The 243,793-nt window shown below is 39.5% G+C and overlaps 1 protein-coding gene and 1 pseudogene across 10 annotated transcripts; one reads left to right on the forward strand and one right to left on the reverse strand.

The window, feature by feature from the left end:
* The first annotated feature begins 23,178 nt into the window (after positions 1-23,178).
* On the forward strand, positions 23,179-240,869 carry Adamts19 (a disintegrin-like and metallopeptidase (reprolysin type) with thrombospondin type 1 motif, 19). Of its 10 annotated transcripts, XM_006525919.4 has the most exons (24): positions 23,179-24,081; positions 24,621-25,270; positions 77,460-77,625; positions 88,046-88,218; positions 89,289-89,372; positions 90,093-90,250; positions 114,443-114,486; positions 129,585-129,690; positions 139,531-139,671; positions 141,697-141,847; positions 150,648-150,749; positions 155,910-156,040; positions 157,070-157,242; positions 159,889-160,016; positions 172,428-172,548; positions 176,131-176,211; positions 194,515-194,672; positions 198,190-198,343; positions 211,634-211,769; positions 218,057-218,128; positions 218,960-219,164; positions 220,075-220,227; positions 235,981-236,158; positions 239,724-240,869. In XM_006525919.4, the coding sequence occupies exons 1-24, from the start codon at positions 23,994-23,996 to the stop codon at positions 239,873-239,875; spliced, it is 3,705 nt and encodes a 1,234-aa protein (XP_006525982.1). In that variant the 5' UTR covers positions 23,179-23,993; the 3' UTR covers positions 239,876-240,869. The 10 variants fall into 10 exon arrangements, 8 of the variants coding, with proteins under 8 accessions (XP_006525982.1, NP_780715.1, XP_006525985.1 ...); NM_175506.4 differs by lacking the exon at positions 218,057-218,128 and having other exon boundaries at positions 23,550-24,081; positions 239,724-240,865; XR_003952519.1 differs by lacking the exons at positions 155,910-156,040; positions 218,057-218,128 and having other exon boundaries at positions 23,607-24,081; positions 157,147-157,242.
* Gm18088 (predicted gene, 18088) lies at positions 117,371-118,306 on the reverse strand (annotated as a pseudogene).
* Positions 240,870-243,793: the final 2,924 nt, after the last annotated feature.

Here is a 243,793-nt window from a genome sequence, read left to right on the forward strand (position 1 = left end):
CAATGAGCTTTCATATTATACTAAAAGGAGATGTAGGCTTGGGACAAATTTGTGTTCAAGGAAAAACATTCAAGTTCAAGGTTGAAGGCACAGGTATGCACTATAATAAGACAAGGCCATGTGAAAACTGTTGGTTTGAACTTATAATGAGGATATAGAATGAAACACTGCTTTGAATTTAATATCTACATCCTTCTGTAACTTCCATTTTGTGTAACATATTATGTATGAGGTAATTTCCTAAGAACTTATGTCTATAAAAAGATTAGAGCAAAAAAATTACAATGATGGTTTGGCTTGTGGAGCTCTGCCCCATCCATCCATCCATCCATCCATCCATCCATCCATCCATCCATCCATCCATCCACCCAAATACATATGTCTATTCGTTTATATGTACGTATGTAGGTATATGTGTATGTATGTACGTAATCATATGTGAATGCTTGTGAAGTGATTGAGACAGATGGTTGGGCTGAGCCAAAGTGTGGGTGTATGAATGTACATGTGTCTTAGGGTTTTACTGTCATGAACAGACACAATGACCAAGGCAACTCTTATAAGAACAACATTTCATTGGGGCTGGCTTACAGGTTCTGAGTAGGTTCAGTCCATTATCATCAAGGTGGGAGCATGGCAGCATCTAGGCAGGCTTGGTGCAGGCAGAGCTGAGAGTTCTATATCTTCATCTGAAGGCTGCTAGTGGAAGACTGGCTTCCAGACAGCTAGGAAAAAAGTCTTAAAGGCTACATCCACAGCTATACACCTACTCCAACATGGCCACACCTTCTAATAGTGCCACTCCCTGGGTCAAGCATATACAAACCATTACAATATGTTTATGTACATTAGTTGTCTGTGTAAAAGATTTTAATTCTTTTCCTTTCCTTCTTCTCTGGTTCACAAAGAGTTAACTAGTCTAGCCAGCTAGGGGCTTCTGGCTGCCTTGCCAGAGAAGAGAGGGCTAGCTATAAATTCTTTACCTAATTCCCCCCGCCCCCTGCTGTTAAGCAACAGGTGATAATTCCTCTGAAGCCATAGGCTTCATGCCCCAGAATAATGAACAATCAAGGAAAGTCAGTAGAATTAATACTAAACAACCTTTACATTCACAAAACCTAGTCTTGCCCCCACTGAAGCTCCACCCCTCCTCCACTGCCTTCCAAAGAGGACCCAGCCCTGGTCAGGCACAATATAGCACAAGGAGATTTTGACTGTTAGTATCCCCCTGTACATCAATCTGTGGTATCACAGAGATGATATCATAATGAAGACAACAGAGGAAAAATCTGTGATGATCATTCGTGTGTCTCATAAGGTGTGGGTGGAGGATGGAAAGAGGAGAAGATGGACAGAGGAAGAGGGGAGGTTTAAGAATATAAAAGAGAGGGCTAGCTATAAATTCTTTACCTAATTCCCCCCACCCCCTGCTGTTAAGCAACAGGTGATAATTCCTCTGAAGCCATAGGCTTCATGCCCCAGAATAATGAACAATCAAGGAAAGTCAGTAGAATTAATACTAAACAACCTTTACATTCACAAAACCTAGTCTTGCCCCCACTGAAGCTCCACCCCACCTCCACTGCCTTCCAAAGAGGACCCAGCCCTGGTCAGGCACAATATAGCACAAGGAGATTTTGACTGTTAGTATCCCCCTGTACATCAATCTGTGGTATCACAGAGATGATATCATAATGAAGACAACAGAGGAAAAATCTGTGATGATCATTCGTGTGTCTCATAAGGTGTGGGTGGAGGATGGAAAGAGGAGAAGATGGACAGAGGAAGAGGGGAGGTTTAAGAATATAATAATTTTTAATAGGCATATGTTAGAATGCTCTTTCAATAAAGTGAAAGATAAATAGAATCTTGCAGCATCTTCCACAAAGAAGGAAGTGTATCACTTTACAGGGAAATCTCTCTCACCTGTATGCTCCTTTTAATAAGACTAGCAGGGAAAGCGTTGACCATTAATGGGCTCAAGGAATGAAAGGGACACTCTAGTGAGCCTAAACTCCTGAGATATGTTCTGTCAACACCAGTGGGTTGCAGAAATTCGTGATGGGAAGAGTCCACGTAGAGTTTGTGCCATGCTTTCTTGTGAGAACTCCCACAAAGTCTCAGGAGGTTCTTCAGAAAAGCCATTCCCTCCCCAATAAGATTTTTTTTTCTCTTTTTTTTATTAGGTATTTTCCTCATTTACATTTCCAATGCTATCCCAAAAGTCCCCCATACCCACCCACCAGATCCCTTACCCACCCACTCCCCCTTTTTGGCCCTGGCGTTCCCCTGTACTGGGGCATATAAAGTTTGCAAGTTCAAAGGGCCTCTCTTTCCAGTGATGGCTGACTAGGCCATCTTTTGATACATATGCAGCTAGAGACAAGAGCTCTGGGGTACTGGTTAGTTCATATTGTTGTTCCCTTTAGCTCCTTGGGTAATTTCTCTAGCTCCTCCATTGGGGGCTGTGTGACCCATCCAATAGCTGACTGTGAGCATCCACTTCTGTGTTTGCTAGGCCCCGGCATAGTCTCACAAGAGACAGCTATATCTGAGTCCTTTCAGTAAAATCTTGCTAGTGTATGCAATGGTGTCAGCGTTTGGAAGCTGATTATGGGATGGTTCCCTGGATATGGCAATCACTAGATGGTCCATCCTTTCGTCACAGCTCCAATAAGATTTTAACCTCCTTTGAGAAGCAATCACAGATATGTTAGTTGGTCCTGGTAGAAAAGAGAGCCCCTGATTATGGAAGATTAAGTCTGTGGCCAAAATGACTCATCAAGAGCTGTACCTTGTCTGATATGTTAATGTATATGTTGAGCAGACCCAGAAAAATTCATCATAACTTGAAAATAAGATATCTGGGATCACCCTCAAGCAATAGCAAGGAGCACTACTATTTTGCAGGCCATGCTTTCTAGGGAGACAGAACTGAGTGGATACATAGGTCGTCATTGTTATGGGAATTGGCTCATGTCTTTGTGGAGAAGTGCCATGATAGGCTGACAGCTGAAGAACCTGCAAGCCCAGTGACCTGGGTCAGCCCAGGCTTCGAGGAAATTGTTGATATGATTCTTAGTTCTGGGCTGACTACTCTAGAAAGAAGTACTCACGCACTGTTATGAGCTATGGAGTATAAAGGTGAAGAAACTTGAGTTATTTTGAGTCAAAAGGGTTGGGAAAAAAGCAGTTGGGCTACCGGAGAGACAGGACCAGACTTCTCTTCCTCTTCTTGCTTGTTCTGCCTGGTCTCCCATTTGACTGGACAATGCTGCTTTACTCTGATGGGTGAATCTTTTACAGCGAGTTCACCAACTTGCCAGCCAGTCATTTCTGCAGGTACTTAATGAGCACTCCAGGGGCAGCTGAGTTATTCTTACCTAAAGCAAAATCACACAAATTACAGCAGAAGAAAGGGGCCGCAACGCCTACTGAGGTACAGAGATTAGACAATGTCTTTCCAACTATCTTATTATCTCCTAATTCAGTAAAAAAAAAAAACAACGTTCAAACCACATGTAACACAGCCCAAGCCCACATGGCATCCACAACAGAAGAAACAATGCGGTGCAGTTGGGTTTTCTAGCACCTTGCTCCTCACACCAACATTCAGGCTGCGCCATTCTACCAAGTCTTATAAATTTACTTCTTCCCATCATTCAAGTAGCAAAATGAATAAAAGAACTTGCTCTAACGGGAACTTATTTTGTAGACTTACCTGTGTGCATGAGTGCTCCTAACTGGGAGAGACTTTCACAAAACCATCTTTTTATCAAAATAACGGAATGTCTGCAATCTTCAGGAGTTGAGTTGGGTTGCAAAAAAAGAAAAAAAGAAAAAGAAAAAAAGAAAGAAAATAGCAGCAACAATAGAAAACAAACAAATTAACAAAACCCGAAACGAACAACACACCGAGAAAAGGCATACTGCTTGAAACTGGCAATGCCACTCTCTACCTAACAAGCAAGAACTCAACCTTTCAAGCTACAGAGATTTTGTTTCCATTTAAGCTGACTTCGCAAGCAGCGCTACTAACTCGGGCAGTGCAGTGACACCACAGAGAGCCATGTGGCCTAACACAGCTCCCAGCGATTCACCAAATTGTTTGCTCACTGGGTTGTATTTTTCAAAAGTGAAAATGATCAGTTTAAATGTTTCACCTCAGCGCAACAACACACACAAGATAAGGTCCAGAAAAACAAAACAAAGCAAAAAACTGAAATGGCATTCCAGTTAGTATTCTGTTTCATAGTACTATTAAAAAGCCATGCAAATTATAGCCATTGGTGGTGTTGTCGCTAGCCCTTGTTGTTTGTGACATGATGACCGTGAGCAGGAAAAGACACTGTGCTCCAAGTTTATGTATAACCTAGACAACCAAGACAAGCTGAGTTAACCTCACCAGTTAGTGTGAGGCTTTGGGGCTTGTGTCCAGCTATAAATTTTTCCTCTTTTCCTTTTCATTTCCTCCCCTTTATTCTTGCAGGATGCCCTGTAAAATGGAAGAACGTTACTATGGTTTTTTTTTCCAGAGTTATCACAGCTAGTATGCATTTTAAAGTTCTGCTGCAAATTTAGAACTTAGAAAGGTTTTTTTTAATATAGTTTATGGATATCACCCAAAGTCCACAATGGGATTTCACAGATAGAATTTGAAAATTCATAAATATTTGTACTGTAGGAAAATACTTGGCTGTTAATTTACTGTGTGTTTCATTTTCCACGAGGGGGCTTATTTTAGCTGTATAATAGAAAGAAGTGAAGAAAGAAAGTGTGCCTGTTAATTACACACTATTTATTTGCAATAGTTTGATATCTTTGGTTTACCCAATGAGGTCACTGCCTTGCATTTAAGAGTTTATAAATAGACATTATTATGAAGCAAATTTACTGGCGAGTGTCTTAAAGTTACTTTTTAAAGTAACCCCAAGCATACTTATATTTATGTTTCTATTTTAAATGAATCTTGTGTTTAAGCATATAGCACAGACTTACACATTGAACATTTGGAAATCGTGAGTTTAGTGGGATATAAATGACTCTTTATGTCAACAGAAATGCATTATTGTCCCCATAGAAGGGAGCACCACCTCAAAAGCATTCTAAACAAAATCAAGGCTTAGCACATCTTAACAAGCTTCTGAGACAACAACAACAAAACAAACACTGGTTTATCATCTAGCTTCAGGTTTTTTGAGTCTATTTATCCTGAGATAACGTTTACAAGGCTTTTCAGAAACAGGAAAGCAGAAGTTTCTGTTTCTAATTTAAATAGTCACATGACTTGTGACCTTAGTCTAGTAAGAGGTGATCCGGCAAGGGCAATTTCTTCTATGTATCAAGAGTATTTTTGTTAAATTGTAAAAATTTAAAACAAAGGTCTCCCCAAGCTAAAAAAAAAAAAAAAAAAAATCCTCAAGGACATTATCAGTCATAACTTTAAAACACACGCCCAAGAAATTAACAGCCAAATCACAACAGGAAAACAAAGTTTTCCCGCACAATTTGTGGTATTATTTTGAGTGTCCTCTGCTAAGGCAATGGTTTTAGAAATGACTGATTTTCTTTCCGCACTCTCATTCAATAAACAGTAAAGAATCAATTACATAAAAGCACAAATAAGCAAAATGAAGCAGCATTGAGCTAGCAATTTGAATAGATTAAACGACAGAGGAGGAAAAAAATTCGAAGCCTCTTTTCTGCAGTCTTTGTATTATATCTAGTAAACATTCCTTTGATGTAGACCAAACCTTGGCTGATTACTATATCATTCCTTTCTGCGGACTCATAAAAACACACACAGATGCATGGGGGAGATGGAGGTAGGCTGTATTATGACTTCTTTAAATATTTATCGTGCAGGAGATAACTCTCTGCACAAACTATCTCTTTGCAGGAAAATATCCCTGTAATTTAAAATTCACAGATAATGTGTAGTAAGAGGGGTCAGGAGAGCTGCCCTGAGCCTTCTCATTCCCCTGGGTTTTCCTTTCCTTTTCTTTTTTTTTTTTTTTTTCGAGACAGGGTTTCTCTGTATAGCCTTGGCTGTCCTGGAACTCACTCTGTAGACCAGGCTGGCCTCGAACTCAGAATTCGCCTGCCTCTGCAGCCCGAGTGCTGGGATTAAAGGTGTGCGCCACCACCGCCCGGCTCAGATTTTTCTTTTCTTTGTGGCTACCTGAACAATGGAGCAATAAACACCCTGTATGGTATCTCTACATGCCAGGCACCTCCAGCCCCAAGATGGCTTCTTTCGATGTAATTGCAAAGTCAGCAATAGGGATCATTTTAAATAGTGTTTAAAAAAAAAATAAAATACAGAGCATTATTTGCAAAGAGGATTTAGCACCAGTTTCAAAAGCAGCACGTGGCTGTCCCGTCCTCTATGCCACTGATCTTACCGACTTCTATCTCTCTTGTAACTGTGCTGGGGTGAGAAAACTGAGAACAGGGTCTGTTTGCAATAATGCACAGTATACTCCCAGCAGTGAGGCTGGGTGACTTCTCATACTCACACACGATTATTTTCCATTTATACTTCCTGTCCCCTAGATTACTTTAACATCCTTATAAGTTTTCTTTTAGACACCGGTCCACTTAATACAAAGATCATTTTTGAATTAGCAGCACTGACATTTTGTCCTTCCTGGATTTTTTTTTTCTTACTTGCAAAATATTTCTTATACTAGGTGCATTTTTTGTCTTCTTTTTTTATCATTAAAAAAATACTTTTGTTCATATGATATATTTTGGTGATGTTTACCCCTCCCGCAAGTCTCCCCCCCCCCAACTCCCCTACCCACCTAACTTTATATATTCTTTTTCTTTTTCCTTCTCTTAAAAAGAAGCAAAAAAAAGAAAGAAAGAAAGAAAGAAAGAAAGAAAGAAAGAAAGAAAGGAAGGAAGGAAGGAAGGAAGGAAGGAAGAAAGAAGAAGCAAAACCAGAAGCAAAAACATATACAAATAATAATAATAAAAAAATAAAAATCACAAAAGGAAAATCTAAGCAAACAGGAAAAAGGCCATTAAGACAAAAACAAAGCAAAAGGGGGCGGGGGAAGTCTACAAAATACAAAATAGCATTCGGTCTTTTCTGTGTTGGTCATTCACTCCTGGACATGGAATCTGCCCGGGAGCTGGGTTGATATACCCAGTCACACTCCATTGGAGAAAACTGATTTTCCCTTTGCTAGCGAGCATCAATTGCAGATAGCTTCTTGATGGCACTGCATCTGGCTTACACCTGTCCAAGTCTATATGTGCTTCCACAGTCTCTGTGAGTCCCGATCACATCAGTCTACTGTGCCTGGAAGACACTGTTTCTCCATATGTCTTCTTAAGATTGTACAGTTCTACTAAAGTGTAAGGCGAGAGCTTTTATTTTATTTTATTGTTTTATGCGAGTAGTCTAGTCTACTTTCTGTTGCTGTGATAAAATATTCTGACCAAAAGCAGCTTGGGGAGGAGAGGGTTTGCTTTACTTTGCAGGAGGTAAATCATCATGGAGGTCTATCACCGAGGGAAGTCAGGACAGGAACTCAAGGTAGGAACTTGGAGGATTGAAGCACAGGCCACAGAGGGATGCTACTTACTGGTTTGCTCCCTCTGGCTCTCTCTCTCTGACTTGTTCGGCTATTTTTCTCAAATACCTACCCACTAGGGATAGTAGCACCCACAGTGGGCTAAGCCTTCCTACATCAATTAGCAATTAAGACAATGCCCACAGACATACATGCCCATAGGCCAATCTCAAAAGTCAGGCTGATGAAAACCAACCATCATACAGAGTCGCACTATGTAGATCAGGTGAGCCTCAAACTCCATCTCCTTCTATTGTCTTTGCAAATATTAAAGGTGTCTGTTACCACACACAGCTACTAGATACACATTTTTTTTTGACTACTGTCTTTTCTATGTTTCTAGAAGCTTTCCCAACTAAACATCATCCAAATAGTCCCTTGCAATGTAATGCTGGGTTCAGCTCTGGGTTCAGGGAGTCAGCAATGGTAGAGGCTGCATGGACTTTCTGGGGAGATGCAGATGTTCAGAAGTTTATGACTCTCATCTATCTATGCCATAGTTCATTTGGTTAGGTCTACCTTGATCGAGGACAAGTTTATAGAGAGTGAGGCTGGCTGACATAGTCAAAAAGGGATAGTTTGTATTACAGAGAATGAGCACGTCTGAGGGCACACGAATGTCTTCCACTTTGGATCAACTTCAAGAAGTTTGTATACATAATTCATATACAAGTTTCTTTTCTCCTCACCAGCCCTTTAATCAGGTTCATTCCCGATTTCTTACAAGTGTGACAAACCATTAATCATTGTTATTAGCCAGGATAGAAACTTACTTCATGCTTTTCCTTTTCTAGCCAGATAGATAAAGATGCATGCTCGCTACTCAGCCAATTGCTTTCAGAGCAATGAGGCATGACAATGGCCCACCTTGTGGTCATTTGTTAAGACCAGACAACTGCAAAAGTGACCTATGAGCAACTTGTCTTGGAGAATTTCTAATGAGACAGTAGGTAAAGTTTGAGGGAGAAAGTTCATGAGACACAATCATGTTCATGGATTGAGAGAGAACAGTTAATAAAAGAGAGAGCTGTTGCGACTTCGTGAGATATCAGTCATGCATATACAATTTTTATCCAATGGGAGTTTCTGGACATGCTTAAACGGATTCCTTGCTCCTTATTTTTTTCTTCCTTTTTCAACACTCACTCACTTCTAACATTCTTCCTTTCTTCAACAGCCTGTTTACATGACTTAAAATATCAGCAAGCTATATGGTCCTATACTTGGATTTTGTTAATGACCATGATCAAGCATGGCATACACCATTTGAAGGTGTTTTTGAAAACAACTTATGTTCTCCTGACATTCCTCTCAGAGACTGGGTACAGACAAAAGAGAGATTCCTGCAGAGAAATGACCCTGGGTTTAAAGTATGAGGGATACTTGCTTCAGCATTATAGAAATGTGAAAATATACCATTGTGTTGAATCCATTTTGTGTTGCTTGTTGCCATAGCTACTGGTTCTGTTAGGCAGCCTTTTCTGCTTCAGTCCCCTTCTAGATGGTCATTTTTACTGTGCGGCCATGAGCAGAGTGGATCCAGGATTTCACTGGAGTTGAAGACTCAGGTCAACATTTACTTGTGATCTTCACAAGCCACCAAGTCAACACATCAGTTGCCATGAATTCGGTGTTCTTGGAAATTGATCTTGGTCCAGAGCTCATGTCCAATAATAGCTCCCCCACATATCTGAGTATGTTATATTCTATTTGCAAGATCACTGCCATCCTAGAAAATACTTGCAGTTTCTCTTCTGAGAGGTAAAGAGAGAAATTTACTTATTTATCAACTCTGCTTTTCTCAGGCTTTCTGAGGGGGATGCTCCGGTTTAGCTTCATTTGAGGCTTCATGGGTTATGAACTAAGCTATGTCTGGGAACTCAGCAACAAAGTAATGACCCTCTATTAAAATGTGATTAAAAAAAAACAGGCAGATATTTTGTTTGTTCTCTTTTGTCTTTATACTCTTAAAGCCAGCTAAAATAGGATCCAGTTAATTTACCCATCCATTTGTCTTGAGGCTAAGTGCTACCCTGTTCAGGATGCTGGCTACTCCTTTGCAGATAAGGAGGCCCTCAGCTGCATCCCATGTGAGCACTTGTGGCTTAACTATAACACTGCTGCTCTCTACAACTGCTTCCTCTGGGTTTGGAAGAAAAGAGCTGATTTTAGGCCTTTGTTAGGGGATAACGGATTTCTCTCCAGCAATCTAGTAGGCTAATCTTTGGATTTCTTTTGTTCTCGATACTAAAACAACATTATAAGAGGTACAAAATTATTTTATTTTTTCAAAATTTACTTTTTAATTTAAATCTTGAATTATTTTTAAGATCATATATGAGCACTGTATTATGATCATTTCCACTCATCACTCTCCCATCTCCAACTTCTCTCATACCACCCCATTCCTTCTCAAATTCATTACCTCTTCTTTAATGTTGTCACACACATGCATATAAATACAGCCATTTATTGTTACTGTTATGTGTTTCTGGCTGACCATTTGGGATTGGATAATCTATCAAGAGGCTTATTCTTACGGAAGATGGATTCACTCTCTCTCTCTCAAGAGCCTTTAGTTGCTTTTAACTCTTCCCCCTAGGGTGGGGCCTTGTGAGAGATTTTCTCTATCCATAATGGTATGCCAAATGCATTGTTGAGATTTCAAGAGTTGAGGTCACAGTCAGAAATAGAAGACATTATCTAATAGCCAAAGTCCTGCTCTTCTGCTTCGTACAATCCTTCCATCCCTTTTGATGAAATAATCCCCTGGGCTTTAGGTATAGGAGTTGTCCTGTAGATGTGTCAGCTAGGGCTGGGAACTCCACAGTCAACTGTTCTCTGCAGTTCGACCACTTGTGGATCTCTGTCATGGTTTCTATCTGCTGCAAAAAAGGAGTTTCCTTGATGAGGGATGGGTGCTATACTTATCAGAGAATATAAGGATGGATTTGTAGAGAAATGGCAGTAGTAGTTTCTCCTCTATGTTCCATGACCTCACCAGTCATGGGTATTAGCTAGTTCTACAGTACTACGTATGAATTATTTTCTCGTGAGTTGGCCTGAAGTCCAATTATGTAGTTGTTGATTATCTTATCCAGAGTATACGTGGCACAATCTTACCTTGGTAATATCCTGCCATGGTGGTCCTTGTTGTTGTTCACAGACATCACATCTGGGTAGGACGATTGGTTCTTTTACCTCTTGCATAGGTTGGCAGCTTGCACAGACAGCATCTTCTGACCTCGTGAAAGCTAGGCTTCAGGCAGGAAGCTTCCAGGTTAGTTCTTACTCAGTTCCTCCAAGTTTCATGTTTGAAATGTATGGGGTCATCAGCGACAGGGTCTTACTTTCAAGTTCTGGGAAATAATGGCAGACAAGTGCAGACAATAGCTTATGTATTTTTCTTTCAAATATCTTTGGCTGCTTTGACCACCAACTCTTTCCTCTCTCTCATCTCTCTGTCTCTTCTCTGTCTCCTCTCTCTGTCTGTCTCTCTCTCTGTCTCTCTCTCTCTCTCTCTCTCTCTCTCTCTCTCTCTCTCTCTCTCTCTCTCACACACACACACACACCTGCCTCTCTCACCCTCTGCATTGGCCTCTATTTTTTTTCTCAGTCAAATTCCCCTACCCCCATTGTTTATCTATTTAATATTTGACAATTTCATATATCTATGTAATATATTCTGGTCATTCTTGCCCTCCACGAGCTGCTTATACCAACAAACTACCCTCCTGGTATTGTGTCTTTTTATTTGTTTTGTGGCCCACTGAGTTTAACAAGGCTGCTTTGAGCATGGGTCCAGAGCTAGCTCCTGGAGCATGAGCAACTTGCAAGTGATTATACCACTAAAGACAATGACTCTGTCTTGCCCAGCAACCATTACCTGCTAAAGCTCTCCAGAAAGGAGCCAGGTCCCATAAGTCCCTTCTCCAGCTATGAGTGCATTTTGATGGCCTAGTCCTGTGAAATTCCTATGTGTACAACTCTAGATACTGGGTGTAAAATGAATTGTTTTTAATATAATTGTAAGTAGCACACTAATCTGACAGCTGTATTTCTTTACTTTATGCTAGTCCCCAAACACCACACAGTGAAACCAAGATTTATTCCAAGCTGTATCTCAATAGCTGGGTAATACTGATTTATATGAACTTCCTATGCTAATCTGGCTACAAGGTATGAGAGCAGAGAAATCAGCATTTTAATTCCACGACACAAACCTTTATATATATATATATATATATATATATATATATATATATATATATGTAAAATATTCTAGTCATGCTTGTCCTTTTACACTGTTTACAAAAACATTATGCCTACAGCTGTGAATTTGTAAGTGTAATGAGCATGTCAAATCCAGAAGACAGTTTTTCATGGCCTTCTTCTACATTGTCTGGCATTAAATTCTTTCTTCGGTTCACTCATAGGAGCTTCCTGGTTTTCCACTATACCTTGCTTGAGCTGGAAGTTTTTGTTTTTGTTTTTTTTTTTTTTTTTTTTTTTTTACTTCTCTGTTTTCATGTAAGATCATTAGGAATAAGCCTGCCATTCCACAAGCCTTAAATCTCACACAACAAGTCTATGGAAAGAGAAGATCTGTCTTTAGAGCCTCTGCCAGTCCAGAAGACCATAGGCTATAATTTAAAGACATGTTGCTGCTATGTGTCACAGACGAGCAGATTCCGACTGATGGAAAGGAACAGAATGTTCATCCCCTTCAGTTTAGACTACGCATAACAAGCACTTTGGATTTTTTTTTGAGGTGACTTTGACGTCAGACTAGTTTAGATTAGGGCTCTTGCCTGCATCTGCAGAAATGAATTCTGGATTTACTTAACAGAAAAAAAAATAGTGAAATGATGTCATCATATAGCCTAAAAATCAATGAAAAGACTGGAAAACCAACCTCTGAACACAGGCAGAGACCACAGGAAGCTGATGCTTGGAGCAGCTAGTTTGGATAGTGGTGCAACCGACTCGGGAAACTAAGCAGACTACTGATGCCTTTGCCACTCAGGCCCTGAACTCCTTCAGGCAGGAAGTCTGCAGTGCAGTTATTGATTTGAGCATTTTGTTCTGCATTTGTCAGTTATGAACATTCTCTTTATTATGTCCAGGACAAATGGAGACTGAAACCAAAATGTTGTAATATTATAGGAAATAAGAGCAGCCCTGTACTGGCTGGGTTTGTGTGTCAACTTGACACAAGCTGGAGTTATCACAGAGAAAGGAGCCTCCCTTGAGAAAATGCCTCCATGAAATCCAGCTGTAAGGCATTTTCTCAATTAGTGATCAAGTGGGGAGGGCCCAGCTCATTGTGGGTGGTAACATCCCTGGGCTGGTTGTTTTGGGATCTATAAGAAAGCAAGCTTAGCAAGCCAATAAGTAACATCCCTCCATGGTCTCTGCATCAGCTCCTGCCTCCAAGTTCTTGCCCTGCATTAAGTTCCAGTCCTGACTTGCTTTGGTGATGAACAACAATGTAGAAGTGTAAGCCGAATAAACCCTTTCCTCCCCAACTTGCTTCTTGGTCGTGATGTATTATTGTACAGGAATACAAACCCTGACTAAGATAAGCCTCTAGCCTATCTCATCATATTTTAAAACAACAACAACAACAACAATATCTATCACATTGCTAACATAAAAGGCATATCAATCTGAGTCACTCTCCTGAATATAGCAGAGTACATAACATGGATGACACCATCTGAGGTATCATTTGATTGATTACATAAGAAATATTTTTGAGTATTTAGCAAACTAGGGCATCTAAGACCTGTCACTGCAAATAGTATTAAAATTGAGCATTCTCCTCCAAGGAGGACATGTTATTAAATTATAGAATGTATAGAATGTACAGACTTGTGTCAGAACAAATGTGTTGTTCTTCGGGTCTTGGTCACTGTGGCTCGTGAAAACCAGTTGGTACTTGGTGGGATCTGCTGAAGGAATGCAACAGAAAAGTCTGTACAGAGAGCTCTTGGATCTCAGTTGATATGTTTGAATTTTGGAACTGGAATATGAAGCAGTTTTTGTCAATGATAAGTAAATGTTTAGTAACAAAGACATTCCTATGGAGGAGATATGAGAGGCATATGAAAAGGCACATAAACGTGAAGACCATGATTGTTTCATACATTAATATTCAGAAGGTGGGAGAGTCACATTTTAATTTTTTTAAAAATTTATTCTATCTTATTTATCCACCCAATCCACCCCTCTTCCATTTTCATTCAGAAAAGGGCAGGTCTCCCAGGGGTATCAACAAAACATGACATATCAAGTTCCAATAAAGACTAGGCGATCCTCCATATTAGGGCTGAATGAGGCAAACCAATAGTAGGACAAAGGTCCCACAATTAGGCAAAAGACTCAGAAACAGCCCTGATCCCACTCTCAGGAGTCACATATATACAGAGGGCCTTGGTGAGGGAGAATCACATTTTTAAAGTATCCTTCTGCTCTCTATTACTCCTGAGAGAGTCTTAACATATCTACATAGATGGACCTGAATGCAGTATCAAGTTTTATATCTAATCTAATCCAAACAACTGAAATAGTTCACGTCCTAATTGTCCTATGCCACAGTAAGATATAAAACAGAAGTTTCATATGATCCCTCCTCCCCCAAAAGAATGAAAATAATTTTTTTCTGGTTAAAATGATGACATCGCATTATGAAACTTTTCATTAATCAATATTTCCAAAGTCCAGTCATTACAACATAGAAGTTGGTCCTGCAGTAGCATCGTCTCATGCTCTCAGAAAATTAAGTGGGACCAAAGAATACATTTATGTAGATGATTTTTTTTGCCTTTTCCTTCTTCCTTCCTATGCATATTATTTTCTTTTGCAAATGATTTTCTGTATAGTAAGAGTTTAAAAGGCCACCTTCCATTATATTAAACAGATACTTGTCCCATATGCTGAGTGAGGCTACTTAAAATGACCCTTAAAAGAAAGAGGGAGGAGGTGTCTGTGTATATTTATGTATTTAAACCCTATAGTTCTATCATATACTATTGCTCTGTTTGTCGATATGTTTTTGTTTTACAATTGTATGAAAGGCAGAAAACCTAGCTTTGATTATTCCTGGTGAGTAGAGTTGTGGGATAAGGGAATGATTTGGGGCAAATCAGATGTAGCACACTATAATTTAAACCTAGAACTACAGAAGACACAAGTGATCTGGTGGCCAATAGCTGTAAGTATTTAGGACATTTTGTGATGCAGAGAGACAAGCATGGAGGAATGTTGTTGTGATTTAAGTTGGTAGAGGTGTGAGGTGATATGTTCCAGGCAAAGGGCACAGCATATGTAGGTCTGAAGCAGAAAAGATCATGTCATAAAGTAAAAATTAAAGACGTCCCAAGGGAGGAATATAATGTGATTTGTCCCAAGAAATGAAAGGGCTTAGACCACACAGGTCTTTGGGTTTTGTTGAGGAGTTTGAAGTTGGCCTAAAAGCACAAGAAAGCCATTGAAGGTTTTTAATTGTAGGGTATTATTTTCATCTTAAATGATAGCTCTGGCTACAGAATAAAAATCAAATGGTAGAGAGAGCACAAGGCAGCAGGAAAGAGGCTACTGAGGTGGTACAGTTGCTACACTGAGGAAAGAAATGGGAGCTTGAAGCTAGGAACTGAGGAAAGCCATCCCAGGGCTTGATGTAAAGGCCACAAGAGTGGCCTCCATGTTCTGGGTACTTGGGTGCATGGTGACCGACCATTACACAATGTAGAATATTGATAGAGGCCCTTAGCTTCGAAAAGGAACCTTCTCTATTGCTGGAATTTAAATATTGGGGCTATCATATATTTATTTCTGTTTAGTTAAAAATAATTAAAATATAATCATATTATTCATCCCATTCTCTTTTTTCTCTATCCATATCTTCTCCTCCCACCTCTCTCACCCACTCTCTGTAATCCATGGCTTAATTTTCTTTAATAGTGTTACAGTTACATATTAGTGTTTATTAGTGTTATGTATTATGTAAAAATATATAATAAACAATAAAATAAATAATAAATAAATATATAAATGTATACATAATAAAGTTACATATAACTTTATTAGTGTTATATATATATGTGTATATGTGCATACATATATAAATACAACCAGTCTAGTCTGTTTAGTGTTGCTTGTATGTCTGTGCTTTCACGACTGGCCACTTGGAATTAGATATTAAGTTAGGGGGTCTCCACTCTGGGGAGGATCTCAACTCCCCCTTTCACTATTCTGATGCCGTCTGTAGAAGTTCCTGTGAGTATGGCTTTCCTGTCGTTTCTAGGAGACACAATCAGACAACAGATACCCTGGTCTTCTGGCTCTCATAATCTTTCTTTCCCTCTTGCGTGATGTTTACTGAGTCAGGTGAAGCAGTTGTGCTATCGATGTCCCATGGGGCTGCACACCACAAGGTCACTTATGCTCTCATGTTGACCAGTTGTAGCTTTCTACAACAGTCTCTGTCAGATGGAAAGAAACTTTTTTGATGAGGGAAGAGAGCTACACTTATCTGTGGATATAAGAATAAGTTTGGAAGGCGGTAAAGAGTTATTATGCTGGTCTTTAAAAAGTGGTCATAGTAAGCTCTCCTCTATAAAATTCATAATCCCACTGGACTTAGGTATTATACATAGATGTGCCTAAATATGATTACTGCTAGCCTTGGTTGCCTCCTAAAGGTTGAAGGTAAGCCCCTATTGCTGAAGATATAAATAACATTGTTCAGACACAGAACTTGAAAGATTGGAGTTTTATCGCCTCATATCTGGGGACCAGAAGATGCTATGCAAGTTACTAGTGGAGTGAAGAAATAAATAGTCTCTCCCACCTGTGATGTTTGTGAACCACAAAAATGACCAGCAAGACAAGATAGCTCTAAAGGTGCAGTAGTGGCACTGTATCTTGGTGGCAGTCAACAGCTGTCTAATTTTACTAAAGGCTCAATCAAGAGGAGAGAAATCATGCCTAGTCCTGCACACTTAGCTGACATTTTTTAAACTGATTTAGTGAGAAATAATTTAAATATAATAAATGCCCTTAATCCTAGGTACATGTTTTATTAGAATTACTTTATACATATACTATACTTATACGTATATGTATACATATACTGTAGATGTCTTCAGACACACCAGAAAAGGGCACTGGATATTGGATTCCATTACAGATCGTCATTGAGCCATCATGCGGTTGCTGAGAATTGAACTCAGCACCTCTGGAAGAGCAGTCAGTGCTCTTAGACACTGAGCCATCTCTCCAGCCCAAGAATATAACTTGAATAAGCCATACATATTAGTCATAATAATTTATCCAGTGTCATAACTATGACATAAAGCAGTCATATCACCCGATCCCTCATCCCCCTTTGCCACCATGTACCTCAATTCCTTCATCAACTCATTTTTTATTTTTTTATTCTTATATTTTGTATATTCCTATATAACCAAAATCTGCCTTCACTTAGAATCTTGATCTTGAGAATCAGATACATTGTTGTATGATCAGTAGCTTATTTTTTTCATGCTGAATCCTTATCCACTATAGGAATGTGCCCCAGTCTACTTATCCACCAGTTGATGCACAGCCTCACTACTATAAAACAATGTTTCCAAAGTGACTCCCACATCTTCCTTTTACAAGGGATGTGTAGGGTGTAAGGTTTAGTTTTTTTTTAATAGCTAGCAACTGTGTTGTAGAAAAATTTAAAAAAATATATCAGTTCTGACAGGTATAGAAAAATTGTTTTCCTGTAGTTTTAATTAATATGTAACAGCATGGTACTACTTTGTCACTAAGTTGGGGTGGAAGAGGGATCTGAGCTAAGAAAACTTTAGATCTTCTAAAGAAAAACGAGTAAATATTGGACATTGAAAATCAAAAATACAAAGTACAAGGACATTTAATAAACCAGAAGTTATCAACATTATTGTATTTAAAATATTGCAGATTTCATGGCCACAATTTGAAGCCAGGTCATTTTGCCCTCCCTTGACCTTGAGCTTACAGTTTCCTTCTTCTTATACATTTAAAGCATATTAATTATAGCCCTTTCATGCTTTTGTTGGCTCACATTACTTCTATTATGTCTGCATCTGTTTTTTTACTAATAGACTTTTTTTCTTTTTGTAATTAGGCTACAGTTTTCATTATATTTGCTTGCATAGAACTTTTTGTTGGATGCCAAAGAATGAAATTTTTGCATTGTTGCTATTTTTTCTTAAAAAATAATTATTCTTTTAAATACAACAGATGTGCAGAAGTAGGCAGTTAAGTTACTTGGAAACAGATGGATCACATTGAGAACTACCTCTAACCATAGCTAAGAGGCTCACATAGCAACCTTAATGACAAGGCTAACTTTGCCTAACTACTAGGCAGATGCTTTTCAAAGAACACAGCCTAATACCCTATGTATCTAGCTGAGGTCCACATACTGCCTCAGAATGCTGCATGCGCTGATTTTTCTGTATTTTCTGGATAATCTATCCCAGCCAATGTGTAGTTACTTCTGACCCTTGTACAAATCAGAGCAGAGATAGCATCTGGAGTTCCCAGCTCTGATATTTCTAGGATCTGCAAATCAATTCCTTGATGTTCTGCCCATTGCAGGATGCAACTCATTTCTTTTACCTAATGTGTTGGGGTTACTGAATCATGTCTAGACTGTGGAAAAAATGATGGCCATTTCTGTTGTTAGATACTTTAAGTGCTGGGCTCCTATCTTGGATACACTCCTGCTTTCTCTTGAATAACACTTCTGTGGAGAACAAAGGGCTTATGGTTTCATTTTCTTCAATGACTATGGGTAGTGACTCTCACTATAGTTTATTTTACCTTCTTATCAGAAAATCTGAGCCAGGAGTATCCAAATAGGTCCTTTCCTAAGAAGATAACGTGAAATACAAGCCTATAAAGAGGTTCTGATTTATCGTGTCGCGATAGACAATGAGGATCTTAAAAAAATATTGGTGCAATGCAAGGAAGCACTTCTGTAAAAGGCACTGAAATTCTGAGAGAGCTTTTGTAATTGGTAGTCGGCATTGTGCAGAGTATCAGTGGAAATCTAAAGCAACACAAGTAAGCTTTTCTTTAAGTTCATCTGAAAAATGTTTATGTTTAACAATTTGCTAGTGTAATAGAGATATCTTCTATATTCTCTGTCCAGGATTTTTGTTTGTTTGTTGAAGGTGTTGCATGGTGTGTGTGTGTGTGTGATCTACTGGGTTTGTGCCTGTACTCTCACACACACATACCTAAAAAAGCCAGAAGATAACAGATATCTTTATATATTTTTGTCTGCCCTATTGCTTTGAGACAATCAGAAACTCACTGCCTGGTGATTGTGCTTCAAGAGTTCATAGTGCTAGCGTTACATGCATACTCAACCATGCCTGACCTTTTCATGTGATTGCAGGATAGAAAACCAATTCTATCCTTTGTGCTTACATGGCAAATATTTATATCCACTGAGCCACTTCTCTAGTCCCTTCATTCAGATTTGACCAATGATATAATCTTTGTAGCTATAGTTTAATATCAAACTGAGAAATTGACATGACATAGTATAAATTACAGACCTTATCTGCTTTTCATCAGTGTGTGTGTGTGTGTTTATGTTTGTGCATGCTTGTATGTGTGTGGCTACATGTGTATGTATTGTGCCATTTTCCTGCTTTTTTATTTTTTTGGTATTGAAAATCTCACATGTACAAATATAATGTAATGTAATATAATCATGTATTACAGACACATGGCTCTTTTTTTTGCCTCTACTCCTTTTTTTTTTTTTTTTTTTTTTTTTTTTTTGGTTAGAAATACAACAGCTGCTTTCATCAGTTTGGGTTATGGGTGTTGAACAAATTGCTCGTTAAGTTTTTCCAGTGTACACATAGGTGAGAGGCTAAATTCAGTGATTTGAGGAGGGGAGTCATATACACCTGGAAATTAGTCAGATGGTCGAATAGTAGACTAGTCAGAATTGATCAGTTCTGGGAATAGTCAAAGCCCTGGTGTTAATAAATGAAATAGAGAGTGATCAAGAATGGTAAGCAATATTGTTTGGGCTTTCCAACATATGAGTACATCCATGCATGTGTACATGCATACACATACATTACACACACACACACACACACACACACACACACACTCACACACACACGCTTGCATGCGCTGCCCCTCCTCTCCCCAAAATAGAATCAGTCTTTTGAGTATCTTGGAAAGGGACAGATATAGCTTCCCCACAGAGAGAGAATTCACACTTTAAAACAGGAGAAAAAAAATAATGATTTAAAGTACGCATTAAAAAATTCTTCACCATGTTTCTTTGTGACTATGAGCTGAATATAGTGAATATCTTAGCACAGTTCTAATTCTACTTAAGTGTTCTGAAACTCTAGTCCTGGCCAAGAGTTTGACTACAATCTTCTTAGAGACCCTTAGCCAGAAAGACTGAGCTCAGACCCTCCTAGACTCTTTAGAAGCTGTCAAATTTTAAATGTTTACCATTTTAAACTGCTAAGATTTCTTCAACATTATGACTGCTGCACTGTCCGAAGCCCATCTCTTCCAGTACTCTGCTTTGTAAATTCTAGCTACAATATCTTACGTTTTAGCCTTCAAGACTTTGGTCGATTCCTTTCTGTTCTGAATATTTGTTTCTGGGTGGTGGGCTAAGGAAATTATAGGGCTCTTTTCAGATGCTCATTTTCTTTTTTGCCCTGGACTGTATGTGCTTGAAAAGTCTGGAAACTATATTTTCACATGTTCTTCCTGTTTTTTTATTAAAAAATTAATTTATTATTATTATTATTATTATTATTATTATATTATTAATTTTGGTTTTTCGAGACAGGGTTTCTCTGTATAACCCTGGCTGTCCTGGAACTCACTTTGTAGACCAGGCTGTCCTCGAACTCAGAAATCTGCCTGCCTCTGCCTCCCGAGTGCTGGGATTAAAGGCGTGAGCCACCATGCCCAGCTTTCTTTTTTTTTTAATTATTATTTTAAAACTTTATTTTGTGTAAAAGTGTGAGTGTGTGTATGTGCACGCTGTCTGCAGGTCTGTGAACACTCGTGTCAGAGAACGACTTTAGAACCTGACTCCATCCTTCAACCATGTGGATTGGAAGGGTGACCTTTGGTCCTCCTTACTCAGGCTGGGCAGCAGGTGCCTTTACCCGCTGATCCATCTTCATCCCGACTCTTGTCTAGCTCATCAATGTCTGAGTTAAAATATGGTCTGTACAATGGCCATGGCCAGAAACAGTTTAAGCTGTGATCTCAGTTTAGATGTGAGTTTTATAGAGAGCTAATACCCTCATGGAGTTCAGAAAAAGAGTTCTTTGTATTTTCTCAAGATTTTAAGTCCTTTTTTTACCTGGAGAGGGGAGCGTTTAAGGTTAGCTTTATGCCATGAGAAGCACAGTGCTAGTGATGAAAGAGAATAAGAGATTTTGGAGGCAGGAAAATCAGTTCTGCCTATAGAGCACCCAGGCTATAAAAAGCAACACGTGAACATCCTGGGCACATGCGCAGTTGTATCTCCTTACTCCCAAGCTGAGCCATCAATCTCGCCTCCTTCTGTGTCCTTGCTCTGAGAACACAAAAGCACTTGCTCTGAGAACACTCTAGCTACTGTCTGATGAAATATGAAACAACCTGTCATAATCAACATATTTCCTGGCTGTCTCCCCATCCCTCCCTCACTCCCGCCACCCTCTGCCCCTGTTCTGACATGCATGCCATAGATCTCCCCTCTCGACTCTGTTTCACCATACATATTTTCCTGAGTCCTAAATCAGGTTTGTTCTTCTTTCACACTCGTACACAAATCAAATCTACTTTCACCGATATTCACAAAACTCTCTTCTAGTTAGAGCGCAGGCATTTCCCACGCACCCTTTCTCTCTGTGGTTTGTTTCGTTTCTCAGTCAAACACATCAAGTTGATAGTGGCAGACTGGCAGCTAGAACTCTCATCAATTCTAAGCTCAAGTAGTTGAAATTGGGATAAAATATGATCTTCAACATTTTGGGAGGATTGGAATTGTTATTCAATGTAGGTCATTATGTTAATCAGGATGTTGTGTAAAACAATAGAAAAGAATAAAAATAGGCAAAAGAAATCATGGCGACCTTCAAAAACTTGATAGTTGGTAGGAGAAATAAATGTGGAAGTTATTCCAATGCAAATTAATTTGTAAAAGTATTTGACTGTGTATAAAATAAGTGGCATTAGTATTCAATGGAAGGAAGCAAAGCTGGCTAGAATGCAGGTAGATATTCCTGCATTTATTAAATATTATTTAACCTCTTCCATGAAGGCTTAGCTTTTTTATTAATATTTTTTATTACATATTTTCCTCAATTACATTTCCAGTGCTATCCCCAAAGTCCCCCATACCCTTCCCCCCACTTCCCTACCCACTCATTCCCATTTTTTTTTAAGTAGGTATTTCTAATCACAGGAAAGCACCAAAGTAGGAATGGGAACTTGACACTGACAGCCCTTGACCTTTAGCTCATCTAACTTTAAAAATACAGTTCATATTCCAATAGGTATACCTAATTTAATATGTATTTCCCTTGGACCTTTATTTTCGTGTTGCTTAAGTCAATGTGAGAAATATCGTAAGAATCGCGTTCTAATGGAAGCAGCTTCAATCCCCATAGTCTCTACAGTTCTTCGGCATCAACCTTCCCTGCTTAGTTTAATATGTATAACCCGGGTTTGTGAAAAGACAGGTTCCCAGGCGAGCCTCTGAGAACTCACACCCTTGTTACTCCAGCTTTAGGGATTTTACAAGGTAAGGTTGATACAATGGTAGCCAACTGCTACTGCTACAGTAGAATGTTTTCATGTCCGCTTTAAAAATGTGGACTATCCAAAGCATTCAAGGACCAAGCTTAGTCAAACAATCCAAATAAACTGCCTTTGAAATAAGATCTTCTGCCTACATGAAGGGCAAAGTTACTTACCTTTGAAACTAGGAACAGGAGATAAAACAATAAAGAATGTGGGAAGCCACTCTCAGCGATTTTTTTAAAAAGCATATTGGCATTAACTCTTGGTGCCATGCCTTGTGTAGAGGATTGAAATAGTGAGTTGGATTTATCACCCTTGAATCGTCTTGAAAGTTTCTATATGACTAAGAGAGTTGTGGGCTGCAACAAAGGAAGAGGAATTTGAGATCCAAGAGGACAGAGACATCAAGTACACTCACACAAAAACAAAAAAGGCAAGGTGTTCTTTCTCACCTGGTCTAAGAGATTTAGAATTTTACTCCAAGAAAAGGGGGAAGAGGAGGAGGTGGTGGAGGAGAAAGAGGAGGGAAGCAGAGATGTATGGGGAGCCAAGGAAAGCTGGGATAGAGGCCTCTAAAAACTCAGTGGTGTCCGTCTTGGAAACTTGTGTCAGTATGCTCCTTGAGCGACTTTATTACCTCCAGGGTTGGTCCTGAGGCAGAGTAGACCAATCAGAGAACTCTGGTACACCGGCCGCAGCTCCGTGCTCAAGCCTGCACTGAGCTCTGCTTTGTGTGTTGGACAGACAGGGACGAAACTGGACAGAGGAGGAGCCAGAGAGGGCGGATGGGAAGGAAAGGGGAAGGCCCCTACCTGAGTTTACCTAAACCACAGCCCCCAGTGATGGCAGAAGGTGGGTGGGGGATGCAAATTAGGTCTTTCCGAATGGCCAATCAGGAGTCAGGTGAGGGAATTTGGGTCCCCCAAACCACCCTTGCCCAGCCTGTGAGCACGTGTGCGGTGTTCTGGGACCTTTGTCCCGCAACATCACGCTTGGCGGGCACCTCCGGGTCCCTCATTCTGGTCTGACCCGCCCGATTCTCCCCGCTGCTCCACACCCCTTTGCAGAGCCTGTGTTCATCTGCCCCCTCCCCCGGCCATCCCTCTCCGCGCCGCGGCGCCCCAGGGAGTGTGCAGAGCTCTGCAACCGCAAGCCGTCCAAACTCGTGCGCCCGCCACGCTCCGCGCGGGTGCGGGCGGCGAATCTGGGCTGGGACCGTACTGCTCCGCTGGTCCGGAGGCCGCCCTGCCTGCCGCCCCGCGCCTCCTGGCTCTTGGCGGACTGCGGGTCTGTCCCACGGGGCTCCAGCCGGGCCTGGAAACTCCTGCACTGTTCAGAGCTCAGCAAGTCGACTCATCACCTAATTCGCTGGGGAGCTGGAGCGCAGAGAGCCGGGGCGCTGCTGGCCGCTCCTCCCCACCCCAGCCCCGCCCGGGCTCTGGGAGTCAGAGTTCGCCCCCCCTCCGCCCCCCACCCCTGGCAGACAAAGGGCCTGGGCACAGTCGCCGCCTGGCCGCCGACGCTCCGGGGAGGCTGCTGCGTGCGCTGTGGATCGCGCGGGAGGCGCGCGCAGTGGAGATGGGCCCGGAGATGCGCCTGACTCGCATCTGCTGCTGCTGCTGCCTCCTCTACCAGCTAGGCTTCCTGTCGCATGGGACCACCTCAGGTACGTTCTAGAATGACTTTCCAGTTTCCTCTCCAACTTGGCCAGTGAGGATCGAGGGCACACAGGAAGGCAGAACTGGCGCACCCCGTGCGTGTTGAGCAGAGCTCTGTAGATAGCGGTGAAGCAGCTTGCCAGGCAGATGAGCAGGTCAGGATCGCAAGCGAAGTGCACTTCTCTTGGCCTTATTTTAGCATCTGTAAAAAGATCCACCACCACCCCCTCACCCCAAGTAAATGTTTCAAAGCTGTGTTTACAGTACCTGGAAGGAAAACTGGGAGGCGTGCCATGTGTTACTTTTGAGATTGTGCTGGAGTTCTCACCGGTTTCAGTTAGTATATGCTAAACTATCATCACCACACACTTTTATTTTGAAAATGCCAAGGTCTGTAAGACTTCGTGGCTTGCAGGAGTTTCAGGAACTAGACGGGTGGTCTCGCTTTCGTGCAAGCGTCTGGTATCTGTATGGACCTTGTGCCTGAGTGCTTGCACGAGTGGCTCTGCGGAACTTTAAGCCCCGCACCTATCTGCTTCATCTGTAGGGTTGCAGCTCACCCCGGATCTCGAGGAATGGGAAGTCGTGTTTCCTGCACTCTGGCGCCGGGAGTCGCTGAACGCCACGGGCCTCAGCGGGGGCAGCTCAGACCCGGGATCCGGGCGCAGCTCTGGGGGCGGCGGCCGGGGGCAGGCTTCGGGCAGCTCGCGGGAGGTGCGCTCGGTGGCCCGAGCACCGCAGGAAGAAGCCACCAGAGGCCAATCTGAGCCCTGGTTCGGGTCTCCCCTGGAGCCAGGTGCTGAGGACGAGGAGGAACTCGAATCTCAGGAGCTGCCTCGGGGATCCAGCGGAGATACTGCCCTGTCCTCGGGAACCCCGGCCTCGTGGCAGCCTCCTCTGCCCCCGCAACGGCCCTCGTCCCCGCCCCCTGCCCAGCAAGAGGAACCCAGCGCGGAGGAGGTGCTGTTGCGGATCCCGGCCCTCTCCCGGGACCTGTACCTGCTGCTCCGGAGAGATGGCCGCTTCCTGGCGCAGCGCTTCGCAGTGGAGCAGTGGCCCAAACCAGGTCCCGATCCCACCCGGGCAACGGCTGACCCTGGCTCTTCCTTGCTGCCAGATGCCTCCTGCTTTTACACCGGGACAGTGCTGCGCCATCCTGGCTCTCTGGCCTCTTTCAGCACCTGTGGAGGTGGCCTGGTAAGCATCCACAGCTCTCCATTCCATCCTGTATTTAATGCATCGGGCTGATTTGCACGCACCTCCTCCATTCTTTCTAGTATTTCTCTGAACTTACTTTGACACCTTACCACCCAGGTGTTTACACTAAGCGCTACTAAAGAAACACCTCACCTCCAAGGGCACTCCAATGAACTAGACAGAAGAAGTCTTACTTCATAGAAGGAGTTTTCCAGCGAACTGTGAATTTCTTTGGGCTCCTGCCTTTCTATTTCTTGCCAGTGGTTCAACTTCTGTCTGATCTCTTGAGTTTCTAAAATGGGTCCACCTATTTAGTGTCTTTGAGCAGTTTGAAGTCAATGGATCTGCTCCATGCTGAATCCTTTCTCTATTTGCCCCCACTCTCAGTTCATCATCTCTCATTGTACAGGTTTGTGGTTGTTTGTTTGTTTGTTTTTAACGTTCTTCTGCAAAATGGCCAGAACAGTTCTCTGGGAATTACATTCCGACAGGTGTTTGGAATCTGTATATCTTCAGAACACATTCTAGACAAGCCCAATGCAAAGGTCTAAAACTGCTGATGGTTGGCCACAGGGCAATTCTGGAATCCCACCAGCAGAGGGCTTTAGTTTAACACCCCCCCCTTTCCTTTCTCCCCCTCAAGCTATTTGACAATAGTCCCCTTTTCCTCTCTTGACTTCATGTTGCAAAGTATCAAGGTGGAATGTTTTCCTAACACCCCTGTTGGGAAAGTCATGTCTACCACTTGACCTTTTACCTTGACTTGACCTCATCGGCTTCCTAAGTCGGCCTTTTACTGTGTGTGTGTGTGTGTGTGTGTGTGTGTGTGTGTGTGTGTGTGTATGGGGGTGGGCTGGGGTTGGGTATTATGAACATATTGATGTCAAAATTGACCATTTTAATGTATCTTATATGTTCAGTTCAGTGGCAGTCACTGTATTTATCTTGTTTTTCCACCATAATAACTCCTTTAATGTTACTATAAGGCAGGACTCATCTTGAAAAATCATCCTGTGAGTTGTGGCTCCCTTGTTATTGCTCTTCAGAGAGAGCCATTGATGGCTGTAGGAACGAGTGTCAAAGCAACCAAATGCCATAGCTGAAAATCCCAACAGCAATGAATGACAGTCAAAACCACCCAAAGCCATGGAATATGACAGAGAGAGAGAGAGACAGAGAGACAGAGAGACAGAGACAGAGACACAGAGAGATATAGAGAGACAGAGACAGAGAGAGGCAGAGAGAGAGATAGAGAAACAGAGACAGAGAGAGAAGCAGAGACAGAGACAGAGATAGTGGCAGAAAGCAGCAGAGAGAGGAAGAGAGAGGCAGAGAGAAGGAGAGAGGCAGAGAGACACAGAGAGAGACACACACACACACAGAGAGAGAGAGACAGAGACACAGAGAGAGAGAGAGAGAGAGAGAGAGAGAGAGAGACAGAGAGAGAGACAGAGAGAGAGACAGAGAGAGAGAAATTGAAAACACAAACAAACCAAGGCTGGAAACTTTTACCTCCGTCTCCAAAGGTCTCACAATTGAATGTTGTGAATGTTGGACAGGGCTGTATTTTACCAGACGGGGAACATTCAAACATGGGCACTTTAGGCATGACTGAGAAGGTGGCTTGGAAAAATGACATGAAAAGCTTTGAAAATGTTTTCTGTGGAACTGATACTTGAACACCTCAGCAGGGTAAACATTTTGTGGGGGTTTCATTGTCTGCTAGCCTTCGACTGGGGATTAAATAATTACATATAGAACGTTCCCAGTGTGGCAAGAGCAGTCAGGGACAAAGCATTTCACTGTATTGAGTCTTGGGCGGTGGGTCAGATTTTCCAAATGAGCTATGCCCTCTCACTATACTTACAGGAGCAAAGTCAGAACCATGAGTAGTTTCTTCATGGGCTGAATAGGAGATTGACATTCCTCCCTGTTTATCATGTTGGAATTTTGCTCCCTTTTCCTACTAGCCACACAAGTATATGCTCGGAACTGGGAAGTCTTTGTTATTGAAGAGAACTGACATTGCCAGCAATACAGTATAGCAGTCAGACTTGGAGTAAAAATGTAGGCAAATAGCCAAGAAGGTAGGTTTGTTACCCCAACTGCCATGCTGGCCCCCTCCCTCATGAGCTCCTGGATTGGGGGAGAGGATAATTTGTGATCTTGACTCTACCATTGGCTTCCTCCCTGACTTCAAGTTCTTTATCTCATGTAGAGGATGAAATTAGTTCTCTCTCTTCTTTCTTTCTTTCTTTCTTTCTTTCTTTCTTTCTTTCTTTCTTCCTTCCTTCCTTCCTTCCTTCCTTCCTTCCTTTCTTTCTTTCTTTCTTTCTTTCTTTCTTTCTTTCTTTCTTTCTTTCTTTCCTTCCTTCCTTCCTTCTTCCTTTCTCTCTCTCTCCCTTCCTTCCTTCCTTCCTTTCTTTCTTTCTTTCTTTCTTTCTTTCTTTCTTTCTTTCTTTCGATATTTTCTTTTCCTACATTTCAAATGTTTCTCCCTTTCCAGGTCTCCCCTTCAGAAACCCCCTATCCCCTCCCCCTGCCTCTTTGAGGGCACACCCCCACCCATCCACCCACTCCCGTCTTCCCGCCCTGGCATTCCCCTACATTGGGGCATCAAACACCTTCAGGCCCGAGGGCCCCTTCTCCCACTGATGTCCAACAAGGCCATCCTCTCCCACATATGAGGCCAGCGCCATGGGTCACTCCATGTGTATTCATTGGTTGGTGGTCCAGTCCCTGGGAGATCCAGGGGGTCTGGTTTGCTGACACTGTTGCTTCTCCATGGGGCTTCAAACCCCCTCAGCTCCTTCAGTCCCTTCTCCAACTCCTCCACTGAGGACCCCCTACCCCCCCACCCCTGCCACCCTGTGCTCAGTCCAAGGGTTGGCTGTGAGAATCCTCTCTGTATTTGTCAGGTTCTGGTAGAGCCTCTTAGGAGACAGCCTTATCAGGCAGACTTCTATCAGCAAGCACTTCCTAGCATCCACAATAGCTTTGGTGGTTGTATATGGGATAGATCCCCAGATGGAGCAGTCTCTGGATGGCCTTTCTTTCAGTCTCTGCTCCATACTTTGTTTCCATATTTCCTCCTGTGAGTATTTTTTTACCCTTCTAGGAAGCACTGAAGCATCCACATTTTGGTCTTCCTTCTTCTTGGGCTTCATATGGTTTGTGAATTGAATCATGGGTATTCTACACTCTTGGGCTAATATCCACTTATCAGTGAGTATATACCACGTGTGTTCTTTTGTGACTGAGTTACCTCACTCAGGATGATATTTTCAAGTTCCATCCATTTGCCTGAGAATTTCATGCAGTCATTGTTTTTAATAGCTGTGTAATATCCCATTGCATAAATGTACCACATTTTCTGTATCCATTCCTCTGTTGAGGGACAACTGGGTTGTTTCCAGCTCTTAAATGCTTGAATTAAGATCTGAATGGTCAGCTTTATGGATATTAAATGTATTTTTGATCCGTGTTAAGGGCTAGAATAACCTGCCTTTAGAGGCGTTCTATTCAAATGGAGATGACATAAGGAGTCATGGAGTAAAGGCATGCCATTTTGAGGAGTCAAATGTCACAACGGAGTTTAAAATAACTTGCCCAAGGTAAAGCCAAAGTAGGGAAGTTGGGACCGGCTTTCCAATATCCAAAAATTTAACTGGGTTCCTAAGAATGGGGAGATATTCTTCAGCAGGTATAGCTAGGAAGTGTTTCATGTAGAGGGAAGAGACTGAGGGAAGGCATTGGCGGAGCCTATAAAGGAAATGAACAAAACAAACATTTGTGTCTAGAAATAAGAGAGCTTGAAGACCATTGAGATTAGACCTCCAAAGTGTCATCTACTAGAGTATGGGCCTTGACTGGCTAACTTGAGGAGTTTTGACTACATTACTGCTCATCCTGTAGTACTCATGGGAGACACCTTCATGCAGAAGGTAGGTTATCTTCACACCTGCCAGCCTTTAGTTTGTAACAAGCATTGTTCTCCATCAGCAAGAGTTGCTTAGAGAAAGGCAAATCGCCAGAGTCCAGGGGTTCCTCATCTCCATAATGAGCTCGAACTGCTAGCTACTGCTTAAGCATAGGCCCAAAGTACCTTCTCGATGCTTACATATTTTAAAAGATTTAAAAGTTAGAATAAAAGGAAAGATGTTGTCAGCTACACATTGTTGTAAAGAACTTATTAAATGGGGCATTTATTGCCCAGATACTAAACCAATCTGGATTAAATACTCGACTGAATGGATATTTCGGATAGAGGGTTAAATGCTGCCTCATCAAAGTACTCAGTCTTCCTGAATATCCATTTCCCTGTATAAATGCTCACCTTATAGCTGTGTGTCCAGATGAGCTGTTACGTCCCCTCCCTCCCTTGAAGCTAGTTTTGAATGATGACCTTCCCTTATGGATTTGAGATTTTCCTTGTTTGAGGAATTATGGTTTATTTGATCTCAAAGCTTTTTTTTAATCACTCCCCCTCCCCCTCCCCTTCCCCCTTCCCCCCAGTTTGTCTTGCTGGACACTTGAATGATCACCATAACCTGCTGTCATGAACAATGTTGTACTTAGAAGAGTAGACACATCACTTGGGCTAGGTCGCAATTTTGCATGACAAAAGGCATGTGTGTATGTGTATTGTGACATATGTGTGACAGTGCTTTACACACAAACCTCTGAGAGTACGTAAGCCCACCTCTCCCTGTAGAATTACTAGTATTACTACTACATTTTCTTTCTTTTTCTTCTATATTATAGAACTTTTCCTCATATCTTTTACCTACTTTTCTATTTGAGTTTTGCTCCTCTTCTTTCTGATTATAGAGTCCCTTGAACATTAATATTTTAAAAGACATTTTAATTAGAACTACTAAATTCTGAGAATAATTTTTTAAATATAGAAAATATATCATCTGTAGTCTTCCATTCAGAGAGAGGCACTTACCTTTTAATGTTTTATGAAAATATTAAACTATCACAAATATTGGTGTCTTAGTCAGAGTTTCTATTCCTGGAGTTTCTATTCATGACCAAGAAACAAGTTGGGGAGGAAAGGGTTTATTCAGCTTACACTTCCATATTGACTGCTGTTCATCATCAAGGAAGACAGGACTGGAAATCAAGCAGGTCAGAAAGCAGGAGCTGATGCAGAGGCTATGGAGAGATGTTCCTTACTGGCTTGCTTCCCCTGGCTTGCTCAGCCTGCTCTCTTATAGAACCGAGACTACCAGCCCAGGGATGACACCACCCACAATGAATCCTCCCATCTGTGATCACTAATTGAGAAAATGCCTTACAGCTGGATCTCATGGAGGCATTTCCCCAACTGAAGCTCCTTTTTCTGTGATAACTCCAGCCTGTGTCAAGTTGACACAAAACTAGCCAGTACAATTGGGAAAGGAAGAAAGTTATACTTTCTTAAATATCCTTTTTGGTTCATCTAATGGAAATGTTTGGGATTCTTGATCTCACACATTGTATTTTGTGTATAATCGCTCCACATTTTAGTACTTTAGTTGGCAGTTTTATTTGTAGCCATCAACTTATGATGAACATCTGCCTAGATACCTGTACATTCACATATGCAAAGGATTTATAAGTAAGACTATTGTGCGGTACTCAGAATTCTTTAAACTTTCATCAGTGGCCCTTTACATCACAAAACGTAGATGGCTTGGAGAACAGAAAGTACAATAATTACTGCTGATTGGAAGAATACAGGATTGATCTATATTGATGATAGTGAGAGCAAGTTCCTTGCTCATATATAGATCTGTGTCTTAGACTTGAGACAATTCCATCATGGGCTAAATCTTCAAAAGAAAATTTACATTTACTTATCTAATACTTATTTTCTTAAACTTTACTAACTGAATCATAAACAGCATATTAAAGATTGTATTTTATTTTATTTTATTTTATTTTATTTTATTTTATTTTATTTTATTTTATTTTATTTTATTTTATGTGTATAAGTGTTTACGTATATGCCTGTGCATCACATGTATGCCGGGTGCCCTGGGAAGTCAGAATAGATTGCCCGAATCTCTGGAACTGGAAATGTGGACAGTTGTGAGCCACCATGAAGGTGCTGGGAATTGAACTCAGAACCTCTGCAAAATAAACATAAGATTGTCAATGCTGAACCATCTTTCCAGTCCCACAAGCATGTTTTAAAAATTATATAGAAGTCTTAAACTATTTGTAAAGCAGTACTAAACAGTGCATGCACATTGAAGCTCATTAGGAAGGAAATTTTTTTTCATTTAATAGTAATTATACCTCTCTAGATAGTTTATAATATTTCTAATTGAGTAAATAAATAATAGGAAAAGGAGTGTTCTTGTTGGGAAGTTGGTTAAATTAGGAAAGTAATTCATGTGTATTTACAAATGACGGGATGAATAGCAATCCCTTTAGGTTTATGGTTTGGGGTGGCTTTTAGGTTCCCTAGACAAATGAAGAACACAATTTAATACAGATTACAGTGTGAGGCTCCAGTTAGCACATCACTGTGTCCTTCTCATCTTTAGTCTGATGCCAAACCCCGGACTGAGAGAAGTGACAAAATGGGAGCTCAGCCAATCCGAGCTACCCGGACACTTTTATAGAGTGATCACGTGTTAGTGTTGGAAAGCTCCTGGGGACTGAATAGTTGAGTGTTCATTTGTCCAGGAAGAGGGGCTTGATTTCCTATCACAGGTGTAAATGTCTATACTAAACCAACTCTTCATATTTTAACTCATATGCTGTGAAGTTGGTGCTGAACCTAGGCTAATATTGTGTGTGTGTGTGTGTGTGTGTGTGTGTGTGAGAGAGAGAGAGAGAGAGAGAGAGAGAGAGAGAGAGAGAGAGAGAGAGGAGAAAGAGAATATTATTAAAATCTTATCATGAGGGCTGAAATAAAGTCATATCGTTTCAGATTCTTTTTTTAGCTGCAGTGGCTCACTCTGGCGTAACTAAAGACATAACCTTTTATGTGCAAGCCTACATAATCATGCCTTTAACCAGATTTCTTGGCTATCTCGGCGCCTTGTATGTTAACATGTAGTATGTAGACACCAGCATTAGAATCCTGGAGAAAGGGTAAGGAGTTGGTGAGATGAAGATGTTGAGTTTGCACTAAAACTCATACTGAACCTCAAGCATAAAGAGTGTATTTGAAAACTATAACGTAACTCTTTTTTTCTTCCCTATTTTTGATGAGTTCCTTAAGAATTTCGTACAGTGTGTTTTTATATTTACCTCCTCCCCCAATTCCTCCCAGAGCCACCCCCAGTTCACTGCTCACCTGGTTCTCTGTCTTCTTTCTACTTTGTTAACCCACAGAGTTCAAACTGTGTTGTCCACATATTCATGGATGTGTGGCCATGCATTGGAACTTAGTCAAACCACCGGGAGTCACATCTTGAAATAAATGGACTCTCGTTCTTCCAGAAGATATCAATTGCTAATAGCTCCTCATCTAAGAGTAGGACTTCATCCTCACCTCCTCTTTCACTATGGGATTCTTGTCTGGCTTGAGATTGCTCAAGACCCAGGTGTGCTGTCATAACTGTTGTGAGTTCATTTGTGCGGCTGCCGTGCTGTGACTATGCTGGCTGGTTTTGTGTGTCAACTTGACACAAGCTGGAGTTATCACAGAGAAAGGAGCCTCCCTTGCGGAAATGCTTCCATGAGATCCAGCTGTAAGGGATTTTTCTCAATTAGTGATCAAGGGTGGGAGGACCCATTATGGGTGGTGCCATCCCTGGGCTGGTGGTCTTGAGTTCTGTAAGAAAGCAATCTGAGAAAGCCAGGGGAAGCAAGCCAGTAAGTAACATCCCTCCATGGCCTCTGCATCAGCTCCTGCTTCCTGACCTGTTTGATTTCCAGTCCTGACTTCCTTTGGTGATGAACAGCAATGTGGAAGTGTAAGCTGAATAAACCCTTTCCTCCCCAACTTGCTTCTTGGTCATGATGTTTTGTGCAGGAATAGAAACCTCCTACGACAGTGGCTGAAGAAACTCTTTCCCTATAGTCCTCTGCTTCCTGTGGTGCCTTCCTTCTCTCCTTTGCAATGTTCTCTGAGCCCAGACAGGAGAGGATAAAATACAGATGCTCCATTTAGGGCTGAGCTCCCCACAGTCTTTACAATTTCTGCATTCTTACCAGTTGTCAGTGTCTGTGTTAATCACCATCAACTGCAAACCTAAGATTCTTTGATGAAGGTCGATCTCAGGTAAAGGATGAGAGAGGCGTTAATCTATGGGTATAACAATAAGTCATTAGGAGTTAGTTTAATACCATGTTCATTTAGTAGAATATCAGTGGTAGATTCTCCACTAGGACCAATTTCCGTGCCTTGCCAAAAGTTTGTGGTCCTGATAATGGTGGCAGGCGTGGGTTTCATATTGGGGAGGGGACATTAAATACAACCAGAAAGTGGCAGGTTACTTCCACAATGTCCATGTGCTATTGCGCCAGTTGTCAGGGCAGTCGTGACTGCAGCTCTCAGAGTTCACGGCTAGGTATGATTGCCTCCTCTGTACCGTGGAGAGAATCTTCCAGAACTATGAAAGCCAGCCAGTAAGGGTGAGGCTTCTAGGCCAGTACTAGCTTCATTTCTTCTTGTTTTATGATTCAAGTGTGTGTTATCTTCAGCCTAATCTCCTACCTTTAAGTTTTAGAGGGTAACCATTGATTGCTACAGCAATAGACTGTAGTATTTAGGGGTGTCTTATGCAAGCTGAAATCTGAGGACAGCCATTCTCGTGGCTCTGGGAAGCCACAGAACTCAAGATCTTTAGTGAACATTTTACATCCACCTAACTTTAAAAAATGTTCTGAAAGCCACCAGTTCATTCTTTTCTATCATTTTCTTTTTGCACCAATTCTAAGTGTAGATATGCTCTGTGTATGCCTTCTAATATCCATCCAGGAACATACTCACGTGTCACTGAGCTATTAATTTGAATTAATGGAGAGGTAACACAGTGGGATTTTAGTGCCAGTGTGTATGTCTTTCTATTTTCCATTTTCCAGGCCAAACAAACAAACAAACAAAAACAAAACAAAACAAAAAAACCCCACAAGTTAAAATGCAATTTGCATCTTAAAGATAAGGTAAACAAAACTAGATTATTTTAAACTTCAATAAAAATTTAACTGGCAATAAGGCAGATGGCGATATTCTAGCTTTTTCTCTACTCATTATGAAGTAAAAGTCATTAGAGATAAAATGTGGAGCATACCTTCAGATTGACCAAGATTAACCTACCACCAAGTTAAGATACAACTAAATAAAGACAGAGAGCCATTGTTTCTCCAGACTTTTAAATCACTAATGAAGAGAAAATTCCAAACTCCGTGTGGGAAGCTCTCTCAGCTGGAATGTCAGAGCAGTGTAAATAAGTTCAAGAGGATGCACTAGGACCTAAATGATAAACAGTTTCTTTGATAAACAAGAGATAGAATACCAGGTCTTATGTACTCACTCATAGTCTGAATTTGATGTCAATAGTCCTATTAAAATCATTAGAATTCCCAGTGGAAGCAATGAATATGTTAAGAGTGTCGAGGCAGATAATTTCATCAGCTAATAAAATTGTAAATTTGATCTATCACCATTATAAATTGGGTTTGAAAGGAGAGATTAATAGTAAAATATACTACTTTTAGTTATAGAAACAACACATTTCTAGAAGTTATTTTAGTTCCCTCATGTCAGAGGTTCAGTTAGCTACTGACAGGGGAACAGACACGTCATAAGCATATCTGGTTTCCCCTCTATCCTTACAAAGGATGCAGAACTTCAAATTTGTGTTATATCAAAATTGCAAACCTGAGTGCTCTACTTACGAATTGTGTAGAAACAAAGTCAGCTCAGCATAAGTTTGAATAATTTGTTGTAGAAATAACTGCCTTCTAAAAACTAAATTGGTTAGTGCCAATTAGTTTAGTGCTATGTACTTACAGATGATTCCTACTCCCAATAGATTTTCAGCTGTAATTTCATGAGGTTGAAATAAGTGGTTTTATGTAGTAGCATTTTTTAAAATTATTAATTGATAAGATCAAGTGTCCTCCAGAGACCACTTTTCAAATATGGCCTAATTATTTCTCATTAGTCAGATGCAGTCATAGATGTCAGGGTGACTCACTCTAGAGTAAGTCACTGGAGTAAAACAACAAATTGGAAATGATGTTATGAATTGTCTTCTGCCTATAATCCTTTACTGGAATTGTGAATTACATACCATGAAGTTCAGCTATGCCAAGTATACAGTTGGGTAGGTTTTAATACATTTACAGATTTGTTTGACCCTAGTTGTACACCTTAGTCAAGGTTCATAACATTTCCATCAATTCAGAGTGTCTGTGACCCTTTGAAGTCCCTCTTTCTCTCCAGCCTCAGGCAGTAGTAACCAGTCAACTTTCTGTCCATATAGATTTACCTGACCATTTCCTATAAATGAAATCACACAAGCTTAGCGTGTACCTGGGTTCATCCAGGTATCATCATGTGTGTGGCCACCATGTACATCCTCTTTCTTTTTTTTTTTTAATTAAAAGAAATTAAGAGTCTTCATTTCTATGATCTGAATAATCATATCAACATGTTGGATGAGTAATATATGTACTCTTATTTATTTTTATTTTCATTTTGTTTTACTGTGTTTGATTGATACAGAATTACATTACTCTTCCTTCAGTGTTTCCTCCTACCAGGCCCTTTTGGCTACTCTTCCTGAATATTCCCCTTCGCAATGTCATCCATCACTTGATGAGCATTTAGATCACTACCATGTTTAGGCTATTATGGTTATGCTAATATAAACATCTATGAATAAGTCTCTGTGAAGATACATATTTTTCATATTCCTTGAGTAGATATATTGAAATAGAATGGCTGGATCATGTGATAAATGGTGTTTTTTAACATCACTTAAAGTTTTAGCAAAATCAATTTTATCTTTTAAATGTTGGGGGTCGGAATTAAATCCCACTTTTTATACTGAAAGCTTTGTGCTCAATCTGTATTTCTAAGAGATAAGGTAATGTTACACTTTTCATTATGAGGGGAGCATTGGAGTAGTCAGAGGGAGGTTGACAAGATAGAAGCACAAGTGTCATTTGAAAGTCATACCAGCTGGTACAATGATAGATTAAAGACACAGATTTGCTCACTGGAGGTGCAGCTTAGCTGGCAGAGTGTTTTCCTGGCGTGCACAAGGCCTTAGGTTTGATCCCATACAGTAGTGTATACTAAGCAGGTGGAAAATCACAAATTAAGATGAGTCTCAGGCCAGCCTGAGGTACACGAGTCTCAAATTAAACCAAAGCAAAACAAATTAAAACACACAGGAGAGGAAGAGACAAAGGAGAGGGAGGGAGTTTGGGTTTTCGGCTTGATTCCCAGGATTGATTATTTTTATCTTCAATTCTACAGTTCCTTGTCCTTGTCAAGTCCCAAGAGTTTACGTAATCTGTGTGAATTGAAAACACTCTTCCTATGAGGTAGAGCTATGGAAAGAAGTAAGGAGAAAGATAAGTGAGGGATTTGAGTCTGAGGATGCATACTCAGGGTACGGTTAAATGTGAGACTATGGAAATGCTTATTCCCTGGCCTCCAGCTGGAATAGCATGCTGAAGTTTCCCTGGGGGACAACCTACCTCTGCCCATGAATGCGGTTGCCTCATCAGCTCACCGGCGGTGTTTTAGAAAGTGGTCTAAGAACTTGGCTGCTCCTGCCTTTGGCTGCGGAATCTCCAAGTGGTAACATTTGGGTTCTGGGTGATACTGTGTTACCTGTTCCTGTTCTGAACTTAGAAATTGCTCACCGTGGGTTTGTAATAGAGTATACCAGTCTATCCTGGGCGTTCATGATTAACTGTCTGCCTCATTCTTTCATCTCTGCCCTTTAAGTCTTCCTCCAGCAGAGACGTATCAGGTATGTCTAACCCTCCCCGTTCCTGTCATCCTTAGAATTTGGAAATCACACATGAAGGAGGAAACAAAGGAATCCCCCTGATGTAATGTGGTTAGAACCATAATAATAGCATGGGCCTTTGAAAGTACACTAGAATGTACACAAAATTTTTGTCTGTGGTATGATATATGCTTTATAGAAAACATATAACCTCAAAGATGAGCTTATATGCTAAGTCTGCTTTTTAGTCACCTAATTATATTTCAAGGACTCTATGAAATGTTGCTATGTCAAGGAAACTTTTTAAAAAAGAAATACTAACTTCAAAAATACTTTCTTAGTTCAAGTCAGTTTGGATATGCCGATTTACCTCTTAACATTTTTAGGGTTTCCTTCAAACTATGTTTTGAAAGGAGTAAAACATTTAAATACATAAAACATAAATCTTTGCCACATAAACTGTGGCAGGTAGCAGATGACATTTGAAATGCCTGCTGAGCAGGGAAAGTAGATTCTTCCATCTGTCATGCATTCCTGAAAAGACACCTTGTCCAAAGCAACCAAAAGAAAGCATTTAACTAGGGATGTTGCTTACATTTCCTGACAGTTACTCTGTTATCACCATAGCAGAAAGCAGGCAGGCATGGTTAGTGGAGTAGTAGCTGAGAGCTTTACTTTTTTTTTTTTCAGAATATAATAGAACAGTTTGTATTTGATCTCTGATCATGTGATACTACTTATTTTTTCCCATTTGATATACATCATTTTAATATGTATTTGCTTTTGTGTACCATGACGTTTTAAATTATGGTATTTCTATACTAGAAGGAAAACTCTATCCCTAGAAGTTTAACTACATCCAAGAAAACATAGGAAATACCAGCAAAAACAAGGAGAGCACACACACACACATACACACACACACACCTACACACAATGTCTGTTAGGTTTATTATTTCTCTGTTTACTTTTGTCTGGATGACATGACAATTGGTGAGAGGTGGGTATTGAAGTTTCCCACTATTGATGGATGAGGTTCAATATGCCATTTAAGCTTTAGCAATATTTCTTTTACAAATGTGGGTGCCCTTGTGTTTGGGACTTGGCTGATGAGAATTGAGCTATCATCTTGTCAGATGTTGCCTTTGATGGATTTGAAGTGTCCTTCCCTGTCTCTTTTGATTAAGTGAGGTTGACATTCTATTCTACTAGATATTAGAATGGATACTCCATCTTGTTTCTTGGGTTAATTGCTTGGAAGACTTTTTTTCTAGCCTTTTACTCTGAGAGCTTTACATCTTAATATGCAGGAAGCAAGGGCAGGGCCCCAGGCATGGGCTTTTTGAGATGCCAAAGCCAACCTGAGAGACATACTGTAATCAACTGGCAACTAAGCAAGCCAATATGTCCCCTACGGGGTTCATTCTCATTCAAACATAACAAAAAGTGTGAAGTGATCAATGCCTTCATTGTTTATAAACACTATGAAGAAAAACTGACAAAGGGAGATGATGCTGTTTCTATTTGCATTGGTTTTTAAAGAAAACAAAATCAGGAGTTTCAACAAATAGTATAATTGAAGACTCTTGTGCTTAATTGTATACAAAGGTATATCATACAAATACTATCACACAGTATGAACACTCTTTACAAACACTCAGTAAGATACAGTCCACCATTCAATTTGATTGATAGGAATTCAGGGCCTATGGGAGACAAATAATTCTTCAAAATAAAGGCTATAATAATATCTGGGAGATTTAAAACTGTGCATGTGTATTTCATTTTTCATGATTCATGCTTATAAACACGATTATATTAGAAAACATGGGACTCAAATATATATTTATGTGCTAAATCTACCCAATTCATAACCCAATTGTATTTCAAGGACAATGAAGTATTCCTATGTAAGGGAAATAGTTCATATTATTTTGTCCAAAGTTGATGCAGAAATTGACAAGGTGTAGATATAGGGGTAGAAATATATGTTGGAAATACAATCTATGTCTTTTTCTCCTTTATGCTTATCCTATGTTAGTATACTTCATGTTTTAAGACAAGAAATTTTGACACAGCGGAGAGATCTACTTGAAGTCATGCCAGATATTGTTAAATATCTTTAGCACTTCTTTTTTCAAGGAAACTCATTTATTATCACTGTATGTATGCTCAAGATGTGTGAGATGTGTGCTAACGGGTGACAGCATTAGGAAAGCTGAGAACCACTGATCTTCCGAGAAAAGTTGTAGCAGTAAAGTCCAACAAATTCTTAGCAGTTTCTGACTTGATAACCTCCTGTCCCCAGCTCCCTTGTTCCCAAGTGAGCCCAAGGAGTGTCCTCCACTGCATCCTGTCCTGATCCTGTGACCCAAGAGCCTAACCTGGAACTAGACAATGCAATTAGGTGATGTGGTCTCAGGAAATCCTTGCTTATTTAGCACACACTACATGTCTTCTTACAGATTTCTCTGAGATATGACGAAATATTTATTGTAAAATAGTAAAATAAATTATAAGTAAGAATATAAAGAATCTCAATCGGAAAGTTCTCTCCAGTCCCCTCATCCAGCAATCTGCTGTCACAGAGTGTCTTCCTGAAGAATTACTCACAAGACCCCTGAGGAAGCTGCAGTAGAGTCTGTCTGACTCTTGTGGCCCTTGTCCTAAAGCCCTTTATTTTCAGGATTTGAATAGCATTCTGTTGGAGTTTGAGAGACGGAGGAAAGAAGAGTAGGTCTCCTTTCTGTGTTGCTCTGGGTAGAGGGCATGTTCACAGGACAAGTTTCTTAATTTCAAAATTATCTAAAATTAAAGTATTAAATTTAATAGTTGCAATTCAGTTATTTGAATTAATGATGTATATTACTGTTCATAATGCCGCCTCGTCCTTCTTCCCAAGTCTCAGATAAGTGCTCTGACTACTTACTGTCTGTGATTCTGATAGAAGGAAGAACTGTAATGATTGAGGGTCAGTCAATGAGTCTCCATGACATCACCCCCCTCCAGTTCCCTCAACATCCTTGCTACCATCTCCCAGATGTTTCTTGTTTATTTTTATTTTTCTTAAATTTTTTTGTTTGTCTGTTTTTGAGACAGGGTTTCTCTGTGTAGCCCTAACTGTCCTGGAACTCACTTTGTAGACCAGGCTGGCCTCGAACCCAGAAATCCACCTGCCTCTGCCTCTGCCTCTGCCTCTGCCTCTGCCTCTGCCTCTGCCTCTGCCTCTGCCTCTGCCTCTGCCTCTGCCTCTGCCTCCCAAGTGCTGGAATTAAAGGCATGCACCACCATTGCCCGGCTCCCAGATGTTTCTTATTTACAGCTCAGTAGTTCACCTAGTCTCCATACACTCTGATCCATGCACACTTTCCTTCAACTATTGTTATTAAGATTTTTCTAAGTTTTAAGGGACACCCCCCTCCTTACAATCGTTTTAATAGGTAGAGTCAGAGGTAAATAACATTTACTGTGTTTACATAATTATAACTTTGGGTGTGCATTTAATTGCATCACAATTGTGTGTCTCTCTAACTTGTTTATTGATGTGTAGTACTAGGGCCCTATCTTTGGCTATCTGTGTATGTTACTCTCTGGTTGAGACATAGTTTTCAGCCATTTATTCACATCCACATTTAAAAACAGCTATATTGACTCGAGCCCAGGGCTTCCTGGCCAGCTGAGTTGCCTGACACCCTCAAGGGCCCACACAGGATTCCCCACGGGATCCTAAGACCTCTGGTGAGTGGAACACAGCACCGGCCCCAATCCAATCGCGCGAAACCTGAGACTGCGGTACATAGGGAAGCAGACTGCCCGGGCCTGACCCGGGACAAAAGCCCCTTCCGGTCCACTCGAGCCCAGGGCTTCCTGGCCAGCGGAGTTGCCTGACACCCGCAAGGGCCCACACAGGATTCCCCACGGGATCCTAAGACCTCTAGTGAGTGGAACACAACTTTTGCCAGGAGTCCGGTTCGAACACCAGATATCTGGGTACCTTCCCTGCAAGAAAAGAGCTTTCCTGCAGAGAATACTCTACCCACTGAAACCAAGGAGAGTGCTACCCTCCCAGGTCTGCTTATAGAGGCTAACAGAGTCACCTGAAGTACAAGCTCTTAACAGAGACAACTATAACAGCTAGCTTCAGAGATTACCAGATGGCGAAAGGCAAACGTAAGAATCCTACTAACAGAAATCAAGACCATTCACCATCATCAGAACGCAGCACTCCCACCCCACCTAGTCCTGGGCACCCCAACACAACCGAAAATCTAGACCCAGACTTAAAAACATTTTTCATGATGATGATAGAGGACATCAAGAAGGACTTTCATAAGTCACTTAAAGAATTACAGGAGAGCACTGCTAAAGAGTTACAGGCCCTTAAAGAAAAGCAGGAAAACACAGCCAAACAGGTAGAAGTCCTTAAAGAAAAACAGGAAAACACATCCAAACAAGTAATGGAAATGAACAAAACCATACTAGAACTAAAAAGGGAAGTAGACGCAGTAAAGAAAACCCAAAGCGAGGCAACGCTGGAGATAGAAACCCTAGGAAAGAGATCTGGAACCATAGATGCGAGCATCAGCAACAGAATACAAGAAATGGAAGAGAGAATCTCAGGTGCAGAAGATTCCATAGAGAACATCAACACAACAGTCAAAGAAAATACAAAATGCAAAAGGATCCTAACTCAAAACATCCAGGAAATCCAGGACACAATGAGAAGACCAAACCTACGGATAATAGGAATTGATGAGAATGAAGATTTTCAACTTAAAGGGGCAGCTAATATCTTCAACAAAATAATTGAAGAAAACTTCCCAAACATAAAGAAAGAGATGCCCATGATCATACAAGAAGCCTACAGAACTCCAAATAGACTGGACCAGAAAAGAAATTCCTCCCGACACATAATAATCAGAACAACAAATGCACTAAATAAAGATAGAATATTAAAAGCAATAAGGGAGAAAGGTCAAGTAACATATAAAGGAAGGCCTATCAGAATTACACCAGACTTTTCACCAGAGACTATGAAAGCCAGAAGAGCCTGGACAGATGTTATACAGACACTAAGAGAACACAAATGCCAGCCCAGGCTACTATACCCAGCCAAACTCTCAATTACCATAGATGGAGAAACCAAAGTATTCCACGACAAAACCAAATTCACACAATATCTTTCCACGAATCCAGCCCTTCAAAGGATAATAACAGAAAAGAAGCAATACAAGGACGGAAATCATGCCCTAGAACAAACAAGAAAGTAATCCCTCAACAAACCAAAAAGAAGACAGCCACAAGAACAGAATGCCAACTCTAACAACAAAAATAAAAGGAAGCAACAATTACTTTTCCTTAATATCTCTTAATATCAATGGACTCAATTCCCCAATAAAAAGACATAGACTAACAGACTGGCTACACAAACAGGACCCAACATTCTGCTGCTTACAGGAAACCCATCTCAGGGAAAAAGACAGACACTACCTCAGAGTGAAAGGCTGGAAAACAATTTTCCAAGCAAATGGTCTGAAGAAACAAGCTGGAGTAGCCATTCTAATATCGGATAAAATAGACTTCCAACCCAAAGTTATCAAAAAGGACAAGGAGGGACACTTCATACTCATCAAAGGTAAAATCCTCCAAGAGGAACTCTCAATTCTGAATATCTACGCTCCAAATGCAAGGGCAGCCACATTCATTAAAGACATTTTAGTAAAGCTCAAAGCACACATTGCACCTCACACAATAATAGTGGGAGACTTCAACACACCACTTTCATCAAGGGACAGATCGTGGAAACAGAAACTAAACAGGGACACAGTGAAACTAACAGAAGTTATGAAACAAATGGACCTAACAGATATCTACAGAACATTTTATCCTAAAACAAAAGGATATACATTCTTCTCAGCACCTCACGGGACCTTCTCCAAAATTGACCATATAATTGGTCACAAAACAGGCCTCAACAGATACAAAAATATTGAAATTGTCCCATGTATCCTATCAGACCACCATGGCCTAAGACTGATTTTCAATAACAACATAAATAATGGAAAGCCAACATTCACGTGGAAACTGAAAAACACTCTTCTCAATGATACCTTGGTCAAGGAAGGAATAAAGAAAGAAATTAAAGACTTTTTAGAGTTTAATGAAAATGAAGCCACAACGTACCCAAACCTTTGGGACACAATGAAAGCATTTCTAAGAGGGAAACTCATAGCTCTGAGTGCCTCCAAGAAGAAACGGGAGAGAGCACATACTAGCGGCTTGACAACACATCTAAAAGCTCTAGAAAAAAAGGAAGCAAATTCACCCAAGAGGAGTAGACGGCAGGAAATAATCAAACTCAGGGGTGAAATCAACCAAGTGGAAACAAGAAGAACTATTCAAAGAATTAACCAAACGAGGAGTTGGCTCTTTGAGAAAATCAACAAGATAGATAAACCCTTAGCTAGACTTACTAAAGGGCACAGGGACAAAATCCTAATTAACAAAATCAGAAATGAAAAGGGAGACATAACAACTGATCCTGAAGAAATCCAAAACACCATCAGATCCTTCTACAAAAGGTTATACTCAACAAAACTGGAAAACCTGGACGAAATGGACAAATTTCTGGACAGATACCAGGTACCAAAGTTGAGTCAGGATCAAGTTGACCATCTAAACAGTCCCATATCACCTAAAGAAATAGAAGCAGTTATTAATAGTCTCCCAGCCAAAAAAAGCCCAGGACCAGATGGGTTTAGTGCAGAGTTCTATCAGACCTTCAAAGAAGATCTAATTCCAATTCTGCACAAACTATTTCACAAAATAGAAGTAGAAGGTACTCTACCCAACTCATTTTATGAAGCCACTATTACTCTGATACCTAAACCACAGAAAGATTCAACAAAGATAGAGAACTTCAGACCAATTTCTCTTATGAATATCGATGCAAAAATCCTCAATAAAATTCTTGCTAACCGAATCCAAGAACACATTAAAGCAATCATCCATCCTGACCAAGTAGGTTTTATTCCAGGAATGCAGGGATGGTTTATTATACGAAAATCCATCAATGTAATCCATTATATAAACAAACTCAAAGACAAAAACCACATGATCATCTGGTTAGATGCAGAAAAAGCATTTGACAAGATTCAACACCCATTCATGATAAAAGTTTTGGAAAGATCAGGAATTCAAGGCCCATACCTAAACATGATAAAAGCAATCTACAGCAAACCAGTAGCCAACATCAAAGTAAATGGAGAGAAGCTGGAAGCAATCCCACTAAAATCAGGGACTAGACAAGGCTGCCCACTTTCTCCCTACCTTTTCAACATAGTACTTGAAGTATTAGCCAGAGCAATTCGACAACAAAAGGAGATCAAGGGGATACAAATTGGAAAAGAGGAAGTCAAAATATCACTTTTTGCAGATGATATGATAGTATATATAAGTGACCCTAAAAATTCTACCAGAGAACTCCTAAACCTGATAAGCAGCTTCGGTGAAGTAGCTGGATATAAAATAAACTCAAACAAGTCAATGGCCTTTCTCTATACAAAGAATAAACAGGCTGAGAAAGAAATTAGGGAAACAACACCCTTCTCAATAGTCACAAATAGTATAAAATATCTTGGCGTAACGCTAACTAAGGTGGTGAAAGATCTGTATGATAAAAACTTCAAATCTCTGAAGAAAGAAATTAAAGAAGATCTCAGAAGATGGAAAGATCTCCCATGCTCATGGATTGGCAGGATCAACATTGTAAAAATGGCTATCTTGCCAAAAGCAATCTACAGATTCAATGCAATCCCCATCAAAATTCCAACTCAATTCTTCAACGAATTAGAAGGAGCAATTTGCAAATTCATCTGGAATAACAAAAAACCTAGGATATCAAAAAGTCTTCTCAAGGATAAAAGAACCTCTGGTGGAATCACCATGCCTGACCTAAAGCTTTACTACAGAGCAATTGTGATAAAAACTGCATGGTACTGGTATAGAAACAGACAAGTAGACCATTGGAATAGAATTGAAGACCCAGAAATGAACCCACACACCTATGGTCACTTGATCTTCGACAAGGGAGCTAAAACCATCTAGTGGAGGAAAGACAGCATTTTCAACAATTGGTGCTGGCACAACTGGTTGTTATCATGTAGTAGAATGCGAATCGATCCATACTTATCTCCTTGTACTAAGGTCAAATCTAAGTGGATCAAAGAACTTCACATAAAACCAGAGACACTGAAACTTATAGAGGAGAAAGTGGGGAAAAGCCTTGAAGATATGGGCACAGGGGAAAAATTCCTGAACAGAACAGCAATGGCATGTGCTGTAAGATCGAGAATTGACAAATGGGACCTAATGAAACTCCAAAGTTTCTGCAAGGCAAAAGACACCGTCAATAAGACAAAAAGACCACCAACAGATTGGGAAAGGATCTTTACCTATCCTAAATCAGATAGGGGGCTAATATCCAACATATATAAAGAACTCAAGAAGGTGGACTTCAGAAAATCGAACAACCCCATTAAAAAATGGGGCTCAGAACTGAACAAAGAATTCTCACCTGAGGAATACCAAATGGCAGAGAAGCACCTGAAAAATTGTTCAACATCCTTAATCATCAGGGAAATGCAAATCAAAACAACCCTGAGATTCCACCTCACACCAGTCAGAATGGCTAAGATCAAAAATTCAGGTGACAGCAGATGCTGGCGAGGATGTGGAGAAAGAGGAACACTCCTCCATTGTTGGTGGGATTGCAGGCTTGTACAACCACTCTGGAAATCCGTCTGGCGGTTCCTCAGAAAATTGGACATAATACTACCGGAGGATCCAGCAATACCTCTCCTCGGCATTTACCCAGAAGATGCCCCAACTGGTAAGAAGGACACATGCTCCACTATGTTCATAGCAGCCTTATTTATAATAGCCAGAAGCTGGAAAGAACCCAGATGCCCCTCAACAGAGGAATGGATACAGAAAATGTGGTACATCTACACAATGGAGTACTACTCAGCTATTAAAAAGAATGAATTTATGAAATTCCTAGCCAATGGATGGACCTGGAGGGCATCATCCTGAGTGAGGTAACACATTCACAAAGGAACTCACACAATATGTACTCACTGATAAGTGGATATTAGCCCCAAACCTAGGATTCCCAAGATATAAGGTACAATTTGCTAAACACATGAAACTCAAGAAGAATGAAGACTGAAGTGTGGACACTATGCCCCTCCTTAGAATTGGGAACAAAACACCCATGGAAGGAGTTACAGAGACAAAGTTTGGAGCTGAGATGAAAGGATGGACCATGTAGAGACTGCCATATCCAGGGATCCACCCCATAATCAGCATCCAAACGCTGACACCATTGCATACCCTAGCAAGATTTTATTGAAAGGACCCAGATGTAGCTATCTCTTCTGAGACTATGCCTGGGCCTAGCAAACACAGAAGTGGATGCTCACAGTCAGCTAATGGGTGGATCACAGGGCTCCCAATGGAGGAGCTAGAGAAAGAACCCAAGGAGCTAAAGGGATCTGCAACCCTATAGGTGGAACAACATTATGAACTAACCAGTACCCCGGAGCTCTTGACTCTAGCTGCATATGTATCAAAAGATGGCCTAATCGGCCATCACTGGAAAGAGAGGCCCATTGGACACGTAAACTTTGTATGCCCCAGTACAGGGGAACACCAGGGCCAAAAAGGGGGAGTGGGTGTGTAGGGGAGTGGGGGTGGGTGGGTATGGGGGACTTTTGGTATAGCATTGGAAATGTAAATGAGCTAAATACCTAATAAAAAATGGAAAAAAAACAGCTATATTGTAATGTGTAAGCATAATTCTCTCAGACAGCAATATCGATGTTTGGCTGAGAGCAAGAGCTTCACTTCTCATTGCCTTTTATCACTTTCAAGTAGATATTCAATCTTTCTGAGATTTTTAAATTTATAATTAAAATAAGGGGAATGTTTTCCATTTAAATAGCTGTAGGTGATATTAGAGAAATATATGAATTGGTTCGGAAGCATTGCAAAGGAATGTGGGTATGTAGGTATGGTGAATGCTGGGAAGTACTGTCCTGTGACTGACGGGTGTTTAAAAGTATCTGGTCCACACCTAGATGTCCATTTAGGACAGGCAGAATATATGCACATGTTGCCAGCTTATCTCACTTCTTGTAGTTAATCTGTTCTCTCTCTCCCTCCCTCCCCCTTCCCTCTCTCTGACTCTCCCTTCCTCTCTTTCTCTCTCCCTCTCCCCCTCTCCCCCTTCCCCTTTCTCCCTTACTCTCTCCCTCCCTCCCTTCCTCTTCTCCCTCCCTCCCTCTCCCCTCTGTGTGTCTGTGTGTGTGTGTCTGTGTGTGTATGCTTGTTCCCAGTTTCACACACTTGAGAGTCACTGCAGTGGAGTAAGGCATGGCCTGTGGCGTCAAGCCTGCTAGATGAAGCTGCCCACATGCACAGCAAAACTCTCCCAGATGCTCTTCACAGACGAAATGCTGAAGATGGCACTGTCTGCGTTTGTTCACGGCAGTGGCTGTGAAGAAAGACCTGTGTTCTAAGCTTCTAGTTCAGCCCCAGTTTACAAAAGACAGTAGTTCTGTAGTACACAGCAGCTTTACCTAGAGTTTTGCACACCTCCTTAAGACATATCTCAGGAAATGGTATATTTGAGGGAAGAGAGAATGCAGGCTGGCATTACCGAGATGATATATTCTGTCAAATCACCTAAAGATGCTAGCCCCTTCTCTCCAGTCACACTATAGTTCTCCTTCATACGTGTCTTGGGCACTGTGGATGTTAGCTCTCTTTTTATGGTCAACATTCTTGATTCTTCTTTGCTTTCATGTCTCCTGTGCATCACACACTCATGACCGTTGTACATGTCCTCCGTGGTCTTCTAGCCATTCCATAACAATATAGTGCTCTGTAACTGTAAGACTTCATAACCACATACAAATACATAGGTTAATTCAGCAACACAGGTTTTGTGAATGTTAAATTTCACCAGTTTTTGCCCAAGGCCTTTGTTTTCAAATGTGTGCATCATGTTGAAGCTCTCAGGGTCCCCTTGGCAGCCAATTTCTACCCCCAAGTCTCCAGATGTAACCACTATTCTCAACATTGTAAACATATTTCCATTCATATTTTTATAATTTTTGTTGTGCATGTGCCTCCATAAAAGCCCAATATTGTTTTGTATTTTGAATACATAACTGGAGTCATACTGTAGAAGTCTTTCTAGAACTTTCCCTTTTCAAGTCCTAACATACAACACCAATTAAAGCTGACAAAACCCCTCCCAAATCCAAAGCAGAAGCAGATGCTGATGCTATATATCCTCATAGTTTTCCCAGGTCCTCTACTCAGTTGTCCACCAAATACATGCATCTTTCTTCTTTCTCCTCCTTCTCCTCCTCCTCCTCCTCCTTTACTTCCTATTCTTCTTCTTCCTCCTCCTTCCTTCTTCCTCCTCTTCCTTTCTTCTTCCTCCTCTTCTTCCTCTTCTTCTTCCTCTTCCTTCTCCTTCTTCCTCCTCTTCCTTTCTTCTTCCTCCTCTTCTTCCTCTTCTTCTTCCTCTTCCTTCTCCTTCTTCCTCCTCCTCCCTTCTTCCTATTTTTCTCCTCTACCTCTTCTTTCTCCTACTTCCTCCCTCTTTGTCTCTTCTTCTTCCTCCTCCTCCTCCTCCTCTTCTTCTTCTTCTTCCTCCTCCTCCTCTTCCTCCTCCTCCTTCTCCTCCTCCTCTTCCTTCTACTTCTGAAACAGGATTTCTCTGCGTATTCCTGGCTGTCCTAGAACTCACTCTGTAGACCAGGATGGCTTTGAACTCATAGAGATCAACCTGCTTCTGCCTCTGGAATGTTGGGATGAAAGTCATGTGTTACCTCTACTGGGTCTCATTTTATCTTAATACAGATTATACTTGACTGAATATGTTTCACAAGGTAACATAACACAAACAAAACAGCAAATTTAGAGGTAGTCCAAACAATAATTTCTTTCTCAGAGAAGAATATCATATAGCCATTTCTTACTGAGTCCTAAGGAATTTAACTATTCTTTATCTCTCCTTAGAGTGTTGAGAGAAAGAGAGAGAGAGAGAGAGAGAGAGAGAGAGAGAGAGAGAGAGAGAGAGAGAGAGAGAGAGAATGTCTGAATAAGGGCTTAAAACCCAAAACAGGTCAACTTTTAATATATAATGCTATTTATTTTGTGAACAATATAAATGAAAAAAGGATACCATTTTAAATTTCCATAAATTAATTTAAAGAGGTTAAAATATATGGCAATTGAGTGGAAGCATTTGTATAGATTTTTGTGGTCTTTGAGTTCTGTTTATAAGTGCGTCAAAAGTATGTTTTATAGTAAGTACATTATCATAATAATAACATGACAAATCTGGTTTTTTCTATTTTTCCCATTTTGTGCAGTTATTGGTCCACTCGTTAATGTTCAATTTTATCTTTATGAATCACAGTGCATATCAAACATGCACGCACACACACACACACACACACACACACATATATAATTAGCTTATAAAATGTACATGTTTATGTATATGTCTATGTATGCTCATTAATGCAGCTGGGTTTGTTGGTTTGTGTTTATGTATGTGAAATAATGACAGCATCTTTGTGCTTTGTTGGTGTTCCCATGCTGAACTCTAAATAGTATTGCTGTTGAAACAATTAACCTTATTTTGTCTGTAGCAGAGGTCTGGGGGCATTATTAATTTAGACTATAATTCAGTAAAACATGTGACTCCAATTCTAAATTAATTCAGTCTGCAACTGAATGTAATAGTAGGGTCTGCCCTTCATACGCATTGTTCTGCTGATGGTTGAGTTAAGCCTGATTGGAATTACACCCACACATGGAGTTGAGTTCTCCATGTGGGGGACACTAAAGCACTAATGTCCCCAAAAAGGTGCTAGACCGAAGGAAAGTGTGAGGTTATGCCTCACTCTGTGTTATGTTTGGTATGACCTCAGCCCTCTGGTTTTATATTTCCTTTAATGAATATCACATCAAGGAGGCACATGAGGCTTGCAGGTTGGAGTGAGAGGCTTAAATTATTTAGAGATAAGAACTTGAGTAATGTACAATAAGGCGGTTGGTTGTTTGTTTCATGCAGGTTTCTAGTTCTGCAGTGTGCTTTTACATGCACACTAAACGGAGTTCTAATGGGAGTGACTGTTCAGTATGAGGTAGGAAAGAGTTGTGTTAATTTCACCATCAGTGCTACCTCTGTGGTAAGACACTTAAACCATATCACAGGTCAAACCTCAGCCCATATCCCCTATTGAAACACAGACCTGTTTGCCCTGGGTATGCCTTTAAACTCATGAGAGTTAGCCAGGAGGTAATAGAGATTAAACTAGAGTATAAAATAGATTTTAAAATCCTGTCTGTGTTCAGTAAATGGTAAAGAGCAGACCTGGAACATGACAGCTGAGCCTGTTTAGGGAAACCTCAAAACCTTTGTAAAAAATTCAAGGCAGTAAAAAATAATTCTGTAATTATTATCTATCACCATAGGCCAACTTTTTTCTTTTTTGATACATTTTTGATAACATTGTTAAGAAAAGTATCTTGTGTGAGGCTATGCCAGTGCCAGGCAAATACAGAAATGGATGCTCACAGTCATGTATTGGGTGGATCACTGGGCCCCTAATGAAGGAGCTAGAGAAAGTACCCAAGGAGCTAAAGAGGTCTGCAACCCTGTAGGAGGAACAACAATATGAACTAACCAGTACCCCCTAGAACTGTGTCTCTAGTTGCATATGTAGTAGAGGATGGCACAGTCGGCCATCAATGGGAGGAGAGGCCCCTTGGTCTTGCGAAGATCATATGCCTCAGTACAGGGGAATGCCAGGGCCAGGAAGCAGGAGTGGGTGGGTTGGGGAGCAGGGCCGGGGAAGGGTATAAGGGGGCTTTGGGGATAGCATTTGAAATATAAATGAAGAAAATATCTAAGAAAAAAAAAGAAAAGGTATCATTTACACATTTGATTGAGAACATCACTGTGGTGGTTTCTCTGCTAAATCTAGTTTTCTGCAGAGGAGAGGGCAAGCGTCATGTGCAGAAAGAAGAGGGAAGCTCACCTTTTGAGGTTGCTTAAACCTGCTCATTTTTTTTCAGAGAGTCACAGTAAAAGGTCTATCAACAGTGCGAAAGCCAAAGGCCAGTGGAGTTCTATCAGGTCTCTACCATCTCTGAGATCTCAGTTGATGGACCCAACAACTGGGCAAGATGTACCAGTTTTATTAAACTCAACGTCCATCATTTTACTCTTAGGAGTTACTCTTGTTAAATAGGATTGTTAAATAGGATTGTTAAATAGGATTGTATCATACCAACATGTGATTTTATCTTTATAGCAAAAACAAAACAAAACAAAACCCCCACTCACAGTTTGTAAACAAAAATATTTCATTCACAGACCCTGCATTTACTGGTCAGAGAGATGGCTTGTCAGCTATAAGCACCAGCTACTCATTCCCAGAGCACCTACTTTTCTTCCCAGCAGCCATGCTGGGCCACTTATGACATCCTGAGTATTAGTTTCTTTTCTGTAGCTCTGATAAAACACCACAACCAGAGCAGCTTTTTTTTTTTTGAGGGGGGAGGGGATTTATTTTACCTTACAATTTCAGAAGGATAAAAAGAAGCCATTACAGAAAAGAGTCCTGGGAGCAGGAAGGCTGTAAAGAAAGAAGCTTACACACTGACCTGCAAGCCCAGAGCAGAAAGAGCAAAAGGAAGGCTTTAAGCTCTCAAATCCTGCCCATTGACATACTTCCTCCAGGAAGTCTGTGCATCTAAATCCCCGAAGCAGCACCACTGATCGAGGACTAAGTATTCAGACACCAGAACCTGTGGGGGCCATTTCTCATTTAACCACTTCAGCCTGGAACTCTAGCAGCACCAGGGCATCTGACATCCTCTTCTGGATTTCATGGAGCAATCTACTGTGGAACAACAACAACAAAAAAAAAAAGTAAAAGAAGGCAAGCAAGCAAGCAAACAAAACCCCAAAACATTAAGGTACAGTGTTTGAGAAGAACAATAGAGTTAGTCATGTATATTCAAAATGACATATCAGAGCAAACAAGCTTTGTGGATGCTCCTGGCTCCTTACATGAAAAGATGTCCCCACAGCCAGAGCGCCTGGATGTAAGTTCCCAGTCCTTACTGAGTAACATAACCTCTGATGGCCTCGTTTTCTTCACTTAAAAATTTAGTAGAAATAAACTACAGTTTCTCATCATTTGTGTGTTTATAATACACTTGCGAATAAAATGGCGACCGGAGGATCCAGCAATACCTCTCCTGGGCATATATCCAGAAGATGCCCCAACGGGTAAGAAGGACACATGCTCCACTATGTTCATAGCAGCCTTATTTATAATAGCCAGAAGCTGGAAAGAACGCAGATGCCCCTCAACAGAGGAATGGATACAGAAAATGTGGTATATCTACACAATGGAGTACTACTCAGCTATTAAAAAGAATGAATTTATGAAATTCCTAGCCAAATGAATGGACCTGGAGGGCATCATCCTGAGTGAGGTAACACAATCACAAAGGAACTCACACAATATGTACTCACTGATAAGTGGATATTAGCCCCAAACCTAGGATACCCAAGATATAAGATACAATTTCCTAAACACATGAAACTCAAGAAGAATGAAGACTGAAGTGTGGACACTATGCCTCCTTAGAATTGGGAACAAAACACCCATGGAAGGAGTTACAGAGACAAAGTTTGGAGCTGAGATGAAAGGATGGACCATGTAGAGACTGCCATATCCAGGGATCCACCCCATAATCAGCATCCAAACGCTGACACCATTGCATACACTAGCAAGATTTTATTGAAAGGACCCAGATGTAGCTGTCTCTTGTGAGACTATGCCGGGGCCTAGCAAACACAGAAGTGGATGCTCACAGTCAGCTAATGGATGGATCACAGGGCTCCCAATGGAGGAGCTAGAGAAAGTAGCCAAGGAGCTAAAGGGATCTGCAACCCTATAGGTGGAACAACATTATGAACTAACCAGTACCCCGGAGCTCTTGACTCTAGCTGCATATGTATCAAAAGATGGCCTAATCGGCCATCACTGGAAAGAGAGGCCCATTGGACTTGCAAACTTTATATGCCCCAGTACAGGTGAACGCCAGGGCCAAAAAGGGAGAGTGGGTGGGTAGGGAAGTGGGGATGGGTGGGTATGGGGGACTTTTGGTATAACATTGGAAATGTAAATGAGCTAAATACCTAATAAAAAATGGGGAAAAAAAAGACAAAAGTGATCTCAGTTAAGCATCATCTATTTTTAAATGTTTTCCAATGACACCTGTTAAGATAGTTTTGAAGTTAAAGGATTCCAAAGAATTAATTTAGGGTAAAACAATTGATAATGTGTCAACGCTCAATTTATTATCTAGCGTGAGCATTGATTTGAGCAGCTCCGATAGGATGCATACAAATGTCATTCCTCCTGAAGTCCCAGAAGTGCATGTTGGTTGATTGAACAGTTGAAGCATCCCACAACCATGCCTACCTAGCTATAAATTCTTAAGAAAATAGCCATGGCCCCCAAATTCCTGTCTTCCATTCACCTCTCCAGTTCCTATCATGTTTTTAGTGTTAAAATGCCGTCCATGGAGAGATCTTTCAAAATGAAGCTAATTCCTGTGCTGTTGCTATGAATCGTTTCAGACACACATTATGCAGAGTCAACTTAACCAGCATCAGGCCCATAAAATATGGAAGACATGTTGGTAAATGGAATTGGAGTGTGGGCAGGTCAGGTAGTTCCCAACTCTGGGAACTACCTCAAGTCTCTGCTTTCTACAGATATTTCATTTCCTAGAGAGTAAACAACGAACTTCTTAAGTAAAAACATATTCCACAAACACCCTCATTAAGCGACTACGCCTGTAGGTCACTTCAATTAGTTTTTAATCTTTTGAATTAATTTTTCCTGCATATTTTGCTTTCTCTTGTGCATTTGTGGGTTTCTTTCTTTGTTTCTTTGTTTTTTTGTTTCTTTGTTTCTTCCTTCCTTCCTTCCTTCCTTCCTTCCTTCCTTCCTTCCTTTCCTTCCTTCCTTCCTTCCTTCCTTCCTTCCTTCCTTCCTTCCTTCCTTTCCTTCCTTCCTTCCTTCCTTCCTTCCTTCCTTCCTTCCTTCCTTTCCTTCCTTCCTTCCTTCCTTCCTTCCTTCCTTCCTTCCTTTCTTTCTTTCTTTCTTTCTTTCTTTCTTTCTTTCTTTCTTTCTTTCTTTCTTTCAAAGATTTATTTATTTTATGTAAGTATACTGTAACTGTCTTCAGACACTCCAGAAGAAGCCGTCAGATCATATTACCCATGGTTGTGAGCCACCATGTGGTTGCTGGGATTTGAACTTAGGACCTTGGGAAGAGCAGTCAGGGCTCTTAACTGCTGACCCATCTCTCCAGCCCCCGTGGTTTGCTTTTCAATGGAGCTGCTAGACTCCTGAATATACACATACCTGTTTAAGGATTAATTCAGTATTGTCCTTTAACATATTTATAGCATTACTCCAGAGTATGTTATTCAGATAGCCAGCATTAATTTGCCACTTTAACATTTTATTTCCAAGGAAATGACTGTTAAGTGACATCTGCTTGTTTCCCTGTTTTTTGGTCACATTGATCTTTTTTTCTGCATCGTGAACCATTACGATTACTTCTATGTGATTTTCATATTATGCAAATGGAAACCCTCCTATAGTCATTATATATGGTTCAGATGTTTGTCCATTCTAGCAAGTTGGTTTATGGATGCTTTACTATAAAGAAGTTCATTAAATTTACATTCCATTGTGGTTAAATTTTAAAAATACAACCAATAGAATGGCTTGTAGTGTGTCTTTAACAAGACCTTTGTTTTTCATGTTATGATCAAGTATTTTATAATTAATAAATTTCAATAAAAGCCAACTTATGGAATGATGCACAGATTTTGTTGCTCTCAATGTTAGATCAGAGATGGGTGTGCATATGCTTATAGAATTTTAATATCTGTAATGAATCAGATCAAATAGATAAGAAGAATTACTTTTAAAGAGGTATAGGCATGAGGGTATCTGTTAGAGAGATTTTTGATATTGTGAAAACCATTTTGCCAGTGAGTTGCTTGTGTGTTCGTTTGTTTAACAACAGAAACTGTATTGCACAAGATATTTAAAGGATCAATTTGATCACGTTCTTACTCCCTACAGCCATGGTTTGAAAGTTGCTGTATTATTTTTATTACCACCTGTTTGCCTATAATGATACTGGATTGTTTTTAAAGTTAAAAGGCTACATGCAACTTTTATTATTTTAATAAATTCAACATATCACATGGATGTAATTATTTGGCAGCCAATAGTTCAATCAGGGCACTGGGTTGACTTTCATTTATTGATAATTTATACATTTGAAAACTTAATACGTGGTTACTGTTTTGTGAAGATTTTTGAAGGTGATCTTTTGCCATCAGATTTCATTTGTATATTTTCTTTTGACAATGAACTACAACTCAAAAGGTAAAATAATATGATTAGATATGACTTCTGAAAAGGCAATCATTCCTGGGGCTACCAGGGACATCTGAGACACTAGTTAATTTAACTTACAAAACTACATATTATCATTTTATTTTTTTATTGTTGTTTGAAATAATGAAATTGTACCTGATCTTTAGAATTTTCCTTATTTTATTAACCATCCAAGATGGATTTCACACCCATTATGATGTTTGTTCTCTCTGTTATGAATTGTACGTGTAATTTACTTTTTTTTTGGGGGGGGGGTTTCGAGACAGGGTTTCTCTGTGTAGTCCTGGCTGTCCTGGAACTCACTTTGTAGACCAGGCTGGCCTCGAACTCAGAAATCCACCTGCCTCTGCCTCCTAAGTACTGGGATTAAAGATGTGCACCACCACCGCCTGGTGTAATTTACTTTCTTAACTACGAGGGACTTAATGGTCCTTTTTCCAAAAAACTGGCTGTGATGTAATCGCATTGACAGCAAATGTTTTCTCAAACTAGTTTGTGTTATTAGTTGAACCTCAAATTTGTTTTAGTTTAAGAACTTGGAATCACCGTTGTCTTAAAAGTGAGCTTTTTTATAGTTACATATTTAAAATATTGACCATCCACAATGATAATAGATAGAATTTCAACTACTTATTTATTATTTTCCCTCTACCCTCTGTGTGTGTGTGTGTGTGTGTGTGTATGTGTGTGTGTGTGTGTGTGTGTGTGTGTGTATTGATTTTGCTTGTAGAGGCCAGATTATAACTTTTAGTATCTTTGTTCAGATGTGAACCATCTTTTTTAAAAACAGGATCAAGTTGAGTTCTTCACTGGAAATTCCTAAGCAGGGTAAGCTAGTTACCCAGTGGTCAACCTGACCCATGTCTCTTCAGTGCTGAGATAACAAATGGTCACCACCATGCTTTTAACACAAGTTCTAGGGATCAAACTCAGGTCTTTGTGCTTGCAAAACCAGCACTTTATCAACGGAGCCATCTCCCCATCCCCTAATCTAGCTACTTAAATGAAGAGTTATGGTCAACCAGAACAGAGATGAGAGATTTATAGAAGCACCTTTGCACTGTTTGTTACTTAATTTTAATTAATGCTAGATAAAAGATTAATGATTCTTTTGGACTTGTTTGTGTATTTTACCTGCTGAGGACTGAACCCAGGACCTCACATATACTAGGCCACACTCTACCACTGAGCCATACTCTCATCACTAATATGATTCTCATTCAGTTTAGAAGTGTGACAAATAATCTATAGGTATTTTTTATTCATAAATACTAGAATCAGTATCCTAAGAAGTCTTATAATAATTGGGAACTTACAAAAATAAAGTGTCTGGAATTGTTTTAAGTAAAATGTTGGATAGAACTAAATTGCCTCAATTCTTATTCTCCATTGTAACTAAGTAAGATAGAGGTCCGAGGTCACAAATATTATCTATTTTACAAGCAACTCATGTGAATTTCTTTTTGATGGATTGCTGTTAAATATTTTTATAACATTTCACTTTCTTTTTATACCATAAAATATATTCATTAATATTGAAGTTGCAAAATCTGTATATGTGAGTGGTGAAAAATTTTGTTGGATACTTTCAAATTCTTTCATTCAAACTTAAAATCCCTTTGGTATTAAGAAAACAAAGGATTGAATGACAGGTGTAGGTAACTTTTTTTTTAACACTACAAGTAATTGCCCATATTGTAGAATAGTTATTGTACAGGATTTGTTTTCTGCTCCATCCAGACTCATAACCTAAAAGGCAGATGCATGCCAGTGATTTGGAATTATGAACAATATTACAGACCCCGACCCCCTTGAAATCTTGTTTAAGAGTCAAGAGGGCTTGTGTATCTAGGTACATAATTGATATTCGACCTGAATGATAATAGGCTTATCATACATATATTTTGCGGTTTTTTCCCCTATTTTTCAGTGTTATTGTTTAATTGCCTAAGTCCATCGGACGTGGTCCAAAATTATATTGTAATTCTTATGTGATTAAATTTTGTTTGTTTGTTTTACATAGTGTGCATCCAAGTGCCAATATATCATACTGTTTCTACTATCAAAATTCATTCCAAGTTAGTCTTTTTTCACTTCAGGGAGGCCTAAAAATTGTCATTACCAAACTGGCCCAACTGTTAACTTCTTGTCTAAATGTGGAAGCCTCTCTTTGCCTGTAGTCTCACCTTTGTAACCTTCTTACCTAACTGTCTTACTTAGGGTTTTACTGCTGTGAACAGACACCATGACCAAAGCAAGTCTTATAAAGGATAACATTTAATTGGGGCTGGCTTACAGGTTCAGAAGTTCAGTCCATTATCATCAAGGAGAGTGCTGGGCAGCATCCAGGCAGGCATGATGGTAGAGGAGCTCAGAGTTCTACATCTCATGCCCAAGGCAAACAGGAGAAAACTGACTTCCAAGCAGCTAGTATAGGGTCTTAAAGCCCACACCAACAGTGACATGCTTCCTCCAACAAGGCCACCCCTACTCCAACAAGGCCACACCTCCTAATAGTGCCCCTCCATGGACCAAGCATATACAAATGTCACACTAAGTAATAAGAGGGAACCTCTTTTTGATAAGTCTAGACATGTTCCCTGCAACATTTATAATGATGAAATATACAGAGGGCAGATTTTTAAAAAAGGAGTACCAAAAAAAAAAAAAAAATGTGCCTCATTTTGAGTTACTTTGTACAAGAAGGGAAAGAAATCTATTTTGGGAATGGGTGGATGATTCACTCCAGTTGAACCAACACATTTTTTTAATGTTTAAACATCTAACAAATAAGGGTTGATATTTATTAAATATTGGGGGGTGGCTATGAGATCCTTCTCTTACCCTGTACTTGGTTTTTTTCTATGGGTTGTTTGGTTTTAGTGTTAAAATCTTACTCTACAGTCCAGACTAGCATCAACCTCTTGGTGGGTGTTCTTGTGAGTGGTTCTTAGAGTTTGAATTTTTCTCTATGTTCCTATTTTGGGGTCTCCTGAACACAGGAGAGATGTTTTGTCCATTCATTGCCAGGTTTTAGGAGTCAAACAATCAAGACTCAAGGCAGATTAAAGATCTAACAAAATGATGGAGATGGCCAGAACAGGAAACCAGTTTCAGGCAGAAATAGTCACAGCCACTGGGCTGTGAGCACATTTGTCTTATGTCTGAGGCCTGAAAACATCTAGGAGACAGAAACAGATGGGCTCTGTAAAGCAAGGACTGGAAGTATATTGGTCCAGTAGTAGCCCTAATGAGAGTTGCTGCTATTCAGGAAGGGTCTAAATTGCTTCCTCATGGTGACAGTTAAAAAGGACAAGCACAGCTTTAGATATTTACCCATGATGCTGATGGATGACATCTTCTCAACACGGAATTTGGAGCCCAGCAGACCTCTAATGTCTTGTCTTGGTGCTTCCTTGCTTATGCATGTTTTACTGAAGGCATGATGTATGAAAAATGCCCTGTATGTCTGAGTCGGAGTCTTGGGTTTCAGAGTGTATACCATTTTATGTCCGTCATTAAGGTCTATGATTTCCTAAGGCTACATGTAAAAATCAACATGCTGCATTAACACCTTCAGCCTATGCAGTCTCGGGTGACCCGTGTATAAGCGAATAAAGACATAGTAGGCGGCAAAAGGCATTCAGTTATGCTTGGTTATGAAAACACTCATATGGAAAAGAACTCTGTCTCTGTTGGCACAAGGTTTATCTCCCTCATACAATAAACTTACCATTGTTGTGATTTGTTAATGCGACTCAGAATGGAGACAGGAGAGGGAGAATTGTTCAAGAATCTGAAGTGCAAAGAAGCTGCCACTCACCTCATTTTGCTGTTATATTGCAAGTGAGAAAGGGACTTAGTATCTACAAACGTAAACTTTTATTATTCAAGATACTTCAGTTTCTTTCTTAGAAAGTGAAAAAAAATTCAGAAAGATTTCCTTACTGTGGGGCCTGCTGCACTTCCAACCTTTAGCATACTAATCAGTGCATAGGGTATGCTTGGTCAATGCTGTTAAATAAATGACTTACTCATTTGACCTTCAATTGACTCCTCAGAAGACATTGCAGCAGTTTTCCATTCTCTGAGTACTGATGCTATGGTCCTAAATAGTTTGCTTCACTAATCTTGTTTCCATGGTAAAACGAATCTGCACCTTCTCTCTTGGGGTATGTAGGAGGTTGGCAGCATCTCTGTCAATTGTGAGGTCACCAGTAAGACCTGGCAGTGATGTGTGCTTCTCTAACTGCAGCTGTGCAGCTTTCTCAGTGGTCTCATTGAGCTCCACTTACAACCCAGAACTGGGCTGGGATTCCATGAGATAAGCCTCACCAGGGTTCATCACCATGGTGAGCGGCTCCCCAAATTGTCCAGTGACTAACTCTTAACAACGAGGTGCATCGCTGAACACACCAGCTCATTAAATGCTAGGATGGGTGGGGACTTGGAAGCATCTTTTTCTTTGTTATTTATGAAATATTATAGGTCAAGGAAAGTCAGTTAACAAATCTGGACTCTCCCTCTGACCCTTTAGTATGGAACATGTAAATTTTCTCATTTGCCACAGCACCAGCTGAAAACCCTCTCATGTTGAGAGTGGCTTTTGGCAACCCTGATGATGAAGGCATAGGAATGTCCCTTAACTTAGACTCTGCTGTTGATTTGAACAACAGCCCCCAGCACATGTGTTTGATCATCCTGCCTAGTGCTTCTGACTTTTTAACCCATCCATGTAGGTTAGACAGGGACAACAGCTTCCTCCGACTAACTGAAATAGGGCTCATTTTTTAGATTTCTTTTTAAAAAGATATCTCTAGAAAGAGATTGTTTTTTTTAAAGATTTATTTATTTAACTTATATGAGTACACTGTCACTATCTTCAGACACACCAGAAGAGGGCATTGGATCTTATTACAGATGGTTGTGAGCTACCATGTGGTTGCTGGGAATTGAACTCAGGACCTCTGGAAGAACAGTCAGTGCTCTTAACCGCTGAGCCACCCCTCTAGCCCAAAAGAGAATGTTTAAAAGATATATGCAAACTACTCTTTTCTATCAATCTTAGCCTTTCTTGCCTTCTGTCTGTTTCTGGCTCCCTTTCCATTTCCCAATCACAAGGTCTTGTGTTTGATTCTAAATCCTCTCTGCTTTGTCCCAGCATGTCCCCTCTAGAAGGCATCACTTGTTTATATGGCTTGACAGTTTATCTTCCACGACTTTTTTTTCCCAGCTTAAGAACCCCCCTTGAGCTTGATGTGTCTGTCTATTTGAATTCTGCATGTGAAGTCTTACAGATGTGCCAAACCTCGCTTCATTCTCACCAGAAAAACCATTGCTCTCCACGCCCATCGTTCAGTTCAGCACTGGGGTCAGACTTTGATGTTCTAGTTACAGATTCCCATGTTCTCTTCTTTCATACAGCAGCCAGACACTACCAAGTCAGCCTTAATCATCCTGCGACCTGGCTCCCTTCTGGTTCAGCATCAAATCAATGACAAATTTGGGTGATGGCCCTCGGGTTTGGCTGAGGGGTCCAAAATAAACCTGAAGCATGTTGAATTTTCTCCGCATCTTTAGTCTGGCTGTGATGATCTTGCACCTGGTCTATTGGGACAGATTTCAAGTGTGTCTACCTCATTCAGCTTCCATCTCCATTAAGTACATTTTCCAAGAAGGGGGGGGGAGAGGGAGAAGAACAAGAACATTTTTTTGAGGGGGTGATGTTATCTCAGATTATGCTGCTGACTGTTTGCTTCCAGTTACCCTTCAAGTAAAACTGGAGTGTCTTCCTGTCCTAAGGGGTACCTGCTTCATGCTCAGACATCCTGGATATCTGGTTTCTGCTACTGTTGTGTGACTCCTGTCAATAGTGTGGTTTTCACATCAGCGAGTAGTTTTTGAACTAAATCCTGCTTGTCTCTAGGTTCCCCTCCCTGCTGAGCTTTACCCTAAGACCACCTTTGCTTACTGCTGTAAGCCCTGCAGTGTCTCCAGACAAGTCTCCTGCCTCTGTATCTTCCTGTCTCCATCCTTTTAAGGGTGTGTACACATCTGTGTCCTTCTACAAATACAGAGGCACAAATACAACTTAGACAAGTTATGTGCATACATATAGAACCTGAAAATCAATGCCTATTCTAAGCCTTTTTAAAATAAAAAAATTTAGTTTAGTGCACTTTTAGCATATTTACAGAATTACAGACCTATTACCAGTACATAATTTTAAAATGTTTTTCTGACCCCCTCCACCTCCCCCCTCCCACAAAAGGAACTTCTTTCCTAGACCCTGGTAAAGACAATCAACCTTGGGTTTCTATAGAACTTTTATAGATTTCTTTATCTAGAGAAGTTGAATGAAACAGAACCATGTCTTAGGCTTGTGTGTGTGTGTGTGTGTGTGTGTGTGTGTGTGTGTGTGCGCGCGTGTGTGTGTGTGAGATTATTTCTTTTACTTAAAGTGTTTTCAAGATTTATTCATGTTGAAACTATAACAACACCTACTTCAGCATTGCTGAATCACATTGCAATATGTCAGTGGTTCTCAACCTGTGCGTTGTGAACCTTTCAGGGATTAAACAACCCTTTCCCAAGAGCCACATATCAGATATTTTTCATTCCAGATTTTATATCACAGTTCATAGCAGAGGCAAAAGCCACAGTCATGAAGTGGCAATGAAAATAATTTTATGGTTAGGGGTCACCAGTGCCTTAACGAGTCATAGCATTAGGATGGTGGAGAACCACTGTGTTATGTAAGCATACACTTCATCTCTTGATAGACATTTGTATTGTTTTAATCTTTGTGATATTACTAAACCAATAGAGCTATGGCTATTAATGATCACGGGGTTTAATATGGAGGTTTTTATTTGTGCTGGGTTCAGACCTAGGGATAAAACTGCTAGGTCTTAAGATTACTCCCCAGAAAACATTTTAAAGAAATAAACAAATGGCTTTCTAAAGCAGCATTTCATAGGCCTGCCGGCAGCCTTACACTCTTCCTTCTTCTTTGTCCCATTTTTACTGGAAATTTATTTTCCCCTCACATATGCCGTAATTACAGTTTCCTCTTCCTGTGCTTCCCCCCAGTTGCTTCCCATCTCCCCTCCCATCTCCACACACTCCCGTTCTTTTTTCACATTAAAAACAAACAGCCATCTAAGGGATAATAATTAAATATAATACGATAACACAAAACTAACAAATCAGAATTGAACAAAACAAACAGATGTATGAAACAGAGACCCACTGATTCCCATGTTCAGGAATGCCATAAAAATAATAACCGAGGTCTATGTATAGTACACACACACACACACACACACACACACACACACACACACACACATACACACACACGAAGGACCTGCTGCAGGCCTATGCCTGCCCATGGTTCTACATTCAGTCTCTCTGAGTTCTTAGGTGCATTGATCATGCTGATTTAGAGAGGTTTTTTTTTTTTACTTGGTGTCCTATTTCCCCTCTGGCTCTTACATTATTTCTTCCTCCTCTTCTCCAGGATTCTCTGATCCCTGACAGGAGGAACTTGCTGGAGACATTCTATTAGGGCTGAGTGCTCACTCTCTGTATAATGTTTAGCTGTGATGTGGGTCTCTGTGTTTGTTCCCACAGGCTGAGGGAGGAAGCTTCGCTGATGATGCCCAAGCAAGGCGCTGATCTGTGAGCATAGCAGAATGTCATTAAGAGTCATTTTATTGACATATTTGCTATTTTAGTAGAAGAGTACTATTTCGTTTAACCCTAGCTTCCTGGGCTAGCTAGTCTCAGGTCTTTGGGTATGGGTTGTGTGGTGGTTTGGATAAGAATGCCCCTCACAGGCTCATAGATTTGAATGCTTGATCATTAGGGAGTGGTGCTACTTGAGAGGGATTTAGAACTTTGGCCTCTTTAGAATAGGTGTGAACATGTCGGAGGTCGAAAGGTCGGGTGTTACTGGCAGTAGGCTTTGAGGCCTAAGATGCTCAAACCAGGCCCAGTGTCTGTCTGCCTGTCTGTCTCTCTCTCTGCCTGTCTCTGTCTCTCTGTTTCTGTCTCTCTCTGTCTCTCTGTGTCTGTCTGTGTCTGTCTGTCTCTCTGTCTCTCTCTCTCTCTCTCTTTCTCTCTCTCCCCTGCCTGTGGATTTGGATGCAGAACCATCGGCTACTACTCCAGCACCATTCTGCCTGCATGCCACCTTCCTTCCAGACATGCTTCCCGCCACGGCAGTAATGGACTAACCTCTGACCCTGGAAGCCAGCCCTAGTGAAATGTTTTCCTCTCTAAGCATCGCCATTGTCATGATGTTTTTTCAAATCACTAGAACATTGACTAGGCTTGATTGATCACACCTCAGAAAGTGGGCCTTAAGGCAAACTACATATTGGTTGGTTACTCCTACAGCTTTGTGCCACCATAGCCCTAGCATATTTTGCAGGGAGGATACCACTGCAGATCCAAGGGTTTGTGACTTTGTTGGTGTTCACATTTCTCCTTTGGAAGTATGCAGAGTAACTCTGAACCAGAAATGCTAGAACACAGAGGTGAAATCTCTCTAAGCATCGGTTTGGCACCTCCATGCTCAACAAGTTGTCTAGGTGGTGTCTTCAGCAATGGGGCCTTACTATCAGTTTGTGGAGAGCAAACTGTCATCTTGGCAACAGCTTGCATTGTTTGGGCGTTCCCATGGGACCCCTTTGGCCAATAGTTCAATTAGGTGCATTGAAAAAGTACTATCCTAGCCCTGTTGCATCCTGGATTTCTAGGTCAGGAGCAGTTTCCTTCCTTTCAGTACTCACATCTGTATAGCTATAGCTATACTACTTATTTTTTCTCATGTTTAAATATGTTCTTACCTGGTATGTAGTCAGCAGGTGTATGAGCATGTTAAAATGTTAAAGTGTTTGCTTTTGGGAGCATGAAGTGCTCCGTTTGTGTCTTCCAGCATCCTACGTTACCTCGCTATCTGATGGGCTTCTGTTAGAAACTGTCTTTTCCTCCACTTATACTCCTTTTTCTCCAATATAATTGGCTATTCTTTTACCATAGATCTTCCATGAAATGCTGTTTCCTTAGGAAGGCTTTATTTGGCTTCTCTCTCCCGCCCTTCATCACCTTGTCTGTTTCTGTTACGGTACTTTCTACAATGTGTCATTTTGAAAGTATATTTGTGTCAATCTATGATTAGAATGTCAGATTCGTGAAGATATGGATCAGTGTGTTTTCATCATAGGACCCATAGGTCTTGTACACTGTTTGCTGTATGCTGGCCCTCCAAGAAGAACACTCTTAAAGAGTGCTGGACAGCTATCAGGAAGATACAGGGAACAGAACAGAACACAGTGCCTTTTGCTAGACTCCTTATAAACCAAGGGTTTAAAACTTGAGTTCATCCCCATTAGCACACATTTTTCTCAAATTTAGTCATTCCATAGACAACTCACATGATTTATTAAAATAACTATAAGCAATGAGCTTATAATAAAATGAGTGGATGCAAGTATATAGTGATCAATCTCGTTATGTAATATAAACAAATAGCAAATGGAGTCACTAGTCCCAGTCTTGAAAGCCTTGACATTTTGGAGAACAGCTTAGGCCAAGCAGTTTATTTTCTGCCATATCCACAGACCCTATCAATTCCATTTGTTTCATTTGTTTCTTCAAAGCAGAGGCCAGAACAGAGCTATTTGTCATCGGACACATACTTGAGCATGTGCACATGGGTGCATGCACGCGTATGTGTGTGTGTGTTTATGTTACTGGTGCTTATACATATGTGAGCTCATATATAAGGAGGCCAGAGTACAGCCTTGGGTGTCATTTCTCAGATGCTACCAAGTTTATTTTTTTGAGAAATTATTGTTTCTCACTTGCACCAGAACACCAGAACTCACCAGATAGTTGAATTTTCTCAGCAAGGTCCCCCCATGGATCTGCCTGTCCCTGCTCAGCCCACCCTCCACCACAGCACCGGGATTACACATGTGTGTCTGCCACCGAGGCTTACTTCTTCACATTGAGGCTAGAGACTGAACTCAGGCAAGCAAGCATGTAGCTGAGCCTTCTCCCCAGCCCCAAGGAAAGACAGTTTCAATCTGTTTTAAAATTCTTATCTCTAGAGCACGTCAGAGGAGACATCAGGAAAAAAAAAAGCACAATGGCTTATAAGAAAATGGACAGGGAAAGCATATGTTTCTCTGTTGGAAGAGGAATCTGTTCTGGTGTAGCACGTAAATAAAATATGACTGTGTTGAAAGAACACAAACACAAGAAGCTAGCATGAGACCTCCTGCAGTGAAATCTGTAACCCTGTCCAAGAAAAGATAGAGAAGACAGAAACCAAAGGGCTTTGTTTTTAAATGCAAACCACATATGAGATCCAGCTCTGGAGGGGCCCTGGGCTTCATTCTAAGCACCTTTGCCTTTGCATCATGCTTCCAACTCTACTGACATTGCATTTCCTCACAGATGCCCCTTCAGATCTGTGCCCACATAGGACCTTGCCGAGAATGCCCCTTTAGCTCCTCCCACAAACCTTGGCATAGCTATCTCCTCTTCCCTCATCCACTGGACCATCCTCATATCAATTTTTAACCCTTGTATATAGCTCTACCTGTGTCCATGTTAGACATATATAATTTCTCACTGTTGTTTGGCTCAGGCTTCTTAACAATATACAACCTCCTTCTGGTTTTCCTTATTCTGATATATTTTGAGGTTGCCTTAGGTTTTAAGCTCCTCTATAAAGTATTTAAATTAGACACTCTTTTATAAGCCACTTGTGGGTTTAGGTAGGTCTCCTTCATAGAAAATGTCTTTAGTCCCTGCGGCTCTGCCACTTGTCCTTAGAGACAGGTTTTTGTCCGGTGTAATCATCTCTTCTATCTTAAGTTTGCTCCTTAGGTGTCTGTCTAGAAAACTCTTAGGCTATATTTCCAGTTGTGTTTGATAATCGTCAACTAAAACACTGACAGGATCAAGGGGTAGGTGATCGTAATGCACTTAAACTATTATTCTGTAAGTTAGGTTTTTGATTCAGATAACTGATCCCTTCTCCCCCTCCCCCCATTTCTTGATATGGAATAATGAGCCTCTGAAACCTTATTCATAGTGGACTAAACCAGACCTCTCCTTGTGCAAGGCTGGCACTAGGAAGATTTTACTGAGCAAAGGGTTGAGTGGTTGAGTCTCTAATGAAACTGGAAGAGATAAGTGACTATTTATCATTTTAAGAACACACAGCAAGGTTGTTTAATGCTCTTCCAAAACAAGCCTTTAGATGTGAACATGGAGGAAGAATAAGATCCAAAGCTGTATGAATCTGTGTAAACCTACATCATGTCCCACGATGCATTTGTACGTACATCTAAAAGTACATCGGTGGGCATGCATATGCATGCTAATTGACTAGAAGCAAGTCTGTACTCTCACATATAACATTCTATATGTTTGATTTGGGGACAGTTTTTTTCTTTAGCTGCATAAAATGTTCAGTTGTTATGTTCAGAAGACTTAAACAAAATGACCAGATCAGAGACTTAAAGAAAAACTGAAAGCTTAAAGCATTGTCCCAGATCCTCCATGAGGACATCATTGGGCACCTATGACTGACAGAGTCTGGTGATGAAACCCTGAGTTCTCTTGGATAGCCAGTGTGCCTTTGGCACCAAGGAGTCCAGCCACACAAAAACCACTCAAGATAAAGTTCAGAGCCCTCAGCAAAGTGTGGTTCTCCTCTGTGTTGTGAGGGATAAGTTCTGGCCTTGTGTTGATAGCAGAGTTTGGATGTCTACCATCTGTGGGGTTTTGACATCCAAACCCTTAATGCAGAATTTTTTAAAGATGAGGATTATTTGAAATAACAATCACATGGCAAGCTCAGCTCTCTGCACACGGCCTCCCAAAGGCCATATGCACTCGGGGCCAGGCAGTCTTTGGTTTGAATCCTGTCGTCACCATGTGCTGGTTTGTAATCCTAGGATGCAGTAAATCTTTTGGAAACTCACTTTTTTTTTTTTTGCAACTATAAAACTAGTAAATTATCAAGTGCGTTCCAAGATCAGTGAGCAGATTAAGTGAAGCAATACATATTAAAGTCTTTGCCATATAACAATTCTCTCTTTTGTCAATGTTTAAAAAATAAACACGTACGTTCTTTAAAAAAAGAAACATGTAAGGGACTGCATATGGTTTTAGCATGCATGTGCTTATGAGATATTTTGTCAGTGAGAAAAACTGGGTCATTTGAGAAGAGGGAATGTTAATTGAAGAGTTACCTCTATCATACTGGTTATTGGGCATGTCTAAGTGGCTTTTTGTTTGTGTGTTTGTTTAATGATTGCTGCAGGAGAGCCCAGTGCATTGTGGGTGACACTATCCTTTAGCAGTTGGTCATGAGAAGTAGAAGGAAGCATGGTCTCTGCTTTAGTTCTTGCCTCCATGTTCCTGTCCTGGTTGAATTCCTGTGTGACTTCCCTGACTTCCCTCATCGAAGGACTGTGATTGAGACCTGTAAACCAAACAAACCCTTTTCTCCTCTTGGTTTGGTTTTGTCCAGTCTTTGATCACAGCCATAGAAAGTAACTGGAACAAGGGGTAAATAGAAAGTAGATGGATCCACGAGAAGAAATATGCACTTCGAGAAGTGTTAGTTCAGTTCAGAGAGAAGGATGATTCACCAAGTGAGATCATGGAAAGGAAAGACGAAGAAAGCAGATTTAACAGGAAGCCAGATGACTGGGGTGGGGCACTGGAATGGCCTCTCTAGGAGGGCTTATCTAAGCAGAGAGTTATAAAGGCAGAGAACATGTACTGGTCAAAGATGAGCTTTGTAATGAGGACCAAGGCCTGTTTAACACAAACTTGGTACCTCAACTGGCATTATCGCTATGCCGATGTTGTTCATGCAGCCATATTGTTGAGGGTTCCTGTCAGCCCCTTCCTTTCAGTGTTTAGGAGACATAGTCTAACATGCATCCTGAGCCTTTGCCTCTTAAAATCTGTTCTCCCTCTCTGTGACTTTATCAAGTGTGAGGGTTGCATTTCTGGTGTCTTTTTTGGGGGGTTGAACACATCGCTACCACTTGCCCTTTGAATCTTGGCCACCCTGTTAGTTATCTCTGTTCATAGCTCCATCTGTTGCATAAAGAATCTTGCCATATCTAGCCGAGCTATAGGTGGTCAATGGATGCTGGGACAGGGCCAATCAGTTTCCTTCAGGGGTAAGTGCCTAGGTAAGTTGTCTGACCCCAAATGGTCTATCCTGGGCATATGTACCTATGTGTATTGCTGAACAGACTCCCTAGGTTGTATCCACATGTACTTGTATAGATATAGATTGACTTGTAATGATAATAAAGAGGAGATCAGGACTTTGGGGGAGGGGAGGGTGAGCCATGGGAGGAACTGGGGTTGGATTAGTGAGGGATGTAGATAGAGTGCTCGTGTATGAAGTGCATACAAAAAATAAAATTAAAAGTACTGGGACAACAGGAAATGTGAAAGTGAACAGTTTGTGGTATTGGGAAATTCTGGCTTATCGTTGTAAGAACCTCCAGGTCATAACTTACAGAGGTGGTGTTGACCTTGGAAGTTTGAGTGAAGATAGAATAGCCAGAAAAATAATTTTTTTTCCCAGAGAATAAATTTAGAATGATGTTTTAAAACTGAACTTTATTTTGGAAATTTGGAGCCTTAGATGCTGGTCCTGGCGATGTGAATTTTAAGCAAGCCACGCAACATTTCCAAGGTGCTGTGTTCTTTGATTTTTAAGCCGTCGGTAATTCCCAGCTGATCTCTGAGTGTCTCTCTATTATTATACTTTTATGATTCTCTTTGAAACTTCTTGGCTGTGAAAGAAAACAGAATGGCTTTTATAGCCTGGTTGCTTGAAAAGTTTCCTCGAGATATTACTTGGACATATAAGGAAGGCGGCATTGGAAAAGCCCAGTGGAAGAAATGAAATCTGGATTTTCCCTAGATGAAGTCATAGGTGCATGAACACACAACAGCAAACCGGCATGTTCCCTTTTAGTCCAGAGGAGAGTAACACATGGGGTTAAGAGCAGATTTCTCTGAGTTCTGATGCTGGAGTGGGCCTTCTGGTTAGAGGTAGGAGGCTACACATAGTCCCTCTTCTCAGAGCCCCTCAGGCAACTCAGAGTAAACTGGGACAATAACTACCTTAGACAGTACAGGAACAGAAAATGTGACGTGCTGAAAGGCCACGGAAGGCAGTGGATAGTTGATGAAATAGTAGTCTTCTTGATTTTGAAGAAATAATAGCTGTGCACAGAGCCAAAGATATCCTGGGAAGAATGAGATATCTGGCATATGTCAACATGTACTGATGCACTAATTGTTATCTGAAAACACTTCAGTGTAACGATTGTTCACACAGATAAAATGTGTTCATTATGGTGATGTGAGATCCGAGTAGTAAGAACAGAATGAGGGAGACCGGTGATTCCTCATATGGGCGCAGCGGCTTCTCATAGCTTCTCCCTGAGGATCTGCATTAGCACTTTAAAGTTTATTCCGAGTATATAAGGGAGAGGCTGAAAGGATCATGTCAGAAAGATCATTTTCTTATGATAGAAAAATAGCATGACTATGTATGGGTCAGAAATATATTTCTGTACAGATTTATATATGATAAGGAATACATAAAAACACTTCAGATTCTGATTATAGCAAAATACCATTTAAAGCAGACTATAATTCTGGTTAAGCCGTGTTTTGTACTCACATTTTAAGATATAATGCTTTGACAGCCATCAGAGATGAGCTGGGCACTCTCCCCTCCCCTGAGTGCCATAGTCTGGACCCCAGTTCTACCTGCCTGCCTTCCTAAGGAAGCCTGCCAGCCTCAGGGACATCTAGCCAGGAGTCCAGCTTAACTGTCTCCTGGGAGGCTTCATCCGGCAGCTGATGGAGGCAGATGCAGAGACAAAAAGCCAAACATTAGACGGAGCTCAGGGAGTCTTGTAAATGAGTGAGGAGAAGGATTGAGGGAGCCAGAGGGCTCAAGGACACCACAAGAAGACCTACAGAGTCAACTCTCCAGGGCCCATATGGGATCACACTGAACCACCAACCAGAGAGCATGTGTGGGCTAGACCTTGGCTCTCTACACGTATATAGCAGACGTGCATTCTGGTCTTCTTGTGGGTCCCCTAACAATTGGAACAGGGTGCTGTCACTGATTCTGTTGCCTGCTTTTGGATCCCTTTCCCTAACTGGGCTGCTCTGTCTGGTCTCAGTGGTCGAGGATACACTCAGTCCTTCTTTGACTTGATGTGCCAGGGTGGGTTGGTATCCATGGGGAGGCAAGTACTGATGGGGGTGGTGTGTGAGGGTGGGACTGGGAGGGGGAGGGAAGAGAGGAGGCTGCAATCAGAATCTAAAGTGAATAAATATATTTAATAAAAAAGGATTAAATTTCTAAACTCACTAAATGATTACACTGCTAAATATGCACATATATGTATCATTTCTAAATATTTTTGTTATTTATTTCTAAATATTTTGTTATTTAAATATATGAATTTAGGAGGCATGGATTTTACATCTTATATGGTCTATTAGTTTCTTTCATACTCATTTATGTCAGATTCAATTATATCACATTGGTAGTTTAAAATTTGCCACGGGAGGAATATTTACACCACAGAAATCTGCATGACTCATGGTCCGTTGTATTGTTTCATTGATTTAATAGTCATGAAGTTAATACTAGTCTGGTTTTAATAATGTGGGATATACTTAAATTGTTGGTGGCTATAGACCTTACATCAAGAAAATGGTTTTGCATTTGGTAATACATTCTTCTAGTGGTCTAAAGCTATTATCTGATTCACTGCCATCAGTTACAAATGAATTATAGAGTCTGGTGTCTTTCACTTTCACCTTAAGTGCTAATATAAATTTAAAAATTAATCAAAATTCCTATTGGATTTATCCATGTTTGTTAATTATAAGAGCTCAACAAACACCAAAAAAAAAAAAAAAAAAAACCCAAAAAACAACAAAAAAAACTCTGTGAAAATCAACGATTGCTAAGGAATTTATTGTATCGTGTGTCTTATTATTATTTGTAAGTTGTATTCATACATAGCATTCATAAAATTGGTAGATAATATTTATTAAAATGATGTAATGTTTTACAATGTTTAACTTATTTACTTACACGGGTGTGTGTGAGCACGCGTGCACACACACACATACACTTTCATGTGTGGACTTAAGTTTTGGAATGCATTTCCTCATTTCTCTCTCAATCAGGCACTTTTTTTGACTGGTTGCCTGTAATCTGTAACCTATCTGTCATCTCCCTGTGCTTCACCTCAAGAGCAACAGCCTCAATGCATTATTATTCAAATCCTCCTTGTATACACACTTTGGATATCCTGAAATTGTCATGACTTTATCTCATTATCCCCAACTCTTTTAATTCTTTTATATATATAACTATTTTATGTAATAGTTAAGAAAGGCTAAATCAAGCTAATTACTTAGTGTTTGTAATTTGTATATTCTGTTCTATTCTTTAACTTAACACAAACTCCCTCTGATTCATGTAATTTGCTACAAACTGAATTTTCTTCTTTTTGAGGCCATTTAATATTCATAGCATACATATCAAGTTTTCTTTATTCCCTATTCTGCGGATGTACAGTTAGACTGACAGGTATAAACAATACTCCAATGAGCATAGGAGTGCACATATCTCTCTGACTCATTTTTCATTTCCTTCATTTTCAAGAGTGGAATTGCTAGAGCACGTTTTAATGACGTGCTCTCACAAACCCATATACTTACCAAGTAATATGTAACTACTCACTGATTCACGGAAATTTCCCCTAGAAATAAAGAAAATTGCAAGGAGGAACCAAGGAGGAATGAAGTGGAGGTATGAAAGAGTGAGGGTAGTGAGTATCCAGGAGAGAAATGGCAAGGGAGTTTAATCACCCAGGGTGGGCAGACAGTGCCGCACGGCTTCTGGGCCATGTACGTTTTTTAGTGAGTTCTACATGCCTAATGACATCTGCTCATCTCTTAAGGAGCTTCAAATTCATTTGAACAAATGGAAGAGTTACCCTTGATTCACTGAAGCAGCCATGTTTAAACAGCAATGATCATTGGCCAGATTAATGTTCTAGAAGTAATTAGAGTAGGCCTGTGGGTTGCCAGGAACAGAATGGATATACCTGAATGGAGACCCATATCGGCGACAGCTTACAAAACAAGACCTGAGTGTAAGACACAGATGCACTGGCCTAAAAGAAATAACAACTGATTTTCACATAAGCAATGTTAAATTGAAGAAAACCTGAAATTCTTTTTCAAAATGTTTTTTTTATTTTTATTTTTGTGTGTGCTGTATATATATATATATATATATATGTATATATATATATATATATATATATGCATGTGTGGGTATGTGTGTAGAGGTGTATTCATGTATGTAGAGGCCAGAAAACAACCTCAAGGTTTTCTAGGTCGTAGGTAGATATATGTGTATGTATGTGCCTGTGTATGCATGCATGCATGCATGTGTGTGTGTGTGTATTTTAAAATAGGTGTGTATAGGCCACAGTTCCAACCAGGTATCTACCTCTATTGCTCTCTCCCCTGTTTTCTGAGGTAGGGTTTGAACCTAGGGCTCACAGATTCAACAAGGCAAGCTGGCCAGCCAACTCCCAGGATATACCTATCACACATCCTTCCCAGTGGGTTTCTCTAGAGTTGCATAGACAAGAGCTACAACCGCAGCCTTTTACATAGATGATGAGGAATCCAGTCCCAGGTGACTCCTGCTTGCAGGCCAAGAACAAACAATATGCCCAGCCCCTACTATTTTTTTTTAAGTAGGGTTTCTCAATGGTTTAGAACTGGCCAACTGGACAGGGCTGTGGGGCCAGTAAGTCCTCTAAGAATCTGCTTTTCTCTGCCTCCCCAGGGACACATCGTCAGACTAGAGTTTTTTAAGTGGGTTCTGCGGTTCAAAGCCAGCCACCAGCACTTGTGGGGCTAGCATTTTATTGAGTAATAGACTCGTTCCTCTGAACTTTGTAAATCATGAAATCAAATAATTGACAATCAGTAGACATTATAACAGAAATAAAGATAGGAACGACGTCAAGTCTTAAATTCATTATCTGATGTAATTGTACAGTATTTCAAAGTAATTTTGGAAAGGACAGAAGTGATGGCCACACAGCCACGTACTGTGCTGTTATTTCATACGTTCTTTGGTTTTCTTCTATGCTAGCACTAAAGGAAAGCCTGCTGAACACTGGAGCACTGTACAGAGAGGTTAATAGGGGTTGGTAGTTTTTCACAGCTTGTAAAACCACAGTGTAGATAAAGCAATTTATTTTGCTAGTAGAAAAAAAAATAATAAAAACCTCTCTCTGAGGACACAGAAAACCCGAGGTTTAATCTAAGCTGGTATTTTGAATGATACAGACAAAAGCTGTAACACTTGTGTGTTGTGGTATAGATTTCCAGGCTCTCATGGAAAGTCCTCAGTCTGACATTTGGTGTTAAATGTGCCTCAGAGGGAGCTAGGCCTGGCACACACTACTTAGGCTGTAGGTGTGCATTGAGCGGATGAGTCACCCTTAGAATTATTCTAACATTTTTTTCCCTTTTTAAAGTGCCCATTTTGTTTTTTAAAAAAATGTCTTTAGATATAGTTTTAATGCCCCAGGGAGTCTATATTATAGTTTTTTAATCCTTAGCCAAACAAAATTTAACAGAATATATATATATATATATATATATATATATATATATATACATATATATATATATTCCAAGCTATACTTAGTGTGCTGATAGAGGAACAAGAAATGTAATGTTTGGGCACTTATATTCGGCACATGTGTCATAATTATTGGAATAAAAATATCAGGGAGCAGGTATAGAGTATTTAATCAGTAGCAGATCCCAGGACAAGGACATTCCCTGTTTTTTCAAATACCCCTGTTACTGTGTGTATGTGTGTGTGTGTGTGTGTGTGTGTGTGTGTGTGTGTGTGCATGGGTGTGAATTCACAACAACTTTCTTACAACCCCATCGGTAGTAATAAGTCATGGCACTTCAAAATTGTAGAATCTATTCAAGGGGTCATTAGATTTTATATGATACTACGTGTAGCTTAATATTTTAGGACTCACTGCTATGAATTTAGCAGTTTAGAGTCTGTTGAGAGTGTCTTATATTATGAACTCAGAATTTAAGTGAACTTGGCATGTTTGCATGAGATGTGTAACATCATGACTCATTCATCGGTTGCAATGTCATTGCTGGCTGAAAAGTGTGAGTGAATCAGGATGCTACATGAACCTATGACCCGAGCATAGCACTTCCCTACTTCATCATGTGCGTCAGTTTCTAATTCAACACCACTGAGTCTCATTTTGTACAGATGGCCTATATCAATATGTATTAAGTTGTATATTTTTACTTTGTACTCTTTTTATCCTCAAAATGACCAAGGAAAAAATTTGAGTCCATGTAATTACTTTAAAATTCAAATGAAGATGTGTGTGTGTGTATGTATGTGTGTGTGTGGATGTATTTTTATATATACACATACATTCTAAAGGCTTATTAGATAAAACATTTACTCTTAGTGTTTTGAGGGTGGTCAATCTGGCTTGAGGAGAAAGGACAGAGAGAGGTGGCAGGATTGTATAATAATTCTTCAGAATTTTATTAATTGTCTGAATTAATAACAAGTCAAAACTTGTTAGGACTTTTATTTACTCTGAAGTATCTTGCAGTGGAGATTTGATAAAGAGTAAAACGAAGTAGTATACTCTTATCACTTCATGTTGCTTGATAGAACATTTAATGCCCTCTAATAACGAAGTAAAAATTGCATTTGAAGTTATTAGCTGCAAAAATGGAGAAAGTAGATACAGAGTTTTAGTCACTGAGTTAAGTATATTTGTTAACTAAATTATATGTAGTTGATCTCTTGCTATCTATTAGGGAAAAGGCCATGAATATTTTAAAACAACACGTATGTAGTATTTTAAAAAACATCCCATGGTCTTCTAAGGAAAATGCAGTTCGTTTTCAGAGGAAATGTAGATTTTACTAATCTCCTGTTTGGAAAGATTGCTCTTTCTGAAGAAATTATTATGCTACCTATATCTGTGCACCAAATTCAAATGCTCCATCCATTTCATGTGGTTATATGAGGCTGAATTAAAAACATTATATAAATATAATTGGGTTAAATAATTCATATTTCAGGAAAGTGATTTCTATAAAAATTGCCTGCTAAAATGTTAATATTATTAAATATATGTTATTTATAGGTTGGGTTTTAGATTTAAATAATAAATGTTGAAAAGGCCAACTTCTGACAGTTCTATGTGGAGTATTTTCCAGGTTATAATGCAGTTTATATGTCATTTTTTTCCACCTTATTTTTATTAGATATTTTTTATATTTACATTTCAAATGTTATCCTCTTTCCTATTTTCCCCTCTGAAAATCCCCTATCCCCTGCCCCCTCACCTTGCTCACCAACCCACTCCTGCTTCCTGGCATTCCCCTTTACTGAGGAGCCTTCACAGGACCAAGGTCCTCTCCTCCCATTGATGACTGACTAGGCCATCCTCTGCTACATATGCAGCTAGAGCCATGAGTCCCACCATGTGTTTTCTTTGATGGGTGGTTTTGTCCCAGGGAGCTCTTGGGGGGAAGGTACTGGTTAGTTCATATTGTTGTTCCTCTTTTGGGGCTGCAAACCCCTTCAGCTCCTTAGGTCCTTTCTCTAGCTCCTTCATTGGGAACCCTGTGCTCTGCCCACTTCTGTATTTGTCAGGCACTGGCAGAGCCTTTCAGGAGACAGCTATGTCAGGCTCCTATCAGCAAGCTCTTGTTGGCATCCGTAATAGAGTCTGGGTTTGGTGGTTGTTTATGGGCTTCTGCAGTTTATATTTCAAGAAGGGAACAAACACAACAAGTGCTGAGGCTTAGCCTCAACATAAAACAAAAATACAAACTGATCATTTGTATTGATCCCAACTATATTTTACAGTGTTTACGTTTACAGGCCCAATGAGATAAGTCAAAACTCTATGACATGAAATTTGTGCTTGAAGGTATCGTGCTAAAGTTCTGATTCATTCTGAAAAGTTTCTAAAGTGTTTTGTGCAGAGTTTAAAACATTTTCTATGTTAATTTCAATGCTGTGCCTCGTCATTGGCCTCAATATTTTACACGGATTGCTTCACTAAGTTGAGGTTGTCAAGAAGTTGGCCTGTGTGGTGCCTGCAATTAAAAACTGCCTTGCTGTCGCTGAACACGTTGTTCATGTTAGTGACCCCATGGGTCTCTCAAAGTCAGTCTTTAGCATTCCAGATTTTTTACTGTGCATCTGTTACTGGCGTTCTGCCTCCCACCCACACAGGCTCAGGCTAACTAAATGGAGTTTATGCTTAGTGCAGTAAGTGCATCAAGATGAAGTCATACTATGAGAAGGTGGCTGGCTTCCTAGTGGGGCTGCAAAAATAGCTTTGCAAAGAGTTCGTGTGCACATTCGTTAAAGAAAACAGAGTGTGGGTGTGGAATCTGAAAAGCAATTTCTCAATGGTATTTCTTACATCTCTCTCTCTTTTTTTGTCTGTGTGTGTGTGTTATGTGTTCCAGATGGGCTTTATACAGCTCAATGAGGACTTCCTATTCATTGAGCCATTCAATGATACAATGGCCATCATAGGTCACCCGCACCGTTTATACAGGCAGAAGAGGTCCACAGAGGAAAAAGTAACAGAGAACTCAGCTGTTCACCGCCATCACTGTGGTGTCATTTCAGGTAACTAATCCTGAGACAATTTAACTCTGTGTGAAGTAGGAAGTGAATTCTTAGAAACACTGTCTCCGCCTTTCCAAACCCACCTCTCCTGGTGTGCACTCACCCTTCCCTTTGTCTCTTGATTATTAAATTGGAATCCAATTTGCTTAATAGCAATTAGATATGATAGGTTTACTAGTTGGTGTTTTGATGTGGCACTGTATTTTAATATTAAAAGATGGAAATTCTAAAATTCTTCAAAGGCCAGCACAGGACCTCCTTTAGCAAGTTTTTGAACTGGGAAGTCTTTCTTATGTTTTGCATTGCACAGTAGAAATGACTGATAAGAATTCCAGACTTTTGAGTGAATACTGTGAACTCAAAGACTTACTTAATCCACCTCTGGGAGAGTATACACTTAATATCGGACTTTTAGAACTCATTAACATTCCAACCATCAACTTCCCATCATGTTTAATCTGTGGTGTCACAGGTATAATAATGTGGTTTTATTTGTTTGTTTACAATCCTGTGACCTTTAGGCAGAAATTTGTCATATTTGCAAGAATAGAAAGAAGACGGAATGGTACCATAGCCAACATCAGAATAAAATTGTCCCCTAAGACAGGTCTCTCAGACATTTGATGTGAGCATTTCAACAAGTAGTCCCTAAGTCGAGAAATGTTTTTTATTATAATGTGAGAAGATAGGAGCTTAAGGATTTTCAGTGTAATGAGTTTAAAATTAGACTTATAGGTTCGAATTTAATGTTAATGTAGTTAATGTACAGGATATAAATTCTAAAATCGACTGTGATACTTGAGGCAAGGTTTATGAAGTGTGAGAGTAAGTAATATTTGCAGAGACCACAGCTCTCTGGGGCGCTTATTCAGATTTAGGAGAAAATATGAAATACATTGTGTAGGAGGCTTGTTTTGTGAAAATTCATGTACTATATGAAAAGCTCTTCTATGGTTTGGGGAGATTATTATTGTCTGATTCAGTGTATCAGATAAGACCACGTTGTATAAGACTAAGCCTCTTCCCTATTTTAGGACGTGTTAATTCAAAAGGAGTGCAGAGCAAAAGCAAACGCATGTTATATCATTATGAACAAAAGAAAAACTCCTTTAGTATTGGAAACTAGAAACAACAGCAGTGGTAACTTTGAGATAGTCTCTTTAAAAAGCTTGCTCTGTATAAGTAATCCTGAGAATCTGCACCCTTTAACTTCTGCAGCCTAATGAGCTCCAGCCTTTAATTACTCAAATTAATGAAGGACACAGTGCAGGCTTTGTGTGCCATTGTTCACCGAGACACAGAGTCTAGAGCATCCTTGATTTTAATAGGTTAATAAAGCATAAACACATGATTCATATTTGGCAAACATTCTTCACAATGTTCCTGATATACATTACATAGTACATATAATATGCATAATATATTGACCTATTTGGATAAAACATTTGCATGCAAGGACAGAAAGCTGTCAGCAATCAGATGACTGGTTGGGTTTACCTATATTGGGGAGCTCTGTGCGTGGAAAGTATTTTGAAATTAGCTACATATGAAATGTATTTATTTTCTTTATATGTACTGTGTTCATTGCTGCATTTTACTTTGTACTTCAAACCTGCACATTAACACAATAACATGACTTAGGTTTGGGTAATGTTACAATATTCTTAACAAAATAGAATTTTAAGATTTATTTTAGCTTGGTCTCTGTGTTACTCCTTTCCCTCATGTAAATGTCATACATTGTCTTATTTAGGGTTTTACTGCTCTAAACAGACACCATGACCAAGGCAACTCTTATACAGACAACATTTAATTGGTGCTGGCTTACAGGTTCAGAGGTTCAGTCCATTATTGTCAAGGTAGTAGCAAGGTAGCATCCAGGCAGGCATGGTGCAGAAGGAGCTGAGAGGTCTACATCTTCATCTGAAGGCTGCTAGTGAAAGACTAATTCCAGGCAGCTAAGAGTACAGTCTTAAAGCCCATGCCCACAGTGGCACACATACTCCATCAAGGCTATACCTCCAAATAGTGCCACTTCCTGGGCCAAGCATATGCAAACAATAATATTCCATTTCCTGTTAGCAGCGTTCTTCAGTAGAGAGTCCACGGCTCTGGCATCACAAACATCTTGGAGTCTCAAAGGCAACTTCAATATTACAGCTTCTTGTTTCAATGGCTGGGATCCACACATGATCTTCTGGGCTCCTCCAAAGGGCTGGTGTTACTTCTCCAGCTCTGCTCTCTGTAGCACTCTAAGCTCAGGTTAATCCACTCCACTGCTGCTGCTGTTCTTGGTGATCATCCCATGGTACTGTTATCTCCAATACACTGGGGTCTTCTGCTGCAACTAGGCCTTATCAATAACCTCTCATAGGCTCTCTTCATGGTGCCAAGCCTCGGCTTCTTTGCATGACATCTTCAGTCCTGGGTCATCAACTAGAACTGAGGCTCTACCTTCACCAAGGACCTTCCATGGCTTCCCACAATGCCAAGCCTCAGCTGCTCTATATGACCCCTTCATACCTTCAAAAGCAATACCACCTGGGTGATTCTTAAACATTTTACCAAGTACAGCTGCCACGTGAGGTAAAACCTTGGCTATCTCTGAAACACAGCTTTTTTTGTGCTCTCAGAAAACACTTCCCAGAAGATTTCACCTCAGTGATTCTGGTCTCTTCTTAATCACCACTCATTTCTTAGCTCCAGCTAATCAGCATCGATTGTCCCAGTACTCCATTCTATTTTTCATTCTAAAGCCAGAGGTACATGGCTGAAGCTGCCGTGTTCTACTGCTTGCTGGGCTAGAACATGGCACCCCTTATTCTGTTACCAGCTCTCTGTTTCCAACTCCCTCTCTGCCTAAGCTTGTCTTTCCTAGAACTTACTCTGTAGATTGACCTTGAACTCAGAGCTCTGCATGCCTGTCTCATGGGATTAAAGGTGTGTACCACCATGCCTGGATCTAAATTTTTTCACCTGGAAGTTGCTCTGTCCCAGGCTGGCCTTGGGACAAGATCTACTTGGCTTTATCTCCTGGGATTAAAGGTGTGTACTGCTATGCCTGGATCTAAATGTAGCTGGGTAGGATCCTGCTTCAAAGTTCAATTCCTTAATTTGTTAACTCTTTGAATAGGACTCAGCTCCATTTTATTTCCTGGTGCCCATTTAATACTCAAACCATATATTTTGTGCTATGTGTGTTTAAAAATGCTCTTCATAAGACTTAACCAGAGAACAAGGTCTATGATGGGCATTTCTGAGACTTCCTTTGTCAATGCAATTAATCTGAGTCTCTTCACCTTAGCCTCAGGCAGACTCTTCAGACAAGGGCAAAATGTAGCCTCATTCTTCACCAAAATCCCACAAAAACAATCTCTAGGCCACATACTGAAATTCTCCACTGAAACCTCTTGGATCAGGTCTGCACAGTTCAAATTACTCTCAGGAATAAAGTCTTCCATATTCCTACAAGGATGGCCCACTAAGCCCCACTTAAGTGATACTACTGCTTTCCAAACCCAAAGTCCCCAAATCCACATTCCTCCAAACAAAAGCATGGTCAGGCCCATCACAGCAGTACCCCAGTCCCTGGGACCAACTTCTGTCTTAGTTAGGGTTTTATTGCTGTGATCAGACACTATGACCAAGGCAACTCTTTTAAGGACAACATTTAACTGGGGCTGGCTTCTAGGTTCAGAGATTCAGTCCATTATTGTCAAGGAAGGAGCAAGGCAGTATCCAGGCAGACATGGGAAAGTTCAACATCTTCATCTGAAGGCTGCTAGTGGAAGACTGGCTTCCAAGCAGGTAGGAGTAGGGCCTTAAAGCCCATGCCCACAGTAACACACCTACTCAAACAAGGCTACATCTCTTAATAGTGCCACTCTCTGGGCCAAGCATATACCAATCATCACATACATGGATTATGGATTATTTGTCTTGTGCTGATTATATTAATTATTTTTCACAACCACATTCCTACTATTCAGATGATATTTTGTGTTGTTATTATTATTATTTAGAATTCTACACAAACGTGTTGCAGTAAATCTCCAACTCCAATAAGCCCATGCAAAGAACACACAAATCAGTTATAATATTTGTAAACTGTTTGCTTAGATTGGGCAGATATACCACTACACTACTGTGTTCCCCAGCTATGAGAGACATCTTGCTACTTGTGCCTCCTCCAGGCCATGTGGTTCTGCTCCATCTTCCTTCTACCTCTTGTTCCTTCGTCTTCCTCTCACTCCTCCGTCTCTTCATCTCTGTCCCCTCCTTCCTTTTTTACCCTCTCTAAAACTCCAAGTCCCACCTTTTCCTTCCACGGCCCAATCACAGGCGCTAGCCTTTATTTGATCAGTTAAAATGGGGAGAAGATTCACCTGAAATCACCAGAGTAAGTGATCCACTCCACGTTGGGGCAGCCCCTCTTGAAGAAACAAAATTAACATAAAAAACAAGTGTGCTCTATTCATATAATTTCTATATGTCTCTCTCCCCTTTCTACTTTTCCCATATCCTCACCTAAACTTCATGACCTGTTCTTCTTTAGTATTTTTACGTACACATATGTGCACACACGCATGCACATGCTCGCATACACACATATATACTATGCACATATAAATAGAATATGCTGAATACATTTAGTGTTGCTCATATGTAAATGTGTTAAGACTGACCACTGGGATAGAATCAGTGGACTTATCCAAGGATAATACTGTTTCCTTTTCTTGGGGGCCATTAATTGCATGCATCTCTTCATCTAGGGGTAAGACTTTGTGAGATGTTTTGAGAAACATCCATGTTGTCACGTCAACTGCTATTGTCATTATGTAGGTCTTATTTGATATTTCATACTATTGAGGTTTAATTAATAGGTACAGTTTCCCTTATATACAAACACATATTCATGTATACATACACACATATGCATAGCATCCTGGTTCTCTGGCTCTTACAACCTTTCTTTTTCACTTGGTTTGTAGTGTATCCTCAGCCACAGGCATAGGGGTTGTGTTGTAGATATATCAATTCTTGCTAGGTATCACACAGTGAATTGATCTCTGCATTTTAACAAGTTGTGGCTTTTACAGTCGATGCATTAAGCTCTGTAATGCTTGTCCCCTGCTGCAAAATAGAGCCTCTTTTAATAAAAGATAAAAATTCTTCTTATCTGTGGTCATAAAGCTCATTAGAGTAGAGTTAGGAAGTGTCCTGGTTTTGGAAAGTGGCAACCTTCTCAAGATTCTCTGACTTATCTGTCATTGGTAGTTGGCCTGTATAGTATTAGCATAATTGTTTCTGTCTAAAAGAATTACAGGGATAGAAATGGAGAGGAGCCTGAGGAAAAGAAGGTCCAGTGACAGGCCCAAAGTGGGATCCAACTCAAGGGGAGGCCCCAAGGCCTGACACTATTGCTGAGGCTATGGAGTGCTTACAAAAAGGGACCTATCATGACTGCCCTCCAAAAGACCCAACAAGTAGCTGAAAGAGTCAGATGCAGATATTTGCACCCAACCAGTTTTCAGAAGCAGCTGACCCCTGTTGATGACTTTGGGAAGGCTGAAAGAACCTGAGGAGAAGGGTGATTCTGTAGAAGGGTCAGCAGACTTAATTAATCTGGACCCCTAAGATCTCTCAAACACTGAACCACCAAACAGACAGCATACACCAGTTGATATGAGGCCCCCAACACACATACAGTAGAGGACTTCCGGGACTGTGTTCATTCAGAGATGATGCACCTAATGCTCAAGAGGCTGGAGGCCCCAGGGAGTTTAGAGGTCAGGTGGGGTGGGAGGTGGGGACATCCATGTGGAGATGTGGTGGGGTGGGGAGAAGGTGTGGGATGTGGAATAGATGGAGGATGGATGGGGTGTGGAGAATGGAATATGGAGTGTAAGAAATGAATTACAAATACAATTAAATTAAAGAAGAAAAAGGGGTGGATTCTATCCTATTGAGTGTTCCTTATGTTCAGTTAGACAACTGTAGGTTACCCCTGAGAAGTAAATGTCACTGTTGTATCCTTGTGAATGTCTTGCTGAGCTGGTCATTGCTGTGGCTCATAGATGCCACAGCAGGGTTAGACTATTAATTTGACTTTGGCAGCTTGCATAAGTCAATAATAAGGACGTCTCCTTTGAAAGGAGAGTCAAAGATAGAACTGTAGCACACAGCTTCCTAACAGTGAAGGAGCCAGCACTGATGGAAAGAGTGACCCCTGGGTGATGAGTAGAAGAGAGGAATAGTCTAGCTACTCTGTTGACTCAATGTTACAAAGCTTTAGAATGCTACATGAAAATCAGTTGTTTTAGGATAAGTCAGAATTCTCGGTTCAGTGCAAAGAGAACTTGTTAAAAGATGAATTGACTATCATCTGGCCATGCTTACCTTTGATATTCAAAATCCCTAAAATTTCTCAGATCTCTGTATACACTGGTAATTCTTATATTTTGGCAGGTTTTATGTGAGGGAAACACTCTGTCCTCTTTGGGAGCTCTTTGCATGGTGATGGATACACACAGCCATGAGAGTGGAAGAAGTCATAGATATGAGAGTTTATAATGAATACTTCATAAGAGGCACCCTTTTGAGGGCAGTAAGGGATCATGCTAGTAGGTCCAGAGCGGCTCTAAGTTGCCATAGTAAATTATAGTGGTTCGAATGAGATAGAGTTTGTATCTCCAACTCCGTATATGGTTCAGAAGCTCTCAGAGAGCCAGGGCAAGATAGTAAGTCTGATCTGAGACGTCATCCAGTGTCCACAAATTCTCCGTCCCCTGCCCCTACTGCTTCCCGTGCTGTACCTCAGTGTTTTCCCCTGTAATGTGTACCTGAACTCACTACAGTTTGTCTGGATCATAGCTCAGTAGGCTGAGACTGAGAGAAGGAAGGACAAGTAATTTTGTTTTAATGATGTTCTACGAATCATAAATCCCAGTTCTCATATTCTGCCCTGGGACATTTAGCTGGATTGTCACAAGCTTGAGCATTAGGCTGAACAATGCTTCTGGTTGGAGAGTCACAAACCAGCCAAGAGATAGGAGTGGCAGTGTTGGTGGCATGAGAATGGATACCTAAACACAATTGTCTTTGCTATCCACCCTCCCTAAAACCAATAAAAGGGTAACCTGAAGCCAATGAAATGTGGCTGTTCCAAGCCACCTAGTGTCTTTTAGTTACTCTATGTTTCCACGTTCATCTCATGACTGTAGTGAAAGAATGCTTCACGGAACATGAAGTTTCTCATTTCCATTCAGGCCAACAGTGGTAAAATATGAGGACACACATAGCTTCTCAGGACATGTTTATTAGGGATTGACTCTGGCAAAAAATAAGTCACTTCATAAATAAGGTTGAAGGAATGTTCCCAGCTAATCCTTGCTGTAAGGCAGATTGGAGTCTCTAACTATAGGTATACTTTACACCACAGTTGGAGAAGCCACACAGTTAGTTTTGAAGTGTTCTAGACCAGAAAACACTGCTGTGCTCAATTTCTCTTCCTGGCTTTCCTTTGGAGCTTTGAGTCTCTGAGCTTTGGAATTCATTTCTAGAAAAGCTAAGATTGCATAAAATCGAACCTTGTCAACATACTCTGTTTCATGCATCCACTTTCTGTCTTGCCACTTTGCATTGCTTTCTTGGATGTTGCTATGTTCACCTCCAGAATATGAAGAGCCTTTGTCTCTGTTTTCATAATACTTGCATTAATTTATTCAAGTGTTTTTGATTTGATATTTGGATAAAACTCGTTTTGTTAAGTAGATATTTAAATATCTCCTATTACAAGGAAAACGAAAGAGTAATTATGCGGATAGCTGAAGGCACAGAGCTCTCAGTAGCTGTTGTCTTGCCATCTGTTTCCTCTTAGATCTCAGGGGTGTCTCGAGTGTCTAGAAGGTAATCATAGGAGGAGAGCTGGAGGTCAAGTGATCCCCAGTGTAAATGAATCGTGAAACCATCAAATGTGAGAGGTAGAATAGGTGTTTAGTGAGATGGAGCCAATCAACCTGAGTACGAAGGTTTGTTATAAACCAGTATGATGAATGGTAAAGATGAGAGCACACTCCTGAACCCCAGCAAGGTTAGAGACTCAAGGAGCACTGCCAGTTGAAACAGAAGGTTTTCTTCACATTTCCAGAGTCCACAACTTGTGGTAAAAAAAATATAAAACATGTTGGTCAACAAGGAACACACACTGTGTGAAGGAGACAACATTCTTTCAGAGTTTTGCTTTCATTGTGACTGAAGTGGTAACTGATTTGAGCTATGGTTAGAAAAGGTGACTATAGGACCACTGATACTAAAATTTATTACGTGATGCACAAAAATACCTGTGCACTTTTTGGCATGTCAGTGGTACCTCAGTGAAGCTGTTAGATCACAAACATCACTGTGGCAGCAGCACATGAAAGTTATATGGTGCTACCTGTGAACCACCACTGAATTGGATACAGGAAATACTTGTACCACTCATACATCTCAGTTGGGCACACTCCTACTCTATGATCAATATCCTGGTTTCTAGCTCCAGGACTTACAAGTCTGCAAACAGCCTCAACCAAACGGCCTCAACCTACCTATTCTTTTATAACTGGCTTCTCTTTACAATATAGCATGGTTTTTGAGAGTCCTCTGTAAATGCATTTTTAAAAGTGGCAGTTTTTCTTTGTTCCTGGTCAGGTCCCAAATGAATGAGACAGAGACTATAAGATTTATTTCATAATCATTACAATGACACAACAACTGGACAGTTAATAATCTGTTCTAATCCTGCATTTGAGTATTGGTCTGGCTCTCTGGGCCAAACCTGGACCACTTCCTCATTGTGAATCTTTCCCTCCCTCCCTCCCTCCCTCCCTCCCTCCCTCCCTCCCTCCCTCCCTCCCTCCCTCCCTCCCTTCCTCCCTCCCTCTCTCCTGTCCCTGGCTGGCACAATTCCCAACCTATTCTTTCTTCTGCTCAGTTATTGACTGGTCAGTTTTTATTGACAGAGAATTAATGGGGATCAATGCCTACAGTCAGTGATATCAGAGCTCCTTAGACTAAGCATTACAACCAGATATGGGGGCAGAGGAGTCAATCAGCCTATGAATAACTCACAGGTAATCCTCACACAGTATACACAAATATCACACCTCCTTCCCTCCATAGCTTTCATTTTACAGCAGTTGTTTTCTTTCCATTTTGTCTAGTGTCCCTCTAGTTTCATTGCGTAACAGGCTAAAATATAGACGGCCATGTGAACTATTAAGAACGCTGCTATTCCAAATTACTTGCACATAGTTTGTACTTTTTCTGATGGAGGTGTTTGAGGCATGATCATTGTATATGCGTTTCATGTTCATAGACCATGATAATCAATTTTTCAGAGTGTTTATGCCCAGTTGGACACCAGTGCCTCTTGTATAGTTGATTGTGATATCAGTAAAGTCTTTGGAAGTGTGAGGACAGACACCAAAATTCCAGTTAGCCATTTTCTTTGATGTATGTAGCTGTTTTGAAAATACATCACATAACGTGGATGGACAGTTTCCCTCCAATCCTGTGAGTGTTCACTGTTATGTCTCTTTAATTTTACTCATTGTATGGATTTTGATTCTCCTCCATTAGGCTTTGTGTTTTCACTTTGGAATGCTTGGTTGAGGCTCTTCTTGTACATAAATTAGTCCTTTAGAGGTTTTAGAGTTTGACCAGCAACTATTCAAGTCTGTTGTCTGTGTTTGGGTTTTTTTTTTTTAATTGAATTAGAATTTCTCTTTGTTTATGTCATCCGGAAATACATGGCAAATGTCTTCTTCCATTTGGGTGCCCTCTTTTCTCTCTGTCCATAGCATGATTTTATTAAAAGCAATGGTTAATATTTCATCATCATCCTTATAAAAATATCATGTTTTCAGTTGCCACGCAAATTCAGGAACATTGGAGGGATTGCCATCACCTTGTGATCTAACTTTTATATCCACTTGATATGAGGTGGAGTCAAAGCCTTGCATCTCATTCATGATGATTTATTAATCAGAGCCATCTCCTCAGAATTTTCAGAACAGTTGTTTTGGGTACCTTTTCACAAGCAGACATTTCTATTGTCAACTGGGTTACAAAATCACTAACATTTTTTGTTTATTATATTTCATATGGATGGTTTGTTGGAAATTTTTACTGGTCTAATTTTTATATACATAAGTCGTCAGTAACCTTAGAAAGAAGATTGTATTTTAAATTCACTTTACAGGTGGGGATATGGAGGAGGACTAGAAGACAAAAATACCTTAATACAGCAGAACTGATACATCTGATCAGTAGTCCACAGCCCTCTGAGATACCATCTTGTAGGATTTTGTTTGGTGTTGATGTCTATCATGAATGAACACTTTAATAGATGTATTGAAATATCCATTCTCTATTGCAGATAAAGGAAGACCAAGGTCTAAAAAAATAGCAGACAACAGACGAGAAAAACGGTATTCCTACAAATTATCCCAGGAATACAACATCGAGACCGTAGTAGTTGCAGACCCTGCAATGGTTTCCTACCACGGAGCAGATGCAGCCAGGAGATTCATTCTGACAATCCTAAATATGGTAGGTGAACCCTAGGATGCATGGAAGGTTGTCAACAAAACTCTAAATAGAATCCAGCCTAAAGGATATATTTTTTTGTAACGTTGGACATTGAACATGGGGCCTCTGGTTCTTTGAAAATTAACTCATCCCTTTCTTTGATTAATATGAGAGAGCAATGTGATGCCCTAGGCACATCAAACTGATCAGTCTCCAGTGAAATAGCAAAGGGCTTTTCAGATATTGCTTTACCTTAAAAGCTGTGTTGTTAATTTTGAGAAGCAAAACTGTTCATTTCTGTTATTCCCCCTTTCTTCTCCCTGGTTCTCCCTTTCTTTTCTTTCTTTGTAAGACCTTGATCTTATTAGTAATCCTGTAGCATATGGAGTGATTATGGGGTGGAATAAAAATGGATGTTTGTCAGAACCCACTTAACTCAAGCATGCATGCAATTTTAAATAACAATGTGATTCCAGGTGATGAGGAGGACCTATAATGTGTTCTAGATACAATTTAAACAGGCTGATGCCCAGGAAGGTAAGTATGGTGGCCGACTTCTGAGGTGGAGAAAATAATTTGTACCTCAAGTGTTAGGGATGATTATCAACACAGTAATCCTTTGACATATGTTACTGCTGAATTTTCCTTAAGGAAGAACCAGAAAATGCTAATGGAGAGTGGTTGTCACAGAAGAGTAAATGGAACTATTAACTGAGAGCAGATTTTACTGACACTTAACCTTCCCCCCAGTGGACAGTTTTCCTGACTTCTGTCCCTTCTGCTTATCTTTATCTGCATTCTGAGACCCTACTAGCCTTGGCTTGAGCCAGCCTCATCGCTGTACAAAGGATCTGTAGAAATTTGATTTTGCTGCCTTCACCATACATTGTATAATACATATTAAATAAAATTTAAGTTAAAAAAAGAAACATAAAGATTTAGATACCATGTTTTAAAAAATGTGTTGTCTACCAACTTTTAAAAGAAGGTTTTTATACTAAGTTGAGAATTTTTTTTTTCTTATTAGCCTTGAGCAAAAATGAGCCTGTTTTCATTTAATGTTAGAAATTCTAATTTTTCTTGGCTTTTAGGTTTTTAACCTTTTCCAGCACAAGAGTCTGGGTGTGCAGGTCAACCTCCGTGTGCTAAAGCTCATTCTCCTCCATGAAACACCAGTAAGGACACTTTGAGTTTCTTTTCAGTTAAGTGGATGGGACATTGTATTCGGGAACTTTTAAGTGAAGGGTATTTTCGGGATATTCTTTTATTGACTTAAAAATCCAAAAATATCCACTGAATCACTCAAAGTATACATAAAACTGACCCTTGCTTTGGGTTAATCCCTCAATTTTATTTGAAAAATGGAATGTTCTGAGTTTCCAAGGATCCTAACAACAAATTCTAACTTTCCAAAATGTAATTTTAAGGCATTTTAAAAGACAGCTTTGTTCTATTATTTAAACATATGTGTTGAAGATATTTACTTTCTTATCTGTATTGCAACTGAAATAGTGAGCAGTTTATGGCATCACTCTGGCTAATTAAAAAGCACTAATTAAATGCCACTTCTATACATAAATTGCAGAATAATCTATTTCCCAAGCCTAAAAGATCAGAGGTTTAAGTTTTTCATTATAACTCTTTGATTTTCATGGTAACTCTACACAGACCAAGTCATTATTACACGTTCACAAAGTTCAGGTTTGTTCATTTCATGTAGTTTGTGTGAGCTCAGGATGAATTAGGACTAATTGACTTACATGTTCTAATTAATGCTGTATTCAGCAGTTGGCAGTTGTCATTTGGGAGGTTGCCTTAGGATTAATGAATTGATTCACTCATTAGCCATTTCTGATAATAATCTGTCTGAAAAATGAAAGCGACCTCTGTTGTAGGCAGATCTGTATATTGGGCACCACGGAGAGAAAATGCTGGAGAGTTTTTGTAAGTGGCAGCACGAAGAGTTTGGCCGGAGGAATGATGTGCATTTGGAGATGTCGACCAGCTGGGGAGAAGACATTGCTGCGGTGGATGCAGCTATTCTTATAACAAGGTAACATTGCCAAAGCCAATTAAGTCATGTTCTTAGTTCAGCATCTCTGTTGCAAATTCCATCCTTCCTCGATACAATGCTTTTGTTCCATGATTTCTTGGCAATAATGATTCTAGTCTTCTCCATCCTGTTTATCATCCATCTTTCTGAGGCTTACTGTTGGATGGATGCTCTGTTGACAAAACATTTGTTAATTAAAATAAATCACTCAGAATCAGTGATATCAGAGATATAGCCACTTATGAGAGAATATCTTAAAATGAAGGAGAATTTTGGAAGGAATTAAGTAAGTACTATGAGCGTATTCTATATGTTTCAGACATCACCATACAAAGTAAGTTCATAAGTAGTGTTCAGTAACATGTAATTTTACTGGGCCCATCTGAGAAAAGACTTTCTGTTGTATCTCTGGCTAATTAACTATGAGTTGCTTTGTGAATGTACTTAGCAAAAATATTTGGAATGCATGAGGAAGGAGAGCTTGTAGCTTTGAAAACGGGGAACAATGCACAATAGTATGTCCTGTGTCTGTTCAGCTAACAAAAATGGATGAGAATCCATTGTGTGGCAGTGATTTAATTTTAGGTCATAATATTTATCAAAATTTCATACTGTATCAGTGGAAGCACTATGATTTGTCTGAAAACAAAACCCATGTAATTAGTAATAGTTTCTGATCAATTATATACAACAATTATTAATAAACTTTTCATATAGAAAAACTGCATGAAAGAACATGTGTAGACTTTCACTGAGTGAATGTAACTGGCACCAGACTTCTGTGCTAAACAGCCACGAAACTGGAAAGTTTAGGTGCCAACAGTTTGAAGTCATTGGAGTATAATCCCTAAAAGAAGGAAAATGTTCCAGGGAAGCCCCACAGCTAACCCAGCTCTTCGAGGACAATCTCTCCACTGATAGAACAGCCAGGATCTCGGGAGATCACTGGAGTATCTCTGAGGATAACAGAGAACTGAGCTCTGTGCATGAAGAGCTGCCTAGAAATATGGAGGGCCGGTCATCTGTGTAGACTGACCCTATCCCAAGTTTCCCAGAGTGTTATTGCCACGGAGTTCAGATTTTTAAAGACATGGTAATAATTGGGTGGAGTCAGACCCCGAAAGAGTGAGGCAATTTACTCCTACCTTCTCATAACTCTCAGGATTTACCTAAGATGAGCACAAAGACTCTGCTCATCAGAGTGGGTGCATACCCAGAAGAATCTCCTCTGACTCAGCACACTCCTTCATGCTTATTGGAGACTGAGTTCTTCCCATTTAAGGGGAAGGGGGGACGGGGGACTCAGAATTCCTTCAAGCCTTTGGTAGATCCTCCACAGGGGGCATGGAAGACAAAAACAAAAACAAAAAGCAAACAAAACTTCCCAAGCTCCTTCTTTTAAAAGATTGGTTTGGTCTGCAGCAATAGAACAGAGACATATACATATACATATACATATACATATACATATACATATACATATACATATACATATACATATACATATACATATACATATACATATACATACCTTTAAACAAAATGTAGAGAAAATCTTGACAGCAATTGAAAACCTAAATGCACTCCTTAAAATAAGCTGTCTGGAAATAGACTTACACAACCCCAAACAACAATTTTTAATAAACCCACCAACATAATTGAATGCTAAGAAGACAATCTCTTTAGAACTACATTATGAAAAATGCATAACAACATTCCTTCACTTACGTAATACTAATTAGTACAGGGCCATAGCCTGAAATATAAAAGGTGCAACCGTAGATGCTTGAGAATAGCACAGAGAAATAAAATCACCCTGAACATGTGGAGAACTTACTCCTTAAATACAACGTATCAGTAATAACAACACAAGAAACTTGCTGTGTTATTCATCCTTCTGTTGCTGTGACAAAATACAGGGTACTCGTTGTAGGTAGTGAGGTGGATCGGAAAAGAGCCGTGGGGGTGAGTATGATTCAAATACATTGTACAATTCTCTCCGGGAACTAGTAAAAATTGAAAAAGATAAAAACTGTACTAAAAAACGTAAAATTAACCATTTTGAACTGCACAGTTGTTTTTAGATCAAGCATTCATGTATCAAATACCCTAGATCAAATTTTATATATTTAACAACAGCAACAAAATACAAGTGTTACCAAAAACATATTCTTGAACATTTGTGGTAGTGACAAATATCCCCAATCTATTGACAAGTGAATGGATCTATTGTTATTTGACTAATGGATCTTTTTGACTTAAGAAGTCTTCATCAAGCCCACCAATGAGTTTAAAATCATAATCCAGCATTTATGAAATCATTATTCTTATCTTTTTGATCATCACGTTTCATTCATCTTTCTCACTTCATGTCTGTTTTCATTAGCTATCGAATCTATACCACTTTCAGACAAATACCTCCAATAGACCTACATATTTTTCAGAATTCCGTTGCTTCAATTTTAAAACTATTGATCATCATCATCATTACCAGAATTTTCATATTTTATTGTGAATTGAAGCCTGTGACCCTCTTGCTTAAATGAGTGAATGAATCTTTTGCTCTTAGATGTGGGAAAACATTAATACCAAGATCTGGATGTTAGCTTCCACTTTCCATTGTTTCTGGCCCAATTACTACAGTAGCTGTTACCTCCACGCAGGCTTCTTTCTCTTCCCAGTACAATATAAAATTTACTAGTCAGTCAGCCAGTCTGTCTGTCTTTCCTCTCTTCCTTCCTTTCTCTCTCTCTCTCTCTATCTCTCTATCTCTCTATCTCTATCTTTCTTTCTCTCCTTCCTTCCTTCCTTCCTTCCTTCCTTCCTTCCTTCCTTCCTTTCTTTCTTTCTTTCTTTCTTTCTTTCTTTCTTTCTTTCATTCATTCAAAGTTACCTCACTCTTGAAAAGTTTATGCGAAATTAAGACCATTTTAATGAGCAGATGAATAGATGCTGGCATGTGCTGAAAGCAGAACATACACTTCATTGTTAAAGGTGTTCCCTGGGCTCTTTTTCCATTTTCTATCATTCAGGATAGGCGGCACCTGCGCACATGAGTTCGACCCAGTCTGCAACCTCACATATGGAGAATTCTCTTTCTGACCCTGTTATTAATTTTATGTTTTTTTAAAATTAGAATGTCTTTGACATCCACTCCATGCTTTTGCCGATATTATATTTGACCATCTAAAAATGTTAAGTGGTTATTCTTTTTTTTTCTTTTAATATGTTACAAATATCAGACCTCGTAAAGGAATAGAATATAGGGAATAATCTAGTTCAATATAAATTATTTAGTAAAGAGACAAATCAATTTGCTTAGAAATAAACTGCAGACCAACAAATTGTTATTATTCATTATTTCATGTTAATTATATATTCCATGGTTTATTTTCTCATGAAGTTAATAGAAATGTGAGAAGAAAATAATATGGGTTGGAATGATTAAGATCTAGAAAAATAAATGTTAAAATTATATACATGAAGTGTTTCAAAGGAAATATTTCATATCTAAAGCTATATTAAAATTGCAAGGAAAAGCATATGGTGACAGAATTCATATACCACAGGACAACATTTTAACCTCCGCTACTCAAATAAAAATAGGTAACTAATGAACCTAACACTGTTTGATTAATAGCAACTACACAATTAAAATGCCACTACTGGTACTTTATTGTTATTGGTATTAATACTAAACAATAGATAAGGAGACACGCAGAGGCAAAAGACTTCAGCAATGAGGGTAAGAGTAAGAGTCGCACCTGCAGACATTTGTACTTCCCTGAACTTCTCCAGTGACTCCTTTTAGTCCAGACCTTACATAGGGATTTGAAGCACAACACGGTCTCCTGGCATGGTAGTGTGTACCGGGAATCCTAAATCTGTGATGCTGAAGGGAGAGAGTACCCTGAGCTCAGAACTTGGAGTACAGCCTGGGTTGCACAGGAGGCATCTTCTCAAAAGCATACAACACACTTCCCACACTGATGGCATGAGTATAACAGCTGGACTTCACAGTCAATTTCAGGATTTACCAAATTTGCCTCATTTACCAAACAATAGGAAAAGATACAACCACCTCAACAACACACCTACTGGTCAATATCCCTGATAAATATTAATTCAAAACCCCTCCATTCTCATTCTTGCTGCTCATTCTAGGTTTCCCTAGCCATGCATATGCTCTTAAGAGACCAGATTAAAATCGTGTTATATGTATCACATCTTCAACAAACATAGAATATTATAATTAAAACTATGTACTCAGTGATGTACGCAGGAAATTAAACCCAGAGTGAGGTTTACCTTTCATTAGTGTCTTATAGTCCCCATTTTTCTTAAAATTCTATTCTGAGCTGTTATTTGTCTTCATGTCTTCCTCTAGGAAAGATGTTAGTCTCATGTTGAAACATTATAATAACTTTTAATCAAAAGCTATATTCTCACAATGTATCCCCATAGTGAAGTTGAAGACATATTTTTCACACATATCAGACATAAATAATTTTAACACATAGCATTTGTTTCACTCTTCTTATACGCCCTTCTTTCTGAAAATTAGCATATGTGTGTGTGTGCCGAACACTTTCTTCATGTTATGCACACATTTCCATACTTGTTTTTTTTTACCTTCCATATATTTCAACGTGTTTTCATGGCATGTGTTGTAGCAGGCACAGTAACCCCTACCCCCGAATGTCTTCTGGTTCTAATGAACATGTCACCTAATGAACAAGGAACCTTGCAATTTCCTTAAAGAAATAATTCTTGCAATTACACTGGGTATGTTTGCAAAACCTCAGGTAAGTTAACCTCTCCAACTCAAGACCGTGGATTTAATAATATGTTCAGGGTTCTTTGTGGTATACAAGGTGAGAAGTTCATGGAACTGGAAGATATTAGACGGTTGACTTTGAAGATGGGCAAAAGGCCTACAAGTAGAGAATGCATTCCGTGTTAGAAGCTGGAAAAGGCAGGCTATCAGTCACTTCATCTTCCTGGCTCTTATTTATTTATTTATTTATTTATTTATTTATTTATTTATTTATTTATTTATATTCATTCATTTACAACCTAATATCATTTCTTCCTCGATTTATTTATTTATTTATTTATTTATATTCATTCATTTACAACCTAATATCATTTCTTCCTCTCCTCTCAGTACCCTATCATGCCACTTTCCACTTTCCTCTTCTCTTTTGAGAATGGGAAGCCCCCATCTGGGTCAAGTTGCTGCAGAACTAGGCATATCCTCTCCCACTAAGGCTAGACAAGGCTGTCCATTTAGGGGTGCGGGATCCACAGGCAGGCAGGCCACAGGCTCAGGGACAGCCTCTGCCCTAGTTGTTGGGGGACCCTCATGAAGACCAAGCTGCTCATCTGCTACACATGTGCAGTGGCCTAGGTCCAACCTGTGCTTGCTTTCTAGTTGGTGATTCAGACTCTGGGTCCAGGTTAGTTGACACTGTGGGTCTTCCTGTGGAGTCCCTATATTCTTTGGATTCCTCCATCCTTCTTCCAATTATTCTGTAAGATTCCCAGAGCTCCATATACTGTTTGGGTGTGAGTCTGCATCTTTTTCTATTGGCTGTTGGGTGGAGCCTCTCAGAGGACAGTTATGCTAGGTTCCTGTCTGCCAGCATAAGAGAGTATCATTAATAGTGTCGGAGATTGGTTCTTGACCATGTGATGGGTCTCAACTTGGGCCAGTCATTGGTTGGCCATTCCCTCAGTCTCTGCTCTATCTTCGATCCTGCACATCTTGTAGGCAGAACACATTTTATGTCAAAGGTTTTTGTTTGTTTGTTTGTTTGTTTTTCGAGACAGGGTATCTCTGTGTAGCTCTGGATGTCCTGGAACTCACTCTGTAGGCCAGCCTGGTCTTGAACTCAGAAATCTGCCTGCCTCTGCCTCCCAAGTGCTGGGCTTAAAGGCATGCGCCACCACTGCCCGGCTAGGTTGAAGGTTTTATGGGTAGGTTGTTGTCCTTGTATCTTCACTGGGAGTCCTGATTGGCTATAGGAAGTGGCCAGTGCAGGATCTCCCACTGCTAGGAGTCTAAACAAAAGGTTGGAACTGAAAAATATTATCCTGAGTGAGGTAACCTATACACAAAAGGACATTCATAGAATGCACTCCCTTATAAGTGGATATTATCCTTAGAGGACAGAATAACCATGCTGTAATCAACAGACCCAACGAAGCCAGATAACAAGGAGAGACCAAGGGAGGATGGTTGAATCTTTCTCAGAAGAGAAAATAAAATAGATAATGGATGTCAATGGAATGAGGGAACTGGGTGGATGTGGAGGTGGGGAAGGGCATGGGTGTGTGTATGGGGGGGTATCAGGAGAGCAGAGGAGAGACAACGGAGGTAGGGGTAGGAAATCTCTTGGATGTGCCAGAGACCTGGGATGGGGAGAGGCCCCAGAGGGTCTATCGGGCTGACTCTAGCAGGATCTTTATCTGTGAAACTGAACATGTGCCAATACTCATTTAGAGTAGTAATTAATAGTACTTGTTATATACACGATATACGTACATAAACTGTTCCTTGGAGCTTCGTGACTCTTTCCCCTCACACATCTGTAATGCCTCAGGCCAGTGAAGACCAGTGCACTAAAGAGAACGCTTTAGTCCTATATGACCTTGAACATTCTGATCAGAAACACCTAAATGAGTGTTTTGTGTAATCTGGAGAAATGTTTCACTTACTAAATAGTGTATAATAATGATGATCATTCAGATGGGGAAAAATAAACTACAGCAGATCCTTAAGAAAATGATGATCAGACCTTTAATTTATAAGGAAAGTTAATCACCGCTGGTCCCATGTTCTTGTCTGTGTTTGTCAGCTTAATTTAAAACTGTGATATTTCTTTTGAATGTTCATTCTTAGAGGACTGCTAAATGTTGTGTGCTATGTGGACACATCCCTAGGAAGAAATTGTAGCTTAGGGATTAATCTTGGTCTTAGCTAAATTTTAACATAATATTCTTATAAATTTGAACCTATCTGAGGTAATATGTTTGATAAATTGTTCTGTGTGGTACAATGAAGTAAATAGCTTAAAGCTGACGTAGTGCTGCAGGCTCATGGTAACAAGAGGACAAAGCTCTTTCTCCCAGTTGTTGACTCTAAAATTTCTTAGCATAGTTGTCATGTTTCTCTCTATTATAGAAAGAGCCTAAGTCTCTGGCTCTTGAAAATATTTTTTATTTAAAATTTAATTTTCCTAACATGTTTTTTGCCTTGCACATTTATTTAAATGACTTTGGTTTATCTGTAATCCTATGAAAATCAATTTCAAATGAATGCCATTGGCAAGTAAGATAGAAATTTAATATAACAGAGATGCCAAAAGTATCTTGATTTAATAAAAATCACTGGGTCATTTCTGAATGAATCATTTATAGGTATATCCCAGGGCACTGTAAAACTTTACAATGAGATTTATTCTCAGCTGCATCTTCATTCCTGGAAATTAAAGACTATTTTTTTTCAATATAAGTCAGAATTTAGACACAATTTATTGGCCTTCTCAGTTTAGACTAAAAGGATCATTTCCATAAACTCACATAATGAAATTTTTTGAGGCCGACTTCATGAATATCAAGTCAACATGAGCCAAAAATGAGAATTTGAATCTGTATGAACACAGGTTTCAGCTGCAAGCAAATCTACATTCTTCACCACACACACACACACACACACACACACACACACACACACACACACACACACACACACGTGTCTTGGAATATCTTGAAATTAGTCATATATTACATGGATCATCTGGAAAACCATCTCCGACCAGTGAAGACTAAGAATCTGAGAGTCATGTGAGGAGATAAATGCTGCTGGTCACACTGTTCAGCTTTAATGGAGATACTTTCAGTGACTGTGGTTCTTGCTGGTTTTCTATAGAAAGCATACTTTATTCACTTTATTCATTTCTTTGTTTATCTAAGTGAATAGAAATTGGCTGTGTGAAGGCTTTTGGTGACCTTGACAATAAGCAATGCATTTGTTGTAGTTTTAATACAGCTTACATACAGATGAAGCCCCTTGGTTTGCATTATTAAAATCAAATAGTTATGTTGCAGCCTCATGCACCATGATATTATGAATTATATATTTAGAGAAAAAGCACATACAACTCTTTCCTTATACATCTGAGTATACTTTACACTCAGTGATTCTGGCCCTCAAGTTAATTGTGTTTTATGTGATTCTTTAATTTGCTGCATTACCATAGCATTTGGTGTGTTTCATTCTGTATTTGTTTGCTGATAGGAAAAAAAAATTGAACTATCAGTTATTTAATATAAGACCACCTTAGGCTTCTTGCTCATTGATCATCAGCATTACAGACAGGAATGTGCACCACATTTTTTTATGACTAGAGACTCCTGTTTCATATTATTGTTGTGACATTTCGTAGATCCAGATAATATGTGTGTCATTTTATTGGAACATACAGGCCCTCTCTTCACCGAAGCACAGGAGTGTATTTTATGACTGCACCTCTATTTCAAGCAATGCTCAGACTGTGCACGTTCATGGTATGTTTCTGTGAGAAACAGATCTCTGTAGCTATGTTGAGTGTTTTCTCATTGACCTACCATGTATACGGCACAACCCTTTCCTAACACCTCCCATCTACAGTCATATTCATACCCTGGATACACTTTGCTCTTGGAAATACATTTGCACCTATTACTTAGAATCCGTCTAAGTAACATGGACATGGACTCTAGGTCTAGCTTGACCACTAGATGAAGCTGGTCTTGGATGGTTAAGATGCTTTCAAAAGGTCCACAATCACTGAAGAACCAGGCTGGAGGGAAGCCACCAAAGAGGGACATGATGGGAATTTCACCCTCTTATGTTAAATAGTGATTTGGAACCTGTTACTCTAGACTTGACTTTATACGCTCTGAAAAGGCTGGGCTCAGTTTATGAGCAATGTCTTTCCCCTTGTTTCTATAATTAAAGCACTCTTACATATCAACATACAATTTGCTGTTCCTTTCTTTCCCTTCCACATAACTTTCTATAAACTCCCGAATTCACAAGGCCTCCTCCTTCTCCTTGTTAACCATTTGATATATCCATACTCCTCTTCATCTACCTAAGATTCAGGGAACATCATGGAAGAGGAGGTAGAAAGATAAGTAAGATCCTGAGGTACAGGATTTCTGCTGTGAGATTGTTTCCCCTAGATGTGACATGGAAGTTGCTCACATGAAGTTTCAACAACATGGCTGTCTAAAGAAAACCTGAACAGCCCCAACAACAGCTGATATTCCAAAATATTTGGAGGAACAACTTTCATTTAGAAGTTTATGCTTAGAATATAATGACCAAAACATATGTGGTAATACAAGCTGTCCCTGTAGAAGAGATCCTGCAGGTGGGGCGTGAAGCAGGAGCTCTGCTTTACGATTTAACTTAAGGCTGTCAAGGAAACATTCAATTTAATGGACTTCCTAAATTATAGCCCTAGAAATTAGGGTTTCATATGAAAGCAATCTTGCTTGCTTGTTTTGCCTAGAGGTACAAGTTTAAGTTTTCTGATTTTTGTTATTGTTGTCATTGTTGTTTTTTCGTTTTGGTTTATTTTTTCTCCTTTCTTTCTTCCCTTCCTTCCTTCCTTCCTTCCTTCCTTCCTTCCTTCCTTCCTTCCTTCCTTCCTTCCTTTCTTCCTTTCTTTTTAGGTCTGTTGAAGGGACTGTTACAACTTTACCTTGAAAGAAGTTTAGCTGCAGGTGTAGCATTCATGAGATACATTTTTGTATCTTTACTGACTTATATGACTTCATTCTGATTTTGCAATGTTTTCACAATGATCTTCTTCTTCACAACTAAAATCATAGGCATGAGAACTCTCTAGGAAGACAGCAATCAGATTATTTAGCTCCCCAATGCGTGTTACCTTTCTCTTTGCTATTTCTTTTTTAACAATTAAAAATTAATTTTACTTTGAGACATTCATTCAGTTGGAACAACAGACTTTAAAGCATGTATCCCTAAGAATCCACCTTAATTATCCAGGAAAAAATTAACTATTCTGTTACTGATTTAACAACATGAAAGCAATAGTATTTTGAAAAAAATTAAAATTTCTGCAGACTCACTTAAACATTGCACTATTAGTAGTACAGAACTACACTGTAATTAGGGGATAGTATATCTTACATCTACATATGTCTGTTGCATTTTGGGGATGGGCCACACCCATGACAGTCTGATAAGATTGACTCTTTTGGGCACAGGTTTCTTAGGTATCAAGGCTAACAGAAATGGATGAAGGTATGATACTAAATCCCACCATAACCAGGAGAAAGGTCAGTGTTCAAGAGGGCCTCAGCCCACCTTAGTTGAATTCGCATGAGTTATTGGAAAGGGATCTCAGCTAAGATACCCAAAGGAATTAAAAAGAAGACCTCTTGATTCTTTATAGAGGAATCCATATGATAAGTTACCATACTCATATATTTGTAGTTTATAACCACAAATAATCTGTGCATTGTAATATTAGGTGTAATTGCATGAATTAATTTCATATTATATATCCTTGTGTCTAGAGATACAAAGATATTTAAAGTTTGAACTTCCTCATGTCAGTTAAACCCTCTCAAATTACTCTTGCAACTAGAGCTGATTTTATATTTGTTTCATAGAATATTTTTTGTCAGAAATTTGCTGAGAAAAGATGAACATGTTCATGATAATTTATATTAAAATAATTTATCCCGATCTCATTTTTTTACCCACTACTACACATTGTGTTTTACCCTAAACTTTTGAAAGAAAAATAATTTGTCTCAACCACCAATGTTTGGCAATCATTTATAATATAATATTCAGTCGAATTAAAATGCCATCGAACAGGTGTTAAAGGTTAAGTAGCTTCATGCTGAAGTCTTGGCTATCAGTCCTAGCCTTGAGGAGGCAAGAGAAGCAGCCTGACTAATGAGACAGTGGAGCCAGTCTGGCTCATGATCAGCTACATGATACCCTGTTGCAAAGTTCCCCTTCTCTAAGAAAAAGAGATGGGGGAAATGGGGGGGGGGGGTATTTGTAAATGTGGGACTGGGAAGAGAGGAAGGAGAAGCTCTGTGATCAGGATGCAAAGTGAATAAAAATTAGAATAAATGAAAAAGTAAAAAAAAAGAAAACACAAAAAGAAAGAAGTACTCAATTTTAATTGACACAATAAGATCACATTATTGAGGCATTAATACTAACCTTTAAAGGATTTGATCAATGTTTTTGCATGTTATAAAATATAATGAAATTATGCATGTATCCTCTTTTCCCTGCATTTTGGCATTTGTTAAACAGATCTATTATTTTATGGCACCTAATTTCCATCTGGCAGGTCACAGATTGAGTTAATTCTGCTTAATTCTGTGGTTATCTAGTGACCAGGAATGCTCCATTTTAGAACACTTACAAACTGAGTTTAAACTATAAGAAGACACATTTCTTATGTGCACAGATTATCCATACACAAAGAGATCTCTCAAGGATCAATGCAACTTTAAAAGGAAATACAGTGGCTGCTGGAGGAAATTTGACCTTGGAATTTGAAACGCTTCCTTTGAAGGTTTTTGCACATCTTGTTTCACGATTTTTCATTTTTTTAGGTCCATACAGGGGAAAGCTTTCAAGGCTATGCAGAGTAGAAAGTAGAAATGAAACGATTACAGATGGATATAACTCATGGATATCTAGACCTTTCCTGAAAGTGTATGTGTGGCCAAAGCTTTGCCAAGAGCTACACACTGTCAAGAAAGGATCCCTCTGCCTCATATGATTATGGGATAGGTATAAAACGCCTTCCCAAGCAATCACTCGATAAATTTGTACTTGAAATTTAATCACTTAGTAAAAATATCTTCAAAACTGCTCAGGAAGATCCCTCTCTCAATGTATACCATACAAAACCAACTCGGTTCAAGAACCAGTGATCGAGTTCGTAATTAATTCCACAGGGCACAATCAGATCATCTTTGATTGTGAGAACCCAATGTAACAATAACGAGTAATACAGTAAAAATCAATGACAATGATAAAAATACTCATGCTTACAAGATTAAGTATAAAGACGTCGGATATATGACAACGAAATACTTGGAAAACAGAATATTCTCTGTGAATACTGAACATAACACTATAAAGCTATCTATATCTATATCTATATCTATATCTATATCTATATCTATATCTATATCTATATCTATATCTATATCTATATCTATAAAGCTATCTATATCTATATCTATATCTATATCTATATCTATATCTATATCTATATCTATATCTATATCTATATCTATATCTATATCTATATCTAAAGCTATCTATATCTATATCTATATCTATATCTATATCTATATCTATATCTATATCTATATCTATATCTATATCTATATCTATAAAGCTATCTATATCTATACCTATACCTATACCTATACCTATACCTATATCTATATCTATATCTATATCTATATCTATATCTATATCTATATCTATATCTATATCTATCTATAAAGCTATCTATGGTACTTATGCTTAGAAATGTCAAGCTGTTAGTTGGGGATGTGACTAGATATACATGAATAAAACCTTAACGAGGTAGGTGGTGAATCTGGGGGCTTCATTCAGACATGGTTAAGACCTATAAAAAGCTGTCACGTTGCTGAAGTGAGACAGAATTGAGCTGATGGACACATGCCCCAGGGTGTACTGGGGGAACAGAGTAGGAAGACTCTCAGAGATATTGTTCCTTTGTCAGAGATAATTCCCTCTGTTCATAGGTCCTAAAAATTGAAAAGTAACCAAAATATTACAGAAGATAAATAAAAACAATACCAGCACCTCAGCACACCTACATACGACAGAAGAGTTACCCAGGGAAAAGAAACGTCAAAACTAACCAGAAACCCAATGCATGAAATAAGAGCAAAAAGTATACGATGGTGAATATTAGCTAATATTTATGAGTGAGAGAATAAATGAAATCATATCTTTTATGTTCTGTGAATCAATAATGCCAACCTAAAATTTTCTCTTCAAAGCCAGGCATACGACACACACCTTTATTAATCTCAGTACTCGGGAGGCAGATGGAACCTTGTGAGTTTGAGGCCAGCAAGTAAGACCTTGTCTCAAAACAACGACCATGAAAATTCTCTAATAAGAAAAGTCAGCTTTCTTTTTTTTTTTTTTTTTTTTTGAACCTTCGTATTATTTTCACGGTGATACTAAACTATCCCCCCCATAGTGTGTGGGAGTCCATTTTCTCCCTACCGTGTGTGGGAACCCCACTTTCTCCCCACCGTGTGTGGGAACCCCCTTCTTGCCCTCACCAGCCTTCTCTATCCTCACCAGGGTGAGGTGATGACTCCGTAGTGGTTTGGATTGCATTCACTGCTCACTGGTATGTTTTCTTTTAAGAAGTGTCAGGTTTGGGTCATTTGTCTATCTTTAAAATTGTATCCTTGGTTCTTTCCCTTGCATGGCTTGGGGTCCTTATGTGTGTCTACTTCTTTTTTTTTTTTTTTTTTTTTCCATTTTTATTAGGTATTTAGCTCATTTACATTTCCAATGCTATACCAAAAGTCCCCCTTACCCACCCACCCCCACTCCCCTACCCACCCACTCCCCCCCTTTGGCCCTGGCGTTCCCCTGTACCGGGGCACACAAAGTCTGCGTGTCCAATGGGCCTCTCTTTCCAGTGATGGCCGACTAGGCCATCTTTTGATACATATGCAGCTAGAGTCAAGAGCTCAGGGGTACTGGTTAGTTCATAATGTTGTTCCACCTATAGGGTTGAAGATCCCTTTAGCTCCTTGGGTACTTTCTCTAGCTCCTCCATTGGGAGCCCTGTGATCCATCCATTAGCTGACTGTGAGCATCCACTTCTGTGTTTGCTAGGCCCCGGCATAGTCTCACAAGAGACAGCTACATCTGGGTCCTTTCAGCAAAATCTTGCTAGTGTATGCAATGGTGTCAGCATTTGGAAGCTGATTATGGGGTGGATCCCTGGATATGGCAGTCTCTACATGGTCCATCCTTTCATCTCAGCTCCATACTTTGTTTCTGTAACTCCTTCCATGGGTGTTTTGTTCCCACTTCTAAGGAGGGGCATAGTGTCCACACTTCAGTCTTCATTTTTCTTGAGTTTCATGTGTTTAGGAAATTGTATCTTATATCGTGGGTATCCTAGGTTTTGGGCTAGTATCCACTTATCAGTGAGTACATATTGTGTGAGTTCCTTTGTGATTGTGTTACCTCACTCAGGATGATGCTCTCCAGGTCCATCCATTTGGCTAGGAATTTCATAAATTCATTCTTTTTAATAGCTGAGTAGTACTCCATTGTGTAGATGTACCACATTTTCTGTATCCATTCCTCTGTTGAGGGGCATCTGGGTTCTTTCCAGTTTCTGGCTATTATAAATAAGGCTGCTATGAACATAGTGGAGCATGTGTCCTTCTTACCAGTTGGGGCTTCTTCTGGATATATGCCCAGGAGAGGTATTGCTGGATCCTCTGGTAGTACTATGTCCAATTTTCTGAGGAACCGCCAGACTGATTTCCAGAGTGGTTGTACAAGCCTGCAATCCCACCAACAATGGAGGAGTGTTCCTCTTTCTCCACATCCTCGCCAGCATCTGCTGTCACCTGAATTTTTGATCTTAGCCATTCTCACTGGTGTGAGGTGGAATCTCAGGGTTGTTTTGATTTGCATTTCCCTGATGATTAAGGATGTTGAACATTTTTTCAGGTGCTTCTCTGCCATTCGGTATTCCTCAGGTGAGAATTCTTTGTTCAGTTCTGAGCCCCATTTTTAAGGGGGTTATTTGATTTTCTGAGGTCCACCTTCTTGAGTTCTTTATATATGTTGGATATTAGTCCCCTATCTGATTTAGGATAGGTAAAGATCCTTTCCCAGTCTGTTGGTGGTCTTTTTGTCTTATAGACAGTGTCTTTTGCCTTGCAGAAACTTTGGAGTTTCATTAGGTCCCATTTGTCAATTCTCGATCTTACAGCACAAGCCATTGCTGTTCTGTTCAGGAATTTTTCCCCTGTGCCCATATCTTCAAGGCTTTTCCCCACTTTCTCCTCTATAAGTTTCAGTGTCTCTGGTTTTATGTGAAGTTCCTTGATCCACTTAGATTTGACCTTAGTACAAGGAGATAAGTATGGATCGATTCGCATTCTTCTACATGATAACAACCAGTTGTGCCAGCACCAATTGTTGAAAATGCTGTCTTTCTTCCACTGGATGGTTTTGGCTCCCTTGTCGAAGATCAAGTGACCATAGGTGTGTGGGTTCATTTCTGGGTCTTCAATTCTATTCCATTGGTCCACTTGTCTGTCTCTATACCAGTACCATGCAGTTTTTATCACAATTGCTCTGTAGTAAAGCTTTAGGTCAGGCATGGTGATTCCACCAGAGGTTCTTTTATCCTTGAGAAGAGTTTTTGCTATCCTCGGTTTTTTGTTATTCCAGATGAATTTGCAAATTGCTCCTTCTAATTCGTTGAAGAATTGAGTTGGAATTTTAATGGGGATTGCATTGAATCTGTAGATTGCTTTTGGCAAGATAGCCATTTTTACAATGTTGGTCCTGCCAATCCATGAGCATGGGAGATCTTTCCATCTTCTGAGATCTTCTTTAATTTCTTTCTTCAGGGACTTGAAGTTTTTATCATACAGATCTTTCACTTCCTTCGTTAGAGTCACGCCGAGATATTTTATATTATTTGTGGCTATTGAGAAGGGTGTTGTTTCCCTAATTTCTTTCTCAGCCTGTTTATTCTTTGTGTAGAGAAAGGCCATTGACTTGTTTGAGTTAATTTTATATCCAGCTACTTCACCGAGGCTGTTTATCAGGTTTAGGAGTTCTCTGTTGGAATTTTTAGGGTCACTTATATATACTATCATATCATCTGCAAAAAGTGATATTTTGACTTCCTCTTTTCCAATTTGTATCCCCTTGATCTCCTTTTGTTGTCGAATTGCTCTGGCTAATACTTCAAGTACTATGTTGAAAAGGTAGGGAGAAAGTGGGCAGCCTTGTCTAGTCCCTGATTTTAGTGGGATTGCTTCCAGCTTCTCTCCATTTACTTTGATGTTGGCTACTGGTTTGCTGTAGATTGCTTTTATCATGTTTAGGTATTGGCCTTGAATTCCTGATCTTTCCAGAACTTTTATCATGAATGGGTGTTGGATCTTGTCAAATGCTTTTTCTGCATCTAACGAGATGATCATGTGGTTTTTGTCTTTGAGTTTGTTTATATAATGGATTACATTGATGGATTTTCGTATATTAAACCATCCCTGCATCCCTGGGATAAAACCTACTTGGTCAGGATGAATGATTGCTTTAATGTGTTCTTGGATTCGGTTAGCGAGAATTTTATTAAGAATTTTTGCATCGATGTTCATAAGAGAAATTGGTCTGAAGTTCTCTATCTTTGTTGGATCTTTCTGTGGTTTAGGTATCAGAGTAATAGTGGCTTCATAAAATGAGTTGGGTAGAATACCTTCTACTTCTATCTTGTGAAAAAGTTTGTGCAGAACTGGAGTTAGATCTTCTTTGAAGGTCTGATAGAACTCTGCACTAAACCCGTCTGGTCCTGGGCTTTTTTTTGGCTGGGAGACTATTAATAACTGCTTCTATTTCTTTAGGGGATATGGGACTGTTTAGAAGGTCAACTTGATCCTGATTCAACTTTGGTACCTGGTATCTGTCCAGAAATTTGTCCATTTCGTCCAGGTTTTCCAGTTTTGTTGAGTATAGCCTTTTGTAGAAGGATCTGATGGTGTTTTGGATTTCTTCAGGATCTGTTGTTATGTCTCCCTTTTCATTTCTGATTTTGTTAATTAGGATTTTGTCCCTGTGCCCTTTAGTGAGTCTAGCTAAGGGTTTATCTATCTTGTTGATTTTCTCAAAGAACCAACTCCTCGTTTGGTTAATTCTTTGAATAGTTCTTCTTGTTTCCACTTGGTTGATTTCACCCCTGAGTTTGATTATTTCCTGCCGTCTACTCCTCTTGGGTGAATTTGCTTCCTTTTTTTCTAGAGCTTTTAGATGTGTTGTCAAGCTGCTAGTATGTGCTCTCTCCCGTTTTTTCTTGAAGGCACTCATAGCTATGAGTTTCCCTCTTAGAAATGCTTTCATTGTGTCCCAAAGGTTTGGGTACGTTGTGGCTTCATTTTCATTAAACTCTAAAAAGTCTTTAATTTCTTTCTTTATTCCTTCCTTGACCAAGGTATCATTGAGAAGAGTGTTGTTCAGTTTCCATGTGAATGTTGGCTTTCTGTTATTTATTTTGTTATTGAAGATCAGCCTTAGTGCATGGTGATCTGATAGGATACATGGGACAATTTCAATATTTTTGCATCTGTTGAGGCCTGATTTGTGACCTATTATGTGGTCAATTTTGGAGAAGGTACCATGAGGTGCTGAGAAGAAGGTATATCCTTTTGTTTTAGGATAAAATGTTCTGTAGATATCTGTCAGATCCATTTGTTTCATCACTTCTGTTAGTTTCAGTGTGTCCCTGTTTAGTTTCTGTTTCCATGATCTGTCCATTGGTGAAAGTGGTGTGTTGAAGTCTCCCACTATTATTGTGTGAGGCGCAATGTGTGCTTTGAGCTTTACTAAAGTTTCTTTAGTGAATGTGGCTGCTCTTGTATTTGGAGCATAGATATTCAGAATTGAGAGTTCCTCTTGGAGGATTTTACCTGTGATGAGAATGAAGTGTCCCTCCTTGTCTTTTTTGATGACTTTGGGTTGGAAGTCAATCTTATCAGATATTAGGATGGCTACTCCTGCTTGTTTCTTCATACCATTTGCTTGGAAAATTGTTTTCCAGCCTTTCATTCTGAGGTAGTGTCTATCTTTTTCTCTGAGATGAGTTTCCTGTAAGCAGCAAAATGTTGGGTCTTGTTTGTGTAGCCAGTTTGTTAGTCTATGTCTTTTTATTGGCGAGTTGAGACCATTGATGTTAAGAGATATTAAGGAAAAGTAATTGTTGCTTCCTGTTATTTTAGTTGTTAAAGGTGGCATTCTGTTCTTGTGGCTGTCTTCTTTTAGGTTTGTTGAGGGATTACCTTCTTGTTTTTTCTAGGGCGTTGTTCCCGTTCTTGTATTGGTTTTTTTCTGTTATTATCCTTTGAAGGGCTGGATTCGTGGAGAGATAATGCGTGAATTTGGTTTTGTCGTGGAATACTTTGGTTTCTCCCTCTATGATAATTGAGAGTTTGGCTGGGTATAGTAGCCTGGGCTGCAGTTTGTGTTCTCTTAGTGTCTGTATAACATCTGTCCAGGCTCTTCTGGCTTTCATAGTCTCTGGTGAAAAATCTGGTGTAATTCTGATAGGCTTGCCTTTATATGTTACTTGACCTTTTTCCCTTACTGCTTTTAGTATTCTATCTTTATTTAGTGCATTTGATGTTCTGATTATTATGTGTCGGGAGGAATTTCTTTTCTGGTCCAGTCTATTTGGAGTTCTGTAGGCTTCTTGTATGTTCATATGCATCTCATTCTTTAGATTTGGGAAGTTTTCTTCAATAATTTTGTTGAAGATGTTTGCTGGACCTTTGAGTTGAAAATCTTCATTCTCATCCACTCCTATTATCCGTACGTTTGGTCTTCTTATTGTGTCCTGGATTTCCTGGATATTTTGAGTTAGGATCTTTTTGCATTTTCCATTTTCTTTGATTGTTGTGCCGATGTTCTCTATGGAATCTTCTGCACCTGAGATTCTCTCTTCCATCTCTTGTATTCTGTTGCTGATGCTCAAATCTATGGTTCCAGATTTCTTTCCTAGGGTTTCTATCTCTAGTGTTGCCTCGCTTTGAGTTTTCTTTATTGTGTCTACTTCCCTTTTTAGGTCTAGTATGGTTTTGTTCATTTCCATCACCTGTTTGTATGTTTTTTCCTCTTTTTCTGTAAGGACTTCTACCTGTTTGATTGTGTTTTCCTGTTTTTCTTTAAGGACTTGTAACTCTTTAGCAGTGTTCTCCTGTATTTCTTTAAGTGATTTATTAAAGTCCTTCTTGATGTCCTCTACCATCATCATGAGATATGCTTTTAAATCTAGGTCTAGGTTCTCAGGTGTGTTGGGGTTCCCTGGACTGGGCGAAGTGGGTGTGCTGGGTTCTGGTGATGGTGAGTGGTCTTGGTTCCTGTTAGTAAGATTCCTCCGTTTACCTTTCGCCATCTGGTAATCTCTGGAGTTAGTAGTTATAGTTGACTCTGTTTAGAGATTGTTCTTCTGGTGATTCTGTTACCGTCTATCAGCAGACCTGGGAGACATTCTCTCCTCTGAGTTTCAGTGCTCAGAGCACTCTCTGCTGGCAAGCTCTCTTACAGGGAAGGTGCGCAGATATCTTGTATTTGGACCTCCTCCTGGCCGAAGAAGAAGGCCCAAAACAGGACCTTTCTCAGACACTGTGTTGCTTTGGCAGTTCCCAGGTGGTACAGACTCTCACCTAAGCAGACTAAATTCCTAAGTTCCTTGGAGTCCCGGGACCAAGATGGCGACCGCTGCTGCTGTGGCTTAGGTCGCCTCCCCAGCCGGGCGGGCACCTGTCCTCTGGTCCGGAAGGTGGCCGGCTGTCCCCGGCCCACACAGGGTGCTGCCTCAGCGCCTCTGTGCTTCTGCCTGTTCCAGAAGCTGTCAGGTTCTCTGGCGCACCCTCTCACCTGTTCAGACTAATTTCCTAAGTTCGGCGGGTCTCGGACCAAGATGGCGACCGCTGCTGCTGTGGCTTAGGTCGCCTCCCCAGCCGGGCGGGCACCTGTCCTCCGGTCCGGAAGGTGGCCGGCTGTCCCCGGCCCACACAGGGTGCTGCCTCAGCCCCTCTGTGCTTCTGCCTGTTCCAGAGGCTGTCAGGTTCTCTGGCGCACCCTCTCACCTGTTCAGACTAATTTCCTAAGTTCGGCGGGTCCCGGACCAAGATGGCGACCCAAAAGTCAGCTTTCTATTTAGAGTAAATACAGGATCTTGAAATTGAAGGAAACAAAGCCTGGTCAATTTCCTACTATGGAGGTTTACTTTGTTATACTTAGAACAAATGATGATCTAATTATAGATGATCTAATTATAGATTGTTATCTAGTTATATAAAACAGGCAAGCTGAAACTGATAAAATAAATTATTAAACAGATGGACAAATTCCGAAGTGAACATTGGTGGTTTATAAAGATACCTACTTTGAGATCCTGTGAATGAAGATGGATGCTGGGGAAACAACTAGCTGGGGTAAAATGTCTGCTGTGTAGTCATGGAAACCTGAGTCTGATCCCCAGAATCCAAGATGACAAATCCAGTATAACAGTTTGCACATGTAAGGCCATCACTGTGGAGACAGCCACAGACACAGCGTGACCCCTGGTGCTCACTGGTCAGCCAGCTTAATGCACTTGGTGAATGCCCAGGCAGGCCAATTAATGTTGTATCTAAATAAATACATTGTAATGTGACTAATAAGCAACAACATCTGAGCTTGATCTTCGACTTCCACATGCATGCCCATACGTATGCATGTTCATCCACTTACACATTGGAACCAGCACACGCAAATAGACTTGCCCATATATAAACACATTTCCAACAAAATAAATGAATAGATAGATCGTAGATATTATCCAAACCTAACTGAAACTGAAGTTTTTTATTTATAAAACCTGAACTTGGTGTCTGAAATAAGAAGGTTATCACAAGTTTAAGGTGTGCCTGGGCTACATTGCAAGCATACTACTTAATCCAGAGCTACAGAGCAAGACTTTAGGTCAAAAAACCAAACAAGTGGGAAAAAATGCAACAGAAAATGAGAAAAGAGAAAGAAGATACTGAATTTAAAACATTCGGTGCACCTTTTCTGTTTCTTTTTTTAAGGAAAAAACCAAAGATAAATTTTTAGCTTTTAGCATTTAAGCCATCCTTAAATAATGTCATCCTTAAATACCCAGGCTCTCCTCTCCAGACTCTGAATACACTATTTTACACGTTATAGAAGACTGTAGATGTAGCTATGTTACACGTTATAGAAGACTGTAGATGTAGCTATGTTACACGTTATAAAAGACTGTAGATGTAGCTATGTTACAGTTGTTAAGAGCAGTGAGTCCTGATTTATCATTTGGAACCCAATATAGTCATAATGGACATAAAGGGAAAAGAGAAACTTCTAGAAGGCTCAGTACACTGTATGACACGAAGATTTTTAGCCCAGAACATATCTCATCTCAGACTTCTGCTCTCTAGACTAGAAGCACAAAAGTTTGTATTGTTTGTAGCTTCTATATTATGGAATTTACTATAGCAGTGATAGGAAATGCCAAGCAGCATCTCCTTGACATTCTCATTGTGACTATGTATTAAATATAAACTGTGCTGGAGAGATGACTCACAATTAAGAGAGCTTACTTCTCTTCTAGAGGGCTCAAATTCAGTTGTTAGCAGCCATGTTGGTGCCACACGCTTACAACTGCCTGTAACTCCATTATTAGGGGATGTGACATCCTCTTCAGGCCCGTGTCAACACCAGTTCACATATGTACTAATGGAAAAGTAGCCATAATTAAAAAAAAAAAAACAACAGCAAATTAATCTTATTTTGCAACACTAGAGGAAAAAATAGAAAAATAATATCAACAAGGGCCAAAATATCAAAGAAATGAGGGAAAATATCATCATAAATAAGAAAATAAATCCAAATAAGCTGGTAACAAGTATATGTTATCAATAGATTAAATCACTTATAAGAATATTATACTGAGATCTTTACATACTTATTCGTGTTCTGTTTGCAAGAGTCATAGAAAAATAAAGAATTAAATCTGACAGAAAGGAAAAGTTGCCTCGCACACACTGATGGTTGAAGCATAAGGGAGGCTCTAGTTAAGATTTGTCAGCTTAATACAAAGTAGACTCCCCTGGGAGGATGGAGCATAGGTGGATGAATGTGATTTGCCTAGAGGCACGTGCATGCCCTCACCCTTGCGTGCCTGCGTGTGTGTGTGTGTGTGTGTGTGTGTGTGTGTGTGTGTGTGTGTCTGTCTGTCTGTGTCTGTGTCTGTGTCTGTGTCTGTGTCTGTGTCTGTGTCTGTGCCTGTGTGTGTTGGGAGGAGTGCATAGTGGGTGGTCCTACAGTTTAACAAAGGTATAAGAAAGCAGCTGAATTCATGAGCATAGACAGTATATTAACCACCATTCTTCATGGTTCTTGTCTAGGCTCGTTGATTTCCCACTTTGGCTTTCTTCAATGATGGACTATCCTTGGGGCATATAAGACAAATAGCTTTTTCTCTCACAAGATGCCTTTGGGCAGTGTTTTATCATGGTAGCAAAAAGCAAACTAGAACAAGAGATAGATGTGATCTTTATCCAAAAATAAGACAAATAATTCAAGATAGATATAGTTCATAAGAACTTAGAGTATTTAATAAATCAATAACTTAGCTTTGAAGTGAGCAAAACAAAAAATTAATAGGCACTCACCGTGGAAACATCAAAAACTTACAAATTTAATGGAATTTTAACATTTAATTTTTACTTATAAATGCAAAAAATTAATCCAACTTTATTTTATTAAGCAATTCTCTCATGATATGTAATAGGTTAATGTAGTTAACAAGTATAGAAATCTGTTTGAGAAAATAATGCATTTAAATATGCAATGGTATTTACAAGACAAAAAGCCCACTGAAAAAACATGGAGTTTCCTTTGGTATAGAAACGTTTTCAAAATGTTATTTAGTGTGTGTGTGTGTGTGTGTGTGTGTGTGTGTACACACACACACACACACACACACACACACACACACACACACACGTGCGCGCGCATGCACACGCACACACGCATGTGATTTTATGTGCAGCAGAGGCCAGAGGAGGGCATTCATTGATCTGCAACTGGAGTTACAGGTGTTGCTTTTGAATCACCATAAGGATGCTGAGAATAGAGTCCAGGCACTCTGCAAGAGCAGTTAGTGCTCCTAATTACTGATTCATTTCTCTATATCAGGACATTAAGTTTTAAAGCTTGTTTTCTAATATACAATGGGATTCAGATTCCATAAGTAATACTGGCCTTTAAGCAAAGTTAACTTTTGATAACACACACAGCCAGGAGAGAGAGAGAGAGAGAGAAAGAGAGAGAGAATGAGAGAGAGAGAGAGAGAGAGAGAGAGAGAGAGAGAGAGAGAGAGAGAGAGAGAGATCAGGGCTGGGGAATCAAGTGTGTTAATATTCTTAAGATGAAAAATCTAAGGAATAGGATTATCATTCAGATACAAGAATGGCATCAACAAAAATAATTCATCAAAAATTTCATATATGCCTGACATTTTTATTACCATATGAAGGAGATGCATTTAACTTGTACAATAAACACATAGGCATGGCCTCTTCAGTGTAGATGGGGTGCCTGAGATGAGAGGTGGTTAAGAACGTTGTTTAATGTCACACCCCTAGCAACAGATAGATATATAATAGTTATTTAATATAGCATATCCCCTACACTAAACTGTGATTATGTTCTCTAAATTGCGGTCTGTGAAATCCTAAATATGTGGAAACAAGAGTAAGTATTTCCAAGGAATGCTGTAACACGTAACACTAAAATTAAGAACAAAATATGAACTATAATTCAAAGAGTTCATTTGAAAAATACTAACTTCTTCATGCTTATTCAAACATGTTTTTCAGTGTTTGAAAATTTTTGCCTTGGAAAGTCTTGAAAAGGAAACTGTGGATGTCTTGAAACAGTATTCCTTACTAGTAAGGAATAGTAAGCTCTTAACATGAAGTTATTTTATAAGATGAAGCAGTGTTATGATATTTTCACATGGTAAATAATTTACCATGACCATAAACTATGGTTTTGTAAAGAAAAAAAATGTAATGAAAACTTGCAGCAAAATTCAAAACAAACCAGGGCTTTGGTACTGAAGTGGTATCTACTAACTAGGAAGATATCTCATATTGTTCTGATCAGTCATCTTTTCAGATCTATTCCTTCATCTTATTCTGAATTATATTAAACTTGAGGGAATATATGATGTGGCTTATGTAAATATAAGTCTCATGATGACTGGCGATTGCCTGAGAGAATCAATCTTTACTTTGATTTTCTACTTTTCCTTCTAGGAAAGATTTCTGTGTGCACAAAGATGAGCCATGTGACACTGTGGGTAAGTATCTCTGAAAAAAATCAGTTTGAGGCACACTGGAGAACTTAAATGGATCAGTTGTTTAATGTAGTAAATTATTTGATGGTGTTGACTTGGATGGAATAATTTTGCAATGTCGTATGCATATTTATTGCAACTATATGTTAATTCTGATGTTAGCCCTGCAGTTCTTTATAGTGATACAGATTAAAATCATACATAACCTATGCAGTGGAGAGATTTTTACATGTCTTTTAAGATTTTTATCAATTTTTAATATTTTACCCAAAGTTACACAGATAGTCAATAACATTTTATTCTTTCTCCCATCACAAGTCGAAATACATTTATAGCATGAGAACAGATTATATTGGAGTCATATAATGCTTCAAGTTCTTAGAGTATAAAAAAGAATTCCCTCTACTTTGAATGACTAGTGAAGGTCCTTTGAGTACCAATTAGCAAATTTTTATCACTGTAAGGTTACCCTGGAGTCAAGAGAATATATGTAACTCTCTTTCTGATTATTGTATGATATCCACATGTATGTCTGTTAAAACAAATGCAACTCTTAGTTGAAAACTTACTTATTCAAAGAAACCAGACAATGAGAGATAGCTCAGTAGTTAATAGCATTGTTTATTCTTTGAGAAGACCTGGGTTCAATTCCCAGCATCCACATGGCCGCTCATAGTTACCTCTAATCCACTTCCAAGGTGTCCGTTTTCCTTTTCTCATTTTTGCTGGCAGCAGGCATGCACATAGTACACAGCTATACATGCATGCAGAACACATATACACATAAAATGTATATGTCTACATTTAAGTATGAGCCATATGTTATCATATATATGAATGTATATTCTTCCATTCTATCTTATGTATATGTAAAGAAAAAGTATTATTGCTAAGGTACATTCAAGAGTTATAGTTTTATTTTGGTAGTTATCATGTAAGGTTTCTTTCTATATGATAGCAATGGTTTAACTTATCCATCTTTGAGTTTTCATTTCTGCATTGCAAAATGGGCAATCAAAAATAGATGGGGTTAGTGCAATGGGTCATGAGTTAATAGCACTTGTTTCTCTTTAGAAGTCCCAGGTTCACATCCAGCATCTACATGGTGGGTCACTAGAGCCAACAACTACAGTTTTGGTGACCCAACCATCTTCTGTCCTCCATAGGCACCAAACATGTCCATGGTACATGTTAACACATGCAGACAGAACAGTTCTACTTATAAAACACTTTCAGGTGGGTAGCATCAACTGAACTACTATGGATATTTTTTAAAGAAATCTAAGTGGTTCTACTACTTTCAATTCTTATCAGTATCCTCTTAAGTTTAAATTCTCAGACAAAACATGAAGTATATGTTACAGAGCAAAGGATGATGATGGGATTGAGGGTTGCTTGGTTCAGAAGGGACTGTCACTCAGATAGGAGCTAGGAGACCCAAGGAACTGTGTTCACTCAGACAGGCTTTTCCTCAGGTTTCCACATTCTTTCTTTCCTTTTCTTGCTTTTCTTTTCCCAAATACTAAAATATAGCATGGTGCTCATCATCCTGACCATGGAATAGTTGACCACCAACCATTCTTGTCTCAACAGAGATGTATTTTCCTCCACTTAGACAGCATGTTACTATCCAGACATAGACATGTAGTATGAAATATTTTAGGTGCCTGACCCCTTAAATTACTTTGTGTTCTGTGTGTGTGTTATAATCTTCTTTTTTTATTTATCTATTTTTAATTATGCATTTTTCTCATTTACATTTCCAATGCTATCCAAAAAGTCCCCCATACCCCCCCCCACTCCCCTACCTACCCACTCCCACTTTTTGGCCCTGGCATTCCCCCATACTGAGGCATATCAAATTTGCAAGACTAAGGGGCTTCTCTTCCCAATCATGGCCAACTAGGCCATCTTCAGCTACACATGCAGCTAGAGACATGAGCTCTGGGGGTACTGGTTAGTTCATATTGTTGTTCCACCTATAGGGTTGCAGATCCCTTTAGCTCCTTGGGTACTTTCTCTAGCTCCTCCATTGGGGGTTCTGTGATCCATCCAATAGCTGACTGTGAGCATCCACTTCTGTGTTTGCCAGGCTGCTCTTTAGTGACAGTCGGCTCTTGGACTTCTGTGAATAGGAGAGAATGTAAAAGCCAGTAGAGACTGAGAGTTGAGAGTAAGATTGAGAGTAGTGAAGAAGGAGTTGGAGAAAGTAGTCATAGATTGTGGGGTCCTGGAGAGAGAAGAGTCGTTCAGAGCAGCAGAAGAAGATAAAGTAGGGCTAGAGAAGAGAGGAGAGTTGAGGGGAGGAGAGGAGAGGAGAGGAGAGGAGAGGAGAGGAGAGGAGAGGAGAGGAGAGGAGAGGAGAGAAGAGAAGAGAAGAGAAGAGAAGAGAAGAGAAGAGAAGAGAAGAGAAGAGAAGAGAAGAGAAGAGAAGAGAAGAGGGTTTGAAGAGTGAAAATAAGAGACAGTTGAAAGTGAATTGGTGAAAATAGTTTTCACTAACCTAGGCTTTTTGTTATTCCAGATGAATTTGCAAATTGCTCTTTCTAACTCTGAAGAATTGAATTGGAATTTTGATGGGGATTGCATTGAATCTTTAGATTGCTTTCGGCAAGATGACCATTTTTACTATATTAATCCTGCCAATCCATGAGCATGGGAGATCTTTCTATCTTTTTTGATTTCTTTCTTCAGAGACTTGAAGTTCTTATCATACAGATCTTTCACTTGCTTAGTTCGAATCACATCAAGATATTTTATATTATTTGTGACTATTGTGAAGGATGTTGTTTTCCAAATTTCTTGATCAGCCTGTTTATCCTTTGAGTAGAGGAAGGCCACTAATTTGTTTGAGTTAATTTTATTTTTTTTATTTTATTTCATTTTTAGCAGACTTAATTCATTTATTTTTCTTGTACAAAACCCTTATCTGGTAGCCACAGCTAGATCCTGGGTCCTCTGAACAGAGACTCTAGTGTGGGTTTTCACTAGATTATCAGTGAATTCCTGATAAGGAGACTTGGTGAAGACAGTCTCTTTCCAGAGGTCAGGGTCAGGTAGCTGTAAGCCTTGGAGATGGCATCAAAGGTGGCCTTGGCAAAGTTGCCCAGGGTGTCAGTGCAGCCTCTGGCAGAAGTGTAGCAGTCATCTATACCAGTAGGGAGCTTCTTGGGCACAGGAGCAGAGACAATGCCAGTGCCTCTGGTGGCAGGGATGAGACTCACCAGCACAGAGCCACAACAACCTGTCACATTGCATGGAACAGTGTGGGGCTTGCCAATCTTCTTCCCCTAGTAGCCTCTCCACACAGGGTCAATGGATAGGTTGGCCAAGATGATGGCCCCTTGGATGGTTGTGGAAACCTCCTTGGAGCACTTAACAACACCAAGACCAAAATGACCATTGTAGTCCCCAATATTGACGAATGCCTTGAACCTAGTCCACTGGTCAGCCTGAATCTGCTTCTACACTGGTATGATTTTCAGAACCTCATCCTTTAGGGATGCACCCAGGAAAAAGTCAACGATCTCACTCCTGGGCAGGGAGAACAGGTAGATCTCCTCCAAGGACTTGATCTTCATGTCTTTAACCAGGCGGCCCGGTTTGGTGACAGGAATCCACTCCTTGTGTTCAGCTTTACCCCCATGAGCCCCGTGGCCTCAACCACAGCCATAGCCTCAACCATGACCTCAGCCCTTAAGACCGCTGCTGAATCATCTGCAGAAGCTGCCACAGCCTTCTAATCCTGGGCCCCCAGGTCCTCCAGGACTTCCCATTGCACCGGCGTCATCAGTCATTTGGAGTTTTCCCGAAGAAGTAGAAGCTGAGTTAATTTTATATCCAGCTACTTTGCTGAAGTTTTTTATTAGCTGTAGGAGTTCTCTGGTGGAATTTTTGGGGTCACTTAGTATTTTATCATATCATCTGCAAAATCACCATCCCTGACTTCAAGCTGTACTACAGAGCAATTGTGATAAAAAAAAAACAAAACAAAACAAACAAACAAGAAAACAAAAACAAAAACAAAAAACTGCATGGTATTGGTACAGTGACAGGCAGGTAGATCAATGGAATACAACTGAAGACCCAGAAATGAACCCACACACCTATGCTCATTTGATCTTTGTCAAAGGAGCTAAAACCATCCAGTGGAAAAAAGACAGCATTTTCAACAAATGGTGCTGGTTCAACTGGCAGTTAGCATGTAGAAGAATGCCAATCGATCCATACTTATCTCCTTGTACAAAGCTCAAGTCCAAGTGGATCAAGGACCTCCACATAAAACCAGATATACTGAGATGTATAGAAGAGAAAACAGGGAAGAGCCTCGAGCACATGGGCACAGGAGAAATTTTCCTGAACAGAACATCAATAGCATATGCCCTAAGATCAAGAATCGACAAAGGGGACATCATAAAATTGCAAAGCTTCTATAAAGCAAAGAACACTGTCAATAGGACAAAAAGGCAACCAACAGATTGAAAAAAGATCTTTACCAATTCTATATACAAAGAACTCAAGAAGTTAGATATGAAAGAACCAAATAACCCTATTAAAAATGGGGTACAGAGCTAAACAAAGAATTCTCAACTGAGAAATACTGAATAGCTGAGAAACACCTAAAGAAATGTTCAACATCCCTAATCATCAGAGAAATGCAAATCAAAACAACCTTTAGTTTCCACCTCACACTAGTCAGAATGGCTAAGATAAAAAACTCAGGTAACAGCAGAAGCTAGTGAGGATGTGGAGAAAGAGCACTCCTCCATTGCTGGTGGGATTGCAAGCTGGTACAACCACTCTGGAAATCAGTCTGGTGGATCCTCACAAAATTAGACATAGTACTACCAGAAGATCCAGCAATTCCTCTCCTGGGCATATACCCAGAAGATGTTCCAACTGGTAATAAGGACACATGCTCCACTATGTTCATAGCAGCCTTATTTATAATAGCCAGAAACTGGAAAGAATCTAGATGTCCATCAACAGAGGAATGGATACAGAAAATGTGGTACATTTACACAATGGAGTACTATTCAGCTAATAAAAACAATGAATTTATGAAATTCTTAGGCAAATGGATGTATCTGGAGGATATCATCCTGAGTGAGGTAACCCAATCATAAAAGAAGTCACTTGATATGCACCCACTGAAAAGGGGATATTAGCCCAGAAACCTAGAATACTCAAGATACAATTTGCAAAACACAAGAAAATCAAGAAGAAGGAAGACCAAAGTGTGGATACTTCATTCCTCCTTAGAATAGGGAACAAAATACCCATGAAAGGAGTTACAGGGACAAAGTTTGGAGCTAAGACAAAAGGATGGGCCATCTAGAGACTGCCCCACCTGGGGCTCCATCCCATAATCAGCTACCAAACGCAGCCACTATTGCATATGCCAGCAAGATTTTGCTAAAGGGACCCTGATATAGGTGTCTCATGTGAGGCTATGCCAGTGCCTGGCAAATACAGAAGTGGATGCTCACACTCACAGAGCCCCCAATGGAGGAGCTAGAGAAAGTACCCAAGGAGCTGAAGGGGTCTGCAACCCTATAGGTGGAACAATAATATGAACTAACCAGTACCCCCAGAGCTCATGTCTCTAGCTGCATGTGTAGCAGAAGATGGCCTAGTTGGCCATAATTGGGAAAAGAGGCCCCTTGGTCTTGCAAACTTTATATGCCCCAGTACAAGGGAATGCCAGGGCTAAGAAGTGGGAGTGGGTGGATAGGGGAGCAGGGCAGGGGTAGGGTGTAGGGGACTTTTTGGATAGCATTTGAAATGTAAATGAAGAAAATATCTAATAAAAAATTTTAATAAAAGAAAAAAGAAATAAAAATTATTATGAGAATATAATTTCACAAATTCTTTAGCTATGAGATAATACAACAATCAATTGAATAGTCAACGAGAGTTTCATTTTATTTTGTATATGGAAAAATTAAGTGCCCTGGGATATACTTAGAAACAAATATACCACATAAAAATAATGTAGAGTCCATTGCGGTTCCAAGTGGAAGGCCTAGCACAGTTCAAAGAGAAATCATACTCATCATCTGAAAGACAAAATATCATAAAAGCCCTGTTTCCCTTAGATTGCTTAGTGATAAAATGCATTCTATAAGGTTTCTTGCAAAAAGGTTAAGGATCCTTGGCAGTCTGACTGTAAATTGCACACTAAAGAACTTAAGCATGAGAAATGCCAAGAGGCTACTGAAGTGAAGGCACAGAGGAACACCTGTTTATGACTATTAGGAGCCACCAGACAGTAAGGAAGAGATTGCACGTTTATGTGGAAAACTGATTGATACACCAGTGGTAAGACTGTACTCTCTTCTGAATCCATGCTGGATTCCTATTGTTCAAGCCTTGTGTCTACAGTCATAACCAAGGCAAGTTCATGCACACAGCTGCTGTGTCTGCAGATACTACTTTGCTAGAGTTATTGAGTCCCTATGTCTCTTACATCTTTCCATTCCCTGTTTCACAATGATCTCTGACCCTTGAGGGAAGGGGTGTAACATGGATGTCCATTAAAACCTTGAGAACTCCAGTTTCCAATATTCCTTCACATTGGCCTATATTTTGTCTCTGCATTAATTGCTATCCACTGGAAAAAAAAATAAGCTTCCCTGCTGAGGGTTGAGAAATGCACTAAAATAGCAGTATAAGATAAAAACTCAATGATTCCTTCTGGTCAGCGCCAGCACAGAGTCACCTTGGGCGCTGAGTCGGAGGACACCCCTAAGGTACCCTAGAGGACTCTCCACGTGATCTTATGACCACCAGTGAATGGAACACAACTTTTGTTCCAATCCAATCATGCCGGACCTGAGACAGCATTAGGGAAGCAGAAAAGCCGGCCTGACCAGTGTCACAAATTCCTTCCCGTACAGGGGTACAGGTCACCTAGGCTTGGAGTCAGCGGACACCCCCAAGGTCCATAGAGGACAGCTTCTGAGCAGATCCCATTTCAGGCTCCAGACATCCGGCACCTTCCCCACCAGAGGAGAGGTGTCCGCCCCGCCCAGGAGGGCTGTGCCCGAGCACTGGGGGCACCATCTTGGTTCCCGGATCCCCCTGAGACTAGTCTGCGCATGTGAGAGTGTGGAGTACAGAAGGTAACAGCTTCTGGGACAGGCCAAAGCAACACAGCTCCTGGGACAGGCCCTGTTTCAGGCCTTCATCTTCTGCGACGAGGCAAGTCCGAACGTCAGATATCTGTGCATCTTCCCTGTAAGAGAAGAGCTTGCCTGCAAAGAGTGCTCTGTCCACGGAAACTCAGAGGAGAGAGCTAGTCTCCCAGGTCTGCTGATAGAGGCTAAAAGAATTACGAGAGGAACAAGCTCTAACCAGAGACAATTATAACAACTAACTCCAGAGATTACCACATGGCGAAAGGCAAATGGAAGAATCTTACTAACAGAAACCAAGACTACTCACCATCATCAGAAGGCAACACTCCCACCTAGCCCAGTCCTGAGCACCCCAACATACCCAAAAAGCTAGACCCGGATTTAAAAGCATATCTCATGATGATGGTAGAGGACATCAAGAAGGACTTTAATAAATCACTTAAAGAAATACAGGAGAACACTGCTAAAGAGTTACAAGTCCTTAAAGAAAAACAGGAAAACACAACCAAACAGGTAGAAGTCCTTAGAGAAAAACAGGAAAATACATCCAAACAGGTGATGGAAATGAACAAAACCATACTAAACCTAAAAAGGGAAGTAGACACAATAAAGAAAACTCAAAGTGAGGCAACGCTGGAGATAGAAACCCTAGGAAAGAAATCTGGAACCATAGATGCGAGCATCAGCAACAAAATACAAGAGATGGAAGAGAGAATCTCAGGTGCAGAAGATTCCATAGAGAACATTGGCACAACAATCAAAGAAAATGGAAAATGCAAAAAGATCCTAACTCAAAACATCCAGGAAATCCAGGACACAATGAGAAGATCAAACCTACAGATAATAGGAGTAAATGAGAATGAAGATTTTCAACTTAAAGGGCCAGCGAATATCTTCAACAAAATTATAGAAGAAAACTTCCCAAACTTAAAGAAAGACATGCCCATGAATATACAAGTAGCCTACAGAACTCCAAATAGACTGGACCAGAAAGGAAATTCCTCCTGACACATAGTAATCAGAACAACAAATGCACGAAATAAAGATAGAATATTAAAAGCAGTAAGGGAAAAGGGTCAAGTAACATATAAAGGCAGGCCTATCAGAATTACACCAGACTTTTCATCAGAGACTATGAAAGTCAGAAGATCCTGGACAGATGTTATACAGACACTAAGAGAACACAAATGCCAGCCCAGGTTACTATACCCAGCCAAACTTTCAATTACCATAGTTTCAGAAACCAAAGTATTCCACAACAAAACCAAATTCACACATTATCTTTCCACGAATCCAGCCCTTCAAAGGATAATAACAAAAAAAAAAAAAACAATACAAGGAGGGAAACCATGTCCTATGAAAAGCAAGAAAGTAATCCTTCAACAAACCTAAAAGAAGACAGCCACAAGAACAGAATGCCAATTCTAACAACAAAAATAAAAGGAAGCAACAATTACTTTTCCTTAATATCTCTTAATATCAATGCACTCAATTCCCCAATAAAAATACATAGACTAACAGACTGGCTACACGAAGAGGACCCAATATTTTGCTGCTTACAGGAAACCCATTTCAGGAAAAAAGAGAGACACTACCTCAGAATGAAGGCTGGAAAACAAGTTTCCAAGCAAATGGTCTGAAGAAACAAGCTGGAGTAGCCATTCTAATATCGAATAAAATCGACTTCCAACCCAAAGTTATCAAAAAAGACAAGGAGGGACACTGCATACTCATCAAAGGTAAAATCCTCCAAGAAAGAACTCTCAATTCTGAATATCTATGCTCCAAATGCAAGGGCAGCCACGTTCATTAAAGAAACTTTAGAAGGCTCAAAGCACACATTGCAGCTGACACAGTAATACTGGGAGTCTTCAACACACCACTTTCATCAATGGACAGATCCTGGAAACAGAAACTAAACAGGGACACAGTGAAACTAACAGAAGTTATGAAACAAATGGATTTAACAGATATCTATAGAACATTTTATCCTAAAACAAAAGGATATACCTTCTTCTCAGCACCCCATGGTACCTTCTCCAAAATTGACCATATAATTGGTCACAAAACAGGTCTCAACAAATACAAAAATATTGAAATTGTCCCATGCATCCTATCAGATCACCACGGACTAAGGCTGATCATCAATAACAACATAAATAATAGAAAGCTAACATTCACGTGTAAACTGAACAACACTCTTCTCAATGATACCTTGGTCAAGGAAGGAATAAAGAAAGAAATTAAAGACTTTTTAGAGTTTAATAAACATGAAGCCTCAACCTACCCAAACTTATGGAACACAATGAAAGCATTTCTAAAAGGAAAACTCATAGCTCTGAGTGCCTCCAAAAAGAAACTAGAGAGAGCACACACTAGCAGCTTGACAACACACCTAAAAGCACTAGAAAAAAGGAAGCAAATTCACCCAAGAGGAGTAGATGGCAGGAAATAATCAAACTCAGGGGCAAAATCAACCAAGTAGAAACAAGAACCATTCAAGGAATCAACCAAAGGAGGAGCTGATTCTTTGAGAAAATCAACAAGATAGATAAACCCTTAGCCAGACTCACTAGAGGGCACAGGTACAGCATCCTAATTAACAAAATCAAAATGAAAAGGGAGACATAACAACAGATCCTGAAGAAATCCAAAACACCATCAGATCTTTCTACAAAAGGCTATACTCAACAGAATTGGAGAACCTGGATGAAATGGACCAATTTCTAGACAGATACCAGGTACCAAAGTTAAATCAGGATCAGGTTAATGATCTAAATAGTCCTATATGCCCTAAAGAAATAGAAGCAGTCATTAATAGTCTCCCAACCAAAAAAAGCCCAGGACCAGATGGGTTTAGTGCAGATTTCTATCAGACCTTCAAAGAAGATCTAATTCCAGTTCTTCACAAACTATTCCACAAAATAGAAGCAGAAGGTACTCTACTCAATTCATTCAATGAAGCCACAATACCTAAGCCACAGAAAGACCCAACAAAGATAGAGAACTTTAGACCAATTTCTCTTATGAATATCGATGCAAAAATCCTCAATAAAATTCTCCCTAACCGAATCCAAGAACACATCAAAACAATCATCCATCCTGACCAAGTAGGTTTTATTCCAGGGATCCAGGGATGGTTTAATATACGGAAATCCATCAACGTAATCCATTATACAAACAAACTCAAAAACAAAAACCACATGCTCATCTCGTTTGATGCGGAGAAAGCATTTGACAAAATCCAACACCCATTCATGATAAAAGTGTTGGAAAGATCAGGAATTCAAGGCCCATACCTAACCATGATAAAAGCAATCTACAGCAAACCAGTAGCCAACATCAAAGTAAATGGTGAGAAGCTGGAATCAATCCCACTAAAATCAGGGACTAGACAAGGCTGCCCACTTTCTCTCTACCTATTCAACATTGTACTTGAAGTCCTAGCCAGAGCAATTCGACAACAAAAGGGGATACAAATTGGAAAGTAGGAAACCAAAATATCACTTTTTGGAGATGATATGATAGTATATGTAAGTGACCCTGAAAATTCCACCAGAGAACTCCTAAACCTGATAAACACTTCATAGTTCAACCTGTATGCTATGCGGTAGACTCTATACTCCCAGACATCTTGAAGCTATGCCTGATAATAAATACCACCACTTGTTATTTCATAGGATGTGGTAACTTCTGCTCCTGACCCAGAGTCTCCAAAATTGAATATAAGGAACCTTTCTAGTATGGGAGAATTCTCTCTTGTTTTAGAGCTTTGTTAGACATTCAGGTTTTTTCATAAATGGAGTATCAGACAAACTCATGTTAAAATACACATAAGCACTTTAACATCTACATACTTTTGTACCTCATTTTATCAAGGGAGTCGCTACACTCTTGGATTGTATTCTTTTTTTTTTTAATACTGGAAGTATTTTATCCTTAGTATTTATAGAAATTGCACTGTCAATGATATAATAAATTACTTTAATATTTAAGAGAATCTGAAAAAGTGTATTTAAAATTGACTTTGTAATGATGTTATCACATTCATAACTAGTATAATCGTGATTTTTGTATCCAGAGGTGGCCATTTTGTTTTTATTCAATAATCTAGTCATAAGCCAATTAATAAGACAGACTACTATTTTCATAATATGTTAAAGGTTTATGTAATCAATCATGCCCATAGATTTTCAATATCTGGATACTATTTTTATACCCTCAGTCTTTTTTTGTTTGTTTGTTTATTCAGTGTATAAAATACATCTTCATTCTTCAAACTTAGGCTCCTATTTAATGCTTGAAGCAAAAATGGTTTATTAATCTTAGCTCCAGATAATTTCACCTATCAAATCCTTTTAAACACAGGCCATATTAGAACATGCTAAATCAACTGTTGATGAAGACATAGCCTGCACATTTACAGATCCTGCACCACTTACTGTCATACCTTCTCTGCCCCATGCCACACTCAGGTGTTTGCCCAGGGATATCCACCCATTCCTGTAGTGTTCTCATCTTCAGTTACTTGGTGGTATTGGCAGCCACTTTCCTTCTCATAAAACCTGCCTGGTTTTCCCTCTTTAACATATTTAGAAAAATTAATTTTTTTTCTATTGTGATATTTTACAACAATGTATATATCTTAGTGTACACATTCTAAAATTGGTATTTGTATGGCTCACACTTCTAAAACTATGACCAAAATATTTGTACTCTCATGCTCATTACATAGAATTTTGACTGCCATAGACTTTAAGAAGTTAACGCCTTATAGGTAAATAACATATACACTACAACTATGAGGTAAATAACTTACCTAAATATCTGCTGAAACCTTGTGACAGAAGAGTCAGAACTTTGAAATCATATGGTTCATATGGTCATAAAAGCAGAAGTCCAGGAGCAAAGGAACCTTAGTTCTGTTTGTGTTTATCTAGCTGGTCAGTTATGAGCTGATTTCATACAGTCTGTTTCGTAAATGCATCCTGCAACATTTTGAGAGTCTCCCCTGGTCTTTGCAGGGTATTCTTGCGTCAGCAAAGTTTTAATTTGTTTTTAGAGGAAAGATTCTTCTGGATCCTGGTTTGTATCTTGCTTCACTTAGATGGGAACGTAGAAGACTGTTTTTGTTTGCTTTACATTTCAAGAATTCTTTACAATAATGGTGCTTTGAAATGGGTCTGCATTACATCTATCTTTAATAACAGCTCTGTTAAACCCTTTCCTCTCCTAACCCCTAGACCTTATTATAATAAGAAACATATGAGCTTTTGAAAGGAACTGAAAAAGGTGGCCTTTGAAACAAAATAACACAATTCTTTTAAATGGCAACAGAAATTCTCTGTAACAGTCAAGGCAAAGACATCTCCTTGACCTTCTAAATTAAGTGCAATGAGTTTCACATTTACCAAGTACTAACTGAAGTTTCTGACTGTGCACATCAGTAGAGTAGGAGCAGAAGATCGTTTTTAATTGTTAAACCACAGTCTGGTCTATGAGAAGTTGCAAATATCAATGAAATTCATAAAGATGATCACTGTGTTTATAAGCTTTAAATTTCCCACGATAAACCATTATGAACACATGATTGGTAAATGGGAAAGAGGCAGAAAATTCACCCTTAATCTCAGCACATTGTACAGTTGCTATCAGTGAATTACCATATACTTAGACATTTTTTTTCCTGAAATATGTGGTAGTGGTTTTATACTATAACTGTGATGATACCTCTGTGTAAATACATAATCATCTCTTGAATATTTTCTGTTCCTTAATATGCATTTATAATTTAGAGTATAAATGTCTTCAGAGTCTATAAATAACATTATTCAGCATAATTTTTCATAACCACGATAGTAAATGATTTCCTAAAGTCTTGTGATTATAGACTTCTATACTCAAGGATCCTCAGAGAAATCACTTTCTGCTCTCCTGTGTTACATGCTGGCGCAGGAATGTTATGACAGTGCCCCTTGCTTCTTGATTCTAAACCAAGGTTCCCCCACTGAGTTTACCAAATTGTTTCTCACACACGATCCCCTGTGCTTTATCGCAGCACTGTTTGGTTCATCTGAATTCTCTCTACATTTTCTGTGGATACTGGTTACCTTTGTCACTTCCTTAAATTCATTCTAACATTAAATTTTTTTCATTTAGGCAACATGACTGAATTATTTGACTTAAAATGTCTCTCCGACTTTATAATTCCACTCTATGGTAACAGTCACCAGTATTTATATATTTGTAGAATCACCCCAGCCTCTCTCACCCATACATGGTTTCAATATGTATCATTGGCTGATCTGGGACTGGCTATGTAAGTCAGGCTAGGCTGGAATTCAGAGACCCACCTGCCTCTGCTTCCCAACTGCTGGGATTAAAAGACAAGCATCTCCTTTTCTGGCCTCTGTTTTTAGAGATCTTTTGTTCAGTTTTTTCTGTGTGGGGTTGGGGCCCAGGTAGGTGGACTATGTGCAGATGAATGCAAGTGTCTGCAGAGTCCAGAAGAGGGATTCATCTCCTGGTGCAGATTTTTTTTTCCTGTCGTTTGTTCTCTCTCACGGACACCGTCTGCCTCCTATTTATCTGGGACGCCTACATCACCTACAGTGCTGCATCCTTTTCCTCCACTATGCAAGAATTTCAGGAAGCTGTTCTCTTAAGTTAATAAGGCATCTACTAAAAAGAAAATCCCACAGTCATTATTGTGTAACTGCTAATTTAGAGTTATTCCTATTTAAGCTAGGAGGCAAAAGAAGGAGCTAGGTGTGAACACAAATCTCAGTATGATATTGGAGGTCTTGGGTACCTTGTTAGAAATGTATGAATTATGAGGGAGGCACATGGAGAAAAGGTTCAGTTAAGTGCCCTCTGTGCATGCATGAGGACCCGAGTGCAGATCCTCATGTATAAAGCTGGATGATGCAGTGTGCAACCTATAGTGTCCATGCTGGGGAGAGAGATGAAGAGAGAGAGATTCCTGGAGTTCATTAGCTGTACAGCCTAGGGAAGCAACAAACCCCAGGTTTGGTGAGAGATCCTGCCTCAAAAATAAAGGTGGAAAGTAATTGACAAAGACATCTGACATCATCCTCTGGCCATAATGCTCAGGTGCACATGCATACGTACATACTACACATAGACAGAAAAACTACTTTGAGTCTGAAGGGGATGGTCAGATGACTTTATTCTGAGTGGAAAGATGATACAACGTATAGGAATCCCGTGGGAGCTATTATAACAAACAATATACTAATTATAGTGAAGTTTAGCATTTTGGGAAGACAGTTCATCACAGATTAGTATTTTATTTTCAAATGTTCAACAAAAAGTTTAAAGAGCTTTAGTATCCTATTAAAACAGTGTAAGTTTTCTTTATTTTTCTGACCTGAAAAAAACAAAATAACCAGTAACTCGTTGAGATCTCTATCATAAAGAATATTTCACTGCCATGTACACGCTGCACTGATGTCATATTAAGCAATATCTTCAAGGGCAATACTGTAATTATTTAAACATTATAGTTAGTGCTTGCATTCCTTAAAATACTATTTCACTGAGTGCAAAATTCTATTAGCTAAAATTAACTTCAATTTATTTCCATTTTTATATGTCTGAATTCTCAGTAACTGAAAATTATATCACATCATGTTCTATTTATATTTTATATATTGTGATTATTTGTCTCATAAGAAAAAGAAATATGATATATGACTCCTTGTGCAATGTGCATTTTGGGGATTCGTTAAGTTATAAAATAATTTTATCTAAAAAATATTTGAAAATACACTAATAGATTTATGCAGATGTATTTCCACCTGAAATTTCATTCCTAAAGACTTGATTTTTCAATTCAATGTTGTTACCTTTAAGTGGGAAAACTCATTGTCATTACTGCATTATTTTAGCAGAGATTCCTATAAAGTTTGTCTTTGATACATGATTAACAATGTCTTTTAGGTATTGCTTACTTGAATGGAATGTGTAGTGAAAAGAGGAAGTGTATTATTGCTGAAGACAACGGCCTGAACCTTGCGTTTACAATCGCTCATGAAATGGGTCACAAGTAAGTTAAAGGCATCACCATACTGTACGTGGATTAATGATGTGAGTTTTGGAGATCCCTGTATGTCTTTGATTATTATTATTATTACGTTTTTGGAATCTTGATAACTTAGAAGAACTTGCGGCAAGAAGCAGAGGGAAGTATAATGCAAAGCACATTTTGTAACCTGTAACCCTTCCTCATAGGCTGAATAAACCCCATTGTGCCCTGGCAGCCCTTATCAAGATGGCGCATGGCTGATTTCACTACACATTTTCAAATAAATATCATGGACAGGCATGAAACTACAAAGAAATGTGTGTTTTTAACAAGTATTCAAGAAAGTAAAAATATTTCAGAATAATAGAATCCCTGTTGCTATCCGCATAGACAGAGTGAACTAATTTACATGTTTTAGATAAAGTATCTAAACAATTAAATGAGACATAGCAATGACATGCGGTCAGCACTAACTTGATCCTGAGCAATATTTGTCACATCTAAGCACCTTCCCCAATCACAGACCAGTGCAATTAGTAGATTACACAAGAGGATGCATACAGCCATCATTCCTTCCTCTACCCCCATTTTATTGAAAATAGATTTTCCTCCATACAATGTTTTAATTATGGTTTTTCTTTCCCCAGTTGCTATCAGATCCTCCCATTTCTTCTTCCATTCCTCTTCCTACACTCTTTCTTCCTCTCCCATTAAAGAGCAAATAGGTGTCTAAATAATCAGAAATTCGAACAAGATAAAACAAAACCAAACAAAAAGGAACACGACAAAACGAAAAGAAGAAAAAAGTGAACCAAAGAAAATATGCAACAAAAAAAAAAAACACATAAGGACTTAGAGAGACACATGTTCACATACATAGGAATCCCATGAAAACTTAACACCAGAAAATATAATTATACACAAAAGATTTAAAAAAGGAAAACCAAGGCATCTACCAAGCATCATGAGGCAAAGGACCTCCAAAAATGCATTGGATTGGTTTTGTGTGGGCCATCTACTGCTGGGCACAGGACCTACAAGTCTCGATCTGCCAGTGTCATTAATCCCAATGATAATTGGGTGACAGTGGCACATGAACAATATTTAGACATTCTTCAGTACTCAGAGGAATAATCTTGTGACTAAGTGCTGTCAGAACTCTCAAATAATAGCAAAAGTAGTTAGAAATATAAAGAATTTTTATTTATGCTCTCAAGGTTATAAAAAATTGTATCCATTGGAGTGGGAATTTCATCATAAGCCATTGAGTGGAAGTCATTCTCTTCTGGATGTGTACATTAGATTATCAGCTATCCTTGGACCTACGGTTTCATTCAGTAGATTGAGCATAATACTTTTGTGATTGGGTTACTCTAAGATTAAAATTACGTAAAAGTTCCCCTTGTATTTTCAGAAAGATTATTACAGTGGACAAGGTCTATATTGGGAACAAACTTAATTCTGAATATAAGCTTTGCAGCTTCTGAGCCACATCAGCAGTAGAAATGTCAGATTTAGTCAAGTCTTACCAAGAATGATAATCAATATGGCAAAAGACATTTATCTTCAGTTAAGTCTTCCACGCTTACTGTTATTATTTTCTAATCTGTTCACAAGTTAACAAATTACAAAATATGCTATCAGCAGACAGTAGAGTTGCATCCGCCCTAAAGCAGGATGAACATGGATTGTTTAATGGGTGCAAATGACGATTTTCAGGTTAAGTGAAACGAGCTCACATAGAATAGACCAATATCACATTCTCCCTCATTTGCAACCCGAAATCGTGTCCAGATATATAAAATTGCATATTTTATGACACAAAATCATTAGGGAGACTGGGAGAGGAGATTGGCAGGAAGGAGAGAATAGAGGCTAAAGGGAGGGTTTGGGGATGAATGTGGACAAATAATGTGATATACTGGAAGGAAACTATTTTTATATGGCCATTGCTATGTACAATTACTATATGCCAAAATTTTTTAATAAATAAAGCAATTAAGAATCAGCAAACTGTTTTCTCTTAGGATTTGTTGAGTGGGATTTTTTTACAACAGTAATAACTGATGGTACTAATAGATAAAGCTTTAATCTCTAGAAATGTATTGCTCCTGAAAATATTCTAAATTATTCTTTATAAAATTAGTAGCCCTTATCCTATTAAAATTAATGACAGGTTTGGATAAATTTAGTGTTACTGTGTTGTATTGCCTAGAATTTTCTATAACAAATGTGTTGTGCTTTCCTCTACCACGTATATTTTGGCCAGTGTCATACATTCCTTACCTGAATGGGTAAAGGGACAGGGGACATTGAATCCTTTGCTTATGGTTTCTCAGAAGACACCTGTATATTTTTACTTTCTTCTCATTGTAGTGTGGTTACTACTATAATTTTATATGTGCCGATAAAACAGTACATATTCACATGGTAAGAAATTGCATATTTCAAAGAAAAAGTGTTAAATGACAATTTTTAAAATGACAGCTTTAAACACATTCTAGGCAGCCATAGTATATAGATATTTATTAATATTCACCAAACCTAATAGTTAGTAATAATTATGTCTAGCATACTCTGTATTTTAAGGACATAGATATTGAAAGTCACTAGAAAGGTGGGCCTAAAGATCCCATATTTATTGAACACACCTTTGTAGATATAGAAAGGTTAGATTTTGGGTGGAAACATGAATGAAGATTTGCATAGGAAATCATATTAGAAAGTAATGACACATGTTAGGCTAGGGCTAACTGTTCCAGGCAAAATTAAATTGAAGTCCATTGGCAGATGTTTTGAAAAATGTTATAAAGAGTAAGTTTTAAGCTAGTTCATTAGTTCTCAGAACTTTTGAGTAAATAAGAACCATTCAGAAAATGTACCATAGTGAGATTTCTTATACCCTATAGACCAATGTTCTCTTTCAATCAATGGTACTAAGATCATCTAACTAATGTCATGTCTATCTAAATACCTTGTCCATTATGTTTTAAGGATCCCTTCTTATCAAGAGAAATGAAAGGACTTTACTTTGGAGGCTGGACTCTTGGTGCTCCACAGGTTGATAGCATCAGCAATTGTCATCATGGACGCCAGCAGAGGCAGCTAAGCGGAGATAGGAAGGAGAAGTTTACCACAAACATTCTTAGGATGTGGGCTAAGCAAGCAGGAATGTCCCAACTGCAGTAGATAATCAGTGTACTGATGGAAGAGCCTGGTCTTAATTGTATCTATGATGCTATCTCCTATAGCACCAAGGCATAGTTTGAGCTCATCAAATGATTGCAACACCTGTAGGCAGGCTCTCCAGTGTTGAGGAAATTAAAAGGAACGTTTTGTGTATGCCTTTTTCTTTCTCTTTTTAAACTCTGTCTTTTTTTTATATCTGGATTGAAGATAGGACCCATGCCTTCATGTGTGCCAAGAAAGCAGTTTAGCACACATCTGATGTGTTGCCTTGTCTCACATAGGTCTTAGAAATGCTAATAGAAATAGTTGTTTCGTGGTGAGTTTTATTGCAAATTAAAGTGAGTTAAATGATTAAAATTAAAATGAAATAATAGATATAAATTATTTTGTAATTCCTAATATATAATCATTTTTCCATGAGGACACCACAGTGCAGTTATATAGAATCAGATATATTTATATATTCAGTAGAATCAAATGACATCTTATGGAAACCAATTTACTTCCATTTAGACATAGACATCACTTGTTTCTTCTTGTATTAATTTTTATGACATAAATATAATGTCATGAAAAGCATTAACACAGTCACCAGTAGAACCTCTTTTAAATTTAATTTTTTAGAATTTCATACATGAAAAATGTATTTGCATTATTTCCACTCGTCCCCCTTCTGAACCTCCCCATGTTGCCTTCTCTTGCTTTTGCCTTATTCTTCTTTAATTATTATCGTTATGCTGAGTGCATTTAGTGCTGTTCATATGCTTATATGTTGAAGCTGACTACATGGGATTGGATGATCTGCGGCTTCATCCTTGAAGGAAACTGTCCCTCTCTAGTCAGTTAATGACTTTTCCTTAGGCCTTCATCTAGGGCTGGGACCTTGACATACATCACTCACCCAAATTGCCATTTCAACCCTGCTTTTATGAGAATCTTGTTTAGGCAGCTTTATTCTTGAGGTTTCATGGGTGCGGATTCCTTGTCAAGTCTAGAAGACATTATCTTCAGCAACTCTCCTGGTCCTTTGCTCTTACTATCTTCCTGCTCCTCTTCCATGCTGTTCCCTGAGCTATAGGTGTAGCGATTACATTGTTGGTATACCAGTTGACCCTATGCACCACGATGTCACTTCTGTGTATTTGACAGTGTGTTTTTCTGTAGTTGCCTCCATCTGCTAAAAAAAGAAGTTTTTATGATAAGGAATGAGAGCTGTATCTATCTATGTATGAGAGTTAGGAATTTTATTGATTTTCAAAGTAATGGTAGTAGCAGTTTTTTTTGTAGGGTCTGTGACCTCTCTCACTACGGGTAGTTGTTTAGGTTTCCAGCAGCAGGCATGATCCCTCCTATTTAGTGTCCCTTCAATTTAATCATTCACTTGTTTGTTATCTCTAACGTATAACTGCCACTATTGCACTCTTGGGGATGTCTTACCACGCTGGTTTTTATCGTGTTATCAGGCCTTACAGCTGAGTAATACTCTTACTGTGTTTCTCCCTTGGCACTTGGAATAATGCCTTCTGATAGGGAAAGTTAATTATTGTGGAAGAGTTTTCTAGGTCCACTTCTGCTGTGTTCCTTCAAGTCTATGATGTCTTCTGCAACAGGGTCTACCTTGAAAATCTGGGAGGCAACTGGCTACAATTACAGAGCAGAAACTGAACTCAAAGACTGTATTGTTTTGCAGTCTATAGGACTGCTCTAACCAACAACTGGAAGAAAAATTTCCGTTCCTAGTTGTAGATATTCTGTTACTCTGTGGCTTTGTGGGAAAGGGCATAACTCTATTTAAACTATATAACTATATATAACTATATATACATATATGTATGTGTGTATACATATACATATATATAGTTAAATATAAAATACAGTTTATATATAATACAGTTTGAATATATATAAACTGTATTATATATGGTAGTATTTTAAGGGAGATTCCAAATGATATATTTTCCTATTGCTTTGTAAAACATCTTTACTGCTATTTATCTCTCCTTTATCCTCCTCACCTCCTCACTTAGAGAAAAACTCTTTCATTTTTAAAATATTACTGTTTACAAATCAAATCCTTTCCAAATTACTCCCAAAATGGGAGTGTTCTCCAACTCTTCTAACATCAAAAGGGACCATCTTCAAGATCCAAACCAGTCTCCAGCTTTCCGCAGGATATCACAAAAACTTCCTGGCAGGGACTTTTAAACAAGTTGAGAAGTTTTATAAGATAAAAATATTTTTTCAGTTGACTTGACAACCATGTACAATGTTAGTGGAGAGGTTTATTTGCCCAAGGCTTTTGGTCGAAACGAATTTAAACTGAGATTATTAAAATGTAGTTCAGTCGCACAGCATGTGTGTTACTATGTCTCACTTGAAACAGTTTTCTTTGCAATGTGCATTATGTGGTATGATGTGGTTACGGGGCACACATGTGGAGAGAAGTGTTTCTGCTAAATGGGAGGCATTCAAAAAAGAAATCCTCAGAATAAAAAATCATGTGTTTAAATGGAGTTTGGTCCAGAATGAGAAGTCTTGGTGTAAGTTGATTTAGAGGTTTGTCTTATTGAGCATTCATTGAACTGAGTGGACATACATCTACGTCACAGATCTCTCCTTGACCTTAGAGCTGTCCTGATCTGTAAATTGAAGCTATTCTAATGGAAACATTATGCAGCTATTATGATGATGAAATGATCTCATTCTAATGATTAATGTGTTGACCAGCACAGATAAAATTCACAGTTGTTTTATTTAAAAGTGGTAGAATCAAGACTTAGCAATGTTTCCCGGTGACTCCAAATGTGTTTCAAAATGTACATATCTCTATTTATTGGTTACTTTTTCTGGTGGGAATCAAATGTCCTCAGGAAATATTAATAAGTAATAATTCCATCACCAGCTCTCTCCATGGCTAAAGCTAAGCTCTAACCTCATGACCAGAAGGAAACTGGCCTTCAGAGTAAGAATCTACTCTGTTCCTCAGCTGGAAAATCATATCAGTTCTTTGGAAATGGGCAAATTATTGAGTCGTGGAAGTTAAATCTCCCAGATGGATACACCACTTAAGAAGTTTTATTACTGTATTTGTGAAATGCCAACATTCAGGCATTCTTCTGAAGGCTTCCTCTCTAGGATTGAAGAATTGATCACATTCCACATAGTCAGAGGCTGTTAACTAAAGGGGTGAGTGCCCAGTGAGAATGCTATAGCCAGAAACCAACAGCGGCATGATGCACTGATACTATAGGGGCCTGCATCAGAAGTGAGCCATTACTGACACAGTAAGACATCCCGGTTATTCTCTGAGATTGCGCCAAGCTTATAGGTGATTTTATTTCTTATTTTATTTTACTTATTTATTATTTATTTATTTAATTTTTTACTTAAACTTTTTCTTACATATATTTTGATCATATTTTTCCCTCCAATAACTCCTCTCAGATCTTCCCTACCACCCCACCCTCTCACTTTGTTTAAATTCAATAACTAAGCAATGTAATTCTTGCTCTGAAAATTCTCTTAATGAGCCTGAAGCTCACAGTTTCAACAAATAAAGCAAACACAGCAAATTGCTTTTGTCACTGCGTATATTTTGTCAAAAGAAAATAATGCAATAAAATTTTTCTTTTATTTGCTACCCCATTGGGTTACTATATAAACAATTTCAATCATTCTCCTGCAATCTTCATAGCAAGGGTCTGTAGGAGAGTGTCTTTCTTGTTCACAGTTACTTGGGTACTAGTTTTTAATTTGTTCTCTTCCTGTAGATAGGGTAAGATAGTGAAAAGTCAGTCTAATGCCCAGATCTTGTCTTTCTGTCAGTGGGACTGTCTCATATGCATCCTATACAATCTCCTACTTTTCTTAAGATTATCAAACTTCAAAAGCATTTCTCTTACTAGGTTTGAAGTCAATCATGGTATTAATATGTGGTGATGCAGACCAAATTCAAAGACATTCATGAAAATTGGAAATATTCACTACTGACAGATTTTTTGTTCTGACAGTGAATAGTTAGGTTTGATAGTCATGTCTTAGTTTTATTTAATCAAAGTGATCATAGCTAAAGTTATTATACCTAATACTGTCTTCTTATTTTTACAGGATAGAGATGAGATTTATTACCCGTGTGCTAGCTTCCTCTTTCTAAATCTATTGTCATAATACATTTTATTCAAATATTTAATTTATATTTTAATATTTTATATTAAATTTTCATTTTTCTTTTAGAACAAGTTTAATTGTAACCACCCAGAATAACTTTGATTAAAATTCTAACTTCATAGTTTAAACTACAGTATAAATGTTCTTGTAAGTTTTCATTACAAAACTTTATCTTAGATCTTGATCAAAGCCTGAGGAAATAGAATATTGCACTACCATACCATTGTTGGAAATGTTGCATTATTAAACAAACCTTTCTCTTTCTGCCTCTTCAATATTATCCCTTTTTCATGAGTCCTTACATTGAAATCCCAAATTTGAGAATAAACATTAAATGAATTCTGTCTTAAAAATAAGAGATTCTACTTGAGCTATATAGAGTGTGATTTCTGTGTGTCAGACATTTATGTATTCTATAAGTTCCTTACGCTCAAGAAATTTGAAAATAAGAATTAAAACTATATAATAAAACATAGAAAGTATTAGTCTTCACAAAATCCTATGGTGAGATAATGTCATATACAAGTAGACAAGGGAGACTCTAGTCCAAGACTTTTGTAAATAAACTGCAGAAACCTTGAATCTTGAGTAGAATCTGGTTGGGCACAAAGCCTAAAGACACCTTGGGGGTGAAGGGGACGGGGTGGAATGTACAGTGCCCCAGTGTGTGATGGCTGGTTGCAGCCTTGTAAACCACATACCATCTCATTCTTTCTTTCCAACTGTAGGCAAGTTTTCACCAGCCAAATATGCAATTACTCCTAAACCATAGGGTTGCTTACAAGGTGGTAAAACCCTTGTGTTCATCTCAAGAGGGATGCTATGTTCACTACTGTTTCTTGTTCAGTGATTTCTTACTGCAAAGACTGCTGTGCTTTCTCACGCTCTTAGGAGTGAGATCTATGTGGCAATAATGAGTACGGACACTTCCTGTCTCCATGTTCTTAGGGGTCAGGCCTATTGAGTACACAGTTACTGCAGACATTTCTTGTCTACATATGATTAGGAGAGAGGATGGGGATCAGTAATTTACTTTGATTCTGACTGCCTATCCCCATGTTCTTAGAGGTAAAGCTTGTGGAGTGTGTTGTTACTGCGGAAGGTCTCTGTTCCCATGATCATGGGAATAAGAACTGTGGATCAGATACTTACTGTGGAATTTCCCTATCCTTGTGTTCTTAGGATTGAATCCCGTGGGCCACAGAGTTACTGTGGAAGTTTTCTGTTCCGATGCTCTTAGAAGCACATTAGTTATTGCTGTCACTATTCTCTCTCTCCACTCAATCTCTCTCTTTTTCTCTCTCTCTCTGTTTCTCTCTTCTTTCGCATCCTCCTTCTCGTTCTCTTTTGTAATTGCTTTCCATTTGTTTTGCTGTTGCTTTGTTTAGTTTAAGACAGGGTTCCCATAAAAAGCATTCAGTGTCTTGTTTACACTAAAATATTTTATATTGGGGCAGAAAAGATGCAAGGTCCTCATATGGTAGGTATACAGAGTGTAGGAAGTGCTAAATAATTGGGAATTGCAAGAAAGTAAGAAACATAGTTGAGATATCCCATGGTATTTGTAATAAATAAAATGGCAAAAGATGAAGGGCCATGGTCTCCATTGAGTCATCTGGAAAATGCCATAACAGGAAATAAGAAGACAGATGAGTGCTAAAGTCAGCTGCCCTTGTAAAGTAGAAGGAAACAAAAGAGGAGTACCAAACATACTGGGTAAGACCCAGGAAGAACATTGCCTAGTAAGAATGTTTTATGATCTCCTTTACGTGGCAATAGATATCAAAATGAGATAGCAGTTGAGAGTAATATTTAGGAACTATACCGGGCAGGAGCATTTTGCAAACACAGTGATTGCTTGGTTAGGAGGCTCAAGTGTTGCTGTGGTGATAATTTGGAATATAGTAGCCACCTAAATCATAGCAAAGCAGCAGAGGAAAAGAGTACAAGTCTAAATAGAAGTTTTACAGAGGAAAGACTTCAGTTAGGTTCTATTGCAGATGTTTCTAAATCATTTATTTAGAGTGAAGCCAAATTTGAAGGATCTCTATTTAAACAAACAGATTTGTGATTCAACAGAAAAGATAATGATGGCCAGGAAGCTTTCCAAGAGGTATTTCTGTTATCTGTGGTGTGTGGAAGAAGATGGAGTTGTGCAGCAAATCAAAATGTCCCAAGATTAGTAGTTCAGTTGGTTTCACAATCCAGCAAGATTGAATGAAAATTTGATATTTTTATTCATATAAATACAATGAAAAATATATGTATAGATCAGTTTCTAATATGTAAGCATGCATGGTCTTAATCAAATTACATTTTTATTGTAAACTTGGAAGATACATTTTTTTAAAAATTTAATTTGAAATACAATCTTATTTTTAACTAATGTCTTCAAAACTAAATTTTCCATCGGATGTTTGACTAGAATACCAATGTAGCAATGAAAGAGATACAAATAACATTGGTTTAATATAATTTTGTTCTTTCAATTGTATTTTAAATCAGCATGGGCATCAACCATGACAATGACCACCCATCCTGTGCTGATGGTCTTCATATCATGTCTGGTGAATGGATCAAAGGACAAAATCTTGGTGATGTTTCATGGTCCAGGTGCAGCAAGGAGGATCTGGAAAGATTTCTCAGGTACTAGGGTCTTTAATTACGTTTTCCCTTGTGAACATTTATGTGTTCCTGCTGACTCTGTTAACCAGGAAAAGCCACATGACAAAGCAGAGCAGCCACCACTGTAGAAACAGAACAGTTGATTCCGATCCTCTTTCGTTGACTTGCAGTGTGAGCTACAGCACATAGTTTAACTCATCTGGTCTTTCATTCTCAGACTTCTCAGACTAAAGGATGGAAAAAATGATTTGAAAGTTAGAAAATTGCTATAATCATGAAAAATCTGTCACTGAATGTAGTTGTCTCTTCAGTGTTACCTAGTAGAAACAGACTCATTGTATATCCCATAACATACCTGTTAGCACATGGAATGCCTTAACCAGTGTTTCTCAGTGTTCCTAGAGCTTTGTTCCTTTAATATAATCCCTCTTTGCTGTGGTAACCCCCAACCATAAAATTATTTTGTCGCTAATAGACAACTGTAATTTTGCTACTGTCAATGAATTGTAGTGTAACAATCTGATATGCAGGATATCTGATGTGTATCCCCCCAAAGGGGTCGTGACTCACAGGTTGAGAACTGCTGCCTTAAAAGAACACCTATTTTCATTTATGGTACTTATAAACTGTAAAGACTTTCTTACTCAGAAGCAGTTCTAGCCTAAGACTAAGTAAAAGACTAAGTAGTATGTGATGCAGTAAGTTTAAGCTCTCCATAAATCTAAAAGCAGAAATACACAAAGGCCTACCTAGTTAAATCACCACCACAAAAAAATTTATTCATTTACCCATATTCTTTAAGTAGGTGATCCTATTTTATGCATTGGATATTAAAATATGGTAAAATATAATGTTTATTTAGGGTTGCCCATAAGTGCATGGATGTGGTTATCCACAGGGTCATGAGAAACCTATCATGCCATGCCTCCAAAGGAGAATAATTTTCCCTCCCTCAGCAGCCATTAGTTGTTAACTGTTCCTCTGGAAATGGATCCCTTGGAACAACTCCCCGATCCATGCTGGAATTCTGACTGGCTTGATCTTGTGTGGGTCTTACTCAGGTAACTCTTCCAGGTGCAAGTGGTTGCTTGGAGCTTCTACACTCAGCAGTTTGTAGCTCTCCACTGATTACGACTCTTACCTCCTTTTCCATGATGCGGCTTAAAGCTTGGGTCATGTAAAGTTGTTAAGTTGCTACAGAACTACTTACAGCTGAGGACTCAGAATTATTTAAATTTGGCACTTGGCCTCTGCTTTAACTACTTCTGTAGGGAATTAGGGGAATTTGGAAGGGGATAGTGATGGATAGATGTGATCAATAGACGTTCTATGAAGGTACAAAACTTTCAAAGGATAAAAGCTTTATTTAAAATATATAATGTTTATTGTATAACTGCATCTCTGTTTCAAACGTGGTCCAGTAGCGTCTGTCTATGACAGGTCAGGATGTCATTGAAAGCATTAATAACTCAGAACTGCTAGCAGTAATTGCATCATTGGCACCGCTTAGCTCGTTCCGGAAGAATATACAAGGTTTGCATGGCTGTCTTTGCATGTCAGGACTAGGATCAAATTAAATGTCACATCAAACATGAAAGCTGTAGCACAATGTCAATGTCCAGACATGTCCAGACTATTACTAATCCCTAGAAAATGATTTATTTAAATCCCCATGTAAGGCAGATATCATATGATGCATTGGGGCAAGTTACTCTGGAGTCTGAGCTAATATATCTTACAAATGTGTAAAATCATGCTAGCATCTCAACTAATGTAGAGCAGCTGAACTGACTCTATGGACGGTACTTATACTCAAAATATTCTGTTAACTTAAATAGTACTGTTATTAGGATGATCTTATCTGGTCATAAATAAAGTATTCTCATATACAGAATTCATTCTAAAGTCTTCAATGGCAGAGCTACTAAGTGTTTTATTAAATAATAAAATTTAATTTTATCACGAAACTGTTTCTTCTAAGAAAGCATAATGACTGTTTCTGTTAAATTCAAATTAAATAAAAATGTTGTATCTGCACGTGGACAGGTCAAAGGCCAGTAGCTGCTTGTTGCATACAGATCCGCAGAGTCTCAGTTCGGTGCTGGTTCCCTCAAAATTGCCAGGGATGGCTTACACTGCAGACGAACAGTGCCAGATCCTCTTTGGGCCTCTGGCTTCTTTTTGTCAAGAGATGCAGGTAAGGGCCATGGGCAGCCATCTTTGATCTCTCACATTCATTGTCTAGAATAACTCATCGGTGGAGGAGATTTGCTTATTTTAGTATGTGTTGATTCAAATCACACTGAACCTCAAAAGGAATGTTTGAGAACAAGTATTTGGGCAATCCAACCCAGATCTACAACCTTCCTGAGGGCCACGTGATCCTTGCCTGTCTTCCTGTCTTGATTCTGACCCACTTTATTTCAAGCAGGGACCCTAGACTTGTACCACTAACCCCAGAACCCCTGCTGTTTTCTTTACACTTTGGAAGTAAAAGCAGTAAGACATGGGTATTTTTTAAAAATCAACAACAACAAAAAAGGACTAAGTCAGAGAAGAGAGACCCAGAAGTTTCTAGTTCAAAAAAATAAAACAAAACAAAATTAAACTAAACAAAACACACTCAAGTCAGGCAAGTATTTATGTTATTCTAGAATAACTCTTCTACCTTAAATTTTAAGCTTTTATAATTGTTAACTGGACAAAATGTAATAAAATGATATATGATTGTTTAGTTGGTAGAAGAGCCATTAAGTGTTAAAATTTATTTCTTATAAAAACAAAGTTTTGGGAGGAAGTCTTTTTTATATATTTTTCTTCTCAATTTTCTGTATTTATTTTAATTGCCCTTTCTAAGGTGTAGTTTTTACTAATCATTTCATTCGTTTACATTTCAAGTGTTATCTCCTTCTCAGTTACCCCTCCACAGACTCCCCCATCCCATCTCCCCTCTCCCCCTCTCCCCGTCTCCTTTGCCTCTATGAGGGTGCTCCTCCACCCACTCACCCACTCCTGTCACACCACTCTAGCATTCCACTATGCTGGCTGGTGATCAAGCCTCCACAGGACCAAAGGGCCTCTCCTCCCATTGATGTCAGATAAGGCCATCCTCTGCTACACAAGCAGCTAGAGTCATGGCTCCCTGAGAGGGAGTCTTTAAACTAGTTGGTAATGTCCACAGTGGAACTGTCTTCTACCTTTCATTTTCCATTTGCTTAGTTCATATTGCTATGTGCCACAAACTCACTTGGATTGCTATAGGTGTCTTTTTATTTTCAGAATATCTAATTGCTTTGGAGATTTCCTTTAAAAAAAAAGTATTGTTAAGTTAGTATCCTATTTTAAATTAAACATTGCTCAGATACATTGTTTAAAATTTTAAATATCCAGAAATTTTCCTCTTTTTCTTTTCAAATTTTACACCACACACACACACACACACACACACACACACACACACACTAATTTAACCTGCTACATTTATAACTTTCACTGTGATACCCCTCTTTGTTGAAACATCTGATCTCACCCAGGGCTAGGCTGGGATCATGTGTTTTTAACTAAGGAACCAAACAGTACAGGACTCCTCAGGATAGCTTCTTTGTAACTCCAGTCTGCTGTGCTAACTAGTGAACCACAGACAACATATAAGGGAATGAACACGGGAGTATTATAGTAAAGCTTTGTTGGCAAAAAGAGTTGGCCAGTCCCCAGTGGTTTACTAAGTTCAGCTTTAGGGTTGAAATGTAAGCTCTGAATATTTCCCAGTCTACATAAATTTAAAGTTACCCCTTTCATTTGGATAATAGAAACATGTAACATGTAGCCACATGCACACCTTCTGCTCTATGGTTTAGTCATCACATACACAAATCTACACACATTGTGAACCACAAAACAGTATTACAGTCTCCTTAAACACCTGCACGCAGTTTAAACAGTGATTAATCTGTGCTCTCATTTGCCCAGATAGTCACCCTTCTCACTGACCTGCTTATGGATGGAGAGAAAGTCTACCCTTTGGTTTCATTTCCCCAACGAACTTCCATTTGGATTTTGCTCATGGTAAATTTCCCTTCATCTGAAAATGCCTATTCACATAGAAATATATTTCTCCTGCATAGATAGGACTTGTGCCAGGCATTTGCTTTCTCGCCATCCCAAAGGTGTTCCCTTCTCTTTTATGCTTGTACTCCTCACATATTCCTGTCTCCCGTGGCATTTGGTAGGAAGGGCATTGTCATCATTTCTCTGAACACATTTCTGTCCCTCCGTTCTGTACTCTCTCCTCCGAATGACCCTGTTAAGCATGTGGAATCTAGGGTGGCTTCATGTGTCTCCTTAGCATTTTCTCTGCCTTTCAGTATTCTCATTCATAAATTCAGATTCAATAATCCCATTTCATTTATTTTCAGGTTTGCTGAGTGTTTTCCAGATAATCTTTTCTATGATTTATTTACCTCACATTATATATCTTTTCAATGAGCAATAGGTCTCCATTGAGTCCCCCTTTGTCTCTTTTTTTTCAATGAAAAGTGGGTCCCCTTTGTCCTTTCCTAGCACCTGTCCCACAGAAATTTCTTGCACCTCACTGAATATATTTACAAAGCCAGTTTAAAGCGTGAAAACTGCAACTATGTCTCAGTCGAGGCTTCAATGGCTTCGTTTTTCTTTGGAAAGTATCATATTTTACCAGCTCTTCCCAGATGATTAATATCTGTCAAGTATCAATGGTGATCTTACATTTTTTTTAAAGCAGAAGTAAACATTGTGTCCTGGGGAGTTAGGTGCTGGAATTGTAAATTAAAATCTTATAGGAGTGTGGTTATGCATATGTGTTTACGTATGTCCTGTGGCTGTAATCCAATTATAATTATAGCATCAAACTCAGGCCATATGATCCCCAAGGCGTGAAATACAGAATATCTGGTACTTTTTAGGAAAAAAGCACGCTGACCCTGTTGTCCAGACTATATTTTGTTATATTCCACAAAAGAATATGATATTTGGTATTGGTCATCCCCCTTTTTATTGCTTTTCTTTTTCTTTCTCGCAGTTAATTACGTTAATTAGATTTAACCCAGAAGTTTTGCATTGTCTACTATGAGTCCAGTTTCTCCTGCCTTGAGTACCATTTGTAATGTGGTCTGTGTATTCCTTAAGCCCAGTGTCAGTAACAGACAGATTCTTTCAGTCCCCTTCCCTCTGGGGTTACATCTTTAGTGGTAGCAGCTTTGACCACCTATGTTCTGCATCTAGGGTGACATGTCTTTCAGCCTCCCGATGCCAGGCTATGATAACCGAGAACAGCTCCACAGTAAAAACTGTAAAGGGAGATAATTTGCTGGGTGATGTGTTTTTCAGGTTTGTGTTTTCTCCCCAGAGCACTGGGAACTAGCATTCTGGAAACGTAACACATCATTTAGGTGTAGGAAGCTATTTATTTATTTATTTATTTTTATTTCTAACTCCAAACCCCCTCTCTTGAAAATGCAAACATTTGACTCTTCTTATTCTTTTCATTAAGGCTTCATTAATTAAATTCTGGCCATTATATCAATTTCTTCTTACCGGATGACTTTCTTTTTCCCACAATTGATGTGTTCTGCCGAACAGTCCTTTGTGGCTGACTGCTTTATCAGACTGGCTATGAATGCCCTGCATTTTCCTTCCAAAATTTCTTATACGTCTGTCTCTAGCTCTTACGTGCATTCGCAACCGGCCAGGAAAGACGCAACAAACCAGAATCTTCTGCGGCAAAGCTTTATTGCTTACTCAGGAGCAAGAGAGGAAGAGCGCGGCAGAGAGAGGCAGAAAGGAAGAGAGAGAGAGACGCAGAGAGAGAGGCAGAGAGAGGGAAAGAGACGAAGAGAAAGAGAGAAAGAGACGAAGAGACGAAGAGAGAAGAGAGGGAGTGCCAGAACCCCTTCCCTTTTAAGGAGAATTATCCTCCGCCTAGGACATGTTACTCCCTGATTGGCTGCAGCCTATCGGCCCAGTTGTCATCACGAGAAAGGCAGAGCACATGGCGGGAAAACTGCCCCTGCACATGTGCAGATTATTTACTACTTAGAACACAGCTGTCAGCGCCATCTTGTAATGGCAAATGTGAGTGCGGCTCCCCACATCTAGCAATCCCAAAATACCTGAAGAGTGGAGACAGTGAAAGAGACATCAGCAAACTTACCTCACTGACGGTGGTACCACTGTCTATTAATAGGAGGCGATTCCAGGGCGCAAGTGAGCTAGAATCTTAGTGCTGCTTGACCCTAGATCACTAGATGGAACTTTGTAGTTGAAGGCTAACATCTATGGTCCACAGCTTTCTGCTGTCTGCTTGGTTTTTTCCTTGTTTTCTTGGGCTTTCAACATGGCCTGGTTTCTCAGTCCTCAGCTAGGATGTCATAGTCCAGTTTTCCTATGGAAGGAACATGACATAGATGTGTCCTTTGTGCATTTTAAAAAAATGTTTTGGTGGTTAAAAAAAAAATTGTGTTTGCTTGAATGGTATTTGAAGGAAACCTCAGCTTAGTCCAGTAGTTTAGATCAACAGGGTTTATGTTGTTTGTTTGTTTGTTTGTTTGTTTGTTTTGGGAGGTGTTGTGATCATAAAAAGAGAAAGTGCTATTTCAAAATGTTCTGGTGGGATGTGGGGGAAGGGGATGCCTCATTGGGGCCCATGCCTAGGCATGCCTTCCCCCTGAGGGACCAGCCGCAAGATGGTGTAGTATAGTATAGAGTTTATTTAGGACATGGGGAGGAGAGCTAAGAGGGTAGTAGAGGCAGAGAAAGGCAGAGAGGAGAGAGGAGAGAAGTAGAGGCTGGCCATGGCCATGTGGAGAGAGAGGAGAGGGGAATGGGGAGAGAGGGGGAGCAAGAGGACAAGAGGCAAGAGAGAAAGGAGGGGCCAAGCAGTCCCTTTTATAGGACCAGGCCTACCTGGCTGTTGCCAGGTGTCTGTGGAGATGGAGTCCAGATAGAATGCCAACAGGGGTTATGTGTTTATATTGTGTTTTTGCTGAGTATAGAAGCTATTCATAGCCTTATATTGACTCAGATTGTTTTCTTTGCTGTATTCTATTTCTTTAAAGAAACGATCACTGTTCATTTGGATTTTTTTAAAAATCATTTTTATTGGATATTTTATGTATTTGCATTTCAAATGTTATCCTCTCTCCCAATTCCCGTCCCTGCCCAGGCACCCCCCCCCATTCCATCCCCCCGCCCCCGCCCTTCTGCTTCTATGTGTGCTGAGGACCCAGCTATAACACTCCTGGGTATGTACCCAAAAGATATGCCAACATATAACAAGGACACAGGCTCCACTATGTTTATTTGGGTTTTTATTGTAGGCATTTCACAAGTTTCAAAGGCTCATATGCTGAGATTTTAACAAAGCAGTGCGTAAGTTGGGCAGCAAAAGGGCTCTGCTGGTGAAGGAGCTTGCAACCAAGCTCAGCATGGTGAGTTCAATCCCTAGTACCCGCCTGTGGAAGGCAGGAACCGGCTGCCATGTGTATGCCGGTCCCCTGTCTCATACAAATAAATGAATAAGAGATTTTAACAAAATGAAAAGAAAGAATAGAAATGTTAACATGTTTTATGTGAATATATAGAACACAGAATTTCAAGTAATTCCTGGGCCTGGTTACGTTATTCAATTCCCTAATATTAAAACTTAGAAAAAGAAGCATTGGTCATTGTGCATTAAATTTTCTATTGATTGCTCTATTCAGCATGTACTCAGATATAAACTTAAAATATAGCAGTCACTCAAATGTCTTATCCATAAACTTCCAGTCTAATGTAGACATTCATCCTATGGTGTGTTTAGAAGAGAGGCCTCTCATTCTTCCTTGCAGAGAGTTCGTGTGAGCTAAGAGACCACCAGGTTCTTAAAATGATTTATATGTGGGCTAGAAATGTTTTTCATAGGACGGACATCCAATCAATTTTAACTCCTCTGGAGATAGTATATTAACATACTCTGTGACTGAAAATATTTTTTTTAAACACAATTTCACAAATAGGCTACTGAGATTGTGTTTTAGAAGAAAAGCCATTTAAAAGCATGTAGTTACATGACTAAAGATGAATTTACAACTTGGATGTATATGACTTCAGATCATTTATTTTGACAAAAATGTTGAAAAGTTTTTAATGGAACCATTTGCTACAAGCAAAGAAAAAATTTTGATATTTATACATAGTGTATAAATATCCCATTTAAATGTATATTATAGTGTATGTGTGTGCACCTATGAAAAGCCTATTTGAAATAAATACCCCAAATCACATTCCGTGTTTGAAAGGACATTTTGTCATTCTAAAAGATTAAATCATGAATATTGTTGGGCTGAGTATTTGTGATTAGATGTCCCACGCATACTGTCTGAAGTATTAAAATTCTTTTAACTGAAAAACTAAGAGGTCTTCCACAACCAAGTATACATTTTTTAATGGTGGCTGTGTAACCTAGAGAATGCTTTGTTATAATGTTCTACCCCACCCTACCTGACTCTTCTCCTTATAAAAGCCAAAGTATGGCACAATGCTAACTTCACCCACCCATCTGACCCATTCCCCTGTAAAGGTTAAAATATTCTGTACCAATTCTCCGCTTGCTCTGGAGAGCTCAGCTTGAAGTGAACTGGCATTCTTCAGAAGACTGAGACTATAGGTTAGCATAGATCTCCTGACCTGTGGAACACAAAGTATCCATGAGATCTCCCCTGTGTGATTTATTATACCTGGTTATGCTTATCTTGAAAAGCTGCCAGCTTTGCTGTTTATGTTCTCAGGGCTTCCAGGGGGAATCGATTAGAACACCTGCTGCTTTGAAGAGCTAAGTGCTAATGGCTGAAGGTCAGCATTTGGACCACCCACAGTGGTCAGCTCTGCAATGAGACTATAGAAGGTTCACTCTTTACTTGCCTGAAGAGCCTAAATAACTTTTTATTTGAACACAAGTGAACTTCCTTGAGTAGGAGTAAAGCTATACTTTGGTGGGGATACAGCTTTTGTTTGTCTAATTACAAGTAAAAAAAGTCTTAAGAGAAAAAGTGAGAAGGTAAAATATTTAGGAACTAAAATTATAAAGCCTGAGATTTATATAAATGAATATATAACCAGCATTTGGGGATTTTCAAGATCCTAATAGCAGGAGGACTATTCTGATTCCTTAAAGGAGTTTCCTAGATGAATTTTAAGGAATGATCTACACAAGGACTGGGCTAAACGATATTCACAATAAAGTAAGATATATTTGCACAAAATACTTTGATGTGAGGCTATTTTTTTGACCGAAGAAAAAATAATAAACAAATTTGACTTTTCTCCCAGGAAATTACATACAATTCATGAGTTTCAATCCTAAACACAGAAAAATAATAGTTAAGGGGTTCTGAAGAATTAGCATTAGATTTATAATGACTTTGTTGGAAGTGCTAGCTTAAATATGTCTGCCAGTATATTTAGTGATTCAGTGATATGTGAAGCTCCATCTGAGGTCATTCCCTCTGTGCTATACACAATCTTCTGTGTGTGCCCCTGGAAATAACTGCTTACTTATCAGCCGTATAGTCATGGGTAATGGTATCCCTTTTTCTATTTATGTGACATCTTCCTGTCTGGTTCTCTGGTTCTTTCCCAAGTCCTTTGGAATAAAAGATACAGACATTTATTACGTGCACACAAACAGTAAACAGTGATCATTACCCTCTTCCCCCATTCCTTTTCCATTCATAATCTTCCCATTGAGTTATGAAGACTTTCCTCTGTGTCTGTCACATATTGATTGGCATCTAGATGGGGTTGCTTTGAATTTGTAGATTGTGTAAAACAGCCATTTTCACAGTAGCTGTCCTACCAATCCAGGCACAGAGAGAGGTGTTTCCATATTACTGGCACTTTATTAGGAACATCCAGATTGGGTACAGGAAAGTAGAAAACTGGAAGGGAAGAGAGTGGGTCCACACTCTAGGTAGCTGTGTACTAGAGGGAAATTCTGTGTGTGTTTGTGAAGAGCAGCCTATGTAATCTTAATGAACTGATCATGAGTCACCCAACACAGAAAAGGCTCAAATCTATAAATGAAAACTGGGATAAGGTAAGAGAAAGGGAGGACAGGGCAGCATCTGGGATGCAGCTGGAGGGAGGTCTACGGGAAGAGGATTGGAATCCTGCTCCTTAGTAGAAAACAGATGGAATGAATGTCTGTAGATAGCACTAATCCCACATGTTTGATAGTGGGAAGATAAGAGCCAATATCTCATTTTCGGTTTCTTCAGTCTTTTAACATTTTCCTGGGCTTATCCTGAATACTCTTCCCATTTCTCCCGTTTCCTTGGAATTATTTTATTCACACCACGTCTAGCTACGAAATATTACGTTTCACTTTTCCTTGGAAATTTTACATTCCAAAGTTCTGACATAGGTTCATCCATCAGTAAAAACGACTGATAAGAATGGACAGATGATCTCCATAGCGTTATGTGTGGGTCAAGACTGTGTGCATTAACTGTGATGTATAAGCATAAAGGAAGGCATATGCATGAAGAGGTGTTAGGAAAGGGGTCCTAAATAAGGGCTACAAGCAGAGATCCATAAGGGCAAGGATGAGGGTTCAGTAGTGGACGCCTATCTAGCATGCTCAAGGCCATGATGGCTCACACAGCAAAAGTAGAAAAATAAAAACAAAATGTTTTATTCTTTCACCCTGGTGAGTTTCTGTTATTAGCTACATAATTTCATGCATCCTTCTGCAATTACCAAGAGATTTGGTTTTAATGTTGAAATTGAAGTTTATTAAACAGAATTTGTATGGCTACATACCAAGTTGTCTATCTGGGACACAGTTTCATTTACACTTAATATTAAGAAAAGTAAAGCATATTTTCACTCATACATTTTTATTGCATCCTAACAACTGACCTTACTGACCTAAGCTCAACGCTGTGGCCCATTATCCCCCTTCTGAAGCCATGTCCTCTCTGCAGCATGTTATCTGCACTGGTTTGTGGTGCAAAGTGGAGGGGGAAGCAGAGTGCAGGACCAAGCTGGACCCACCAATGGATGGGACTGACTGCGACCCTGGCAAGGTGAGTGCCTAACAGTGCCCAGAGTAAGAAGGATTATTGCATGCACCGGAAAATTTGCATTTTCTCCTGACAACTACATACATATCCATGCTAGTATCAGTCAGATCATTTCAGCATGTTAGCTGTTAATATTTAAATCTATCTTTAATTGGATTTTTATCACTTCATATGTATGTTTGTTTTGTTAATTTTAAGGTACGTGTTTTTTCGTAATATCGACCATTATAATGCCCGCAATCAGATATAAATACTACTTTCCTTCCAAAGTGAAATTATGAACTTTTATTAGTCAAATACACAGATAATAGCATCGTGATAAAATTTCTCAGAGCACCAGTACATTCTCTTCATTAGATTTTTTTTCTCAAGAGTTGAGCTATCATAGAAGCTGCCCAGTAATTTTCTTTTTGAGGTGGTTGTTGTATTTGTCTGGGTTTTTTGGTTTGGGAGTTGTACTACCTTCATAAGCATTTGCAAAGGATTCTTCCTTGCTCTATGACAGGCAATTATTTGAGGATGTTAATGTTGGTTCTTTTTTGAAGGTCTGGTAGGACACTGCCCTGTAACCGTCGGGAGCTGAAGGGTTTGCTGTTGTTGTTGTTGTTGTTGTTGTTGTTTTGTTTGGGAGTAGATTTTTTAAAATTTATTGACTTTATCTTGATTTGCTTTTGGTAGGTCACTTGTATCTAGAATTTCGTCCATTTCTTTTAGATTTTCAGATTTTCAAGCATAAAAGCTCTTCACATTATTTTATAAAATAAAAATTTGGTAGTGCTACTGCTAACATAAACAACTTGGAGAGGTCTCGTGTTAATATAGTGTCACCCCTAAAGCATTGAAACAGTTGTGGGTTCCAGAAAAGCACAGGCTGCCTGGAGATGTCAATATAGGCACATAGTATGTTTTTTTTTTTTTTACACCAATAGAAAATAATTTGAAAATGTTATAAAGAGTTAACTATTTTACCAAGGGGTTGGATGTAGTTGACAGTCGATTGTTGGTAGGGAAGGGCGAACCACCTTTTTGTGAAGCTGTGGCCATTTAGATGTTTGGCATGGATGGTCCCACACTGATGGGTTATACAAGAACAAATACATAAATAATTAATTTTTAAAAATATAAGAAAGCAAAAACAGAAAGAAAAAAGAGACCTGAGAATACCGGAAGTTGAGAGAAAGGCATCTTTACCAGGATTTGGGGGAGCTGGAGGAGGGAAATGGGAGGTGGCTATGAATATATATATATATATATATATATATATATATATATCAAAAATACATTCTTAAAGGCAATACATTTGTAAGGGAAGAAGAGTTGATGGGTAAGATTTATGAGCCAATGATGAACCAATATAGGCATGAACTTCTATTTCTTTAACTTAAAGAGGCAAAACTTTGGAAGCCATTAGAAGGTTTTTTTGTTTTTTTTTTTTTTTTTTAATCACTTTCAATAGGAGAATAGCCTCCTGGGGGACAGTTCTGTGAAATATCAGTCAGTTGTTTATAGACTGGGCCGAATCTTTCTCTATGAGATTAATTGGAGAATGAAGATTGAGGTCTGTGTTATTTTCTTCTCAAATTATACAACAGTGTGTGTTTATCAGGAGCATCTTATGACATTAACCTGAGTAATTTATTGCTTGAATCATAAAATTCTGTAAGGGTAATAATTCTCTTCATCCTAAATAGATGGATGCGGAATCACATAGGGATGCCTGAACATCCCACCAGGAGCTGTCTGACATCACAGAAGTCACTTGTCTTCTTTACTGCTTCATTTTTATAATCTGAATTCTAAATATTTTCATTATTATAGTCTTCTTCTTATATTGTTAGGAATAATTTACAGTCTTGAAATGCTTAAAGTAAATTTGTTCTTTCAGCCAAATCCATAATTATTCCTCAAAGGTAAGATGTTTTCTTTCCTGGTGATAATGCTAATGATATTCTTCTGTGGGTCCTTAACACATCATCGAATTTGCGAATGCATAATGAGCCTCCCCCATTTCTTGGGCCATGTGGGTTCTTCCAGTGCCCATGTGTCCCAGATACTGTAGGAGCCTTCATTCAGAAAATGGCCAACCTTGCTACATCACTGACAATCTTTAAATGCCTTTGGTAGCATTTATGCTCATTCCAAATGATATTAGCTTGGTACATGGTACAAAACAAGAAACAAACTTTTTTTTTTAAGTTTGCTGTGCCATAGTGATGAGAATTAAGTAGTTTAAATAAGTGTACTCCCTCTAAATGCATGTAATTGACTCTGAAAAGGCCTCTACACAGTTCCCTGGTCAAATGATTTTGAAGGTGACCTTTCATATGTTGTTTTAGATAGCATTTTACAAAGTTAAAGAAGTCAACTTCTTTTCTTAACCATGAATACATAGAGATTTGCACAGCAACTTGGCATTAGACCACCTTGAGAGATTCATTATAATCTAGCCATTTACCTTCCTGAATTAAGACACTTGAGGCCAATATGGTCATTCACTGGAAACAATGAAGACTTTCACACCCTGACAACCAGCCGGTGTGTGTGCAGTGAGCGCCTGTCTGTCTTGCCCCTCTGCCCATTTCCACAGCTTGCCGAGGGTGTCCCGAGGGTGTCCTGAGAGGAGGGTCCTGCTGCTTTGACATCTTTCTGACACTCTTCCAGCCCTATTTCCCTTTCCTCCTAGGCGAGTCCCCATAAACATTTGGCAATGCAGAAACACAACCAGACATTTTAGGGCACACCCTGCCATAGAAGTGATAAATATTATGTAGTCTATTAATCTTTTTGTCAATCAAACTTAGTTTGTAGATAACAGGATTTTTGACTATGTGTCACATTTATTTCTTGAGGTTAGAAAGTAACAAACAATTGGTACAAAATATGGTAGTACTAAATTTATAGAACATGTCACTAAGAATGCTTTATATAGTAATTTATTATGTAATAATTTTTAAACAAAATTAACACTTTCCCTAACACAGTAAAACACTACTATAAGATGCAAACGCAGGTTTCTCTCCTTTGATGCTAAGACCTGGTTGTCGGCAAGGTGACAAACCTTAGCTCTCACGATACAGTTTCTTTAAATATCACCAGTTTGTGTGTGCAGGCTGGCTTTCATATCTGTTTCCATTTTTCTTCATGTGCCAGATGTGATCTAGTTTAAACTTTATACAGGCTAAATCATAGCACTTTCCAGAAGACTTCCAGTCTGCTATGAACTCTCGCCCAGCCAGTCAGTGCCAGCGTGTTGCTAAATGGGCAAAGATCTGTGATATGTACCGAGGGAAAAGTAAAGACCCTTCAAGCAGGCCAAACAGTGTGACCAACTCAGGTTTGACAGGTTTTATACTGGTATTTTTCCATGGCTGCCATAACAGTATTGAGTCTTCAAAGCTAGTCTGTGATATATAAGTATTTACAGTGCTCAAAGCTAGTCTGTGATATATAAGTATTTACATTGACTACGTTTTCCCTTTTTGCAGATCGAATATTCCCATAAAACTATAAGCTACTTACTAACATGCTTGCAATCGTGACAGCCTATGTTACTTTTCAAGATGAAACTTAAGGCATATTCAATCTAAAAGAGGTTGAATTAGAGCTCTGACATAAAACAAATATACAGGAAGTGATTAGTTATGCTAATACCAGCAGTTCTCAATCTCCCCAGAGATTTACTGAAACTTTCACAGGGCTCACTTAAGACCATTAGAAAGCACATATATTTACATTGTGATTCCTAACTAACAACATCAGAGTTATGAAGTAGCAAAGAAAATAATTTTGTGGCTGTGGCTCATCGCAACATGATAGTCACAGTGCTAGGAAGGTTGAGAACCACTGGCTTAAATAGATGTCTGTTGAATGTAAGTTATATGATATATTGTTTTTTTTTTTTAAATTGTCTCCTCTTAAGATAGTAAAAACAAATCCTCAAAAATAATTTTAAATCAAGACGTTAAAATCCAATTGAAGGAAGCGTTGCTGTTTGAAAACCCATTAGCAATATCATGATGACAGCGTTAATAAGCTGTTTTGGCTACCATGCGTAAACACTAAGAAATCCTTTGCACTGTGCTCTCTGCCACAACCAACATCTCAAAATTGTCTTTATGCTGATTTTTTTTCACATTGGACACGAGCAAGAAGAGACTCAGAACATGAACATTTCTGAACTTTCTTCAAAATTCTTTCAAATCTTGATGCCCTTTGCAAGCCCTCCAGGGCCAGAAGGATCAACTTTCCAAGCTCCACTATTTTTATAATTACTGAACTAAATGGTCCAACTATTATGACATTTCATTCATAGTATGATGTTGTGACCTGGTACCTGTTTCCCGTGTTCATCATCTATGTGATCAATTTTCCAGAGAAATAGTAGTACTCTTGTCTACCTAATCAATCAATCGCCAGTAACTATAGACATCACTTCTCTTGTCTAGCTATTCTATCATTCTTCAAAAACCTTAAAAGTCACCCCTTCATGGCTATAGGTTTAACTTCCTATAAAACACACACGGATAAAAAATAACCTCAAGGACCACATACCTCCCTTTATTCTGATGTTAACACTTCCCAGTTAAAGATATTAAATGAGGTACAGGATTTGAAAGTGAAATGCAGGTTTATATAATCCAATTGCTTAGACTTTTCAAAAAAACTTGGCTTTCAGATGAAAGCTTGCTATACAGTGTCAGTGAGAACTCTTAGGTTTGCTGCAATGTCTCCTTCAGCCTAGTTACAGAAGGAAAATTATTGCTGTTCGTTCATACTTACACTGGGCTGCTTTGGGATCTGTTTTTGTTTGGGGGGTTTGTTTGTCCTCTTTTAATTAGTTTTGCATAATGCATTGGCTTTTCTTTTCTGCTTTTAAACCTCAGGATCCCTCTCCACTGCTTCTGTTCCAACACTGGATGTTCTGCCCTTAGTAGCCAATCTCTTGAGTACTGTTTTCATGCCATGACTGTTAATGACATCAGATCCAGGAGAGTGGACCTTAATGTTGGAAGTGCTAACTCTTGTCTTTTGCAGTCTTCGTATTTGGTACTGGGGCTGCCATAGACCTAACTGACTTGCATTAATTCCAGTGACTGTGTAGACCAGTGAATGATTTTCAGTTGTGCCCTGATTTGTTCACCTAAGACATGACTTTTGGAATAGTGGTGTAAGGCTGGAGAATGCACCCGCAGGACTCCTGCACCCGAGCACTTGGCTGGAGAGTGGAGCCCGTGGAGTTCCTGTAGTCGAAGTTGCAGTTCTGGGGTCAGCAGTCGAGAGCGCAAGTGTCCTGGGTAAAGTCACAGCTCCTGGCTTGGGGGAGGGCTTTTGGTCATCAGTTTTGAGCTAACAAAGCCGTTGCCACCTGTAAATCCTAATGGACAACAAACAAAACTGGTACAACTGTACTACTGCCTCAAATTGTTTACCCAAAATAAAACGTCTCCTTTAAGAAGCAAACAGTGATCAGGCTTTCAAACAAAGAATAATGAAATCTACAAAAAGATACTGTCCATGAGTAAGTCAGAGGAAATGTACTCCAGTGAGCAGGATGAGTATTAGAAAAGTCAGGTAAATAGTAGAAGAGCTAGGAGGAAGGCAAGAGGATGTTGGGATGTTGGGAGAGTCAAGTAAACAGTAGAGAGGCTAGGAGGAAGGCAGGAGGATGCTGGGACATTGGAAGAGTCAAATAAACAGGAGAAAAGATAGGAGTAAAGCAAGAGAATGCTGAGACTGAAGGCAAAGAATGAGAGCAAAGTTAGCAATGATAAAAGCTAAAAAACAAAAAAAAGTAAAATGAAAACAAAAAATAAAAAACAAAGAAAGAAGGAACAAAAGTCCACGCTGGACCCTTACCAGGCTGTCTTATTCAAGGCCACTGCAACTGTAGAGAGCACAGGGGAGCAAGAGGTTCTACCCAGTTTGCCTTGGTGGAGCTCAGGGACAGAGTCCAGTTATATACTGCTGGAAAGCTTTTGAATTTTCTGAAAATATGAACTTGACAATCCTCAGAAACAGCTGATGCATGAGGAAGTCAGACTTCACATGTTGCACCGAGTTCTGCCCTTGAATTTTGTCTTCTCTTTTTATCTAAAATTGGTTTCATCATTCATGAATTTTGAAAGATAATTTTTGCATTAAAATGTTTCTTTTTAAAAAAAAATAATAAGCCTATAAATGCCCTGCTCTCCTCAGCCATGTGCATGCCCGTGCTTTTAGAGAAGCAGTCTAATAGGATATTTTATAAATATGATGGTTTTCACTTTTAAAAGTTGGTGCTTGTGGGGAAAAGGTGAAATTTATTATCTGTACTCTTTTTCTAGGCTAGGTTCTGAAGCAAGGGATTGTAATGGCCCCAGAAAACAATACAGAATATGTGAGAATCCACCTTGTCCTGCAGGTTTGCCTGGATTCAGAGACTGGCAATGTCAGGCCTATAGTGTTAGAACTTCGTACCCAAAGCATGCACTTCAGTGGCAAGCTGTCTTCGATGAAGGTATGGCCACCAGCTAAATACAAGTTGTTTCATAGTGCTTGTGTTATTTTACAAATTAACTTATAATCATTTGTAGACTTCATTTTTTTTTTCTGACCTCACTGGCATATAACAACCACAGAACTGAACATGTGTCTATTTCAGTATTGTTGTGGACAATGAAGAGATATCCATTGGAACAACTTAAATAAAAACATCATGTATACAGCAATGTATTACGTGCTGGTAAACATTCAAAGATAGTTGATATATCTAACATTGCTGATAGAAATACAAATGGTGCATCCTCTCTAAAGAGTAGTTTGGAAATCGCTAAAGTAGTTGAGCATGCAATGAGCAATGTTGAAGTTGAATGCTTAAACAATGGAATACTATGCAGCCAGTACTATTGGCAGATAAATTTTGATGGATTATGGGGTGTCATGCCAAATAAAAATGTCGGCCACATAAGGCTATGTGCTACACTGCGATCCATGGACTTCACAGTTTGGAGTGGCAAAAAATACAGAAATGAAAATAAATGGTCTGTGCCAGGGACTAGGTGTGGTGGTGGTAGTAAGCATTGTAGCAGGAGGGGCACACACGAACCAATGGAGTGGTCAGTGTCTTAGCTGTCAGTGTGGTTTGCATACAAACAGCATTGCACACGATTACCAGTGTACTCTGGCTTAACTTTGTATTTTTACGATAGCTATAGAGATGCAGCTTTGGAAGATCCTAATGGAGAAGTATGTGGGTCATTTCTAAACTAGCTTTACAAAATGAGATAAGTCTTTCATTTTGTTTGCATCCTGTGTGCATGCTGAAGCTCTGGTGCTATCTATGCGCATTGCACATCCTGGGAAGCCCTGTTCCTTTAAATCCAGTCACAGCATCTGCATGCCAGGTACCGGCATGTTTCGGGCATCACCTACCCTGGTGTTGTACTTTCCAGGGTATTCCCTAGGAATAAAGGTAGTAAATCAAGGATTTATGACCTGTATAAAGCTAAATTATAGAGACTATATTGACAATATGTCACAAAAGGAAAAACACAGAGATTTTTTTCCACCAGATTTCCTGTTTGGAATATGAGTGGAATTTTCACAAGAACCAAGTCCTTTCAACTCATGTGTCCGGCTTGCCTCTGTCTTCAAAGAAAACTCTAGAAAGAGAATTATGTAGACCACTTTTAAGGTGTTATAGTTAAAGCGGTTGTCTTCAATTCCAACGATCTGACACAGCAAGCAGTCGGGGAATAGCGTACAATGCGGTGTGAAACACATTGCAGAGTTTTATTGCAGCGTCTAATGGCACCTTAAAGGGAAATTTCAAAAACACGCATGTTAAAAGCTATATTTCTAACTCCCCCAAATTGGTTGGAGTGGCATCTAGAAGCCACATGTGAAAAGTGTTGGGACTGTTCAGGTTTGGAGGCTCATTTAACTGTCTGTCTTCTTTTTGCAAAGTGATACCGGGTTCCATGCCTCTGGCTGTTCTTTGGTATTTATAGAATCCCCTCTGCACACGTGGAACTTCTCTGAAGACATAAGAGCAGTGACGGGCCTGTAAACCATTTTCCATCCTATTTATCCAAGTTTAATAAGCAGTAAAGGGCCGACTGGTGTCAAGCCAGGAGAGTAGAATGTAGCGTGGAGGGCCTTCTGAAGTTTCAGGTTTGATTATCTGCACCATTGATGTCACCAAGTAGCACAGATTCTCCAAAAACCGCTTCAAAATAGAAACACCTTTAAAAAAATGCCCCTTTTGAGTCTAAAAGGCAAGTATTTGAAATCCAGCCCTCTTGCTTCATGCTCAGTAGGGCACTGAGGAAGAAGGCCAGCAGCTCAAAACTTCCTCAGCCTGAATCAATGTTTTCCACCCCTGACATCAGGCACTGATGTGATGTCTGAGTCAGTGGTAAAGGGACTGAGTCCTACTAACACATCCGCACTTGTGCCTCCTGATCCGAGCGCCTATGCAGTCACTTGTCATTTCTGAAAACCCAGAACAAGGAGAGCCTGGCGAGGTGGCTTTCCCGCTTTGCTAACTGTTTATTTGAGAACGTATGTAAGGCAGTAAATCTTAGGAAACCAAAACTTATTAGTGAGAGACATCAAAAGACTTCATGGGTAAAGAATGATCAGATTTTTTAAGTGAGTTGAGAGTGAGAATGCTACCATTCTGAAAGATATGGACAAGACTTGGCGTGCACCAAGTATATTTCAGGGGAATGATTGTTATGTTTTCTGTAGTTTTGTCCTAGAAAATAATAAGTGTATATGATATATAATATATAAATATACAATATACAAACATTTATATAACAAATATATAATACAAATATATTAATATAATATGTAAACAAAATAAATATAAACAAAATATATAATATATATTTGTATATATATACATATATATATATATATGCACACATATATAACATTTGAGGCCAGATCTCATAAGGTTGAAATTAATATAGACTGGGTACTTCTAAAGAAACATGTCATCTAATATACTAAGCCTCTGATATAAATCTCTTTTAATGTTGTATTGCTCAGTTAGCACTGACTTATACTTTTACCCAGTAATCATTGTGGAAAAATAGAGCTTAAGATAAAAATATTGATGAGTCCGTTATCTCTCCTCTATCCACTGTCTATGCAGAAAAACCATGTGCCTTGTTTTGCTCTCCTGTTGGAAAAGAACAGCCTGTTCTTCTATCAGAAAAAGTGATGGATGGAACTTCTTGTGGATATCAGGGACTAGATATATGTGCAAATGGCAGGTGCCAGGTAAGATATCCGTGAAGGAGACTTTAAACGCTGAACTGATACCGTGTCTACCAGAAAGCTTCATAACATGGTAAAAAGCTTTAGACTGATATTTGGGGGAATCAGATGGCCTCACGGAGGCCAGAGAGAACAGGGTCTCAGTCTTGGGGCATCCCAGACACCACTAGACACTGCAGAAGGGCTGAGAGCAAAATGGGGGCCTTGGGGCAGCTCGGTCATCTTCAAGGCTGAAGGGAGAAGAGAGCTGGGTGGTTTCCATGGGGGCGAGAGTCCTTGGTCTGATCCATGGCTGGAGTGCAGGAAGGCCTTCCAGTGGGAGGCTCTTTAGGGGAAAGGCTATCCATCCTTGAAGCACAGTGGGCCTTGAATTGCAGAGATGGACTGTGGTTTTAGAGCTTTATTGTAGAAAGGCAAAGAGAAAGAGAAAAGGTAGAAAGAAAGAGAGAGGCCGGCCGGCCATAGCCACGTGGAGTTGGGGGGGGGGGTGAGGGAGAGAGAGAAGGAGGGCTAGAGATGAGAGTAAGAAAAATGAGAGCTCAACCCCTTTTAGAGTGGGCTGGGCTACCTTGCTGTTGCAGGGTAACTGTGGGGAGGAGCATACTTGGCTATCCTCAGGTAACTGTGGGGTGGAGTCGAGCCAGAATGCCAGAAGCTTGGGACATTGTCTGCGTGACTTATAGTCACAGAATTATGGAGTTGGGGACTCTGTGGTGTCAAGCACCTGTCTCTGGGAACGTGGCTCACTGGCTCCTTGTAGAGTTTCCCACTCGGTTTCTACTGGGTCTCTGGAACAAGCCTCATTCGACCAAAACAGGATGCCTTTCACGGCTCCACACATAATCAATCAATTTTCAAATGTATCCTCTATTTTTAATAGTAGTTATTGTATTCACGTGCTCTTAAATGTTCATTTACATGAACTTATGTGCTCTTTTTCATCAATCTTTAAAGATAGATTTTCTGACAAATGAGTATCAGTAGCATGATGGAAAGATCTAAAGATATAATGTCAATTTCTCCTAATAATTTTGAAAGTATCTCGGGTTGACGTCCCCTGGAAGATTAATGTCCAAGAATGTCAGCACCAGTCAATCACAGTCACTGTGAACATGGGGAGGGGACTGCGCACAAGGAGACATGCTCGCTGACCCCAGGAGGAGTTCTTAGGGGCTGTATTTTCAGAGTTATCTCCTTTGGGGCTGAGAAAAGAGACCTTTCTGACTTCACATATACGTGTGCATGTGTGTATTCACGTGGGGCCCCAGGATGGAAATCTGACCCTAGTGACAATAGGGCTTACTTTATTAGTGAGTCAGTTAGTTTGCTGTTATTTATTTCCCTAGGCAATTTCCAATGTGTTTTTTTTTTTAATAAACAGAAGAGAAATGAGAGAATTAGCTGAGTCTGAAAACTGCATAAAGATTCTCCTGAAAAAAATGCACAACTGTGGACATTGAAGCTAAGCTTAGATGGACCCATGACATGGTCCAGGCTGTAGACTTACAGTTAGAGACAAGAATCTCATGCAACTTGCGGGGTCCAGAGTTTCAGCATTCTGTATTCCACTCCAGTGCTGTCAAGTTTAACACTGAGCCATGTGGCACTGTCACACACATCAACAGAACATAATAGTCCCTTGAAAAAAATCTCTTGCAATAATTCCCTTTTTTACATATTTCACTTTCAGAATTACATGTTATACGATTAAACATGTAATTTCTTTCATCACACACAGCATATGAATGTTTGATGAATGTATCCTTAAATGAATTTAGTTTTTTTTTTTTAATTAACATTCCCAATTGTGTGTGTTGAGTAGAATAGCCTAAATGGCTACGCTTTTCACATCTCAGGGCAGTATAGCCCTGATATTGTACAGAGGCCAATGCTAGATGTTAAAATTATGCCGGCAAAAATTCTGCACAAATGCCCTCATGAATCTATTGTAATTTGAGTAGAATTCTCTGAAATGGGGTGTGACTTCTGCCTGCATCGGTATATGTAGAGATTCAGTGTTTTTTTTTTTTTATTCAAATGCATCATTGAATCAAATGATGATTTTTCTGACAACGCCCTGAAAACTGGGAGTTTGATCAGCTTGCTTTGTTTTTTTAATCTCAAAGTGTATAGCCACAAAACTGACACCGGAGTTCTAAATCCGATAACTACAGATCTCAAGTGGGATCGCATGCTATCCTGTCTAGCTCAGGGCAGGTTCTGCTGCCGCAGAGACTTGGAAGGGTTGGCCTGATCATCTTCTCAGTTGCTCACAGCCAGTGCCCCAGGGCTATTGAAGGGATCTGCGTCTGGTAAAATAGCATTGTCTTTTTTTTTTTTTCCATTTCTTATTAGGTATTTAGCTCATTTACATTTCCAATGCTATACCAAAAGTCCCCCATACCCACCCACCCCCACTCCCCTACCCACCAACTTCCCCTTTTTGGCCCTGGCGTTCCCCTGTACTGGGGCATATAAAGTTTGCGTGTCCAATGGGCCTCTCTTTCCAGTGATGGACGACTAGGCCATCTTTTGATACATATGCAGCTAGAGTCAAGAGCTCCGGAGTACTGGTTAGTTCATAATGTTGTTCCACCTATAGGGTTGCAGATCCCTTTAAGCCGCATATCCTGAGCTTGCTGGTTCCTGTGAATATGCTGAGACTACCATTTATTTGCACAGACTGCTGTTTTCAGTGCCTAAGTATTTCATCCAGGTTTCCCTGGATCCTATTAGGTGAGCTCCACATATGTTGTGTTTTAAGCACTTTCCTTGATGGTCACAGCTTTTGAAACAAGCTTGACTGACTGATCAAAGCACTCCATTAACTGATGCTCATATACCTTGACACTGTTAGGCATGTGGATACAAGGAGGGAACGCCTCCATGTGTAACATTCAAGTACCTTTATCTTTACTGAATATTTATCCCTTAGCTCATGCACACACACACACACACACACACACACACACACAAAATCTGTTTGCTTCCCATATCCTAAGAGCATCAGTTTCCGTCAGAAACAGAGCCTTGCTTTTGATCCTGATTTTCTTTATATTTGAAATTTTCTCAAATATAATATTTACTTGATATGAATTAGTTGTCAGTATCTATTTCAAACCTTTTCTGTGAAGGAGGGTCTTAGTGGCTGTCTTAGCCAGGGTTTCTTTTCCTGCACAAACATCATGACCAAGAAGCAAGTTGGGGAGGAAAGAGTTTATTCAGCTTACAGTTCCATACTGCTGTTCATCACCAAAGGATGTCAGGACTGGAACTCAAGCAGGTCAGGAAGCAGGAGCTGATGCAGAGGCCATGGAAGGATGTTACTTACTGGCTTGCTTCCCTTGACTTGCTCAGCTTGCTTTCTATAGAAGCCAAGACTACCAGCCCAGGGATGGCACCACCCACAATGGGCCCTCTCCCCTTGATTACTAATTGAGAAAGGGCCCTATAGCTGGATCTCACAGAGGCATTTTCTCAACTGAAATTCTTTTCTATATGATAACTCCGGCCTATGTCAAGTTGACACACAAATCAGAGCCAGTACAGTAGCTTTCTTGACGTATTGATAGACTAAATTCTTCTTGATATATATTCCGCTTGGGAAAACAAGATTATTTGTCCTGAGTGTCAGTGGAGGACAATATTTTTTCAGTAGACAATAGTAAAGGTATTCGGTCTCAGCTTCCTATGGACAGAATGGTTGTAGGAACTGTAGAAATGAATTTGTCAACAACTCACACACTCTGTGTCAGCCAGGAATGTGAATTCTTACACCCACTTCACTTAGGAACTGTGCCTTGGAATTCAGCTTCTCCACAGCAGGAAGTAAGCATGGTCCAGAACATAAGACCTTCAATTTTCTTCAGTAATTTTATTGTCTTCAACATTTATTTCAAACCTACTTCGAGCCTGCTCACTCCTTTAAGCCCAGCGTTCAGCAGGCAGAGGCAGGTGGATCTCTTTCGTTCAAGGCCATCCTAGACTTCAGAGTGAGTTTCAGGTCAATGAAGGCTACACAGAGAAACCCTGTCTCAAAAAACGAAACAAGCAAAACGACTCCATTGAGATATCATTTGCTGGTTACTGTAAGATAAATATGCTCACCACTACTTACAGTTTGCCCAACTTGCCAGTTTTGTTAGCTGACATGAGTTTATGGTGGGGTTTGCGGTGCAGAATGAGGCAGTTTGACAATTTGCCTCTCAGCTACCTGACCCTCAGAGATAAAGCTCATCCTAAATAACTGCTAAGCCATCATAGCTCATCCTAGATGAAGGGAGGAAAGGAAACAATTCAACTCTTTGCAAACCGATTTCAGTTTTCTTTTTGTTACTGTTTTTGTATCACATGCATGCACGTAATGTATTTTTATCACATTTCCCAGTCCACTGTCTCCTCCCCAGACCCTCCCTCATTCCACCAGCCCTTCTTCCCTCCCCACTTCATACGTTCCGTTTTAAACTCATGACATCCAACTAGTGCTGCCAATATGTGCACAGGGATAGGGTCATTTACTGGTTTATGGATAGCCTCCAGAGGGCCTTATTCCTAAAGAGAACTGTTTCTCCCTCCTCTAGAGCATCTATCAGTTGCTCATAGCTCTTCCTATAGATGGGGAGAGCAGGGGACTTCATGAACACTTTTGCCATGTATGCTGGAGTTTTGTCTTGCTTGATTTTATACATTCACAGATGCTATCAGTACCTATGAGCAACTACTCTGCCATGTCCTGAATCATTTTTTTCCCCCAGAGTTACCCACTCTGGTTCTTTCCATCTTTCCTTCTCCCATGATTGTTGAAACTCAAAAGGCTGGAATGGGCCTGTTGATCTCATCTACTGTTAAAAAAAAAAAAGGTAACAATCTGTTTCTGAATGGGAATGAGAAGATGCACTACTCTGTGTTTACGACGATAAGAACTTGGCAGCAGTTAAACACTATGCCCACTTACCAGAATAATAGTACTAGGGTCTCTCACAGGGCCTATGACTTACCCAGCCATGCGTTCTTCCCCTGTTAATGATGACGTAGATAAATTATATCTTGCAGAGTGGGCCTTACAATCCAACCCTAAAGCAGTTGATTACTGCCATAGAAATTTGGCATGATTGCACCAATGGGCTTATTTTGTTAAGCCACTAGAACTAGCATGTACAGGTTTCTCAGCTGGATAAGACTGTTGATTACCGTACTTCCCTGGTATCACACCTAGCATCCCCTGCACTATGAAAGCTAGAGTGTAAGGATGGCCACTCCCATTAGGGCACCAGCTGCGTTTCTTCATGTTCTATGACCCAAGAATTGCAATAGACTATAATGTTTAGGGAGTCTAAGTGACCAAAATCTTGGAAGGAGGTTCGGATTACCCACTACTGGTCTTCTTTGTTTGTTTGTTTGTTTGTCTGTTTGTTTGTTTGTTTGAATAGCCTGTGGTATCCGGGAGAGCAGTGTTTCCCTGTTGCAGGATAACACCATTTAACTCCTTTTATGTGTGCGTGAGTGAGCTTTCAGGAAGCTTTGGAACTACTAGGTCTCTACATGCCAGATGGCTACTTATCAGCCATGCCTTCCTATGTCCCACCCTGTCAACTCTTCTTACCCAGCAGTCTACCTTTCCTGTTCTCAGAGCCTGAGCTGTTTCCTTGCTCCCTTGTGAGCTTAGTCTCCGACTGCTCCTGGGCACTTCAGTTAAACACGTTTCTTAAGATTCAGAGCTAATACCCATGTGATGTTGGTGCATCTTCATGCTGTTTGCATCACCTAGAAGCTTTTCAGCGCCATTCATTGACTGCAAAATTCATCATTTCATTCTTCTTTACAGGAAACTATTGTTCCATTGTGTAACTGTCCCACATGGTCGTTATCCCATTCACCTGTTTGTGATCATCCTGACGATTGGAATTAGAGCAGCATTGAACATAGACGATTTAGTGTTTCTGTAGTGGGATATAGGGTCCTTTGGATTGTGCCCAGGAGTGGTGTAGCTGAACTATGTGGTCAAACTACTCAAGCTTTTTGAGGAATTTCCACACTGATTCCCATAGTGGCTGCACATGTTTGCACTCCCACTAACGGGAAATAAGTGTTCTCCTTCCTACACATCCAAGTCAGAATTTTTTGTTAGTTGTTCTTGGGGCCTTAGTCATTCTGACTGGAATAAGATAAAATTTCAAAGTTGGTTAAATGTACAGTTCCCCGACATGTACCTCAGCCATTTGAGAACTATTGTTTAGTTTTTATTTTATTTTATTTTATTTTATTTTATAGTGTTTAAGCTTATTTTAAAATTTTTCTATATTCTAGACACTAACCCAGTGTTGGGTACATGACTGGTATATCCATTATTAGTATTTCCCAATTTTTAAGATGTCTCTTCACTTGAATGATTGTGTTATTTGCTCTATAGAAACTTTTATGTCATGACGACTCATTTGCTAATTGTTAGTCTTCACACTTATATTACCAAAGTTCTGTTTGGAAAATCCTTTCCTGAAAGTGCCTATAAGTTCAGGTGTATTCCCCCACTTTCTCTTTTGAAAGACTAAAGCATCAGGCATTATATTGAGATTATTGATCCACTTTCAGTTGAGTTGATACAGAGTGAAAGATAGTTCTTCTACATGTAGTTATCTAGTTTGACTAGAGTCTTTGGTTGAAGGTTCTGCCTTCTCTCCAAAATTTTGGCCTCTTCGTAAAAATCAGGTGGCACAGGAGTGTAGATTTATTAATTTTATCCCTCATGATGCCCATGAGTGGTATAGCTGAGTACTTTTTGGTGTATGTACTGGTTAGTTTTGTGTCAAGCCTGGAGTTATCACAGAAAAAGGAGCTTCAGTTGGTGAAATGTCTCCATGAGATCCAGCTGTGGGGCATTTTCTCAATTAGTGATCAAGGGGAAGGGCCCTTGTGGGTGGTACCATCTCTGGGCTGGAAGTCTTGGATTCTATAAGAGAGCAGGCTGAGCAAGCCAGGGGAAGCAAGCCAGTAAGGAACATTCCTCCACAGCCTCTGCATCAGCTCCTGCTTCCTGACCTGCTTGAGTTCCAGCCCTGACTTCCCTTGGTGATGAACAGCAGTGTGGAAGAGTAAGCTGAATAAACCCTTTCTTTTTCAACTGCTTCTTGGTCATGATGTTTGTGCAGGAATAGAAACCCTGACTAAGACGATGTATATGTCAACTTTTTTCATAGTCCTAAAGTTTTCATTTTATAGGTCTTTTGCTTCCCGGTAAGATTTAATCTGAGATACTGTTTGAGGCATGTAGAAAGCTGCCTAGTTTTGAATATAATTTTCCTTCTTGCTGCTTTCCTGAACATGTTTATCAACTGTAGGAGTTTTAGAAGTTAGTGTAATGCTGGCTTTGTAAAAAGAATTTGGAAGCAGTCTTTACTCTTCTATTTTATGGAACAATTTGAGAAACATCAGCTTTAGTTCTTCCTTAAAGATGTGGTAGAACTCTGCAATAAATCCACCTATGCCTGGGCTGGTTTGGGTTTGGAGGATTTTTATTGCCGACTCAACCTTGTTATTCATGATAGATTTATTTAAATATTTATGTCTTCCCGGATTACTCCAGCATGTTAGAAGCATTAAGAAACTTGTCCATTCCTTTAGATTTCCCAGTTTTATGGAATGGGGTTTTTGGAACAATGTCTTTTGCACTCTCTGGATTTCAGTGGTGTTTGATATAGTACCTTTTTTTTTTTTTTCATCCCCAATTTTATTAACGTGGGTCTTCTTTCTTTTTGCTAATCTAGCTAGGGTTTTGATCACACTTGTTCATCTTTTCAAAGAACCATCTCTTCTTTTAATTGATTTTATTTTTATTCATTCTTAATTCATTAATTTATGCTCTAATCTTGGATATTACTCCATGTTTATGGTTTGGGCATTTGTTTAGATTTTATTTCTCCAAGGCCTTATAGTACTTCACTAAGTTTTTTATTTGGTTTTGTTGTAAGCACTTATAGCTATAACCTTTCCTCTTAGGATTCCCTTTGTTGCATCCTGCAGATTTAAGTATGTTGCATTTTCATTTTGATTCTATTCTAGTTTTAACTTTCTATTTTTTTTAATAATGCAGGCAGTTTTGTTAAATCTCCACCACTGTACATTTTCTGTATTTTTTTATTACTGCTAATACCTACTTTTATTTTGTTGATGTTAAATAAGATATAAAGAATTGTTTAAATTTTCCTATAGTTGTTGAGAGATAGTTTATTTTTTATGTCCCAAAATATGTTGTATTTTGGTGAAGTTTCCATGGTCTACTGAGATAACCATGTATTGTCTAGTGTTTGGATGGAATGCTCTGTAGTGATGTGTTGGATCTATTTGATCTGTGATGTCACCTACCTCTACTACTTCTCTGTGCACCCCTCTCCCCAGATGATATCTTTTGGGGAATGTATAGTGTTGAAGTTACATAATATTAATGTGTAATGGTGAACCAATTGCATTACACTTAGCAGAATTTAAAGTTTAATGCTTGAAAGTTTTGTAGTCTTCTTCATGGCTTGTCCCTCTAATCAGTATGAAGTAATGTATTGTATCTCTTCTGATTGATTTAACTTAGAAGTCTAGGAGATAACAACCAAACATGAAAAAATAAAATATAGTAAGATAAAGCAAAAACTGTTATATCAAAGTTGGACATGGCAGCCCAAAAGGAGGAAAAGTGTCTCAAGAGCAGGCATAAGAGTCAGAGACCTACTCATTCAGATGGTCAGGAGTCCCATAAAATACTAAGCTAAAAGCTCTAATGTATGCATAAAGGACCTGGTGGTGCAATCCCATTTAAGCCTTCTGCTTCTTGCCTCAGTCTCAGTGAGTTCAGATGTACCTTGCTTGGTTGATTTAGAGGGCTTTGTTCTCCTAGTGTCCTCCATCTCCTCTGGTTCTTATGCTCTTTCCTCCTCCTCATCCAGTGTTCCCTGAGCTCTGAGGGGAGGGATTTGATGGAGACCTCCCATTTAGACACATTCTCTCTCTCTCTCTCTCTCTCTCTCTCTCTCTCTCTCTCTCTCTCTCTCTGTCTGTCTCTCTCTGTTTCTATCTCTGTCTCCCTCTCTGTCTCTCTCTGTCTCTCTCTCTCTCTGTCTGTCTCTATCTCTCTCTCCCTCCCTCCCTCCCTCCCTCTCTCTCTCTCTGTATAATGTCTGGCTATGGGTCTCTTCATCTGCTACCCATGGAAGCTTCTCTGATGATATCTAGATAAGCCAGTGATCTGTGAATATAGCAGGATATCATTGTAAGTTCATTCATTCATTCATTCATTCATTTTAGACTAGTAGTGTTTGGTTTTATCTTAGGTCTCTAGGCTAACTAGTCTCTGGTTCTTGGTTGCCAAAGCAGTGTTGTGTTTGGTTTCCTTCTCATGGAGTGGGCCTTCAGTCTAATAAGAAGACATTGACTACTCCCACAATTCTGTGTCACAATTGCCTTAGGATATTTTGCTAGCAGGACAGATTGTACATCAAAGCTTTTGTGGATGAGTTGCTGTTTACATTTTTCTTTTAGTAACCTTCGCCAGAGACACTAGTATGGTGGTGGGGGGGGGGGGGAGGGAGAAGGCTCCATATAGGCACCAGCCTGACTTCTCCATGATTATAGAGTTGTATGTATGTATGTATGTATGTTGTCTTCAGCAATTGGGCCCTGCTATAAGTAAGCGGAGAGCATGCCTTTATTTTAGCAACAGCTTGGGTTGTTTGTGGATTTCCATGGGATCTCTTGTCCAACAATTCAATTGAGTGCAACTCAGTCTAGCTATTGGAAGCCTCATTTGGTGTCAAGTGATCACCATTTCAGACTCCATGTCCCCATTATTAAGAGACCTTACAAGGATCGTCTTCATATGTTTTAGGAAGGTTCACTAGGTTTTCATATCATCCCTTCAATGCGTCTTAATTCCAGTTGTCTCTCCCTGCATTCTACTCTTCTACCCTGTGCCCTCTCATTCCCCACCAGGTCCTACTGTTTGTGTCTCTACCTGTCCTAAGTCCACCCCTTAAATCTGTTCTATTTCTCACTCCCAGGGACATCCATGCATTCCCCCTACATCCCTCCTTTTTACCTTATCTCTCTAAATCTATAGACTATAGCTTGGTTATAATTTTCATGATGGCTAATATCCAGTTTTCAGCTATTCCATATGATATTTGTCTTCCTGTGTCTGGGTTACCTCACTCAGGATGATTTTTTTTTTTTTGTATTATCCACTTGCCAGTGAATTTCATTATGTCATTTTTTTTTCACAGCTGAGTCATTCTCCATTGTGTAAATGTACCACGATTTCTTTATCTGTTCTTCTGTTGAGAGACATCTAGCTTGTTTCCAGTTTTTGTCTATTTTGATAAGAACAGCCATGAATGTGGTTTAACATGTGCCTTTGTGGTAATATGGGGTATCCTTTGAGTATATGACCAAGAGTAGTATAGCTGGACCTTGAAGATCTATCCCAACGTTCTGAGGGACTGCCACCCTGATTTCCATAGTGACTATATAAGTTTGCATTCCCACCAGCATTGGAGGAGTACACCCCTTCTTCCACATCTTCACCAGCATGAGCTATCACAGAGTAACTTTGATTTGCATTTCCCTGACCACCAAGGATTTTGAAGATTTCTTTTTGTGTTTCTCAACCATTTGAATTTCCACTATTGAGAATTCTGTGTTTACATCTGTACTGCATTTTTGAATTGGACGACTTGCTTTTGCTTTTGTTTTTGATCTAGTTTCTTGAATTCTTTGTCATTTTAAAAGAACAGTGAGACCATTGAAACTCAAAGGTATTGAAAGTTCTGTATTGATTCCTGTCTTTAGGTTGATTTTATGGTGTTTATTTTCTTTAGACTTTATCACTCACTTAATGTTATCTTCTTACTATGATCTCTTAGACATGCCTCACCCTTTTTTCTGTCCAAAGTATTTCTTCCAGTTTTCTCTGTAGGGCAGGGTTTGTTGTCACATCCTTTTAACTTGCCTTCACTACAAAAATGTTCTTATTCCTTTGATTATGATACATAGTATGACATTGTAGTCTGTGGTGGAATCTCTAATCTTAAAGAACTTGGAGAATAAGGGTCCAAGCCCCTTTGGTTTTTAAAATCTCCAAAGAAAACTGTGTTGTTACTCTGTTCTGCCTGACTCTATCTATGACTTGGTCTTTCTTACAGCATTTAAGACCTTTTCTTTGTTCTGTTCATTCAGTGTTTGATTACTATATGGCATGGGGAGTTTCTTTTATGATTCTGTCTATTTGGTGTTCTGTGTACTTCTGGCAACTTTATAGGCATCTCTTTCCTTAGCTTATATAATTTTGTTGAAAATAGCCTCTGACCATTTAACCAGGATTTTCTCCCTTTTTGATACCTATGATTCTTAGTGTCCTATGGTTAATGCATGCTCTGTTCTTGGATGATTTTAGTTTTATTGTTTTCTTTGATTGAATGATCCATTTCCTCTACCTTGTCTGCAAACCCCTATATTCTCTTTTCCACTTGATCTATACTTTTGATAAGACTTTCTTCTGGTTTTTTTATTTGGCTTACTGAACTTTTTATTTAAAGTTTTATTTCATTTAAACTTCATTCACAATCTTTATCTTTTTATTAAATTGTATTTTCACATACTGAATGGTTATTTGTCCATATTATATTTAATATTTTTCTTTGCATGGTTTTTACTCTGACATTTATTTGCATCATCTTTGTATTTTTGAACATATTCATAATGCTGTTTTGAAAAACTTGTATGTCATGTAAGTTGCCTTTCTCCAGGAACATTAACATTGGGGTGCTAATTTTTGGAGAGAATATACTTTCTTCAATATTTGTGTTTATGATTTTGTTATGGGACCTAAGTATCTAAAGTCACATAAATGGTATTGCAAATTTAATGGACATCTGCCCCAACTTTGGTAGAGTGGACATTTGAATCTCTATAGGCTGTTATTCAAATTTGTCAGATTTTAGACCAACTGGTTGATACTTGGTTTTGAGCCTTTGGTCCATATAGTGTTGATGTGCAGTGGCAGTATCAGAAATGGCCCTATCCTAGCTAGGGCTAATATAATATATGAAATCAGGATCCAACTTTACATAGAATGAGCAGATTCTCACTGAAGATCCCTAGAAGGCTGTAGAAGGCTCAAAGGACTCTATTGGTAGTTGTTAAGTAGAAGCACTAGTTGTCAGTGGGTGGTGTTACCTGGAGAAGCCTTATAAAACTTTATGACTGGTCCACCATTGATACATTAAGGCAGAATGGAGAGTCCTTGGTCCTCTGACAGTGGTGTGAAGGTGGCTACCTGGGGAAGTTGTACTGAACTGTTCATGGTCCTGTGCCAGCCCAGGTTGCAGGCCATGGGGAATATTTCAACTTTTGATATATGTTCTTCTTTTCTTACAGAAAGCTGGTTGTGATGGTTTACTGGGGTCTCTTGCCAGGGAAGATCATTGTGGTGTTTGTAACGGCAATGGAAAGTCATGCAAAGTCATTAAAGGCGATTTTAATCACACCAGAGGGGCAGGTAAACTTTTCTTTATTTTTTCTACTCAATAAACTGCAGTGTCTTTGTAGACAAAAACTAGATTAAATTTGATTTAGAAATCACCATTCTTATTCTACTGAAGACATTTTCAATGAGTGTTTAATCATTTTAGTGATGACGTACAATACATGTGATATGAGGCAGAAAGTTGAACAAGCGTATTTTTCAATAATGAAAACATGAAGTCATGTGTTGTGCATTCTAGAAGTTAGAGCAGGAAGGAGGTAATCTAATTTGCATCAGCTTATGTTTCAATGCTTATTAGCCAGTGAAAAGCATGTCTAACAAAAATAGTGATTGGCCACAGCTTGAAACAACCACTGACAATATTAGTTTCAGGGTTCCTTCTTTCCATTCCCCTTTTGATAATTCTTTTACTTAGTTTCAGGGGGGAAATTTTTGAAAGCTGAAATCTCAGAAAACAGGATCGTGTGGTGGAAATCAGAGCAGGGACAGCAGAGCACAGGGACATTTCCACAGACATTAATAGCAAGAGTCCCCTCCTCTCCCCTTTCCCATCTGTAAATGCTACACACAGGGAATGTATAGAGTATGCACTGAGAGTTCCTTGCCACAAAATGTGATTATTAGTATTGGCACTAAATTATAATATCTCACCAGTACTTTATACACACACAAATATACGTGAAACAACATATATACACACTTATATAATATAAACAAATATACATGAATCAACATATATATAAGTATATATGTATATATGCATATATACATATATGTGTACACACACATACACACTTATATAAATACACACATATCACTACTTATCAGGTTCTCAAGCTTGCTAGGAAGGAGCTAATATTTTCTTTGCTTCATAGAGTCCTTTCCTGGACATATTATTATGTGTTGGGCCATCATTTATGACTGTTTTCTTTTTAGAAGATGTATTTTATTATATATGATTTCTGTGAATGCTTGTGTGTAGTGTGTGTCTGTGTGTAGTGTGTGTCTGTGTGTGTGGGGTGCCCATAAAGGTGAGAAAAAGGTGCTTGAGACCCTGGTGCTGGAGTTCCAGGCAGTTGTGAGCTGTCTGACAAGGGTGTTCTAATCCAAACTTGGGTCCCCGGAAAGAGCCGTAAATGCTTAGAGGAACATATAATCTAGCAAATGCTTTAGTATCTCTCCAGCCCCCATTAACAGCTATACCCACACCAACCCTTCCATGTTCACATTAACATTTCATTTAAATGCTCAGGTTCAAGAAAATTAAAAAATTCTAATGCTAAAATATAAGTTAGTTATATTTGAAGAACAATCAATCGATGTTGGACAGTCAATGAAACTGAAGTCATTTTCAATAAGTGAGTTGTTCTAAAAGGAGAGTCAGATGAAATCTTTGGGAGGTGAAATGAAATTGTTCATTTGTTTTGTTGTTTGTTTTGCTTTGCCTTAACAGAATAAGAGACAAACCATTCATATCTGCCAGCGGTCATTTAGGAAAGACAAGATGTACTAAGCTGAAACAGATTCTCAAACCTTCATTTAAAAAATATGTAATAATAGTGAATGTTCCACGCCACCCCATTTCCCAGGTTGTGACATACAGCGTTTTACAATACAGAATTCAAATATGGTTCAGAAGACCACCACAGACAGCCTTTTCCGCCCTCGTTCCATCAGATTTGCTCTTCAAGAGCTAAGACCACTGCTCACCTCTCGATTCTCGTTGCACACAGAAAACAAAACCTTTTGCTTCCCACATACATTCTCCTAAGGCAACTTGTTTATCTTTCAGGGGGAAAGTTCCCTTGAGTTGTACAGTCCACCCTTTCCTGTGACTGATGCTAGTGTTTTCAAATGTGAGTCACAGACATACACCTTAAAGAAAGAACAGCAGTGCATTGCTAAGCCATGTATGATGAGAATGGTGGAGTACCTTAAAAAAAAAACAGTTTTTATTACTTATCAGAGAATTAACCATGATGTTCTATGCTATCTTTTAACATAATTTAACAATTTATTTAACTCCTACCTATATAACTAACCATCCGACATCATTTCTATGCACAGATACTCAACAGCTACATGTCTGTTTTCATTCCTGTTTTGTCTTTGTGACATAGTGCCAATGCTTTCCATTTGGAACTGCTGCAAACAGTTGGATGAAAATGGTCAAGTCATTGAGTAATTAGATAAACTGCCTCTTGAATGGAAATTTGAATGTAAAATTCACATGCCCAGAGACTGGGGAGATGTCTAAATTGGTAAACAGTATAACATACAGGCATGAGTACCAGAGTTCATATCCCTAGTGTGAATGTAAAAACCACCCAAACCAACTAACCAACCAACCAACCAACCAACCAACCAACCAACCAGTCAAGGGATGGCCTTGAGCATTTGTAATCATAGAGATGGAGACAGGAGAATCCCTGGAGCTTGCTGGCCTATATAACTATATAACTAACCTTGCTGGATCAGTGAGGTCTAGATTTAATGTATGACCCCATCTCAAAACAGTAAGATAAAGAGTGAGGAAGACACATGAGGTATACCTCTGACCTTGCACATAGGTACATGAGTGCACATAGTTATATGTGCACACACACACAAACACACACACCACACACACACACACACACACACACACACACACACACACACACACTCATACACATCCCATTTGCCTTTATTTTATTTCTGCCAACAGATGGACTCTACATCTTTTTTCCGAATACCTCAGTATTTTTTTTAATTACAATGATTAATAGACAGGAGAAAAGTTTGAAATTGTTTCTGTCTTTTTAAAGCTTCAAATCAGATTTCAGCCAACTGCATGAATTTTTACATAATGTCTTAAAAGGCATATTAAGTTTAAAACAACTCGTAAGCCAAAACTAGGCTTCTTTCTTTTGACCCTATTCTTCATTAAGGACCCCCAGTTTCTTCATTTTCTTACATATTCTCTCATTTTATTCCACCTTGTTTTACTTTATTTCAAGTACTATATCCATAACAATAGCTGGAAAATATTTTCTGAGGACATCCAATCTTTGCCTGTGTGGTACCTACAGAGATGACACCAGGCCTCTCACTGTGTCCCTACATCCTTCTACTTCCCACCAGCTCCTCTGTCTTATCCATTTGTTCATCTCCATGGGAGTACTTGGTCTCTCTTCCTGTGCTCAGCCACTCCAGGGACTGTCCAGGCCAACTTTCTTGTCTTTAAGGTTTTACTTTCTCTGTTTTTTCTAGCTTGAGGAATTCCCCAGAGAAAAATGCCCTGGGTTGATTTTAGTTTGTCCTACTGTCTCTAGGGAGGCTATGCCACAGGCTTCTTCCTCTCCTCACAGTACTTTGCATGCTACAATATACTTCTTACCTTCTCAGTAGAGCTCTGTGCTCTGTCTTTCCAAAAAAATGCACCTGAGGACACTGCAGCCTTATAGTAAGACATTTTCTTCCCGTAGCTCTTAAAACATGGTAGCTGCAACTAAAACCAAAGGCGTGTGTTGGGGATGGGGTTCGTCAAATCAGTTAGGGGAAGAGATTTTATAAGGATGCAGGATTCATGGTATGTTTTGCTGACTCTTACAGGTTATGTAGAAGTTCTGGTGATACCTGCTGGAGCGAGAAGAATCAAAGTTGTGGAGGAAAAGCCGGCACATAGCTTCTTAGGTAACTGGCATTGCAGACTCAGGAACTTAGTGCGAGCCTAACTCTCAGCTGCTGGGACTTAGGTGACAGAAGGAAGTCACTCTGTTTCCTGGTTCACACTTGAACTTCCAGGAAAGCAGAAAGCATCTCTTTAACATTAAACAAGACTTTCCTTTTCTCCCAGGGACTCCCAGGAGCAAAACCAATTTGGTTCTCTGTTGAGAGACTATAAAGTGCTTCCAAATGTCAGCTCATGATACAAAACAAAACAAAACAAAACAAAACAAAACAAAACAAAAACCCAACCTCATTAAATAACTGTCATGTTTTATTCCAAATATATGCAAATGTAATACAATCCATTAACACGTTTACTTCCTGTGGAAACATGCATGCATATGCAAATACATATATCTCCATGTATGAATGCGTAGGTATTTTTGTGTAATGATTATTTTAGAAATAGGAAATGTTTGTCCCTAAAACAAGCCAAGCATAGTTAAATGTTTAATCTTGTGTTAGGATTCACTATAGAAAAGCTCACCTATGAAGAAAATATTTTTAAAGCTTTGACCATCCTGGGGAAGACTAGATTGCCATGATTGAGTTTATGACCTTTTCCAGGATTCAGGACAATTTTGTGCACCACAGGCTACAATGACATAATACAAGAGACTGGGCAGTCTACAAATAAGTCAAATTGATTTTTCACTGTGGGGAGCTGGGTAATCCAAGATCAAGACCCTGGCACATTTGCTATTTCCTGAGGTCCCAGTCTAGATTTGTAGAAGACATTTTGTTTCCTCACAAGGGAAAAAGGTCTAGCAAGCTATTGAGACTGTAATGAATGCTCTAATCTGTTCCTGAGAGCAGAGCATTATTGAAACTTAAGTACCCTGGGAATTTTGCACAATGTTCATATTTAGAAACATCTGCAACATTGTTTTATAGTTTACCATAATTATTCATTTCCAACCAGCTGCTTATGCCAAAGCCAAGTGTCTTCCTCAATCCTTATCTTTGTTTCCAGCTCTGATCTGATGCGTTTGCAGATCCTGCCCCATGTTTAAGACTGGTGTTCTCCGTGTGCCCTTGGTGCTCCGTCATGCTGCCCTGTTACACTTTATGCCTTCCATAGCTTGCGACGTCTAAATTTCCTTATTCCTTTGCATTTACTATGTGCAGCTCCACTGGTAACTGTTGAAGATGTGTTGGTCATTGCCATCTCTGCAATGACAAAATTAACATCTGTTATGCAGGAAATCATCTTGGCATTTCCAACAAATTGCGTAAGGGAAAGATGTTTTACACCTGTAGAGTGGTTGTTCTAGAACAATCTGTAGCATGCATCTGTGAGGTAAAGCCTCTTACACCTGGGCAAAGCAGATATTTCTATAAAAATTCAGAGCTCAAAACTCCCAATTAAAAAGTTCAGAAGAAATAACAGAAAAGATATGTATGCCTTTGTCTAGTGTCACATGTCTTTTAATCTGTGATCCTGAATTCAAATCCGAAGTCTTAAGTTACAGAATCCATCTTTTGAACACAGATAGACCAAGCTAAGTTTGTGTGTGTGTGTGTGTGTGTGTGTGTGTGTGTGTGTGTGTGTTTTAATGTGAGTTGCTATGTGGGTGCTGGGAATCAAACCCAAGTCCTCTTCAAAAGCATAAGTACTCTTAACCACTGAACCAGCTCTCCAGTCTTTGGCCTAAATCTTTTTACTGAACCTTTTAAAAAATTGTTGCTCTTCATGTAACCATTGGAATTTTCTAAAGTAAAAGTCCTAATCGAATACATGATCCTTTAACTCCACACGTTACCTCTTTTCTCCTGTTTTATATTTAGGTAATTGGTTGATATAAATAAAGTAGAGGTATAAATCATAAAATATGTTCTTCTGTGATCACTGTTTACAGTTCAGCCAATCTCACCTCCTCTTCTTTGCTATAGAAATCTGCCCATAACCAATCTCTTGTCATTATTTATATTTTTGCTGCTGCTGTTATTTTAAGAACACAATTTAAAATTTGAGTCTTATATATAATATGTCTTAAGTTTCTATTGTAAAGTATTGTCAGTTCTCAAAATAATGTCTATTTTCTAAATAGCACAAATGCTACTTCAGAACATTTTGCTTACCTTATATATTACAATATAAACCAAGTGCCTGCTGTTCCTTTCCTTACTGATGAAGAGTCCAAGATGTAAGGAACGTGACCAACCATTAATAGACCATGAGTTAACCCACTAGTAGACAATGTGACCAACTCAATCAACCCACAGTAGAGTAGGAAGAGGGAAAATCAAGGGCTTCCAGCAACACTGAAGCCTGTGCAAATGTGACTCTGGGGAGAGCTAGTAGGGACTCAAGGGTGACCTCTAGGTTTTGGTGAAGAGTAATACAGAACACATGAACTAGGGAAAAAAAAAAAATCCTAGATTCTAAAGACCCGCAAGTCGCAGCACATCATAAACCACTCTTCACATCTTCACATGGCTCCTTTTGGGACAGGAAGGAAGTTGTAAGAAATCTTCAAAGGAGATAAATTTAGAAAAATAAATGAAAATAGAATTTTGGCAAACTGATCACTCTTAAACAATTGAACTTGTTGACATCAAATATATGTTGTAGGACACATTTAATCACCTCCCAGTACAGTTTTCTTTTCCATTACTCTTTCTCTTAAATATATTCACTTATTATTTGCTTCTCTGAAGATTATAGCATTATTTTGTTAATGATTGACCAGTTAGCCTAAATTGAATAAAGCATGTGCTATTATTTATAAAATCATTATAGCTTATGGGTTCCAAAAAAAAAAAAAAATCTCATAAAAGCATCAAATCCAACTTCAACTCTTTCTGAAATTTCATACACAGGGCACCAGGGCAAAAACCTCACTAAAAATAATTTGAAAATGTACACAAGATAAAGCAACGTCCCATTTTAACATTTACCTTTTAATCTGATTACTTCAAGATGCTGTCACAAAGAGCTACAGGCTAAGTGGGTTATAAACAATAGAATTTTCTCCTCGGAGCTCTTAAGGCTGGAAGGCTGGAGCTCAGGGGACCATTATGGTTGGGTTCTGATGAGGACCTTTTATGAGCTGGAACGTATTGACATCTGTGTCCTTACACAGCAGAGGGAAAGGAAGCAAGGCCCCTCCAAGTCTTAGAAGCACACTAGTCTCATCTATGAAGATTGTGCCCTATAGCCCCCAGCCAACTCCAGTTACCTCAGAGTAACCCCACTTGCTAATCACATCATAGTGTGGATGGAGTTGGGTTTCAACATGGGAACCTTGATGGATAAACAGCAGCCTGTAAGATGTCTGAATGAGAGGGAAATTAAGAAGTCTTTAATGCCAAAACCACAGTGAACACGGAAAGGTCAATACTGAGCCTCCTGAAGTCCCACTTGACACCTGGAACTGAAGTCTGACTCTGAACACCAGGGTGATGCTGTAGACAGAACAGAAAAATCAATGATATTAAAGAGTGACTCTCCTGGGAGACTTCCGCTCCAAGTGGGACTTCAAAGGATTCCAAGGTCTGTGTGATGCAGAGGCGGGAATATAATTTATACCTGAGAGGAGAAAGCAGGGAAGTGTCTCCAATAACGTTAGTGTAAAATAGATGTGGAAAATCGTCTCTTCTGAGAATCTGCAATGCAACGCAGCCCCACATGTATGCTGCCTCTGCTTCATCTAGCTGTGAAGATGCAGACCCTCTGGAGTGTTTGTCTTATTGCAGTATCAGTATGACTGACATGTGCTGAGAGAAACACTTCCCACAAGCAATCCCTCTCAAGCCAGGTCTCAAAAGACTTGGTGTATTAGTCAGGGTTCTCTAGAGTCACAGAACTTATGGATAGTCTCTAGATAGTAAAGGAATTTATTGATGACTTACAGTCGGCAGCCCAATTCCCAACAATTGTTCAGTCGCAGCTGTGAATGGAAGTCCAAGGATCTAGCAGTTACTCAGTCTCACGCAGCAAGCAGGCGAAGGAGCAAGGGCTCGAGCTAGACTCCCTTCTTCCAATGTCCTTATATTGTCTCCAGCAGAAGGTGGAGCCCAGATTAAAGGTGTGTTCCACCACACCTTTAATCCCAGATGAAAGGCGTAGCCCAGATTAAGGGTGTGTTCCTTAAACTCGGAGATTCAATCTTCTGGAATCCATAGCCACTATGGCTCAAGATCTTCAAACCAAGATCCAGATAAGGATCTCCAAGCCTCCAGATAAGGGTCACTGGTGAGCCTTCCAATTCCGGATTGTAGTTCATTCCAAATATTGTCAAGTTGACAACCAGGAATAGCCACTACAATCCACCCCTTGTCAACTTGACACAAATAATATCTCATGTTCACATGAAACAATAACAAGGTTGTAAATATGCCTAACATGATATAACTATCCCTCGTACAATCGCTAACGCATTAGTAAATTTACAATGGGCATTCATATTACTTTATAATCCTCGTTTCTGCAACTGGTTACGTGGCCTTAATTGGTATTTATAACTACCTTCCTCTACTACCCATTCTGTATTTCCTTCTCCTTCAGCCAGCACCTCAGCAGGTCTTGGCTCTTTTCCTGGAGGATTGACCCATACCTTCATTCCTGATGGGTCTGCATCCTTTGTCATCCTGCTTGGATTAGGCTGTTGTAGTTTCCCATTGACTTTAATCACAGGACATGGTAGTACTAAGAGACGCCCTAAGGGATCTCCTACACTCCAGACATAATCTTGCTTACCACCATTGTGAAGAGGTAATCCAATTTCCCCATGGTAATCTGGATCTATCACCCCTCCTAACACTGTTATTCCTTTTTTAGCCTGTTGGTTTAAGGGCATTAGAAGCCCAAAATGACCAGGGGGAAGTCTGAGCTTCCAGTTCAATGAAATGTTTGTTGTAGCTCCTGGTAGGAGCACTCCCCTCTCTGGAGCCAAAACTTCTAAGCCAGCAGAACCTAGAGTTATGGGGACAGGAAGCAAAAATTTTCCTAGAGGGTCACTAGGAGTGATAGTAAGTGGAACTATTCCGTTTTCCACCCCTTGATTCCTGGACCCATGAATCCTGGCTATGGGTGAAACTGTACCATATATCGAGCGCTGATTCAAAGCATATACTGCCTTCTGAAGAACTCTGCCCCAGCCTTCCAAGCTGTTACCACCTAATTGGCGCTGTAACTGCGTCTTCAAAAGGCCATTCCATCTTTCTATCAGCCCAGCTGCTTCAGGATGATGGGGAATGTGGTAAGACCAGTGAATTCCATGATCGTGAGCCCACTGTCGTACTTCTCTGGCTGTGAAATGAGTTCCTTGGTCAGAAGCAATACTGTGTGGAATACCATGACGATAGATGAGGCATTCTGTCAGTCCGTGAATGGTGGTTTTAGCAGAGGCATTACGTGCAGGAAAGGCAAATCCATAACCAGAATAAGTATCTACTCCAGTAAGAACAAAACGCTGTCCTTTCCACGAAGGAAGTGGTCCAATGTAGTCAACCTGCCACCAGGTTGCTGGCTGGTCACCTCGAGGAATGGTGCCATATCTGGGGCTCAGTGTTGGTTTCTGCTGTTGGCAGATCTGGCAATCAGCAGCAGCTGTAGCCAGGTCAGCCTTGGTGAGTGGAAGCCCATGTTGCTGAGCCCAAGCATAACCTCCATCTCGACCACCATGGCCACTTTCTTCATGTGCCCATTGAGCAATGACAGGGATGGCTGGGGAGAGAGGCTGATTGTCCACAGAACGGGTCATCTTATCCACTTGATTATTGAACTCCTCCTCAGCTGAAGTCACCTTTTGGTGAGCATTTACATGGGACACAAATATCTTCACATCCTTTGCCCATTTGGAGAGATCTATCCACATACTTCTTCCCCAGATGTCTTTCTCACCAATTTTCCAATTGTGATCTTTCCAAGTCCCTGACCATCCAGCCAATCCATTGGCTACAGCCCATGAGTCAGTGTATAATCGTACATCTGGCCATTTCTTCTTGCAAACAAACTGTAATACCATGTGTACTGCCCGAAGTTCTGCCCACTGTGAAGATTTCCCTTCACCTGTGTCTTTCAAGGTTGTCCCAGAAAGGGGTTGTAATGCTGCAGCTGTCCACTTCTGGGTGGTGCCTGCATAACGTGCAGAGCCATCAGTAAACCAGGCTCTAGTCTTCTCCTCTTCGGTCAGTCGATCATAGGGAACACCCCATGAGGCTATAGGCACATGTTTGGCAGCAGATGGCATTGTAACAGGAGTAGAAACCATAGGCATTTGAGCAACTTCTTCATGTAACTTGCTTGTGCCTTCAGGACCTGCTCTGGCCCGATCACGTATATACCACTTCCATTTGATAATAGACTGCTGCTGTGCGCGTCCCACTTTATGACTTGCAGGGTCTGATAGTACCCAGCTCATGATGGGTAGTTCAGGTCGCATAGTAACTTGGTGTCCTATTGTCAAACGTTCAGTTTCCACTAAGGCCCAATAGCAGGCCAAGAGCTGCTTTTCAAAGGGAGAATAGTTGTCTGCAGATGATGGTAGAGCTTTGCTCCAAAATCCCAAAGGTCTTTTCTGTGATTCACCTACAGGGGCCTGCCAGAGGCTCCAAACAGCATCTCTATCAGCCACAGACACCTCAAGTACCATCGGGTCTGCTGGGTCATATGGTCCAAGTGGTAGAGCAGCCTGCACAGCAGCCTGGACCTGTTGAAGGGCCTTCTCCTGTTCCAGGCCCCACACAAAGCTAGCAGCTTTCCGAGTCACTTGGTAAATAGGCCTAAGTAACACACCCAAGTGAGGGATGTGTTGTCTCCAGAATCCAAATAGACCCACTAAACGTTGTGCTTCTTTCTTGGTTGTAGGAGGGGCCAGGTGCAATAACTTATCTTTCACCTTAGAAGGAATATCTCTGCATGCCCCACACCACTGGACTCCTAAGAATTTCACTGAGGTAGATGGTCCTTGAATTTTGGTTGGATTTATTTCCCATCCTCTGATACGCATATGTGTTACCAATGAGTCCAAAGTGGTTGCTACTTCCTGCTCACTTGATCCAATCAGCATAATGTCATCAATATAGTGCACCAATGTGATATTTTGTGGAAGATCCAAACGATCAAGATCCCTTCTAACTAAATTATGACACAGGGCAGGAGAGTTAATATATCCTTGAGGCAAAACTGTGAAGGTATACTGTTGGCCTTGCCAACTGAAAGCAAATTGCTTCTGGTGGTCCTTATGGACAGGTACTGAGAAGAAGGCATTTGCCAGATCAATAGCCGCATACCAGGTGCCAGGAGATGTGTTAATTTGCTCAAGTAACGAAACTACATCTGGTACAGCAGCTGCAATTGGAGTTACCACCTGATTTAGTTTTCGATAATCAACTGTCATTCTCCATGATCCATCTGTTTTCTGCACTGGCCAGATAGGAGAGTTAAACGGAGATGTGGTGGGAACCACCACCCCTGCATCTTTCAAGTCCTTGATAGTGGCAGTAATTTCTGCAATTCCTCCAGGAATACGATACTGTTTTTGATTCACTATTTTCTTTGGCAGAGGCAACTCTAAAGGCTTCCATTTGGCCTTTCCAACCATAATAGCCCTCACTCTACAGTTCAGGGAACCAATATGAGAATTCTGCCAATTTCTGAGTATATCTATCCCAATTATACATTCTGGAACTGGGGAAATCACCACAGGATGTGTCCGGGGACCTATTGGACCTACTGTGAGTCGGACATCAGTCAAAACTCCATTAATCACCTGCCCTCCATAAGCCCCTACTTTAACTGGAGGGCCACAATGTTTCTTGGGATCCCCTGGGATCAGTGTCAATTCAGAACCAGTATCCAGCAGACCCCGAAAAGTCTGATTATTTCCTTTTCCCCAGTGTACAGTTACCCTTGTAAAAGGCCGTAGGTCCCTCTGGGGAAGAATTGGAGAAAGGGTAACAGCAAAACCTTTGGGTGTCTTATCAAGATCCTTCCTCAGCGGAACCTGGCCACCCCTTCATTCAAGGGGTTCTGGATCTGCAAACTGTCTCAAGTCTGGAAATTGATTCACTGGCCGAGATTGCTGTTTACCACGATCTAATGTAGCCTTTCTTTCATTTGGCTGTTTACCACGATCTAATGTAGCCTTTCTTTCATTTGTTTGAGAATTTTTCTGCTTATACAGATCAAACAAATATGCAGTAGGCTTCCTATGTATTTCATTCCTGGAAACACCATGATTGGTTAGCCAGTACCAAAGGTCCAACCGAGTCATGCCATTATAAATTTCACCTCTCCTGTGCTGACCATTACTGGGTATGTTATTATAAACATTCTTTTGTCTACGCTGTCCATTATAATAACTAGAATCACCTTGTCTCCGGCGATTCAATGCTGCAACCTGGCCCTTGTTACCTCGGAATCCAACTAAACCCAGTGAATTTAATTCATCTAATTGAGCAGAAGCATCTCCAATGCTAAGATCTGGCACAAGGAAAAGGGAAAGAACAAAACCCTTCAAATGTGCTGGTGCCCCTCTCACCAATTTGCGTCTTATAGAGCTAGTGAAAGGCATATCTTCTGGACCTTCCCATTGTGGACAATTATGCTTTACACAATATATCCACTCTAGCATTGCAATTTCCCTAAGTCTTAAAATCCCTTCATCAACACTAAGCCACGGAATATCAGGCATCTCCAAGTCATTTCCAGTAGGCCATCTTTTGATAAACACCTCAGCCAACCATTCAAACAAACTTTTGACACCTTTTTTAACTATGCGAGCTTCCGTATTAAACCTAGAATCTCTACTCAGAGGACCCATGTCAATAAACTCAGCCTGCTCTAGTTTTATGTTCCTTCCACCCTTATCCCACACCCTTAAAATCCATTCCCACACATATTCACCAGGTTTCTGCTTGAATGAATTAGCAAACTCATTAAGCTCCTTAGTAGTGTAGCGAATTTCCTCATGGACTACACTTTCTACCTCCCCTCTAGGAGCCTGTTTTGCTTTGAGTCTGGTTACAGGTCTAGAAGAAACTATTGGTGGGCCGTGAGCAGACTCTGCAAAATTAATTTCCTCATGTGGGGAAGGCATTATTTCAAGAGGTGGGGCTGAGGGTACTACTTCCTCAGGTGGGGCAAACCCTTGAGAATCTGAGGATTCAAAATTCTCAGCTTCAACATGGTCTTCCCACACATCCCCATCCCATGTTGTAGGATCCCATTCTTTGCCAATTAGAGCCCTTACTTTAACTGTCGACACACTCTGAGGCTGAGACTTGAATTTTCGCTGTAGTTCAGCCAATCTTACAATGAGAGTTTCCGTTTGATTTTCTGCAACTTGAGCTCTATTGCTACAAGAGAGAAGATTCTCCTCAAGGACACACTTAGCAACTTTTAGATCGTTTACTTGTGTCTGGAGCCTTTCGATTTTATCACACAACTCCTTCCTTTCATTCATCATTTTTTCCACAGATACTAAGAGCAGCCAGCCAGTAAAATCATTTTTCGATTTTTTCCCCATCTTGTAGAAAGCTTTGTGCACTGAATCACCTAATTCATTAAGAAAATCAAGGGCATTAGCTTCTTTAAGTTCGGAATATAGTTTCAACCATGGGTCTTCAAAATTCTCTGAGCTCCCAGGAGGGAGAGAATCTGTAGAGGTTTCAATAGTTGAAAGTGCTGGTGGATCAACAAGCCAATTCCAGAATTTTAAAAGATTCATCCTTGTACTTCTGTTACTCTAGAACCACTCCTGGTACCAACTTCTGTATTAGTCAGGGTTCTCTAGAGTCACAGAACTTATGGATAGTCTCTAGATAGTAAAGGAATTTATTGATGACTTACAGTCGGCAGCCCAATTCCCAACAATTGTTCAGTCGCAGCTGTGAATGGAAGTCCAAGGATCTAGCAGTTACTCAGTCTCACGCAGCAAGCAGGCGAAGGAGCAAGGGCTCGAGCTAGACTCCCTTCTTCCAATGTCCTTATATTGTCTCCAGCAGAAGGTGGAGCCCAGATTAAAGGTGTGTTCCACCACACCTTTAATCCCAGATGAAAGGCGTAGCCCAGATTAAGGGTGTGTTCCTTAAACTCGGAGATTCAATCTTCTGGAATCCATAGCCACTATGGCTCAAGATCTTCAAACCAAGATCCAGATAAGGATCTCCAAGCCTCCAGATAAGGGTCACTGGTGAGCCTTCCAATTCCGGATTGTAGTTCATTCCAAATATTGTCAAGTTGACAACCAGGAATAGCCACTACACTTGGGGAATTCAACAAATAGCGTATTAAAAATAATCCAGAAAACAAAACAAAATAGACCATATGAAGCAAACACCACATTGAATAAGAGAAAATCAAAACAATATACAAGTTGTGTCATGCATAGAAAATATAACCAGAATTTCATAAATAACCAGCTTATTTAACTCTTTAGGAAACCATTCAGAAGTGGGAGTGGGTGAGTAGGGGAGTGGGGAGGGGAGGGTATGGGGGACTTTTGGGATAACATTGGAAATGTAAATGAAGAAAATATCTAATTAAAAAAAAAGAAAAAAAAAAAGAAAGTGTAGAAAAAAAAGCTCTGATATCAAAGAAAGTAATTCAGTTGGCTCCAAAAAGTTTTTATTCCAAAATATAAAAAAATTGTAATTTTCTGAGTATTTAAAAAAGTCAAATAAATATTCTTGATTAGTATAAAACAGCAACACATTTAGATATATTAACCTCATGTGACAAGTGTCATTTTTAGTGTATTTGAAGAACCCTGGGTCCTCACATTTGCCTAAGCTATTTTGCCCAAAATTCGTAGCAGTTTCACTTTGATGGTTACACATTGAAGTCCTATTTGTGTGAAGGCCTTCTAATTTCTATTATTTTTAATTTATGCTGCATTTTGTTTTTATGGAACTTTCCACATAGATATTATAAATGAGGATCTTTTTTTTTTTTTTTTTAGTGAGGTCTATATTTTCTCTTTTCTTTCTTCTTCTTCTTCTTCTTCTTCTTCTTCTTCTTCTTCTTCTTCTTCTTCTTCTCTTCCTCCTCCTCCTCCTCCTCCTCCTCCTCCTCCTCCTCCTCCTCCTCCTCCTCCTCCTCCCCCTCTTCCTCCTCCTCCTCCTCCTTCTTCTTTTTTTACTTATTCACTTTACATCCCACTAACTGCCCCCTTCTGGACACCCCCTCCCACAATCCTTTTCCTATCACCCTCCTTTTTTTCTCTGAGTGGGTGGTGGATCTCTCCAAGTGTCTCCTCAAGTCTGGCACTTCGTGTCCCTGTGAGGCTAGTTACTTCCTCTCCCATTGAGGCCAGAATTTATATTTTCATATATTCTTTAGTGCTGTTTTGTAATTCTTTTGGTAATTGTTTTCTGCAGGGAATAATTTGTTTCATTTGTCTTCTCCAACTGGTTGGCTTGAAGCTGTTTCTGATATGTTCTTCTCACACCATTACTCAGAAGGACAGTGTTGGGACCCTTATTTCTACCACTGTATCTTGTTTTCTTGATCAGTTTAAGCTTTATTAGTCAATATTTCCAAATAACCAACTTGTGGTGTTGCTGGGTGCCTCTACCTTTAGTTTATTTCTGTTTGGTTTGCTCCTTTGTCATTTTCTTCCTTTGTCTTTGAACTTTAATTTCTCACCTACCAAAGACAAAGAGAGAAGAGTAACCTTACCTTCCTCCTTCCGTCTTTCCTCTTCTGACACTTCAGAGTTACAAAAGTGCCTGTGCACCCAAGTTAGCTGTGTTTCACAATGCACTTTCTGTTCAAGTTTTTTTCATGGTACCGTCGTGGTTTCTTCTTGGAGCTATGAATTATGTTTGAATGTACTTAATTTACAGTTATTTTGAGATACTTACTTTGGGGTGAAAGAATACACGCATTCGGGTGTCAATTGAGATTAGGTTTATCGCCTTTGGCCTGAAGGAGTTATTCTGAAATTTCCAGCTATAATTTTTACTGTTAGTTACAGTGCAGTAGTTCAAATTTTCTACAAGCTTACAGATGTTCTTTTTGTCTGATCAATTAGGGAAAGACGAGTAAAGAGAAATTGAAAATGAATTTATTCTTTCTCTCAGTTAGATCGATTGTTTATGCATTTTGATGGTATATTATATATTTAAGATTGTTATATAATCTTAATAAATAATATATATCATCTAAGTTTGTGTGTGTGTGTGTTTGTGCATGCTAGTGGTACATGTATGTGCATGAGAAGTCTCATTAAAGTGTGGATATGCATGTGGAGGGCAGAGGATATGTTCTCCCTCCCTCCCTCCCTCCCTCCCTCCCTCCCTGCCTCCCTCCCTCCCTCCCTGCCTCCCTCCCTCCCTGCCTGCCTCCCTCCCTCCCTCTCTCTCTCTCTCTCTCTCTCTCTCTCTCTCTCTCTCTGTGTGTGTGTGTGTGCGTGTGTGCGTGTGTGTTCTTAACCCCTTTTAGTAGGCAGGATCTCTCAATGAACAATAAGTTCACCACTTTAGCTGAGTGATCTGTAAGCTCCCAGGATACCAGCCTCCCAATGCTGGGGTTGCAGGCATGATTAACCACACCGTGCCTTGTATGTGTGCTCTAGAAATTCAGATTCATCTTCTCATGCTTGCACAGCAAACACTTACCCACTAATGTATCCACCCAGCCCTCATAGGTCATCTTAAATTCAAATTAATTGTAACATAGAGGCATTTGAGGAATTGTAAGATAGAAATACTCCTTAAGCCCATGCATACTACCTGGCTGGAAAGAGCCAGTGAGCCACTTTATGATTCATGTTGCCTGCTTCATTTTTTCATCCTCTTAATCTCAGTCTTTAGCTTTAAGCCATATCTTTGTAAGTTGAAAATATCTATTTGTACCCCCTTGATCTCCTTTCTTTTGTTGTCTTATTGTTCTAGTTAGAACTTAAAGTACTGTATTGAGTTGGTATGGGCATCTTCATCTTGTTCCTGATTTCAGTGGGATTTCTTCAAGGATCTCTCCATTTAATCTGATATTGGCTGTTGGTTTGCTGTAAATTCCTTTTATTATGGTTAGGTGTAGGCCTTGAATTCCTGATCTCTCCAGTACCTTTAACATGAAGGGATGTTGTATTTTCTCAAATGCTTTTTTCAGCATCTAATGAGATTATCATGTGATTTTTTGAGCTTGTTTATATAGTGGATTATGTTGATGAATTTTTATGTATTGAACCAACCTTGCATCCCTGGATTGATACATACTTGATCATGGTAAATAATGTGTTCTTGGATTCAGTTTGCTAGAATTTTATTGAGTATTTTTGCATTGATATTCACAAGCAAAATTGGTCTGAAGTTCTGTCTTCATAGGGTCTTTATGTGGTTTAGGTATCGGAGTAGTCGTGGCTTCATAGAATGAATTAGGTAGTGTTCCTTGTGCTTTTATTTAATGGAATGGTTTGAGGAGTGTTGGTATTAGTACTTCTTTGAAGGTCTGGTAGAATTCTGTACTAAAGCCATCTGGTCCTTGGCTGTTGTTGTTGTTGTTGGGAGTTGTTTATTGACTTCTTCTATTGGGCCTGTTTAGATAGTTTCCCTCTCTTGATTTCAGTTTGGTATGTGGTATCTGTCTAGAAAAATCATCCATTTCATCTAGATTTTCCAGTTTTGTTGAGTATAGCCTTTTGTAGTAGGATCTGATGATTTTTTGAATTTCCTCAGATTCTGTTGTTCTGTCTCCCTTTTCATTTCTAATTTCAGCATCTATTTTTGTAGACTGGCAGCTTCCACAGTTTACTCAATGTCCTCCATCTCTTCATATCTGATATAATAAGAGACATATTGAATTTGTTTTCTAATGGTTCTTCTCCCTTCTCATTTGCTGATTTCCCTGCTTACTGTTGAGCAAGGTACATTCTATTATTTCATTTTGTCTCATTGACTTGCATATTAGGTATAGCCATTGTTTGTATTTGGCTGATGGCTCTAGCATTTACAATATGAATTTAAATTTGTTGTAGTATCTTTACAAGTTTTATTTTACCCTTTTATGAATTATGTGAGGACTTAAGTAGTGCACTTCGCCGTTGCCTGCACTTTTTCTCTTATATACTTTAGATCCACACTCATGGCCTTCAGCTACTTCTAAATGTGTTTGAATCACCCTAGTACACTGTAATCAGTTGCTTGAAGCCATCAATTTCTTGCTAAATGAGTTTAATTAGAAAGAGTTTTTTATGCACTTATACAGCTATGCAGATCTACTTTCTTTTCTCACAGTACTCCCACCTGGTACCATTTTCTATCAGAATAAAAAACACTTTTCTTTTTCTCCTTCCCCTTCCCCTTTCCCTCCTCGTCCTCCTCTTCCTTTTTTTTTTTTTTTTAGAAAGTAAGTCTGTTGCAAACAATAAATTTCCTAAGGTTAGAGAGTTGTAGATTTTCTTTGTGTTAATTTTTTAATCATTGAATGCATGCATTTTTTTTCATCTGGCTAACATTTTTAAAATTTTTGTGTGTGATTATACTATAATTATTTTATTTACTCTCCTTCCTTTTCCTCCATGCATACCCTTCATAAACCACTCATTTTCTTTCAAACTCATGGCTTCTTTTTTCATTAGTTGTTATTATATGAATATATGTGTGTGTATGTTTCTATATGCATATGTAGATTATACATATGTGTATAATCTACATATACATATATATTCATAAACATAACCTCAGTTTATATAATGTTACTTGTATGTATGTTTTTAGTGATTGACCACTTGGTATTGGACCAGCAGTTGGTGTGCTCATCCTTAGACAAGACTATCTCTCCCATTCTGAGCAATTTCTTAGTTGCCTCTAGTTTTTTAAATATAGGATTATATATATTTTATATAGTAATCCCTCATGGGCTACTCCCATATACTCTGGGTTGTCTACTGTATCATCCTTGCCCAGTTCATGTTCAGACAGTTGTGTTGGTGCAACTTTATGGATATAGCTTTTGACATTCCTTAGATACTCAATCTCACTAAAAATACGCCTTTCCTCTTGCTCTTACAACCTTTCTGCCCCCTCTTCCTCCATGATCCCTGATCCTTGGGTGGAGGGTTCGTGTTGTATACCTATCAATGGGGACTGGGCTTCCCAGCTCTGTATTTTGATGGACTGTGGTTTCCTGTAATGATCTCCATCTGCTGCAAAGAGAAGTTGCTTTGATGAGGGGCAAGAGCTGTAATTATCCTCATGTACAGGGACACATATGTAGAATGTAGTTAGGCATTGTGCTTGTTTAGTGAAGTGCTACTTGTGTGTTCTCCTCCAGTATCCCTAAATTCTCTAGCCCTAGGGGCTTGACTGGATTCCTTTGACTTGCATTATTTCTAATGATACATGGACATTTAATGAATTGTTCCATTTTTAACTTAATGATTTAAAATTTTCATATATGGATATTGTATTTTTACCCTGTCTCTTCCCTGAAACTTCTTTCATATCCCTGAACTCTCTCAAATTCAGTACCTCTTCTTCTTTAATTATTGCTACATATGTGTGTATGTGTGTGTTCAGCCTGCTGAGTCTTATATCTAGGGTTAGATAGCCTATGGGGTCACATCACTGGGGAAAACTGATTCTTCCACTCTCAGCAGCCATTGTTCGCCTGTAGATCTTCATCTAGAGATGGAATCTTGGAAACTTCCAATTGGTGTTGTCATTGTGACAGTGTTATTTAGACATCCATATTGTTGAGAATTCATGACTACAGCTTCCTGTCATATATAGAAAACATGATCGCTCAGGAAACAAACATCGTTTTCCTCTGGTTCTTGCAATCTCCCCTGCCCTTCTTCCATGAGGCTTCCTGGACTTTATACTTACATGTTATGCCATAAATGTATCAGTTCCTGTAAGGTTGTTCTCTATATTTTCGTGATTTGGGATTTCTATAATGTTCTCCATGTGCTGCAAAAGGGCCTTCATTGTTGAGGCATGAGAACTGTATTTTATGTATTTTTTTAAAATTCCCATTAGTAACAGATTTTTTTTCCCTTTCTGGCCACTCTAAACTATGTTCTCACAATCACCCATGTTAATTCTCTCTCTCTCTCTCTCTCTCTCTCTCTCTCTCTCTCTCTCTCTCTCTGTGTGTGTGTGTGTGTGTGTGTGTGTGCATGTGTGGCGTGTGTGTAGTGTGTGTGTGTGAGTGTGTGTGTGTGTGTGTGTGTGTGTGTGTGTGTGTGTATTTGTGTGTGTTTGTGTGTTATTATTTTCTTCATGCGTTCCTTGTACCTTTTAAAACCCGTGTATTTGGAGATTTGTTTTAAAGGAAATGTAAAATACTTTTAAACACTGTGCAATCAAATACTTTGTATGTCCTTGTACCATATTCTGGAATTCAGGTCATATCTCTGTGATCAAAAAGGTGGTTCCTGCATGTCTACCTTGGTCTGTTTCCATTCATGGGGTTCACTTCTCTGAAATTCATTCTTTTCTATGGAAGTGTCTTTGTCTAATATGTTTTAGGCCCATTCATTAAGTTCAGTACTTGGTATGTCATTTTTTTTCTGTTCTAAGACATTTGATTTAATTATTTTCCAGTTCCCGTTGTTCTCCATATTACAAACCTTCTTAGAATGAGTGTGCCTATTTAAAGGCTTAAGTCACTTGTTCCACTATCTCTAGGATTCTTGAATGTCATTCTATTCCTGAGTACCCCTACTTAATTATCGCAGGTCAATTGTGCACTGGCCACATCCCCAGCAGTTTTTTGATTGGATGGTGAACATGATTAACATAGTATAGATGAGTGGTCATGTTATATTTTCCTTACTATTGAGTATAAACATTTTGCTGGAAAATTAATTTACTACTAATTAATTTACTATGTGTTGAGACTGTTTAAGAGTTTTGCTAGAATTGACTCAGGCTATTTTAATATGAGGTCTGGTATTATTTTTTAATATTTGTTAGTGTCTCTATCTTCAAAAGTTACACACCTTGGAATTACCCGGAATTTGTATTTTTCTCCATACCTTCTTGACCTCAAAAAAAAGAAAATTAGAAAGTTTAAAGTCCTTAGGTTCTTGGCAGTTGTTCATTTCTCAGCTTTGGGGAGTCACACCCTACTTGTTTGAAGCGGATTATTCAGCTGTAAGGTCAAAGGTCCCCTGTGAATGCTTTGGGATCTTTTTTTATTCATAGCTCACCCTTCTCCAGTGCTCCATAAAACAGATGCTCACTATCACAGCCAGCGTGACCTCCTTTCTCTGTGCCTCCCTTGCCCCTGTGAAGCCTTCCCAGGCTGTGCCCTGTATAAGGTCCACCTCCCAGGGAGGACTCTGGTAAATGGTTTCGGGAAGACAGCCAAGCATCAGAGAGATTATACCAGGTTTGTTCTCCACCCTCATCAAGAGTTTAAAAAGTGTTTTTGCTCCACACATTATCTACTGAGAAACAGAGCAGTCCCACTAATCACCAGAAGCAAGACTGTCAAAAATATTTTTAAGTTAATGAAGTAAAACAAACAACAAAACAAGCCCCCCCCCCAAATACCCCAAGAAACATGATATGAACAGACTCCTGTTTCTGAATAAAGTGACTCGTAAGGCAATAAATTGTGTGGATTTGTATGGGCGTGTGTATGTCATTTTCTAGGAAATGATGAAAGCCAAATCATATTCCACAAACCCCCAAAGGAAGTTTTAAGGCATCTTTATTAGAGATTTTCAGTTGAAATACAAGCTTGGAAATTGGAAAATACTGATCAAAATATTTCTCAAAATATTTTATTTGCAAATATAAGATATAAGCAGATGCTAAGCCTCATAAACCAGCCCATCAGTGGTTTGCTATTTCTTCAAGCTTTAACATCATCTAAGGCATGTCCATTTGTTGGTGCTAACAGACATTGGCAATATTTTGAAATGTTTTGATCAATGTATTTCTCTCTCAGTAAAAATTAATAGTAATTAAACATTGATCTCATAAAAATAAAGCTACGTATGCTTCTTTAACTTCCCTTTAGACATTATTTTAGTATATTATAAGGATATTTTTTTCAGAAAAGATTGATGCAGTAAATTTTACTACTTTCATAAGCTTATTGCTTGTATTGACGGGAGGGAATACAAGCACCGGAAGAACATTGATGGAACAGCAAAACCTTAGCAGGTGATTGATGTTAAAGGATATATAAGCATCTAACAGACACTGAGAATTCTCTTGATTCCAGTAGCAGCGAGGCCAGTGGCTTAAGACTTGCATCGGAGTTTGAAGACACATTGGAACGCTTTTAAGAAAATAATGTCAAGATGTTACTCATCGGCGGCTCTGTCCACACTGATCGTGTGCTTCATCTTTTTATAGCTCTTCGAGATGCCAGTAAGCAGTCTATAAACAGTGACTGGAAGATAGAACATTCTGGAGCATTCAGTCTGGCTGGAACTACAGTACATTACTTAAGACGAGGCCTGTGGGAGAAGATCTCTGCCAAAGGTCCCACAACCACACCTTTGCATCTCCTGGTAAGAGACAGAAATGGGACAGTGTTGTAACACCAGCTTCTCACAGCAAGGAAAATTCTCCCTTGTAAACCAGAATGGTTATTCATCAAGATAGGCAATAGCATGGAACTTACAGAAATCATCATCCATTTAATGGGACTCATCTGTGTCTGTAGAAGATGCCTTTGATAGAGTATTGTTTTGAGAAGAGAGAGTTTGCTAAACACAACTTAAGAGAGCTCTCAGTCTCCCCACCATGTCTCTCCCTGTGTTAATGGATTACTGTAAGTGACCATGAACACTGTGCTGTTTGGAACGGTAATGTTCTTCATCATGTAGTAAAAGACTAAGTGCACATCAAGAGAGAATTGAAAGGGAAAGGACTAAAACAGTGGGATGATGTCTGTGCCACTGGGTTGTTTTGTTCATGGGCCTTTGATGAAGGTACTCAGAGCTGATAGCAAATTACCCCAAAGAGTGAATGTACAGATAGAGTGAATTTTTGTTCTAGTAACAAAAAGAAATCTAAAATTCAAATACCTAAACACACCTCTCTTTATACCCATGCACAGACAACGATTCTAATACAATGAATTCACTTGTTTGTAGTGGCATGTGCCACATGATTTAACATCTTGACTGCAGTTGAACTGGTCTTCAGCTATAGACATCTCTGTAGCTTCTTCTAGGAACCAGAGATTCAAATCACACTATAGCTCACTGCTGATCTTATATTGACGGACCTAATATTTGGGCCCCTTTTAAATATGCCTTCTGACTCCATTGTTTTGTGTCAGAAACCGTGATCCATATTCCCGCAGCTCCCAACTGATATCACTACTGTTGATCCAGTAACCACGATTTGAATATTCAGACCTTATTTAACTACAGTCTATTTGCTTTAACTGGAACAAAAAGGCAAAGTGAGCAGAGATATACTTCCTGTCCAGTATAAATAGTACCTGTCTATTCTGCTTAAGTCTTGGTTCATAAATATTATGTTTTTGAATAATCACTTTATGCATCTCCTCACAGTTCCTTTGCAGCCTATTTGATAATTTCAATTAAGAGCTCTGCTCTGCCCTGTGCTGTTTAGATAAATGAACAAAAAGAAATCTATATAATGCGTAAACTACCCTTAGCATCATTTTTGATTGAACCAGGTATAATAATATCAATAGCAAACATTCTTAATGATTTGATATCTGAAAACACTACCACATTTGACTGCATTCTAATACCATATATGGTTTTAATCTACTTAAGAAAAATACAAGACTGAGACTAGTCCCAAGCCATTGCTTAATATTTGTAAACAGTGTACATCAGATCTCAGAATAAGAGACTTTTCTTGCAGCAGAGCCCTTAATCTGACTGGTAACTGCCAAGACTTTTCCTGGAATCAGGCATCGTAATTGACTCAGTGAACTGGATCTAAAAGGAGCTATGTGTGTGACCTGGATTTATTTGGTAATCCGAAGGAAACTGTGCCTCTGAGATATTTCTCTTTAATGACTATTGCAGATTGAAAGCTGGTACTGACTTGAAAGGCAGTGTGTGCTGCTGCCATGCCTCAGTATGAGCTTTTGACTGTAACGGGCTCACACTTTCCTTTTGCAAAGAGTTCTGCCAAAGTCAGATGGTTTGTGAAAGAGCTCATAGGTTTGTGGCCAATCACTCAGTTTCAAACGGCGTTAGATGTTCAATGCAGTTTGAACTTCTACCAATGGAAAGGTAGCTTATAAAGAAAAAAAAAAGATTGTTTTCATATAATTAAGTAGGGTAGCAAGTATGTGTATTTATATGTTCATTTCACCAAACTTAAAATTGCATGATAGTAGTGTAATAACAAGAAAAATGTAAACTTTCACTCCTTATTAATTAGCTTGGATGTAACTTATAATCAGCAACATTTCATCAGATATTTAAGCCAAAATCAGTATTGTGATGTACTCTGGTTTGATACCTAGGAGGCTTCACATTTGTGACTTAAAAATTAATTATTTTATTCAGATAATGTTCATAAAGTTGATACACCAGCTTCATAATCCACACTCCAATCAAATATATTGTAGTACTCCTTGATTTGTTCATAATCAAGCTTAAGCTCAATTGAAATGCTTTTGCAAGCTGTGTTAACCCTGAATCACCTATAATTACAGCCAATGTAGACAAAGGCCAATGTAGACAAACCAATATGCTTCCCCATGGCGTAAGTTAAAAATGTAGAGAAATGTTTTATGCACTAACTGTTTACACAGATTGTTGGATCTATAGACATGATATATTCCATATGGTTAAATTTAGCATATTTTATGAAAACAAAAGTTCTGATAAACATACATGCTCATTTATTCTTTGTTTAAAATATATGCAGGCACACACACACATACATATAAATGTATATGTATACATGTGTGTGAGCGTGTGTGTAAAATTTCTTTATAACATCCATGGTGATCCCTTTCTGACCTTGACTTTGGATACCATTGACCTCTAACTGTGGCTCAGCACAATATAGACTCAAACTCATGCACACTGAGCCATTATTGTTTACAAAACTTTGTGTATAACAGTGCTATTACTAATCTAATGTTTATTTAAAATCAATTTAAACATACACATTGCCAAAATCCTAAGGTAATATAAACCACCAGAGAACAACATATCACCCTTCTAGGGATTCAGAAGTTCACTACCATGACGAATAGTGATCTCTAGTCTGCAACCTTACCCTGGGTCTTAGCTAAGGTTTCCACTGATGTCATAAAACATTATAATGTAAGGAAAAATTTAGAGGAAATGTTTGATTCAGTTTTAATTCCGTATACATGAACTGAAGGCAAGCATTTGGAAGTGGGAACTGAAGCAGAGGCAGTGCTGCTCAGTGGTTTGTTCCTCCTGGCCTGCCAGGGGTGCTGCCATGCACAGTAGGCTGGGCCCTCCCACATCCACCATTGATCAAGAAAATGCTCTACAGCCTTGCCTGCAGACCGTGTTTGTGCAAATACTTCCTCAATTGAGGGTCCCTCTCCTTAAATGTCAATCTATGCCAAGCTGGCATAAAACTAGATAAACATAGCATGTACCATATTGATTGACTTTCTTCCATCTTTGTTTTTTATAAAAGTGGAAAATCCAAGGTTGATTTTGTATCTTGACATTGGATGCAACACACATTTTGCACCCCCAAACACATTATGTATATGCATCAAGTACACGTACACACACACACACACACACACACACACACACACACACCATGCTTTGGGAATGATCAACCAAATGTAAAGAAATTGATCAGGTATTACTGGATTTGTTTAAGTGAGTTCTTATCATGATGGCTCACAGGTGATTCTCCTATCTTTAAAAAACTATAACATTTTAAACATTTAAAAGTGATATTACATGATTGCTGCAAATCAAAGGTATACATTCATTGTGCAATTAGTATTTTAAGTATCAATATCTTTGCAGATTTTTCTCATTGATTGTATTATATTTAAATCATATTCTGTAAACACTCTGTCTGCCACAGGTACTCCTATTTCAAGATCAGAATTACGGTCTTCACTATGAATATACTGTTCCATCAGACCCTCTTCCAGACAATCAGAGTTCTAAGGAGCCGGGGCCCCTCTTCATGTGGACACACGCAGGCTGGGGCGATTGCAATGCCACGTGTGGAGGAGGTGAAGAATATTTAAACTTCTATCTTTTCAAATCTTCAATCATTTTCTGATTAATCACTGATAATTACAATTGATTGAAAAACCTCTAATTTACAATTGTAGAATCCATAACAGTTTGTAAACTACGTTCCTTAGAATGTGTGTACAAGCTGAATATCTGAACTGTTTCATGGGGGAAAAGTCTGACTTAAAGTGAAAAGGTCACTGATGACTACTCTATTTCGTTCCATGAGACTGGTTACTATATGTATTACATAGGGAGTAATGTGTCTGTTTACAGTGTACCAGGTCCCAGAGACACTACTCGGGCTGTGCTGTACATTCTATAACTACCAGCATCTGATACATACCTTCAGCAAAGCTGAATACCAAATTAAATCACAAATATAAGTTGCTTTTCTATATGCAATTGCACTGAAGAAGAAATCATGGAAACACCACCTTTCATAATACAATTAACTAGCATAAAATATCGTGGGGTTAGCTCTAATCAATCAAGTGAAAGACTTGTATGATAAAAACTTGAAGACACTGAAGAAAAAACTTAAAGAAGATACCAGAACATAGAAAGGTCTCCCATGCTCATGGACTGGTGGGGTTGATATAGTAAAAATACCCATATTATCAAAAACAATCAATAGATTCAGTGTGATCCCCATAGAAAGTCCAATTCAATTCGTTACAGATCTTGAAAGGACACTTTTCAGCTTCATATGGAAATACACACACACACACACACACACACACACACACACACACACACGCGCGCGCGCGCGTGTGTGTGTGCACAATAGCTAAAACTATCTTAAATTTAAAAAAAAAGAAATCCTTTGGGACAAAAATAAAAGTCTTAAAATTTCTCGTTTCTAAGATATACCATACCATAAAACTTTATACACATGAACTGAATGAATGAAGTAGTGTTTTGACAGACTCACATCAAGTTTGTTTTTAATTTGTTTGTGTCCTACAACTATATACATATGCATGCAAAGTAAAAACATAAAATACTCACATTTTCGAGCTTACTAATTCTAAAGTATGTCACTATCACCCTTGAGTATAGAAGCACCCCAAAGTTGGGTTCACTGTTTTCTATTTCTGTATTGGATATTGGGAGGCAAATGAACAGGTTACTTCAGCATGAAATTATGAATGGGAAATTTCTGAGTTTGACCACTTCTGGAGGAGGTTCTGTACCCAGAGACTTTGTGTATATCTCACCCCAATTCTCCTTTCTGTTTATGAACAGTCTGCAGATTCCTTTGAAGGCTAAAAGGAAAGCTTCCTTGTGTAGAATAAAATGATGCGTATGTAGCGAATAGGATATGAAATGGGTTTGTGCATGGAGCTGAATCACGTTTTCTGGGTAACAAAACTCTCAATACTCATAGCCTAAATGTTCCTAAAGGGGCGAGGAGGGCACTGGGAGAAACTGTCATGTCTGTCAGCAGGGTACCTGGGATGGGAGAACCAAAAATACATGTACAAATCAATATAGTTGCATGGAAATACACTGAACACTAAAATAAGACAAGCAGTTGAGGAGGATACGCAAAAGAGCAGGGGCTGGGGGGCAGGTGCACTGTAAACTAGGTTTTCAGAAAAACCCCTCCACCAAAGTCTGGCTGCACCAAATTGTTAAGGGTGAGCGCCAGCCACAGCTGGAATGTGGAACAGAGCTCAGGGTGAATGGAAGCAGTACAGTTGGATGTGAAGAGAACTGTGAGATGCCTCCTCCCACCCTCCTTCTGTGGGTGATGGGAGATACAAAAGGGGGGTTAGGATGGAGGGATCATAGTCTTCAGGTATAAAAGCACCCTTCTGATTCTCAGTTGAAAGTAAACTAGACAGGGCAAGTGTGTAGATGAAGCCCTGCAGCCATTGAGGGGGCAGGCTAGTTAAGCTGCTTGGAAACAGTAGACAGAGAGAATCATCCATCATGCTACTAAGCTAAATGTTAAGCTGTGAGAGTAAGGGGTGGGGATGGGGGTGGGGGACAAGATGGCTTTTCCAAATGACAGGATAATGTCACCATGAACTGACAACCAAGGTGAGTCTGAAATGCCAGGGTTAGGAAGAATTGAGGGTTTGAGAGCTTCAACAAAAGTTAGAGATACCTGTTGGCCTAAGTGTGATGTCAAGTAAGTAGCTGGAGATATAAGTCTGATGGTGGAGAAGGAATATTAAGTTACATATAACATGTGGAAGTGATGAGACTAGATGGGACCACCTGAGGAGTAGCTGAAGGTGTAAGACCCCCAAAGCTGGGCCTCCGCTCAAGTCCCGGGATGAGCTGGCCAGCACCCCAGTGACCCGAGAGAAAACCACACCTGATGCAAACTGCAAGAGGTTTTATTATCAGCTAGCTGAGGATGAAGTCCCTCCACCACATAGGGAAGGGGAGTTTGACCCCAATCAGTGACAGTAGGGGGCTTTTGACAGCTAGCTGAGGAATTAGGAGGAGTTGGGAGGAGAGTTGGGAGGAGTTGGGAAGAGTTGGGAGGAGCTGGGAAGAGTTGGGAGGAGCTGGGAAGAGTTGGGAGGAGCTGGGAAGAGCTGGGAGGAGCTGGGAAGAGGTGGGAGGAGTTGGGAAGAGTTGAGAGGAGCTGGGAAGAGTTGGGAGTAGCTGGGAAGAGTTGGGAGGAGTTGGGAGGAGAGTTCTTCTCTTCTGGGTGTCCTTGGTGGAATTTACAAGACAGGAATGGGGAGTGAGTTCTTTCTGAATTTTTATCTCCGTGTCCTCGGCACAGGAAGGCAGGCATCTCTGGTTGTACAGTATAGAAACAAAAAGGCTTTTTGGTGGCTATAGAGAACAAAGAGCTTCTTTCTGGCTGTATTTTTAGAGATCAGGGAAAACAAGCTTGGGGAATGTCCAGGGGCTTTACCTTCCAGGGAGAAACACTCTAAGTCAGGGTCTCACAAAGACAAAGAAAAGCTGTGGGAAGTTAAGAGATGAGGAGGAAGCAGCAAAGCAGATTACAAAGAGAAGCAAGAAATATAGGGAACACATATTAATGTCATTTGTAAGGCAAGTGAGAAATGTGTTACAAAAAGGAAAGAATGACCATCTGCCAATAGTCTATCAAGTAACAGTGTCGATGGAGAATTGATCAGCATTAATGTCCAAGATGCATTCTTTTCTTTTCTTTTCTTTTCTTTCTTTATTTCTTTTTTTTTTTTTTTTTTTTTTTTTGAGACAGGGTTTCTCTGTATAGCCCTGGCTGTCCTGGAACTCACTCTGTAGACCAGGCTGGCCTCGAACTCAGAAATCCTCCTGCCTCTGCCTCCCAAGTTCTGGGATTAAAGGTGTGTGCCACCATGCCCAGCTCATTATTTTCATTAGATATGAAACAAGGAGTTCAGTTGCTAACCCTCTGGGGTGGTTTGAATATGCTTGGCCCAGGGAATGGCACTATTAGAAGATGTGGCCCTGTTGAAGTAGGTGTGTCACTGTGGAATAGGCTTTGAGAGACCCTCATCCTAGCTGCCTTCAAATGAAGATGTAGAACTCTCAGCTCCCAGCTCCTCCTGTACCATGCCCTTCTGAATGCTTCCATGTTCCCACCTTGATGATAATGGACTAAAACTCTGAACCTGTAAGCCAGCCCCAATTAAATGTCCTTATAAGAATTGCCTTGGTCATGGTGTCTCTTCACAACAATGGAAACCCTAACTAAAACACCCTCTAAAATTAATTTTAATGTTATATTTGGCTCAAAAGGTCATATGGAATGGATTTCTAAGAAAATAGCAGAATAACCAAATGGGTCCATCAGTGTCCTGCCATGAAAGAGGAGGGAGCTCCCGAGGCTCCATCCCTCACTTAGAGCCCATAGACAGCAGTCACTGAAGAAGGAGAGGCATTTCTTTAGCAGTGCCACCACTGGTGAGATGAGTGTGCTTCTTATATAGGACGCCTTCTCCATGCCCACCTGAGCAACTCTAGTAAAACTTTCTGCATTGCACACACCAAGGTCATGAAAGCAGAATGCAAACTAGTTAGAAAGAGGAAGGGGACTCATGAGAGGAGGGGGGAGATAGAGTGACGGGAGTGAAAATGATTAAACTAATTTGTGTTTAAAAATACCATAAGCCAAAATATGAAAAATGTCAAAGAGAAAAAAATATAATAATTAAAGTCAGAAACTCTTCATTCAATCAATGTTGCTGAAAGAAGGAAGAAGAAAATGTGGCAGTAGCTGGAGGGGATTAGAATCAAGGGGCCATGTTTTCATCGTTGGTTCCATTGCACATCTTTTGTCCATGTGCATTTTCTAAAGGAGCACATCCAACTAGGAGAGAGTGAGAAATTGCTGGAACTGTATCAAGATGGAATAGGAAGGGAAAAAAAATGAGTAAGTTGGCTTCCCAAAACCACAGACTAGTCCCAGGAGAACAGACAGTTTGTGGATACAATGGTTCATCTTCAACCACAAAGGCCACTATGCTGAGAGTGGAGGGTTACAAGGAACATAGAGGGTCTTTGAAAAGAAAATTATGAAGTGGCCACCTAGAAAAAGATAGGGAGTACAGAATTGTCACCAACTGGCTGGTGGGTATCTTTAGGTCAGATTACAAATCATGGGTCTACAATGCACAGTTCTTCAGGGGCTACTTTTGGGCATATTTTGCAACTCTCAGCTTTCTTGTAGCAGCTTGTAGTCAGCAGGAAGGAAGAGTATCAGCAGTTTGTGTTCTCCTGCAGAGCTTGGTGGTGGCACTTTGTCTAGTATGGTAGTTTGAAGGAGATATCCTCCATAAGTCTCAGACATTTGAATACATGGTTCCCAGTTCTTGCTGAGGAAATATCACTGGGGTCAGCTTTAAGGTCTCAAAAGCTCTGTGCATTCCCACTTAGCTTTCTCTACCTCCTGCTTGTAGTTTAGGGCATGAGTTCTCAGCTGCTGCTACAGCCACCTACTGCCTGCTACCTCCACTCCACCATCATAAACTATAACCCTCTGACACCCCAAATAAACTCCTTCTGTAAGTTGCCTTGGTCACAAGATTCATTTCGAGCAACAGAAAAGTAACTAAGCCAACAGTAAGCCCCAGTTTCTCCATCATGTCCAGTGGCCGGCCAGTGGGGCAACAGGTGAGCCTGGTCTCCTGGACTAGACTAGAGACATTTTGCCCCGAATACTTAGCAGTTTTCCTGGAACTCTTCCAGTGATCAGGACTTGCAGTTTCTCTTCTGTGGCTTCTTATCCTTCAACCTCTTTTGTGTATTCCTCTCCAGCTGTTGTCTCTCCTGTTTCTGCTGTGACTGCTCTCTCAAACTGTTCAACTGCTGTCAATGGTCACCATATAGAAGACAATTATTCCAGTTCCTTTCCTGTTGCTGCTATTGCTGCTGCTATTGGCTGAAAGTCTTGAATCTCTATTGCAGCTGTCAGTACATCTGGCCCGCCTTGCTGCTTTGGCTGCTTGGCCTGTTAGATGCTTACCTGTCATTGCTAAGTCTTTCTTGACCTTTTCTATCTGAAGGTAGGCGAGAAACCCTATAGGAGGAACAGCAATATGAACTAACCAGTACCCCCCAGAGCTGTGTCTCTAGTTGCATATGTAGCAGAGGATGGCCTAGTCGGCCATCATTGGGAGGAGAGGCCCTTGGTCTTGTGAAGATCACATACCCCAGTACAGGGGAATGCCAGGACAGGAAGCGGGAGTGGGTAGGTTTGGGATCAGGCCAGGGGGTGGGGGATGGGTATAGGGGACTTTCAGGATAGCATTTAAAATGTAAATGAAAAAAAATCTAATAAAAGTAAAGAAGAAGAAGAAGAAGAAGAAGAAGAAGAAGAAGAAGAAGAAGAAGAAGAAGAAGAGGAGGAGGAGGAGGAGGAGGAGGAGGAGGAGGAGGAGGAGGAGGAGGAGGAGGAGGAGGAGGAGGAGGAGAAAGAAGAAGGAGAAGAAGAAGGAGGAGGAGGAGAAGGAGAAGAAGAAGAAGAAGAAGGAGGAGGAGGAGGAGGAGGAGGAGGTGGTGGTGGTGGTGGTGGTGGTAGATGACAACTGACCATTCAAGAGAATCTTTGTATTAAGACTGATGTTGCAACGCCACAGGGGGTCTCTTTGGAGGATGTTTCTCAGCCAGCTTACAGGGTGGGGGGGGGGGTTGAACAATTCTATATGTAAAGAATTGGTGCTTACATCAATCACAGAAAACTCTCATGCAAACTAAGATTAGTGTGTGCTCCAATCATGACTTTGTCATTTCAGTGACAATGACAGCAGTCGCTCCACTAAGCCACTAAAGGAAGTGTCCCCTTCTAACATAAAGAAATGGCTCAGAGTTCCCTTTAGCTCCCTAAGACTTGTGTTATTAAAAAGTCAGCAGAAAGTGACTGAAACAGTCCTAGCTGGGTTTCACATTTATTAGAGTAGAACAGTTAAGGTTATTATGTTTCTTTAAGGTCTTAATAATATGTTCAAAATATCTGTGCTGGCAGAGGGGAGTTGTTGAGTGCTAGAACCTTGGCTCAAACATGGAACAGAGTGATCAATCAGCTTCCATAGTATTAGGAACTCAAATTGCCCTAGCCATCTGTGCTGTTGCTTGTTTACAGGAAAAATTAGCATCAAATTTATAATAGAATGTTAAAGTAACATCAACACTGAGTGGCTTTTAACCAAGTGTATTAGGTTTCAGTGATGGTTAACATCTGGGCAGTGCCCCAGGGAGAGGCTAGTCCTTTCATGTATTTCTGAATGGGAAGAGGTATTTTGGTCTGTGGTAGCATTAATGGTCCAGTTGAACTTCCATGTTTTGAATTTATCATGACTTCAATACCTATGATGCTGTGGCACCATTCAGCTGCATATAGTTTGCAAATACTATTACAGAGCAAAATTGAGAATTTTCCAGTGAATCTAATAAAATAAAGGGGTAGAGGACAGCCTGATGCTGCATGGGTGGAGTTCAAAATGGAGGAAACTTGTGCTGTGAGGACTTGGAGGACAATAAGAAGGCAGTAGGGTTGAGAGTTATAGGACCAGTCTGGATTTTAGAAACTATCAGTCTCCATACACTAACAGGATGGTAACAGAAGATGATAGAAAATAAAGCAGAGATTATGGAAGTAACCCACAGTGGTTAGTGGGATGCCACAGGGAGGCATTATGACCATTAAAGGGAAACACATCTTGTTGTGAAGAAAAGATAACTAGGAACCTGGAACACAGGACTAGGAAAATCATTCAGATATTATAATTGGAGAAGTTTTGTAGGCTCAGTGTCAAAGACAAAACAACAGTATGCTGGGAGCCAAAATCCACGAGCAAAGAGAGGCCCAGAGGCTGCTGCCTGACTGTAAGAAGGGTCAGGCTATGATGGCCCAAAGCCAGAAATGCAGGAAGAAAAAAAATTGAACAGGGACTTGTTGAGAATTCTAAAGCCCATACCATCTAGATCCAAAAGCACTGCTTATGAACAAGGAAATGTTTAGTCGGTGAAGGCAGCATAGAAAACAATGACAGAGCTTTCACGGAGCATAGAAGTTCATGGAGCATCCAAGGGTACAGATATAATACAGGTATGTCAATGTGAACTCTAACAAGTACCTTTCAAGTCAATGCTTAGATTGGAACGCCTTCTCAATCATCATTGCCACAAGAAAATTTTCTTCCTGGCTTGACCCCAATATCACCATACCTTTCGATCCCCTATTTTCCTAGCCCTGCATCTCCTACCTACCCAAGACTCTGTTCCTCTGCTTGTCACTTCTTCACATGGCCATCTATGTTAAGGGATTCTTCTTCCATCCAACAGACAAAGGAGGGAAAGAGAGAGGTGGGGGAGAAAAGACAAGACCAATAGAAAAAACATTCCAAGTGAAAATGTACAGTTGTAAGTTCTCTTTAATGTAACTCCAGTATTCAATCATATGTTTTCCACATATATGAAATTATATATGTTCCCTATTTCACATAATAAAGGAACCAATAATCTACCTCATCACTGAGAAAACGGATATTAAATCCTTTTTACACTTAAAAATCTAGACAGCAGAATGGGGAGGGCTGTGGAAAGGAAATCCAGAGACTGCCCCACCTAGGGATCCATCCCATCTGCAGACACCAAACCAGACACTATTGTTGATGCTAGGAAGTGCTTGCTGACAGGAGCCTGGTATAGCTATCTCCTGAGAGGCTCTGCCAGAGCCTGACCAATACAGATGTGGATGCTCACAGCCAACCATGGGACTGAGCGTGGGGACCCCAATGGAGGAGTGAGGGGAAGAAGTAAAGGAGCTGAAGGGGATTGTACCCCATGGGAAGAGCAACAGTATCAACTAATCAGACCACTCAGAGCTCTCAGGGACTAAACCACCAACTAAGGAGTAGACATGGAGGGACCCATGGGTCTAGCTGCATATGTAGCAGAGGATGGCTCTATCTGGCATTAATGGGAGGGGGGCCCTTGGTCCTGTAAAGACTCGATACCTCAGAGTAGGGGAATGCTAAGGCACTGAGGCAGAAGCAAGTGGGTGGGTGGGGGAACACACTCATAGAAACAGGGAGAAAGGGGGATGGGATAGAGGGTTTGCAGAGGGGAAACTAGTAAGAGAACATTTGAAATGTAAATAAATAAAAAAAAAAAAAGAAAGAAAAGAAAAGAAAAATCTAGACAGCGAAGGACTTGCCCACTGCAGAATATTCATTTTCCTTTTCTCTGCTGTTGTGGTCTGATGAAAGCTGCATTAAAATTAATTAAATACAATGGGTAATTCTTTAGCTTGAAAAGCAAATTGTTTGACGTTGATGGTTACTTCTTAGGAAATATTTTGTCGATGTCTAAACATCAAGCAATAGAGATTCACTATGGAGTCTTTTGAGTTTCCGAGTCAGCAGGAATGTGAAGTTTTCTTCAAAGTGAGTTAATATTCTAGTGTGAGAAACTGGAGTGCATAGAGAATAGTGATATTTCAGTGTCACATAGCCGCGTAGGGGTGGTCAGGATTAGAGTCTAGAACATCTAAATTCAAGGTTTTCTCTTCCTCATATTGCTTTTGAGGGTAGCTTGGAGTCTTCATATAGCTCTTCCTGGCATAAGATAGTGTTTCTTCATTGGCTATTCAGGACTTCAGAAAGATGCTTGAATATACACATTTCGATAACACCATAGCCATATGTATCTTCATTTCCCCTGGCTGGTTTTATAAAATGTCACCACTGCATGTAGCTCGCATGGGGTCTGTTTTATGTGTGCAAATCTTCCCTGGATGGAGTGCCACTGTTCACTCAACAGTTAATAATAATAATCTCGATGTTAGTAGAACACATTTTTATTTCTATGCCAAACTATTTCTGGACTTTTGAATATCATTTCCATTTTCAGTTCATAAAGTATAGGGACATCATTTCAAGAATGGAATCATCTCTAACTTTTCTTTGCTGGCTTTATTGCCAGAAAGGACTTTGTCATCTTTCAGCATACTCATGAATTAAATGAGCCTGGGTTCAAAGCACAGAACATTAAAAACAAATGCACAACAGTTATCTTCAACAGAACAAGGAGAAGTAATAGCATATTTACAGGCTCAGAAGGGAGAGCAAGTAGCATCCCTGGGCAGTATCACCTTTCAGTGTTTGATGGTTCCTCTCCTAATTGAGTTGTGTAGAATTAAACACATAGTAATAAGTGGAGAAAAGAAAAATGTATTGTGTGGTACAGTTAAGTTTTTATTACAGTTATCTTGAATTGTCATTTAACATATTAACTGAAGCTAAATTTACTTCATTATATTAATTTTATTAATGTCAAGTTTATTAATCAAGTTTATAATTATCTATTATTACAAAATACCAAAACAAAAAAGAAGGAAATTCTTAAGGAATTTTATAAGATGAATACTACCTAAAAATAATGCTAGCAAACCTTTTTGACAATTTGGAATACAACACTCTGTGTGTGTGTGTGTGTGTGTGTGTGTGTGTGTGTGTGTGTGTGTGTGGAGTGGAGGAAAGGAAGATAAAGACATAAGGGTGGTGCATAATCACTGATAAAAGCTTTCATCCTGTAGTTTATAAAAACTACATTTCTGGTACTATGGAGGAAGGGAGTGGAAAATGGTGGAGGGACCTTGGCTGTGGGAAAAGGAGGGGGTAATGCAGAAGGAGAGAACGGAAGGATAGACAGATGTCAGTAAGGATGTTTAAAAAGCAATAAGAAAGCACTTCTTGGTAGGCTTTCTTATAGTAACACAAAATATTTTGTGCATGTACATATTGTATACACACACACACACACACTTGAAAATCTAAGTGCCATACATTTTGGACAAGGCTTTGAGGAATCAAGGTATAATTGATCTGGAAACCTCTTCCTGGGGACTGGCTCTTATACTATCAGAAAGTGCTATGCAACTGTCAAGGGGAAAGGCAATTGATAGTTTTACCTGGTTTTAAATCTTACAAATCATACCCAATGGCTATCATACTGACATTCCCCCAGTGGGGCAACCTAGCACTTTATCGTTGGGATAGGCAACATCTGACTCATTGAACAAAGCTTCTCAATGGGAAGGAATTCATTGGTGGTACTGTGACCAGAGCCAATTATCCCTGACTGAAGAAGTCACAGATCTTAGAGAACATTTCTTAGAGAAAATATTATTGCCAATTTTCTAAGCCAATATAACTTCTAAATGCATTCCAAATATTTTTCCGTATACTCGTGGATAAGTGTAGCCCTCATAACTAAAGAAAAATAAAAAAGAACTCATTTGAAGAGGAGGATTATTACAGAGATGTACAACTGGTCCAAACACAGAGAGCAGGTGCTCAGGTGTGAATGAAATGTAACCCTCGAAGACTCAGATATTTGTACATCGGGTTTTGAACTCATGGCAATGTCTAGGGCCTTTAGAACCTTTAGAAGAGGGAGCCTTGTTGGAGGAAGTGTGTAAATAGGGGTAGGCTTTGAGAGTTTAGTTCACATTCTGCTTTGAATTCGCGATGGAAGATGTGATGGCATAGTCACCTTGTTATCATACCTCCCCACCATCAAGTACTGAGATCCTTCTGGAGCTATAGGCCAAAATAAACACTGTCACCATAAGTTGTTTTGGTTAGAATATTTCATTACAGCAGAAAAATAACTGACGCAGAAAGTAGCTGTTGAATTTTCAACCTTAGTTGAAATATCTATAATGAAATCCCATACTGAAGGCTCATCCTGGAGGAGGTGGAGAGAATTAAGAGTTGGAGAACCAGGATGCCAACTGTTGAGGTTGTGTCTTCTGGACATGACACAGAAGCTGCATCCTTGAAATTCTCAACAATATTGTTGCCTAGCCAAGACTTGTATAATGACAGCATTGATATCACAGTGTAGATGGGAGAAATTTCTTAGGAGCGACAGGCGAACAAAGGCATCTCAGAGAGAGACAATAGGTTGGCTACAGGGACAAGCCCTGAGATAGGTTACCCAACTGATACCAGTCCTCTTAATTGTAAAATGTTTAGATATGTTTGTTTTTATTTTATATGTGTGGGGTATCCTGCCCGTACATCTGTCTGTGCAACATATGCCAGCCTGGTGCCACAGAGTCCAGGAAGAGGTCATTGGATCCTCTGAAACAGATGGTTCTGAGCTGCTATGTGAATGCTGGAAATCAAACCCTGAGCATTCTGTAAGAATAGCCAGTGTTCTTAACCACTTTCAAACAGCTTAAAATGCACTTGTGAAGTAGATGTTTTCTTTGCTTTAGAGCTGTGAAACACCTACTCATGTTTGAGGGAATGTCTTATATTATCTTAATAAATCATTGCATTACAAAGTTCTATTTTATATGAAAGACCAGTTTAGAGTAACAAGCACAGCAGAAGCACCAAAAGCACGCCATCTTGCAATGCTTGGAGGTTGTGTGTGGAGGCAGGATTGCCTGCCTTGCCTCAGGCTTTACTTCAGTGGATGGCTTAAAGAAAGAAAGTTTGAGTGGACATGGAATGACAGTTTTAAGAGAAGGGACGAGTTATCAACAAGCCTTTGTATATGAGGAAAATAATAAGTCAAAGAAGAGAGGAAGGGAAGAGTGGAAGAGGTGGGATGCCCCACAGTCTTCCAGTCAGGCCACCACCATTTCACTACACCCTCCCCCCTCCCCAGTTTGCAGCCACTGCCCTCCATATCTGGCTCCAGGTAGTAAGGAGGGAACCAAGCCTGTAGCTTCAAACTGGAGTGGGGCTTTCAGCATTCAGATGCTTGTGCCTTTTAAATATTTTAGAATATGCTTGACAGAAAAATAACATTTAGGGATATCATTGTCTCGATTTTCAGTTTTGAAGTTACCCTTCTACATTGGTTCCAAGACATGTCATAAACAAACAAAAACAAAACAAAACAAAACCTGCACTAAAATATAATCACAATTTTCTTTAGCATTTTCTTCGGTAGTAAAACGTGATTTTATTTTCCATTTTACTTGATATAATAGGAACACCTTTGTGTTATCATAAGTTCTTTACAAGCTCAACTTTTAGTATCGACATGATGATTCATGAACTGGGTTTGCCATAAATTATAATTCCAGTAATTTTGTCCTTTTGTGTGCAGACAACATTTTATCAAATGACTCTCTGGCTTTACCATTTGTTGCTGATAACATTAATCAATAATAAAATGTACCATTAAATCTCCTACATGGATATTATTTATAAGAACGATACTGAGAAAAAGAAATTAGAACACACTAGACTTTTAACAATGACACTGACACTATCAATCAGTGTCTCTATGAAAAATGAACACAAAATACAAATAGTCTTACTGTTAAAAGTTTTTATTATAATAAGCTCATGGGTTTTATCAAAGGAAAGTGATAGTTGTTTCTAGAATTCTTAGGGCTGTTGTCAGAAGCACTACGAATGAAAACATCAGGTACACTCGGAAAAAACAGTACTTTCTATCCTTTGCTATAGAACACTGCTACGGATAGCAATGAAATCTTTAGATGTCCATGTACCTGTTTGTATGCTTTGGGGAATTCTCAGCATGGAGAACAGTATCAGAATGTTCTATACACACAGAACATCTGACCACTTACTGCTAAAAGATGCATCTTCAATCAACATCTTGTTAACTTATCCTTCCAACATCTCCCTGTAACATACCAACTGCTATTTACCCTTGAAGGAAAAATTCTTAATCCCAGAGGCACATTTTGTTATGTAACTCTACAACAGTGTCACATTCATTGGCATGACCCCAAATTGGTTTAATTTTTGACACTATCCATTTCACAAAAGCCTGGAATGACTTCACAGTATATGTTCATCTGCCTTTTGCAGGAGAGAGGAAGACAATGGTGTCCTGCACAAAAATCATGAGCAAGAATATCAGCCTTGTGGACAACAAGAAATGCAAGGACTTGACCAAACCAGAGCCACAGATTCGAAAGTGCAATGAACAACCTTGTCAAACAAGGTAACCATACTCTAGGCATGGCTTTGCGTTAGAACTAACACAGTCTAGTATGAAAATCACCTTTTCTTCAGAACCTCACAAAGAACCATGTACCCAAGTGTGAACATTTCAGTAAGCAAGATCTGAGAGAGTAGGGTTAAGATCTGTGGGTAACATCTTTAAGAGTGTGAAGACAAAGAGTAATTACCTATTAAGTTTAAGAAGGACCTGTGAGTTGAGTCACCTCTTCAAACTTGTTGTTTAATTAATTGTGGCTAAACTAGCTATTTGCTTCAGCTTTCTCTGAGATGAGATGCTAGAATTTGGACAAAAGGAAGTGTCAGGCCTGGGCAGATTCAGCCCCAACCAGACAATGGGATGCATGGGGTCCCTTCTGGGCCTGGCAGCCACTTACTCAATTCTCCTAAAAGTTTGAAGACAAACAGCCCAGTTCCTGATGGGTTCTTCAGTGAGGAATGGGTAACAAGACAGTCAAGATACATGAGCAGGGAACAAAATAGCAATGGTGACAGTTACAAACAAGTAGAGAAGAAGATGAGCCCTGACTTAGGATGTAGACATGGAAGCAGGTAGAAAAGTACAGACCTGGGTATAATTTTGCTGTATGGGTACTTGGCATGGCTTCCTTAGTGGAGCCTAAAAACTCAAATAATTAATCCTGAAGAGGATTGGTGTATTTAAGTGAGACAGTCCAATATCTCAAGCTCTACCATGCTTAGAGATGGTCTGATAAAAAGAAAAAGGCTACAGTGCTTCCTCTAGCCTGGTGAAAGAACGCTTGCCTTATCTGACGCTCAGGATTGTAGAGACTGCGTGCATTAGGCTGAGTTGAGCATTCTCCAAAAGTCAAGAGAATTGATTCCCCTTCATAACAGCTTTGGAAACGAAATTCGGGAGACTCTGCACACCCTAAGACTCAGGCATGCCAAGAATGTAGAGCCTTGTCACCCTGTACAGCTAATCTGCCCCATAACTTCCCACCATGAAAGAAATCATGGCGCAGGGGGGGGGGGGGGGAGCTATGTGACTGAAGGAACAAAACAACAAAACCCCCAGTTAAGCTAATTTCACGTTGGCATTTAAATTGGAAATTACTGTCACCCAGGTAATTGTTCACTCCTGGCCTTCATTTCTGTTCCCTCTATATGATCCCTGCTCCCCACTGTGTTGCAAAACAAAATTGTTAGGCCCTACTTAGTGAGTTTGTTCCATGTTGGAAAAACTGAAAATGTTTAGGGAATCTTTTCTTCCTTTATAGTGTTAATGGTTTCAAGCCTTGTTTTTGCTGTGAATTCAGTGTTTGTATGTTACTGAGGTCTGATTCTTAATTTCCCCCTTCTCTAGTGTGACAGCCCTAACCTCTACATAGTTATATACTTTAAAATAATAAAGGGGTGATTTGAAAAGAGTTTTCAGAAGTACATTAGTATGCACCCTATAATGATTTTGGATAATCTTCATCTCCATTGTTGTTGTTGTTATTATTAATATTTTGTTTTCCAAGACAAGGTTTCTCTATGTAACTGTCCTGGAACTCCTTCTGTAGACCAGCTTGGCCTCAGACTCAGAGATCTCACTATCTCTGCTTCCCAGAGATTGGGATTAAAGGCATGCACCACCATACCCAGCTATGAAATGCTAATTTATTTTATGAGATACTCTTAACATTAAAACACTGTATTTTACCTCACATATACCGTTTGCACGCAGTAGCTTTTTCTGCTGCATCTGGGATCTGGAACATGCTTACAATCACAGGCCTAGGACATCCTGCTTTCTTCCTCATGTGCTCTTAGAAGCCTGTGCTGCTCAGCGTTTGTTTATCAATTGAGGCAGTCAGCCACCTTGGGGGAGGATGCCTCAGTGAAGACTGGCTAAACTTGTTTATTCAAAGCAACTTCAAGAGAAAATTTTGCAGCAGAGGAGAAGTGGTTTTTGTTAGGGAAAATTATCTTCCTTCCATGAGAAAGGGAGGCAGTGTCCTTAAATGGGAAGCCATGACAATGAAGAGAGCAAGGAGTGAACAGAGGCCGCTGGGGAGGCTCACCAGTCAAGTGACTAGTTCTTTTGGAACAGTAACCAGTTTGCAGAACTTCCTGCCAGCTTCCTTCCAGTTTCCAACCCAGCCTCTTCCCACTGTTTCTCCTTTAGTTCCCCAATAGACAGCTTAAACAGTCCCTTCTTCCAGTTTTCCCAATACAAACAGCTCCAAGCTATAACAATCATTCTAGCCTATCTGTCTTCACTAACTGCCTTCTCCTCTCACTCTGCTAGCCCCTCCCCACCACAAGCCTCAGCTGGCTTTTCTATCTCCAATCCTGTTCCCAGAAATCCAAGAGGCAACCAACGCTGAAGATCACAGGGTCAAGCAGTTCTAGCAGCTAAGAATTCTTAAAGGGCCACTTGACAAGCAATTGGGGAACCTTTAAAGGTCCAGGCACTTAAGATAAATCACATGGCAGTCATCACAGGGCATCTTTCCGAGACCTGCTCATAGAGCACGATCCTCCTTTTTTCCATGGTTTCTCTTATGTCTCCCCAGAAACCATTCTAGTTTCATTCACACTATACATTCCAAGCACCTTCGGGGGGGAAGTGAGATAGCTTAGTGGATGAAGAGGCTTGCCACCAAGCCTGGCCATCTGACTTCATTTCCTGAGTCTTTTTCTGGAAAAAGAAAACTGACTCCCACCTGCACATGTGTGATATGGAAAGCATGTATCTATGTATCTACACACACACACACACACACACACACACACACACACACTTGCACTCACATGTGCAACATAAGTAAACATGAAGCAAACAGAAAGCAAGTTAAGGAACAGTGGGCTATTTGGCTAAGAGTTTGAGGGTACTGTCCATCAGGATGGGGTGGTCAGAACAGCAAGAACTTGAAGCAGTTGTGTCCACATTGTGTCCACATTACAGTAGCGGAGCGATGGATACTAATACTCAGCTCACTTTCTCCCGTTTCTGAAGCCCAAGATCTCTGTTCTGGAAGTGGTGCTGCCCACATAGAACGTGGCTTTCCACATCTCAGTTAACCTAATCTCAATAATCTCTCATAGGCACGCCCAGAATTTCGTTTCCAGGCTGATTCTACTTCCTGTTACTCTGACAATAGTATAAACCTTCACATACATCGACAGCAAAAATGTCACCTAGTAGCCTGTGTCATCTTATGTGCCAAATACAAAATATAGAGTAGAGAAAACATGTACATGCATATATGTATGTAATGGTAGTCAATGAAATAAGAGGCTATGAGTTTGAAATGTGAGAGATCGTGGAAGGGGAAATGATGTAATTATATCAATAAAGAAAATAGTTAAATGACTAAATAAATATCTAATGACTAAATATCTCTGTTATGTCTTACAAATGAGGTCATTACTAGGTAGATGAACTCTAAAACACAGAGAATGCCCTTATCCTGTTAGAAAATTTATAGTTTGCATCTTTCTTTTGAGGAATTATCAATAAGTGACAAGATAGCATCCATCCTTCTATTGAGCATGTGATAATCAGGTTTGTTGTAAAACTATGAAGTTCCAAGACATCAATCACATGGACTCCTTTCAGCTGTATCTTTGGGCTTTAAAGGCTGAGGGAGAAGACACTAAAAGAAGAATTTAAGTTGTGATTATTTCCAGAATATTTACAGAAATAAAAAACAGAAACCAAGCCAAATTTGATGGCCAATTATTCACTTTAGGCAAAATCAACTGAGGGACTCCAGTAGAAGAAAAGTGTTAGCGTACTTTCTTCTTTTTTGTTCTCAGAAATAAAAACACATAGATCGCTAAAATTAAACCATCTTTGCAGATGTACACTGGACTATAAGAGAATATAATACTTCAAAATGTGGGTCATTACCGGAAAAGTTTGGGATTGGTTAGCTTTGATAAAATTGATAAGTATTCCTGTAGAACCTAGAAACCTAAATTTCATTTCTAGAAATGTTTAATAAAAAGCTATTAGTGGAAAGTTACTTAATGCAAACAACTAACTAGAATATGGTCTGTGCCTATGGGCAATTTACATATGTGCAAAAAGGAGAAGAGTGCGTCCATCAGGAAGCCAGAGAAACCTCTAGACAAGCAGTTTCATGAGTTGCTACAAGCCAGGTGGCAGAGCTGTGGAGATGCCCCAGCCTGTGAGTAGGAAGCAAGAACACTCTAAGAGGAACATGTCTTGACTTGTGCCATTGAGAAATTTGTGTACGTACCATAAAAAGAGGACTCCATTCTTTTTTTTCTTCATGTATAAATGTTTATTTTTTTAATCTTTTTTTAAAAATATTTTTTATTATGTATTTTCCTCAATTACATTTCCAATGCTATCCCAAAAGTCCCCCATACCCTCCCCCCCCCACACTCCCCTACCCACCCATTCCCACTTTTTGGCCCTGGCATTCCCCTGTACTGGGGCATATAAAGTTTGCATGTCCAATTTACCTCTCTTTCCAGTAATTGCTGACTAGGCCATCTTTTGATACATATGCAGCTAGAGTCAAGAGCTTCTGGGTACTGGTTAGTTCATAATGTTGTTGCACCTACAGGGTTGCAGATCTCTTTAGCTCCTTGGATACTTTCTCTAGCTCCTCCATTGGTGGCCCTGTGATCCATCCAGTAGTTGACTGTGAGCATACACTTCTGTGTTTGCTAGGTCCCGGCCTAGTCTCACAAGAGACAGCTACATCAGGGTCCTTTCAGGAAACTCTTGCTAGTGTATGCAATGGTGTCATTGTTTGGAGGCTGATTATGGGATGGATCCCTGGATATGGCAGTCTCTAGATGGTCCATCCTTTCGTCTCAGCTCCAAACTTTGTCTCTGTAACTCCTTCCATGGGTGATTGTTCCCAATTCTAAGAAGGGGCAGTGTCCACACTTTGGTCTTCGTTCTTCTTGAGCTTCCTGTGTTTTGCAAATTGTATCTTATATCTTGGGTATACTAAGTTTCTGGGCTAATATCCACTTATCAGTGAGTACATATCATTTGAGTTCTTTTGTGATTGGGTTACCTCACTCAGGATGATGCCCTCCAGGTCCAACCATTTGCCTAGGAATTTCATAAATTCATTCCTTTTAATAGCTGAGTAGTACTCCATTGTGTAAATGTACCACATTTTTTGTATCCATTCCTCTGTTGAGGGGCATCTGGGTTCTCTCCAGCTTCTGGCTATTATAAATAAGGCAGCTATGAACATAGTGGAGCATGTGTCCTTCTTACCGGTTGGGACATCTGGATATATGCCCAGAAGAGGTATTGCGGGGTCCTCCGGTAGTACTATGTCCAATTTTCTGAGGAACCGCCAGACTGATTTCCAGAGTGGTTGTACAAGCTTGCAATCCCACCAACTATTCTTTAGGGAACAGAGGAACCTCTAGCCAGGCAATGCTGTGGGTTGCCACAAGCAGGTGGCATAGCTATGGAAATGCCCCAGCCCGTGAGTGGGAAGAAGAACATTTTTTTTTTAATTTAAAAAGGCTTTTTATTTATTATTTTAAAAAAATTTATTAAATATTTTCTTCATTTACATTTCAAATGCTATCCCAAAAGTCCCCTCTACCCTCCCCCATTCTGCTCCCCTACCCACCCACTCCCACTTCTTGGCCCTGGCGTTCCCCTGTGCTGGGGCATATAACGTTTGCAAGACCAAGGGGCCTCTCTTCCCACTGATGGCCGAGTAGGCCATCGAGAAGAGCATTCCAAGAGGAAGTTGTCTGGAGCCTGGTCAGGATCCAGGCAGAGAAATCCATCTGAAGAAATAGCCTGAGGTAAAATCTTAATGTGGTTTGTTTTAGAAACAAGTAGAAGATGAAGATGCATGTATAGTTTAAAGATAAATTATTTAAAATATATATCAAAATATGTGTTATATAGTACACTAGCCCCCTTTCTGGTGGCTTCGCACCATACAGTTTTAGTTAACCCCAAATGTTAGACAGGATATTTTTATTTATTTGTTTGTTGTTTGGAGGGAGGGAAAGACAGATGCCAAGGAACTCATAGGAGGTCACAGAAACTTGATATGGGTTGGTTATTTCCTTCCATCATGTGGGTCCCCATTGTACTCCTATTCTTAGGCTTGGTTTTGGACATTTTAACTCACTGAGTCATTTTGCCAGACCTGCAGTAGCCATATAAATAATCTATGTGTTTTAAATTCCAGGCCTTCTGAGTAGTACAACCAATATGACTCTGTCCGCTCTACTGTGCCTGGGATGTGAACCCTCCTTTGGTCTCACATGTTCATGCCATTGATATTGTCCTTATAGTCCCTGTGGAACTGTCACAACTCTCAGACAGACTGTCTGTCACCAACTTTATATCTCAGTGCGCTTCACAAGGTAGCTTCATGCTGTGTCAATTTCTTGGCGATTCTCCTCACTTAATTTCAACATATAGGCACATCGCTCTTCTCCATTGCAAGGATCCTGCTAAATACAGTACAATGGGAAGGGAGACTGTTCCTAACATAGGACCTGCTTCTGCCCTGAAGTTAAATTTGGGTAGACAGTCGAGCTAATGCCATTGTGATATGCCCCAAATCATTAGAGGTAACAGTAATTATGTATTACTACCCTAATCATTGTTTAAATGTGTGTGTGTGTGTGTGTGTGTGTGTGTGTGTGTGTGTGTGTTGGGGAGGTGATTAAATCAGTAAATCTGAAAGCAAAATATTAGAGTCCAAAAAAATAACTAAAACGAGATCCTGTTAATAAACCCATATGCCTGTGTTCATGTCAGAGCTAGCCAGTGTCTAGGCTAAAGTGTCTACATCTCTAGCTGGGAGGTTCTTACTGAATCTCTCTATGATTCAATGTGCTTTTCTGTAAGTGGCCATAATAACTGTAGTTCTCAGTACGTTTGGGTTTTGTGAATATTCATAATGCAAAGAAGAAACAGTTCCAAAACATTTTATATCCATGGTTATTCTGTATAGAATGTGTTAACGGACAAGTTAGCATTAACATATTAGGAATGGCAACATTTAAAGACTTTGAGCATTAAGAATGTAAAAGAGATAAGAATTATGGAACATTCAGGGAAATGCACAAGGTGATTACAAGTTAAGTAAATTTAATATAAATGAACTTTCAGATAACTCTAAGAGTGTTGGGTATGTGGTAAGCAGACATCGTTTAATTTACCTCCCATGACCTTTGTTTTCCCTTTAGGTGGATGATGACAGAATGGACCACGTGTTCACGAACCTGTGGAAAAGGAGTCCAGAGTAGACAAGTGGCCTGTACCCAGCAGCTGGAAAATGGAACCCTGATTAGAGCCTGGGAGAGGGACTGCCTAGGGCCAAAGCCCGCAACTGTGCAACGCTGTGAGGGTCAGGACTGCATGACGGTGTGGGAGGCCGGAGTGTGGTCGGAGGTGCGGTCCTTACTCCATGTCATCTGCTTTCCTTCTCTGACCCTTCCCTTCTACATATCCTGTGTCATGTTCCCAATCACTACACATGACGGTTGATACATAGAACTATTAATTTTGCTGATACAAAAGGCAAAGAGCTTTTTTTTATTATTAAAAAAGTGAAGATATTCACACAACTTATAGATCATTCCAGAGACATTCTAGACTTATGATTTTTCTCATGTATACGCCATGAGTACTGTTGGTGAGGCACACACTCAAGTGTGTATTTGATATCCCTGGACATTTAAAAAGTAAAGAAAATTTACATTTAGCATTCATTACAAGCAATGATATTTTACTTCATATTTGAAGTTTATATAGTAATAATGTATACATTCTTACAACCTCAAGAAAATGAAATATTTACCTTTTTATATATATGAGCAGTATAAATTAGAGGAATTAATTCACTCAAAACCCCTTCAGAAGGGATAGATTGTAGACCAGGGTGAGCTCACTATACTACACAGTCTTGCAAGCTTATAGTGTGCTATATACATGTGTTTTCCATGCAGATCCACAGTGATAAACTCTCGTTATTGTTGCACGTATCTTAACATAATTATATACGACACTTACCGCATACATTCAGTGACTTCTCCAGAGCAGTTTAAGTGTGTACGTGCGTGGAGCCCCAAAAACACAACTACATGATTCATGCACAAAGCCCACCCTCATGTAGACATGCAGAAAATGATCCATGTACCTAGATTCATCATATTGTATATGATGTGAAACGATAGACCTGTTCTGTTCAATCCCTAGTTGCCCTTCTAATTATTAAGAGAAATGACAGAAACCGTTACTGAGCATGCCTTAATCCATAGCCTGTACCAACTCCCCTCAACCCTTTCATATTATCTTCCAGTGCTCAGTGAAGTGTGGCAAAGGTGTGCGGCATCGCACCGTGAGGTGCACTAACCCGAGAAAAAAGTGCGTCCTCTCCACCAGACCCAGGGAGGCCGAGGACTGTGAGGATTACTCCAAATGCTACGTGTGGCGAGTAGGTGACTGGTCTAAGGTGAGAATGATTTGCGTGGAGGTTAGGAGGCAGAGAGAGCAGGGGCAGACATCAAGGAGTAGAATGTTCCATGTCCAGCTTTTATGTCCATGTCTCTCAGATTATGATCTCTAAGGGATGATGTTAATGATTGCGATAAAATACATCACATGTCTAACATCATAGCTGGCATTAAAAAAGAAGTTCTAAAAATAGTGAGCATTATTTTATTGTGAACGTTTATTATTAGAGTTTTGCCTCAGAATATGTTTTAATAATAGCCATCTGACAGATAAAACACTAAATTCGTAAACCCAAACTACACTTAAAGGGCATAATTTCCAACAGAAGAGCAAAAAAAAATTGGACAAGATCTAATTCTTCTCCCTTCAATATTATGAGTTGTGTACAGTAGAAATGGAAAAACCAGAATTCCTTTCCTTGTTTGGTAAAACAGGGTTGGAGCACTGACGTTAACAGTGGGACAGACAAACATTCAAAGAGAAGTTATCATAGATGGGTCACTGACTTGTCAAGGGAGGGACGAAGATCGCAGCTGTTAAAGTTAATTTAAATGGGCAGAGTTCATCTGGGCAGTGGGCAATTTTATTTCATGGTAATAGTAAAATTTGCTGATAGTTTTCATATGTGGTGGCTCATATATGATCAGGCTGTGGAATATGCTTAATATATCACTTAGCAGACCATCAGTGAGCTCTATGTGTTAGGATAAAACTTGTACCAGATCCCAAATGTAATATTTCCACCTTCATCTATGGCATCGTGTTCACCACAGAGCATCCAGCTCTGTGGCCTGAATGAAATGGAAGTCTCCTCTCCTGGGTTTCATAAATGAGAAGAAAGATCTGCTACGGCACAGTAGGAAGAATGATAGCTTTCTTCAAAATAAGCTGAAGAATATTCCGAAAGAAATACTTTCCATATTTAAAGCATTAAGAATTATTCCAGCTTTCTCAATGCTGCTACACATGAAATCCTGGATATTGAAAGTTTTTTTCTCATGTGTATAGATGTATAGAGTAGGTGTTAATGTAGGGGTGGAAGACTTGGGTGTGGTGTGTGTTTGTGTGTGTCTGTGTGTGTGTGTGTGTGTGTGTGTGCACCGCTATGTTTTGTGTTTATGGCTTTCTTCCTTCATAATGATTTGCACACTAAGATTTCGTTTTAGTTCTTAGGAAATTTAATGTTTTGCCTCCGTTATCAATGCTCAGATTTCACATTAAGACTCAGATGTACTTATAAACATTGAACCTGATCCATAAGGCTTTGAAATGCTTCCCATTTCAGTGGGAATGACTTTCAGGCATCAGTGAATTCCAGATCACGCATAATCAGTATCTGTCATGTGTAGGACTTGCCTTCCTAATTCTAAGCAGAAGAGAAGCACATTTGGGTAGAATTCAAGAGATGTGAGGGTCATTTCTGACAGCTGCATTGCATTCAAGCATATTGACCCAACTTTTAAATGGGAAATGAACAGATAGGCAGATAGGTGTTAATATGATGAAATAATGTCTTTGAGGGTACTGGTCAGATGAAAAATGTAGAGATAGCGCTAGCTATAGTTAGTGTACTCTGATATGTTAGGCTTTTGTCATTTAGGGTGTGTGTGTGTGTGTGTGTGTGTGTTGATTGCAACAATAGAAACATAACTAAGACATCAGTATATAAAATAAACTATATTTTCCAGGTTTTGTGATAAATAGGAATATTTCTAAGGATACCTGTATCCTAGTTAACTACACAACCCCAAATATAGACTTTAAAAAGCAGCAGACCTTAATGTTATTATAACATCTGACACAGAACTTGGAGCACATTTGAGGAGTCGTATAGAGACAGGATTCACATAGTTGTCACCATGACAAGCCCTATTCCTTTTGATTGGTAGAATGTGTCTACTGTGGCCTTATGTTGTATCTTATGAAAGAAAAATTAACATTGGATAGTATAAAGAACACTGATGGGGGGGGGGCTTGTGCTAGCTTTGAAAAACTTTTTTTGATGTTACCATAATTATATATATATAACTCACAAGTCCTATTAGATTGAATACCTTCTGCTGGGCTGTGTTGTACACACATACACACATATCCTTTGCAGGGCTCAGAGGGTGGTTCCAATGAGTGTTCTTTATTCTGGGACTCTTAGCCTTGGGCACCCCTTTCTTGCTTTGCTCTCTTTCTCCATTCCCCCCTTTCGCCCTCTCCCTCTCCTCCCCAGCCACTCTTAACATCAAAGTATGTTTCTCTTTTCCTTAAACCCCCTTTTTTTTTTCCTTCTTGACCTCTCAGCATCAAATTCTAACAGCAGAAATGTGTGCAAATGAGAACCAGCGACCAGAGTGTTCCTGATTTTACCCTCCTCCACCCTCCCTTTGACTTCTAAGGTGCGGCTTTCATGTCAAAATGAAAAGACATCCCAAACAATTACAGAGCAAAGGAGCAGTGCTTCAGATACCATGTCCCTGTGATTAAAGTGTTCAGGGACAGACAGAACACAGATCGCTTATTCTTATCAGCTGTGCCTCTACAGCAGAAACAGCAACAAGATGTATTCAGTTGTGGCTGGATGTCCGTGCTCCCCTGAGGGCAATTAATCTGTCTCCCCCACTCAGTTCCTACCCAGTGTTTTATACTATCAATACACCTAGGTGGACCTAATATTAAAGCTTGGTTTGGCTTTGATGAGGAATATTGAATTTGCTTGCCATAAAGTCTAGCAACACACAAGCACGCCTCTCTTCGTAAGACAGACACAGCATGCACTGACTCAGAAGAGATGCCCTTAGGCTCTTGTACTTCCTAGGAGTCATTAGGCAAACTGATGTCAATCAAAGGCAGAAGCAGCATATGGCTAATGCCTTCAACTAGCTGCTGGCATTTACATTAGCCTATGTGATTTCTAATTTTTATCGCTGGGATAATTTTGTGTAAACAGTGGAATAATTTTGCTCGGCTTAAGGGGCAGGGAGACAAGGTATAAAAGGAGTGATGTAGTTTAGGGGTACAGCACTTGCCTATGATATGCCATCCCTAGATTAAAACCCTAATACTACCAAAACAAACAAACAAACAAACAACAAGCAAACAAGCAGACGAGCAGATTCTAATGGAAAGGCAGAAAGGCTGGTTTCTAGGTAGATGCCCAACATGGCCATGGCTCATGTTTATTTCATTAAACTACGGAGCCTTTAAAACGAGAACACAGGGTGTTAGATCTCTATTGTGGTTTAGGTTGACCCTTGACACAGTTGTGTGTCACATTCTGACAATGTCTGATATAGATGTAGCCTGATAATCTTTCTTAGGGGAGGGGAACAGGACACACATGTTTTGTGGTGACACGAATCTGCATTTACTCACATAAGCTGACATGAAAAATAACATCATTCCTCGTGTTTAATAAAATGCCACATTTTCCTCACAAATCTGGCTTTTCTGCCTCGATTTCGACTTGTATGACTTCTGGTTTGCATTAATGGAGACCAGAGGAAGAGCAAGCAAAAGTATTTTATTTACCTGTTGCAAAGAATTTTGTCTTTTCCTAAAGATTTAGTGGATGTTGTTCTTCCATGAAATATTAACAAATGATTGATGTCATTGAGCCAAATTAATTAGTGTTGTCCTATTGTTAGATTTATTCCATACTCTAAGATCCAAGCTTATACGGTACTGGAAATTTTCCAAAATATGAAAAATGAATAGTTTGGGCCACACATCAAATTATGACATTTTAAATCAGTATTTGGACTACATATTGTTATGAGATTTTTTGAAATGATGTCATCCTAAGTGATCCATAGTCAGTCATTTTGAGTGAGTTAATTGTACATCTAGTTAAAAATATCTCTGTGTAGACACACAATGAATCATTTTAATTTATCCCTGAATAATCATCTTCACATAAACAACACAGAAAATTCATAGAGAAAACCTAAAAACTATGGTCACTCTTCCTTAAAAGGAAGGTAAAATACTCCAGTCTATCGAAACACTTTCTGGTTGTAAAACAACTTCAAAGGTGATAATTCCACTTATTTAAAGTCATCCTAATTTGATGGCATCGATAATTTTCTAGTTTGAAGTAGTTATAAATCTCACAATTGTGCTTTAAATTTTTGTTTATTCTCTGGAAACAGCATTCTAACTAAAAGAGTAAAATATACTAGATGTTTTGCATTTTAATTTTGTTGACTTTTGTTAATTTTGTAAAAAGCCTTTATGCTTCTCCATTATTTCTAGTAAATAGTATTTTCAACACATATATAACGAATGTTATTATAATCCACTTGTGTCCTAAAACTACAGGCCACAGAGAAATCACAATTTTTGAGTACCTTGCATGATTTTTCAAAAGAAGCCCAAGGCCGAGTAAAATGACCAGTGAGTAAAGATGTTCGTAACCAACACGCCTGGTGAATTTATTTAATCCTTCGGGCCCAAACGGTGGGTCAGAAACAACTCTAAGTTGTCCTCTCACCTCCATAGACTCACTGTTGTACACACATTCCTGCACACTACAAATGCTCACCACACACACACACACACACACACACACACACACACACACACACACACACACTTTTCCACTGTTGCTCTGAGATTACAATTACATTTCTCCCCTTCCTATTCTCCTCCACACTCCTACATATACCCCTCCCTGCTCACCTTCAAATTCATTTTCCACTCCTTTAACAATTGTTGTTACAGGCATATGTGTGTGTGTGTGTGTGTCTGTGTGTGTAACACACACATATATATTCCCAAGCACACTCTGTTCCTATTGCACAATGCTTCTTATATGTATGCTTTCCCAGGCTGACCGTTTGGCACTGGGCAACCAGTTGGTGTACTCTTACCAGGGGAATTCCACCTTTCCCACCCCCACCTCTTCTCCTTGCCTATTTACTGTTCTCCGTGCAGGATTGAGGCCTCGTAGGATTTTCCTCATCCAGTGTTGTATGCTCATTGGTGCTAGCCTTGGTCAGCTTACATTAAGGAGCTCAAAAGTAGAATTGCAAAACTTAAATCAAGTACAGCATACCATTGCTGTGCTTTGTAAGGCCAACTGTCATAACTGTAAAGAGACACTGGGTTTAGAAATTATTAAATTACAAACAGCCCAGACCTAAGTATAAGATCAAGTAAGCAGTGATGTGTTAGTTTCCTTCTCCGTCACAGCAATAGAACACCAACAAAAAGCAACTCGAGTAAGAAAGGGTTTATTTCATTTTACTGCTCTTACTTTATGGAGAGCAGCCAAGGCAAGAACTCCAGGAATCAAGAGCTGAATCGGAGATCATAGACGGACACAACTTACCGACTTGTCATCCATGGTGCTCAGTGTGCTTTCTTCTGTAAGCCGTGACCACCTGTTCAAGGGTGATGCTGCTCACAGGAATGGACTGTCTTTATATCAATCGTTAATCAAGAAACTGTTTCATAGGGGCCCTCAGGCCACTTTGATGGAGGCAATTATTGAACTGGGCTACCGTTGTCTCCCAGATCACCCTAGTTTCTGTCAAGTTGAAAAAAAAGAATTCAAACAATTGAACCCATAACAACATGACTATTAAGTTATAACCTTTTCTTTCTTGTTTGTCCCCACAACTTCATGTCAATATCACAATATGAAACATAGCATAACTTTAAAAGTATCACTTTTTTAAAAAGATTTATTTATTTATTATGTATACAGCATTCGGCCTGCATGTGTGCCTGCAGGCCAGAGGAGGGCACTGTATCTCATTACAGATGGTTATGAGCCACCATGTGGTTGCTGAGAATTGAACTCAGGACCTTTGGAAGAGCAGGCAGTGCTCTTAACCTCTGAGCCATGCTCATTGGGGAGTATGGTGGCATGGAGACAGTCCTGGTATTGGAGAGGTAGCTGGACAGATAGCTGGGAGTTCTACATCTGGATCCACGGGCAGTGGCAAGAGAGAGACACTGGGCCTGACGAGCATTTAGAACCCCCAAATCTCACCCCCAATGACACACTTAATAAAGACTACACTTACTCCAACAAGGCCACACCTCCTAATTCCATTGTGTGTAGTGTGATTGTATGGTGTGTACATGTATGAAAAATGCACTTGATTATGCTTTTAGGGTCCACCTGTTTTGTCTCTCCAATGCTGGTATTACAGGCAAGCAGAGCCATGCCAGGCTTCCTGTGTGGGTGCTGGGTATTCATCCTCAGGTCTCCATGCATTCAGTGCATGTGCTCTTACCTGCTGAGCCATCTCACCAGCCTCCTTGACATTTCATGTGGGTATAGCAGACTTCTTTGTCATCCTTGTGACAGGACATGAATGGAATTCTCACCACTAGTTTAGAGAGCAGCTCTCCAACCCAGAAGGGCAACAGGGAAGAGAGTGGCTCTCACCTTAGACCTAGTGGATGTGAGACTCCTGTCACAGCGGAGTAAGTTAGAGATAGCTACCATATACTAATACCTGGGCTGCTTGCAATTAAGGCTTTATTTATTAGAACACTGGGAAGATGATTTCAAATCTCACATAGTTCACTCCTCTCTTTTACACAACCAAAAAGAGTCTAGTCAGCTTTTTGACAGAACCGTCGAATGAGACCTGGAAAGTATTTAAACTTAACATGAAGTTCAGTCACTGTGGTTGGTTGCAAAAGTGCTCTCTGTAGCATGATGATACGTCAGAACTGTCTTGGCTGAGAGCTGACAAGATGACAAATGCAAGTGAAAACTTACACCTGTCGGTGGCTTTGTAGTAATCCATCCTTCCCATTGCTGCATTGATCAGTATACACTTGCTACCGGTTGTGGACTCACAGCCCTTTCACAAGGCATCAAGATCTCTTAAATCATTCATAAGCCATCTGTTTGATCTTGCCACACACATTTCCTAGACTTGCTTTCATTACAAGAAAACATTTCATCAAGCACAACTGACTATTTAGACCTTTACAGAGGAGGAGACGGGGAGGAAGGATGGCGCGAAGAAAACAACATCCTCAAATGTCTGAAATCTAGGAGTGAATTGATTCCAAAAACCCATGTGTTAAATAAAACTGACAAACTATTTTAAATGGACAACAGAACACTGAGCTAAACAAACCGCTCATCTTAAGAACCGAGCCCAGCTCTTGTTCTTAAGCATGTGTGTTTCACACTCACTTCATTAAAACGCTGAGCGGGCCCTGGAGGAATGCTGCTCAAATCATTTCCAGTGGAAGTCGCTGCTCAGCTTCCCTCTGAGGTCCACTCTAGCCACGATTGCTACTTCGCTCTTGTTAAACCACTTTGGAATATCCCATTATTCCCAAAGACAAATTCCTTGAACCAGAGCCGCCGATCTTGTAACAGCTTGGCGCTTACTGTCACAGATTAGATCATGTTTTTGAAGACTCCCCATTATATTGGTAGTTGAAAAAATTTCAAGCCCTGCCAGTGACTATTTTCTCTTAATTTAGGAAGTCCCATTTCTTCTAACAGCCAGCTGGAAATGAGTAAAGTATTACAGAGCTTTTCTTAGTGTTTGGCCTAGAGAAAACACATTCTCTCCAAAATATATATCTTTGGCACTGACTAGAAGTAAAGAATCTTGGGTAATCGCTATAAAGGCCAACTGTGAGAAATATTACTTTTAACACTTAAATATGCTGATTTTTTTACTTTCAAGTAGTTTAAAAATAAATCAAACTTACATTAGACATTTTAGTCTAACATTTTTAAAACAAATACTCATTACAGATAATTTTACTATTGAATTCTGTGCCTCTCTGGTAAAATCTTGAAGGTGGCATTTTATAGTATTTACAACTAGAAGAATTTTGTAGTCCCTAAAGACTGCTTATAACTTCCACAGATTAATGCTTCAATAAGCCTGATGGCAAATTATTTCATTATATAATCTAAATATACACATTTATATACACTCAAATCTGTGATTAGGTCCAAATAGCTAAGTAATCTAAGTATTGAAAACGAGGCATGGCCAAGTAGAACCCTAATATCACTTGTATGACTCTACTAAATCCAGGAGGGAAAATAAAGATTATATTCGGCCGATAGTTTAGAGTCTCAATATCTTTTCCTCTAGAATCTCATTATTTTGAAGTTGGGTTTGGAAGTCATATTTTATCCCCATGTTAAAAATCACACATGCTTCAAATTGTAACTACATAGACAAATACAAAATATTTCAGTAACATGAGTTGGTTGATAAGTAGATTTAGTCACTATTTCAGTGTGTGATTGGGCTGTGCAGTAATTAAGGTAAAATACTATTTGTAGTTCAAGAAATATTCCATTCTAATACACACACACACACATATACATATGTACATACATACATACATATGCATTGTATATATCAAGCTCCTTTGTGCCAAGAATCAGACAGCTGCTCTCATCCTCTTTAATTTTAGGACAACTTTTTGTTCTTCTGTCTTTTATATTCTCTCTTGGGAGCTTTACAACTTTTTTTTTTTAGTGGAAGCATTATAAGATCCAGTCAGCTTTTCCTAACTGACTTAGAACAGCAGAAAGAATGTAAGCCACAGGAGGGTTCAACCTCTTGACTGCAACTTAGGGTTGTCATATACAAAAGCAGTAGGCAACAATCATGTCTATCCTCAGACACGTGTAGCACACATTTTGAACACACCAAGGGTATATAAATAAATGAAGTCTATATAAAGTATATTTTAAGTTGTTTATTATCTTTGAAAATGCATTGTATTTTGATTATATTCATCCTCTCCCCATCTCTTCCCGGATCTAACCCCTCTTCTACACCATCTCAGTTTTGTGTACTCTTTCATATTATTATAAACACACTGAGTTTAACTGGGGCTACCCATATACTCTTCAGTCTGTGGCCATTCACTAGAATGCATTAGACTTATCAGGGCCACAGCCATAAAGAAAACTAAAACGCCCTCCTCCTGCAGCTATTGATTTCCAATAACTCCTCAGGTATGAATATGACTTCCTTCCTGCCCACCTCCCCTCTCTCCATGATGCTTCAATTTTCTCTAGTTTTAGCTTGTATATTCCATGTGTGCAGCTGCCCTAGTGTATCTGGAAAACACTCCTTATAGTCACCTACCACCTCTGGCTCTTACAGTCTTTCTGTCACCTCTTCCAAAATGATCCCTTAGATGTAAGGCAGTCTCATATACCTGTCCTGTATAGGGCTGAACATCCTACAGTTTCTTATGCTCTGTATCTTATCTTGAGTTTGTGTGAGTCCCCATCCCCATCTGCTGCTAAGAGAAGCCTCTCTGATGACTTCTGAGATCTTCACCCACTATGGATGTAATGAGAAGTCATTTGGAATCTGTTTATTTCTATGTCCCATTAGCAGAACAATAGTAATGGAATCTCCTCTATGACTGGTGACCCTTTATAACACAGGTTCTTGGCCCTAATAACTGCCCAGGTGTAGAGTCCATCTGTGGATAGAAACTTAAAATCAATTAGAAAATGGTTGTTTATTCCCGTGATAGTCGTGAGGTTATCGTATCAGTGGAACCGCAGGGAATCGGCACCTCTAAGGATGAGAAGACAGAACATATTGCCACTAAAGGGAATGGAAATAATGGAACAGGAAGGGATATTGGATTGGAGTTGGGCAAAGGTAAAGAAGAGAATATAGGGAATGACAAATAACTCTGTAGACCTCCTGACAAAGACAAATGACTAAACTACTACTGTAGAAGCTCCATGAAATATCCAACACATAGATATATAAGACTTGTTTAAATGGCCAGACAGTGGTGGCACAGGTCTTTAATCCCAGCACTTGGGAAGCAGAAGCAGGTGAATCTCTGTGAATTTGAGGCCAGCTTGTCCAGAGATAGGAAGTGGGGAAGAGGAAGAGGGACATGGGAGGGGGAGGGGAGAGAGGGGTAGGAGTAGGAGGAGAGAGGAGGAGGAGGAGGAGGAGGAGGAGGAGGAGGAGGAGGAGGGGAGAGAGAGAGAGAGAGAGAGAGAGAGAGAGAGAGAGAGAGAGAGAGAGAGAGAGAGTTCTGTCAGGACTACATGGAGAAATGTTGTCTTGGAACACACACACAAAAAAGAAAGAATTTCAATGGAGTAACCCACTCTATTGTTAGCATTGGCTATGAGGTACTATAGACCCTCAAATATGAGCCATTGCCAATGGTCTTGTTAGCTTCATGAACTTGATGGTAAGACCTTATTGCTGAAAACACCACACGTGTCTAATAGAACATAGAGATAGCAAGCTGGTACTGATCAGAAGCCTCATTCCTCCTTTCTAGTTTCCATGGACCTGGAAGGTGCTATGCTACCAGGGGAGGAAGGTTTTAAAGTACTTATCAGTCTTGCCTGGAAGTGAACCCTCCAAGCTACAATAAACCTATCTAGCAATCTTAATTTAAAGGAAGATCAACTATTGTTGGTACCTGGTTGATTTGTCAGAATTTCTTCTTGTAGTCCTCACTTAACAAACTTGTAGTCCTCGTTTTCATACTCAAAGGGAATTAAAATATTGTGTAAATTTGTCTTATGTTTAGTGTTTTGGTATGCAAGCTGAGATGTGACTGTCATTTACTTGAGTGTCAAAAATTATCATGGATATCTCAAGACAGAAAAAAAATATTCTCTTAGTAGAAAAATCTCAGGTGACATTTTCTAAACGTTGCACACGTGTTTTGGAGCATGGAGATCATTTAGGTAACCTGTCATGATGAATAAGTTAAGATAAAATTTGCATCAAGATATTGGAGCTCGTTTTGTGTGAAGAGAAGTTTTTCCTAACATTTATTTTCTATAAGCTTTGATATTTCTGTCAAAAAAAAAAAACCCACAAATGTCTAAAGGCATTTTTAGACATTTTTAAAAAATGTAACCCCTTACATTTACCCAACAGGCCACCTCAGCAAAGCTAGCATAATATGATTGTGTTTCTTGTACAGAATGAAAAGGAAGAAGTGAATCATGGGATATTTTGCTGCAAAGGTCCTTCAGGGCAATGTTAAAGTTTGGGAACAGATTTCCCAGTACACAATTCAAGGCTCTATTTTAGACCTGTTCTCGCACTTTTTTCTTGCCAAGACAATCTCAATGGCAAGTTGTCTGGTATGCCTTGGATTTCCTTGATATTTTTTTTAGAGTATTGGATTCGTTATTTTAACAATTTTGCTTTACTAGCAGTCAAAAGAATTGCCGTGTTTCAAATATATTTAAAATTTCCACGCTATGTGTGGAGATCATACTTAAAATTAATTAGAAGGAATAATGGAGATAAGAAAGAGCAATATAATTTTTAATTAACTTATATTATAAAGAAATGAACCACCCTACACTGCCATACTTCTTTCTGAACGATAGTATATACCAAAGACCATGAATGGATGCAAAATAAATAATATGTATTATGTATCAAAGAGTATCAGACAGGTATAAATGGAGTGCTTAAAATGGCAAGAAACAAATGTTTGGATCCCATGGGCTTGTGTACATGGTTAGCCTTGGGGAGGAAGGCTTTCTTCAGCACTCTTTCTCCATCTTCTCAGTTGAGTTGCAAAATATCCTGCCCCAAACCTAGCCCCATTCTCTCCCAGAACCTTTATTTTCTTCATAGAACTGAAAGTACAAAGTATTTGACTACCTTATTTTCATTTTTCTCTTTCTGTTTCTTCCCCCTTCCCCCTTCAAGACAGGCTTCCTCTGTGTAGCTTTGGCTGCCCTCAAACTCCTCTGTGGGTCAGAATGGCCTTGAACTCACAGAGATCTGCCTGTCTCTGCTTCCTCAGTGATGGGATTAAAGATGTGCACCACCATTGCCTGGCATTTGACAGTTGTCTTTCTCACCTTCACTGGCAATGGAACTATAAACTCCTGAGGGTAAATGTCCTTTTCTCTTCTGTCTACTTCCACATCTGAGTATCCAAAACAGTACTTGGTACATTGTCACCTTTGAGTAAATTCATGAAATAATTTAGGATTTAAATGTAGTGGAGCTTTGAGGAGATTAATTATGCATCTGTGATGGTTTGTATGCTTGGCTCAGGGAGTGGCACTATTAGAAGGTGTAGCCATGTTGGAATAGGTGTGTCACTGTGGGCATGGGCTTAAGACCCTCACCCTAGCTTCCTGGAAGTCAGTATTCTGTTAGCAGCCTTCAAAAAATATGTAGAACTCTCAGCTCCTCCTGCACTATGCCTGCCTGGATGCTGCCATGTTCCTGCCTTGATGATAATGGACTGTACCTCTGAACCTGTACGCCAGTCCCAAGTAACTAACTCCCAATTAACCTTTAACCTTATCCTTTATAAGACTTGTCTTGATCATTGCTTCTCTGTTCACAGCAGTAAAACCCCAACTAAGACAGCATCTATTTAAACACTATTAGACAATACACAGAACACACCAGGTATTTACAAACCCATTTGTATTTATTCATAATTTGATTCATAACTTGCCCATAGATAAAGTAACTGTATGTCCTCAAATCTGCCTCACTGCATTTCCACACTCTTAATATAATTGTGACCATCTTCTTTCACAGTGTCCTGATTGGGAATAAATCGTGTAATCATTGTATCTAAAACCAATTGTGCTAATGAATTGTGGTTAAGGCAAAAGGTTCGCCTCATGCTACCTCATGTGAATCTTAACAAAAACAAACAAACAAATAAACAAAACATTTTTGCATTTAATAGTAAGACAGAAAGATGCCCTAGGTTTTTGGGTTTTTGTTTTGTTTTGTTTTTTTGTTTTTTTCTGTGATAAAAACACTCTGTACAAAAGCAACTTGGTAAGGAAAGGTATTACAAGTCCTGATCATGGTCCATTATTGTGAGCAAGCCATGGCCAGAATTCAAGGCAAACCTGGAGGCAGGAACTGACAGAGATCTGGAGGCAGAGACCATAGAGAAACATTGCTTACTGGCTTGCTCTCTGTGGCTTACTCAGCCTACTTTCTTATATAGCCCAGGACCACCAGCCTAGGGTGACACTGCCCACAATGGACTGGACCATCCTACATTAATCAATCAAGAAAATGTCCTATAGATATACCCATAGGCCCACCTGTTGGAGGTAACTCCTCAGTTGAGGTTCCCTCTTTCTGGCTGACTCTACTTTGCACCGAGGTGTCAGAACCTTGCTGCTATAAAAGGTAAAAATGATTCAGCAATATGGGGAATGGGGAAAGGTTTCTAACTGGTTTTTGCCTAGGAAGAGCAGCAGCAAACACCTACTATCCAGCAATCCTTAGCTCTCCAACGTCTCAATTCATATGCTTAAGTTCATGCTCCGTTTCTGGCACTTCTGAGCTACGAAACTTACTAACCTTATGTAAGCCTCTGTTTTTCTCTGATTGAGAATAATGAAACAGTACTTATGGGGATTACGGGAGACATCACATACAATCTCTCAACACCACTACCTTGACATACAAGACATGCTGGAGCCATATTGGCTCGTGTTGGGGCGGCTCAGTACAAAGGCTTCCAGAAGGAGTTGTACCAGTCTCTTTAGTCCCAAAGCAACCGTGTCTTTGTAATATAGCTTATTATTTAAATATTAAACAATTGGCTTAAAATGGACAAAACTGTCTGGCTTCCAATGTATTTAATAATCTGTTTTTAATCCCATGCATTAGTCATTGTGTTTTGTTAATAAAGGGCTTTAAATACAACACCAGGTCTTGAGTATAAATAGACATTCATTTCATTTTCAGTACAGGATCCAGAACATAAAGAGTAATCGATAAATATTTTTTAAAAACCCCTATAATTAATGGAACATTCAGAAACACCCAAACAAAGTATCATATTTAAGGCTGTTTAGCACAACTTTTACCATAATGTTTCAGTTTTCACAGAGAATCATTAATTAATGAAGCCACTCTTTCGCTATACACAGCTTCAGTATTTGGAAACTGCCCCACGGCAGTAACATTAATACTAAACTGTGTCGAAGTTTGACTTCTATCATGGGTTAGAAGTTAAAACTATTGTTGGGATCAACTGCAATACTTTGCTTAACACAAAGGGGAAATAAGTTGCAGATACATTAGTTGCTAGAGGCAATATTAAAATCAAGGTCTTTTAACTCCTATGCCAAAATTATTTTGGCTTTCTCCTTTAATGCCTGTCTGTTTTTAATCACAGTGATGTCATTTGAGAAAATACCAATTACTTAGTTTTGTCTTCTGTAAGAAGTAAAAAGTTTAGAAGACTTCCTGGGATCCCAGCTGTCTCTCTTCAAATACTTCTTTACTTTTTTTCATATATGAGTAATAAAACTTTTACCAATTTTTATTTTATGAAGAAAGTAATTACTGCTAGGCTTTTGTTCTATTATTGAAGTTTTCTAATGGAAATTAAATTCTAGAAGCATTAAATACTTAATTTAATAATGCTTATTTTATTAGTATCAATAGCAGACATAATACCGCTTACTTAAACAAATTACAAAAAAATTTTATTATTCCCTGAGTAGTATATTGATTTTCAAGTTATGCTCAAATTATACAAAATTGATTTTCATTAGAAGTAAAACTAAAGTGTTTTATTTCCACTTCTCAGCTAATTCTGTGCTATGACAAATCTGTAGTTACTTTATTTTTGTCAATAATTTTGAAAAATCCAGATGTGCTGTCTCTGCTCGCGCATACCTTTTGGCATCTTAAGGAATGAGGGGTAAGGATGAGGAGTGGTTATTGACAGGTGTTCTGGATTCCCTGGGAAATGACAGAAGACCAGGGAGGACCTCTTCGGGCACAGCAAGTTGAGCCTTTGCACTGTGCAGTTGTTCTCACCCCTTTGCTTTCTCAAACACCCCAATTGTCTTGAAATGCTCCACAAATACTAGGAATATAGATTGGGACACCTTTTTCATGTATTCTTACCCTATAGATTGCTTTGGTTATTTATTTGCTCTTCAATAAAATGTATGTCCTGGGGGAATAAGAAGAAAGCAAAGTCCGTCAAGTGCTTGTATCTCTAGCAGGAGGACTTGGTTTGATCTCCAGTGCCCACCACCCATAATAATCCCAGCACTGGGTAGTGCAGGCAGAAGGCTCACTGGGGCTACCTCAGTCAGTCAGTCTAGCCTAATCAGCAAACTCACTCCAGCCAATGAGAGGCCTTTTCTCATAGGAGACAAACTCCAGCCAATGAGAGGCCTTCTCTCATAGGAGCTGGATGATGTTTCTTAGGATGGCACCTGAGGACCTTTCGCTTACACACCCATTCACACAAGAAAACAAATAATAAATAATCAAAGATGTGTATACTTGCTTATTTATTTGTTTAATTTATTTATGACTTCCATAGCTTCTTTACCTTATTTTAAGCCTACCCCCATTCCCTCCCTTCCAATTATTCACATACCCTAACCCCATTATTCTCTCCTAATTTTATGTGGTGTTTTTTTGTAAACCTAGTGAGTCCATTTAGTGCTAGCAGGTATGCTTGCATATATGACATCTATAATACATGGGTCGTAAATAGCTTATTACATCAGCAATGATATGGAAGAGAGATATACTCCTTGGATAAGCACAGTTATATTCCTCTTACATAATATATGTATATGCATATGTGGATATATATACACATACTATACATACACACTCTCTCTTTATATAGATATATGTACACTCATATATCCACATATGCACACATACATATATACATATACATCCACATATACCTATACACACACACACACATTGCTTGAAATTCAGAGAGGGAAAACAGCAAAATAATTCATATCCATTTTCTCCCCTAGTGCTCCATTACCTGTGGCAAAGGCATGCAGTCTCGTGTTATCCAGTGCATGCATAAGATCACAGGAAGACACGGAAATGAATGCTTTTCTTCGGAGAAACCTGCAGCCTACAGGCCATGTCACCTTCAGCCCTGTAATGAGAAAATTAATGTAAATACAATAACATCACCAAGACTGGGTAAGCAGATCACAGAGTGGATGGCTTTATGGCACAGAGAGGTGCTTTTAGGTTGTATATTGCCTTCAAGTTTGGGAATTATTAAACCGAGCCAGTTTGTTTCTCTCTAAGTCAAGTCTAATTAAATATACTTTAGACCAGAATGTCACAAATGAGTTTTAAAGTTTCATCAAGACTCCCTTTCCCCCCTGATGGATCTACTCAGAGATAAGTCTAGGAAATACTGATGTCACACTACCTGAGGTCACTATTTTTTTTATAGTCCAGTCTTTGCCCACCTCCCAGTATGCCATCCCACAGTTCATCATCCCATTCCCCCTCCCCTGTCTCCAAGAGGATGTTCCCTTCCACCCCCAAGCCTCTCCATTCCCTGGGGTCTCAAGTCTCTCAAGGGTTAGGCTTATATTCTCCCACTGAAGCCAGACAAGCAGTCCTCTGCTGTATATGTGTCAGGGGCCTCAGACCAGCTAATGTATGCTTCCTGGTTGGTGGTTCAGTGAGAGATCTCAGGGGATCTGAGTTAGTGTGACTGCTGGTCTTCCCATGGGGTCGTCTTCCTCCTCAGCTTCTTTCAACCTTTCCCTAATTCAACCACAGGGGTCCCCACTTCAGTCCGATGGTTGGGTATAAGTATCTGCCTCTGCCATAGTCAGCTGCTTATTTGTCCTCTCTGAGGAGAGCCATGCTAGGCTCCTGTCTTTAAGCACACCATAGATAGCATCAGTAATAGTGTCAGGCCTTGGGGCTTCCCCTTGAGATGGATTCCAAGTTGATCCAGTAACTGAACCTCCTTTTCTGCAGACCCTTCTCTATTTTTGACCCTGCAATTCTTTTAGACAGGAACAATTCTGGGTCAGAGTTGTGACTGTGGGATGACAACCCCATCCCTCTACTTGATGTCCTATCTTTCTGCTGGAGGTGAACTCTACAAGTTCCCTCTCCCCACTGTTGTACATTTCATCTAAATTCCCTCTCTTTGAGTCCTGAGAGTTTCTCACCTTCCAGGTCTCTGGTACATTCTAGAGGGCCCCCCCCACCTCCCACTCCCTGAGGACATACATGTCCCTTTGTATGTCAATTAAGCAATGAGTTAAAAAGTACAAAAAGAAATAGATAATGCTTGTAAATATATAGTTCTGTCTTTAAATATGGGAAGTATCTCATGTTTGGTTGTGTTTGTTTTGTTTTTGTTTTTGTTTTTGTTTTTGTTTTATGAGACAGGGTTTCTCTGTGTAACCCTGGCTGTCCTGGAAGTCACTCTGTAGACCAGGCTGGCCTCAACCTCAGAAATTCTGCCTGCCTCTAACTCCAAAGTGCTGGGATTAAAGGCGTGCGCCACCACGCCCTGCTGTACTTATTATGAAGTAAGTATTACCAATTCTTATTATATAATCTAATTTGTCATGAAGAAGTAGAGTGTGCTTTTAAATGCAGGTATCTTATATTCTCATAGCAAATCTTAATGACTAAATTATCCTTTAGCTATGTGGCAATTAGTACTTCAATAACACTTCAGTGTGGCAAACAGTGGATCAAGTTTTTCACTTGTGCATATACCTTCCAGGAGAATTTGTGAATATTTGAATAATTGTGAAAATAAAAGAAGCTGGCTTATCATTTGTACTTTTATATTAGCAACAAAAGATTCAATGAGTTCGAGAAGTTTGATTCTTCGTGAAAAAGCAACAACAATTCCTTTTGAGCCAAATAATTAATGATTCTTTGAAGTAATTGATTAAAATAGAATAACACTATTCAAGATGAAAATTAAACAGTTCTTAAACAGATGGCTCAAATGCTTCCAGGAAAAGACAATCCCCTGAGTAACGATCATACTGAGTCTAAGAAGTATAATTTCAGAGAAAATCTTGGAATGAAGGAAGATCTCTGTTAAAATTGCAATTTTCTACTTCTGAGTCATTGAGAGGTGGATTGGTTGCTCTTCTGCTGCTGAAATAAATGACCCCAGTGAAAAGCAAGTTAGAGAAGAGCATGAATTTGAACAGCCAGAAAAGGAAAAACAAACAAAAACAAAACAAAAACAAACAAACAAAAAAACCAACCCAACATACTGCAAACTGCATTTCACAACAGATACTGGACCACACTTTACTCTGACACCCTAAAGCCAGATCTTCAGTACAGAATTGTCTAGATCAGATCCTTAGTCTAAGCACTGCTGATACATCATTGCAAATTTTAATCGCTTCTGAAAGCTAGCTTGATGCTTAAGAAGCCAAGAGCCATTCTCCATATTGTCTGCTTCCCCACTTGTTATATGGGAAAGTATTAAGCAGAGTAAACATGGGCACATCTTCATTTTGCTGTTTATTTGTAGTTTTATTCATATATGTGTTATTAATATACAGATATATTAAGTCCAGTGGGATGGTACACACATCTCCTCTCAGAACCTAGAGAGATCAGGTGGCAATGCTCATGAGTTCAAGGCCATCTTAGGTAATAGTGAATTCCAGGCCAATATGAGCTACAGAGCAAAACTGCTCCAAAGGAACGATTACTTATGTACCTATACATACAGAGAGGAGAAGAGACTACACTCCCACTTTTAATCCTATCTACAAAAATACATGAATAAAGTGTCTACATGGCTATAGACACTTGTAATCTCAACACTAGACCAAAGCCTAAGAAGTTACATGCCAGACACTATTTTAATTGTACATAGAGGGCCCTGGAAAGGTGAATCCATATAAGTCCTTATAGATCTTGCAAGGGACCCAGTTTTGGTTCCCAGCACCCACATGGTGGCTCACAATCATCTGTAACTCTAGCTCCAGAGGATCTGATGCCCTCTTCTGATCTCCTCAGGCACCAGATATACACGTGGTACACATACATATCTGTATACAAAACAACCAAACCATACGTACAATATAAAATAAGTGTCTTTAAACAGTATACTTATCTATAGGCAATATAATGGTTAATCTCAATTGTCAACTTGTTGAAATCTGGAATCACATGGGAGACAAACCTCTTGGCATACATGCTAGGAATTTTTTTGACTAAGTTAATTGAAGTGGGAAGATGTGCCCACTGTGGGCGGCACCATTTCCTAGGACCGTATCTTAGACTGTATAAAAAGGAGAACGTGAGCTGAGCGCAAGAGTCTATCCATTTCTGCTTCTTGGCCTTGGGCTCATATTGTTTTTGTTGGTGTATTTTATCACAGCAACAGGAAAAGCAACTAATACAGATGATTACTAAATGCAACTGAAAACTTAGAATCTTTACTGCATATTGATTTGAGCAACCCATTTTTAGTAAACTTCAGATGTCCCCAAGTTAGAGTGTTATGCATTCACTCTGCTACTATATTACAGGGTGTGTGATTCTTTTGTTGTTGTTGCTGTTGTTTTTAGTTTGTTTTTTGTTTTCTTTGTTTGTTTTTTTTCATATTCTGTCAAGTAAAATAAGCAGGGTAAAATGAGGCAAATAATTTCCATACCAACAAAAAGAAGAATGAATGTTGCTCCTACTGATGATACCTATGCACCTCCACAGAACGAATTCTCAGAATTCACGATACTCTGTTTTCCAGCTGCCCTGACCTTCAAGTGCCTGGGAGACCAGTGGCCAGTGTACTGCAGAGTGATCCGGGAGAAGAATCTTTGCCAGGACATGCGGTGGTACCAACGATGCTGTGAGACTTGCAGGGACTTCTATGCCCAAAAGCTACAGCAGAAGAGTTGACCTCTGACAGGCTGGCTGACTGGCTCATAGCTTTTTTTTTTGCTATTGCATTATTTATAAACATACACACTAGCATGTTTTTCAGACCAAATATTATCAGATTACATATAATTTAATCAAATTAATTTATTTGCCTGCCAGGCATCTAATGTGGTGTTTGTTTTGGACATACAAACATTTTGATTTTATACTATGAGGCTTCATAAATAATTTTATATGAATGAGTAAGTTGGGTCTAGTAAACTAATAAGAAAAAAAGAAATGATTTCTTTTCATTGAGGGCTGTCTCTAAGGTGCTATTTTTCTCTCCACCAAAACCATTAAGTTATCGAGTGTGTACACTACCTTAGCATGATAGCTTAGCTATGTATGCAGAAAATGATGTATTTTCTTGTGTCCTGCTGCAGAATCTGCCCATTTTCTGTTAATGGCAGGAGATGTGTAAACAGAACAAACCTCACAGTCTTGAAGAGTTTGAGAGAATGTATTATGAATTTGATTCAGATTTTTAGAGGCGAGCATAGGAGATATTCTACTGTAACGATACCTTTATATTAATAATGGAAAAGTCAAGACAGAGACTTTGATCCTGTTGGTGAACATGCACTTGAACACAGCACTGTGAGCCTGATGCACTGTATCGATGTACACTGAATCACCATTGCGCTGTTGGTGAAGGTGTAGAGAAGCTGTGACGGAAGTGGCAGCTCCCTATAACACCTGTATTATTGTAACATGCCATTAGACTGGCTTTTAAAAGGTATTTCAAACAGAGAAAACATGGATCCACCCAGATCTTTCCATCCCCTAGCAGTCTTATGAAAGAGGATCGTACTTCAACTCACAATTCATATGAGCAATGGTAGTAAATATTTTTTTTCCTTCTTTTCCCCTAGGAAATAAGAAAATGAGATTCAGATAATATTTTGATAGTTTCATTGTGTTTTTTTTCCTTTTAAAGAAATAAAATTATAATTCTCTGAAACATTCAAAAGACATCTTAATTTTTTTTTCTTAGAAGAAAATATTGCACATGGTTCACATGGTTTCTTAGATTATTTTTTTCCTCAATAAAATATGCGAGACTTCCTTTGGGAAGAGAGTTCTTCACAGGGCTGTCCACGTATCCACACTTGGCAAGAAGAGGCATTGTCTGCCCCTGTTCTGAAGTATTCACTGCAGGAAGCTTGCAGAGTGAGCCACAGGGAGACAGAAGGTCTCTGGAGAGCAAGGGGGATGTGTGCTGACTTCAAGTCCTAACATGTTCAGGTTCTCTAAAATTGAGGTTCCTTTCATACAGTGCAACCCACTTCATGTGCAAGTATCAGCTGTCCCTCTTGATATTACTGTTGATGCAAAAAACAAAAAACCCAAAAACAAAAAACAAAAAAACACAGCTCTCATCTTAAAGCAAATAAGAGATAGTTTATTCTAGAGATACCTTTGAGTGGCCAAAACCTGACAATACAGATTTAGGCTAAAATTCCATGATCCAACATAGAAGCAGTTTCGTCAAGTTTTACAGTCTTACAAAGAAAGTCTGAAATAAAGTTTAACATACATGGGTGGCTACAACAGAAGGGTGGTTGCAACAAGGTAGGGAAACCATTTTCCATGTGCCTCCAATATTATCTGATGACGTTCTTAGCTTTGGGGTTGACTTACTTACACTGTCAGCTAAGTTGATCCAGAAGATTTTTATCTATTAGTCACAGAATGTTAGTTCCCACGTAAGGTGGTCAAGGAGTGGCTGTTTAGGGTGCTAAATATAACCCAAGATAATGTAATTATCCTCTGGATGTGCAACATCCCAACCTCTCCTTGAAACTTGAAATAAGTTGAGACATTCTGAATTCTTCTCTTGATTTCTGAACCCACGCATCTTAAGTCAAAATAGCATAGCACCACATATTGAAGTGGTTCAGAGTATGAACATATCTACGAGCTCAAATATCAGTGCCTTAGGCCTTCAAGGTGTTTCACTCACCCAGTCCAACAACTGTTTCTAGACTTGTTTCAGAAGACTTCTGTTGGGTTCATCTTTTGTAGGGCTCCGAGGAGCAGATAGATGCACATCACGCCATAGCTACATTTTATGGTCATTAGTGGGGATTTTCCCCTCAAGTTTGTTCTCCATCTCTGAAATTTGTTCTTTTGCCTACTTTTATAATAAAAAATCTTTACTTTGTATATTACTTTTTAAAACTAATAAAAATAAACAAAAGGAAGATGGTCCTAAGAGAGCTAAGGTCTGGGTTTACAGGGAGGAAACAGTGACGTAGTAGAGAGACTCTCAACAGGGAAAGCTAGTTGCTCGTGGAACTGATTGCGCTTCCAACATGTTACCAAGATTGATCTTGTACAACTGTGATGGGAGTCATGTTCTGACCAGGTAATCTGCCCGTAGGCTTAGTGAATCAGACAAAGCATGCCATACAAAGAATTAACAAAGCTAAGTTCTGGTTCCTTGAGAAGATAAAAAAAGAGCTGTAGACCCTTGGCCTAATTAGTCAAAAGAGAGAATGAGATAAACCATAATAATAGAATTGAGATGAACAGAGACCATTACAACAGATGATAAAGAAGCCCAGAATATTATACAGGAACGCACTAAAAGTCAGCACAGCACTGAGTTAGAAAATAAAGAGAAAATTTACAAGTTTCTAGATTTACATACAACAGTAAAGAAAGAGAGCAACAATTAAAACTTACCCATAATGCATAAGGAGATCTAAACAATAATAAAAAGCCTTCTAACATAGAAAACTCCAGGCCCAAATGGATGCACAGCAGATTCTACCAGTCTTTAATGGAGAGACAACAACCTGTACTTCTTAGATCACTAAACTGAGCAAAACAGAAAGGCTACTTCTGAACTCTATCTATTCAGCCAGTATTACTCTAATACCAAAAGTAGGTGTATACACACACACACACACAGAGAGAGAGAGAGAGAGAGAGACAGAGAGAAAGAGAGAGACAGTGACAGAGACAGAGGGGGAGAGGGCAGGTGAGGAGGGAGAGAGAGAGAGAGAGAGAGAGAGAGAGAGAGAAATAATTACAAAATCACACAACCATCTCAATACAAGCAGAAAAGGGCCTTGGACAAAATCCAGCAACCCTTCATGATAAAAGTCCTTGAGAGTAGGAAAGGAAGAGTAAGGAAACATGTCCTAACCTAATAAAAGCAACATCTGGCACCAAATGACCACATCATCCTACATGGAGAAAAACTAGAAACAACCCCATTAAAATCAGGAAGAAGATAGGTCTGCTTGCTATCTCTTTTTTAATATAGTGCATGAAGTAGTAGATAGAGTAACAAGAAAAGAGGGGGATTAAAGGGATACAAATAGGAAAGTAAGTAAAATCGTCCCTATTTGCAGATGACTTGATATAAGAAAGCCCCAAAATTCCACCAGAAAACTTCTAGACATAATTAACAATTTCAGCAAAGTGGCAGGCTACCAAATCAAATTATAGAAACCAGTAGTCTTTGTATATACCACCAACAACCATGCTGAGGAATAGATTGTGGAAACATTACCTTTCACAGTAGCATCAAAAAGTTTCTAGAAATAAATCTAACCAAGAGGGTGAAGATTCTTGACAATGAAAACTTTAAGTCTCTGAAGGAAGAGGTTGGAGAAGATCCCAGAAGACAGAAAGACCTTCCACCCTCATGGATTGGTAGAATGAATACTATAAAAATGACCATTCTACCAGAAGAAATCTACAGATTCCCTGAAAGCCCAATCAAAATCCCCCTGTTATTCTTTACATTAACCGTAAAATTAATATGGAACCACAAAGTCTCCAGATAACCAATGTCACTGTGATCCAAACGAACAAGGTTAGAAGGATCACCATTCCAGACTTCAGTCACAATTGCAGAGCTAAAATGATAAAAACAAAGAT

This window comes from Mus musculus, chromosome 18 (genome assembly GCF_000001635.26).
Source record: "Mus musculus strain C57BL/6J chromosome 18, GRCm38.p6 C57BL/6J".
Classification (NCBI taxonomy): Eukaryota; Metazoa; Chordata; class Mammalia; order Rodentia; family Muridae; genus Mus; species Mus musculus.

Excerpts from the sequence above, each read along its gene's own strand:
- Adamts19 (XM_006525919.4), top strand. The coding sequence starts at position 23,994 with ATGGGCCCGGAGATGCGCCTGACTCGCATCTGCTGCTGCTGCTGCCTC. Across the intron at positions 114,487-129,584 it reads TGAGCCATGTGACACTGTGG|GTATTGCTTACTTGAATGGA; the intron begins GTAAGTATCTCT and ends AATGTCTTTTAG. Across the intron at positions 129,691-139,530 it reads GCTCATGAAATGGGTCACAA|CATGGGCATCAACCATGACA; the intron begins GTAAGTTAAAGG and ends ATTTTAAATCAG.